Genomic DNA, 243,793 nt, shown 5'->3' with positions numbered 1-243,793 from the left:
GCTTTTGCATCTGAACTCTTCATATATATATATATATATATATATATATATATATATATATATATATTGATACAGTATATATTGATATACTGTTGGCTCTCCTATCAGTTAAATACGCAGAAACGTTGCCTTTATTTCCAAAAATAATTACTGCATGACTGTGCAAATCAAATGTGCATTACAGCTCAAAAATATATTATGAAATCGAAGGGAAAACTTTCTGCGTTATTAAAATCCAGATGATAAGCCGTTGAGATTCAGCCGAGTGTTCTTTGGGATTGAGACAGTGGTGGGTGTTCTAGGAGTCCTTTTATCCTGAGAGAAGAGATGAGAAATGACAGATTTTTGGTAAATCCGCCCGACTCTATTCCTGTGTGTGCCGCTGCTGTCTTTGTAAGGAGGCATATTCCCTCTGTGCAGAAACACTCCACTCAGGCTGGCTTCTTTAACTGTGTGGCTGTGAGATTTAGGACAACTGAAGTTACATCACCTGGTTTAATCTCAAATCTTCTCTTTTGCAAGAGCAGCTCCTTTGGCCTACAGAGAGAAAGAACGGCCAGGCCAACACATTGAATATTTAGATGGGAGCGCAGGGAGAGATGTAAGCCTCTGGCATTGTTCATTATGCTGATTTTTAAAAAACGGATTTTTGAGTCTACTCCTCACAGTCTCGTTTTCATACCTGTCATGACTCATGGCGCTGCTCTGAATAAGGTCTAAATAAGATGCATAAATAAGCACAGAGAACCATGAATCCGACTTACAGAAAAACATAGTTTTATTAAAACATGCAACAGAGGATTAATAAAATGACATGTTTCCTCGTGGGGAAATGGAGGTGACCCAGAAACATAAATTTATGACAGAAAAAGACTTGAGAAAAATGTGTGTAAAACAATTAAGTCAATTGAATTGTATAAAGTCCTTATTTAGGCGGTACATTTAAGCTATATTACAGAAACATGAGGACAAGTTTGAGGTGAGGTCTTCAAAATAGAGAAAGTCACATCAATAACATTCTTTGAGAAGAAAAAAAATGTTTATCAGTCATCAAAATTGATTGTATTTTCAGACAAGACTGCATTTAAGACATGGAAACAAAAATTCCACAAAAGCATTTGTAATCTCATGAATATTAATTTCACCTTTCTTTTTTTTTCTTTTTTTTTGGCAATGCTTACCATCAAACATGTATCTTAATTGAGATTAATTCAGTTCATAATAATTGTGCTACAGAAAAGTCACTTTAATGTGCTCTTTACTCATAAAAAATGTCAATGCTAGAATAATTGAATCTTATAATATGGGTAACATGTCTTAGCACCTTTAAGGGGAGATCATTGCATTTCCTTAAAACCAGAAACCCATTTTCAAACTAATACTGGGTTTTTTTGTCTGCCATAAAAAGGTTTTCACGCACAATTTCACACGCATCTGATAACTTACCAAACAAGTTATAAATTACAGAAATCTGTAACAATGTAACGTTCTCCACTCCACATAAAGGGTCTGAGCAGTTCAACATGATACATCTGATATGTCATTGAAACTTGTGACCGTTCATCTTCAACATTGTCATCACTCATCCATTTCTTTCTCCAGTTGAACATATATTTTGTAAAAAGGATGTTGGTAACCAGACAGTTGAAGTCTTCTATAGACTTCTATAGTAATTTTTTTCCTACTATGGAAGTCAATGGGTGCCATCAACAGTCTGGTTACCAACATTCTTCAAAATATCTTTTGAGTTCAACAGAAGAAAGAAACTCATACAGGTTTGGAACAACTTGAGGCCGAGTAAATGACAACATTTTCATATTTGGGTGAACTGTCCCTTTAAGGATGAGTTTAAAATATTCAGTGGTCTGGCACTTGTGTGGTTCAATAGCTTTAGATAGAAAGCTGGTACCAATTACAAGGCAGAATGAGCTATAATGTGGTAGTTTGGTCAACAGCACCCAATAAACAACGATCAGAGAGGAACGGCTCACATACAACCCGAAAAATGAGTAACAATGTCATTGCTACAATTTCAAAAACAGGTCTGCTGTCAAGAAGGACGGATCCGCAGACCTTTTCCACGTGCATAGCTTATTCTCACGAGGTGGGAAAGTTTGAAGTCATATGCTGTTGATAAAGGGATTTTGTGTTTACTTGATTAGTAAAAGGTGATTTCTAATACAGTTAGAACTTACTTGAATGAGCCCCTAAAGGGACAAGGTGATGAAAAAAAAAATAGATGGGAGGAAAAATCGTATTCAATGTTTTTGCATTCCCCCAGAAACTTTGCGTTTTGAGACAAACGTTTTTCACCCGAGAAACTTTCCTCTCGCAAAACGTTTGCATTTGTGGCAAAAGTATTGTGTTCCCCCAAGAAACTTTGTGTTCGCTAACAAAAGCTTTGAAATGTAGTTTCTTCTCAGTTCATTTTATTTCCATCACCAGTTTTGCATTCGCTCATAGCAAAGTTTCTTTTTTGTTATTTTATTATATTTAAAATATTTTTTTCCCCATCACCATGGTCCTTTAGGGGCTCCGTAAAAACCCACTTATCCGCTTAACTTGCATTCATTAGCGAAGCTGATAAAAAGGCTTATAACTTTGCCGCTGCAAAAAAAAAAATATATATATATATATATATATATTTTTTTTCCTAACAAATGTGTGGAAACTCAAGGATTATGTGCAGCCTTCGCAACCTTCACACCTCAGAGATTTTGTTGAAATATCATAACACAAAACACTACTGGTTAAACAACCGGTAAAAACAAGAATTTTAAATGATACAAAAAAATTAAAACTATTTCTCTACAATTACAACCGTGATATTTTTATGAGAAAAAAAAACAGTACAAAGCCTTCAATGTAAGTTAGCCTCAAACCTTCAGTCAATAAATCATGTCCATTCCATCCATATAACAGGAGTGTTTGTGACTCTGTGCAGGTAAACAACAACAAAAAAAGAAGTAAACTGGATTGAATACAGTTTATACTTGTGAGCAGAATGGGTAGCTCTCTGACGCTCTGGTCCCCTGCGTCCTTTCGCCTCTAGCAAAAAAAGCGTCTTCTTCTACAAAAGGGACAGTCAGTCTCCAAAACTACCACCACTACAGCACGAGGCACCGAGGTTTTCATCTCTCTGCCAAACACAATCCATTCACACTCCGGCACTCACTGCTAGTGAAGATTCTGTTCGAAAATACACATACGCTTGAATATTTCTTTGTCTTCTAAAATACATGACGATTATTTGGGTAAAATATTCTTAAGCAAAGCTGATTTTGGTTCCTACTTAAAATTTCCACTAATAAAAATATGCTACGGCTGGAAAAAATGAATCTCTTTTAAATTTGACAGGGGCACCCAGGTTACCTCTAACACGGAAGTACAACTATAAATATGTTTAATATACTGTACAGTTGACAGTGTGCATTAAGTGGTGTTTAAGAACATGTTGGGTGGAGGGAGGACGTGTGGAGGATAAAGCTGTAGTGTCTCAGATGCGGATCTGGTAGCCGTCACTGAGAGTGCTGAGCTCTGCTGGCTTTCGGTCCAGTGCTGCTGGCCTGCAAATAAATATGTTAATGTTAGTTTCATTTGGGAGATTATTGCTGCATAATGACAAATATGGCAAACCTTTTGGGTAACGGATTAGTTGCTTTAGAGCAGTATCAACCACATCTGTGAAAAAAGAGTTTCTGAACAGTCCAAACTCTGCAACTCTTGAACTAAGTCGACATTGAAAGTTTTTGTCCGCATTTTATGTGGACATCTGAGGACGACTGAAAGGAGGAGACACTGTCTGTTCCGAGACAGAGGAGGCGGGGGGTGAGCCTGTGGACGAGTGAACATCCTGTGCGTTAGAAATAGCCCTGAGTGGAGATAATGCACTTTGACAGGGAGGGGGACTCAGGAAAAGGGCAGGAGCAAAACGGTTGTACCAGTGCTAAATTTAATTTTCCCTGTGGAATTTCCCATTCACTCAACAGATTTGATGTGGAAAGTCTAGAGAGAATCTTACTTTCTGGGCATTTCATATCTTTATTGATTAGGAATAGTATATTATACTGATAATATAGCATATTCACTGCATCTTTTTTGTAAATGCAAGTTACATCAATGTACGTTTCTTTTTTTTTATTTTTAATCAATGTCCGAAACGGATTTTCCAGTGAAAACGACAAGACTTTTTTCTGGAGGCTTATTCCGCCCCTTTCTGATGGACTACAAGCTTTCAGATCTGCGTCCATACTGTTGAAGAGAACCAAGACTTCGCCCTGCATACATTTTTTTGTTAATAATCGGTCTCGATGGAAAATGGAAGAAATGATGTCGCTACTTCCATTTTACTGCAACATTTAAGAAATATTCAAATAATACCTCTCATTATTTACCTTCATGTTGTTGCAAAGCCATACACTGAGATTTCCTCCATAGAACACAAAAGTACACAAAAAATATCTTGCCATACAGTACAACAACAGTTTTACACAATTTTTAGGAAATTTTGGTTTGCTCCGCAACACACAACAAACTTAGCACATGGTTTCAGTAGACTTCATACAGACTTATGTGTATATATACATATATATATATATATATATATATATATATATACATACATATATATACAGTATATATATATATATATGAAGAGTTCAGATGCAAAAGCCTCTAAATGCCATTTGAAATTTTCTTCTAAAATGACCATTTTTATCAAGCTTGTATATTTAAGTTCAGTAATTTCACTTAAATGACAATTAATAGGTAATCTCCATTACCATTTAAGTGAAATTACTGAACTTAAATATACAAGCTTGATAAAAATGATCATTTTAGAAGAAAATTTCAAATGGCACTTAGAGGCTTTTGCATCTGAACTCTTCATATATATACACAGTATGTATATATATATATATATATATATATAGTCCCTAATAGTTACTTGTTACTTATCTAAATGAGTTAAAGAGAAAAGTTTAGAGAAAAACAGTTAATAAGTAAATAATAAATCTGACTAGATTTGTTTTTTGTTTTTTTTTACTTATTTTCCAAATAATATTTCAGATCACAATTTTTTTTTACAATATAAGTTGGGTCTTTGTACAAGAAAATATATATGCCTTTTAAATTTTAGGATGGGGTTAGGATTTGGAAGTCCGTGGCATCTAAAAGACTGAAACACCCCTGTCCTATGGAACAAAATACCCAGAATACAGGTTTGAACAACATGAGGTTGAGTAAATAATGACAGAATATTATTTTTTGTTTGAGCTATCCTTTTAAGAGGTGTATTTATTTGTATAAGAGGTGTTGTAATTGTATAAGATGCTTCCTTTTGAGAGCTTCAGGAACTGTCACATGCTGCAGGTTTTATCACAGCGGCAAAACTTCATAATCATCAACTGCAGAACTGAGGGTGTTCATTGTAGAGCAGAATCATTTCATAACTTCATAATTCTTTCCACTGTAAGTGAATAAAGAAACTCATCTACCAAGAGATGATTGTGCTGTGCAGTTCTTCTGTGTAATTGAGGGTGATGCTGACGTTAAATAGGTGGTGTGTTTCAGCTGCCTGGCACACTAGTGTATGTGTGGGGCTCAGTAATTAACATCTCAGAGCATGTGACAGGAAGGTGCTATTGAGCACAGCAAAAATAGCTGAGATCGGGAAGCAGGGGGACCACAGATCTGCAGTCTAACCTTTGTTATAATTTCATGGCATGTCATCTGAGAGGTGTATTGGATTAGCCAAGTAATTACAGCATTGTAATACACAACAATCAAGAGTTCTTTTTTAGACATGTCAACAGCAGCGATTAAATGCATGCGATTAAACAAAACTCATGGGCTCAAGTTAGAACACAGACGTTGCTGTGGTATTTTTAAATTGCTTAACACAAACATAGCCTTTGCTAGATGAGCATCTGTGACCATCATTATCTTTCATCATTTTAAGACTTTCACTTATTTTACTAAAGTAAAAAACGTTTTGATTCAATTAATTTCATTTATGGTGTCAATCCTAAAAAGGTATATTTATAACCAAATACAACAGAAACACCTAAATCTCCATGACTAAAAAAAATTTAGAGACTTGAATCAGAAAATATTTTTTCTAAATCAGTTCATTCACATGAACCATCTAAGTGAACCGATTCACTTGAATCAACCGAACTTTCCATTACTTCATATGATCATTTTAAATCATACCAGTCAACACTCCCGTTTTTCCCGGGTTTCTCACGTTTTTAGCCCTATCTCCCTGTCCCCTCCCAGTTTGTTATTTCTCCCGGGAAAGTCCCATAATTTGCATGACCCAAATTCCTTTATGAATAATCAGACCAATATGTTTGTATAATGTTGACCGGTTGACAAATCTTGTATTAAATGCATTATATTCACACAATCCACACACCATTTATAATTTCAACCCATTTGTCATCTCAACCTGGCAACCTATACCCCAGTTGCGTGGAAAGCTCAACCCGAAAGCAAACACACATACATTTTGTGTTAAATATGTAAGAGAAACAGTTCTATCAATCTAAAACTTGATCCCGTTATGAAATCTGCTCGGGGGAATCACGCGGAGGATTGCTATTGAAATTACCGAAATCGTGGTATGGTAAATGTGACCGCGCCGTTAGTTCCTCCCCAACACACACAAACTAAAGCACACTGGCTTTAAAGCCCCATTATGTTATTTTTGAAATTTTGCTCTCAGGGTCCCCCTACAGTTGGGAAACAGTATTGTCTTCTACTCCTGTCATAAAATCGATCATGGATATGCATAAACACGTGTGCATTTGTTGACAAGCGATACCACCAAACTCTGCAGAAGGAAGGAGTTCTCACATTTTGGGCAGACTCCAGTGTTTTAGCTCACATTTACAAGCCAGCGTCTTTATAGTACCGTTAGCCTATTGGCTACTGTTTTACATAATGGATATGCTAATTCAATTCAATGTTTGTTGGTAGATAATAACCATGTCGTCAATATTATAATATCAAGCTACCATAGATGAATCTGAAATGTTTGAAAAATCGATTTGCATATTAGCATGAGCTAATATTTTGTTTGTCTAATCGTGTATTATTTAATTGCAAGAATGTAGCCTCTACCAAACTCAGTAATCAGTATACTTTCACGTCTCGAGCTGGCGCAAGCTGCCCGCCCCGGCTCAACGGGGATGCTTGAGTGTGTCAAGCGCCCTCAAAAGAAAGCAATGCAGTCTCCATTGGATGCAGCAAGGTGCGAAGCTACACTAGACTTGTCGCTCAAAAAAAAAAAAAACGCTTGTTGGGCTCTCGCGTCGGAATTTGTGGAAGCGGGGGAAGTGACGTATGCCGTAAAGCAGTCGAATATTGTAGATCTTTTTGTGCTAAGGTTCCTACCCGCTCCCCGAAGTTACAGAGTGCAACATGACATCATGACTTTTGCGTAAACATATACGCCACTTTCGAGTCAGGTGGCGTGTTATCTCTACGCATTTTGAGCTATCCGCGTGTATCCGCATATGTCTACGCCATTAAGGTCCGCGTCATTCCGCGTGTCTGTACACGCAGTCAAATCTCCAGTCATAAATGCCATTTACCCCAGTGACAGTTAAGTTTAGGGATGGGGTTGAGGTAAGTCATATCTTTTTTTTTACCTAGGATGGTAAGGGAACAGTCATAAATGCCATTAACCCCAGTGACGGTTAGGTTTAGGGACGGGGTTGAGGTAAGTCATATATTTATATAACGTTAAGTCAACGGCGTTCATAAACACGCTGAAAGGCGATTATGCGTCTTGATAGCATGCCAAAAATGGAAATAGGAATTGGCGTGTCAAACACACGCTACTTCATGAGATCAGTCTGCAGAGTGCCCGTAAAAGCGATACAGACACTGTCAGACTATAGCAGATCTGTCATTCAACATATTATAAGTCGATGTACCATCACAAGGGTTTTGGAAAAATATTATAAAGGCTGAAAAAACTACAGAGTGCTGCTTTAACATAATCCATTGCACCAGAGGTTACATCATCAGACGCTGAGCTCTGAAACGCTAAAACACAACAGGACCTGCTGAGTATCACTGTATGCTCATATGCAAGGATTATCCATGGGTTCATTTGAGTGTGACATGTCATTGAGGCCCGCATCCACCACAGCTGTTGCATTGGACTCACATCCTATTAGAGTGAGTGCCAACCCAGTGAAATGCCTGAAGGCAGTTGCACTGACAGGGCCTTTAAAACGCCACTTTGCTTAAATAACTAGTCCTAACTCCCTGCTCTACATCTTTTTTTCCACAGCTTAGGGATCCCTTTGTGTCTATGTCTTGCTAAAACAGCCACTTCTTTTTAGAAAGGACGCTTTGCTATCCATCACTGTCACTTTTTATGACTCTGCTCCTAGTAGATACAGAGCACTGCCAATATTGCCCAGGGGCTGAACTAAGAAGGAAAGGAATCTTCTTTCCTCAACACCATAAACAAAAGCAGCCCGAGGTCTCCCTTGTAAGGTGATCAGCAGTGCTAAAAGGGTCCACTCAGCCTGATAAAAGAGTCTCTCTGCTAGTACTTGTGCCGTGCTGCTATTGAGACAATAAAGTCAACTGCCTGGACGAGAGGAACAGGGTCGTGCTTTGGTAACATGAGACCCTGCCAAGCGTGTGATGCTAGAGGAGATTAGCCAACGAATTACCGCCAGCTGTTTCGCAGTGTCGCCATCACAACTCTAATGAGAATGGACTCGGTTAAAGGCATGAACATGAAACATGAGCAGACAATGTGTCGTCTTCAGTAACCTTAGCGACTGCTACAAAAGCTTATGAAGTGTCTACAAATGTCAAGGAGTGTTCACACTGAATGCGATTTGAAGTGGAAAAGTGTCAAAATTACTTATTTTCAAAGAATAGATGGAAATTTGTTGTAAAATATACACTGGGAGGGAGCATGACGAATCATTTCCACACATGAATAAAGATCTTGAGTCTTGACCTGGAACCAGACGACATGTTTCCCAGCTTCAATGTTAAAAGCAGACGATTGGCTTTCCAGCGGAAGGGGTGGGACATGTGCATTACGGGTTACGGGTTTTCCCTATATAGACCATTTCACAAGATGTAAACAACACTGGTCCAGAAACACTTCCTGTTTCAGTTTGTAACTGTTTTTCTTTATTTCACATGTAAAGAAAAAATCTTAAAGATGTTTGTTTAACTTTTTGATTCAGTTTTAAATGTTCTGTTGGTTGTATTTTATCCCAGCTTTTATGTAGTGTTAAAAAACTGAAACAGGAAGTGCTTCTGGACCAGTTTTGTTTACATCTTGCAAAATGGTCTATAGTTGTATTGAGGATTTATTAAGTGGTATGTCTCTATATAAATTGTCTCTGTTTATACTCATTTTCTTGACAGAGACTTCTACCAAGCGCCTTTCACACAAGTGGATGTATCTTCACAACATCAAAGTGTCCATTACTTACGATTTGTCTCTTCTGTGGACATGTTGGCGTCTTTGGGGACTGCTGGCTGATCGGCGGCGCGGTGATAAAGACTTGCCTCGGCTTCGCTCTTTGATTGGAGACTGAGCGCTGGACGACTTGAGGATCTGTAATAAAACCCAGTTGTTTTAAAACGTTCATAGATTTCATATATTTTATGTTCATTTGTTTTTATATATGTGAATAAGCTAATATATTATGCAAGTGAAATTGAAAAGTCAAATTATAAATAGCAGCATGAGGTTATAGGCCTACAGATCATTTATATCTTCATAATATTAGAATTTCAAGGCAATTAGAAAGAAAAAAGGGCTTAAAATCTTCAAGGTGGTAAAAGGCAAGCTGAGAAACTAACAGATGAGGAATACTGTCTATCTATCATCAACCCGACAGGGATCCGGTGCAAGAAAACGACAAATCTACAATCAGTATATTAAACGGGTATGGCTTGAACTTTTTCACACCGCAGGGAGCAAACACTGAATCGATCTCATTGTGTTTTCTCATTAGTGAGTGCAGCACAAATAAACCTAGCGTTATGAAAGACTCCACTTATACGTTCATTAACTTGATGACGTTCATTAACTTCAATATGCTAGTAGACAACAGATGTCCCAATCTCTCAGTCGCTCGGTATGTTGTGCTTTCCCCACATGAGCAGCACAAGCGATGAGAGGTAACTTTACATTGCAATGTTCTCAATTGTTATAGTTGATTTTTAGAGTAAGATTCATAATGAGTGACTCTATCGGCTCCATGCTGATGATGCCAGATGCTGGGTTTTCAGTACATCAAGAAACTCTTTCAAGATGGATTGCCAAGTCAATTTTGATTTCATGTTGTCTATCTATGCACAAGCAATTTCTGCAAACAGACATATATTTCTGTCCTCGACTCAAAATTTTATATATATATATATATGAGAGAGAGAGAGAGAGAGAGAGAGAGAGAAAGAGAAGTATAGGAATATATATACATGCTCTAAGGTGTTCATATAGCTTAAACATTAAAGACTAATTGCAAAAACATTTAGGTTTTAAATAAGGTCACACATTTTTTTTACATCCATAAAAACATCTATTCCTTTCAAACATCCAGAGCGCAATTTCCACCCTCCGCTCACGCCATTCATGGAAACTATGTCACAGCTGACTGCGGTCAAGTCAAGGCCGCATCTGAGAAACTGGGAGCGCATGACCTACTTTTTACTGTCTACATGATAAACATGTCCCATAGTACTCATACAGATGATCTCAAGCTAGTCTGCAACTCCTCAAGAGACATCCGAGGACAAATATGAACTCTGCTGATCCAGTCACAACTCAACCAGGGTAAAACTACCAATACAGGCAAGCGTGATTTTTTTTATGTGGCTCCACCTCCCACAGGAAGTCTGACCTTATTTAGTTGACCAACTGAATTAGCTTGGTTTTTGAGATGGACATTAGCGTTGCGACCGAAATCACGTACTGTCTGATTCGGTAGGCTACTACATTTTAATTTGCAACTGTTAAAAAGGATGCTCTATATATAGTATGAATATGGGTACTTAGTATGAATGAAATTCGGACGTACTACATCCGCCATGTTGTTACTGTTACTTGACCTACCAGCGTCAGTTGCGTCCCCTCCAATGGCCTGATGGGATAGTAAAGTGTCCATCAAGTGCACACTTCTGAATCTTGGTGCAAGTAGTAGGTCATCCAGGGACTTTTCGCCCAATGTTTTTCGAATACTATCTATTTGGACATACTACTATTTTTGCGTACTGTTTTTTGTATACTATATAGTAGGGAAGAATTTAATTTTGGATGCAGTGTAGGTCTTGGTTCCAAAACCTAAGATATGTCATTATGGCAAAATTTAAGGCAGCATAAATATGAATATCAATAGCATATTCAGTATGAATAATATAATTATAGTTACGATATATTGATAAAAAAAAGAAACAAGGGTAGATGGGTAAATCTTAGCCATGTTATTAACTATTAAATAAGTAATTTTAGTAACTAAAACTACTGTTAAGCTAAAAAAAAACATAAAAAAACATTTTTAAAATAAAATAAACATTAACATTTATATAAAATATAACTAAACGCATTTTATTTTAGCTAGTTGCAACGCAACATTTCTCATTTTCTTTTAGTTTAAGCTGAAGTACTAAACTAACTAAAACTAAATAAACTGACAATTTTTTTTATTAAAACTATACATACATATTTAACTATATATATATATATGTAAAAAAGAGAAAAAACAACAACAAAATTACTAAATTGAAACTAAAATTAAAATTAAACACAGAAAAGACACAAATTTAAAATATGAACAAACAATATAATAACAATAACAACATTTTATTGTCTCACCTTCATCCTCATGTCACGGCCGTGTTTCTCCAGCTCTTTGCGCATGTCTTCATGCCCCTGCTTGCAGGCGTTGATCACCAGATAGTTCCACTCAATAGGCTGGAAAACGTGCGGATTATGGGGCACGTACAGGCCGATCTTGATCTTCTTCATGGTGTGCTGGTAGCGGCGGTATGAGTCCTCAAAGTCGAACACCAACTCGCTGAGCGTACGAAAGCTCAAAGATCTGTCCATAAGGTCAGCACGCCGACTCATACCCAGGGTGCCGTAGCGGCCGTTGCAGTAAACGCCCAGCACCACGTGATGGAAGTGGTGTCCGGAGAACTGGGTCTTAAAGCTGATGGGGAACCGCTCCACAGAGGTCAGACCGTTAGTTAGGTAGCTAACGGGAATAGGGTCAAGGATTTTATTAACAGTACAGTTTCGTTAACGTTCATTTGTGATTGGTTTACTCAAGACAGGTTGGATTCATTCAGAATAATTTAACAGCCCAGAAAAAGCAGCTGTTTGAGAATGAGGAGATAATTAAATGCAAAATTAATTTTTTACTGTTAAAATTCAGGAGGATGCCGAAGCGTTTTATGAAAAATAGCAAACACTTTCAACTTAATGTGAACTATTGATTTTTCAAATCTGATTCGTCTTTGTGTTTTGTTAAGTAAGTTTGGCTACGGTCACACTTCCTGAAAATCAATCAATTACTGTAGGTCAATAAAAAGCTACATTGTTGTGAATCAGGCAATGTATTAACAAATCTTTTCATTTAAAACTCACTTAAGATATGTAACAGCTAAAATGTGTGTATATTCTCAGAACCGATACCCTGACTGAAAGCTTAATAGCGTTTATTCTTTTAAAATAAGGTAAAGTGGTGCTTCCAAAGTCAATTTTGTAAATTCTGAGTATAACCATTTGTGCTACAGACAATTATGCGTTTTGTTGAGAAGTGTTGTTACTTTTTTCAGGTGAAATATGAGAAATAAACCTATAGATTTACAAGTAGTTAAATCTAGCCAATCAGAACACTCTAGTAAATGTGTAACAACTCGCTACCACACTGAACACCCTAGAAACTGCATAACAATGCCATAGCAACCACTCTAGCATTGTGGTGAGGTGATGGCCACTTTTGTAACAAGAACACCCTAGCACTGGCCTAGCAACCACTCAGAAATTACTAACAACCACATAACACTTTGAAGGCATTAGAAGTTGCATAGCAACACCCTGGCAACCACTCATAACGCTCTAGCATGTTGGGAAAGACTACTGCATGTAAAAACGCCAACAAGAACACCCTAGAAACCATCAAGAACCTCCTAGCAACTACATAACACCATCTGAAAGCCATTGGAAGCTACATGGGAACGGAACACACCAGCAACCACATACAATACAGATTTTTTTCAAAGCAGCTTTACAGTGATAACAGAAAAATTATTAAATGATCCAAACAGTTAATTTTGGCTGTCCAGCAGCGCTTAAAAGAAAATAGTGTCATTGTTCAGCTGAAGTCATTTCAAGTGTTGATTTCAGTTCCTTTGTAAAGATCAATTGTTAAACTAGTTCATTTCATCTATAAAGCAGTTCTGCAAAAAAAAGGTCGAGTAGTTTGCATCACTGGATTTTACTGTCAGTTGTTTAACATTTCACAAACGAAAGCCAATCATTTCAAGTCAAACAAAAACCTTCTGATTCCATGAAGTTGCAGGGATGCGATTGAAGCTGGTCAGCAGACACTCGGCTAGACTAGCCTTCCCCTCAGGCTTTTCCTTCTCTCTGCCTGATCTCTTCTGTAGTCTTATGTAAGCGATCAGTGCTCACTGCGGCATGGCAGGAGTCACCATGCTGTGAGTCTATTTGCAGGGTTCACACCAGGATTCTTCTGCAACTGGGGACAAAAAAGAGACTACTTTTTGACCTTACTGACATCAATCACATCAGTAAACTGAGTGGGGTTTGTTTTAGGGTATCCTTGAGGTAATTTAAGAACTAGAGTACCAACAAACTGGAAAGAGATTGTCATGATTCCTGTTCTCCTTTCTGATGCTAATTTTGAATTCATGTGGCCTCGACGGTGCTAAAATGAGGAAATTATGCTTTACGACCACTCTTTAAATGAATCATTATCGTCACACTTGTCAGTAAACATTGTGCAGTGTCGTTTTGCTGTTTGGTACGGCACAAGCAGCCTAAAGCACATGCCGCAGATCTGTTGAACCATGTGTGTCTAACAACACAACGCAACGTCCTGGAACTGCTTCCATTTTTGCCATCTGCCTTTCAAAGACAATAACCAGCACAATATGCGTGTAGTCTATATAACACGAGCATATTCATCTATTAATCAAAGGCTCCAGTGCTCCACAAAAAGAAAATCAGCTATCTCAGAATAAAACTACAAAAAAGGTAGTTTTCACAATTACACTCTTTGTTTTGTTTTTACTTGATTTCCATTAAGATATCTAAAAATCCTTTAAAACATGAAATAAAATAAAACAAGATATATTCAAAATGTTACATTTTAATATACTTTTAATTTACTTTTGTTCAAATGTATCTTGTTTCAAGTTTTGTTTTGTTTTTTAGATATTTTGATATGGTTCCAGTTTGATTATTAATATGTACACTCAGAAAAAAAGGTACAAAAGCGGTCACTGGGGCTGTACCTTTTCAAAAGGAACACTTTTGTACCCAAAGGCTGCATATTGGTACCTTAGTGGTACATATTAGCACCTAAACTGTACATATTAGCACCTAAAATGTACATATTAGAACCTAAAATGGACATATTAGCACCTGAAATGTACATATTAGCACCTAAAATGTACATATTAGCTCCTAAAATGTACATATTAACACCTAAAATGTACATATTAGTACCTAAAATGTACATATTAGCTCCTGAAATGTACATATTAACACTTAAAGTGTACATATTAGCACCTGAAATGTACATATTAGCACCTAAAATGTACATATTAGGACCTAAAATGGACATATTAGCTCCTGAAATGTACATATTAACACTGAAAATGTACATATTAGCACCTAAAATGGACAAAAGTTTACCTTTTGAAAAGGTAAAGCCCCAGTGATGGCTTTTGTACCTTTTTTCTGAGTGTACAGCACAAAAAAAAAGTCTAACGAATATTGTGCACTGATGAATCATATAGAAAAAGTCCAGAGACACTGAGAAAGCAGATAAATTAGATTTTGATCTCTTCAAAAGAAGGATTGTTAACTGTAGCTCTTTATTTCTTTGATATATTTTGGTCGATTGAAAATGAACTATAGGGCGGTTCGGTTGAGGTGATAAAGCAATCTGACTCAATGGACCAACAAACTAAGAGGTATCATAATTCATAATGTAAAATGTGTTATATAAAAAGCAGCACTGTCTGATTCTGTGAGTTTGTGTGGTTGAAAACCAAAGAGCGCCTCTTTTTTGTTTTGTAAATGTTTTTCTCGCTGCATTGCAAGAATTCTGTCCAGACGAATCCTTGATCCTTGTACTAATATATCTATTTCTATCTCTATATCTCTATATCTCTCTATCTCTATCTCTCTCTCTCATATATATATATATATATATATGAAGAGTTCAGATGCAAAAGCCTCTAAATGCCATTTGAAATTTTCTTCTTTAATGATGATTTTTATCAAACTTGTATATTTAAGTTCTGTAATTTCACTTAAATAACAATTAATAGGTAATTATCATTGCCATTTAAGTGAAATCACTGAACTTAAATATACAAGCTTGATAAAAATGATCATTCTAGAAGAAAATTTCAAATGGCACTTAGAGGCTTTTGCATCTGAACTCTTCCTTCCTATATATATATATATATATATATATATATATATATATATATATACATAAATGACAGCTACAGATAAAGCTACAATACGCCCGTGGATTGAACTTGTCAATCCATCTTGATGGATGATGCAGAGGTATGTAAACAGGTGAACTCGGACCAATAAGAGGACAGTTTTGCTCACGTGTGGCTTGCATAAACACATTCTGGTACGCTTTGAAATGTTGCCTTGTTAAAGTGATCCAAACCAAGAAGAAAACGTAACAAAATGTCCCTGTTTCGGAACAAAGCAAACGATCTACAGGTCTAAAAAGGCCCTTAAAGAAAATACAGGCTCATTCCATATGTTTTGTTCCACTGCAGCTCTTTTTGAGTTCGTTCTCTGTGAGTGCGAGTGTGCGTGTGTCTTTACACACACTCACAAAACCCCACACCAGTGTTACAATGAGAAGACACTAGAGGATCACATTACCCATCAGCAGGGCCATGTGATCCTCTCAGCAGCAGTGCCGTGAATTTCAACATTCTTATCTGCAAGGCACGCATTCTGAAACCTGCGGGGATTACTTCTGCTATAGGTCCCAAGAACACAGCAAGAAGAATGCACTCGTTTTGTCTTCATTTGAATATCCAGACAGACTTTTGACGACTTTACAAAACAAGACAATGAAACGGCTCTAGTCAATGTTTTCATATCATTATAAAGCAATTCATTTGTTGACTAGATGTCGCACTAATGAAGAACAGCAGTGTGTTTGCTGTCGAGGCTGAGAAGACGCCGACATTTCTAGCTAAACTACGTGACAAAAACGCACACAAGCCCGTCCCAAATGTTTAATGTTACGATTGTTAGCATCGATTTCCATTAGTTTATATCCAGCTGGTTGCTTTTATGCATTCTTTAAGCAGCGAAGTTGCCTTTTTAAAGCTAGTGAGTCACGTTAGAAAACAAACTGATATGGTCATGCAGTCGACAGAAATATAGAAACAAATCAGAAACGCAGTTCTTTTTTTATCGTCACTGTTTTTTGTAGTGCTTAGGGCTGTCACAAAAACAAATGTTATTTTTCAAGACCCCATTTCAGTGAGATTTTATGTGTGGTATTTTTAAAAAAGAATTTGCTTACAGCAACTTTAACTTTACAATAGCCTCAGTGTTCTCAAAAACTATAACACTCTTTGTCCGTTGTGATGTTCGAGTCCTTTGCGACTTTATTAGAACTGCATCAAGAACGCTGTAGATGGGGGTTTTTTTGTACACAAAGATACAAATCTCAAAGTGACGTAAACTGGAACCCTTCATCTTCCCACTCAACTCTACAAATCGGCACGGAGAGAAAGCAGCTATTTGCAACTAATGAGCCATGAAGTGCTTAACTCAAAGTGAAGTCTACACTGAGGCTCCTGTGAAACAGAATGTTTCTCTGCAACATTTCTGGCATTTGCGCGAACAATGACGACATGCACCTTGTGTTAACCTCTGGCCTGGGTCTGTTGAGATAACCGGCATTAACAGTTCCTGAAAGAACACACCCTCCCAATGACACTGAATGGCACAGCTGCATCCACTACATGGACAGGAAGCTGTGCCTGCCTTCAAGGAGAATCTACCACGACTCCTAGTTTCCTAGCAACAGCTGAAAGTTAAAGCTTCGGGCTGAGTTGAGAGGGGGGGGATCATGAAGAAAGACAGTGATGTGAAGCGCATTGCCTTTGACAAAGCGCTGCTTAGTCTTCCATGACAATTTGAGTAATTGAGATATCAAAACAATAATAAAAGTAAGGGAGAAATGGGGCTTTCCCCAGACTAATTAACAGTGTCGTTAAAAGTGCTCAATGGCAATCATTATTTTATGAGTACTAAATTATAGTTTAGGGTAGGGCTGCATTGAAATTTCAACCACTGAAAATATACATTGGCCCGCTCTTCAGCTTTCACCATTATCACTGCGTGGTGTGATGCTCTGCTCAATATTACGCTCCATTTGATTTATCTTGTATTTGAAAATTTCTGTATCATTAAAATTATTGAATTTCATTAAAAAAGCCGTTTTGGTTTTGGGCCAAGTGCATCCATTTTGGTGCAACCCTAGTTTAGGGACTAAAAGACTAAAACATTTTCAGAGGAAAGTGCGACTACAAGCCAGTAGCCACAATGCAAGTGTATTATGAGTGTTAAAGTCGGCATGAAATGAAAATCATCCCTATCCATTCTCTAAAGGCATGTTATTGATCTTATTGTGAATGATTAATCTATGCATGTTTCATTTTTCATTTTTTTCTTGACCTTGTAATTTTTTACCAGAAATAAGGTCAATTAGAGAATGCCTTTTGTCAATCACTGTTATTTTAGTATTAAAACTGTAAACTAAAAGTTATTAATATACTATATTTTATCATTATTAATATTATTTTATTATTCATAATATTAATATATTTTATATTTCTATTTAGCTTTAAATTATTTTTATTTAATTTTTTAGTAATTGTAGTAGTTAAACTGATCTATTTTCTATACATACTGTATGCGTATATTCATATAATTATACACAAAGTATTTGTTAATATTTCTATTATTATTCATATTTTATTATTTATTACTATTATTCATATTTTCATTTTTCTGTTTAGCTTTAATTTATTGGTTTCAGTAACTGTATTTCTAATTTTCATTTAAGTTTTTATTTTTTATATATAATATTTATATTTTATATTTCTTTTTTTTTTTTCAATTAATGAAAGCCATTTTTATGTTGTTTTTTTTTTTGCTAAAATAACCACACTGCTGTCAATAAATATAAAGGATACATTCCAAGAATAACTGCTTCAAGGCATTTGATGGGAAGTGATTCTCGTATCATCTCTCTGGCAGTCTCCATCAACCTGAAAAGAATATATGTAATACAGGGTCAATGATTTCTTATTTAAAATAAATCTAAAAATTGCATTCATGTCTGGATAAAAACTCTGTATTTTGTAAAATATCATGCCAGCACTTTCTAAATGAATATTAAGAGAGTAAAATAAGAAGTAATAGGAAAAGACTAAAAACAGGAAATACAAGGTAGAGAGACATGATGATAAAAATGCCTGAGCGATGGCATCACTTACCCACTCAGAGGTCTGGTTTTCTTAATCTCAAAAAACTGAGTTCCTGTGTGGTTGTATCTGTCATCCGTTAAGGAGCTGTGAACTTTTACTTTCCTGTTTTTTGTCATTGTGACTCATACATCTCAAAATGCACAGCTGCGACCTGTTGAACCCAACATCCTCATTACCTCACAGATCTCAATCTATTTGTAGGAAGAAAATCAGACACAGAGATATTAATCACAAACAATGATGAACATACCATACCATAAGTCTAAGTATCAGTGTGCCAGAAGTATGCAGGCCTAATAGTGGCTAATATCACTCTACATTAAAGAGACTGACATACCAAAAAGGCACTTTGAGTGACTCAAGCCAACTGAATAAATTACACGGTGCGAAAAAGCATAACTGGCACTCCAAAGGAACGAGTACCAATGAATTCATAATGCATCCAGACCAGAAGAAGCAGAGTTTCCCAGAATAAATGGTTTGTGCAGGGAAAAGGATACTGCAGGTTTCTCATGTAGTTCTGGACGGCATGGAGCCAATCAGGCACTGACATTGATGGCTTAAAGTTGGGAACCAATGGCACAGGGTGCTATGAAAACAGAAAGGATTAGCAAATTGCATCAGTCATAGACAAAGCAATCCCAGAATGCACTGTGACAAGCTCTTTTTCTAAAAAGAAATCAATACTTTAATTCAGTGCGGATGCATTAAATTGATCAAAAGCAACAGTATTTTTAGCGGCAGACATTTTTAAGGTTACAAAAGTTTGAATGCAAATAAATGCTGTTCATCATAGAGCCCTGAAAAAAAATATATCATGGTTTCCACAAGAACATTAAGCACCACAACTGTTTTCAACATTGATAATAAGAAGAAATATTTCTTGAATGGAAAACAAATCAACCTAACTGGTTATTTCTGTTACACAGACACTACACTTGGCAGTAAGGGAAGGAGTGTCGAATAAAGAAATGGAGGGTGTCATTTACTTTTATCCAGCTAAAGTAAACTAGTCACAAGGTGACTACCGGATTGCCCTTTCTACTCAGATTCTGATGTCTCTCAATGGCATGAAAAGTCCTTATCAGAAACAGTGTCTCATTGATCAATTGCACACTTTCAATGACACTCCTAACTGCAAAGGGGCAGCGAAGAGAATTAGCAAAGAACAAAGATCGTCCTCTCGCACACTAGCCTCCATTCATAAGGAAACTAAGCAATTAATGAAAGCTATAAAAAAGGCTGTCCTCTATCTGAAACAGGCTCTTTACTGCAACACATTGATATAGAATTAAGCATGTGTTGAAGTACAGCTGAGGTCACAAGAGGAAATGAGAAAGGGAATCATCTCCCGTTTCCTCTTTATCTCTCTCTCCCCCGCGTGAGAGAATGAGAGACTGTAGAAATGTACAGTATTGTCCGTTTGTGCCGACTTTTGAAGCTTTCGAACTAATGCTGGTCTAAATATTGAAACATACATAGCCTATATCTTCTTGTTTACGTTCATTATTATAGTTATGTTATGTGCTTTGAGACATTAGCTAACATAATGCCACCTCTCGTCTTGAGATGCTTTGCAAATGCTGCTATGTGCTTTGCGTTCATGTCTTTTGGAAGAGGCATGGCTTTGGAGACGCTCTCAAGGGAGGGTAGGATCTTATGCTTTCAAAGCTAGCTTGCTATTGCTAGCTAGTCTGAAATTGCCTACCCTACCTTTAAGGAGAGTCTGTTTCGCAATGTCACATTTTGATTGGCACCGTACCTTTTGACACATTATACAAACTTCAAAACGCAGCTCTGGGTAAGCTAAAGGTATGGTGATGAAATATTTTTTTTTTTTCACGTTAGAAGGCTAGCCAATAAATCGTACTTAGTAGACTATTTCATTGTATTGTTATTGCCTGTCACCGATTCCAGTTCAGGTTGTTCTAAAATTATGCATCTGTTACACGCGTTGCAATAAGTGTGTGTTTATCACTCTCAGAAAAAAAGGTACAAAAGCTGTCACTGGGGCTGTACCTTTTCAAAAGGTAAACTTTTGTCCATTTTTGGTGCTAATATGTACATTTTAAGTGTTAATATGTACATTTTAGGTGCTGATATGTACATTTTAGGTGCTAATACTGTATGTCCATTTTAGATCCTAATATGTACATTTTAGGTGCTAATATGTACATTTAGGTAGTAATATGTACATTTTAGGTGCTAATATGTATATTTTAGGTGCTAATAAGTACATTTTAGGTGCTAATATGAACCACTAAGGTACCAATATGCAGCCTTTGGGTAAAAAAGTTTACCTTTTGAAAAGGTACAGCCCCAGTGACAGCTTTTGTACCTTTTTTTCTGAGAGTGTAGTAATGCAGACACAATTAATTACTTTTGGTTATGGTGGTATCATGGTAACTTGTCTGTATTCATAGTGTTTAAATTCATTTTTGACTGTTTATATTAGGTGGTACAACCAGATAGTTCTATGTACTGTAGTTGTACCACCTGACATGGAAAGTGTACCAAACTACACATAGGCCTACTTGAAATTGGCAGTTTTTACCAGTATTTGAGAGAGGTCTACAAACCTTAGTTTGTACTCTGCAACAAGGATCAGTTGGGCTCTCAAATTATGCATTATAATTACTGTTATTCCCTTGTCAATTCACAATGCAAGACCCATGTTTGCAGTTGTGCCACCCTGATACAGAAATTGCTGGACAAAAGGTTTTTTTTTTTTTATCTCAACACTCAACAGCTTTAAAACTACTGATATTTACACAATTTGTTTAAAGGTTTCAAACTTAAATTGATGCCATGGTATTTACTTTTTAATTTTTTTTATTATTAAGACACCATTTTAATTAGTCTGTTCATTTGTTTGGACAGTTGCATCTGAAAAAAAAACATTTTTCAGGTTTAAGATAACAAAACATTACATTATATGAATAATTTAAAAGTATGAAAAATGTATTAAAAATAAATAGGTTAATTAGATTAAAGTGATATATGCCATGAATGTATCAATTTATTTTAAAAGGAAATAATGCACATTGACCCACTCTCAGAAATAAATGTACAAAAGCTGTCACTGGGGTGGTACCCAAATACCTTGAGTCAAAAGTAGGCCTACATAAATGGCACCAAAAGAAATGTTACTAAAACCTTGTCCTAGTGACAGCTTTTGTACCATTTTTCTGAGAGTGCATGGTAGTTTAAAAGGCATTTATTTCATGGATATCTAGGAGTAAAATTTTCAAATATGTTGCCCTAGGCAATTTCCCTTTATGTTTTAGGTAGTAATATTATTCAATGCTCGGCTATCTCTGCTTAGTAAATTTTTGTTTAATAGCTAGCTGTAGTAGTGACAGGTTTGTTCACGGTCTGACAAATGTGTGAATAGGCCACAAATGTTTTCCTAGTTGGGGATACTTTGTTTTATCGCCCCCTCTTGTTACTTTAGACGTCCCCTCTTTGGTACTCAGCTAGCACCGGATCTGGTACTGTGTCTAAAATCTGCACCAATGGATTATGATTATGGATTATGATAGCAGAATAACAATGCTGTTGTTCTGAGTAGAACGTCTCTTGAAAAACAGTCGTGCTTCCTGCAAACACACACCTTCTTTCTCAGCACTTAAATATAGAGGTGTTCAGAAAGGCGAGGTGTGACAAACCTCATAAGAACTTACACCCTCAATAAAATGATTCTGCTTGAAGACTCAAAGGGCTCAACTCAACATAGTACAAACATTTTTACACAAACCCTACAAAATTATCTTTAAAATCAATTGCTAAACTTCCTTTAGTTATGTTTAATTAATAAATCGTACCCTCTGCCAAATGACAGCTGAGTATGCAAGCAAATACTAAGTTTAATTGGACACACACACCTTACGCCAACAACAAATGTTACAACAAACAAAAGGTTTGACATTCATTTTGCTTTCCTAACTATGCAAGACCATCATTGGTTGCATTTTTATTATTCACACTACCATTCAAAATTGGGGTTAGTAATATTATGGTATTTTAAACAAGAAATTAATACTTAAAGTTTTGATCAGTGCCGGCATCAGTTTAATTTGCATTCAGTCTTTAAATTCAGTATCGATTTCCAAAAAGTGTATCTAAATGACACTCTGAATATTGATTCTGACCATTTGAATTCTCAGAGAGAGGTTTCATTTACGTCTACACTCTACTCCACAGGCTCAACTGGGTCTCTTCTACCCCGAAACGAGGTCAGCGGCAATAAATAGGGCACAATCCACACTCACAGGGCCGTTAGCTGACCTCTGCCCACCCGTGGGACTTTACAGAAACTTGAAACTCACTAATCAAGCCACCCAGAACATTTGTCCGTCTAAGAGAACAGATGTGGACTCTTCAGTTGTTACAGAAACAAAGTCATAGCAGAGTACAGATTCAATTAATTTGATAAAACAATTTTCCTTCAAAAACATCTGTGCTGTTTCTATGATGACTCAAAGATTGTTTTGTTTGGCTGTGGTCACAAGAGGTAAAAACGATATAAATACTGTTTGTTTTCTCACAAAAAAACGTTCGTTTCGTGTCTTAGGCCATCAATGTGTACATACATTTACGAGTCATTAAATCATGTTTAATTTGGACTTCTCTGTGCATGCTCTTTGAGGTGGTGACCATAGACCTCCATTATGTGACTGACAGACAAGAAATTTAAAATACTGTGTAAACAAAGACACCTACATCTTGGATGTCCTTGAGGTTAGCTAAAACATATCAAAATTTAATTTCTAAAATGAGCTATCCCTTTAATATTTTGTGCAAGCTGTAATACAAAATAACAGGAATTACTCTATAATAGCATTCCAAATCCAATACCTAATAGCACTCCAGCTATCCAGACCCAGTATTATATCAAAAAACAAAGCCGCAAGATGCAAGAGGTGCTATGAAAAATAATAGGCTCTCTGAATACTCTACTTAGCTTTCAAACATTGTTTAACTGCATCAACATTGACACTGCTGTACCAGTATGTGCTTTGTTTTCATAATAACTGCAGTGTCCTCGGATCCAAGGTTATCACTGGGAGACTCTGAATCTTTATCAATACAGTCATTTATGGGTTCAAACTAAGCTATAGGACATTCCCATGGACTGTCACTCCATTTAATGGACCTAACAGGAATGCCTGGCTCGTGTTGCAGTCGTTCAAGTGACTCCTGATCTGGCTGATCTGACGGATTTCACTCCACGCACCTGTTCAACACTTGCTGGTGGGGAATGTCCCTTAATAAATCACTTTAACATCTGGGGATCCGACTCAACGCTTTTGACCAATCAGGCGCCTATGTTCTGCACGCATCAGCACATATGAGAGTGTAGGAATGCACAATAGCGTTAACTAAAACAAAAGAGAACCTAAACACACATCTTGACTGTCCGTCTGAGCACTGAGGATTAGTCTGTGATTAAGACTCGCTTTATCCCCTCTGAGGTCCTTCATTTGCATGCCCTATGAAGCCTGATCAGCCCTGATTGGTTTATGTTTGGAGGTTAGAGCAACATTGTGATAAAGGGACATGACAGCATCTTTAATCCTAATGAAATTCATACGACGTCACATGGCATCATTCCTCATATCATGTGCATTAACGGAGGAATGTTTCTTCATAGTTGTCATTGGATCAGATTATGACCTGGGACAATGTGGCGCAGTGTTGGAAAACACATGGATGAGTAAATCCGCTCACATGTCTCATAGCCTACACTTCCTCTGCTTGAAAACTGACTCACATGCATGGCGGTTTGTAAGAGGCTAAAACACTATTCCTGTAAATGGCTTCATGTTTGGAAGTTCAATAGTTTTAGCAAAAGATTACTGTTTGCATATACTTACCAAAAGTACAGTAAAAATGTTTTCTGAAAGAATACTCCAATAGTATGCCGCATTTATTTGATCAAGAAATATTTATTATTAACATCAATGTTGAGAACAGCTGTGCGGCATTATATTTTTGTGGAAGTTTTTCAGGACTTTTTGATGAATAGAAAATTCAAAAGAACAGCATTTGCCATTTAGGCTATTTGAAATAGCAATCTTTTGTAACATTGTAAATGCCATTATCTGTCACTTTCACTTATGATCTAGGCCTATTGAATGCTTACTTGATTGATGATTTAAAAATAAAATAAAAACTCACTGACCTCAAACTTAAAATCACGTTTTAAAAAAAGTACTGAGGTAATGAATAACTAAGAAAACTTTATAGTCTATATATCAAGGTTTAAAATGGTTCTATTCTCATGTACTATGTAAGCATACTTCAGATATGTCCAAAAACATGGTAATACCAAGGTGTGAACATTGTCCAGAACATTTATTTTAACTGACATCTGTACACACACACATTATGTTGCTTGCTGTTCCTCAAAATCTAGTAACTTGCCAAAATGCCAACCAAGAAATCATGTTTGGGCATTGCATTAAATTAGTTGCCTCATATCACCTCAGCATTTTGGGGATCATATTTATTAGGTCAGGTGCATACCAAGATCACAGAGATGACCTTCCAAACAAGACAACATTTTAGGGTGTTCTTAGACAGCATTTAAGGAAATCTATATGCTATTCCAAAAATGCTTAGATAGGCAGCTTGCCAGGTTTTGAGACACAGACACTAGTCCACTACTTTCAACTTACTTTTGGGAGGTGTGTTGCATTTCGTATTCTATCCACCATCTCATGTCCATCAGGATGAACTTTAGTGACGTGCGACCACATTCTCTCCCAGGTGACATTATCTATGGGAAAGCCCGTCCTGTTGACGAAAAACGGGACCCCGCCGTCTTTCTCGTCTTCCTCACCGGATGACCGACCGGTGTTGTTTGCGGCAGTGGACGAGGAGGATTCCGCAGCGGGACCCGAAGTGTGACAGTAGGTACTGGTGCTTTTGGACCGACCGTGTCTGCTAATCTTGGCAGTTGAGCCGCCGCCGGTGGCGTTTGGTCCAGTCATTGTTCAGAAGTCTTCCGAGGGGGAGTTTCCCCTTGTTGTTCCCCAGATCAGTTATGATTATCCAGCATTCATGCACAAAGACATGTTGCGTCTCGAGCTTGCATATTAATGTGGCAAAACCACACAGTACTCATCAAGTATGACAATGCAGGTGGTTTAAAATATACTCAGATACAGAACAAATGGTCAATGATACCATTTCTGTATCAAACTATGGGTGAATGTCAATGTAGGATAGATTAAAATCATAAATAGTCATATATTCCCAGTAAGCCGCATGCTGTAGTAGTTGTTGGCGGTCAGCTCAGAGTGCCATAGAAACTACTTCATCCTTTCGCTCAAAAACACTGAGTCCTGCGGAAGGGGTCGCTGTCTGAATAATCCACGGTAGAATAAATCATCCATCTGATTGTAAAGTATTAATGAATGATTTGTTTTTCTATGTAGGCGTGTAACCGCTTTCACTCACGGTCTCAACAAATGGTCACTCACTCTAGCGTTTTTTGATACTGTTATTGTATCGCCATAAACAACAGCCAATCAAGTTCTGGCGGCTTTTTTATTGGATGAAGCAACAAAGCGAGGCGGGTTCAATTCCATATAAGGGAAATAGATCAGCGAGGGATTGGCCACAATGGCGGAAATAGGCGTGAACCTTCGTTGTGTTTCCAGCAGGGTTTTTTTGGTGAGCTTTTAAAAGCTGCATTTAAAGTGATAGTGCATGTCAAACCCATAGACTGTAAAAAAAGGTCAAACCATTTTAGCCAATTATAACATTTTCAAACATTTAAAATTTATATTAAGGGTACTAAGCCTTTAACTGTCGCTATTTTTTGCATCAAATGAAATAATTATTGCACTTTTCATTATTTATGTTAACAAACTGCCCTCAATGCATTAAAGTATAAAGCACTGTTGTCGTTTTTATTAATATTTTAAATTAGTTTTATTTTATTTTTTTTTAGATTTTCATATTTTCCATTCTCATCTTAGTTTTGGTTAAAGTGTGAGTAATTTTAGTAAAGTGTTTTTTTTTTTTTTAAAAAAAATGTTTTTTATTAGTCCTAATTTTTATTTCGGATTTTTTAGTTATTTTAGTAGGCAATATCAAGTTAAATGAAAATAAGAAATGTTTCCTTGGCAACTAGCTGAAATAAAATTATCTTTTAATTGTATAATTTATTTTATTAAAATAACAAAAAGAACTCGTTCAAAACTTCGAGTCATTTGGTTCATTCAACGAACGAATTGACTCGGAAAAAGATTAGTTAATTTTCATGATATATAATTATATAATTTTCAAGATTGTCTTTTTTTGGTAAAATTAGAAATTGTGCAGAAGATATCCCTACCATGTCATTTAAAAAGAAAAAAAATTGCATCTGCTCTCATTTCAGTGTTAAGTTCAAACGTCTACATACTAGTTCTAAACTTTGCCAAATGATTTTGTGTCTCCGTGCTGTTAATCAAGGAAAGCACATAAAGGGATAGTTCATTCACTTGTAGTATTTTTTCAACGTGGCCCATCAACTGTTTGGTTAACGACAAAATACATTATTTTGAGTTCAGCAGAAAAACATACATTCATGCAGGTTTGAAACACTTTGAGAGTGAGTAAATTGTGCCAGAATTGTCATTTTAAAGTGAACTATTCATTTAAGGTTAAAAAACCACAGTCTATGGTTAAAAAAACGCATTGATGAACGAAAAAAGTCCTGTATGATCACTAGAGGGCGCTAGAGGACTAAATTAAACATTTCTAGAGAAAAACAGCTTAGAGAAAGAGATTAAAAACACAACACAAGATTAAAATAATAAATAGATTAAAATAAATAAATGATTAATCTAACAGTACATTACTATAATGAGTAGGAAATAGAAACTAAATATGTTCAGAATAATATTGTAGACATTTATTTAAAAAAAAATCCCAAATATAAATTGGGTCTTTGTAAAATAAATTATATAGATGCCTTTTAAAATTCAGGAGGGGGTCCCTTGCTAGAGAATGATCAATTTTTTGTGGGTCTGTTGCATCAAAGACTGAAAACCGCCGTATTGTTATGTAACATATTTGCAATAACAAACAAACTGCATATTTTATTTTGAGGAATTTCATTTTTATTTTAAAACAGCAGTGATGGAAACATGAACCCCTTCCAGTCCTTTAAAGCTCAGAATGTAATGCAAATGAGTTTTTTACTTTACAGTGAATTTCCCAGCATCATTTGTGTACAATAATGTGAAACCCCAGTTTGCACAGCTGCCTTCATTATCCAACAAGAATACCAAGTAGAAACAGTAGAAATTCAAGCCAGAAATCTATAAATACGAAAAAAATCAGAGAGAAGCCATCTTTCTAATAAATATGCATCAAAAGTAAAAAAGAAAATTAGTTAAAAGCAAGTAAACTTAGAGTTACTAACCATTCAAATAATAGTGCTCCTTCCACACTTCCGAGGAATGACATATTCATAAAACCTCACTCGTGTCAATATAACACATTCCTTTTTTAAAACAAACCATCCTTAACGTGGTACGAATGCTGAAAGGTTACTTTGTGCTTTCTGGAAAAGACTAAACAAGTATTCTCCTAGTATCTGTATGTGTTACACAAGTCAAAAATGTTGCACTTACACATATTTGATTTTATGTTGCAATGGGAGCATAAGCACTGAAAATGATTTCAGTCTCATAATGATGGGCGATTTTGCTAAAGCAATTACATTCAGTATACACTACAATTAACATACAATGTCTTTTTAGTTCAAAGAACACTATTCATTATCCTGAATAAATAAGATGGAAATTCATGTTTTTTTGTGTAATTATTACATGTAGATGTTCTGCAATGCAACAGCAGACTTCAGAAACGTCCAAGCAAAACACAGTCAGACGAAGCAAACCAACATGCTGTTTCAGTCACACCAACATGATTGTGCATTTAGGCCTTACAAGCCATGTTAAAATCCTAATATTTGGTCCACAGTTCTTGAAACAATAAATAAATAAAATAATGCTTGCAATGCATGTATAATCAAGAGACAGATTGTATAATCAATCAGCCTAGATTCAGAGAAGTTAATTTACAGCATTTGTGAACATTTAGCAGTCCGTTTTCTCTGAAAATTGTGCTATAACATCATTACATCACAGCGAAATAAGGGGATTTCAAGTCATCTCAGGAGAGTCTGTAATCTCTTGTGATTTTTGATGTGCTGTTGGAAATGTTTAAGACTTAAATCGAAGTCTCGTGAGGTAAGCTAGAGGACTCCAGCTTGACGTCACTGGACGCTTTATCAGAAGGCAGCTCAGTGGGAACCTTCAGGGGAGACAAACACATGTTCAAATTAAGATCTCATTAAGACATTATGACATGTCCCTTAAGATGACAATTAATTGATGAAATGGTTATCTTGAAGTTGAAAACCAGGATATCGAAGGCCAAATACACTACCAAACAAAGGTTTGAGATCTGTAAGATTTTTAAAATGTTTTTGAAAGAAGTCACTAAGGCTGCATTTATCTGATCTAAAATACAGTCAAACTAAATAAAATAATTATTTGTAGTTAGTAATATATTTCAAAATTAAATTAATTCCTGAATTTTCAGCATCATTACTTCAGTTCTCAATGTCACATGATCCTTCACAAATCATTCTAATATGCTGATTTGCTGCTCAAGAAACATTTCTTATTATCAAATATTGTGCTCCTTAACAACTTTGTGGTAAACCGGATTCATTTTTTTACATGATTACTTGATAAATAAAAAGTTTAAAAGAACAGAATTTACTTGAAACAGAAATCTTTTGTAACATTATAAATTAATGCACCATGTACATACTATGTACTTAGTAATTACAATAACTGGGTGGTACTGACCCTACATCTAAACTACACCTAAACGTAACCTATGTAGTTACCTTAGCACTTTATTAGTTAAGTACAGGCAAGTGCATGTACTTCAAAATAAACTGCCACCAAAAAATCTTATCGAGCCCAAACTTTTGAATGGTTGTGTTGTGTACATTGAAAAACAAAGAACAAAAAAAAAGCTGTGCCTTGTGTTACATCATACTATTTTTTTCCAAAACTATACAAATACAAATAAATAAAAACATAAAAGGTATCAGGCAAACACATCAGGCATAATCCTTGAACTCTCTGTTCCTGTCAGGGTTCTGTCACTTCGGTCTGTTAATTCTTGGTTTTGGTGACAGAACTCTGACACTGCTGTAGAGTGCCGAAGTGATGACGTCACTTTGTAGGACAACTCGGAAGCTAGCGGCGCATGGGTTCCCTCGATCGAAAAGCTATGCATTTTCCCCATAGACTTTTGGAAAATCGCAAAAAATAAGATCTGTGTTTAACAAAGAGTTGTGACCCTTACACGTTTTGTCTATCAAGATAATCTTTACAATTTAATCCAAAGTATAAAGTTTTAAAAAACACAAGCAGACACAATAAAGTAAAAAAAAAAAAAACAAGCAGGTTATAACTGTGTGTTCTATGTCATAGATCAAAACGTGAAAATATTTAGAGGCTTTGTTCACCACAGACTTTATTTCAGGCGATTTAGCAAAAACCCATTCAAAAATCCCATAGGCTTTAGAGCGAGGGCTAAAATGCTAACTCGCTTCCGCGTTTTGGCCTACAGAGTGACGTCGTAACTTCGGCACTCTATTGTCTTGTCATTGTTCACTTCGGTATAGTTTAGTTTCTGTTCCCTCTTGGGGGTTCGGACATTCATGTTCCGCGTGTTTGTATTCTGTTCTCTATTTTATGCAAGCGTGCGGTTTTTAAGTTCACTCGGGCCGTTTGCACTTCTGTCTGTGTGTGGTGTTGCTTTCTGTGTAGCACGAGGTTCATGTTTACATCAGCCATGTGCTTTCTCGTTGTGTTTTCGCACAGCTTGCTTGTCTGGTTCTTTGTGCCATGTGCTTTCATGTATATTGTGTAACCCCACCCTTCTTGTTATCCGTTTATGGTTTCATTTGCCCCACCTGATCTTCCTGTGTCAGATCTTCCTGTTCCAAATTTTCCATTGCCAGAATGTTCCCTCTCGTGTGTTTCTGTGCCTTGTTGTCGGTCAAGTCAAGTTCTGCTGCCGGTCCTGTTTTCCCCCTCGGGGTAGTTTTTGTTGGTTTTTTTATTACATAAAAGACCAAAAAATTCTGCATTCTTGAGTCCTTGACTCATACCTTAACCTCAACCTTGACATAGCATAGTTTGGTCTGTTTTCTCAGGAAAACATCTTTTTAAAACCAAAAACTAAACTGATTATAAATGCACTGAGATATTTCACGCTTCACATTATTAAGATTTGAATGGATCTCTCTGTGTTCACCATATTTATTTTGCAAATGTGATGAATAGCATAAAAATGAAACTTACTGCTTGTCCTTTGTTTGTATTGCCCACATTGACGTTGTTCCTTTTGAGGTCTGATTTAATCAGAGCTGTAGGAACGACACAAAAGTTTCTTAATGCTGCTGTCTACATACAATACTGATCAATAATAGGAAAGGTCTGTAAATAAGAAAAGTAACCTGTTAGAACAATGCCAAGGAGGATCCAAGCACACAAGAAAATATTTCCGATGAGCGGGCCGTAGTCTGTGGTCAGCTGCCCTTGTATGAGAGTAAATATGATGCCGAACACCTAAAATTAAAGATTGAGTATTAGACAAGAAACACTTAAATACCAATGACTTATTTAAGAATAATCTAGACCTGTTTTTCAGCCTTCTGTCGAGTAAATGCGGAAGGACAAAGCTTATCAAATTAAATCTGGGTGTGTATTCCACCAGGTTGTTCATAATGAAAGTGGTTAGCAGTGTGTAAATGAAACATTAGGGGTGTAATGGTTCTCTGTAAACAAAATAGAACCCAGAAATTCTCCACCAAGGGTTCAGCACCCACTTATTTAACTAAAATCCGATTATGCATACACATTTATAATATGGCTTGTTGAAAATAAATAAAACAGACAAACAGAGTTAGGCTAACGTATGACTGTCGATGGACACACAGTCTGGCATCCACTGAACGTCATTTACACCGTCATCTACCGGCTGTTGATAGCGCGCGAGCACAGGTGAGACCTGAACAGCACACATCTGTTTTTAAACTAAACTCATTCAAGCCTTGCCAATTTAAACATTCATGAGCAAAAATATGTGAAAGAAAACTCGTGCACACTCTGTGAGAAGATTTGTGCTTATCCGAAGCACACACACGAAAAGCCTTGATAGTCTTGCGTTTGAACGGACAAATTCACACAAAATTGATGTCAACATACCCGTATTGTCGAGTACTTTAGCAAACATAGCAGATTATATCTTAAGACTTAAGTTAATGTTAACAGTCGAGAAAAGACTATACATTTGTTCAGTATCAGTGTACTGGATCCATGCATTATGTCTTAAAGTAACAGCAGCCTTATATTCCTGCTGTCTGCATGTGTTTTTAATGTTAAACAGCAAAAGATAAAGAAATCATCCTTGTATCTTTGCTCTATTTATTTGTGCTGTTGCTTGTAGTTTGATCATTTGTTTTTATTTAATAGTAGTCCTTTAATCGCTGATCATAGCACATACCGAACCATATCGTGATAAAAGCTGAACAGTGAGTAATTTGAATTAATGGTAAACTGAAATCTTATTACAAGAATGAAACAAGTTGAATGAGCATGCCACACATACCTGTGCAAAAGCATTCAGAAGACCAGATGACGTGCCCTCAGACTCAGGGTATGTGATTTCAACACCGAATTCAAAGCCAATGGGAAGGTAACCCGTCATAAAAAACCTTTTGAAAAGAATAGCAATAACATGAATCAAATGTACCTGAATGGTAGAGAATAATTTTAATGAGAGAAGCTACAGAGAGCATGTACAAACAACAATAGGAAACCTTAAATATTAAAAACTCATGTTTTTAATCACGATTAGTTACAGAAAAATTCAAATACAGAATTAGTTCATTTGATTTAAAGGAATAAAGGAATAGTGGTCTGTCTGGACTTTTACTAATTTCAGAAGTTATAGTGACAGGCACCATAAGTTAAACTTTAATGGCAGGCTTACCCTAGGGCCCCAGCAGTAAAGAAGATAACAATCAGATATCCAGCGTTCAGCGTGAATGTGAACACCACCATTCCAATAAAGGACAGCACGTAGACGATCAATGTTGTCAATCTAAAGGGTGAAAGGAAAAATGTTAAACGTTTGACAAGCTGCTTGTCTTTTATCTCTTTTGTGTGGGGACAAAAGTTTTACCCCACGCAGATTTCGCAATGGGTTCAAGTTGGTCGGGTAAATTCGCTGTGTTGACCAATAGAAAGGTGCGTGGCTTGCAAGTGACTTCTATGTGAGCTGTAATTCATTCGTCGCTACACTACTGACAACAGAAAAAATTGACCACAATATTTTTGTGAAAATGTGGCAGCACCTTAAATTAAAAATTAGAAAGAAAATAAATGGATTATCAGCTGCTAATAATGAAAATCTGACACAAATATGAGTGCAAGAGCTTAAAGGAGTAGTTCACTTTTTCACAAAAAAACAACAACTTTTGCCTATAATTTCCTCACCCCCATGTCATCCAAGATGTCCATGTCTTTCTTTCTTCAGTCAAAAAGAAATGAAGGTTTTTGATGAAAACCTTTCAGGATTTTTCTCCATATAATGGACTTCACATAGCACAATGGACTTACGTATCTAGCAAAACGATCACTCATTTCAAAAATAAATTAAAAAAAGTTTTATAAGCACAAATGCTCACCTTGCTCACAGAACAGAGTAAGGTGAGCATTTGTGCTTATAAAACTTTTTGTGCTTATAAAATGAATCTTCAAAATGAACGAATGTTTTTTCGAGTAATTTCGTTCGTTAAATGAACCAAATGACTCGAAAAAGATTTGTTCATTTTGATGAACGAGTTCGAACACGAAAGTCACGAACGGGCATCACAAAACAGAGCAAGGCAGAGTATTTGTGCTTATAAAACTTGATGACTGATCGTTTCGCTAGATAAGACCCTTATTCATCGTCTGGTATCGTTTAAAGCCTTTTGAAGCTGCACTGAAACTGTCTTTTGGACCTTGAACCTTTTGGTTCCCACTGAAGTCCATTATATGGAGAAAAATTCTGAAATGTTTTCATCAGAAATCGACTTAAGAAAGAAAGACATGGACATCTTGGATGACATGGGGGTGCGTAAATTATCAGCAACAGTTTTTTTTAAAGTTAACTACTCCTTTAAAATGTTTTTTGAAAAAGATTTCACTGGTTTAGCAGATATACATACTTGTAGGTTTTTGTACGATCCAACCAGATTCCACACAGTATTGAACCAAACATTCCAGCCACCACCAAAGTCAAGCCGATTCTCCCTGTGTTAAGCTCTTCACCCTAAAAAAAAGAATATGGAAAGTTTAAAGGTGATTTTAACATTTCCATCACATTTAAACATGATAGTGATACTGTCCTCCTGTGAGATTTGATCTCAGGATTTTGGTATAAAAAGCTCAAATGGCTGATTACAACAGCCCCCCAAATAATATTGATATTTCAACATATCGATACAGAAATATCTGAAACGATTCCAAATCCCATTTTACCCAAGACCGATACACAGATCACAGAATGAAGACTATCCAGTGTTATTTTACATTTGATTAGCCTACCGGTACTTTATTTAATTTTTGTAGTATTTCTTACCCGGATATTACAGTACCAACCACCTGAAAAACATTTAATTTGGGATTTTTTTTTAATGGTTATTATTTGTGCTATTGTTTTCAATTTGTTTATTTGTTCTCATTTTACTACTGACTGTTTACATGTCTTTTTTTTTGTTGTTGTAAATTTAGTTCAAAGTTTCAAATAAAACCTCCTGTGCAGTGTGCATGCTAGTGCAACAAAATCACCTAAATTAATTAATAAAAAATTATATGAGATTATAATAAAAAATATCTAAATGGTATTATTCCCAGATTACCTATGGTATTGAGTATAGTAAAAAAAATCTATATTTTTTAAGTTATCATATCAAAGTTAGAAATTTCATCATCGATACAACACTAATTTGTTTATGACTAATAATATTCTTAGATCAAGAGGTTTGTTGCAACTGGGCCCAGAATGTATTTTGGGCCTCATCTACTGCAACACTTTTGACTAAAGCCAGGTGCACACTGTATGATTTTGGCCACGATCTGAGACAACTTTTTCCGAATCCTAAGATTCCTCTGATCCCAATGCCGAGTTCAGACTGCACGATTTTCAAAGTAGTCGGGTCGCTGTTCTTTTCACACTGCATGACTTTCTTGGGTCCAAATAGACTGAGAAGAAGCCTTTTCTGAAACAATGCCATGCTTGTTTGATATGTGATCTATAACTCCTCCCCAAACTCCCGGCTGCTCTGTATCTTGTTCTCCCATTGGCTGTCGGTAAATGCTGATGTAGTTTTCAGTCAGAACACTTGTCACACAGATCGCGTCTTTGCTCATCCACACTGCGTGATTGTCACTCGTGTGAATGAGCACAGATTTGCCTTTCAAAATCGTGCAGTCTGGCAGAAGCCAATATCTGTAGTCTTTGATCGCTGACAGGTGATTAATGACCATTACGATCAAATTTTACCGCCAGTCTAAGCAGTCGAGTTCATTGTCCTGCAGTGTGGCAACCAGCAAATCAAAAACCAACGCAGAATCAGCGCAGAACCTAATGACGCAATTAGTGTGACAACAACAAACCACTTGCTCCACATGCTGTACATCTTCTTTTTTCCTTTATTTTTTCCCTTTTTTTTTGACTGTCGCGCAGTGTCACATGGTTTACAGCGCGGATCATGTTTGCAAAAATGGTTAAGGACAATTATATAAATCGTACAGTGTGCATCTGGCTCAACTGTAATTAATTTGTCAGGAACACCTCTTTTTAAAAGATCTCATGACCAGATATGGCAGTGAAACTAAACTTAAGCCTTGTGGGAAAGCCTGCAGAACAGATCAAACTTGGGAATGTACACAGAAGAGCTTGTCCATGCATGAAAAGCAGCTAATGAACTGGACAATAAATCGGTGACCAGCAGCCCATTCCCGGCAAAGAGTACAGTGGTGGGCCTGAGACGGACCCGGAAAGACCCCTAAACACATGCATATGGCATAGTCATGCTGCAGCGGTAAATACAGAGTTTATCAAATGTCACTTACCGGATAGTAAAAGATGATCATTTGATTGAGAAGTGTAGATACAGAGTAGAATGATCCGGTCATGATGCCTAAAAACAAATCAGATATTTTGAAAATTATGCTTAAAAAAAGGTGCTGAAGTGCAGAATTTTCTATATAATAAAACTGAAATGGTAGCATTAGAGGAGGTTGATTGATACTGTATAATTACAGTATTAATTCAATAAGTCATACACAAGATAAAATGGTTCATAATCATCTCATAATAAATGGTGTATGGTGCTCTATCAAAAGCTGTGGAAAAATATTAAAGGACAACTTCGTCGCAAAATGAACCTTTGGTCTAATTACACATTGCTACCTAGTCAACCGTTATCTGAGATTTGTTTTTATGATTGCCGAATGTAAATAGTGTTATCTCTAAAAACAGTTCAGCCTATAACGCTAGTATAATGCTAGTATATAGGGCATAGAGTAATGACAAATAAAAATCGCTTGTTATTACCACTAACAAGGCTCAAAATAGCCCCACACCAACACAACAGCATAACAAGGGTCCCTACATTCAAACATTGTTTCGTGTTATGTGTGGGGCTATTTTAAACCTTGTTAGTGGTACGTTAATAACAAGCGATTTTTACTTGTCATTACTATATGCCCTATTTACTAGCGTTATACTAGCGTTATAAGCTAAACTGTTTTTAGAGATAAAACTATTTACATTCGGCAATCATGAAAACAAATCTCAGATATCGGTTGACTAGGTAACAATGTGTAATTAGACCAAAGGTTCATTTTGCGCCGGAGCTCTGTCCTTTAAGATTAGATAAAACAGTGAAAGTATAGTATTTAATGAATTACATCATATTTTAAAGAAAATTTAAATATAGATTTTGAATTCTATGGAAGAAAGTCATACAGGTTTAAAACAACATATGTGTGAGTTAAGCCTTATTCACATCAAGGACAAGAACTATAAGGATAAATATGAAGAGTTCAGATGCAAAAGCCTCTAAGTGCCATTTGAAATTTTCTTCTAGAATGATCATTTTTATCAAGCTTGTATATTTAAGTTCAGTGATTTCACTTAAATGGCAATGATAATTACCTATTAATTGTTATTTAAGTGAAATTACTGAACTTAAATATACAAGTTTGATAAAAATCATCATTAAAGAAGAAAATTTCAAATGGCATTTAGAGGCTTTTGCATCTGAACTCTTCATATATAGTTCTAAAAATTAAACTATAACGATAACGGCATAGAGGAACAATATTGCTGGAATCACTATTTTTCCAGTTGATGAATGATAAAAACATTGACAGCCAATCAGAATACATCTTGCCACCTCAAGCATTTGACCACATAACCACATAACATAACATAAGAATGATGTGGGGTGGTTATTGTATAGTTAACGTTCTTGGTGTGAATGGCCTTAAATTATGACAGAATTTTCCATTTTTGTATTGAATAATTCTCACCATAGCTGATGAGGAGCAGAATGAAGGGCTTGCTCCTAAAGAGGTTTATGATTGATTGTTTGTATGAATAGTTTTCAGCTGGACCAGTGGACAGAACAGCTTGGGCTTTGCTGGGTGGGAGTCGAGGGCTATCCTTAATGACTGAGGAAACAAGTGAGAATGAGACACACATGATCATGTAATTCGATAATCGGATTACTAGTTGTAAGGGATTAACATATAAGTACTTTTTAAAATATGAATCATTGTTGCATACAACTCTCCTGCCCATGTTTATAAAACAGCCCTTTCCCATATTCTGATGACGGATGACACATCAATATGCAAAGATAATTTGTTGTTCCAAGTTAAGTAGTTAATTGTGTATTGTTAACCATAATGACAAAAGCATAGCATGGAGAAGAATGAATGAGAGAAGAATATTTTTCATGATTTGTTTAGACTATATGCATCAGTCATACTATTATTATTATTATTTATCTCCATGTTTATATCTTTATCTCCTTTACCTTGAAAAAAAGTGCTAAGAATGTGAAATGTATACGGATTCTTACCAAATATTGTTAGAAGGAAGAGCAGAGTTGAAACTCCAGCTGTTCCATAGAACATTATACTGATGTTGTGGCCCATGAGATCTTTGTCGTCTACAGTGTTGGGAACCAGTACAGGTGGGAGCAGGAAACCTATGGCCACACCAAGCTGAATGGAAAAAAAGCAGATAAACACAAAACAATAATAAAACAATACAACCTTTACACTGTAAAAAAAAATATTTGTAATATTTGTAATCACACAAATTTTTTCTTTTGTCAAATCAACTTAGATAATTTATGTAGTTCAGATAACAAAATATTTTGAGTTTCTGGTGATTAAATTAATCTCCTTCATTGTATTAACTCATTTCAATTAACTTAAAATTTTAAGGCAACCAGTTAAACCAACAATATTTTTCACAGTGTAACAACAATAAATACACAAATGTTAAATATTTATAGCCTCACTTTAAATTAGTGTTTATATCACTGTGCATTTAAATACTACCGAACAAAAATGTATGGTTACCATAGTTCCCACCAAAATAATAACAACAACATACAATAGAAGTCAATGGGAAACGAAACTGTTTGGTTACTAATATACTTCCAAATGGACCAACTTGTACTTGTTCAATGCATGAAAGCCCTTTTTAGAGCTACTTGTGATAATTTTAGTCATTCCAAAATGCACCTAAAACTGATTTTACCAGCAGATATTTTAGTGAAAACTATATGGTAAATGCTACAACATAAGGTGAACTAATTTAATAAAGCTGTCCTGAAGGCACCTATTCGTCCATTTAAATACCAAGGCAAGTGACATTCGTACTGTCATATCAATTTAGAGTAATGTAATATTTAACTAATGACAATTCTAATTGACAATTCACACCTGGTTGCCCAAAACCGCTGTGGCACAAGCCGTGGAGACTTCTTTTGGGCCGAACCAAACCGAAGCGATTCTGGAGGGGAGACCGAGGATGAACACCTGTGCCACAGAGCATATGATCTGTGCGGTCATGGTGACCCAGAATAGATTGGGCCCCACACTGGCGCACTTCACCCACGCACCTAGAGCATTCAACCCGGCCCCTAACAACGCAGTCATCCTCAGCCCCTTCTTATCTAAAAGCCACGTCGCGGGGAAGATTAAAGGCACATAAGCGACCATATAGACCACGGAGAGCCCGTCGATCATAATGCTTGATACTTCATAATACTCCATGAAGATGTTCGTAATGATGCTGTACTGGATCCACTGAAATGCGTTGACTAGCGAATAGAGGCTGAACACGCCGAGAACGGCGAAGCGCCTCCAGTAAAGTCTCGTCTCGAGCGCATCGTTATTGTGCTCGGAGGGAAGCATCGCCTCTTTTTCATCTGGTGGTGGAAGTTCCTGTTCCAGCACCTTTGGATCCAATATTATTTGGACCGATCCATTGGAAAGCTCCTTGTAGCCGCTGTCGTCGTCTGTATTTGCTTCCGTGACAATGCCGTCTGGTGTGCTGTCATGCAGAACATGCTGCTCTGGGAGAAACTCACCTGCCACCATTTCGGCTAAATTAACCCAGTCACTTAGATTTTAATTCATATCAAATCGTAGTAGATGTGTAATTCTCTGACTAAACGTTTCCTGTGGCGGTAACGTTAAGTGCGTGACACAAAGAGACAAGGATGATGTCCTAGGAAGGTCCAATTGATAATAAAACGCTGTAATTTAAGATGAATTGGGACCACGTTTCCTTTCACTACCGGCTTCAGCAGCATGTGAGAGATGGTGATGATGATGATGATGGCGTGATCTGCGCATCCACTTCGGATTTGCTTGCTCCCCTTTTACTCACTTACAGTAAACGCAGAGAGTAAGAGGATTGGCAAGGACCAATGAGACCGCAGAAGGGGCGGGGCAAATAGGCGAGCCTTTCTGCTGACTACTACTCGCGCCAGGCTTCTCTTTCCCTCTTAATTTGCAAAACAAATTTCTTATATTTTATAAATTACTTTTAACTATAGATAATTATTTTAAAGGGGGAAAAAAGCTGAAAGCGGACAGTACCTTTTTGGTCGATTGTTTGTTCTTGTGGCAAATACAATTGTATTTTTTTCTTTATTCATACAATGTTTTTATTTATTTAATAAGCACATTGTAGAAAAAATGAATATATGTAAAGCCATTTCAAATGGTAAAATACTGTGAAATCTCTATTCAAACTAGCTGGGGAACCGAGTAAAATTAAATAAAGCGCGATGATACAAGAAAAAATTATTAAAAACACGTTATGCCTACTGAATTTGACGGTACAGTTTTATTTTTTTCTTTATAATGATTCTTTCTTAAGTTCGACTTATTTAATTCTATAAGTGCTAAGTTGTCTGCGTGGAAAACAAACAATTTTGATTTATTCATTCTCATTTATACACATATTTCTTATACTATATCAGTGAGATATGAATATAACGTTAGGCAGGCTATAGATTGATGAAGATACATAGAAAATATTGTTTTTCTTGATATCAAACTTACATGTTTATTCAAACTGAATCATCCGCGACACAAAGCCAACAAAACACGACCTAAATTACAACGAATTCTGAAATTTATATTATTTTTTATTAACTAATTGGTAGAAATTACATACATGGTTACCATGGTTACAGCTTTCCAAACATTAACGACTGAAATGTTCATGTGCTGTTTCGACTTAAGTAGCCTACATATAATTAATACCATGTCAAAATCGAAGCAAGATCAACTGTACGAGTTGAATATGCGGAGAGAGACCTGGTGTTGCGTAGAGGCAACCAGCAGATCTTGGAATTTACCAGAAAGAAAACACTTCCGTTGTCACCTCAGGAGAAGCAGTGAGTTCAGCGCGATGCAGACTGCGAGTCCCGAGCAGAGGTGCTCCTGGATGGGCAGCAACAACAACAAACATCCCGAGAGAAAGCATTTCGAAGACAGCTGTAAGATGAGACTCTACTCTATTTTAAATTTGTTGGGAAACTTATCAACTATTCTTCAAATAGCATTATGGAAACAACATTTTCCATGATAAAGTAAAATATGGTCTACTTTTATTCTTCCAGATAATGCTCACCTAGTGTGAGGAACTGCAATCAACTACAGTGCAGACTGCAGAGCAAATGTTTTTCTCCAGACACTGCAATAAACATGTATAATCAACCAATCTGGCAATATTTTTTTTATTTAAACTATTTTACATATAAAAAACAATGATATTATTACATAGTCATTGGCATACAATTAAAGGAAAAGTTCACCCCCAAAAAATGAAAATTTGTCATTTGCCCATCATGCTTATATCAAAACCTGTATGAATTCATTTTGAAAGAAACAGAAAAGAAAAACTAATGAATTTACTAAATTAAATAAGATAATATTAACTCTAAGTTTTTAACCTTGGAAACAACCGAAGGGCATTTTGTGTTGTGACTTCCATTACTACACCTGGAGATATTCTCTTAACTTTTGCAATGTATTCACAGCTGATCGTTATGTTCCCGGGTTCATTTCTAACCTAGAGCAGTACAATAAAATAAAAAACACAGGCAGTGAGGTTCAAAACAGCTCAGTCATACAGAATATCTGTTTATTATAACAGATAAGGACTTACATGATCGTCAAGCCCCAAGGCTGGAGAGTCTGTCTCAAGGCAAATGTGTTCCAGTGGAATCTGTCTGATTAATTTTGCTCTCTGCATTTAAAGTATAGCATTAATATATTAAAGAAAACAAAACTAAACTCTCAGAAAAAAGGTACAAAAGCTGTCACTGAAGCGGTACCCTTTAAAAAAGGTACACCTTTGTCCCTAAAGAGTGCATATTAGTACTTCAAAGGTACAAATTAGAACCTTTTTAAAGTAAATTTTCCCAGTGACAACTTTTGGACCATTTTTTTCTGAGATTCTACAGTTAAATCATACATAGGTTTTCAGGTCAAAAAAACATTCTGTGTACGGGGATGTGCGACGTGGAACAGGGTCATCTGAGATTTCTTAATATATGTTTCATGTCTTTATTGCATACTTATCATACTTATTTATGACTTTATGGCAGACGAGCAAAGTTATTAAAGGAGAATCCTTATCAAACCTGCTCGTTTTTGCTGACGGCAGGCGGAAAGGAGAAGGAGAATCCAGCCTGAACCCCTTCCATGGCAACCGATGGCTTCCCGGCAAAATTATGCAACAATGCTTGGCCAATCCCTGAAGACATAAAAGCAGAATTATGCAAGAAATTCAGAAAGGTCACAGAGACACAATGATTTGCTAGCTGGTAGCTCTTACCTAGTTCTTTCATTGTGGCTATGGTAGCCTTGGCTGCTGAGCGGGAATGTACATTCCTTCAAGACAAGAGTTAAGAGCGTCTAAGAGACTGCAAAATGAACTGTCAGTTCAAGATATACAATAAATGTTGCTAGGGCTCCAGATTAACATTTGAGGGCAGTAGCTTTGGTGCCACTAAGTTCTACAGATGGTGGCAACTGATCTGATAGCAGGAAATTTAAACATGAAGGTAATTTATTCATAAAATGACTGTTATATTGCATTAATTTGTGCAGTAAGTAACTAATAATATTAAATGTGTATTTCTTGGAAATGCACATTTGACAGTAGAGCACTAAGCTTGAGTTGAGATACAAATAAAATTAACTTTTAAAATGAAGTCACATGTGAAAAAAAAAACACTTGTACATACAATGTACATTGTATGTACATGGGGAACAGGACAGTAAAGTTCTTTAAAATATTGTAAAATATTTTTGGTAACATTTTATTTAAAGTTTCCTTGTTACAAATATTACATGTAGTTGTAATTACTATAAACTAAATCTTAACCAAATCTAATCCTAACCATACTGTAAGTCCATGTAGTAGTAAATTAATATTACTCAGTACTTAAATGTATAACACTGCAACAAGGGCCCCTTAAAATAAAGTGTAACCATGCTGTTTTTTGTTGTTGTTTTTTATCACGTTAAAAATACAATTTTAATTGAATTACATTTAGAGCTCTGAAGTGCTGGAAAAAGTGTGAAGCAAAAAAGTGCCTGAATTTCACTCTCACGAACCCTGACCTATTCAACTATTTCTGCCACAATACCATGGTAACAGTTAGCGTTACAACATAAAATCCATAGTGAATATTGGTGATTTATGAACTGAAAAGCCTTCCATAACTCGTTTGTTCATGGAACAATGTTTTTTCTAGATTCCACATCAGTGCTGTTCGATCCGATATCTATGGCTTATATTATTATAACAGAGAATTCTGCACCGAATTTAAATTTTTCTCACTAGATCTCGCGGAAATGTTATTAATGTTCGTTCTTCATTTAATTTGCCGTTTGATGTTTTCATATACAACAGAAATAGCAGCTCTTCACAAAATTTAGTTGCACCGGCAAGAAAAAAGATTTGCAAAGATTTGCCCTTTGAGCAAAGTAATGTGGCAAATCATGCAACATTTCTGGGCAGCTTGTATGGTTTCCTGTTACTCTCTAAAATATAATGTTGCCACTCACACGGGCAAATCCAGTTCTTTAGATATTTCAAGTTGTTTTGTAAAGACTTGTATCTGTTCATCACGCTCTTGATTAGTATTTGCATACCAGGGGGTAAAGTCAAGACCAATCTGTTGAGAAAAAAAAATACTGGTAAGCATACAGTAGATCAAACAGGTAGTTGAACTAGAGACACTCAAGATTCAAAGTCTCTCTAGCTCTACTAGTCTCGTACAAATGGTTTCATTATACCTAGACCAATGGTTCTCAAACTTTTGACTCCAAGGCCCTCCATTAAATACAACAATATTTAAAGCCACCCATGACTTCAAGTTTTTATGATTTACTTGATAAGGATTAAGGATACTGTTTTTTCTTTCCTGCAAATTTCTACCTGATAAAGTATGTTAGAGCTTTTCACAACTAGAAAAATGTATTTTCAGTAAAACAAAACAATATCCATGGTGTTACAAGATTTGACTCATTTACATGATTTTTTTCCCCAGGTCTAGAAATCACACTTTTAAAACTAGGCTTGCTATGGGAATTAGGTTTCTTCATAGAAAAAAAAAAAACAGTTGTTGAGGATATTAATTAAAATAAGAAATATGTGTTTTCATATCTTGTGTATATTTACTTGTTTTGGCTTATTTGAAAGCTTGTTCTGTATTATTTTATAATAATTTTAAGTCATATAGAGGCCCCTTTGGAAGTATCAAATGTCCATTAAAAAGGTATAACAACTATGCAATTAAAGTAAGCTTAATGTTTTATTTTGGTTTGGGTCATTTCAAAATAATATTTCAATAATTTTATTTTTAAAAAAAATCCCCAATAGTGTCTGTTTGAAATAATTTTCCAAGACACTATCATACTCTACCTCTCCAATGGCAACAATATTATCTCTGTGCTTCTGGAACAAAGGAAGGAATGGCTCCAGGTCCTGTCAAAACAAAACTAATCTTTGATCTTTGCACCAAAAGATCATAATATAGCATATGAAGCAGAGTAAAACTATCTTTCTTTGTTATTTTTCTCATATTCACCTGAACCTTGACACTGTGTAAGTCTTTCCCTGACCCTTGAAGGGGATGAATGCCAAAACAAGGGAACACAAAACCAGGGTAGCTATAAGAAAAACATTCAATATTAGCAAAGCTGCATGTGTCCGGTGCTTGTCCGGTAAGGGCAACAGGAAAGTGAGAGCGTTCTCGTCCACAGCTTTTGTTGACACATGAGAAGTTGTGTTCAACTTACATTTTTGACAACTGAATAACTTTCTCAAACTCACTGGCTCCCTCTGTAACTGCCACAAGAGCTTTCACTCCAGTCTAAAATTACATTAAACAGAAGAGGTCATTGTTGCAACATTTGGATCTAGTTTATTATCAGTTATTTTCAGAAGCTTGACAAAGGCTTACCTTTTTTGCTCTCAAAAGTACATCATCAATGTCCTAGGGAAATAATATGAAAATAACTAGCTTCTGTAACTGTATCACTGTGAACTTGATTTCTGCTTGGTGTGGCAACAAAACAGATATAACTTTATCTGTATAGTTGCACAATGATACTGACGACATACATAGCCAGTTTACATAAACCACTACGTTATATGAAAAGATTTGTATTTGATTACTGTAACTTTTAGGACATAATGTAATTGCCTGTACCATGGCAGAATAATTAGATTAGTTCTAAACAACAGTCTGATAGCTAAACCGGTTTTAAGTGGTTTTTAAATTTTTTATCTCTCAGTACGGTTGTAACACAAATTTATAAAGATGTGACAGATAAGACTATAAAGGCCTTATTAGTACTTTATGATAAGTATTTCGCAATTGAATTTGATGACTCGATGAGTTTTCTTACCTGTGTAAACTCATTTGCTGAAAGGTGACAGTGGCAGTCAATTAACTCTCTAGCCATGATTTAAGTGTAGGGTCTATAAAATATTTATCTCTTCAAAAATAATCTTGTTTTTAAACTACTCGTTGTTTTGTTTTTCATTATCACTATTAAAGGCATTTTCCATCTGTCCGTGTAGCTGGTGTAGCCTATGTGCGTCTCTCGATTGTGTGAAGGGTGGAACGTTTCTTCCGCTCAATTGTTTTTCAGGGTTTGTTTCGTAGTAACACATTCTTTTTCCGTTTCCAGTGTTATTTTGAAAAATAAGCGGCAGTCATGGAGGACGACCGTGCGAGTGGGGTGGATTCGAGAGTAAATGTCAAGTCGAGAAAAATTGTTCGTGATCAACTTGAAAAGTATAAAGACTTATTTAAAAAGTTGCTCGATGGCCAATGCAATATTTCTCAGGAAGATAAGGCCAAACTGTTGCAAGAAATGGTTGTGGTAAGTCTAGTAAATGTCAGTTCCTATATCAAGTTTACTTTGTATTTGTTTTTTTACTATAGTAACACCATCTGTTTTTTTCCTGTGGTATTTTTGTGGTAAACATAAGTTACTTATGACATCGACTTTTATTATCTGTGCCTGTAGTTCTATATAGTTTTGTTATAGTATAGTAACTATAGTATACATGGTTTGTATACTATACAAGTATCTATACACTTTATACTATACACTCAAATATGAGTTTGAGTGGTACATGGTTTATTTTCCTAAAGGGATACTCCACTTTTTGTGAAATAGGCTCATTTTACAACTCCCTCTGGGTTAAACGTTTGAGTTTTACCGTTTTCTAATCCATTCAGCCGATTTTCTGATATTTAGAATAATATCAGTAACCAGACAGTTTCTGGTCTCATTGATTTCCATAGTAGGAAAAAAATATACTATGGAAGTCAATGAGACCAGAAACTGTCTGGTTACTGATTTTCTTAGTTCTAAATATAAGAAAATCGGCTGGATGGATTCGAAAACGGTAAAACCCAACTGTTTAACTCTGGGGGAGATATAAAATGAGCCTATTTCCAAAAAAAGTGGAGTATCCCTTTAAGAAAATAAACCATGTACCACTCAAACTCATATTTGAGTGTATAGTATACAGTGTATAGATACTTGTATAGTATACAAACCATGTATACTATAGTTACTATACTATAACAAAACTATAGAACATTTTTGTAACGGTAAATGTGTTTAGACTAACGTAAATTAACTTCAAATAGTTTTTCATCATCTTTGTTGTCATAGTCTTAGTTTTTTCTTCCATTCACCTTATTTGGCTCTTTTTTTATCTTTTAGAATTTTGAGTTCACAGTACAAGAAAATATAGTTATTGGTGGCTTGTCTTGGGACGAGGCGTCCGAGGAATATTGTGAAGGTAAGTTGCTGTCACAGTTTCAGAGAAATTGTTTTGCAAACCAAGGCAATGACATAATGAACCTTTTTTTTATATAGATAATGAGAGCACTGTAAATGACATTCTGGATGAGAAGATAGTAGAGACTGCCTGCAAACGCAACTCTTTCCCAAAACAAATACGCAAGCAGGTTGTGCGGTCATTAAGAGCTGAGAGGAAACTTCTGGTGAGACAAGCTGTTTTTCTTTTCATTTAAAACCCCATTACACAAATATTTGTGAATTACGAAAGATCATTAGAAGTCTGTGTACTGTGTATATGCTATACACGCATAGTTTTACAAACTTTTATGTTAGATGCGATTAATCGAGTTGACAGCACTAACAGTCTATGATTGGGTCATTATTGCAGTGATGATTATGCTTCTAGCATGCTGTATGGTTGGCAACAGTTCTTCTAATCCTAATTGATGAAGTGTGACCAAAAATGTAGGGCTGGGCAAAAAAAAACAAAAAAAATTTTTTTTTTTGATGAATCGTTTTTAAAAATGTGGTCAATTCTAAGGCCACGAATCAATTTTTATTTATGTTTGTATTATCTTTAACATAAAATAACCTGATCCTGTTTGATCAAGGCATGCAATTTTCAGTATCAAATTTTAATCTTGCATCAAAGTCTATTCATTGTATGCATTTGAAATAAAGAGTTGTACCTAAAATTATAAGTTTATTATACAGGTTTGTGGCTCTTAATTTCTTTTTTTATAAATATAGGATTTGTATGAATTCTATATTCATTCAATCAAATCGAATTGCAACATCAGATTAGATACCCAGCCCTACAAAAATTTGACATTTTATAAATGATAGGTGATGTTATTTTCATCAATGAATTTAAGGTCATTCAGAGGTGCCAATTCATGTGTGAAAATGATTATTCAAGCTCCCAGCCATTCTTTCACAGTTTAAGCCTGATGAATCTTTGGAATATGACCATGATGTTTCCTACATGGTTGTTTAAGAAATGAAAAGCTACACACTCCATTAATTAGGGTTAGAAGAACTGTTGCCAAACATATAACATGCTAGAAACGTAATTATCACTGCGGTAATGATCCAGTCATAGCATAGCATAAATCCAAATTTTTCTGCAATTTTTCTAAGTAAAACATAATCAGTTATTTAATCAGTAATACCATTAGAAAATTACTATTAATTTTAATATGTTTATATATTTTTATTATTTGCAATTTTTATTATCACCATTTGGGAACACCCATCATGCTGTAAATTAGTTCTGTTAAAATGTTAAAGTTCCACCTATGGCCACTAGATGTCCTAATATATTCAAAAATGATCTATTGTTTTTGCTTTGCTGTAACTCATGAATCACTAGGATAAAAAGTGCAATAAACTTTTTTGCACTTTTTTTTTTTTTTTTTGGAACAGCTCAGCTTGTTTTTTTAGAAGACTAAATCCCCTGGTGTTGCTGTGTGAATGTAGCTCATATGGTTATTGTTCATCTATCATTTTAGGGTTTGTATGAACAGGCAGTGAAAACACAAGAGATAAAGCCGGATCCAGCTCAAGGTCTGTGCCCCAATCATTTTTTTCTTTTTTTTTGCAAAAGTACATTGTGATAGAAACATTGCTTTATGCAATATTAATAAATACCTGTTCAACATTGTATTCACAGACACTATCATCAGAAATGTTTCCGCCGCTGCACCTACAATGTTCAAACAAGCCAGTACGGTTATGAAGGTACAAATCAATGTTATTTACCTTTATTCAGTTCTTCTGGATTGCATGTACATCTGAATTGCATGTTACTATGTGCTTGTCTATTTAAACTAAAAAATCTTTAAGTATACGAACAAACTGAAAATCTCAGTTATAGCTATAGACAAAAATACATTTGTATTAACATTCCCCAATTTCCTTCATTCTATTCAGTCTCTGAAAAGCCTAAAGCAGGCAGCTGAGGGCTTGCGTCAAGTTCTCGACATGCAGACTTCAGCGGAGACGGTGGAAGTCTACAGAGAAGTGTTCGGCAGCTCAGTAGGAGATGTCTGTCCAGACCTTCACCACAGGCTTCCATCCAGCATCAAAAGAGCTGCTTCTGATTCAGAATACAGTGCAGACTATGTTCCTGCTCCAAAAATCATCCAAAAGACTGATGCAAAAACTATTTAATATGTATGTGTTTGTGTGGAAATGGAGAAGGGCAGTATAAGAGTGCATTCACACCTGCTACTAAATAAGTGTTTTGTATGCTGATTCTTACTCATTTAATGTAAATAGTTTTTCTGGTCAGAAATACTTCATGCATGTAGCTTAGAAAAAAATAAGTTTTTCGTCACTTTCTTTTTCCATTAAATCCAATAAATTACATTTTTAGAGAACTGTTGTGATGATGTGGTTCAGGTTCATACCACAAGGTGTTCTTGGTCTACCAGTGTTGGTTTCCAAATTAACTGGCATATATATATATATATATAAAAAACGTGGACTAATTGAAAGGGTCCCTCTATTCTATTGTATCCCTCGTGAACAGAGATGAAAATCTGACACTATTTTTTTTATCTCATTTTCTCCAAAAGGGTGGAGGAAGTTTAACTGACAAAATTGTGAAGTAAACGGATTGAAATTGTCATTTCGTGGAATGACCCAAAAGCGAAAACCCGACCGAAGTTACTGTGGCGTCCTCGAGAGCACCACGTGACTTCAAAGAACATCCGCCGACGGCATTTGCAAGAAATCATTAATGTCACTGTAGCACGTTGACTGACAGTTTAAAAATGCCTAAACTTGCGTTAATTAACACGGACTCTTAATTTGCAGGTTTCATTTTCCATCAAGTTTAGTGGGCGTAAGTCTTCATTGTGCTCGTGCTCTCCTGCACCTGTCATGTCACTTTTCAATGCGACAAGTAACTTTACTCGAAATGATGCTCCAGCTTTACGGTTGTTTCGAAAGAGTGAGGTATGTAACTTTTTATGCTTGTTTCTTTTCTTTAAATTATTACAAACGCATAAACTGTTATAAATGAGTAAAGCCTACATAATTTACAAACTACTATCGAACATGTTCATTCTCATCGATGGATCAGTGCCATCCAAAATGATTGTATGATTTACTAATACGTTAATCCTGCACAGTATTGCAAAATGTTCGAGAAACAACACAGCATAACTTCTACAACATCTGGTTATGATTCAGAGCTCTGATGATGATGAGAAAAGGTTGAAAAGAAGAGAAAAGAACCGAGTTGCTGCACAGAGAAGCCGCAAAAAACAAACCCAGAGAGCTGACGAGTTGCACGAGGTTTGTAACCTGCTTATTGTATAGAATGTAGCCTAAATATGTTGATTTCAACATTTTTTTTTCTTTCCGGTAAACTGCTTGTTTAACAGGTTTTACTCCATAGACATATGTTGACAATAAGTGGGCAGACATGGGAAAATACACCAAATGCACAGTGATGCGCATGTGATTGATGTGGTTTTTGACATACTGAAATTTTGTTTAACCAGGAGTATGAGTGTCTGGAACAGGAGAACAGCCTGCTGAGGAAGGAAGTCCAGCTTTTGATTGAGGAACAGCAATGCTTAACAGATGCCCTCAAAGCCCATGAGCCTTTATGCCCTGTCGTGAACTGTATGACCCCCACAACAAGGTCCACAGGCACAGTGCCACCTGAGTTTATGTCTAGATGAAGACTCACTCACACCTGATGCTGCTCATGCTGTCTGAATTTCCATTTAAGGATAAATGAAGTATCCTAAATGCAAGTGACTTGCGGCATGCAGTTTTTATGCTTTTTATTTTAAAGTATTAACCCGTGAGTTCAGTATGCTGTGTTTTCCGTTAACATGCTGTTGAATGATTAATTCACGCTCAAACATTCTCGTTTGCATTTTGATAGGTTCAGAATACAGATTCTCTGTAGTCGTATGTTACTTTTCCCATGGGGTTATGCCTCACGTGAATAAATCCACAATATTTACTGTGATAGAGTCCATAACCACTAACTAAACCATCTGTTATACCATAGTTGATGGGCAGTGAATGAACGACATGCGAGAAGGGACTTCTGCTTTATGAGAGCGTGTCCGACCAAAATACCTAAGGTTAGTTTCAAAAGTCTGTTACAGCAGTTTTGATATTGCTGCACTATTAAAAATAACCACAACAGCTCAATTCAAATGTCAATGTTACTATTCTGTCTTGCGTATTCATGTTTTGCTGTGGTGATTGTAAGTATTAGGGGAATTATTTTATTTTAATAAAAAGGAATCACTCTGTTTATAAACTGTATGACGCAGATTGAAATCACTAGCGTAAATTGTAATAGTGATTCAATTTCTATTAAAATGAGGTCACTGAATCAGAAAATGACCACATGTGTATTTTTTTTTTCTCATTTGTGTTGAAACCATATCTGGGGGTGGTTGCGGTAAGATGGTGGTCTGATTTTTTTTCTTGTGTGTATCACTTCCTCAAACTCCCATGGACTTACCTTCCTAACCAGTGCAGGGTACACACTTCTATATTTCTCTTCCAGTTTTCTCTTCTCTTCTGAAATGTCCTTGAGTTTGGATCTGTTGACTTTCGTTTTAAAACGTTAAAGCCAAAAAGCATTGTTTGACAATGTAAAAAAAACAAACAAACTTATAAAACAGAAAGTTTTAATATGGTATATTTGTTTGTTCATGACTATGCACATGGAATTGTTTAGCATGGGTAAACTATTAATGCATAGCCTCATGATACTGTTTGCAAAGATACGTTTAAAAAAAAAATGTATACATGATGCATCACAAATGGGTCATCTGGTATGTACAGTAGAGTAGAAGCATATGAATGCAAATGGCAATGAAACTAACACCTCTATTAACTTTGGTCACAAAGGTCTGTATTCCTGGATTTGAACGTTTTACCTCTTCCCCAAAATATCAGAGAGTTTCAGTAACAATTGACACAGAGCAAGTTCCGTATAAAAATGTCAAAAAAAATAATAAAAAAAATAATAATATATTTACACAATGTATATATTAGTGTATAATATATATACAGTGTATACACTGTAATTAAATCTAACTAATTGAAAGAGGAAAGATTCATATTGGTGAGGGAAAATAATAAATATATATTTTTTTATTGTTGTTGTTTAGCCTATTTCTTTTCTTCTTCTTACTTCTCTCCCTTGAATATAGGGAGTGAGTTGCTGATTTTACTGTTTTTCTGAACTGCTAAAATACATTTCTCAGAACCATCAGCCACTTTCTCAAAACCTTAAACACAAAACCAAATCTTTAAACTACATTCAGAGAACCTCTGAATCTTCCGGAAAAATCAAACAATTGCCTCGAAACCATTTGATCTGCTTTCAGATCATACACACAGCAAATCAATATTATAAACACTTCTGATCATTCGTTATACACTAAAGCAAAAAATGGAGAGCACAGAATCCAGAATGCAGTTACAGAAAAAAAGTGAGTTGTAACAAAAAAGTATAATCTTAATTTACTGTAGTAAGGTGAATAAATAGTTTACTGTGAAAAAAGAGTGACCCAACTTCAAAAGCCAAAAAGGTTACAGTAAAAAAAAAGTCTAAAATAATGAAAGCATGTTGTAGTCACTTTGTGATTTGTGCAACTGCAGAATCAGGGTCAGTAAGAGAGATTGTATTCTGCTTCAGCATCATGTCTTCATGATTTTGTCCGCATCACAGACACCACATCATCTCTGCTGGCAAAGCGAAAAACCACGAAGCAGATCCAGCCATGACAACATTCTCCACACCTTGCCCTCATCCTCTTCCTCCTCTAACACACACACTCTTCTTTCTCTCCCTCATATTGTTATCCATTATTATCAACAATCAGTGCAACATTTTGAGTCAATTTTGCCACTCTGAACTGACTTATATTATGTACAGTTGGTTTTGGTCACATCATTAGAAATAAGTGTGAACCATTCTGAGTCATTTCATTTCGACTTATTTGTTGAGAATTTGGTTAGAAGTTTGAATAGCGGAGGGAGGGATTTAATATAAGAAAATGTGTCATTTTTTTCTTCTCTTTTTGATTCAATTAATGTACAGTTGTGTTTTGTCTGGTTAATTACTAATAAAAAAAGATTGGGACTAAAATTATTTACATTTAGATACGCTAATTATATTTAAAAAGTTAGAAAACAGTATATTTGAAAGATAGATAGATAGATAGATAGATAGATAGACAAATAGATAGATAGATATATAGATAGATAGATAGATAGATAGATAGATAGATAGATAGATAGATAGATAGATAGATAGATGGATGGATGGATGGATGGATGGATGGATGGATGGATGGATGGATGGATGGATGGATGGATGGATGGATAGATAGATAGATAGATAGATAGATAGATAGATAGATAGATAGATAGATAGATAGATAGATAGATAGATAGATAGATAGATTTTGTGGCCTATTACAATTGTTTGATTGCCATGCCCTCTAGTGGACACATTTGTTAATGAACATGCATCAAAATTTTATTTAAATTATATTTTATTTAATCTACGTCTTTGATGTAAATATACTGAAAAATAGATAAAATACTGATAAAATAGTTTGTAAATAATCTGTTTAATCAATATTTGCAACAAATGTAGCCTATGTCTTCTACTACATCGTAAACGTTCAGGCTGCGTCGGAGCTGTAAGGAAATGTCTCTTAGTCACAACACGAAAATAGAAGGAAGTAGAAAAGATTATCAGAAACTTTAACATTGCCTTTTAAAGTGGACATGTTTTTGAATCTGAAAAGAGGCGAATGCAAATTCCAATTGTGAAATGGGAAATTAGGGGTGTGTCTAAGTTCTGTGATGGTAACTTTTCCTTCCTTATATCTGTAAGTTCCTGGTATAGAGACTGTAGGTGGTTGCCCTTGGAACTCGCATCTAAAAACTCTTGGAAGCCTTACAGGAACTTAAAGAAGAATGTGGACATTGACGTTCCCGCTGAACCCACGCTTCCTTGAGCACCCCCGTAGTAAAAAGAAGGGACATTTCCATGTAACTGGGCAGGAAGTGGTCTAGACTGTTCGCTAAATGCAATCATTAATCTAGGAAAAATAACCTCAGGGTTGTGAACGGTACTTTTACCGTTTTAACCCTGAAGGAGTAAAGTGTTCCTCCTATCTTACAAGGTAAAAGCCTGTCGGTCAGGAATGCATCACATCAAAACCATTAAAATCATTACTATAGTGTTCAAAGGTTATAACACCGGTGTTTGAAATAGCATTACAACACCCTTTTTGACATCTTAAGATTCCATTGCAACAGTTTTAAGTGGTTGCATCAGAATGTGAAGTTTCCGCTGATTGCATTTATTGACCATGTTTGTTCACATTCTGACAGGGCAAAGTGCACTTGCATTACTGTGAAAGTCAGGTCATGGTGTTATGAACCGGGGTCACTTCCAGCTCACTGTAAGATGTCAAAGGAATGCAATGTATTTCGGATTTAAATAGAAATTCATATTCACAAATTAAAAAATATATTAAAAAATACATTCCGTGAGGTGATCATTTACTGTAGTTCCAAAGGTGTGTTCATACCTAAAAAAAATTTAATTGCAAATAGTGATTCATTTCAGTGCACTGATTGGGAAACAAATATGAACAAAGAGTGTATGTTTCCTGGTGATGGTAATGCAGGGTTTATTGCCTTTATGGGCGCTGTATGTTTTCAGAAAAGAGGTGGAAGTTATTCAAGAGTTTATCATCACATGGCTGACATCAATCTGCATCAGCAATGATGAAGCAATGAGCAGCAACTAAGACTTGATTGCCCCATAAATATGTTTTTCTACATTAAGGGATGTGCACAAACATGAATGGCTCGAGTTCAAACTAAACTGGAGCATACAGCAAATAAAAAGGCCAAAAGGTATGTTTTTTATTGTGGATCACGGAAAGGGTGGAGAAAGCAATTATGGCACGAAGGCTTTTAATTTAGGTTTTCAACAGATTATCTGCAGCCATATAAGATTTAATATTTAACTCACCTTTGACTCTGGCAGAGAACATCAACCTTGGGAGTCGGACCCTTATTTTATTTAGTTATTTAGTGCCATATTTGCATTAAAGGCTATTTTTGACAAAAAAGAAGACTCTTATATTTTATTTTTGGTAGAAATTCTACATCATTGCCTGGTTACATATTGTATTTGCTTTTGATTAATGAAAGTAAGGCAGTTTCAGTTTGTCTGTGTACTTTTATCCCTATTAAAAAACCAGTCATGCTAAATAACTCCCTCTCAAAGAGAAAGGTTTAAAAGGTACTTTTAGTTCCTGTACAACCACATTTTTTCTTCTTCTAGAAATTGTTTTTTAAAACGAACCAATTATTTAAAATTCAGAATAATTCCTGCACTTTTGTCCAAAAAGGGAGTTACCAAAACACAACCCTAGAGGGCTTTCAGGGGAATTTCAGAAGACTTTTTCTAAAAGCCTTACATTATCATCTCTAATCAATTAAAAATCATAATATGTGTTTTCCTTGTATTAAACCACCCACTTTAACAGAAGTAATCATTCAAATCAGCAGAAAATGCTGAATCATTGCTCACTGGTTGCATGAACTTGATCACCTCAGGGGTTTACACTCAGCACGTTTCTCAAGTTATACATGTGCGGGCTTGCCCTTCAGCAAATATCTCAACACAACTGCTTGTTGAACACCTCAAGTACACTTACATGACAAGGTGTTGCCTCTTCTGATGCAATCAGGGTGATTCAATCATAATAACATTTGACCTCAAAGCATGACTCAAATGCAAGTGGTATTTTTTTTATTAATAAAGTATCAAAAACAAACAACAGACAGTCAAAATGAAGCCATTTTATATAAATATGCAATTGAATACAGCCCATTATACCTTCTCAAACATGACTTCTGGTAGCAAGTGCACTTGAACTCTTATGTGGACAGCAATGATGTGATGGATAAAACCTGGTTTAACCACAAACAGAAAGCTTTGTTTTCATTGCACATATAATGTCAGTAGTACCACATTTTGTGGCATGCCTATTTGAACAACGACAACAAAACAAAAAAAGGAAATATCTACCTGACGCCTGCGTCACTTAACCTTTCACTACACGACAGAACACACATTTAGACTACTCAAAAACAAGAGGCAGAAATTTGTAAAAAGATTAGGGAGTTTCTTGAATTTTAAAATATTTCTAACACCTTTCTGTAATATTAGGCAATACAGTCACAGGGCCCGATCAGATGTCTTGTGGTATGTGTTTCTTCACTAACAACATGGCGTGACATTAAAAGTGCTAGACACATGACCCAGGAACACAGCCAGACAATTATTAAGAGCTTTACGTTGAATATTTCAAGCTTTACATTGAATATTTTAAGCTTCTTTTTTTCCAGCTAACAATAACATTCTAAGAACGTTTTGCTAACATTCCCATTAAGTTGAATGTTCTCTGATCCAATTAAAAAACCTGTTTTGGTTATGCAAACGTTAAACAAAACATTAAGGGAATGTTCCATTTTTGCAAACATAATGCAAACTTTACCTCCCAAAGTTCTCTGACACTTTAAAACATCTAATTTCCCTGTCTTGGTTATGCAAACGTTCCATTTAAACATTTCTACAAACATTTTGAGAATGTCACTTTTAAATGTTCTCCGATTGTTCTAAAACAAGTAGTAACTATATAAAACAACTTATTACAGAAAAAGATGAACAATGTATTAATGAGGTTTTGAGAACATAACTTTAAAGGAACATTCTATTAAGAACGTTTGCTCATGACTTTAAGAGAACCTTGTCAGAACGTTCCGAGATGGTTCACTGTCAGCTGGTCTATAGACAATAACAACACACAGCTACATTATACATCAGAAAATAAGTATGTCCTTGCTAAAAGCACAAAAAACACTTTCTTTTTTCTTTCTTTTTACAGTGGACTGATAAATGCAGACCCTCCTGCTCACAGCATTGTAACAACAATATAGTCAGATGTTTGAGGTGATAGACAGCCTTTCAGTGGTGAAGGGTAGAGGTTTCCTTGTATGTAAGTGGCGTCTCAAAGTCCACTCCTCGTCGACTTCCCTGTTATTTTATCTGTTTTAGCATGAGTTTCCTGTAATATACATAGCCCAAGTCCTGAGAGATTAGTAGCAGCTTGAAATACTTCACATGGCATGTTATGTGGACACTTAACACGACAGAGGCCACAGATACATTTGTAACCAAACTAAACAACTTCATTCATCACCCTGTATGTCTGCCAAAATTAATGAAAAAGATACACACAAATCACTAGGTCCCCCCCCCCCCCTCACTAGAATAGTACTTGCTGTCAAACCCACCGCCAGGGTTTCATTCAACCAACAAGCCGATAAATAGAAGACATCATGTCGTTCTGGCGTCAACATGACGTCAAGCTTTGGTGCATACAAAAAGCATATACATTTACGAACACATTTAAATAAGAGAAAAACGCATCAGACGTCCTTCAACACTTTAGTGCTTTAACAGTCTCTTTCTTTCAGTGTACATCAGACCGACCTTGAGTGGCATCATGGCAGGCACCCGTGTTTAGTCCTTTATAACGTGGGTGAACCTCCCAGTGTTCCTTGGCGAGGATTGCGGAGCCATTAGCTTCTTGCCTGTACAGTTTGGGGGATTCAGAGATGCCCACAGCTAGTTGGTATCGCGGTGTGTGTTGGTCCACTTATGGTTAGATTCAGACCCTGCAGGGTGGTCTCTTTGATTTGCTGGATGAAGAGCTTCCTTTCATCTTCAGGGGTCTGGCCGTTCTGAGCACGGACAATGCAGGTGGGCCTGTGCAGGTTGAGCATGTAAACTAGCTGCTGCTTTTGGTTCTTCAGCTCCTCAATCTGGGCTTTCAACTCGGCGTTGATGGACTCCAACTTCTCGGACTCCTGAATCAAAAAACAAAAGCCATTCATTGAATATAAATGAGTGTAAAATGTTTGTAAATTAAAATAAATTAATCATAAATATATATGATTAATAATGTAATCAATTATATCAGTCAATATAATATTATTTCATTATAATATTATTAATTCATTGAATATATATATATATATAATACAATTAATTAATTCATATTAATGTAATCAATTATAATATATATATATAATATTTTTTAACTGATATAATTGATTACATTAATATTAATTAATTGAATATATATTCAATTAATTAATATTAATATAATCAATTATATATTAGATATCAATTATAGATAAGATATTTTGATATACTTAAGTGTGTGTATATATATATATATATATATATATATATATATATATATATATATTATATACACACACACACGCTTAATAAATATATCTAAATATCTTCATATTAATGTAATCAATTATATAAATGTATTGTTTGTGTGTGTGTATATATAAAATAATTATATTCAATTGATTAACATTAATGTAAACAATTATATATATATATATATATATATATAGTATATAAAGAGGAAATAAAGACTACCTTTTGTAAATGATCGGTTTTCTCCTTTTTCTTGTTTCGGCATTTTGCTGCTGCAACTTTGTTTCTTTCCCTCCGTCTTTTTCTTCGTTCACTCTCCTCTGGAGTGGCCTAAAATTATAATATTCATCACATACATTAAAAACATATGCCCACATTGTGTAATGAATATGGATTTTATGAAATATCTAATGGTTCTGAATTCGATCCACAAGTGGATGAACAAAGAATTGTGCAAGCATGGCTTTTCTACGTGTGTGTTACTCAATATAACCGATGTGAAATACAAGAAATTACTTTCATTTTAAATGCGATTACTGTAAATGAGTCATTCTTACCAGTCGCTTCATTACAGGTAGTTCAGGGGGTCGTTCGCTGTTCATACATGCTCGATCAGTGGTCAAGGTGCTCATGCCGTTTGACATGCGTTTGTTCTGGATGGCGTAGCGCAGCTCCTCTTTCACTAATGGAGTGAAGTTGGTGAAGTCGTCCAGTGTGAGAGAGCCTGGCGGGGAGAGGCAGGGAACCAAAGCCGATGCGCTGATCTCCAAGGAACCCAAGCCAGGATGCTGAAGCATCATTCCGAAATCTAAAACATATGAGGCAAGACTTAAGTCATGGTCATGATAAGAGAAGATCATTTCAGAAGTTTTTTTGTAGTCAGTTAGAAACTATCTCCCCCCCACCCCCTTCTCTATAAAATATTAGACTACCAACTTAAATAATGTAAAAAAGATAGAATGTAAAAAAGTTACTGTAAAAAAAAAAAAAACATAGGCTATTGAATGATTAACTGTAATAAAAAAATGAAATCAATACATGTAATTGCACTGTAAAATAGTGTTCAGATCTATAATAGAAATAAAAAGTATGAATATATATAATTGTATTAAATATATTTATACATATTGTTTCAATATATTATTTACAATTGAAAAATATATTTAACAAGTCCATAAATATACTTAAAGTAAAACTGTTAAGTAAAATACTGTTATTATTTCAGGAGAAAGGGGTATTCCCAGAAGCTCATGTTTAGTTCATTTTTTAGAATAATTTCAAGGTTATGTTTTACCCTAAAGGGGCTTTGTGTTTGTAAATCTGTGCTCTGTCTTTTAATAATAATAATAATAATAATAGGCTATTACATAGTCACACAGACAAATTTTCAAAGTGATATTCATCAAAGCCTTAAATTGTACCACATATTCTCTTATTCTCAGTACATTTACAGTGGCAAACAGATTTGAATAGCTCAAACAAGTTAGTATTTTAACACAATATAATGACATAGAAAGTGTGACATAGCCTATAGTAATACTTTTAACATCACATCACTTTTTAAAGGGTTTCTTTTAATCACAGTTGTCAATATTTTACCGTATTTTTTACAGTCACACTGACGTAACATACATTTAGCTTAGTCGATATAGCCTATATCACACTTTTTTGTTGTTATCGCTTTATTCAAAAGTTATGCGACTACATTCAATTACCATACTCAAATGTAAAATATATTCTCTAATTACATGCATAGCAGGTCTACAATCATAAGTAGATAATCCTATAAAATCATCATCTTTAACTGTTTATTTAATAAACTCTAATCCGGTGACACTTTACCCAAAGTGTTGGTTGCTATAGTAAACAGTTATTGATAGCCTAAATATTTTTCACAGTTGCCTATAAAGATTCGCCAATAGAATATCATAATCAGTTATTATACAAATATTACAACACGAGTTACTGCAGCGCAGTTCCGCACGTTTTGCAACTATTCTTGAGAACAAGATAACTTCGACTATAAGATAAACAAATAATTAATTATATATAAATACATATAGTAAAATATAAGATAACATTTTGAATAGCCTATAAAGTATTATAAACAATCGCTTTATCCAAAAACACAATATTGAATTCAGTCGATTTAGCTACAACATAGCCTCGACATTTTCCAGAGTGTGTTCTAGAACAGGTACAACAAAAGCCATAAATAACAAGAGAAAGAATGTTGTCACTGACCTTGTTTTTGCTGAATAAAACGCGCGTGTTGTGATGCTCTCCGCCGGCAGGAGTGTTCTCGCTCTCTCAGCTGGTAACGTTACTGTTGTCGCCCGGCTCGTTGCATCACCCCTTTTAATGGCTGGAGGACGTGAACTACTACTAGAGGCGGGGCGAGTGACGTCACCCTATTTATAGTATGTCTTTGCAATGATGCAATCAGGCAACCCTCTGCGCGCACCATAACTGGGCATGCTCAGCCCCCCGCCCTGTCTGTACAATGGAGTAATCGAAATCGTAGCAGGATGACATGTTAACCTAATGAGCAAATAAAGACATACCCGTATAATGACATGGGATCTCTGGTATGCTCTAATGTAATGCTGAATAGTTATGAAAAAAAAAAAGACTTGGGAGAGGAGAAATTGACTGGCTTGATCAGAATGAGACCAGACAAGTCTTCTCTCTCTGTTAAACACACTCTTTTTTGTTTGTTAATGGAGAATTGTATGAAGATGGAGAGCTGATCCCAAGGTCAGTGTTTTGATGTGTTTTATTTAGTCCATTAATGAACATCAAATACGGCAGTAAGCATGTTTTCACCATTTAACATGTTCATGTTCAACCATTTAAATTCATAGATTGAGAAGGTGTAATTATCAGTGTAACTTTGGCACCACTTCGAATTTACAAAGAACAAACGTTTCAGTTTTAGTGAATTGACATTTTACAGTGCGTTCAACTTTTACAATATCAAGGTTGTAATTAAACCTGGCTTTATTATGTTTTATTTTGATTGTTGTGAACCTGATGTCCTGTTTTATCTGTGGGTTAATCAATGTTAAAGGGATAGTTCACCCAAACATGAATTTCCGTCTTCTGCTGAACGCAAAAGAAGATATTTAAAAAATATGGGTAACTAGCACTTGATGGATCCCATTGACTTTTATAGTATGGGGGGAATATGGGGCCCATCGACTGTTTGGTTTCCGACATGCTTCGAAATATCTTCTTTTCATTTTTGGGTGAAATATCCATTTAAGCTAGTGGAAATGTTGTTTATGTTCCACTAAAGCTCTGATGTAGTTGTTTTAGAACAGGCATGCCTATTATTTATGTAATATTAGAATAAATTTCACTGTAAAAAAAAAATGTTATCACAACTTAAATAATTTATTTAGTTGAGATAACTTATTATTTTGAGTTTCTGTTGATTAAATCAATCTCCTTCATTGTATTAACTCACTTTTCAATCAGTTCAATCAACTTAAAATTTTTCAAAAAACTTAAAATTTTAAGGCAACCAGGTTACTTACTTGTTTAACCAACAATATTTTTTTAGAAGTAAGACAAAAGTGCATAGTGAAATTAGACATTAGAGCTCATAGCTTTTGTCTGTTTATTTTGAGTTGTGGATATTAAACGGAATCATTTTGGAGTGATTTTAGGGAGTGGGCAAGTCTGTCTGCATTCCTCTCCTGGACGCGAAGCGCAGCTTTCTCGCACTGGTTGGGTCATTACCAGTATGCCAGTGTTCTAGAAATTTCCAATGATCTCCTTTTACCAGTCCTACTAAAACACTCCCTTTTTCAATTGAGCTTGAACACAAAATAATGTTACCAAGGAGCTGTGTGTAAACCTGACACAAGTCAAAACATGGCAATATTTATTTTTCTCAAGAGAAATTATGACTGCCTGGCTCAAAAACTATTTTATTCGAATTAATGAATCTAGGTAATGAGGGAGTTACATAAGCATTTAAAAATTTAAAAATCTTTTTAAATCCAAACCAAATAGCAGTTAAAAAAATAAATCTAGTTGTTTTTTTGTTTTAGAAAAAAAGTTTAAGTTGGATTTATAGCAACAATAAATGTTCTAAGATGTCCATATAATGTAATCTGCGGTTATTCTGCTAGACAGCAGTGTGAACTTCAAGAGGAACTGACTTCATACATTCACTATCACCTTGACGCCAGTTGTAATAGAAAAGGGAAGTTAGTTCTGAGAAAATGTCTTGTATAAATTGTTTGCATGATGCATTTGATTTTATGTTGCCCAATGCAATGAAATTCATTATGTGTCATTATTAAAAGTTTCTAAATAATTGTTGATGTATGTTTGATATATGTCAGATAATAATATCGTATGAAGTGTATTAATTTACACTGTAAAAAATTGATGTGCAACATTTTTCAATTGATTTTAAATTATGAAGTAATCAACTTAAATGTGTTAAACTTAAATAGTTGAATCTTGTATAACTTATATAAAAGTTGAACTTTGATGAGTTAAAACAATGTAAAGTTGTATGTTGAAATAACTTATCACTGTAAAAAATATTGTTGCTTTAACTTAAAAAAGTAAGTAACCTGGTTGCCTTAAAATTTTAAGTTGATTGAACTGGAAAAAGTGAGTTAATACAATGAAAGAGATTAATTTAATCATCAGAAACTGAAAATAATAAGTTATCTCAACTAAATAAATTATTTAAGTTGATTTGACAAAAGGAAAAAATGTTGTAATAACAAATTTTGAAAATATTTTTTTTACAGTGTAATCAAATAATATTTTAGAGTGCAAAATTGGTGCTTGTGATCAAATGTGTCCATAATTAAATATTTTTAAGTCACTATTGAGATAGATAAGATGAATTTCTACTAATACACTGTAAAAAATATTGTTGTTTAACTTAAAAAAGTAAGTAACCTGGTTGCCTTAAAATTTTAAGTTGATTGAACTCGAAAAAGTGAGTTAATACAATCAAGGAGATTAATTTAATCATCAGAAACTCAAAATAATAAGTTATCTCAACTAAATAAACGATTTAAGTTGATTTGACAAAAGAAAACTTTTTGTGATAACAAATCTTGAAAATATTTTTTTTTACAGTGTATGCCGTTTAGTGGACATGTGTGGACTCCGAAATGATCTATATCTAAAACCTTACACACAGAGCTTAATATAGAAGTATTCACCATCTTATCATCTCTTTATCATATCTGGCAGGGCAGAGTCACGTATGCTTACGTTTCATCGTGTCAAACAGGTGTTTAAAGGACTGTGGCCATTTTGTGTCTGGGACATGGATACAGCTGTTATGATGTCAATATTGACCTGTTGGCTATTAATACACCGTGAATATTCAGGAGAAGGGATTTCACTCTTCCATCTGTTGTAACTTGTTGATTGTTGTCTTTGATCTCCAAAAATGTGAAAAGTTAAGTAAAAGAAAAGACATTAAAAATTGTGTTTCAGATAAAGGCCCTCGAACAATATTCAAACAGTTTCCTTTCCTTTCTTCCTTGGGATGTGAAGAGCAACAGTCATGTGTCTTTCAGTTTTGTTTTTATGACACATCCTCAAGCTATCTACAGTATTGTTATTGCAGGTCTGAATCTAATCAGTTTTTTGATAAGAATTCTTATCAAAATTCTGTGTTAACGCAGTCACGTTTTTAAAAGAAGTAATGTTTGCATGTATTTATTTCATTTTTTAAAACATCATTATTAATAACTTTATGAACATTTTACATGTGGTCTATAAATATTATGATAATAATGTTGCATGTATCTTTCATTTAATAATGATTAAATGTAATAATGTTGCATAAATCTTTCGTTTCACTTTACACAAAGTGTTTATCTCACTTGTGCGTTTACCATATATGGTAAAAACAAAAGTGATAAATAAACACTTTGTGTAAAGTGAAATGAAAGATACATTATTTATATGATTATTAATTTCACTTTAAGATGATGATTATATACTGTGTATGTATATATATACAGGTTTGTACCAACTTGAGGGCGAATTTTCATTTTTGGTGAAGACAAGGATAGGCCTATTGTTCAGATTATTCAGTCAGATTATTTTAATATTTCATATACTTGTATTCATTATTTATTTCTAACACCAGGTCGTGTGGCCTTTATGCCACAGACACAGGTTAAGTGGTGCACAAACAAAGCAGTTTCATAAGAAGAAGCACAGAGTGCGCATTGTTTCTTTAACACTATCCTCGGGTATTCTCGCTTGGGGAGAATACGTCACCCTTCCGGGAAGTCGAGACTACAGTAATCCTGAGACTGTCCGTTCGTTGTTTTCTAGGTTTGGAGGTGAGAAGTCAAATCATCCTTTTCCCAAAAACACCACGCGTGTGAAACGAAACGTATATTGCTGGAATAGGAAAGGTCGGGATCGATATTTTGATTTGCACTTTCGGTCTGACATCGCATTCCAGTCAAACGTTAGTCATCGAGAATGCCTTATGGTTTCTCTCTCTAGATGTTATTTCTCTCTATGTAACTATGTAGGCTATACAGGTTTTATTTTATAAAGATGTATTTGGCTTCACCATTTTGATTTATAGACTGCAGTTTCAGAATGATATCATCAAAAATATCATATTGAAAGTATCCAAATTGTTTAGGTTAGCATTGAAACTAAAATGAAATAGTTTTTATTTTTTCATATAGCATTTATTTTTAATAACATGGCAAGATGTGGTGATGCACATTAAACTGGTTTAGTTGTTTGTTCCATAACAATATTTACACGTAAACAAATGTAGCCTATTGGTATTTGTGGACCAGACCCTAGATCAGTGAAACTGTGTCGTGACCCAAAATTTGATCACAGATCTGATATTATTTGTCCCTGTGTTTGTTCTGTGTCACACATTTGCTGTTGTTTATGTGTTGCTTATTAAAAATGTGTTATTTTTTAGATATTTGACATAGACACTGATTAGAATTCTTATTATATAAGAATCGTAAAAGATACATGTTCAGCATCATTACTCCAGTGTTAAGTGTCACGTGATCATTCAGAAATCACTCTAATATGCTGATTTAGTGCTCAATTATGAATTATTACTGATGCTCATTTAATTTTTTTCACGATTCTTTCATGAATATAAAGTTTAAAAGAACAACATGTATGAGAAATACAATTATGTTGTAACATTATAAATGTCCTACTGTCAATTGAATCAATTTAATGCGTCCTTCGTGAATTAAGAGTATTCATTTCTTTTCTTTTTTTAAATAAAATTACTTACCCTAAACTTTTAAATGAGAAAGTATCACGGTTTCCACTGCGTTTAACATTGATGGTAATAATAAGAAATGCTTCTTGAGCACCAAATCAGCATATTAGAATGATATTATCATTAGAATGGATAACATCAAAAGGTAAATTGTATTAAATGACTCAGCAGCAATGGGGCCAAAATATTCATAGCATCACTTGCTCAGTTTAAATGTTGACACTGCTTTCTCTAAATAATGGTTTATATAGCTTTCCTTTTACATATGTGACATAGACAGCTGTAGGACTCATAGTTATTTATAAAGTCCCAGTTAACTCAGTGCTACCTTCACACCGCTCTAACGCACCAGAGCACTGTGTACATGTTTACACCGGCTGTGTCCATGGTGACGGACTCCCGCCCAAAGGACTTTCGTCGCAGACAGGCGAAGTAGGGAAAGCCAGGATTCCCATTCCGTCACGGGCCGTGACCTCATTTCTCACTCCACCAGGCCTCCTAGGTTTTGTTATTTTTGTCTTATGTGCAAACAGCATGTAGGATGGGAGCAAATACCTAAAGGTCATTCCCCACGAAACCATAAATGCCTTACGCAATTCATAAGGAAACTAAATTGAATCACGTTCAGAACGTAGTACATGTATGCTAATGAAACACATTTAGACTTCCTCTTTTTCACGGCCACTCGTTTTCCTTTCTTCTGTTTCTGGATTTCGTTTACATGAAACTTCTTTGTATGGTATACGCTCTACAATCTACTTCCTGCAGATGTGAAAGTAATATGCCGCTCTACATATTTGGCCGTTCTGTGACCAAGGAAGTTTCTATGATTTTTGTTCTCATTCCACATCCAGTCAGCATCCGAGCAATACCTCATCTGGCAAACCTCATTTTCATCATTCGTTTCCCATTCCTCACTTCTTCAATTTGCTGTAAATTCTAAGAACTGCGTTAATTGGGACTCTTGCTTCTTACTGGCACATATAATGTAACAGCCTATAATTTCTGGTATTTTATTTCAAGCAGGGAATTGAAACAACACAGGCCTCCTATAAAAAAACACACACACTGCACTTTAAGGACCACGTCATATTTAAGAAGTCATGTGACTGCCTGTAAAGGATCTTAGAGTGATATAAAATTGATACGGCGAGCACAGAGCTGCGAGAAAGACTTCAGCCAATCAGCTTGCTAAGGTGAGGTGACATCATCTCACTGCTCTGTGGTGTGACTACAGAGCATTGCTGCAGGATTAATAGTTAATGATAATCCCTTGAGATCAGCCAATCAGAGCGAAGGAGAAGGACATGGTCAGGGCATGTCCACAACCATCAATTCAGTACAGGACTGGAGCCAAAAAACTATGTGTGATATCTACATAATAATAGTCTGTTATAAATATATACAGTGTATATATATTATATCTTAATCAAGGTTATTCATGCTTATTTTTTACAAGAGCTTTAGCAAAGGTGAGATGATATCAAGGACAAAGATTTCTGATATTCGTCTCTAAAAATGTTTAATCTAGAATTTCAAACCATAATAATATTATATTGATTATTAATCAGCACGTGTTGTTTTCAAACCTGCTTATGTCATAAACCACAATTTGGTTGAATATTAACTCATGTGATGATGAGTTCAGTGTTTTGGAGTCTGACATCAGGATGAGTCAGAGAGTAACAGGACTCTGGAAATGCAGGTAGAGGAAGATGAGTCATCATCTTAAAGACGCAGCAAAACAAAAACACCATGTCCCAGCATTTCCTGATTATTATATAAAATAGAGATGCTAACGTATGTATGAATATGCACTTTCACAATGCCTTTAACTGTTTATTTATTGATTTTTTTTTTATTTTTAATGATCAATTTCTATTCAGGTGCAGTGAGGTGACTGAATTAGAGGTACATATATTATAGAGGTATATATATAATTAAGTAAATTAAAATGATATTAATATATATATATATATATATATATATATATATATATATATATATATATAACATTTTAATTTACTTAAATATATCATTTTAATTTACTTAAATGTTATATATATATATATATATATATATATATATATATATATATATATATAGCCTATATATATAAAATGGGGGTATTTAGCATCTAAAAATTTAAACCCACAATTATAATTGTGTCATATTTCTCAACAATTTATGTTCTTTATTAACAATACGCTTACAACATACACATTGTACCATACTGTCAACATTAATTACTGCAGTTTATTTGACCATGGCTTTTTAAAAGATGAAGTGTATAATTTCTGATCGGAATTGTTGTTTTCAAACGGGTATAAAACACTCGTCCCATTCTTAATTATTACTTTATACAGTATTATTTGTCTGGCACTGTTAAAAAAAAAAAAAAAAAAAAAAAAAAAAACACTTGACCAAATGTTAAATGTTTGAGTATTTTATTCACAAGACGAGAGCAATAGCTTTTAGCCTTTTAGAGGGCGTTGTAAAAACCATAAATTAACCATAAATTGCTCAGTCCTGGAGTATTATGTAGGCTATCATAACAGATATGTTATTCAATCATTTAATGATTACAAGAAGATGTTTCCATCATATTCCTGGACTTGATGTAAACAGTTTCGGTAAAAAGGTCACGGGGCAGAACCAAAGACCCAAGTCATGTGATGAAGGGGAATTTCCTGTTTGCTGGTGCACAACAAAGAGCACGCTGAGCACCGCGAGTCATGTGACTTGAGGTTGCACATGTGCAGTGTGCAGTGGAAAACACCCACTAGTTATTCAGCACATTCAAGCGGCTTATGCAACAATGAGCCTATTTTGCTCTTTACTCTATATATAGCTCATCCCTTGTCAAACAAACTGTCAGAAGCACTAAACCAATGCAGTTTCAGTTGTCTAGCCCATAATCATTGGCGAATTGACGTCATATTTTTATAACCTTTACATCACTACCTATTAGATCTCCTTTTCTTGTACTTATCTAGGTATCGGCAGTGAATTAGCCACAAGCTGACCTACATAGCTGTCCAAATAATGCCTCAATCTGATGTAATTTACTTGTTTTCTCTAAATGCTTGTATTCGGCACTTTTGACTGGTCTCTTCACAAGACAGTTGACCTCTGACAATACAGCCCACAAACTTATACAAAGCAAAGTACAACGTCATCCTGGTAGTTAAAGCAAAAATAAGATTTCTGTCGTCATTTACTCAGCCTCATGTCATTCCAAACCTTTTTTCTGTGGAAGACAAAATAAGATTGTTATTTTTTTAATGTTGGTGACCATAGGCCAATAAACAAAAACATTTCCACAGAAGAAAGAACGTCATACAAGTTTGAAACAACTTTATTCCTTTAATTGCTTTAGGGTAGGCTAATTATTGTTAACTAAAACTAAAACCGAAAGTAAAATTAAATGATAAAAACGTTAACATTAGGAGATAACAAACTCTAACTGAAAAATATAATCAAATATTAAAAGACTTGATGTCCTTAAATAACTAAAACTAAAATAAAAACAAAAACGGCTGTGAAAAAATAATCCTGTAAAAGAACGGTAAACTAGCAGCTGTGGTTGCCAGCATCATACTGTAAAATTACGGTGTGTTACTGTTTTTGAAACTAACAGCTAAATATTGTATTGTCAGCTACAGTATTAAACTTTACTTTAACAGATATATGCTCTAACACAAAAACAGTAACAGACCGTATAGTTACGGTATGATGCTGTCATCCACAGCTGCCAGAAGTTTACCGTTTTTTACAGGATTATTTTTTACAGTGAAATATTTTAAAATGACAAAATTTCTAAAACTTTAAAAATAAATTGGAAATTATAACAATGAAATCTGATTCAAAATATTGATGAAAACTATAGAAAGGATGCATTCAATTGACCAGAATTGCCAGTAAGGCTGTCCTTTTGAACTTCAAAGTATTCTGTAAAAAATGTCCACAAAAATAAGAAAAAAGCACAACTGTTTCAACATTGATGATACGAAATGTTTATTGAGCAGCAAATCAGCATATTAAAATGATTTCTGAAGGATCGTGCTGAAAATTCAGCTTTACCATAGGAATAAATCACATTTTTAAAATATATTAAAATAGAAAGAACTTGGGTAGTAGGAAAAAAGTAGGAAAAAAATATAGCCTACTATGGAAGTCAATGAGACCAGAAAATGTCTGGTTACTGATATTTTTCTAAATATCAAAAAATCGGCTGATAAACGGTAAAACCCAAATGTTTAACTCTGGGAGTGGTAAAATGAGCCTATTTCCAAAAAAGTGGAGTATACTTTTAACGAAGGTCTAATCCTGGCTTAATCTAAACCCTGTTTTTTCATATATAGAAAATAAATGAAAAAAATCTTGATTTTGTGGCCATGAACATGCTTATACAAATATGATAATGATATGAATTGACAAATAATAAAGATTATGCAGTGTCATGATGTGAACAATTAGTTATTGTTGCTGAATGTATTCATTCATTTATTTCCATTACATGATGCAAGGAGTGGCATATACTCTCACCCAAAGCAGATTAAATGACAACGTTTTTTTGAAGTGTATAAGGAAGCTGTGTAAAAAGGGTGTTGTTTGGTGCAAGAGCATTCGTCATATGCTTCCCTCATGTTTAGGGACCTCATTGTGTCATATTACTTCATTTTTTCCTTTTTTTATTTTTGTACTTTTTCTGGTGAGAATGTTTATTGTTAGACCACATCGTGACCTAATTGTTTAGTTGCTATGAGCTCAATTGTAGACATGTGCTGCCCTCTAGAGGAACCCGGGACATTTCCTTAAAGGATTAGTTCACTTTAAAAAATAACTTTTACTGATAATTTACTCACCCCCATGTCATCCAAGAGGTCCATGTATTTCTTTATTAAGTCGAAAAGAAATGAACGTTTTTGATGAAAACTAAATGAACGAATCTTTTTTCGAATCATTTCGTTCAATCAACAAACAAAACGTATCGAAAAAAGATTTGTTCATTTTGATGAACGAGTCAACGAGACGAGTTCGAACAGGAGAGTCACGAACGCGCATCACACAACAGAGCAAGGCGAGCATTTGTGCTTATAATACTTAAAGTTTTTTTTATTTATTTTTGAAATGACCTATCATTTCGCTAAATAAGACCCTTATTCATCGTCTGGTATTGTTTAAAGCCATCTGAAGCTGCACTGAAACTCTCTTTTGAACCTTGAAACTGTTGGAATCCATTGAAGTCCATTACATGGAGAAATATCCTGTAATGTTTTCATCAAAAACCTTAATTTCTTTTCGACTGAAGAAAGAAAGACATGGCTATCTTAGATGACATGTGGGTGAGTAAATTATCAGCAAAAGTTTTTTTTGTTTAAACTAATCCTTTACCATACGAGGAAGAGAAGTACAAGAACAATTTATCTTACTGTAATATAGGAGCCTGTTGGGACAATTTAAATTTTAAAAGCTAAACAAACATGTAGTAAATATTGTGTCATTCCAATAAGTAGTTCCAGTATTATTACTCACATATTTATTAACATTCATGGGTCATTTTACAAAAAGAACTGCATACTACAACCTGTAAGAATTTGCCAAACAGAAATGTCAGCCAAACTATCAATTAGTAGAACCATTTGAATATTAGAGTCAAAATACTCCCAAAATATGCATTTGTTAACCAGTACCAGTGCAAATATCATGCATTGATACTATTGCAAAGGTGGGCATGACAGAGTTTTGGTCCAGCATCTGCAACATCAGATTCAGAGATATATTAATTAAACAAAATGTCTACAAGTTCCTCTTTTTGAAGTCCATACTGCAGATACTGCGTTCCAATATGTTTTTTTCTTCGCTAGCCATGTTGTGATAATAGTCATTAATGAGTTATATAATGAAAATGTTATGCTACAGGAATTAAAAAAATAAATAAAATGTACTACAGTTTATTATAGCCTGTAAAAACCTTGGCATGCCTGGGACAAGGTTAAGGGGGTCACAACGTACAGACAGGACAGCTAGCAGGTCATGAGCAGCAATCTGAACTCCATCACACCCTCCTCGTCTCTCAGGACAGCCTCGAGTTCCTTTCCCCGGGTCGATGTTAGTGTGTGCACGGAGAACAATTCTGTTCTGCACTGCATGAGAGTTTCTTAAAAGTAGGTTTGTAAGGTGTTCGACTTTCACAAGTTCACATTTTTTCTCAGTCTCCTGCTCACTTCTGAAGTTCCTGAGGGGTGCTGAACGTTTCGTACACGTTGGCGGCAAACTCTTTCACCTGGTCTATCAACAGGAGATCCTAAAACAAAATGAAAGAAAACAATATACATTGGTGTGTGTGAGGGGGGGTAGCTTTTATGCCACATGGAAGTCAAAATGCATATGAAGGTTCTTACCTGGACAAAGTGACTTGGTATTTCACTGCATATTGAATGTATCTGTCCGTTGATGATGGGAATGATTTTGGCTAACGGTAGGCTTACATGCGATAGTCTGGAAGACAGGCATGAAAAGAAGGACTCATTATCTCTTAATATTAATAACTTAATATTTATATACTAGCCTTGGGATATAATAATAAAAAAAAAAAAACCCTGTACATCATATATTCTGAAAATACCTTCTAAAAAAACCCTGAAAGATATCAACTTGCAATTGCGAGTTTATAACCCGCAATTCTAAGGAAAAACGTCACTATTGCAAGATGTAAGCTCGCAATTACAAGTTTGGTTGCAATTACTATTTTTTATTCCACGGCAGAACCGAGCTTCCATGGGTTTGATATTTTGTTATATAAATGCATTTTGAAATGTGGCTTAATCGTGCAAATGTAACACTTTTTGGGGTAACTGTATATACCTTTTTGAATAAAAATAAATGCATGTTTGTATACTGACCGATCAGGTGCACTGGAGGGGGTGGTGTCTCCCTGGGGGGGTCGGAAAAACTCTGCCATGTTGTCTAAGAATCGGATAAAGCCTCTGCTCAAGCAAGTACGGAGTACAGTATTGAAGTCTGGACTGAAAAAAAAAAGTTTAGATGTAATTAGTACCCAGCTAGAGAGCTCAATAATGTGCCTATGCTGAAGAGATCTGTTAAAAGTGCACTGTGTAATCCTGTGGCATCTAGTGGTGAGGTTGCGAATTGTGATTACAGAAGTTACAGTGGCCAACAGGAAAAGATGTCATCTGGGACAGCAATGAGGATTAAGATTAAGCAATGAGGTTTCTTTACAAAGATAAATTAAGAACATAGGTTTACCCAAATATTTAGTATTATTATTATTTTAGTATTAGTAAATAGTAAATACTATTATTTAGTATTATTATTATTATTTTATAGTATAATATTATTTTTACTTGTTCATCATTGTGTCAGTGTTTTATTCACTGACTTTAGCTAGCTTCTATACACGAAGAACAACATAGTGAAGAGCCATTGTAGAAACATGTCGGCGCATTTCAATGTAAGGGGACCTCGGGTGTATGTAGATAGAAATGGCTTATTCTATAGAAAGGTAATAAAAACATACATTATTTAAGGTTTTATAGACCACTGAAAACATAGTTATGTATATGATGTTACATTTCTGTCAACAGATCCTCCTAAATATTACACAATGCACCTTTAACCTATTGATTTAACCAATTTAATCTCGTCTGCTTCATTTTTTTTCTTTTAGCATAAATGCTCTTTGAATTCAGAACTGTGTTTCTTATAACTCATATACTGTATAAAAAGAACTGAATGTGTTAGTGATTTCAGTACAAAAATAAATCATGAGATTAATTGTGAATAATTAATTGAAACGTTTTAAAGTCCTAACCTTGATATTTTCAATTATTAATATAGTTTATATCGGTGTCTTGATTTCCCTCACCTTTCAAGCATATCTCTGGTTTCATTCAGCAGCTTTATTGTTGTGACATCATTTTCTGTGAGACCACAGGCCTGGGAGAAGAAAAAAAAAGGGAAATAATAATAACTATATATATATATATATATATATATATATATATGTATGTTATTCCTTATAACTGATACATATATATATATATATATATATATATATATATATATAACACATATATAACACAAAATAAATGTAATATATATGAGAAAAGGTAAAAAAAACAAAAAAAAACAAATTGAGAATAATATTTTTTTTATTATAATAGAGATCATTATTCTACCACAATTCTGAACAAAATAAACAGCTAAACAAAATAACATGTAATTTAGTAGAGGTTCTGACAAAATATCAAAATATATTGAATTAATATGAAAGAATTGTTACTTTTTTGTATAAATCGGTTTTGAATGATTGATTCAATGACTCACTCGTTTCAATACTGGATGAATCATTGTTTTTGAAAGTCTCTTAAATTAATAATTCTACGACAAATACATTGTTTAACAGTCACTTGTCACCACCTACTGGCTTAAATACGTAATTGACAACATTTATTTGAAGCATCAAGTTACTTTAATTTTTTTTTTATTGCTTCCGTTGACCAGTGTGTTCATTTGAACTGTAAACGTTTAACAGAACTGTAACAGAAATAATGTTACAGTGTGCTTGGAAACACTGTTTCAGATTTGATTGTTCCGATCTGATCGTACTTGTCAAATTTTTATTAGACAGAGCCAAATCGTTGTCTTTTAGGAATAAAATTGCGTCAGTTTGAATCGAGATTGTGATCTTTTAACGATTAATCGTGCAGCTCTAATACTAATAAATTATAAAAACAATAATGATAAACGACTAATCATTCACATATAAATGATATATTACACATATGTACCTGTGAGGCTAGTGTGTTCTCTTCATCAGGCATCATATACCAGGAAAGACTTTTGTGTTTAGAGGAAGCACAGCCCTCCTCCACTAACTGTCTGATCTGTGTTAGCTGTTCCTCCAACTCTTGTAGGGACAAACTCTGCTTCAGAGACACCCTGAGGAGACACAAACAGCATTTAGCGGAGGATAACTGACACGGCTCAAAGACACAAGTATGGGATGACTAGATTCATTCATCATCCAATCAAACACTCAGCGTACAGTCCGAGAACTTCCTGGACAGCTTTCTTCACCACAGTTATCAGTTCAATGAGCCCTGAAAAGACAGAAAAAAGGAACATCGGTATAAAGTAAACTATAGAGCATATGGCCTGTATGAATAACAGAGGATTAAACTATAATACAGATTAGACGCTCTTATACAGATCTGACATTGTCCTAACCTTCTCCAAGAAGGTGTTGGATACTTGACAGATATTGTTGTTGAACTTCAGGAGGGGCGAAAGGGGTCTAAAGTAGCAGTATAAGAGAAATGTGGTAAAAATGACACGATAACATAATAAAATGACGTTGCGTTGCCTTTAAAACACCAAGCCCTGACATACCGTTCCATTCTTTGTCACAGAGTTGTCCAGGTACAGGTAGCCACCAATTATGTTGAGCTGAACTCTGAGTAACACCACCAGCATGCAAGTGCTGTAAACCGCCACAATGCTGCGGGTAAAACCTGCAGGGCGGAGATCATTTCTGTTCATAATCCATTTTACTGCCATAATGTGATGTATTGGCAAACAGGACATTCAACAATAAATTGTAGGGTGGGAATTTATCTGATTGTGAAAAGTGGGTGTTCCAAATCAGAATTCAACCAAAACAATGCCATAATTATTTGGTCATTGCTCAACATTTTAATCGCTAATGACATCAATGGAAAAGAACATTTGTTTATTACATTTACAAAAACAATTACACTGCCATTCAAAATTATGGGGTCGGTATAAGATTTATTAATGTTTTTGTTCGAAAGAAGTCTTTATTTGTTTGATAGAAAATACAGTACAGAAATATTGTGAAATGTTCTTATGATTTAAAATAACTGTTTGATATTTTAACATATCAAAATGTAATTTATTCCTGTGGTGGCAAAGCTGAATTTTCAGCAGCCATTGTTCTAGTCTTCAGTATATTGATAAATACTGCTGATTTATGCTGCGTTCTCTCCATGCCATAATTACAAAATGAACGTGATGTTATATTTGGAGCAATTATTCGTTTTTATACGTCAACACCATCAACGGCAATATTAATCTGCAGCGGTCACGTGGTTCAAGTCGAAGCTCTCCGAAAATTTCCAGTTTACAATTTCTTTGAGGACATGAAGTCATAATTACAATAATTACAGCATGCTCAAGAAACAATGCTTATTATTATCAATGTTGAAAACAGTTGTGCTGCTGAATATGTTTGTGGAAAGCAAGATTATTATATTATATTTATTATATTATTTTTTCAGGATTCTTTGAAGAACAGAAAATTCGAACCATTTATTTAAAATCCAACTGTTTTTTGTTTTTCTTCAGAAAAAAAAGCTACATTGAATTGCCATTACTCTTCTATATATTTAAACAACAAAAACTATAAAAACTATATATAGTACATCAATAAAATTATTAATAAATTACAAAGATGATTCTTTTTCTTAGGGATAAAGTACACACATTGATAGTTTGCAATAAGTTTAAAAATGTGCATTAACAAAATAAATTGGGTCAATTTTGAGTTCATATTGAATACATCTGGAATATTATTACAGTAAAAAAAACTTCTTGAACTCACTAATAATCTTCAGATCCTCCCAGATTTCAAGTTTATTGGCTGGCCTGTGTGGAAAGACATGGCGACTTATGTCAGTTATATTCTTTTATATTATAATGTAGATGATCATCTATAATTTACATGAAGCATGACTCACTTGGTCTTCAGCAAATCAGTGAGGCTCTCTGAGTTCAGGTGATGTATGATTGCCTCTCGGAGAGTGGGGAGCATTGATAACACTACAGATAAAAGACACAATTGCATACATCAGGCAGAACAAACATCACTTTCATGAACTGATCATGTAATTGTTTTATTTTACCTGTCATGTTACACGTCCTCTGGTTGCTTTCGAAATGAAACTGTCTGCGAGCTTGAGCGATGTATTCGGCTGCCTCTCGCTCCTGCATCTGCTGAATTTTTCTTTGTGCATATTTACCAAGTAGATAGACACCTGTGCATGAAGTATGAGGATTGGATACATTACAATATAATACACAAGAAAGTGATATGCAATATGCAAGATCTATTCAGTAATATAAAATCTTTCTTTAGGCAAAAAATACCAGGGTAAAGTCCATATCGACTTTGCTATGACAGTGCCAATAGAAAATCTAGGTGACAGGTGAGCTGAGATTAATTAGTTGAATGTGGAAATAAGAACTAATGCTTGGCATTGGCAACACTGTAATAACATGCTAAACTATGTTATAGATAAGTATTTGTATTCATCTATTAAAAATAAGAAATATTTAATGCACAGACATGCTAGCTAACTATGTCTGAACTATAAGCATGCAGGTGGTCTAGTTGCCCACGTACCTCCAACAAAAACCCCAGTGAAGATGAATTTCCTCTTATGGCGTTTGATGAAATTCCATGTAGAACTCAACATTTTTTAAACCAGACTTGACACCACAAAAAACACACACGGAAAACTAGATGTAAGAGCGTGTTTGGACGTAACTTACTAGCTAGCACAATGCTACATGGCAATAACTTCTCATCATGGTAGCAGCAAGAAGGCGAACAACACATAACAGAGCGAGTCGATTGATCGATTATGCGCTCGATTCACCGTCCTGGAAGGTCCATCCATTATTACGCTCCCCCGTAAACACGTGCGCGTGCAAACAAAACACCACTTTCCCCCAGATTTAAGCTGCATTTTTGTACAGTTATTATTTTTGTTGAGGATACGGATAGATATGCAAACAGAGAGTTTTGACCCCGAGAAGAGTGAATTTCTGCAGCCTTCAGACAGTGAGATACAGACATGGATGTCAAAGGCGTTTGATATGGTAAAGACTCTCCAATGTTTACTGTTTCTCTTACCAGTATTTATTTAACATAAGTGTCATTTCCCCTTCGATACCTAGTACTGCATTTTTGTATTATTACTGAGATACGTTAGTCTTTGTCGGAAAAGTTTGTGTGTGTGTAACTGTAACATTAGCTGCGGTGGTATTATCATTGCCATAAATGTGTGTAATATGGTAATGGTGAATTGTACTTTGGGTTGTTTTGATAAAATAATATTAACATGTGACATGTTATGAATTACGTTTAAAGGCAATTGAAGCCCTTGAGAATGGTGAGGTTCCAGTTGGCTGTTTGATGGTTTATAACAATGAGATTATTGGAAAAGGAAGAAATGAGGTGAATGAAACAAAAAATGTAAGTGACTTCACAATAAAGCTTCATTTAAATAATCTTCTTTTATTATTATTATTATATTTATTATTGGTAACGGTAATGGAAATGATGTCTAAGCTAACAGTACTTAAATTGGTTGACTATAGCCCATATGCTCCAGTATGTATCTGCAAATGATAATTTATCAATAAGGGCAATCATATTTTTTGGCCTGTTAAGAAACAATGGGGTTCATACAGAGCATGATGTGAATACACCTCCTCTATGATGAACACGTATAATATCTGAATTTAAATTAATTGTGATATTTTTTTTAAGTCCAACGTTTTTTGGTGGTGTAATAGTTTACAGATTTTAAAAAATAAAAGTGTCATTAGAAGGCTTATATGATTCATGATTAAGATGTCTACTACACTCAAGGTGTAAGGAAAATATTTGAGTATGTTTCACTTTAGGGGTTGCATAATGTCAGTTTTATTTTTCTAGGAACATTATTTATTAACTATATATTTAAAATTATTTCTTATTTTTGTCATCTTAAACAAACCCATATTGACCCATATGTCAAGGCATTTTGATTAACGGTTCTTCCTAGTAAAGCAGGGAGAAACTTTGGACTAGATGAAACAACCTGACATGTGTGCCTGCTTTGCCCAAGGCTACCCGGCATGCAGAAATGGTGGCACTGGATCAAGTGCTGGACTGGTGCCGTTTCAGAGCGAAGGACCCGAAGGAAGTGTGTGAACAGACTGTTCTGTATGTGACAGTGGAGCCATGTATCATGTGTGCTGCTGCTCTGCGCCTGCTTTGTATCCTTGAAGCAAAAATGTGGTTCACTATTGTTTGAATGACATTTACACAAACACTACCATTTTAAAAGTTTGGAGTGGCTAAGATTTTTTTATGTTTTTGTAATGAAGACTCTCTTATGCTCACCAAGTCTGCATTAATTTGATCAGAAATACAGTAAAACAGTAATATTTTGATTCTTATTACAATATAAAATAAGTTTTCTATGTGGATATATTCTAAAATTTAATTTTATCATTACTCTAGTCTTCAGTCTCCACAGTTCTTCAGAAATTCCAATATGCTGCATGATTTGGTGCTCTAATGTTGAAAATTATTGTTAATGTTGAAAACATTTAGGCTGCTTATTTTTTTGTGGAAATATTTTTTCTTTTAAGTTCAAAAGCACCACATTTATTTAAAATAGAAATTGTGTGTAATGTTAGAAATGTCTTTACTGTCACTTTCAATCAAATTAATGCATCCTAGCTGCATAAAACTATTAATTTCTTCTTTTTTTGTTGTGAACTGTAGTGTTACATCTTTGTGTCAGTCACAGGTCTTCCTTTTATAAAACAATTACTATCAAAAAGTAGATTTCGAAAGTGTTATTGTGTTTACCACAGGATTTTATTGTCTAAGATCATGTCATCGCTAAAAGAATACCTTAATGTTTAGACAGACATACCTCTAGTTGTATATGGGTGCAAAAATGAGCGGTTTGGAGGCTGTGGCTCCGTCATGGACATCTCATCAGATCATTTACCACACACTGGAACAACATTTAAGGTAAATAAAAGTATTCCCTCCAATTTCTATCCAGTTCAATTTAAATTCCAGCTCATGCTCCAATTCAAAAGAAAGCCAGTTCCTTAAATTCTCAATTTTGCTCAACCGGTCTGTGTGGCTAGAATATTTTTCTTGTAGAAACTTCCACATACCCTCGATTTTAGACCAGACCACATTGCATATTTGCTGTAGCACATGCTTATTTGCTTATCACAGTGCATCGCTGGCTATAGAGCGGAAGAGGCGGTTGAAATGCTCAAGACGTTTTATAAACAAGAAAACCCAAATGGTAAGAGAAGTCTTTTTAATGCGTGCGTGTTAATCTCCATAGATGTTTTCATCGACATGTTTCTGAAACGTGATGTTTTTTCTCCCGTTTGTTAGCTCCCAAACCTAAAGTGAGGAAAGATTTGGGTAGTCCACCAGGTGGCGCTGTAGTCATTCAGGCAAAACAAGGACCACAAGATTGAGGAGAGAGAAACAATTGCTCCTTTGAGCTGAAATGGAAAATATTTGAAGTTGAACATTCAGACGATGACATGACCTTGTATCTCAATGATTTTGCCATCTTTTTGAGATCATTCATTTAATCTACTTCTATTTGAGGAACCACATTGTCTCATTAGCCAGACCACATCGCTCGTAAACCTCCAGGCCTCTTCTTCTCTAGTGGCTGGACGCTGTGAGTGTCTTCACAGCATGTGGAAGCAGACAAGGCCTGTTCTGCATTAAAGCGCAGGTTCTTCTCCAGCCCTTGCTCTATAAATGTGTCCTTATATAACCCAGAACACTGGTTCTGAACTCTCCGTGATCTCAGACTCGCAGATGCAGGGCAGACCCAGGTGGAGTTTCCACTTACTTCATTGCCAGAAACTTTAAAGGGATAGTTAAAAATTAATGTCTATCATTACTTTCTCACCCTACATTTTCTTCCATAGTGCAAAAAAGGTGAATTTCATGAAGATTTTAATTTTTTTAAGAATACCAACCTTGTTATTTTCAATATATTTAAAGTGAATGAAGATGGAGGCTGTAAAAAATATAATAAAAGTATCATAAAGCATAGATTTGTGGTGTCCTTTTGTGTTCCCTAGAAGATGGTTTGGTATGACATTAGGGGAGTAAATGATGACTTAATCATTAATTTGGGGTGAAATAATTGAAGATCTTCCTGTGATTTATAATTTTTTGTAATGCCTCTCACACACTAGCTTTAAAAAACACTAAACCTTTGTTGCGTCCTCACCAGTGTTGTTTTAGCATTATTTCTATACTGGTATATTTTTATTAATAATTTCAGTTAACCTTTTTTTTTTTATATTTTCAGCTTTCATTTTAGTTTAATTTTTTTGTCATTTTGTTATGTGCTTTTGTCATTTGTATTATTTAAGTTTTTAAAGTTTTTGTTTATTTCTAGATTTAGTGTGTCAACTTAAACTTATTTCAGTTTGTTGCCAAGGCAAAATTTCTAATGCTTGTTTTCATTTTATATTTTCGAGAGTACAAATGAATCAAAGTCCTAAAATTATACCTTTTTTGCCCAGAAAGCTTATATAATTTAATTTTTATAATATATTTCTCTATTATTCTATTTATTTACCTTTAAATTACTAGATTTTGTTATCAATAAATAATATAATTTAAGCACATTTTTTTCACATTCTTTCAACTTAAATTCAAGTGTGACAAAATTCAGGTCTTGGACCACTCAGATGAACACTCATTTAAAAAAACAAAAACAATCTTCAGGTCAAAATGACCTAAGGGAAGGACGAGGTTAATTCTATAGTTAACAAAAAAAAAAAGTTTTTAATAGTTTTAATTAATAATAACCCTGATCTGCTCACTTCCACTCGTGAAATTATTCATGTTATGTTGCGTTTCTGGCCATTAAAGTATAGTGTATCTCTCATGAGGGGTATTATAATGGTTTCTAAACCCCACATTATTAAATTGCCATGTAATGTGTTATTAGTGGCTGGAAGAGGGTTTCTGTGGGTACGTATGAAAGAGAAATCAAGCGGTTTTGGAAGTAGAAATGAGGTGTCTGAGATCTTAAGGTCTGTCGTTTTTCAGGCCCTGTCGTCTTACATGGTTACGGGCTCTGCCGGCCGTATCATAATATGAATTTGAAACATTTCAGTTACTGCTCTGTTATTGTCTTTGTAAGTAGAGAACCCATGGGTTTAATTGTTTAGTGATGAATGATCAGACATTGAACTCACAGCTGGCTTTTTAATATGAATGTCCTATCTTGATGTTGGAATGACAGAAGCTGTCATTAATAAATAAGAATAATCATTTAGATTCATTGTGTAAGTAGTATGATCTTAGTAACCGATTGAAAACAACAGAGCGCTGGTCGCACACCTGGTAAGCATTTGACAGGTGTTATGCCCTGGCTGTGTTACGCCATGAGTCAGTGCGAATAAAGAACATCGTAAAACAAGCTGGACCCATGCACCTACGTGGCCCCTGTTCACATGGAAAGAGAACAATATTTTGTCTCTAACTCTTTGTCCATAGACGATATTTCATAATGCTTCATTCATTGAGTTAATGACAAACAAGTAAGCCAAACCCAGGGTGATAAAAAGTAATGTAACGGGTTACTTTCCTTAAAAAGTGAGGGAGTAACACAATGTTGTAATGCATTACTTTTAAAAGTAACTTTGCTGGTATTTCATAATATATTTTCCAATGCTATTATTTCGAAAATGGAGGTGAAATTGTAGTTTTGTATAATACCACAGTGGATTTAGGAAAGCTCACTGAGATGAAGACACAAGGCGTTTTATTCTACAAGCAATCAAGAATTTTCTTTAAATATTATGGGGTAATTTCATTATTATATACAGAATGAAAGATTACATGAAAATTTGAGCCTTTGTTTGCTGTATGGTCAACTTGTATGGTAATTCGCAACATATTTTTTTCTTTTCTATCGACTTTTTTATGAGAGAAACAAGATATTTATTGATAAAAAGAACATAGGATGAATTGAATTGTGAAAAGTTAGTGTTACATATCTGAATAAAAAGCTGTTGGTTTACATTATCTAATTGTACTGTGGCAGGCACACCAAAATGTTGTAACACTTTATAGTTAAACTTAAATAAGTATGTATCTATTTTCACGGTATTTGGCGTAAACAGAATGAGAACATGGATCCATCATGCCTTGTTACCACTGTGCAGGCTGCTGGTGGTGGTGTAATGGTGTGGGGATGTTTTCTTGGCACACTTTAGGCCCCTTAGTGCCAATTGGGCATCGTTTAAATGCCACGGCATACCTGAGCATCGGAATTTATTATTCCTGTATAAAGTTTTTTTTCTATATACACCTCCGTTCAAAAGTTTGTTTTTGGTAAGATTTTTTAAAATGCTCAATTAGGCTGAATTTATTTGATCAAAATTAGATATTATATTATTTAAAACAATTCTATTTTTTCCTATAATTGCAAAGCTGAATTTTCTGCATCATTACTCCAGACTTTAGTTTCACATGATCCTTCAGAAATATGATTTGCTCCTCAAGAAACATTTCTTATACCATCAATGTTGAAAACAGTTGTGGCGCTTTAGATTTTTGTGGAAAAAATGACAACTTTTTTCAGGACTCTGATGAACACAATGTTCAATAGCATATTATTTGAACAATATAAATGTCTTTACGGTCATTTTTGATTAATTTAATGTCTTTACTGAATAAAGTAAAATGCTGACCCGAGACCACAAATCGTAGTGTATGCTAAAACATTTTAACATTTCATTAAATTAAAAGGATAGGTCACCTCAAAAATGGAAATTCTGTTAACATTTACTTTTTAATTTTGTATTATTTTTTCCTTACAATGACAATCCGGTTCGTTTTCATAAAAATGTAATCTTTTGTATTTCGCAGAAGTCATTCATATAGGTTTGAAGCGACATTGAAATATTTCTTTAACAAAAAATAAATTGTTCATCGTAAGTTTATGATACTTAATGTTTTAACCAATATCAAATTCAATTAGAAAGTGTTTCCAGTGGTTCACAAGACCGGGATTAAGAAAGTAAACTTAGACAATGTGATCCAAAGTGATAAAGTTGTAGTGATTTATAGATTTGTGAAGTCCAGGCCAGTTCATTTATCATTGAGCTGTCCTTCAAATGCATCCATTTGCACTGCACAAAATCAGCTGTATCACCTCATTTACATCTTTTTTTTTTTTTAAGGTTGTTAATGCACATTAGGGAACCGTTCAGTTTGGTACTTTCACGTGCAGGAGAGGCAGTGTTAATGAGGAGACTGAAGTGTCTTGACGGAGAATTTAAGCACGCACACACTTTCACTCTCTCCACATGCTGCCAAACATACAGCGCCCAGACTAAATTGTCAACAAGACTGTTGTCAGGTAGACCTATCTAAATTTTAAGTGTAATATTTATGATGGATCATAATGAAGTTCAATTGCCAGTCGTTGCATCTATTTTTTGACGATTCCTCCAAGAATAAAAATGATGCATGATAGGGTGTGAACATGAAACGGGAGAGTATTTTGACAGTTTTGTCTGAAAATTTAGATGTGATAATACAAGGTTTCTCATTATCGCTTTTCTTTTCTTCTCACATATCCGCTTTTATCCCATGGCGTTTCACTGTTCTGTTGCACCAAATTCTTTTTCTTGGCGGTTCGGGACACATTTTGGACTTTAAATTGTACTTTAAGGGGACGAGGTTCAGCAGGGCCTGGTTATTTGGACTTGTCCATCAAAGGTGATTGTTATTCCTTGTCGAGCAAACTTTTTCCTCAGGCCTGAAATGTGTGTGTTTCTCATTAACAGAATGTCCAGCTCGGCACAAAGGAATTGTTATGTTTGGGTAACATCTGTGTCTTAAAAGTCTAGGGCGAAAAGGCCAGAGAAAATATAGGACAAACATTAAATCATAAGTACAACAATTTTTTCCTCTGTAATTGAACGGTTGGCTCAACTTTTCCCACAGAATTGTGGTGCGTCTGTGTGTAAGGGGAGAAAGAAAATAGCCTGAGTGAAGACTGTAGGTTTCATTTCACCATTCTTCTGCATCCGCAGCTTCGGAAGAACATAAAAACGACAGTGAGAAAATGTGATTTTCAAACAATTTTTTTATTAATAAAAGAAGAAAATAAAACATATTAGAGAAGTAAACTAAAAAAGGCTGGTCTTATCCATGAGATATAAAGAATTTCGCCCCTTTTATGATTAAAAAATAATTTAATTTGGAATAAACACTTTACAATAAGGTTTCATTTGTTAACATGAACTAACATGAACAAAAGTTAAAAATTGGATTTTATTAACCTGTTACCTGTCGCAACTCTTGATTTTGTCAAGTTAGACATGAAAAATGTCATTCATAACCACCCATATCCCTAAAACCAGAGGGAAATGAAAAGCGAATAACACTGATGTAGGAGCACCTAACCTTGTTAAGCCCAAACCTGACATAAACTTTAAACTTGTCCCTCAAATCTGATTGGTTGATTGGAATGTTTTTCAAGGATCAAGAAATATGTTCATCCAGAAACATGTTGCACTTGGTGAAATCATGTTCTGCGTTACCTGTCATCCCCCTTTTTGAGCCTAGATCTGAAAAGGTTGTAATTTATAAATGCTAAAAGAAGACACTCAACAGATTATTCCAGAAGTTAAAGAAGCTTTAAAAAAAGCAGGGTTTTGGCGAGTCTTAAAAAGTCTTAATTTGCCCTTACACAAATGAAGGTCTTAAAACAGAGCAGGAAGTCTTAATTTCATAAAGTCATGGCATTAAATGTGGCATACATTGCAACAAATAAATAAGATATTTAAAAGTTATTTTTGTCCTGTTTTCCAATACAAATATATAGACATGTCATATAAACGTATATATATATATATATATATATAAACAAGTCTTGAAAAATGTAATAAAATTTAAGTGAGTTTATGCTTAAAACAAGAGCAAATATCTGTCAAAACGTCTATAAGCAGATTTTTTTCTGAGCCCACTGGCAGATATTTGTTCTGGTTTTAGTCATAAACTTAATTTTTTTTATCAATTTCGCAGGAAACAAGACTTCACATTTTGTCATTTTACAGCTGAAGTAAATGAATCTTGATTTAGGAATCTTTATACTGGAAGATAAATATAGATATAGATATTTGTACTGGAAAAAAAAAAACGAGAAATACTGAGGAAACATCCGAGGGTATAGTAAAAGTTATTTCCATATTGTAGTGGTTTTAAGCAAAATGATTCAAGCTTTTTTTTTTTTTTGTAGAATAAATTAAATACCGGTAGTAACAGATATTTATTGGACGTTGTATTTTCAAATTCTACAGTGTTTCTTCTTAAAAAAAATTAAATTTAGAGAACATAATTGATAAGTGTTCTCTTCAATTTATTTCTTAAATTTTCATTACTCTTACAAAGGTCTTAAATCAGCCTCAAATTTTTCATAAAATCTGCAGAAACCATGAAAATTAAAGTGCAAAAAAAGTTCAATATATAAAGCATGCCAAGTGTTCTGCTAACAGGCAACTAACATTTTGAAAAAATGTACAGTCAGCATGAAAAGGACGTTGTGTTTGTCTTTCCGTCCCTATATATGAGTAAAAGGGGAAAAATGTGGGGCGTTGTTTTAAAATTAATTTTCAAAAATAATGATGTGCACAAATAAATCATTTTTAATAAATAATGCAATATTGCATAAAAAACAAGAATTCATGGTGACTCAATACATTATATATACATATATAGTGCATTGTTCATCTAACCTATAATGTTAACAAATGAAGCCTTATTGTAAGATGTTGTCAAATAGGGAAAGGCCTTTACAACAACAGGCAAGTTTCTCTTCTGACAATGTTTGGATTTCATGTGGTAATATCTACTCAGCTTAATCTCAAAACTTCTATGGCTTCAGAAGGACCACAAACAGCCCATGTAATCAAATTATCTTGTGCTCATTGTCGTTTGCCATATGTTAGTGTATATAAAGGTGTTGCTTATTTGTTTTACAGGGCATATAATGACACAATCCCTCATGAATCATCCCTTGGTAAATAAATAATACCTGACATGAGTTCTATAATGTGGTTTTCGTAACATTGGCTTTGAACACACGGATAGAGCATGTGTATAGTACAAGTCATTTAGTGCTCACACAATGCTTGAGGTATTCTGAAATACGGTAACATTCATACCATAAATTAAATGCATGAATTATTCAATTTAATGTTCAAGCCAATACAGGTCTGTGCTTTAATTAAGGGGCAGTAATGAGGATGAGATAAAATAAATTGGTTAGAACGAGCCAGTGGTCTTCAGTCAGTTTTGGTCTTGTCTGATTCCAGAGTGCCTAGAAAAAAAAAAAAGAAGTTTTTTATATAGATATCAATGTAACCACCATTAAAATGGTACTTTTTTTTATTTTATTCTTTTACTGGTAACTTCACAACAAGGTTCAATTTGTTAGAATTGAGTAATGCATTAGGTACACTACAGTTTAAGGTCAATAATCTTTTTTTAATTAATACTTTTATTCAGCAGTGATGCATTAAATTGATCAAAAGTGACAGTAAAGACAATAAAACTGTATATTTCAAATAAATAATGTTCTTTTTAACTTTGTAATTATTAAAGTATCCTGAAAAAAGTATCATAGTTTAAGCAGCACAACTGTTTTTAACACTAATAATAAAAAAAGAAATGTTTCTTGAGCAGCAAATCAGCATATTAGCTCAGCAAATCAGCTCCGCCATCACAGGAATAAATTACAGTTTAAGAAATATTAAAATAGAATATTATTTTGAATTGTTACAATATTTCACAGTATCTGTTTAACTGTGATGATCAAATAAATACAGCCTAGGCCTTCTTACCGACCCCAAACTTTTGAACAGTAGTGTATCTTTTTTTAAATTAAATGTACCATTGTTCATTGTTAAATCCTGTTAGTAAATAATACACCAGCTAATGTTCATTTATTCGACATGACATGTTAAAAATGTAGAAGTATAATGTATGTAGAAATTAACCAAGATTAAAAAATGTTGTAGCAGTCTGACACCTAATGCATTCACTAATTATAACACAATGAACCTTATTATAAAGATTTCCCATTTAATGATCAAATTAAATTATTAATAATCATCATCAATATGTGGTTACATTTTCAGCATAATGCTGATAATTAAAAAGCAGTAACTGTAGCCGATGCCATATATTATGCATCACAAAATATTAGTATTCTCATCAATGGTTCCTATAGTATTTGTCTTCAATATTTGAGCATAATTGTTGCATACTGCAGAGACATATTCAAGATCTGTGATCTCTTGGCAAACGGTTGTGCATTTCAACAAGCTGTTCAAACCGTGAGTCAGTGTGAACAACAGCACATAGCATTAGTGACGGAAATGTTCATGGTTAGTTTATCTGGAGGGGTTGTTGGACATTATAATATCGCTGCTTTAGACATAAGAGGGAGATCTTGTACTGAGGACAAAGGGACAAAGAACAGCTTCATAGGAGAGATAAATAGAGAGAGAGAGAGTGTGTGTGTGTGTGTGTGTGATTTGCAGGTCAGTGTCAAACAGGTGGGAGGAAGAGAAGCCTTCGCCGTCTGCTGCTCTCAGACTGCTCACGGGCTCTGTTCCCATCTGCTGTGCACTACACCCACGATGCACTGCTCTCAGTCTATAGCGTTAACAGGTGGAGGAGTGTGCGTGGGCGCGTTAGGAAGCTAAGCGGGATGTATATGTACCTGAGGGGAAGTGTATAATGTTTCTAGCCGTTATCCTGGCGTAGGTTGGGGAGCAAGAATATTTGTAGCTAGACATCATAAACATTCAACTCACACATGTAGCCAGTCAATGGTGGAAAACACAAAATCAGAAGCACACAATTACTTAAAGCCAAATGGATTTTTCTATGGTGTTTTATTGTGCTTCTTTCCTTGCTCACTTTCTATGGAAAAGAGCATACACCATTCTTTTGTGTCCCTAAATAATGATGAATAAAGTCATAGGTTTGGCACTCCATTGGGGTTCTATATATGAAGCATGCTTTACTCAACTCCAAAAAACCTTTTATGCAAAAAAAGGTTCTTTATAGGCTATTATTCATTCATATATTACATTATTCTGCAACATTTTAGTTGTAATTAAATTATTGTTTATTGTAGTAACTTAATATCACATTTTAATCATGTTGATTTTTGGAGGAGAAAAACTGAAATGACACTAATCGTCTGATATTGATTAGCTACATAAAATTATATTAATATATGCATTTTCTAACCCCCATATATCTTGAATTTTGTGATCATTCACATGCTTTCATAAATGCATATTAGGGTCTTGATGTTTGTCAATAGTAAGAAATATTTAATCCGGAAAGGACAAAACAAATGATAATGAATGAACCCAGAAGGTTCCATATAGAACCAAAGGGTTCTTATTATTGAACCCTTATAAAGGGTTCTGTAGGGGTTTCAAATACGTAGCACTGATAGAACCTTTTGTTCTAATAGTGTTCTTCTATATAGAACCTTTTGTTCTAATAGTGTGGTGCAAAAGTTCATTTATTTCAGTAATTCTACTTAAAATGTAAAACTAATATATTATCCTTACATGCAAAGTGAGATATTCAAGCCTTTATTTGTTGTAATTTTGATGATTATGGCTTATAGCTTATGAAAACCCCAAATTCAAAATTAGAATATTGTGATAAGGTTTTCGTATCTGGAAGCCATAATCATCAAAATTATAACGAATAAAGGCTTGAATGTCTCACTTTGCATGTAATGAGTCTAATATATTTCACCTTTTAAGTTGAATTACTGAAATAAATGAACTTTCGAGTTTCACCCTTAAAGTGTTTTTAGCATGCATGGTACATGCAAGATATTGGCTGTTTTTTTAGACCATTGACCATATTTTACATAACCTAATCCATCCAATAGCTAAACTTAACTACCTTACTAACTATTTGATGTAGATGTCTAAACCGAAAGGTTGGTGGTTCAAACAAACCCCGGTTCCATCTGACCAAGTGTTGAGCTGTCCATGAGCAAGACACCTGACCCCAGCTGCTCCCGACGAGCTGGGTGTCGCCTTGTATGGCTGACACCGCCGTCAGTGTATGAATGAGTGATTGAATGGGTGAATGTGAGGCAAATGTAAAGCGCTTTGGTGACCATTGGGCCCATGAAAGCGCTATGTAAATGCAGTCCATTTACCAACCATTTACCATTAATAAGCAGTAATTATGAGTTTATTGAGGCAAACGTTGTAGTTAATGGTTAAAATTGGACCCTAAGCTAAAGTGCGACTAATTTTGCTATATGGCTTATATCACAGTATGTAAATATATCCATGTACTGTAGCACAGTGCTACTTTGAAGTTATAGCCACTTTAGAGTGATAAACATGGAAGGTTGTTTCCACCATGGTAAAAAGAAAAGAAAAGAGGACATTGCAAATTTTTATCATGCAATTCGCACTTTATAACTTGCAACTGCAAGTTTTTATCTCACTATTCTAAGAAAAAAGTTTGAATTGCAAGATATAAACAAAAAAATGTAGAACTGTAAGGTACAATTTTTCTTTGGCGAAAACAAGCATTCATACTTCCACTATTATCGTCTATAAGATAAAAATACATATTGGCTTATCAGTATCAGCCAGATTTTAATATTTAGTGCATTCTGTTCCTCACACAAAACCATCGTATAGTTTCGTGCGACTTGAAATATAGAGCATGAATCATAAGGACAACTTTTATGGTCTGTTTTTGTGTGTGTGTGTGTGTGCGTTTTCCACACAGGTTTGGACTGACATGAGGGAGAATAAATGATTTTTAGGTGAACTATCACTTTAACTTACCCTTTGAGGAATCCCAGATGTAGCTGTTCAGGATTTCTCCCAAGACATAGTAGACATTGATCAGAGCCGTGAGGCAGATGAAGAAGAAAATTCTGGCCATGGGCCCGATGTGCTCCAGCAAAGGATAAACCCACACCCCCGTCACGCTGTGCACCCAGCACATCCTATGAGAGCGAGACAGAGAAATCTGTTACCTTTGCACCCGTGATCTGTCTAATGTGTTTGTCCTTCTGTCTGCTAAAGCCAGCGTTTGCAAGGCTGCAGAAGCAGTCACCACACTGTCAATGTGTCTACCATTCATGTCTGTGAATGCTAGACACTGCTCTTTTTGTTACGCTGCTTCAATCCTTTTTTTGTTGCTAGAGCAATTTGAATGCAGTCGCATGGTTATAATCTACAGCCTCACAGTCTACAGTCCGTTTATGTAATGGATTGTGTCCGTTTAATTTACTCCTGCAGTGCACTCATAACCTTAGCTTTAATATTTGATGAATATTAAAGAAGGCCCATCTACCTACTTTTCAAATACCTTGTTTTCTCAGACTCTGAGTGTATAAAAGCTGTTTCTGGAAGGTAATCCTCATGTAAAGCTGCCTATGGATTTAACAACTGCAGGCAAGTCTTATTCCTGGACTAAATAAAAAGCAATGCCTAATCAGCTTAATTTAGGGAAGGGAAATAAGACAGAGGTGTGTGCTGATAATCTTGTACTAAAGGTACCATTTTGATTTTGACAGACGCCTCCTACGTGCCGTCAGACTAGTTTAGTTTGGCTCCAAGCACTTTCTTAACATTGCTAATTAATCTGTTATATGCAAGACTAAAGAAATCCTAGGCGGTTTATTTTCTAAAAGCTTCTGGGGCACTGAAACTGGGGTTGTATCTTTCCATGAATTGTGTACAAAACAGGTCTTGAAATTCAAAAAATATATTTTTAACTGTTATCATTTATTAAATGTAAAAAAAAAATGGCAATTTGAGACTAATTGTGTCTGAATGTAAAAGTGATTTATGTGATCTTTTTAAAAAAAAAATTTTGCCAAAAAATAATGATTATATTATATACTGTGCATATAATAGTTATTCATAAGTGATTCATCTTATTTATTATTTATTAAATATAGCATAACCTTATATTATATGTATTATTCATTATTATTAATATGTATTATTATTGATGGTGATATTTATTATTTTTTAAATATTTATTATTAAAACAGTATAATCTTAATATTGCATTATTATTATTATATTAATAATAATATTCAGAGCAATAACAATTTTGTATAGCAATTTTCACAATACACAGGTGATTATATAATTACAGGTACATCTGGTGTCCATCGTCATTATTTTTTTTTTAGATGGTTATATTTTAAATTATTTTAATAATTTGTTACACATTTTCATGGATCACAAGCTGTTACTGTACATGCCATAACAATAGCAATATAATATTTTCTGTAAAAAGTGCCTTATAGCTTAAAATCCTGATTTCTTGTTGACCGAATTAATCAATGCATTTTTTACATCATTTATCATTGTGTAATCAAAATATTTTATTTTACATTTCTTTTGGTAATATTTCATTTATTTTATTTATAAGAGCCCTAAATAGTCATTTTTCTAATTCTACAACATTAAAAAATGTTTTATAAGAAAATATGTTAATCTAAAAAGTTTTTCCACCAAGAGTTATTTTGTTAAAAAGTCAACATTGTTACCAATATCAAAAGGAAAACAGAATTTATCAGTTATCAAGTTGTAATCATGATTTCATTAGTGCCATGTGCTCTTAGCATTTATGCTAGCAAGTGGAGTTTTTGGAAAGAATCAGATTGTCATAGAAGTACTGGCTAAAAGTAGAAATAAAATAGAGCAAAAAAAAAAACTTTCATCGTTACATCGGTAGGCGACAAGTCACTGTTGATGTATGTCATATATAATTTGTCATTGATTCGTTCATTCAAGAGATTGTTGTTGTTGTTTTTAAACAACACCATGTGTAACAGGGTATCAGATATAGCCTAAAGCTAGTTAACCAACTGTTGTTGTAGTTCTTGATAAACATTATAAAGAGAAAAGCCATTTTACAGCGACACGTCTCCATTTTAAGTGGGGATACAGACATTTCATGCGTTTCAAAACTACCTCCTTTTGCTAGGTTCATTTCAAGTTAAATGATAGTTTACATGGGATTTGTGCCTCTAACGCTTTTACAATGTAATGAGAGACCAAAGTTTACCCTATTCACGGAAAGTGCCAGAATTCAAGCAAATTAATTACCGTGCAGAAAGACGTAAGGGAATGATTTGGAGGTCATGAAGATCAGGTGACCAGATGGAATCCATCTTTTGATTGACACTGTACTAGAACAATGCAAAGTTAATTTCCCCTGATCGTCGTACCTTCAGGGAGTCCTTTGTAAATTAACCCAGTGTGATATTAAAAATGACTGTGCTGGAAGAAGAGATTTACCATACGACATATCCCACAGCAAATGTGCACACCGCCAAGAGTCCACAGGACCTGCTGGGATATCGATGGTGTGTTGTTCTCATCTCAATTATGATGAAAGGAAGAACTGTTGTGTGCTGAAAAGGACATAAATACAGCACAGTTAGCTGTAAAGCACAGAATCTCATCAAATTTCAATGCACTGGCTCTTGCAAAGACAAATTGTCTGGGAAGTTTCACTGTAGATTGTTAGTTTTTATATGCAGTATCTGTCTTTTCTGCTGATTAGCAAATAAGACATAAGTTTGAAGCGCTTAACAAATAACCACTTGCGAACAAACTGCAGATCTATACAGAAAATAAGTCATTTCTAGGATACTCCATTGTGTAGTTCCTTTAATAACGCCAACGAATTTAAAAATGGTTAATGCGAGAGGGCCGATGATAATCATTATTGTTAAAATGTAATTTACAAGTGGAATGGGTTCACCTTTACACCCAAATGCTAATGAATCTGCACAGAATGAAACCCAAATCACAAAGTGTTGCTATAATCTGCTTAAATCATTTGATTTTTGTCAGATTTACTGATTCAAAAGTTCTGTTTTTCACTGCGTCTGTATCGCATCTTGATAAAAACCATAGCGATTAATCGCATCCAAAATAAAAGTTTGTGTTTACATGATATATGTGTGTGTGGTGTGTAGAATTATTTTGTATATATAATACTAACACATGCATGTATAGAAAAATGTGTTCTTAATATATCAAATATTTATATTTATACATAATATTAATTATGTATAAATATATATAAAGTATGCAAATATTTCTTAAATATATACATGCATGTGTGTGTGTTTATATATACAAAATACATATATTACATAAACACAAACTTTTATTTTGGATGCGATTAATCGTTTCCCATCCCTACCCAATATACATATTTTTTCCAAACAATGGGTAATTCTTTCTATATTTTATGTTGCTTCACAAAAGCCTAGATCACAAACTCTTGTTGATGAGAAACTCTTGTTGACTGAAAAAAAGCAATTTTTTTTTCAGCTCGCCGTTCCACCCATCCGATCACCTTGGGATCAAGAACGGTTACACAACTTCAAGCAAATTTCTCATGAACAAGATACAAGAAGTGAAAAGGAAGCTGGGTGTGGACTGAAGCCGAGTGTTTGACAAATAAGCTGACATGGTTTTATGCAGCTGAAAAGATGGAGGAATGCTAGGCGAGCCAGGCCTGGGCGGGAGCTTCTTTACCAACATGAGTGATGATGAGACGGGTGAGCTATCATCATTATAACCATTACTGCCATTATGCTAGCCAATGCAAACATTTCAAGTCAAGGATGGTAACATAAAGTTTTATTATTACTTTTTTTTTTTAAATGTAGAGCTGAACATCTGTTTCATTTTTACGAGAGTGCTATGTTGCATCGTGATATTGCATGAGACAATATGCAGACTGATTGCTAAAAGTTGAGATGATGACATAACATTTTACATTAGGTCACAGTATTAAAGGCTAATCATTTTAAAACAGACATTTATTGTGTCCTAAAACGGATAGTTCACTCAAAAATGAAAAGTCTGTCATAATTCACTCACACTCATGTCGTTCCAAACCAATAAGACACAAATTGAGATATTTTTCCTTTGTCTCTCCAATGAAAGTCCAGGTAACCAAAACTTAAAAGCTCCAAACATGCCATAAAGGCGTTGTAAAACGAATCCATTAGAGGTCTGATCCTAGTCTTGTGAAGAGATATGATCGCTTTATATGATGAACAGATTTAAAGCTTTTATTTACATCTAAACAGTGATTTGGTAAACAGAAACTCAATGTATGTGTTGATCATTGCTGAAATGCACTCTTAAAAATAAAGGTTCTTTATTGGCATTGAAGAAGATATTTTAAAGAATGTTGGTAATCATTAACGATTGCCATTGCCAACTGTTTGATTACCAACACTCTTTTTGTGTTCACCGGATGAAAGAAACTCATACAGGTGAGTAAATGATGCCAGAATTAATTTTTTTTGGTGAAGTATCCTATCATGGAGCTCCTTTCATTGCATGTTCACTTCCACTGTTAGTCAGCAGATGGCAACCTTCTTACATAAAGACAGTCAAAAGTCTCGCTCCTTGCAGATTTGGCCTCATTTGACCCCACGTCTGTGCTGGAAACGGCATCTAAAAGAATGACTTATGAGCCTTACCGAAATTACATGACATGTTAATATTCTGATATGGTTTTAACGTGTAACCACAGCTCTTATTGAACCTATTTTGCAACACATAATCATATTTCCACACTAAATAAAAAGCAGACCACATTTACTGGGCTTTCCCTAGATATGAATGCGCCAACCCGCTTAAAACCGGGATGCTGGTCGTTTTAAGTCCTTAGCGTGTTGACGTCTCATCAGATCGGCAGGCCTGAACTTGTCTTTGACAAGTGTCGGGAGTGAGATGTAGTCAGTGAGAAAGCAGCTTTTTGTGTGTGTGTGTGTCATCCTGTGACTGAACCCATGAGCGAGTTGCCAGTTATGAGTCACATTACTGCTAGCCGAACAGATATTGTAATGTTCTAAAGCAGCCACTGTCAATCAGAATTCATGTACTGTAAGTTGGTTGATCAGCTCTGATTCACTTTGACTTTTCAGCATGTAATGTAGTCGGTGTCTTCACCAGTGTTGCTCATGTTTACAGAGTATCATAAGGCAGTGTGATACTCAGTGTGATTAATTTTGAGTCTTAATATCTGTTCTCAGTGTCACTATTTTTTTTTATGTATACCAGGTTACTTGTTTCGACTAGTTTATCCAAGTTTAATTTGTTAGTTTGCTAAAGACAAAATGTCCCAAATAGCATATAAATGTATGTAAGTGTCAAAAAGTACTTTATGTATATCACATATCAGTGGTCAAAAACAGATTTTCAAAATGATTCCCTTGTCACTTCCTCCTAAACCTAAGAACTGTTTGACGACTATCATCGTTATTGAGGTTTGTGTGTAAAGTGTTGTGGTCTATGTGCATCCTTGTGCAACTTTTGCACCTAATGCCTTTGCTTTGCAATATGTTTTCTTTATATAACCCCCCCCCCCCCCCCCCACACACACACTTTCAATTATTTTACTTCAATTAAAGACCATCTTTGATCATATTTACCAAGTGGGCAAATAATTCTGACCAGCACTTTATATAGGGGTTGACATTAACTTTTTTGTTCACCCACTATGTCAGTATGTGTTTGTGTGTGTGTGTGTGTTTGTGTGTGTGTGTGTGTGTGTGTGTGTTTGTATCTATCTATCTATCTATCTATCTATCTATCTATCTATCTATCTATCTATCTATCTATCTATCTATCTATCTATCTATCTATCTATCTATCTATCTATCTATCTATCTATCTATCTATCTATCTATCTATCTATCTATCTATCTATCTATCTATCTATCTATCTATCTATCTAAAGACTTCAGATGCAAAAACATAAGTGCCATCTGAGATTTTCTTCTAAAATGAGCATTTTAAGCTTGTATATCAAGCTCGTATATTAGGTTCAGTAATTTCACTTTAATAACAATTAATAGGTAATTTTCATTGCCATTAAAGTGAAATAACTAAACATAAACATAAAAGCTTGACAAAAAAAGATAATTCTAGAAGAAAATTTCAGATGCCATTGTATCTGAAGTCTTCATATATTTATATTATTATCATATATATATTAGTGCTATCAAGTCGATTAATTGCGATTAATCACATCACATCGAACAGAAGAAGAAGCTTAAGCCTTGTCAGTATAACCAGGCATATAGGTTACAAACTTGTTGTGAGACCCCTGCATTCTGTTCCCCAACACATCCTGTGAGAATGAGTCTATGACTCATTTTGTGCTGTCTGCTCTCAGTAAGTCTGGTTTGACACGGTGCATTTAGTGGGTGCTAGTCTGACTGCAGGCTACAAAGACATTAAGTTAGTACATGAAACGTTTATTGTATAAAGATTACTTTGTCATTAAGATTGATCATTTTAGCATGCTAATACATTTTTCTATGTACATTCAAAGGATAATCAAGCTGTACATACATAATGTACTTTTACCTTCTTTTAGCAGTGCAGTAATATTGGATACTCTCTCTAAACTTGTGTCCTTTATTCTTTTAGTGTGTCTGCATGTGTAGTGCACGTGTACGTCTTTCTTCACCATAATGATTTTTCCATAATCGTTAATTGCCCTCAAATATTTACAAAACATGTTAGTGACAAGTTTGAAAGATTCAGAAAACCTTTTCATCGGTTTCCAGAAGCAAGTCAGGGAGTCAAAGTTGGCACTCGGATAATAGATGGTTATTCTGTTCATTACGGTGATTATAGTCTAATTGCTATAATGCCAAACCTCTGCAGAAAAACAAAGAACGTATGCTTCTAGAGGTGTGGAGATGTGTCTCGGCACGCATGTAACATTGAAGTATTCTTGAAGGAGCTCATTCACCCACACACATTCCATCTAACACATCACAGTGAGGGCTAATCATTAATGCCCCGCTATCAAAACTCCTCATGATCTGCTGGAATGGCTCTCAACCTCTCCAGGCTGATCCTCCTGAGAGACTTGTGGCTGCACTTGAGCACTTGAGCAGGCAGCAGAGATTGGTGTGGGTTTTGAATCTGCATACCAATAAGTGAATTGTAACTAGCAAAAACATTTTTACACAAATAACAACAAAGAAGGACAAAAATGTTTCGTCGGACACAGCACGAGGCCTAACTTGTTAATGATTTGCCATTGCTCTTTAGAGTTCTTTATAAAATTCACCCAAGTGGCTGATGCTTTTTCAAAACGTTTTATTCCTGTGATGGCAAAGCTGAATTTTAAGAGTCGTCAGAGTCACAGAGTCGTTTTTGTCACTGCTTAATATTTTTGTAGAAAATGAGAAATCGGACCAGAGTGGCATGTTGTTACTAGTGTTATTAATTTTAAATTTAATAATGATTGTAATTAATTATGGGTGTAATAATATATCGTGCCACAATATATCGCAATACAAAAATGCGTATCGTAGATAGTGACAATATGCGTGGATAGTCCCCCCAAAATAAAAATTACTGTTTGAGAAAAAATGTAACTTTTCAGAGTTTTAGTGTAAGTACTACATTAAACCACTAAATAATGTTGATTATAATGTATAATAATGCAATGAGGGAATATTTGTGGGTCCCGATAATGCCAAATATGCCTGATGTTACCAGTAAAAAGTGGCCGACGTTATTTTAAATACTGTATATCTAGTCAGTGAAAGAGTGCAAGCATATTCATCTGAAATAATTCTTCATTTTCAGCTTCAGAATCATGAATATTTTTATTTTGGTGTCACCGTTGTCCTTGGGTTACACCAAGGACCAAGTCCAATTCAATTAAACCCACAATGTAATATCAAATTTAGCATTTTAATTGACAGTACATTTTTGGTTAACCTTTTGCCATATGTCTTGGAGTATCGCAATAATATCATATCGTGAGTTCAGTATCGTGATATGTATCGAATCGTGACATGAGGGTATCGTTACACCCCTATAATTAATGGGGTTTTTATTCCCCCATTTTATTCCCCCATATACATTTTCCCCCATATTACCCTGTTATTAATGTTATTGACATGACCTCTGGCACAAACCACACAACTATTGCTTCACTTTATTAATTTCTTACTGCTTGACTATGTTCATCATAAAATGTCTCTCACACTTTCCTTCACAGAACGAGCGCAGCCTTGCTTCTGGGAATAGTGTTCGCCTTGACCCCAGGACCATATCTCCACATTCACTATGTCTGTTTCATTGGAAATGATCATAATCATAACGTCACATGCAATTATAAGTTGTGGTTATGGATGCACAACTGCCAGATCTCAGAACAGACCGAATTTGGCCAATGTGGGAAAAGGGAGACTAAGAGAGATTATATCTGTTAAAAAAAGCTAAAGCTCCAAGAACAGCCCTCTGCCTGCACGGTGATCGCACTTAATCCTTTGTGATCAATGATAAGCTATACTTTAATGCTCACTGACACTGATAGTTATTTCATGATATGGAGAGCTCCAGATGATTATGCTCATTGGCAGAGCCTTTGCCCAAACCTCCCAGCTCCCGGAGTCTGTTAAGCAGCACAATTCCTTGGTTTTGTTTTCTGACAGTGGTGAGACGGCGTATGCGAGGATTTCACAGCTGCGTCCTGGTTGGGAATCAACTCAACACTCTGTGGTCAAAGTGTCAAGGTTTCAGCTACTGCCACATTAGCATTTGGCTCTGTTTTGCCACTTTGTACTTGAGTCTTGAACCAAGGACATAGGTTGTCATGAGGGGTATAAAATAATAATAATCGATTATGATGACTATTATAATGTTTTACAGACGCCGCATCAGATTACTTTCACTGAGTTTGGGTTTCTGCATACCTTTTTATTCATAACATTTGACCAAATGTCTCAAATGTGACATTTGTTCCAAATGTTCTCAAATGTGATTTATTTATTTGTTATGTGTATTCTGGAATATTTGCACTATATACTAAGAAATTTGCTGTAAATTGCCAGTAATATATAGTTGTTAATTCTACAATGTAGCTTGAATTAGCGACACAATATAAACATTTTATTAGATTAACATGTATCTAAAATTACACTACCATTCCAAAGTTTGGGGTTGGTAAGATTAGGCTGCATTTATTTGATCAAAAATACATTCACTCAATAACATAGTAAAATATTGTTGCAATTTAAAAATAAAATTTCTATTTTAATATATTTTAAAATTAAATGTTTTCTTATGATGACAAAGCTGAATTTTCAGGCCACGTTTACACAAAGCTGGGTATTTAGCGAAACGAATATTTTCCCCCTCTCCGTTTTCAAAAATAACATCATTCACACACCGGCATAAATATGCTGTCAAGCGCCATCATATCTATGCCAAACCTATTGGCGGCAGTGTAGGGAGAAGGATAAAGCCATGTAATCAGAATCCTCAGAATCGACAAGAGAGAACCTAAAACGCTATTTCTCCCAGTTCACACGTCAACACATAACCGGCGTTTTCAGAAATCTCCACTTTGGCCGGAGTTTTTAGAAATGATCGTTTTCTGTGATAAAAACAGGGTTTTCGCGTAAACGAGAGGCCAATCCGCAGGGAAATATCTGCGTTTTCCCTTCGTGTAAACGGGCCCTCAGTTTTCCGAAATCATACTAATATGCTGATTTGCTGCTCAGGAAACATTTCTTATTATTATCAATGTTGAAAACAAATGCAGCTTAATATTTCTTTGTGAATGAAAGTACAGAAAATTGTACTGTCCCTAAACGTTTGAACGGTAGAGTTTATTTTTGGTGTATAATTTTGTCTACATTCGACTGCTTTGTGAATGATCTTTCCAGTTATGTATTTATATATTCAGCAGCATATTTTAAAAAATAATCATGAATCATTCAATAATCAAATGGGACTGAATCGGATTGAATGATTTATCATGATGTATAAGGAATACAATCGTAATCAAATTGAATCAGTGTCAACCATTTACATCCCTTTGTGTATAGAAATATAGAAAATATGGCATTACAAAGAGGCCTAAAAAATGCTCTTCTTGGAAAAGCAGACTTGTTCTTTTTGAAGACAAATATGATTAATGGCCTGGGGTGTCATAAGTACACACACTACAGCTTGTTTGGTATTGTGGATAGAGTTACTTGTGACAGATGAGCCAGTTGGTTTAGGGCCCATGATTCACTGCCGTCTTATCACAGACCAGCTTGCCCCGACCTGTCAAAGCATCAGAGCCCAGTGGAATCCGAACGGGAGATATGCGTGCTAAGTGTGCGGCGGGCCGCCTGATAGAAGGCTCACAGAGGGTATAGTGTGACGGAGAGAATGCTCCCAAGGTCGGGTGTTGGGTTTCCCAGCTTAACCTCCCAGGCTGGTTGTGACATACTCCCCACGGTTCCCAGTCAACATGGGCTCACATAACCTCTTAGCCCTTCTCCCCTTGGCAGCGTGAATCCCCACTAAATACCTCCCCGAGCTGCACCGCAAACAGCCACTACCACAAGCAGAGCCTGTTTAGGTCACCGCTCAGCTGGATGGGTATCAGTAGATTGGCCTGACGGTGCATTTTTTTTTTTTTTTTTTTTGCGCTTGAATGTGACCCAGACTTGTTTTATTTTAGCTTGTGTTTGTGGGCCCTTGTCTTAATTTAACATGGCAGCTCTCTTTCTCTGACCACCAGGCTGAGAAGCTCTTGGAGTCTTGTGGTTTTGGCAAGCGTGACTGGACTGTCTGCGGAAAATCCCCTCCAACAAAACAGCACAACTCACTCAGAGGACCCTGAACTATAAGCAAGACAGGCCTTGTCAAACACTCCCAGGATTGACTCCAATATCCTCCCGTTCCAGTGAAAGTGTTGCATGCACTTCAGATTGATGCCGCTCGAGTGTCAAACACCCGCTGTCTGATAGCAGAACCAATGGTGAGATACAATTACAGATTGGCAAAGGTATAGTATTTATGATGTGTAATCTATTATGTTATTATTTATTCAGTCTTAATTGCACAATTAATATCATTGATCACCAAAAATCAATATGCACAAGTGATTTATGCTTTAAAGAAATGATAATTAGACTGCAAAATATGAGTTTATTAATTATTAATCAACAATCACATTGTTATTTATTTAAAATATTAATAATACAATAATATATTAATTTATTTAAGAAAAAATATGAGTATGAGGTTCTTCTTCTTCTTTTTCCTTCCTTCTCCTTCTCCTTCTTCTTAATATTATTATCTATTAATTCATTTTCCAAACCGCTTTAACCTTTGCAGGGTCACAATGATTCTGGTGCCCATATTCATTTATTAATAATAATAATAATGATAAAAAATCTTAGTGGTATTATTTATTCAGTGTCTTACTTATTACAGTGTCTTATTATTCATAAATAATAATAATTATTAATATTTATTTATAATGCATGTTGTTATTTGTTGCAATTGAATGGTTTAGTTAAACAATCATTTAAAATGACCAATTAACATTTATTATTATTATTATTATTATTATTATTTATGCGAAGTTGTTTTGCAATGTATGTCATCTTAGCTTTGGGGATATATAATTTTAAGCTATTTCTTTCTTGTAAATGGGAGTATTAATCAAAACAATCAATACTTTATGTTACTTAAATACTGTTGTTTATTATGGCCCAGCTCAGAGGCCACAACAAATAGAGGAAACCTTGTCCATGATAACAGAACGTATAGTGAAATAGAATGACAAGCCAGAAAACTGTGAGCAAGTTTTGAGTAAGACCAAGTGCAGAAGACTCCAGCGTGAGACTACTTTTTCGATGTGAGGAATATGACGAGATTTCACAAGCTCATTATGCACTGCTGATCGCACTTCACTGGCAGCCTGCTATACCAAAACTGGTGTGAACACAGATGTTTCTATGCACAAATTAAAAGCAGGGGTTACTGTCGAATATACTCCAAGAATTCTGAGCTAGAGATGTTTTCCAGCTCCTCCAATGTCAAAACGTCTTCGCCAACTTTGTCAACAATGGGCAAGAAAGCAAACTAATGGCCGTCTTTCACTGGTTTGAGATGGGTAAATATTTTCCCAGTTGTTAAGGATGAGCTAGCGAGCCAGCTATGCACTCGTTTTAATGACGGGGTTTGGATGGAGGAACTTCACCTAGTAACTTTTCCAGGCTCAACATGGCAACTCAATCATGAGTGCAAGGGTGACATTGTACACCGCCATGCCTTGAAATATTAGCGTCCAGAAAAATGGACCGGCAATTATTGATCTTTATAAAGTAATCCGCCAGCACTTATGGAAACCAAAGGAAATAAATTAACAGAAAGCACTTCACAAGACTTTTTGCCAGTAGAGAATCAATATCATTGAAAATAGTAGTATTTGCCTCTTTGCACCAGTTGTTTAACACTTTGGGTTTGTTCTGTGAAAACCCAATCTGTCTCTTGATCTTAGCAGAAAAACACATCTGTTTCCTCTGCTCCATCCATGTGAAGCCCGTTCAGACCACATCGAATCCCATTGAATGTCAGCTGAAACCTTTCGGTTCACCCTGATGATACGCACATGCAGGTAATAATTTGAAAGAATTCACCACTGATCTAGAGGTGTCTGCTTTTACTCAGAAAGGTCAATGTGAGGCCTCCATTTTTTGCTGATTTTATATAGATATTACATTTTTTATTAGTGTAATTACTAGCACATCTCAAGCCAAAAATGTAAGTGCATGATATTTTTAGTTGGATTAGGGCTACAATGTAAATATTTAAACATCCTTATAAGGATATGGTTACATGGTAACGATCTGAAGGGAAAGCGCAAAAGTGGCGTTGCGTTATCACTTTTTATTCTGCGTTTAGACGAGCGTTATGGGTGGGAAATCCGCGTGCATATGGTGATGCAAAAGTGTGTGAAATTCGATGTAGTATGCACTCCAGGCAGCTAGGTGGCAATGTGAAGCACTGCCACACGACAACACCAAGTCAGTGCTCTTGCGTACAACCTTCACCGTCAAGCAGACTTTTGCATGGAGCGTTTTTAAGATTTCTATTTCTTTCTATTCACTTTTTTTGCATTTTTAAGCCCCAAAAACGCTGTCGCCTGTCGTATGTTTTCACCCGTGAGCGTTCGTGTGAACAGGGCCTAAAGGCGCTTTTCCACTGCATAGTACGGTACGGTTCGGTTCGGTACGGCTCACTTGTGGTGCTTTTCCACTGCATGGTACGTTACAGTACGGTTCGCTTCAGGTCGCTTTAAATGGTACCTGGTCTGTTGAGGTTCCAAGCGTACCGTACCGGTACTAAAATGTGACGTGAAACACTGCAGATCACTGATTGGTCAGACAGAATCGTCACTACCAGCGTCACTACTAGAGTCATTGGATTTGCGACACGAGACACTTTTTAGCAGTATTTTTGTTTTGCTGCCATCAGCCTCATTTTAAACACATTTTTCCGTCTAGCAGTTAAAAACAACCACATACCGAGAATCAGGAACCCCTCGATAGTCTCCATTGTTCCTGTGTTGTGGGTTTGAAAATGTGGCGCTTTTAAGATGATGTCATGGCAGTAGAGGCGCGCGCAAATAACGATCAGTCCCACACACTTTGAAGGGGTACTACTGCAGTGGAAACGCAAAGGGAACCGAACTGTGCCGCTCCGAGTCGAAGCGTACTGCGCCGAACCGTACCGTACTATGCAGTGGAAAAGCGCCATAAGTCTTGTTTTTAGTGAAATCCATCTAAATAATAGTGTAATTTTTAATGCTAAAAAAAAGAAGGAAAAAATGATAATGGGATAAGGAACAAAAATTTAACAAGTTGATTTTTCTCACTGGCAAATTTTTTATTAATTTTTTAATCATAAATCTCACTAAAGTTACATTTATCTGAAAACAAGACTACAGCTATGTTCAGGCTGCCTGCAAAAATCATATTTTTACCGGAAGTATTTGCAAGTCCACAAGACCTTAAGTGCATTGAAGTGTGCCATTTGGGAAAGTTCAAAATTCTTACTCAAGCAATAAAAAAAAAGAAACAGAAATTTGATGTTTATAGTCATTTTTGCTTATTAGTATGGCTGAATTAGATAGCAGCCAAAACATTAGATAACGTATATTTGTGTTATTCTAAATATTGATAATTAAGAATTTGCGCACATTTGTATGTTTAAAAGTTGTTCATATGTAAATAATTTACATTTTACTGCTGTCAATATTGTATGTGTATGTCTATATTAAACATAAGTAAATGTATGGTTGGTAGAACCACACTTTACATAAAAAATACACACAAAAACTCATGAGATCACATTGAACAATTTGTCAAAATAAATTATAATATGTTTTTGCCCTGTCTGCTTGATTAGAGGCAGTTGTGTTTTTGCGTTTGAACAGAACGCAGGATTCTGCTGGCAGTCTCTAGGGGAGATGATCTCTTGTTATGACAGGCTATTTTGGCTCAGTATACGCCTGGCACAGCTGCAGGGATGCTCTCTGGCAAGCGTGGATTCACTGCTGGCATGATGGGCCTTTTTATTTCCCTGTGCCAAGAAGTGTGTGTTGGTTTGGTAGCTGCTCTTTGGCCTATCACATGACAGGATGCTGATCTAGGCTTAATTTGTCCCTCAACACTCTAATGCAGAGCACTGATCCTGCTTTAATTTGCTCTCCATCACGGCTTGCTTTAATTTAATCCATAACGCTTTAGGACCTGACCATTGTAATCAGATATAATCAAATAGCATTTGCAAAAATCCAGCTTAAGAGCCCTTAAAAAAAAAGCCAGTCAAAGCCCTTCGATGTTGCATGTCTTTTTGGTTTTCAAACAAAATGTAACAGGTTTGTGAAAGCATCAGGATATTATATTAATTTGACCTCACTATGCTTACTTGCAACGCAGCCTCATTGCATAATACCTTAGCACATTATGTCCTTAGTAAGTGGCTGGAGGCTTGCCAGACAAAACAACCAGATCCCTCCTGTCAATCTAGAGCTTTAGTGAGTGAGATGGTTGCCAAGCAAAAAGATAACGCTAACACCACAGCACAATGACAGAGAAAACAAGAGCGGCAGCTCTTTAATGCGGAACAGCAAACATGGTTAAATCACAATGAGGGGAATTTACAGAGATGCTGTCATGTTAATAGAATGCGTTCTAACAAGCATTCTTGACCAAAATAGCATTTGCATTAACAGACACGCAGACGTACCATCCTTTCATTGTTGTTTCTGTTTGTTTTTGTTTTTTTAACTTTTTTTATTATATTTTTTATTGTAGGGCTGCCAAAGACGCTGATGCACTAGCTAGTATCATTTAAAACTCTGTAACAGCTTACCTTTTTCCAGCACAGTATTTTTGGTATTTAGTTGCATTTTCACATTAAAATAATGTATTAGTTATTTTTATTTGATATTAGATAGTATTGAAATAATTAAATAGTCGTTCATATTTTCTGGTTTTGTATTTAGTTGCACTGTTTTTTATTATAGTGCTACGTTTGTTTTAGGGCTGCCAAAGTTAATATGCCAGCTGAAATGTTTGTTCTAAAATGTTCAGATAAAATGGAGGTATTACTTATTGGTCCACAAAACCTCTTACAATACAATTTTAATTTAGAAGGATGTCCTATTACTTTATCCACTAAGACATGGGTGTTATACTAGACCACAACTTGTCTTTCAAAAATCATATTTCATATGTTACAAGAACAGCCTTTTTCCACCTTAGAAACATTGCTAAGCTACGTAACATCCTATCTGTTTCTGATGCAGAAATGTTAGTTCATGCATTCATGACCTCGATACTAGATTACTGTAATGCTTTAGTTGGTTGCCCTGCATCCGCAATAAACAAGCTAGCTAGTGCAAAATGCAGCTGTGAAAGTTCTTACTACAAGAAAATATGATCATATAACAACAATTTTATAATCTCTACACTGGTTACCTATTAAGTTCTGTATCAAGCCCTCTAAATGGTCTCCGTTTATATTTAATGGACCTTCTATCGTCCTACAATCCATTGCGTTCTTTAAGATCACTAAATTCGAGGTTCTGTTCATTCCTAAGATATCTAAGTCCACTAAAGGAGGGAGGGTGTTCTCACATTTAGCTCCTAAACTCTGAAATACCCTTCCTGATATTGTTCGAGGCTCAGACTCGCTGTCCCAGTTTAAAACTAGATTAAAAACGCATCTCTTTAGCCAAGCATTGACAAATGCTCACTGTTGAATCAGATCTAATGCATTAATATTATGAACATCATCTATGCTAATTATTTCCCATCTGCTTTTATCTCGGGACGCTCCTAAGGGTCTGGTGGACACAAATACAGCGACGATGACATTATGCTCTCCAGAGAAAATACAGAGCGGTGACTCTCTCTATGAATGCTTGATCAACATAAAAAAAAGATGGCCGCCAACGGGTTTCGATTCCGACAAATTCGCGCCTACCACGTCTAGTTATACGCTTAAACACTTTGAACCCAGTCAATTTCGCTCTTGACGCGCGTAAAAAAAACTAAAGTTTAAAGTGAAATTGTAAATCTCTTGAGCGCGAATGGATTCAAAGTGTTCAAGCGTATAACTAGACGCGGTAAGCGCGAATTTGACGCGCTATTCGCGTCTGGTGTGAACGCACAAGTAAGGGTTTTAAGGAGTATCAAAAAGTAATATTGAAATAATTTCTGTTATTTTTATTATATTTTAGTTAGTCTTAAAGTAATTTAGTGCACTTTTTTTGTATTTCGTTTCTATTTTAGTCCTTAACATTTTTTTTTTTACGGCCGCCAAGGTTAATATGCTAATTTTTATCATTAAAAAAATGTATGACACTGTGTTTTTTCAGCACAGTCTAGAATTATTGCTATAGAGTAACATTTTCATATTTAATGTAGAGCTTTATAATCTATTACATATTAATTAAATAATTTTTTTACATATTAATTATCATTTATTTATTTTTTTCAGTTAAGAAAAAAAAACGTTTTCCCTCAGTTTGTTAACAATAATAATACTGACCCCTCCTTTGTGTTCAAAAGTGCAAACACTGACTGCACTACGCTCTTTGCAACAAAACTGAGACACTGTGTTTCTCTGCCAGCCTGATATAAGATCAAAGCGTGCGTCCTCCGGCGATGCATGAAGGAATCCGCGGGTAAACGTTCTATGGAAGATGACGGTGGCACTCCACTGTGGAAAATGCCACAGAAATGATGATTTATTTTGCTTCACTTTACTTCATTGCATATGAGGAATGGCAGGCCATGGGACAAAGGCTTTTGCAGGGAAACCTCAATAGCCATAATGAAGAGGAGCCTTGTTTTAACATGTCATTAAAATTATTTTATTTTTGCAGCATTCTGGGGAATTGCAGTCTGAGCTTGTATGCTACCAGTACCCAAGTTGGCAATGACCACCAGGTGGCAATCTGTCAACAGCCTGACTTATTTTCACATTAATGGAGACTAATACATTCAATAATACACATATGAATCAGGGTCTGGCCATTGCAAGTGATTAACTAAATTGTAATTTCTAGTTGTCAGGCAGCCATTTTGGTTGCTATACTTGGCCAGTTTAATAATTGTGGGTAGTTTTCATCCAGTTTATGCCAGAATAATATTGAATTTAGGTGTATTTTTTCATCACTTACTCCATTGATGTGGTTTGGACAAAAACAGTAGAATTTTTTTCACAAAAGTCATACAGGTTTGGATTGACATGGAGGTGAGTAAATGATGAAAGATTTTACCAATATTCACAAAAGTAGGTCCTACCAATTCATCATTTACAGTTAGATATGTAACCCTAACCCTAACCCTAATAAGCGACAACTTGTCCAAGTGACTTGTCCTAGTATTAAAGCACTGTTTGCATTTTTTTATTTTTTTTGTATAAAAGTGCAAAGTGTAACATCCTGAAAAATGTCTAATATGCTCTGACATCTGGTTCTTATCCCTGCGGTATCCTAAAGACTGTCTGGGTAATACCATGGTTAAGCAGAAACTAGTCTGTCTGAGGTTCCTCTGACAGTGGCAAACCAAACATGTTATTAGATGTCGAGAAAACACCACTGGAGTGCATCAGTTTAGCGCAGCCATGGACTGTGGCATTGATCGATTTCAGTCACATGGATGCATTTCTCCTCTCTCTCTCAGAGGATGGATTCTTGTTACTGTAAATGGTGAAATGCTTATCCCCACAGTCTAAACAGTGGGAGCATACAGTTAGAGACAATTTTCGGAGGAGAACACTCTTCAAATTGGCCTGTGGGCACAGCTATTTTCAATTCTAAACAACATCCCACAAATCCAGAAGAAGGAATTGTGGAGAAATGCCACTGACAGGTTGAGACAATTAGAAAAAGAGAGAGGCTGTGAAGTCTGGTTCTTCCACTCAGTGTGAGTTTTTCTTTATAGGCCAAGGGAAGCTGAAATTGCAACTGGAATTCATCCGTTAGTCAGTCAGTCAATCAATCAATCAATTAACCAATCCCATTTATTTATATAGCACATTTAAAAAACAACACATGTTGGCCAAAATGCTTAACATACCAGACCTAACGTAACAGATGTAGGTGCACATAAACCACACTCCTCTGGCCTCTGACCCGCGTGTTAGTGTTTAGCGTCCTTGTTAGCGCACCTGCCTTCCACACCATTGTTTAAATCCCGCTCAGGGGTGCGTTTCCCGTACAACGATGTAACTTGCTGCTTAACTACCATAGTATGATGCACCATTGACGAAATCAACTAGCTCGTCGCAACTGTTTCCCGAATCAGTTTTGTCGGAAATTGGTCGTTCAACCATGTTGGTGAATGATGTCACGCAGGTGATGGAGAAATAACTACTTTAAATGAATCCGTTTGAGACCTAATTAATGCTAGAATTTATGTTTTGCTGCAAATTATGGATATGGCATCTGAGGACTATTTCCCATTTTTCTTAGTTAGTTTGCTTTATTTCCATATTCAATCATAGGCTCGTTCTTGTATACTAGAGCATACTAAGCATACTCTTCAAAAACGGTGCTTTAATTCTCTTAAAACTCTTAAAATTCTCTGTAAACTAAAATACATAAATCACATTTGTATTTTGTAATTCTAAAGTAAATATACAGATTTTACTGAATGTCAGCTTGCTTATTTTGCTAAAGATATGGATTTATTGATTCCAAATGTCCTGCTAACAAGAAACTATGCATCTAACGATAGCTGTCATCATTAGAGAGCTGTCATTCCATAGACAAAACTTTGTGATGCAGTTTGCGAGTGTTCGTTAGAACTGATGTTTCAGAAAACACCAACTCGCTGAACTATACTGATAATGACGGCAACTGCGACCCTATTTGGCTAACAATGCTTTTGGGAAACAAACCCCCGATAACGACGGAACTTGCGAATATAGTTGGCGAACAATGCTTTTGGGAAACGCACCCCTGATAACGACGGAACTTGCGAATATAGTTGGCGAACAATGCTTTTGGAAAACGCACCCCTGATAACGACGGAACTTGCGAATATAGTTGGCGAACAATGCTTTTGGGAAACGCACCCCTGATAACGACGGAACTTGCGAATATAGTTGGCGAACAATGCTTTTGGAAAACGCACCCCTGATAACGACGGAGCTTGCGAATATAGTTGGCGAACAATGCTTTTGGGAAACGCACTGCTGATAACGACGGAACTTGCGAATATAGTTGGCGAACAATGCTTTTGGGAAACGCACTGCTGATAACGACGGAGCTTGCGAATATAGTTGGCGAACAATGCTTTTGGGAAACGCACCCCTGATAACGACGGAGCTTGCGAATATAGTTGACGAACAATGCTTTTGGAAAACGCACCCCTGATAACGACGGAACTTGCGAATATAGTTGGCGAACAATGCTTTTGGGAAACGCACCCCTGATAACGACGGAACTTGCGAATATAGTTGGCGAACAATGCTTTTGGAAAACGCACCCCTGATAACGACGGAGCTTGCGAATATAGTTGGCGAACAATGCTTTTGGGAAACGCACTGCTGATAACGACGGAACTTGCGAATATAGTTGGCGAACAATGCTTTTGGGAAACGCACCCCTGATAACGACGGAGCTTGCGAATATAGTTGGCGAACAATGCTTTTGGGAAACGCACCCCTGATAACGACGGAGCTTGCGAATATAGTTGACGAACAATGCTTTTGGGAAACGCACTGCTGATAACGACGGAACTTGTGAATATAGTTGGCGAACAATGCTTTTGGGAAACGCACTGCTGATAACGACGGAGCTTGTGAATATAGTTGGCGAACAATGCTTTTGGGAAACGCACTGCTGATAACGACGGAACTTGCGAATATAGTTGGCGAACAATGCTTTTGGGAAACGCACCCCTGATAACGACAGAGCTAGCAAATATAGTTGGCGAAGGATGCTTTTGGGAAACGCCCCCCTAATAACGACGTAAATTGCGACCATAGTTGGCTAACGCTGCTTTTGGGAAACGCACCCCTGATGACGACGTAAATGGTGACCATAGTTGGCTAACAATGCTTTTGGGAAATGCACACAATATAACGATGAAACTTGCGAATATAGTTGGCGAACGATGCTTTTGGGAAACACAACACAGAAGAGTCGAGTTGGACTGGTTACATTTGGTGCCGTGACCGGGATGGAAGTGAGGTTTACACTACAATCTAGGATAATGAAACCAAGTATAAGACAAATACAAAATGACACAAAATTAAGTACAGTCGAATGCAGGTGAGAAAATACTTTTTCAAAAAGCCATGAGCTGCAACAGAAAACCTTGTTTTGATTTTTGACGAGACTAGGGAATAGTTAACTGAAACCTTTGTACAGATCTTAATGGCTTAGAGGATCTATGTTGCTGAAGAAGTTAACTAATATAACTGGGTGCCAACTGACCTAAAATGGGATACTTGCATAAAAATTTCTGTTCTCTGTTGCAGCAATGGTTTTGAAACTGTTAGTCAGTCATAAATATTGATGACATTCTCTTTGAACTTACTGCATGATTAATTAGCAGAGCGAAGAGCGTTCAAGGTCACGCTGTGGAAAACGAATTGCTGTGTATCGTGTTTGTTTCCCTCAAACAATTAGCAGTGTGAATAAAAGAGCGACGGAGAAGTTGGGGTTGTTTACCACAGGTAATCAGTCATAAAAGCCCCCGTGCACAATGACCTGTATCGTTTAAAAGCTACCGTGAACCTACCCGCTGAATTAAATATGAGGAAAGTTAACGCTAAGAGCTCAGACTGAGCAATACATAGGCTAGTCCAGAAAATACCTTCACGTGGGAAGTCGGCCTCTCAGGTTCTTTTGTACTTTTATTTTGAGATGTGCGGAAGTTGGTGTTTTTTCTAAGTAGGTGTAAGATGTTTATTTGTGGTACGCATTTGGAGCGAGTGGCTTTGAACGTGGGGGCTGCTCAGCGGGAGGCCACTGGCATTAACATTAGAGCAGCGCAACGCTCTTCTGACAGGCCTCTCTCTGCAGGCGGAGTAATCACAAAGCAGAGACAGGATTATTGTCACAGATACTTTGACGCAGGTAAACTGCCTCCTGATGATGCCATGAAAGTTTAGTAGTGGCCTCTTTAAGTCCTATTGAAGTGGCTCTGTTTCGACTGTTATCACCACATTATGTGTCTTGATAGGCTTGCCAAATATACAACAACGCTGTTGACAGCTTCAAAACAGGGAAAATGTCCTTTCCCTTGTCACTGGGAAAGTATTGTTTTAACTGTCCTGTCTGCACTTACAAAGGCAAAGTTTTTAGTGATGTGATTAATATTCTTACATTTCTGCATGTGACTACATATAGAGAGTCCCTGACAGTTTCAAAGGACTTTGTAGCTATGAGCTGTATGCACCCGAATAAATATAAATATGTCTAGTGTATTCAAATATAGTGACTTAAAAGGAGCAGTCACCCATCTTTATTATCGTTTGTGGTGGCCTAATTTCTAAGGAAGCCTATGCAAAGCAGCCTCTCTCTCTCTTTCAGTGCATCAAAGTGTAAATGATTCATTAATGCCCTGCTGTGGGGGTTTCACTGACAGGCACAGGTATAAATTAAAAATAGATTGATATACCCAAGTTTTTGATTCCAATATGCTAAATTGATTTGTTATATTTGTGTTTTTTGACACAATAACTGATCATTAGTAGCCTGGCTAACGCCAGACTGAGAATGAGACGTGGTCTGGAAACCACATGTTCATTTTCTCGTATTTGAGGCGTAGTTTACGAATGCCCAGAGACGTATTATTAGGTGCTACAAATGTCTATCAAATGCGCCTGTACGTAGCTCATAGCCAATTGGTTCAATGATACCAGATGATGTATGTAGAGCGACAGAAAATTAGACGAGGAAGAAGACCATTGGTCAGAGATTTCTGTATACATAAAGGCTGTATCAAAAGGTAACTTCGCATCCACTGCCAAGATGCTACTTCGGTGTGTCACATATACGTCGTCATTGTCTTGCTGCTCCCTCCCCGTTCTGTGATTGGTTCCCTATCTCAGGGCGAAAATTTGGTTCATGGTGCACTGGGGCAAGGCAGCATGGGGAAACCCAGGCTAGATCATTAGACTACAACAATACAAAACATAATAATACTAATTATCATAATATAAACATTGTAATCAATTAATAATTTAGTCAATATTATAATTTTGTTGTTATAATTTAAGATCAAATATCAATATACCGGTAATAATTAAAAAAAAAAGTATTATTATTTATGCAAAGTTGTTTTGCAGACTAAATGGTCTTCATTAAAAAAAAGTATAGGCCTAATTGCATTGTTATGATTTGAGTAAGTTACGTTGAACAATTAAGAAAATTATTATTATTATTTCTATTTATTTAAAGTTGTTTTGCAGTCTAAATGGGCTTCATTAAAATATATATATATATTGTATAATGTTATTGTTATAATTTATGTAAATTTTATTTTATTATTATAATAATTATTATTTATATTTCTGAAAAAGTTGTTTTACAGTCTTTAAATATTTTTCATATTTATTTTTTTGGGTATCTGTAAAGAATATCTGTCACATTTATAATCTGTCTATCTCTAGAACAAACGTTTAGGCCACGGCTTTTGATTGTGCTTGATTCTGCCTAAAACAGTAACAAGGCTTAATCACTGTTTCTTTGTCAGAGCAGCCAGTGAACAGAAGGCAGTTGCCATGGCAGCATGGGTAAACAAACAAATGTGGTACCATGGAATGCTTCAAAATATTTACAATGGAGTAACCCTCTTTCAGTCGCAGGCGGGATAATCTGGAACGTTTTGCATAGCACAAATTGTTCTCAGCTGGAAGGTAGTTGTCTCCCGTGGGTCAACCCTCAGCAGCCCAACTGTACTGATCTCTGGCTGGAGAAAACCACTGACTAGCAGGAAAGAGCATTCTCTTCATTGAAAACACCCTATTAGCATTATCAGCTTAACCAATGATGTAAATTTGGGGTTGAACCATTTGTTTTCCCTATCCTAACAGTGTGATCATATATTTTGATCATATCTTATGTTTGCATTTAGTTTTCCCTGCTGGCTTTGACTAGAACATACTCTCAACCCATTTTCGAGTCACAATCTAACATTAGAGAAAAATGAAGCAAAGAAATTGAAGTTTTTAGCACATAACCTAAAAAAAGCATGTACTCTCTAATGTGTATTAATGACAAATGTTGAAAGGTTTAAAAACCCTGCGGAAAATCCAATTGCATATGATTTCACAATGCCACTGCACATTATAGATAGAGGCAATTTCTGATTAGGCTCAAAGGTTACATTCATTTTGATTAATAACCGAGACATGTTTCCCTAGCAACTGCTACGTGTGTTGTCACTGGCCCCGGGCTATACCCAAGTCAACTGAATACATCCTGTGATTAGCGACGACTGAGACATCCAACCACGTTTCCAGTAATAGCCTCATTCTGAGCTTTATTTCCTATCAATCTATCAGAAGCCTCTAGGTCCCAAAACCTCTTTCGTCAAGGCCACTTCAGCAGATTAAAGAAGCATTCAATATGGAAGCATTTAGGTTATTAAATATCTCTTGTGGAGACTCAAGAGACTAATTGCAGTGCAAGTCTTTTCAGTTCTGTAGATACTTTAATGATGCATTCATAACAATATGCTTATGTTAAAGGGTCACTCCACCTCTGGAAAGATGAATGTGTATTTAAAATGGGTATGTAGAAGAAATTATTTTTGAATTTGGAGCTTTCTAGACCGAGAAAAGCCAGAAAATGTATTTTTGGCTTATGTGGATAAAAGACAACAACTCCCAGAATGCACTTGCTTCGCTGCCCTAGGAGGCCATGTTTCTACCGGTAACAGCACAGTAGCTAAACAATAGTCTAAGCTAGTGAGTCTCTGTGATGAGTCTGCCCGAAAATGTGTTTCAAGATCACCAAAAATGTCCGGATTCGGCTTTTGCGTTCTACAGTCGCCATTCATCATGTTTACTAGGGGTGGCACGGTACATGAAAAAACACCCGAACCGTTCGGTTCGCTTGTCTCTGTTCGGAGCGCGTGTGCGTCTCACGGTTCGACGCATGCGCAATGTAACCTCGTGCCCGTATGTGACGTGTTTTCTTTTCGCGCGACATAAACTTGTTCGACTTGGACCGGCGCAATCTAGCGCGAGTCGGCTCCGTATGCATTCATCACTTTCACGGTATTTGATGTCATTACCGATCGCTCTGTGCAGCGCCGGTTCAAGTTAATAAACAAGCCAGTAAAAGTGGAGTATGGAGCGCTGCAGGTCACGGCACGCGGAGAAATGGCAAGTGGGAGAGATGAGGGAGTTGGAGGACGCGCCAGCGTCGTATAAGTCTATGGTATAAGTCCGGTGTGTGGGAACATTTTGGATTTCATGTTATGATATTTTAATTTAACTACAGTGGCACTTTATGTATAGATAAGAGCTTCAGTCATACGTTTCCAAACCCTGCACTTTAATTTTAAGTGGAAAAAAGTACCCTCACATTTTGGGAATAGAAGCATTGTTGATACTGTTTTTGTGTTGAGGTTGAACTTAAATTTCACTTTATGTTTATGGCCTTTGCTATTGCTATAGCTTAATTATCTATAGGCAATGAGGTTTCATGTATATTGACATTTAAAAGACAGTGTTTTAAGAGTTGCTCTCTTTTTCTTTTAAAAGATAGAATTTTGGTAAGAGCTACAAAAGTTAGCAGTTGATACATGAAAGTTAATTTCTTTGTGTAAATAAGATTTATGTGATAAAAATGCACAAGTTCTTGTATGATAGTGATACACATTCTCCTTTTTTTTGCCAAATAAACAAAAAGCATGTCAATTTCTTCTCTCTTGCTGTATCTAAATCTCACCTAGCTTTCCTCTGAGATAGTCCCAAAATGTGCTTAAAGTCAAAGAGTCAAATTCAGTTTGTGCATGATTGCATGAATATAATATATATATTTTTAATACTGTATCCTAAAGTGTGGATAATTAAGCTATATATCACATGCTGAAGTACATTTCTGGAGTGTTAAAGATTAAAAGAAAAAATAACAAGAACCGTACAGAACCGAAAACCGTGACCCTAAAACCGTGATACAAACCGAACCGTGGGTTTTGTGAACCGTGCCACCCCTAATGTTTACTGTGGCGAGTAGGACGAGTGAGGGCCGTGTGGAGAACGACGCGAGGCCGGTGGCGTGATTGCCTATGAGCGACACCTGTAAGACGCGGTCTCGTATCTCTCACGGAGGAGCGGGAATTTTCTTAGCAATGTTTAAAACGCACATTAACCGATCACTTTTTTAGCGTTCATGTAAACACTACATTCAGATTCACCAATCAAAATGAATTCAGTTAGATTGAAACAAAAGCTATGCATGTAAACAATGAATGGCAACTGCAGAAAGCAAAAGCTAAATCCCGGACATCGACGGCCGGACATGTCCGGGAAAAAAAGGACGGTAACCCCTAAAGTTACTACTCAGCTTTCTCCACAGAACAAGAGCCTACTAGCTTAGCTTCCAAAAAAAGATGGCTGACACTATGCGTAATCCCAATCCTCCATAATGCATCCGTCTGTTTAATCAGTAACTTCGTCCATATTTTCAAAAAGTTTCTGCTGGTGAAATCAAACACGTTGGCACTGATCTGTGATAGGTCTGTTAGCGGTTTGAAAGAGTGGGATCTAGTGCTTGTAGTTTTTACAGAAATCCCCCTCTCTTACACTTCCTCCTACAATGACGTAAAATGACGATTTTTGCGTCATTGTAGGAGGAAGTGAAAAGGGTAAATAGCAGATTTCTCTCGTCTCAGGGGAAAATGAGAGAGTGTTGCACGACCATTCAATCATATAACTGGGTTTCTAACAATGGAAAGCTTAATGCAAATGGGTGGAGTGCCCCTTTAACATTCCTGCTCATTGATGCCAAGAGAGCCACATTTGCTATTTGCTTCTGAAATTACACACCAGACAATAATGCAGCCACACTTCAGTTCAGAACACTCACCTGTCATAAAAACAAGACCTGCCACTTTTTGACCCCACCTTAGAGCTTTTGTTCCAGCTGATTGAAATGAAGGTTTGCACAACAACTGCCGTTTTCACATCTGATGTCATTGTGGACCAAGAGATTATAAAAAACAAAATGTGCTTTTTCTTTTGTTCCTGTCTGGGAGTGAATTATATATGAAGAGTTCAGATGCAAAAGCCTCTAAATGCCATTTGAAATTTTCTTCTTTAATGATGATTTTTATCAAACTTGTATATTTAAGTTCAGTAATTTCACTTAAATAACAATTAATAGGTAATTGTCATTGCCATTTAAGTGAAATTACTGAATTTAAATATACAAGTTTGATAAAAATCATCATTAAAGAAGAAAATTTCAAATGGCATTTAGAGGCTTTTGCATCTGAACTCTTCATATACAGTATTGTACTTTCTAGAAAAAAACAATTGCCCACTCACCATGCCATGGTTTAGCCACTGTGGTATAAAGTTGTCCAGGAGTCTTGGGTAAACCAAATCTCTGTCGTATAGGTAAAGAGCCCAGAACATAGTCACCACAAACTGCAAATCGAAAGAAAAGAGGAAACTGATAAATAATCATCAAATCACAAAAAAACAAAAAACATATTCCGTTAGCAGATTGAGTTCATTTTATCAGCATTTTATCACAATATAATTTTAACTTTTTGTACCAATTTTTTATAGCAATCCTTAATATTAATGAGATGAGTAGACTGTATGATATGTGATTTAACGATATGTGATGTGAAGTATCATGATATATGATGTAGTTGTTTTTGCTGAAAGTTCCCCGAAATTGTTTTATTTATTACTAGATTGTGTACTACTTATTTTTGGATACTTCAGTAAACTAAATAGACTCTTCTTCTTGTTTGATTATTATAAATACTTGTATGTGTATGTGTGAATATATATATATATATATATATATATATATATATATATATAGGCTATATTTACTGTTTTAATTTTTTTATTTTATAACATATACTTATTTTCTGTCACTTTTATTTATAAAAAATAACGTTAATATATATATATATATATATATATATAAAATTTCATTTAATTTTTAATATTTATTATAAATAAAATGTGAATATACCTACACCTGTGAATGCTGTTTTATTTCTTTTCTTTTTAAACCATGCTGCAGATATAGTGTGGGATAAACAGTAAAGCAGTATCTAATTCTACAGTCAATTTGCCAACACCACACAGCTCTGCTCCTAAACATGCTAAGTGGTCATGTTTGTGATTATTCCTGAGCTCTGTGGCCAAGAATCAACACTGCTAAAGCTCTTTCATATGACTCGATAGCATTATATGATTCAGCACAGGCTTTACAATAATAATTGATTCTTGTATGTCAGGTGTCAGCCATCTCAGGCATGTATTTTCTTGAAATGAGCTCAAAACGGGAAACTGCAACTATATATTATCTTCAGAGGAACTTAATAACTTTTTAAGACCTCACTCCCCACAAAGACTTTAAATTGAGCCCATTCCTCGCCCCCAGATTCCCAGCAGGTCTTCAGGCAGACTGCCTAACTCCTGCCTCATGCCGGCACATCTCATTATGCTCAAAAGTCGAACTTGTCTAATATCCTCTTTGATTCCCCATCTACAGCACACAATCTCTGCGCAAAAACCCTGACAAGCACTAAAACCAGCCATGAGAACAGCGAACAGAGAACACACAGAGCTCATATTTTCATATCAGTAGTATACCATAATTAATCCCTGAGAGCTGACTTCTTCTTCCTTGCTTTTATCCAGCACTTACTTGGAGCTACAGATGCTTTCTGTGAAAAAGGACAGTGTTAAGATGATGAGGGCATCACATACGCAGTTAAATAACAGGCACGTTGGTGTGGAGCGTGCAGGCCTTGTGAAAGAGCGTTTGAAGTCCCAGGCTCTCCGAGAAGGAATTTCACTTCCCCTGCTGTAATCCTGAACTGCTCAAACGTATTTGCATTAATGGGTCTCATTTATGGGCGTGACAGATTTCTGTTTGGTTTGGGTGTCTCCGATTATTTTGCAGGATTCTTGTTTCCAGTAAGGGCTTGGATGATGCTCACCGTACCCAAATAAACGGGCGGCACTGTGAGGATAGGCCTTGTGAAAGGATCTGTTGTGCTTTTGAAGCGTATTTCTAGTAAACGTTGGGCTTCATTTTGAAGCCGGACAGGTGGTTTATTTGGATTTGCCCCTTCCATGCACTCTCATTGGACTCTGTGGATGAACCACATAGCACACGGCAAAACTTCTTTAGTATCCAGCCAACCTAGCTGGACTGGGAGACTTCATCCTGTGGCCTGACATACAGTATAGACTAAGGTTGTTAGGCAGATGGTGCAGAATTCTGTCAAATTGTATATCACGCCACTAATAGGTGTCAGGAAATGACCTGGCTAAAGCTAACAAAGTATGCATATCACTCAAACACAGTAGAGCCCGTTTCCCAACGTCAGCAGTAATGATGCTCATTGTGATGCCTGTAAGCTAAGCCTGCCCACTGCCTATAGCTCTAACACCGAGGGCCAGGGCAAAGTCAAGCATCTTTGTATCATGGCATTCTGGCTTCTAAGTTTTTTACAAGCTAACAAGGAAGCATCCTCTGTCTGCCATCTCGTTAAGCCCCGCTGAGAATCTGTAACCGCAAGTTCTGCAAATATCCACAGAATGATGCAACAGTCAAAGCTGCATGGTTATGTTGATTATATTTAAAATCATATATTTACATTTTGCATTTAAAAATAACATCAATTCTCTTTCCGGTACTGACAGCATAGCCTCTATTGGACTGGCAGGAAGAATGAAAGACTCGGACCCGCCCCGAACCCGAAGACTTAGAGATGAACTAATCATTTCTGTTTCCAGTACAGATTCAGAACCCATTTGTTGCGTAACACAAAATGAATGAATCACTCTCTGAGACAACTCAGCAGTCCTGAGTCATATTAAAGATTCGTTTAAAATGAATGAATCTTTCATGAACAACACATCACTACTACTTGTGATAAGCTTTGATTGCTCGTGTAACTCTCATCACTACTGTGATGATTTTCGGTTGTCAGTGTATTACAATGGTACAAAATAGATATAAATTTTTCAAAAGGTTGGTAAATCAACATTTTATCAGAAAATGAAATACGGTTTATTACTGTAAATTTGAAGCTAAGTCTGTAATACCATTAACGTTCCTACCGTATTTTTAAAGGCAAAGTTATGGCAACCACAGCATCCCGTTTTTTTGCTGTAAAAATTACGGTTTTATTTTTTTACAGCAGGAGTTTTTCACTATCTAAAAAGAAAAACGATATATATATATACAGTATATATATATATATATATATATATATATATATATATATATATATATATATATTGAGAGACATGGCGAGCGAATAGCTCTATAGAAAGTGTGTTCATCCCTGCACAGGCTATCTAACAGGTGAGGATACACACGATCTATGTATTGTCTAGGCAACATCCTTCGTGGGGATCTCAGATGGATCTAACAGCGGGGTTTGAGACGGGCCCCGCACTATCTCAACCCTTACCTGTTAGATCTAGTGCCTCAATTTTAGGTTCGGAAGCACGCTCTGTGGTTTCTTCTGCCCAAGTTGAGGCCCTAATATTGCAACTATCCAGTTCTGAGGAGCTGGATGTTGTCAGTATTGATGTGGCGGACAATGAGGATTGATGAGGAGCTGATGGAGGTGTTCACTCGTGCTGTTTCTAAGCTAAGCATTGTTATCTCCCTTCACACAGAAGGTGTAGGCTACATTGCTGCTTACCACGTCCCTTTAAGTGGAGTTTCTTTGGGGAGACACCAACTAATAACTCGCTTTCTTCATGGTACTTTGAGGCTGAGGCCAGCAGTTCACACAAGGGTGCCATCCTGGGAATATTTAGCAGAACTCCCCCCAAAAACAGTATGATGCTCTAAAATGATGAAAAAAAAAATGTACTTGCACACTTCTTTGCTGTATTTACATTAAGATAAAAGTTGTATTATTAGTGCTCCCTTGCAACGTAAGGAGATTGCTTGTGTCTTTTTCATTAAAATAAAATGAGCAGAGTCGATTTTCTTCCCACTTACGGGTTTAAGTCACTTCGACACTGTCATTTGACATCTTAAACTCTTCACTAACATTGTGCCATGCAATATTAAAGGATCTTTAGCCAGCCAGAGACATTCGTGAGCCTGATTTAAATATTTTACATGTAATTATCTGATGGTCATCACGGACACACAGACAAAACAGAAACAACACAGTGTTTCTTTCTCCACTTTGCAGGATTGGATTTTATTGCACAGCTGATTTTGTGGCAGTGTCAGATGGATGACTGGGTTTTTGCAAAGCAAATGAGATGTCAGTTTAAGACAATGCGTATTGGTATCTGTATAGTCCCCTAATGCAAAGCAGCATGTGTTGATGTGTCCAGATATAGTGGTTTGTGCTAAGAGAATACAGATGCTGTCTGACCTGACCTGCAGGTTTACAGGAATGCGATGATTCACAGTTTTGATGCTCTAAATAGAGATCTTAAGGCACGTAGTGTTTATTCTGCCTGTAATATGTATCGTGTTTGTAATTGGGCTTAATAGGATTTTTTTTAAAAGAATAGTAATACTTGTATTCAACAAGAAGCATTGGCATTTGGCTCTAGTTTTGGATGAAGTGTTGTGTTATCATTGTACAAGCAGGATGTGGCATTTGGTTGTTGTCCCACCCCTTCTCCCCTGTGATTCGACGGGTGGGTAAAAAGTGACAGTGATTAGCGCTGTGTTTTACCCAAAGTTGAACATTCTTTCACCCCAAATGGTTGAAACAAAGTGGCATTGAAAATTGCTAAGCTTCAAAAATATTAAAACATTGGTCATGCATTTGCAGCAAGCAGTATTTTACCTTTAGCACACTCTATAAATGTGCTCAACACACAACCCTCCTTTCTTAGATCCAGTGAATGATTTCTTGAAACAAGTTTTGAACAGTGGCCTCTGTTTTCCTGTGGTTTCAGACATCTTAATGTCAATGACATGTGTGGGAGGGGAAGGGCAGCTTCAGACAAAGTATTACATTCATGTTCCGTTACAGTACTGTTTTTTTTCTTTCCCACACATTAACAATTGAACTTGATGGCTCAGAGAGTTTACGGGTGGTTCACACACTTTAAACTAACCGCACCATAAGTCACCGCCAGCCAATTACTTTTTCTGATTTTTTGTATACAAAAACTGCAATGTTTGCATATACAAACGGGCTTATATAAAAGCAGAAACCTTTCCAAACTTTAGTTTAGTAAAAGCTAAAATGCTGGGCTAGATTGTTTTTGCACTGAAATAATCTGGAACACTGCATTATTTTACTTTGAAAATTGCCCATTTCGGTGTTTTTATTTCAATTTCAATCCAATTCTCAGTGTTGATTCTAAGCACTGATGTTATGTGAACATCAACATATCCTTACTGAGCCAGCACCACTGCTCATTATCTCCAAATGTAGGTCCAACAAACTCAAATAAAGTGTATTTTTATTGATATACTCGGTCAGTTAGTCAGTGTACATATGCAAAATGAGAAATCTGATTGGTGATTTATACGTACCACACCAACGGGAAAGGCCAGAACAGCCATCATCCAGTCTCGTAAGCCAATCAGCTTCCTCAACTGTCTCTCTTGCTCCATGCTGGCACTGCCTTTTGTTAAAAGGCTTGAGAGGTCCGTCAGGACACACACTCCAAAGAACACTGCCTGAATGACCTGAGATAGAGAATCATAAAATACTGGTTAGGAAAGTGTAATGTAGTGTACTTAAGAAAGGGGCAGATTTGTAAGGTGTAAAGAGAACCTAAAAAACATAGTTAAGTAAAAGTAGAGACTAAAATGACTTAATTACAGGTTACAAGTCACCAATTCCAATACGACTTGAGTAAAAGTCTTAGGCCTGTCTTTACAGACGGGACTTAGATTGAGCCAGGATTATGCCTTAGTTCAATTATTAGAACATTAATAGCATTTATAAACATGCCTTGGGAAAAAAAAACATTACTGGTGTGCATCTTAAGTTTAAGAGTACTTAAGTATTTTACTTGTACTGAATGTAGGATGCAATAGTCCTCAACATCTAAGAGACATGCCAATGAAAAATAAGAAATAGTTGATTTGTGAGGAGAGCAATCATATGTTTATTTGCTAAAATCAAAAAATCTCAAATAAACACCTCAATATTGCAATAAATCAAGGTCGACATAAGTAAAAAAGGACATAGGTAAACCAATATCCTGCAAAAAGGTCTTTCAATATAACAGATAAATTAAATATTAAGTAAAATTAAATATTCAAAGCCTACTTTCACTGGGTGTGCTGATTTCGGTCTTACCCCCGACTGCAGCAATGTTCTCATCTCATATGTGAAACACCTTCGATTCAGTTTCTACTCACTAATACTCACATTCACGTAAAGTAGCCTTGATGACAAGTTTGGATGAGTAAGGGCAAAACGCACATGATATAGTACATTCAATGCTCTGTAGATTCAATGCTCTGTCCACTTTTAGCAGAAATAAACTGCTGCAGAAAAAGTAAGGTGCCATGCAAAATGTAATTGCATTATGCCTGTTCCAGACTGTGCGATTTCTGCTATCCTATAGGATCAAATCACACTTTACGACATGGATCTAATAAACTTGGGTATGACATTTATGTAGACTATGTGATGATGTCACCCCCATTGAATCGTAGGCTACGACGCAAGTTGGGGTGGTGGTGATGGCCCAGTGGATACACATGCCTTTGGTGTGAGAGACCCAGGTTTGAATCCACTGTGAGACACCAGTGTGTCCCTGAGCAAGACACTTAACCCCTAGTTGCTCCAGAGGTGTGCGACCTCTGACATAGCAATTGTAAGTCACTTTGGATAAAAGCGTCAGCTAAATTAATAAATGTAAATGTAATTTAGTATAGAGGAATAAAATGTCATGTGCTAATGGTAAACAAAAAGAGCAAGATGAATCACACTTTGGCAATTGTGGTTATTATGTGCGTTGAAAAAAAGAGGAGGTATAGTATATGAATATGGACACTTGAGGTAAGTACTGTAGTTTTATGTTGTAGCACCATTTCGCATTGATCAATACTAGATCAATTGACTAGTCAGTAAATGTAGCTCGCAGCAGCAAACACACTGTGAGATGATCATACATTTTTGACACTGTCAGAAAATGATCGCAGGCTGTCTTTGGTTGCAAGACTGTGACAATAGTCGTCTTTGAAACTCTCTCACTGTGCGACGTAGGACCACCGTTTAGGAGCCATGACCCCAGAAATCACCACGATTGGTCATCTTTCATCTGGAAAAGCCCAATATTTACCGAACATAACTCATTACGATGTATTTTAGCAGTGGTACTTGAGAAAATTTTTCAAGTTTATCTTTACTTTTCCTTCACTATACATTCCAAAGCATAATATCGAACTTCTAACACCACTACATTTCATAAAAACGTGTCATTCCTCGTTAATTAATTTGTGAACAAACTGATTATTTTTTAAATCGGTTTGCAAATCTCAAAGAATTATTCATTTGTGATTTGACCAATCTGAGTGCATCTGTTCTTTAGTCAACAACTCACTGAAATACAAAGTCTTGCCAAGAATGTCAGTTTGTAGAAAATGAACTATTTATTTTGGTTTAAGGAAATGCAAACTGCATATTAAGAGTCCCTAACTGAAAAGAGCAGGTAAAGCTTTTTTTTTTTTTTTTAATAAATAAATAAATACAATTTTCTTTTTTTTTTAAAGCCTCTCATTGACATACAAATCAAAGCTGTCTTTTAAAAGCAACACAAGAGGGAAGTTGAAGAGAAACTTGATGAAAGCCATGCATTCATCTTTGCTAGTCTGAAAATAGAATATGAGTATTTCTAAGTGCCATCATTTTTCAAGAGCAAACAAACTCACATCACAGAAAACAGAACAATATAAAGACACAGTTGACATGCTTTAAAACGTTACAATGCATGACAGGCCGCGAGAAAACTGCCATTGAAATGAATAATACACAACCTTTCCTCCATAACCTATTTCTCGTCTTAAACTAATATGTCTTTTTTTAGTCCGTTTTCCATTAGTGAACATTCGTGATGAGTGTTAGGAGATTGCTTTGACATTAATTTACGATGGAAAGACATTATGGAATTATGAGGGTTTCTTTATTATATCTCCTCCACAGATATCCAACATGCAAAAACGTCTCCCATTAATACACTCTTTAATATTTCATTCCTCATTATCTTTCTGCTCCTAAATTTGTTTCCTGGTGTCTGAAGGCAGGAGAAACCCTGCTAAGGCTTCATATAAATGTTCGATTTGTCCAAAACCAATCTTTTATTGGAAAAGTCTTAAATCCCCATTACCAGCCCCCTAAAACGATCTATTTTTCTTACTCGACCCTAACTAATGCGTTCGATCTTTACTTTAGCTGAGCTAAAAATGGACGTCATTCCTTTTCTCACATTTTAAACACAGTTAAAAAAACAGCCTTGGTACGAGGACATGAAGCCAAAAGAAGCATAAAATCATTTATTAGCTATACAAAGCCTTCATTTCTACTTATAAACAACCACAAGGATTCCTGGACTGAGATTCAAGTCTCCATGAAATCTAGTGAATTGCTGGTTTGAGACTGTGAATAACAATAATTGGGCTATATAGGAAACCTCACTTCTTATCAAACAAAAGACTGCTACTATAGCTTGCAAAACAGTCCTAGTCCAGCATTCATGTTAAAAATAAATGTCAAAAACTATGCACTCAAATGTATCCTTTCAATTTATAATTAGTTGCAAAGGCATTTGCGACAACTGCTCTCATAAAAATATAGACTGCCTTTCATCACAGTAATGATACACTCAGAAAACCTATGCATCTGTGCTAATTAAACTCTGCTAATTAATCCATCGGTATCCATTGTCGGATCACTGAAAGCTTTCGGCCACACTTGACCAGACACTTTATGTTCAACACCAAGAGCTCAACTCTATGCCAGGCTCCTCGAGTGTCCTATAGTGACAACGGAAAGCTAAATCTAAACCCCGGAATTGAATAATTAATGAGGCCTGATGAAAACATAAATGCCTTAAATCAAAGTGGCACAGTTAGCACAATAGTTAGAGTGTTAATAAATATAACAACGCCACAGTGGAGTGTGGATCAGTGCAAGTATTTGATCCAGATGCACTTGCATTTCTTGTGCCAAGATGAGATAATCTGCATTTCTGAATGTGACGTGTGTTTATTTATCGTCTGTTCTAATATTAGTTTCACACAGTCAGGTTGATTGGTGTCAGAGGTCCTTAAATGCTGTCATAATCAATCTTTACACTATAACACAAAGCAGCACAAACAATAAATCACTTCTTTATCTCTCTATGGTTGTTTATCTCTCAATGTATTTTCAATGTATAAATCTATTTTACAGTGTGCATGGAATTTGAACAGTATGCGAGTCATTATTAAGATTTTTTTAAGTTTAAGTTGCATTTATTTGAGCAAAATAGGGTAAAATAGCAATCTAATGAAATATAGTTTATATAGTTTAATTTTAGTGCAGTCACTAGAGAGTTAGAAAAAACATCATAAGTGTTATGAAACGGCATACGTTTTAAAAAGCTCCATCTACAATAATCCGAACACATCTGTACGTGAGATTAGACAAGAATGAAAAAAAAAGAAAGACCCAGCAAACAGTGCACTCGAACAGATGTGCAAATGTGAAGTGTAGGCTATAACAAAACAACTTTTATTGCTATTAAAAATCACTGTTCGAAAAAGGGGGAGAAAATGGGCTGTTTATGTGGAAAACATGACTCACTGGCTCACAGACTGTCAAAACAGTCAAGTATGTGTGTGTGTGTTCAGATGCTGGTGCAGACTGCCATAACAAAAGACAAGGTTGCTGCTATTTATACTTCAAAACTTTATACATCCTTAAATGTGTCCTCCCAATTGCTCAGAGAACAGATCATAATTCAGCACAGCCCTCCAAAATAATATTCATTATTAATGAGGATGTGAGATATGAAAAAACATGACATCATCGTAGAGACTTAAAAAGTCATGTGATTAACGTCTAATGATCAGTAAATATGACGTAAGACAATTTGTGGTGGCGTTTGTAGGCTACTCCTTTTTGTAGGAACCTGGCATATTTCAGCATAACAGGGGCCTGTCTAAGAATGTAATGCATTATGGAGATCTCACTCATTCTGTATATATATCCAGGCACTGCATGGGAACGATGCACATGCACTTACCAAATCTATGAACGTAAGAAACTTCCAGCTACCGCCGTATGTTTGATGCGCGGGCATGTCTATGGCTTTGTAATTGCAGAGGATAGAAAAATAAGAGAGGAGTATCGCTACTCTGAGGATCTGTGATGGGATGAGCGCCATTTTCCTTCCCCCGTCGTATTTCCGTGTCATGGAAATATCCTGTTGACAGAGGGATGCTGTTATGCGGTGGGGAGGAGGAGAGGGTCGCGCGGATCCGTGCGAGACGTTGGTGGAGGCGGCGGATGTGCGCGAGAGGTTGTTGCTATAGGAACAAGCATCGCTGCATTGCATAGCAGCTCGTGCGTCGCTGTTCTTTGTGCTCGCGCATGCCCATTGTGTTTGTGTGTAGAGGGTTTGAGAGGATTTGGTGTTTTTCTTTTGTCTCTCACTTGGCGAATCATTGTCTGGATTTATTTATTGTCCTAATATAGTGTAGAATATTTAGATGAAACGTATAGCTTACTATTTATTCAAGGTGATTTTTACATCACATCGGTTACTCTTTCGCACATTTGTTTTATAAGCCTACTGTAAAAAAAAATGATGATTGATGTTTTTGAAAGAGGTCTTTTTATGCTTAAAGTCTTGCCTATTTGATGAAAAATACAGAAACAATATTGTGAAATATTAAGCTATTACAATTTAAAATAATGTTTTTCTATTTTAATATACATATACATATATATATATACAATATATATATATATATATATATATATATATATATATATATATATATATATTCTTTTTTTTTCTGTGATGCAAAGCTGAATCTTCATCAGCCATTACTCCAGTCTTCAGTTTCACATGATTATTCATAAATCATTCTTTCTCATAAACTGATTTGACACTCACAGTTATTATTAATGTTGGAAACAACTGTGCTTCTTAATTTTTTTAAAGACCTGTGATTCTTTTTTCATGATTCATCAATGAATATTTTTTTAAAAGAACAGAAGAAAGAAAAAAACAAATGCTAACCCCAAACTGTTTTTTTGTTTGTTTTTTAGAAAAGAACAGCATAGAAATCGTTTGCACAATACAAATGATTTCTGCTGTTCTTTTCTAAAAAAAGAAAATTGTATATATATATATATATATATATATATATATACACATATTATGTTATCATATTATTATATTAATATATTATATTCATATATATATATATATATATATATATATATATATATATATATATATATATATATATTTATTTATTTATTTTTATTTTTTTTGTCAAAGAATCCCAAAAAAAGTATCACAGATTATTAAAAACATATTAAGCAGCTCAATATTCCAACATTGATAATAAATCAGCATATTAGAAATGATTTCTGAAGAATTATGTCACTGAAGACTGGAGAAATGGCTGATGAAAATTCAGCTTTGCATCACAGAAATAAATAATATTTTAAAGTATATTAGAATAGAAAACCATTATTTTAAATTGTAATAAAATAATCATATTTTTCTGATGAGACGTCTTTCAAAAACATTAAACATAGTATTGTTTCACAACACTATAACCATTCAAAAATATAACCTTTTCTCACCTAGCCATTTTGAACAATATTACTGTTTAATTGCCCATTTGAGTCCATCACTGTTTGAAAGATGTCATACAGTAGCAGACACAAAAAAATTGCCCTCGTAAAACTTACATGATGATACAACAAGGCAGCCAAAGAGGTTTACAGTGGAAAATCCCTTGCCACAGACACACAAATGGTTCCCAGAACTAGCCATTAAGAGGATGGAGGAATGAGGATTAAAAAACGGCTGCCTCCACTGCAGGGGCCAGTGTGATTCCTGTGATCTGGACTATACGTTCTCATCTAAGTTCATCCCTATATTATTTAAGACAGTTTAATATTTGTTTTTTTAGATCAAGGGATAACCTGCATAAAATACACAATTTTATTCATCCCATTTCAAATAGCGTTATGAAACTGGACAATTTCATGTTTGGACACACTTACATATTATCTCAGCCAAATCCACTTATTTTCAGCATGTTATTGCTCTTTATATATATATTTTAAGCACACCAGGTCACTGAAGAAGATGTGTGTACAATCCTATTTTCTTCCTCTGAAATATTCAAAGCCTCATATTTATCTAACTCGACCTAAGCCCCATGAGCGAAATGAAAAAAATGCAAAAAAAAATAAAAGGCACGCTGACTGCTGTGCGGGCTCTTCACCTACTGTGGGGTTTGATGGGGTCTGCCAGAGTGCAGGAGAGCTCCGCAGTTTGTGGTTAGCTGTGGGAGCGTGCAAGAGTTTCCAGAGTTGGGGAAGCTTGTTCACAGTGAGTGCACTTGGTTGAGATGTGTGTGGTTCTAGATGAGTGCGCCCACCAGCAACCCAAAACTTCATCTCACTTCAAACTTCATTCCGCTGGCCCCAAGCTCTCCGACAAAGGAAGCTCAGATTTCATGTCCAAAATATGTGCAAGAGTAGATCTCATTGAAATGTGTTTATTAGCATGCCAAAAGTCTTGAAAACACAGATTATGTGGCCCATCTCACACTTGCTTGCTAAGTAAATAAGGGTAGTGTACAGTTAGTCAGCCCAGCCAATCTATTTTATTTTGTTTTAGGTTTTTCTCAAGGTTTATTTTGCGATAAAAAAAACGTAAAATATAGATTAAGTTGAAATTATATTACCTGTATTTTATCTTAAGACTTCCACTAAGAAAAATCTCCATTAATGTGCAGCCTAGCAACAAGACAAACAATATTACTGTAATTGTCTACTGAAGCCCTCATCAGTGTTACTAATGAACAATCTATTTCTCAATGCAATCGGTGAACGTAAGATAGCACTTGGATTAAACAAAAGTGTGCAGTTAACACACAAAGATCTTGCTAGTCTACATCCATTACACTCACCCCCCTAAACCTCACTCACATCCGGGTCACGGCACCAACTCGACCCAATCCGGGGTGCGTTTCCCATACAACGATGTAACTCGCTGCTTTACTACCATAGTACAATGCATCATTGGAGAAATCAACTAGCTAGTCGCGACTGTTTCCTGAAACCGATTGTCGCAAAGTATCGTTCAACCATGTTGGTTTCGCACATGGTGGAGTAATAACTACTTTTGATGAAACTGTTTGAGATCCAATTTACGCTAGATTTGTTAATATAAATTACAGACATGTCATCTGAGGACTACTTAAAATTGTTCTCAGTTATTTTGCTTTATTACCAGACTCAATATTTGGCTCGTTCTTACACAGTAGAGCACGTTCGCACATGCGCACTCTACAAACACGGTACTTTAAATCTTTTGACAAACTAAAAGACGTAAATTACATTTGTAAGTATTCTAAATAAAAGGCACCAGTTGTACTGAATGTCTACTTGCTTATTTTGCTCAAGATAAGAATTTATTACGTCCAAATGTCATGCAATATAGAAACTATGCCTCTAACCAGAGGTCGAGAGCTGTCGTTCAAACCACACAACTTTGCGATGCTGTTTGCGAATGTTCGTTGGACCGACGTTGAACTATGCTGATAACGACGGAACTTGCAACCATAGTTAGCTAACGATGCTTTCGGGAAATGCGGCATTCGAACTATGGTCTTCGGTGTGGAGGGCAGGTGTGCTAACAAGGATGCTAAAGACTGTAGCTACTAGCATCAGTTGCTAGCGTGCTTCTTGAGGCCAGGGGAGTGAGGTTTACACCACAGCTCTTACTGGCCTACGTCCGTTACACTGGCATGCACTTCGTAACCAAAAGCGAGTACAGTATGTGCTGGCTAAACGCTTGCGGCTGCATTCACATGCTCGCTTTAACTATTCTGCCTTGTGTTGTACCGACAGACGGTTTCCCCATTCTAAATCTAAAATGCTACTTCTTACAACACGGCAAATGGATGAGGACAGAATTATCGTGACTGAGGTGATCTTTTTCGAACATTCTCTAGATCATTGAATGCCACAATTGACCAAAGTTTTTCAAAGCAATGCAATACCAAACGTGCATAATGAATTATTGAAGAAATACTGCCTTTTTTGGATGCAATTGAAAGAAAGAAAAAAAAAACAAGCAGTGACTGTGGAGAGGCCTTCTGAGGTGAAGGAGTTGTGTCTTGTAAGGCTGGCCCACTCTGGTTTCTATATGTCTCTTTAGATTTTCTATTAACTTTAGAAAGTTCATAGCCTTGGTTATAGCCAATAAATGTGCAATGGCAACCATCATTCAACCACATTTGAAAAGAGAGTTTAAGGCACTGAACCGCAAGTTTTAATGCAGTTCACAGGCGGCGCGTCAAGCAATATATCCGTCTTTTGGATACACTATATGTTGGAGTTGTGTGGGGAAAGTCATGTTAATCTCTTTCCTCCTTATCAATCTCTGGTCTGGTCTGCAACAAGATCCCATGTAATTAGGTTGAGTTGCCCTTACGTACGTATACCAGGATGACATTGTAGCAAAGTGCACTGTAGCAGACTATATCAGTGTCTCATTAAAATGTTGTTTTGTTTACAACAACATAATGCTATGGACTAAATACTGGAGTGGGCACTGATGTTTGGACTTGTTTGCCAACATCAAAGTCTGCTCAATCAATCTAATGAGAGAGCGAACGCACACATCTGCTCGCTCACCCGCCTCCTATACCTTTGTCCTGGTTCTGCCAATTAGATGTCCCATCTCAGAAACCTCCCACTCTAATCCCATGGATAATGAGGAAATATTATTCATTCATTATAATTGCCTCCAGATTCAAATTTGGTTTCATAACTGTCCTATGGTTAATCAGAAAACTATTTAGAACAAGACTATGAGCTTTTTGGATGGAGGATGGCAGCTTCAGCGTCACATTGAGGGCACAAACTGCCATTCTCATCCCAAGGCGTCATATACGATACTTTTGCCAAAGCGTTGACATCCAAAGCACATGGCATCCTTTAGCGTCAAATGAGACGCTTCGGCTATGGTAGGTTTAGGTATGGGGTAGGGTTAGACCACTAGGAGGCGCCTTCTGCCCCATATATATCTGCGTCTCATTTGACGCTAAAGGGTGCCATGTGCGTTGGATGTCTACACTTTGGCAAAAGCGTCATATATGACGCCTTGGGATGAGAACGGGCTCAAATGCCACCTATAGAAATTTGTATGCACGTCATAATGAAAAAATACTTTATTTTGAATGAATGCTAAATCAAATTCCCATTTATGATTTTGAAAAAGGTGGCAGTTCTTCGATTCTGAATTTTTCACAACCCTGCAGGTCTGCATCCTGTATCATCCTCTTTCTCATGGCCCATTTGCTTGAGAATGAATGATGTATGTGGTGTGGTTTATGATGGTCCCTGGACTTCGAGATTTGAGTGTTGTTTACTGTGCCGGTGGCTTTAATCATCATCTTAACATGCAATAAATGATACGGTGTGTGTGTATAAAACGGTCACCAAAAGCAATGGGGTTTCCATAGTCACACCACACATTCCACATCATTACTGTTTATGGTCTACGGTCGCAGTCTGTCCAAATATACAGATTACACATATACACACCTGCTGATGGAGAGGTGTGAAGAGACAGATGGTCGACGAGAGGTGTGCAAACACTGTACTTTCGCTGGTTTGGTGATGAAAGTGAGTAAAAAAGACAAACATCCAAAATGACAGCCTGAGAGCTGGGCAAACAGAATTATGAGCAATAATAACATGCAGATGCTCTTGGACGTGACGACCGAATAAAAATAACTCACCAAGTATTTCCATTACCTGTTCTCAACAGGTCACTCGCCAGTTTAGAAATAAAGCAAAAATGTTTTTTAAATGCATTTCTTGGCTTTTATTTTAGGCTCCGGAAGTCATTCATGCTGACTGTTAACTGAAAGTGCGCATAAATCATTCAACTATTAAATAAAATGTTGGGTTGTCTGGGGAGAGAGATATTTATGATCTTATGAACTTATATTATTGTCTTGTTTTATATCAGATGCATGCACACTATTTTCATTTAATTAATTTGGTGTTCAGCCAAGAGTGTTGTTTTTCTTCATCAAGTAGACCTTTTGAATGATATCAGCCGTCACACTTCACTACGACTGTTGTCTTTCATTAAAAGACTTTATTAGATAACATTCCTTTTCATTGACTGTATTCAATGAATCTCACTGCATTTGACGGACAATTAAAAGTCAAAAATGAGGCAATGGCTGTCCTTCCTGATCTGTGGGAAAACATGAGGACAGGATCCATGTGTGCCAAGTCCACCATGGAAAACATTTGCACAGCCAGGCATCAATGTATTACCGCTTTCTGTCAGTTGTCAACATCAAACGCAAAGCTTCGGTCTCACGGGAGAGAGGAGTCTGCAATCACTGCTTTTATCTCATGGAAACATGTTAACCGCCTTTTTGCCGGGGCCCCTGTGTGGTTTCCAGGGTCCTGGAAAATGAGATTCTGGGATGAGGTAGCACACACTGAAAGTCATATTGACCATGAAAAAGGTCACCAATCTACAGCTACACAATTAGGGGTCAAACAGAAGGCATGTGGCATAATATCATGACATGACGCACGTTCTATTCTATTCTATTCTAGTTTTTTTACTCTCAACAAGGTTGCATTTATTTGATCAAAAAGTAACATGGTGAAATATTATAATCTGTTTTAATATTTTTTTTCATTACTGTGATGCAATGCTGAATTTTCATCAGCCTCTGTTTCAGTCTTTAGTGTCATGTGATCCTTCAGAAATCATTTTAATATGATTTGGTGCACAAGAAACATTTCTTATTATCAGTGTTGAATGATATATAAATGATTTTGTCGAAACCTGCTTTTGTTTGATTGTTTGATCAATACAAATTTCAAAAGAACAGCATTTATTTGAGATAGACATCTTTTGTAACCTTATAAATGTCTATATATGTCGGACAAATATTCTTTCAAATAAACAAAAAAAAAAATATCTAACTAATCCCAAGTTTTGAACTGCTTTATGTGACAGGCATGACTTTATGTTGTTATGTTATTAATAATATAATAAAATATAAACATTATAATAAAATAAAATGTAATCAGCCCAAATTTGATCAGATGATAATGCAATACTATTCTCAACCACCAGAGGTCTTGAGGTAGCTTCTCAAACGGGAAGAACACGACTGCCATTGAAAATGACTTTGGAAACTTTCCAAACTACTGTTTTTCAAATTTTAAAACAGATAAAATCTTAGTATGTGAAAAATGAAAATATTTTAAAGATTAATTTAATGGTCCCGATGGTGTTATTTCAACAGATAATTATTTGAGAAGTATGTTATTCATTATAAATCATCCAGATGACCTCTTTAATGGAACAAATGACGGCATTCTCTTTTATAGTCAACAGACCCAAAGAGTATTTGAAATGGAATGGACTTTTGAGACTTTAGGTGTGTCTGCTCGCCAGGCCTTTGTCAAATTTATATGGTGGTTTTACTGCTTTACTGCAAGAGATGAAAGGAGTTATTTGGCAAGGATTCACACATTAGTGCCCTGCCTTATCACTGAGACAACCTGACCTTTGTCAAGTGTAACATATTCTTATGTAATTTCCTCGCAGTGATATAAGAACAGAAAGAAAGCTCTGGGATTCCTGAGAATGACGTGTTACTGAGTATGTGGTTCGTCGCAGGGATGTGAAAGCCGCACAATAGTTGCAGATTACCGGGGGTAAAACTAGGAGTGGAAAAGGGAGAGGCAGATCTCTATGTGTAAGCTCTGCTGTCGAAGCAATATTACACCATTTATACTGGAGAAACAGATTCAGCCTTGGGCTATATTCCTATGTGTCATATATATGCGAGAATGTCTACGTGACATCTCTCAGATTATGGAAGTGAGACTATGTGTCTTTAAGAAAGCATGAGGAAGTTCACCAATGTCTGTTTTTTTTTGAAATCTTGATTACAAAGAATGCGGCTTTAGACGAGCTATTTTTATGCTAATATTTCAGATCTGCTTTATTTCAGAAAGGAATAGTTCCAGTATAAGACAAAACACACAGACTGAAAGAAGTATTTGAAAGAAGTCTCTTATGCTGCATTTATTTGATCAAAAATACTTTACATTAAATATTATTACAATTTTATTTTAAAATGTTATTTAATCTTCTGATAGCAAAACTGAATTGACAGCCGCCATGTCTCCAGTCTTCAGTATCTCATGATCCTTCATTTTAACACGCTGATGTTGTTGCTTAAATTGCTATCATCAGTGTTGAAACCAGTTGCTTAAAGGGGACCTATATGCCTTTATTTAAAGTCTCAGTTAAGCTCAGAATGTGTCTGTAAAGTTTCAACTCAAAATACCCCACAAATAATTTATCATACCATCTTGTGCCATTAAGTTGAAGCAAAAACATGCTGTATTCGTGCATCTTTAAATCCAAATGAGAAATCCTGCAATCCAGAGGGCAGAACATTTACAGCAGATACTCTTTCAAAAACTAACAACACATCTGTTTGGTTTTGATTATCATATTGCAGTCACGCTCACATATCATTGCAGTTCTTCGTCATAATGAAAGTTATTATTTGCATGCGTTTTAAAGCCATATCATCTCAAACAGAAAGCCAAACTTCTATGGCACAAGCCAAACAAGCCAACTTCTAAAGCCAAGCACGCGCACAAAAAGCTGGCAGTCAGACGGCGCAGGCTGTTGTCAAGTGAACGGCGCATGAGCAGCGCGTATTTGATTGGTGTGTATGTTAACCAATAAGTCGATTAGCGACATATGCATTTGCGTTCACGTGCTATGGAAAATAGGATATTTTACACTCGTGAAATGGTATTTACCAGTGTGTTGCGTTCAAGTCCTTTTGTTGTCGTAATGTGGTAAAAAGATGGAGATCCAGACCTGTTATTTAGCCTAGCTAAAACTATTTTAGATTGCTTAAGTCATCTGCAACAGCATGAAAATGATTTATCAAAACTCAAAAGGTAAATAATATGCTGTAGCCTATATTTTCTAGATCATAGTATATATTTTTACCATTCACGACTCTCGCGGTGCTCTCCGCCATTTTGAAAAGATCAAAGGTTATCTCATCTCGGCAACTCGTCCATCAAAATATTCTACAAGTTGCCCAGTGGAAAATACCACATGATGTGCATTTTTCACGTCGGCTTTTGGTATTTACCATAATTACCATATAGCACATGAACGCAGTTACACTGGGAGAAGGAGCAACTCTGGAGTCAAGCATTACATTGGGTGAGTCTATTTTTGATGCTATTAATCTGCTCACGCTCAACTAAAGTGAAAACACACTTTTGATGGACAAACTAAGCATGATTTAACACAAAAAGTCAGTAGCTCCTCATTGCAGTACACAAGATCCAGGGGGCAGAGTCGGATCCAGATCTGAGGGGTGGAGTTGGGTAGGTTTAGGTATAGGTGGGAGGAGTTGGATCTGGATCCGACTAGGGTAGTGTTAGGGTTAGACCACTAGGAGGCGCCTTCTGCCCCATATATATCTGCGTCTCATATTGACGCTAAAGGGTGCCATGTGCGTTGGATGTATACGCATTGTCAGTATGACGCCTTGGGATGAGAACGGGCTGGGTATTCATAAGCTCAAGTTTGCGATGTGAAATGGCCGTTCTCTTTCACGTTTTATTGCGCTTAATCTGTCAAATACTCACAAGGTTATTTCAAAAACACTCAACGTCCACTTTAAGACAGTCAGTTATATCTGTGAACGTAAACAGCAGGGAAAGAAAGTGCATGTGTATATTAGATCTGTGTATAAAGTGAACACATAATACGTTGATAATATGAGTTAAACAACAAAAGAAAAACAAAATCTCTCACTGCTCTTGACTGAATAACTAGAATAACAAGAATACATTTTTACTTGAATGTTGCTGTTAAATGCTCTAGCAAGGAGATAAACATGGCGGACTGTGTACAACCAAGAAACGTTTGGTACTTTTGTCACTCATTTTGCATAATAGGTCCCTTTTAATGTTGTTGTGGAAACCATAATACATTTTCGAATTGATAGTTCAAAAAAAGAACAGCATTTATTTGAAATATAAATCTTTTGTAAGATAAAAAAATGCTATATACTGACCCCAAAATATATCTATGGTCTTTTTTTTTTTTTAAACTTTTTTTATTTTTATTGCTGAACTAACATTGATCTACACTATTACACTGAAGCCTTAAACCTATACGTTGAAACCTGCTCTTCGTGCAAATCTGGAAAATGAATTAGACAAAGTAGCCTAATACGTCAGAATGACTTGAATATTTCAGAATGACTTACACACACACATTCACAAACAAAGATCTGTGGCACAACAGCGCATACATACAAGGCCCTCCCTTCATTCCCTTAATTGTAAACAAAAGCTACGACTTCTGTATTTGAGGATGCAGAGAAGGATAAATATATTCAGTCATAAGATATATGTATTGGAGTGGTGATCCCTTCTGGGAAACAAGAGTGCCTTGTGATTCATGACACATGCATACGCTTATAATAGCACGGAGCAGTGTTTTTATCCAGTCCAGCGATAATTAACTGAGAATGGCTCTGTGCTGCTGGGAACACCCTTGGTGTCCTAGAGCAAATGACTGAATGCACACCGAATACAGACACCTGTAGAGAGAAGCAAACACCAACCAGTGCAACAAGATGACTTGATAAATGTTGATGAAACATGCCCTTTGTGTCAAGCGCAGACATTTCCATTTACACTTTATTTCCTGTGGGAATGGGCCATTGGCTGTGATGTCTACGCTTGTCCGGCAACTCTGATTTCTGTCGGTGCGCTGTCAATTCTGCTTGAGTGACTCAGATGCCAGTGCTTCTTTGGGGATGCCCTTGCTGAGGATTACAGAGGAGATCCCTTTTGCCATTGTGATGGGAACTCCGGGTCACAGCTAATGTGATCACAAGCTTCTTAAAGGAAACATAAGCCAAGTCACTCTAACCTAGCCAGTAATCCATTTAACAAAATACAGAACAGATGCACCGCTCCTGATAAGACAATACACATGTTTAATATCACAAACAGGAGTTTCCCTTTATTTCTAGTGACTTTATAAGGAGCTAATGCTATTTTCTATATCCTACCCCTAAATTCAAGCCTCAAACAAGTCTTCCTGCATTTTGGCTTCCCACAATGTAGATGACTTTAGATTTGTATGGTCCTTATGCTTACATTTGGTCACAATATATAGGCAATAACATATAAGACAAGGTTCCCAGAACGTTAGTTTCTGGTTCCCAGAACGTTCCTAGAACTTTCCCTTAAGGTTAAGGGAACGTTCCCGGCACATCCTCCTTATGGAACATTCCTATAACGTTCTTGTTTGGTTCCCCAAAAAAATAACCTCATGGGACTGTTTGGGAACGTTCTGTGTTTGCTGGGTGACGTCACCCACAATCGCTGATAGAACCTTTAAGTAAAGTACAGACACATGAAAAATATGTCTACATTTTTATTATTATGACAATATTCTGTATGTAGGCCTAAACAGCAGACCTGATAACTGAGTCTCAACATTTAACACTTAGCCTACAGTTTTTTTCCCCTAAACATGTTTCATGGAGGCAGGTTAAACAGGTCACAGTGAAATTTGATGTTGAAATGAGGCAATTGTGCAATAATTCATGGATGATAGATACGTCTTTGTAGATAAATAAATATAAATCTATGATTTAACAGCAACTCCTCTTACATTGTGAAGGGCATTTCAAAATAAAATATTTTGCAATTCAAGTAGACCTAATGTACCCGCGCGTTCTCGCCGTGCCCTGATGCATCAAACTGCAGGAACACAAGACATCTGTCGCGGTTTGGAGTCAGAGGAGCTCGTTCTGGAGAAATTTCACCAAGGGAGTTCCCCTCTCCAATCAAGACAAGGAAGAGGCCGGGCGGGTAGTCTCGGTCAACCCCACTCCCCCCTCCCTCCCCCCTGCAGCTCCACGGGGACGCGCGCTGGGGGATCCGATGACGTCACAATCACACTAACACAAGCGCGCGCAGATTCTCTCTCCACGACTATTCTGGGAAGCGACGCTAGGAATAACCCCGTATACCCCCCCCCCCCCCCCCCCCCCAACCGAAGCGGACTAATTCACTTTCATCTCATCCTGAAGCAAAGACGCACCACATTGCACTCCAACACCTGCGTCTGCAGCATTGTAGTTGTGTCAAAATTCGAGTTTAACTGATATTTTGTGTCAGCCTGGGAAGCGACAGTGGCGTTTGACACTCTTCTGGAATGTTGTGGGCGGATTTGAAAACGTTTTACCGGTAAGTGCTAGTACACCTTGTTCTTATGTCAGGGAGTGACAATTCTTTTGAAAGCGTGATTAAGTAAAATGCCTTGCGGACGGGTCTCCTACGGTTATTGGGACATGTGGGGAATACCCAGTTTGCTTGGTTTGCAGATAGGGAATATTGCGTAATATTCTAAGGAATTTGCTCTGCTGGTGCCAAAAGCGAAATAAATCTCTAGCTTAAGAGCGACTGTCATTATTGTTGAAGGGTCTGTGCTGTTTGTGTTGTTGTAGAGCGTTGGTTTTTTTCAGCATGGGTAATGTTGTGATCTGTATTTTCATGTACACACCGCCAGTGCGCGTGTGTGTGTATGAGCAGAAGAGAAGGTGGGTGGGACTTTGGCTCGTTCCGGGAATGTTCCATGACGCGCTCGCAGTCAGTGAAGGGCCCCTTTAGGGAGACTCTCGATGTGCGATTGTTGCTGAAGTCAGGTTGCACCTGCTATAAAGGACCATTTTGTGATATGATAGAACAATTAGCCTATTATTGTTGTTGTTTTTGTTGTATAATATATATGAAGACTTCAGATGCATATATACATAATATACTCATTCAAACATACGTACGTACATGTACAAACTCACACACATGTATATGTCCGTATTCATGTGTGTTGGGCAACGATTAATCGTGATGAATCGCATCAGAAAAAATTAAAGTTTGTGTTTACATAACGTGTGTGTAGCTACTATAATTATTTTGTATAAATACACACACATGCATGTTATATATTTAAGATTTTTTTATTTCTATTTAAAATATTTATATGTAATATAAATTATATATAAATGTATAGACATGCATGTGTGTGTATTTATATACAATTAAAAATAGTTACAAAATAGTATAAAATAGTATACACATTTAACAGAGAGAATCATCAGCATCAAGCGCAGAAGTAAAGCTGGGTCAAGGGTGTAGCTAAGTATTTACAGCCCATCAGGCAAATTAGTTTATTTGACTATGCCAAACAGATGAGCCAATGCCCTTTGCTCTGGCTTGATATATATATATGTCCAGGTCTAATGCATAAACACACCCACAGTATCTCTTCCTGACACTGACATATGATACATAAACATCATTTTGTTTTCCATCACCTGGGTTCTATCCATCAAGAAGCAAGAGACAGAGTTGGAGGTTTGACAAATGTCCTTACGCATTTTTTCCACAACAGAATCAATCACATTGATTCCATGTTGAGCTTTGACACATCTAGGCTTTCTGGCAATTTGTTTGTAATTGTTTCTGTTGGAAAGTCACTTTTAAAGGTAAAGTGACCCACCTTTATGTTCTCACTTTAAACACACGCATACGTACACACATGATTCACCTAGACATGGCTTTCATTCCGTAATCCCAACATAAACAAATGGGTTCCTGGAATCAGAGAAGCATATTCGTTGGATTCAAATTCTCAAGTGCCAAATTTTAATAAGCGTTCTTTGAGACTGCGTGTTCCTCTGTGCCATTAAATGCAGAGAACCCTCAGCACAATTTTAGGAAGGTAAAGGTCACTCTTCTACACTTACTCAAATCACAGCAGTGTCAATTGTTACAGAGGGCACTGGTTTCATGTCTTTTAGAGCTCATACCATTTTGAAGGAACAATCTGCACACTTTAATTGTAATTACAATTTAGCAGACTAATTTATCTAAAGCAAACACACATTTGAACTTCCATGTTAAAATATATGAATAAATGAAAAATAAAATACATTATTTAGTAAAATACAATATTTGGGACAGAGTGTAAGCGTATTTGTCTAACATAATTCTGTATTGTCAGCTAAGCAAAATCCAATGAAAAAAAAGGCCAAAACTACACTCTAAAAATTGCTGGATTGTTTTATCCCAACTTTGGGTCAAATATGGACAAACCCAGCCATTGGGTTAAATTTTTTAAGTACATTTTTAACCCAACATTTGGGTTTATCCATATTTGACCCAAAGTTGGGTTAAAACAACCCAGCATTTTTAGAGTGTAGTATATTTCTGATAAAATACCAAATTTACCATTTTAATCACCAGTACTTTTTTGATAGTAATCATAACATTCTTACACTATTTTGGCTTAGTTTGAGATCAGTATCATGTATCGAACCAAATCGTGACATAACTGTATTGTTACACCCCTAATTTAAGGTAGGCCCACATTTAATCGCTTGAAGTGAACCCATGACCTTGGGGTTGTTTGAGCTACAAGAAAACTGGCTTGCACCAGTTGTGGTTAAATGCTGAATTGTGCAGTGAGCCAGTGTTGTTTTCTGTTTGCATGATGAGGGGAAGGATTTGTTCTCATGGTGCTGGTATGGAAGGAAACAGTTGAGGTGTGTCACCGCTTATACAGTGTGACAGAATGGATGCCTGCATCTGGGCTGTGCTTTTCCACCTGTTGCCTTAGGTTACATAACTGCATTTCTTGTTAGAAAATGCAAGGTTAAAAAGTAAGATAGCGTTCTGGGGCGGCCACGTACTTGGGGCCGATTCCTCATGTGTGGATGCACTTCTTTTTAACAGTTAGTACAGCATATGCAGCCTCACTATTGAAACACTAGATCAAGCCCTCTAACTCGCATTGCAGTGTTAAATTGAATCTGGCAAGGATGCTGGGAAGAATCTGCATATGTGCGTTGTAATCCCGAGGTCGTCTTGAGAGTGTCAAGATGAGCCGGCGTCTGTGTTGACACCCCGCCAGAGTGAGAATGCTTCACGTGACGTCCTCGCTCGCTTCAGCTGCACACAACAGGAAATACTCACGGCCTCCCCTCCTTCCTGCTCTGAAAGAGGTAGTCTCTTGCTCGCGCTCACTCTCCTGCCCTTCTTTTCTTTCGTTTTGTGCAGCACCACCAGGGCAAGGCGAGACCTATTTTAATGCCTGCAGCCATTGCCCGTGTGCCTTCGTCGTGGTTCACGCCTCCTCCGGACCGTCCGGCCAATCAGAGTGTAGCTGCTTACGCCGAAGAAACATGATCGTTTTTTTCTCTCTTTTGCTCCTTTCTCTGAGCATGTGAAGGTAGCAAGAGTGGGAGCAACCAAAGAGTGTGCGAAAGAGGAGGAGGGAGGGAGAGAGAGAGAGAGAGAGGGAGAGCGAGAAGGCTGCAGACAGCGGTAGGGAAATAGCTTCTCGCACAGAAAGTGAGCGAATGGTGATTGTACGGGCTTGCACGATTGCCACAGCAGAGAGGAAGGAGGTTTGGAGCCCCTGAGGATCTGAAGGATGTCATGTCAGGTGAGCAACTGACCTGGGCATGGGGAGATACTAGATAGGTAGATAGGAAAAAAATGAGAATAAAAGTAAAGAAAAGCTGGTTGTGTTGTGGCTCGTGGTTTTGTGCTGCTTTGCTGCTTGTTTTAACACTTATATGGAGTCTGGATGAAGTGACAGCTGGCTAGCCGGCATTGGCAGGGGATCTGACCCGTGATGGACACATTTGCACAAGTTTAGTGGCTTACGGGAACAAGTTGTTAACCCACTGTCATGCCTTTGCTGATAATGTGTAGTGTCAAAATACAAAATATCTTTGATTATTGATAACTTATGCACTAGATGAGATGGCATAATGAATATTGCTGTACCTATTTTTTGTCGGTATGTGTGTGTGTGCTTTAATAAAAAAACAGTTTCGGATGCACTAATGACATTATCTATTTCTGAACAGGGTGTGTGAGGAGGGTGTGTACCTGGATTAGATTCCCGAGACCGTCAGGAGAAGAAAACCAAACATTGGAAACACAGGGTACAGTACGTTTGAGATATGTTATGTTTAAGATACACTGTGCCAACAAACATGTCGCTTTGCATAAATTAGCTCAGGTGTTTATGCTATGTGTCGACGTCATCGGTTTCTGTGTATTTGGTAAAGCATCCCCTGAAACGCTTGTGTAAGGGTCTATGAGTTGAAACCTATCACACTTTTTTTAAACTGCAGTTTCCGAGCTTTGTTAATAGGACTGAATAATTAATGTGCAGGTAATTGAGTTGGGCTAATTATTCATTATAAGAAATGATGAATATCATCAGAACAGACTGATTTAGGAAGTATTTCTCGGCTCTCATTATTTTCGGTCACTTTTGATGAACTTGCATTCAACTTTTTCAAGGATGAGTTTAAGATAACAGAGAATGAATTAGCGGGACCAGAATCAGAAAGAGGAACTGAAAATAGTAAAAGTAAAATGCATTTTCTAATCTATTCTTGAATTTAGTCATCTTCAGTGCATGCATTGTTTTAGCGGAGGTTTTTGAGGTAGGCCTGATAGACTGTATTTGTCCTGTTGTGTGCCACTCTTTGTGTAGGCCAGACCTCTTCTGTTTTTCTTTCTTTCAGTCTCCCTCGACCATATGCTCTGTATACAAAGAGCTGTTTGTGACTGTACATAATTTGCACCATAAAAATAGATGTATAAAATGTTGATAACCATCAGGCAACACATGAGCCTGCCAGTGGATCAACAAAACTGAGGCACCAGCTACACTGAGCAAATTGTACAAGAGTGTGTATAAAGGTAAATTGAACGTGTGTTGGTTGATTCAGGGTGTGGTGAAGTCATGTCTATTATAGTGTGTGTTTGTCGGTGTGGTTAGCACCAGGCCGTAGGTGGTGTGTGAACTGTTGTGTCTATCCGAACCTGGAGTATTGTGGGTGGCGAATGTTGATCCACGCCTGAAGCAATCCAGTGATATAACCACAGTTTGCTCGAGGCTTGCTGGACTTTTCTGTTTGTGTTTAGTCTGCAAAGATTAGGTTGTGTTTGAGCAACAATTTTAAATAGTTTGATCGATCGGCTGAGAGGTTTTGTCATGCTGATGTGTATCACTGTGGGTTAAATGCCATTTGATTGTTCTTGACTCCAATTCACTAGAAGTGTTGTGATGCTTTTCGCTGATTTGAGTTGACGGCAAAGGGCCCTCTGGTTATCATTCGCTGTGCTAATTGGAAAAACATGCGGCCTCTGGAAGAGAGACAGCTGTGTGACAGTAAGGCATTCAAATGCCCTCTTCTGAGTGGCAAATGCTCTTACCCTTGTTTACCTCAGGGAGTGTGAGTGTGGTGGGCATTGAGAGGTCAAAAGGTCATTCTGCCAATCCTCTTTGAGTGAGGGGTTGGGTTATATTTGGGTCAAAGTGATAAAGGCGATGAGTGGAACTTTGGTATTGGTGCTTTTGGGTATGGAAAATAATTTTATGCTGTATAATGCAACCAGTTGAAGTGAATCATCATGCCAGATAATGTTAACTTGAACATTGGTATGCTGAGTATGACTACCCGTAGATATTGATACAGATCTCCTGAGCTCTTTGATTCTATGTCTGTCATGACAACTCTTGGAGTGATTGGCATGTTAATGGGTATGACAATGTTGTTGGTCTTGGTGGAATAGTGTGTACTGCTGCTGCTGCTTTTATTGCTGCTGTAGGTTATTGCTGCTGCTATGGCAGAGCAAGTTCAGGACTTGCTACTGCCAATACATGCAGGACACGCTGCTGTGAGCAAGGCCTGTTCACACCGGGACGAATTTCACGCGCAATAATCGCCAACGTTTTACGCCTCGTGACTAAACAAAGGGCGCCGATGTGAGTGTGCACATGACGCGTAAAACACCACGCTTAAAATTGTCATTTAAAAAAAAAAACACCTCGGGTTCGTGTCAAAAACTATCCGACCAATGAGATTGGCGCTTTTGCTCATGTGTTTGGAGCTTCTGAAGTTACAGTAAAACACAACTTGGGGGCGCTCAAACACAAAACGGTATTGCCAGGCGCACACAGAACAAAGAAGATATCCGCCAAGTAGCGCCGCCGTCTACACAGCTAGGAAGAAAAAAGATGAGGAAGATGCGAGGCAAGATGAATGTTGAGCTGCTGATCTTGTTGGTGTTAGAACATAAAGAACTATATAACTAACTATATAAAGAACTATATACTAACTATATGTAGTTGCGACAGCGACTACAAACATCTTGATAAAAGAGAACTGTAGAGAGTGGTAGAGTGGTATTGCAGAGCAAATGGGCACCATCTAATGTTAGGGAATGAATTTGCATGTTCACTCGGCTCATCGTCAAGAAAATCGCTTGGGTGTGAACACAAAAAACGCTGGCGAATAACGCGCGCTGATATTCGTCTCAGTGTGTGCAGGCCTTAAGATATGCTGCTGTACAATAGCAGATCTATACAGGTGGAGCTGGGGAAGGGGAGGGTTTCTGAAAGTACGCTGCACTGCTAAGGCAAATGCTACCCAAGTATTTGAAGGTTGAGCATGCAGCTCATTGGCTACTGATATGACAGGAACCAATCAGCTACGCCCTATAGATAACCATGTGACAAGTCAGTAACTTGTTTTTTTTTTCAACTCAAGTGATTAATTTGTTTCGGGATTCAGGCCACATTGGTCATGCTGGTTGTGAATCAGAATACTCTGGTCACACTGTATTTTTGTTTTGTGTGAAGCCCTTGGACATCTCAATAGAAAAATATTTTTATTGACAATATTTCTATGTAGTCTTTTCATTTCAAACTTACAGCACACTGTACATTTAATGATATAACTAATATTGTCTCTGGTGTTTTATGATGTAATTCTGACCCATTATTCAGCCCATTGTTGTCATCAGGACGTTGTCTTTGGCATTTTAGTGTGTTACTTAACTGACCTTTGGTGTAGTAAATAATGCATTTTGAAAATACCTCAAATGTTTTTCAAATCACATTTTTTTGTGACATTATTACCACCCATGAATAGCGGTTGAACTTTTAACCAGCACAAGCATGATGTCAATCACTAAGCTCAGTAACATACCAGTAATAGCCGCAATAAGTCAGCACTGAGTAATGCTTCTCACCTGCTCAGCTTTTCAGCTCAATTTGGCGATGGAGGATTTTTGTTATGGATTGTCGTTCATAAAATGGTCATGGTCAGGGCATTGCCTGACCTGTGTGTGTATAAGTAGATGTTTGTCCCTATAGTGCATGACACTTTTCACCCTATTAAGGGGCTGTCAGGTCATACATCCCAGGCAAAAAGGTCAAAGCTGCCAATGCAATGACCACAGTCCTCTGGAGAGAGACATGCTTCCTGTCTTACAGCTCTTTAATGTTAAGCCTCTGATTGCTGCCAACTCAGAGCGCAAGCTGTTTAAAATCTCTCTGAATAGTCGTCAAGTGTACATTCTCTCCCAAATAGCGAGAAAGCAATAAACAACTGAATGAAATTGTGCATGGAGAGTGACTCTCAGAGTGACTGACTGTTCAAATCTGTGCAAAAACATTTGCAAGCCAAGTATTTTCTGTATTTTACTTCCATGTTGGGCTGCACAATTTAGGGTGGAGACATTTTAGGGCTGCTAGAAACATATTTAAAGAAAGCGATATTTATGTTTTCTGTGATATAATCTGAAAATGAACAAATTACATGCATAAGATAAATCCAATAGAACAAAAATACAGTTCTTTATGTTTTTTCAGGTAAAGTCTAACAGTACCCAGTTACAAAATTTGAATAATCAAATGCAAATAACATTGCACACTCTGCACTGTATAAATAAAATATAATTAATCTTCGTTAAAGCTACAAAAATGACAGTCAGCAGCGGGTATATTAGGCTGCTGTCACTTTAAAAGCTAATGGACAAATCCAATACAATTTTCTTTTTCAATTGTTTTCTGTTCACATAAGCCATATGTGACTGAGTTTACGATATGCTTGCCAAGGCTGGTATTTTAACATTTTAACATGGTATTGTGCTTGGTATTGTGCAAACAGAGGTGGGTGAGAACGGAATTCTGTGTTGGTGTGCTGTTTGCGGGGCTAAGTGTGTGTGTACACAGAAAATGGCGTGAAAGCTCAAAATGAGTTCTCTTTCGCATCTTTTTGTGCTCGAATGGCTTAAAATCGCTTGAATGTTTAAACTGACAGATCCTATAACACGTGCAAATGATAAACTTTCACTCTATGATGGTTTAACTCCGAGAATCACGTGCCTAGTCCGTGATCAACTACGATTCACTTGACATTGCACATCGATGCTAAAATGATTTATTGTGCAGCCCAAACAAAACAATTTATTTGATTAAATTGGAGATTATTGCGATTTTGGTTTTACTTATGCCTCACAAGAACTCGTATTCTTGCTTTTTTAAGATAATACATTTTATCATGGACATTCACAAAACATGATGGCACAAATGCTGAGGCCAGCTAGTATGAAACCTTGAATTTCTTTTAAAAAATATGCCGGAAGACCTATGCACTATGAAATAAACTCCATAAATCAGACGTAGTGTGATGGTAGTACAGCATCATTTACCCAGATACACTGCCTGTTTACAGTTCCTTTATGCTATCTGATATTACTTAAATCCGTCCTTGATACATTTAGTCGTCCATTAGCCCTTAAGTGGAGGAGGTGGTCTATGAGCGATTGACTTAGTAAAACACACAGCATGGCAAATACACTATGCATGATGATTATACGAACATATCCCTGTCAGCAGTTGCATGTAATATGCTAATGGCGGATCTTGCTCGTCAGAAGAACACAAACCTCCTTGATATACAACACTGAGATGACTGTTTATGATATGAACAACAGCAGGGGTTCCAGGTCACGCCGACGGCTCGAGGTTGAGGAAAACGAGAGCTATTGGTCAGCCCGCCGCTTTTGTGTGAATCCCGATGAAGACAATGCACAAAAAGCCCCCTAAAGCAGAAACACGTACTTTGTTACTATGGGAACCTACCAGAACTGTGCTTTGTCCTTGATGGAATCAGATGGATAGAGAAGCTGTATTAGTGGAGCTTAGAAGAGAGTGGAACCGACAGAGAAAGAAGAATAAAAAGCAGGAAGCAGCGTGTGTGAGGATGAATGATACAGTACATCTTCCTTCGAGTGGATTTCAGCACGGTGGGGAGACGTTTGACCCTCAACCCTTGCTCTGATTGATCTGTCTGTATTGATTCAGTACATTAAGAATTTATTATGCTGCTAGACGTGTCACTAGATTACACGAGCTCTTTGCTGACTAATTAGGTTATAGTAAAAAATGACAACAGTGTATTGGCGAAACACACACATACGCATGAATGAAGATTGAAGCACATGCCGCACAGGGACCAAAACCAGTCTCATCTTTCCCAAGCAGAACAATAGTATGTGCAGGTGTTTCATCTGATCAGAAATAGAGCACCCACCCACCCACACACACATACAGTTATTCAAAGACACACGGAAACTTGTACGTACGCATCAACAATCGCACACATACAGTCTCATTCACCTAAACCGTTTACGAGTAACCACGCATGGAGCGCTCCTTTCTCTAACAGACAATGTTACATTAGATACATTGTCTGTGGGTCGGAAAATAGGTTAACGGAGTTGTTACTCAAAAATGATAATTCTGTCGTCATTTATTCACCCTCATGTCTTTCCATTTCCATGGACTGCAAAATAATGTATTGGCATTTGAGAAAGTCTGATTCATGAACGAATCCGGTTTTGTGATCTGTATAAACCAATCAATTGACAAATATTTGATTCAAACGAATCGTTTGTTAATGAATCGTTTGTTCAGTGACTTTTCTTGCATATTCTTGGGCAGATTTGAAGGTTTTTCAGTTAATAACAATTCGTCTTTACACAAATCGTATTGCTTTGCTTGTTATGTAGCGCATTTGTCGTATAGACCACTTTTATGAGTGTTCTAATTTTGGACCCCATTCACTTTTACTGTAATGATAAAATATTTATAAGTCATGAAAATGCCTTTTGTGTTCCAGCGAAGAACGAAAATACAGGATGACATGCGTGTGCGTGAATGATGAATTGAATTTTGAATGAATTTTCTATCCCTAGGACTATCCCTTTAAATAACTGTATATTTTGGGCCCTGTTTTACTGCCAGGCTGTACAGTAGACATTGAGCACCGCACAGCCCCTCAGTTGTTCTATTCTTCCTCATGCCACTTCCAGATAACAGAGCATTTGAATTTGAATAGCCCAGGATTGGACAACAAGCGTGCGCGCTGCTGTTTCCTGTAGCCGGGCAGAGACAAGGCGAGCGGCGTGTGTCCGTAGGCAAAGCACATGGAAAGCAGCGAGAGAGTGAGCAGGAACTGTCCTGCCTAGCTCTCCCACACATCGCGCCGCACACTATATTCGGCTTGCTGGCAGAGAGCTGAAATACGCCCTCCTTTCGTTTCCTTCTCTTTGTCAATGCAAATCGCACACCGTCCAAAAGCTGCACAGCTGCAACGGAGCACGCTTCCTGTTTGACAAGGTGCGTGCGTGAGCTTCTGCAGAGGTGGAGGGATGCGCGCTGGAGACGAAGCCGGGCCTGTGGTTTTCATGCCCACTCGGTCGCCACATGCAAGTGCGTGTGCGGGCGCTCAGCTGTCTCGATAAGGTCAGATGGCGATGCTGTTTCTGCCGTGGTATTGCATCACAGTAAGAGACCCATTACATTTGCGGCAGTTTCTCGAGTTGAACCCCGGGTTCTAGTGATGCATATCTCCCTATCTCGCAGACTCCCCTGTGCACTGCTATCTCTCCACGGATGTGTGTGGAGTAAATTTAGGCGGACAAAGAAGCACTTTTATGACACTTCTATTTTTATCATGCTTTATCTATTAACCCAGCATCTGCAGATGACCAGCATGCGTCGCTAATTTGCATTAAAATCCGTCATTGGATTGCTAACATCGTTACATTACTAATACCCAGTATGCAGATTAATAGATGGATGGTAGCACCAGATGGCAATAAAATCAGAGATTGTAAAATAATTGTTTTTTTTCTTCACATATTCAGATTTTTTTATTTTATTTGAATATTTCCATTGAGGTTCACTTATAATGTTAATAAAGTTTGTGGTGGGCATCTTAACATATCTGGATTTTTTTTCAACCCTCATTTTGACGCTCTGTCTGGAATAAACCCTTTTAAGGCTATCAGTATCTAGTCACTGTTATGATTGGCTAACATAATTGAATTGAAAAATTATCAATGCCCACTCGCTATTGTATGGAAGCTTGTTTACGCCTTAGAATGAAAAATATAAAAGGTAATTGCGACTTTTTATCTCACAACTTATTTTTTTTTTTCAAACTCGGACTTATTTTTCTCACAATTGCGAGTTTACTTCTTGCAATTCTGACTTTATTTCTCAGAATTGCGAGATGGAAAGTCAGAATTGCGAGATGGAAAGTCGCAATTGCGAGATATAAAGTCAGAATTGCGAGATATAAAGTCGCAATTGCGTGTTATAAAGTCAGAATTGCGAGATATGAAGTAAGAATTGCGAGATATAAAGTAAGAATTGCTTGATATAAAGTCTCAATTGCGTATTATAAAGTCAGAAATGCATGATTTAAAGTCAGAATTGTGAGATTTAAACTATTCTGAGGGGAAATTTTTTTTTTCCGCCTTAGAATTGGACTGATAAATCGCAATTATGTGTTATAAAGTCGAATTGCGAGATGTAAACTCGCAATTGTGAGAAAAAGTCAGAATTGTGAGATAAAAAGTCGCACTTCTGTCTTTTTTTTCTCAGAATTGCAACTTTATCACACAATTCTGACTTTATATCTCGCAATTATGACTTTATATGTCGCAATTCTGACTTTATATCTCGCAATTCTGACTTTATATCTCGCAATTACTTTTTTTATATCTCGCAATTCTGACTTTATATCTTGCAATTCTGACTTTATATCTCGCAATTCTGACTTCATTTCACGCAATTCTGACTTTATAACACGCAATTGTGAGATAAAAAGTCGCAATTATTTTATTCAGTGGCGGAAACAAGCTTCCATACTGTTGCACATGAGAAAATGTTTTGAAAACATTATCCATATACTATAACGAGGATGTTGTAGTAAATATGCAAGATATTGTAATGGTAAAAATACCTCTTATATGTCAAAAGGTCAAGGACAATTGTCTTTCTCACCTTTATGTACTTTAAGATCCCAGGCTTCTTTAGTTTTACCCTTTTTTTTCAATTTTTGTAGTTGTTGTTGATCACATATTCATGGATGTAGGAATGAGTTTATGTATTGTCATATTACTGGCTAATACATGAATCCACTGTTATTAGTATTGCTCATTATAATGACTTTTTGGCAGTGGTTTGTCAGAAAGCATGGAGAAAATAGGAAACCCTGATTGGGGGTTATTCAAGGAGAGCTCTGTTTTCACTCTCTTTTTTTCCTGTGGTGCTTGTTGAGCAGGTGGTGAGCTGAGCTCGGTAGGATTGGTTGGCAGAGGCTGTTTGTTGAGTTGGTGAGGTGGCAGCTGCGTTGAGCACCGAGCAAAAAGTAGCGCTTTCCTCCCTCCCCGCCTCACTTTCAGCACACCCACGTGCCACCCGCATGCCGAAAAGAGCTGCTCTCGCCCCACTCTCGCTGCGACGGGATGAGGGTGTAGCGAGGGGGTGGTGGTGTTGCAATCAGTGCAACGGAGTAATGAAGAAAGATTTCAGTATAGATCAATGTTGTTCATTTAAAAAAAATGTTTACATAAAAACTGCACATTTTAATTACACAATTTAATTCAAACCTATTGTTTTTTTTTAAAAAAATATTAAAAATACTATTAACTGCACCAATGTTTCATTTGTTAAAATATATATATTTTAATATTTGTTTATTTTTTGTAAACTATGCTTTAGTTTAAAAAAAAACAAATGAAACAAAAATATATTTTTTTTTTCATTTTTTTTTCAGTTTGAAGCAATATTTTAATATTATTTATAAACCATTATAGTATTTGTTAATCATTTGAATTTAACTTTTATTTGTATATTTCCATTTCCATTTTTAAGTTTTTTTTTTTGTAATTTTGTTATGTGCTTTTGTTGTTTTTATTAGTTTATTTATTTTTTACAATTCTATAACTTCTAGCCTTTATTTCTTTTATTTAGATTTAAGTTTCAGTTTTAGTAGTTTTTTTTTTTATTTCAGTTAGTTGCCAAAGCTACATTTCTCAGTTTTTTTATTTATTTCATCTTTATTTCATGAAGTAAAATAATTTTTGATAGTTTTAGTTTTGGTTAAAAATAACAACAACACTTTTAACACTTTTAGTGTAAAATAAATGATTATAATATAATAAAAATATGGACTAGATTTAGTCTTTAAATCATTTATTTTGACTAGATAAAAGATAAAAAAAAAACTAGATAAAAAACTAAAAAGGACCAATGCTATGGACAGGGATTTAATCCTGTATTCAGATGTAATTGTTTGCTTTTTGACTGTTTTTAGTATCTGCACATTATCTAGTCATTGTTTTGCTCATTTTGTCAGTCTTCATATATAAGATTTACTTCCTATTGCTATCATATATTCTTGATATCTGCTCACTGGTGCAACAGCAATATCATCTATCTCCTCCTTTTGAAGATGGCCTACTTATAAGTAGACGTGGAGTATTTCCCCCATTGTGTGGTATAAGGCAGACAATCCCATAATGTATGTCATCTGTCATCAAACACTCTTGCATATGGAGGATTTGGCTGGCGATGAGGGGGTAGGCCACCCCCCTGCCCGCACGATAAGTGCCCTGCTGGGAATGGAGCACCTCCGACACTGGCCTGTTGGCTCAACTTCCCAGGTCAATAATCCAACATTCTGTCATTAGCAGTCCCACGCTGCTCCTCAGCAGCTGTCCTTCACACTTGATAGCAGTACACTGAAGTGCTTATTAAACAGAGCAAAAGCTGGACAGTGTGCTTCTATTGACTTAAATGAGTGGCGGATGACACTCAGCCTCTCTGCAATCAGGAATGGTGCTCGCGATTAATTAACAGTTGTCTCTTCAGCGGAAGATGCAGTCAAGAGGGCACCTAAGATGTTTGTCAGGAGAATAACAACAGCACACATGGGAATCAAGAAGCTGTTACTTAATTCTGCGTCAAACAAAATTCCTAGGTTTGTGTGAGTTAAACAACAGCATCAAAATGAAAATGATTTAACATGTGGGAGAATTTTATTCAGTTGGTTACTTTGAAGGATGACTACAGGCTTGAGTTGTAACTTGCCCATACTGTTGTGCATAAACTATAACCTTTTTTTTTTTTTATTTATTTATTTATTTTTTCCTTCATTCATTGTTATTATTTTGATTGTTGCATTTATTTATGTATATATTTTGTTATATATGAGAAAACCAATAAAAACTTAATTTCTGGAAAATGAAAATGATTTCATTTTCTATAAAGCTGCTTTTAAACAATATGTTTTGTTAAAAGCGCTATACAAATAAATGTGAATTGAATTGAATATATTGCATATATGCCACCTCGAAAGAAAAGTCATTTTAAGCAATAATGTTCTTTTTGAATCATCTCAACATTTGGCAATGGAAATGTGTTTCTTTTTTCCAGTTATTTATTGTTTAAAAGTACTAAAATAATTGTTAATGGTATTAAGGAGACAGAATCGTTAAGAGGAATCGGAATGTAATCACTAAATCACCTTTTTTTATTGTAATTGTACAGTATTAGAAATGAGACACCCTATTTTTTCAAAAGCCATTGAAAGAAAAACACACACACATTGGTTGGCCACAATTGGACATCTTTACGTTTCATCCATCAATGGATTTAATTGCGTTAATGAAGTTTTACGAGGTGAGAGACATTTCTGGATGTACAGTACACATGTGGTTCTGATCTTTAGGCATTTGTGATGGAGGACAGCTATGAATCTAGCTCTGTGTTAATTAATAATCCCTATCTTGCAGGATTGCCAACATTTTATATACTCAGGAGTGTTAATTTTCTTTCCTAATGAGACATTTTGTCATGACATGGCCTTATAATATGTTGTTCTTCCTGGCTAAATAAGAAAACTCTGGACTCTCTGGACTACCCAATAGACTGCTTGGAATGTTTTTATTAAAACTGCCATCTTCACGTAGTCTGGTGATGAATAGCCTGCTAAATCTTTCCCTTGCTCCAATTTACTGCTGGGATTAATAGAAGCCAAAGTTTAATTACGGTATGCGAGCGGAGACACATATTAAAGCTCTTTGTTCTCCCTGTACATGAAAGGTGATTACAGGTAGTACAGATCTATGTATCACTGCCTTGGAAATACACCTCAGTAAGATACCTTTACTAATACTCAAAATGCCGGTTATTTTGGCTACGTCAGTTGATTTGGTTGTGATTAGGTTATGTGTTAACATTTCTCTGATATTATTGATACATAGAGGGCTACTTTTAGTCTTGCTGTTATTTCTTAGCCATTGGATTGGCATACAGCCTTGTTTTATACCTGTTGAGGTTGGATTTTGGTTCTGGCTAAGGACAATCTTACTATATCTCACACCGTTATGGCAGGGAGTTGCAGACGTTATGAATCAAAGCTAGCAAGTGCTAACAGAACCCATGACTTATTACTCACCTGACGCCTCTGTCACAGAATTTCTTTTCCCACCAAAACAGTCCCTTCAGACAAGTTGGAAAGAGATGTTGGAAACAACAACAGCATCATGGGACTGAGTTTTTCTGATGTGCCTCACAAATTTACTTGATATTTGTCTCTAGCTACTAGACAAAAACGTTATCACATTTCATATATTTGTATCAGGGCTGTTACAATCATAGACACCATAGACACATGGCCAAATTGTCCCCTTCAAATCCATCATGCATCGCTCTGTTTGACGAAAAGATTCAAAAGTTACATTTTTAGGCTGGTCTGCCTCAGTGGTCTAACACTCGTCAATATCAAAATGACTGAGATGGTCAATCAGTTTAAAGAAGGCGGGTTTTACTGTTTATAGAAGCCGGTGCTTCAGTTTTAACTGTGCAAGAATGCGAGGTAAGATGTAAGTAGCTAAATATTTAATATTTACTGTTTTATAGAAATGTTAAATGAAATACAGTGATGGAACACTACTCTGCATTTTTGTAAAATTTCTCTGTTTTGAAATGAAAATATATAATTTATGTGTTTCATTAATTCATAACAAAATGTGAAGAGACAAAAAGCATTAACAGGGCTGTTTTTGGCACATTAAGCATGCGATTAAAACCGTTCTTGTCTGTCAAACCGTTCTTGTCTGTCAGTCATATAATGGAGGTTCATGGGGTCCACCTCAAAGAGTATGCACAGAGAAGTCCAAATTAAACATGACTGTGATTACAAGAGGTAAAAACGATATAAATACTGTCCGTTTTCTCAGACAAAGCGCTCGTTTCGTGTCTTAGGCCATCAACGTGTACTTACATTTACGAGTCATTAAATCATGTTTAATTTGGACTTCTCTTTGAGGTGGACCCAGGGTGCACCCCATAAACCTCCATTATATGACTGACAGACAAGAACGGTTTGACCTAAAAATATCACAATTGAAAATACTGTGGAAACAAAGACACCTACATCTTGGATGCCCTTGAGGTAAGCTAAAGTATATCAAAATTAATTTCAAAGTGAACTATCCCTTTTAAAGGGATAGCTCACCCTAAAATGAGAATTCTGAACACAAATAAAGATCATCATTTATGTTCCGGAGATGAACGAAAGTCTTATGGGTTTGGAACGAAATGAGGGTTAGTTACTAATGACAGATTTTTCATTTTTGGGTGAACTAACCCTTTAAACTAAATCCATTTTTAAATCCTTAAAATAAAAAGGCCCAAATCCCTCCAATGTTTAAGACATGTTTACGACCTTGCTCTGAATTTAACAAAACTGAAGTAGCAAAACTTTTGGTGTGCTGCCCAGCATGTTTCTGAGGCATTTAGATGCATGCGGGCTACTGATGTACATGCCTTTGAGTCTTTGCATTTGATTTGTGTTAAGCTCCTCTTCATCACAGGAGGACGGAGGAAGGGACGGAAGGGCCGCCACTCCTCCTCCTTTGAGCCCGGTTCCCTTGATCAGCACATTCAGAGGCTTTACAGCCGCATGCTCCGCCAAACACGCAACCGCTCGACGTACAGTATGTGTGGCGCACGCCGCTTCAAAGACCCGAGCTGTCTGCCTAGGAGCATTGATCCCAGTCTCTCTGAAAAAAAAAGAAATAAAAACACTGACAATATTAGCAAAAGAGATGAGCCCTCAACTTGACGTGTGTCGAAACATGCCCTGCTTTGAGAGCCCACTGAGCATATAAGGGAGTCTTGAATAAGACGAGGTAGGGGGGTAACTACGCTTCATGTCATGCTTTTTTAAACGCTTTTGGCTGTGAATGACTGTTTCTTCATGCGGTGGAAGAAACGCTGGCTTTTTTTTTTGCTTGAGCGACATGTTCAACCAGCTTGCCTGGTGACAGGAAGCATTGCAAACAGAGATATTATTACGCTGACAGCCAAAACAACAACAAAAAAACATTATTAGATGTGTTACCAGATGTGTGAAGTTTGTGATGAGATAAAATAGACCTGCGCTATCATTATTTGAGTGTTTTTTTTTTCGGGCCATTTTAAACCACCGTTTTTTTAGGTGCTGCAAAATTTTGAGGGTCAGTAGGACCCATTCCTCTTTTTTTAATGACTAAATTAATACTTTTATTCAGCAATGATGCATTCAATTGATCAAAGTTGTGAGTAAAGGCTTTTTCTCTTCATCAAAAAAAAATGTATCAGTTCCCACAAGAAACATAAAACAGCAAAACTGTTTTCAACATTGATAATAATAATACATTTCTTGAGCACCAAATCAGCATGTTTGAAGGAGGAGCACATGACACTATAGACGCTGAAAATTCAGTTTTGTCATCAAAATTATACATTTAACATATATTCAAACAGAAATCATTTATTTTAAATTGCAGTAATGTCTGTTTAAATAAATGCAGTCTTGGTTAGCATAAGAGACAAAAGAGTCAAAAACATTCAAATAATCTAAACCACAAACCATTTGTGTATATGATGAATCTTTACTTATGAAATAATTTATGATTATTATTTATTTTTTCTCTCTCTCGTACTATTTTCATTGTGCAATATGCATCAGATGGTCATTAAACTGTTCATGGGCAGGCGGTGGTCATGCCTCTGAGTTTGGGACTATAGCCCAGATTTCAAATGCTATTTTATTTTAATTGTATGGTTTAAATGAGACAATAATAGTCACTCAAAACACAAAACCTGATGATAAAAATCAGCATTTGATGACTTTCCAAACCTCAATTTTTTTTTATGTTTTTTTTTTTTTTTTTTTTTTTTTGTGGTCATGAGATGGATGGCAGATTACACAGTCGTTTAGCTGGATGACTTTGTGATCTTTGTTTCCTCTTCTATCAGGGATAGCCACCTGCTCAGTGTGATGTCAGTGATGTCTGCTTTTCCTTGCTCAACATGTGGTGTGATGTAGGGAGTTTGAGTGAGAGGAGGTGTTGCTGGTGCACACGCGCACCCTCACACATGCACGCACCGTACTGGGAAGGCTTAGGAAGTGTGAGCTGCCACAGTGTCAGGTCTCTGGTGCTCCCAGCAACCCACTCTGAATACACTCAGCTTCCTGCCTGAGCTGACAATCTGCTCTCTTCTGACTGCTTGTGCGAGCATGTGTGCGCATTTGTGCGTGCAAGTGCAAACACTGTGAAATTCTGTTCCTTTGAAATGTCAGGTGTGCAGACCTAATGCAAAACTGTGTTAGTCACAAGGCATCTAACTGTTCCCCTAGCCTTCGGAGGAAAAACATTAGAAAGTGACTTTACTTTCTCTGGAAATTGTAACCTGCTAGTACGACGTCCATTTAAATGGAACCGAAATATCTCAACCCTTGCTCACTTTCTCCCTCCAGTCACCCTCTGGCCAAAACAAATTGTGTGGCAAAGCAGGAACATTTTAAGTGAGACTTGAGGCGCTGTTCCTGGAGGACTGGATCTTGGCAGGGCTGTACCGGTAGCGTGGCAGGAGGGGGGTTTCGCTTTATCTCAATTCTGTCTGTTTCCTCATCCCATCTGTGAGTTTGGCAGCCTTGTTAAACTGACATTGCTAGTCTTCTATCTCACCTTCTAATTTTTGCCCTGCAGCCCATCCAAGAATCGCAAGTGCATCCGTTCTCCCGTGCTGCTGGTTTCCATGGCGTTGAGGAAACGTGGTCTGTGGTGGCTTGCCATGTTTTGTGTGTACTGTGCACCAGTGGTCCTCCTTCCTGAAGTACTGTACAGGTTTTTTTTTTTTTGGTTTTTTTTAAACGGACTGTTCTCATGCTAAGAATTTTCTGGTCATGATTTAAAGGGATAAGTCAACACAAAATACAAATTATGTTATTGATTACTCAACCTCATTTCGTTACACACTGTAAAAATAAATATGCTTTATCTAATCAAAAAAATGGTGGCAACAGATTACAAGCATTATTATGAATTAAATTTAACAAATTAGAATTGAGTAATAATTAATCAAATTAATTCCTTAAAAGTTAACCATTTAAAATGTGTAAAACTTACAACAACAACCAAAAAAACATAAATTTAAGTCACCATTATGGTGATCAGTGTGTTTTAGGTTAGTTTTACGGTTTTCTCCTTCAGTGATTCTTGTTAACATCATGTGTCTTCAATGTTGGCAATATATAATAAATATAATAACTTAATTAATCTTTGACGTCTGTCTGTTATTGAGATATTTTTGTTACATTTTTTTTGGTGTAAACTTTACTCATTTTAAATGGTTAACTTTTAAGGAATAATTCGATTAATTATTACTCAATTCTAATTTGTTAAATTTAATTAATGATATTGCTTGTGATCTGTTACCACAATTTTATTGATTTAGATAAAGCATATTCATTTTTACAGAGCAAACCTGCGTGTTAAAAAATGAAGATACATTTCTTGGCTTTTGTTTTAAAAAATCATACAGGTTTGGAAGAGTGTGTATGGCAAGGGATTTAGTAATAGAAACCTGCGGAATTATGAATAATGTATTATATATTTTGCTTTATTTAAATTAGATATCTAATATTCACATTAAATTATTAAATTATAAAAATATATACAACTTTAATAACTTTTTTAATATAGTTATATTTGAGTACATAATAGAAACCTCACACCATTATGGAATAATTTTACAGCAAAGTGTATTTTATTTTTTCAACACTTTAATTCTGTCAGAGATTGTTTTTGCTTCCTTTTCACAAATATATGCAGGGGCCGTCTGAGGGTTTCATAGCCAACATTTAACACTGTCACAGGCTGGCAGTTAGCAGCACGGTGGTGAGTAATGTTTTGGAGATCCAGGGAGGGATGCAGGAAAAGTTTTGGACACAGACAGCTTTGCTGTGTTTACCACAACTGTATGTGGCTCCCAATGAGACCGGGGCTTGGCACACGAAGCTGAACTTTGTTAATTTAATTAGCATTAATGGGTATGACAGCGTTCTGGCCAAGCCGTTTTGGGATTGTAGGGACCCAGTTCATTCCCATTTGAGAGGGGAAATCCCAATTAGCCAACTATAGAGCTTTGAATTTTGATGTGTAAAATATTTTGGTCTTTCTTTACGGATATTCAGTCTTGGATTGGAGTAGATGGAAGAGAATCGTTCTCTGGATTTTACAAATATCGTGCTGAGGGAAGCACTTTATTGGCTTAGACTATCTGCTTTGTGTAAATACACAGCACTGGAAGCCCTGGCAGTGGCGAGGTGAATTGATTTCCTCTGGTGGGACAGACCCTGGATTTGTGTGCAGAGGAGGGACACAGCTGCACTTTTCTCTCTTTCTCTCTCTCTCTGTCACTCCTCTGCTGCATCAAGGCCACTTTCAACCCCAGTCCTTCCCCCTTATACTGTTTACTACTCCCTCTTTCTCTCTCCCTCACACTCTCTGCCACTCCTAGACTTTATCATGTTTTTTTTTTTCCTTCTGACACTCAGTTTTTTTCCCTTTTATCTCTGAATATATTGTCGCGTCTGGCTGTGAGTGTGCTTTAAGCACATGCTGCAACCTTGATAGATGTTCTCTTCCTCTTTCTCTCTATCTCTCTCTCTCCCTCCCTACTTGTCCTCCTCTATTTCTGCATCCTGGCTGTTGTAGGTCTGTATTTCTCTCCCCCAGCGAGCTCAGGATCTTTCCCCCTGTGTGATGTCAGATGCGGATCTGGGTGAGCGAATGGGCATCCGTTCATGTATCTCTCGTTCTGCGGATGGGCTCTGGGAGAAACCTAAATTTAGCAGCTCCTCGCTCTCTCTGTTGTGTTTGCTGTGCATGGCTTAATTAGCACACAGCATGGCACAGTACGTTTTGGATGCATTATATAATACGTTATATAATTGAATGCATATTTCATGTTGAATGTTGAAGAGGGAGGCTCTTTTCAGTCCCATGCTATAGTTGAGTGCTAGAGTCAAGAAGAAAGTACAAGCTTATGTTCCTTTTGGAGATATGAGGGGAAACTGCTGAAATCCGATGCCAGTTCTGTCAAATGTGTGCTGCTAATCAAAAGGTTGCAAAAGGTAATAATTATCAAATTATATTGGCTTTGGATTTAGTTCAGTGACAATATATTCAAATAGATTAATTGATAAATTAAGTATCAGGAGTTCCTTCAAAAACTGTACTGAAATCTCTTTGGATTTTTTATGGTTTTGTAATTGACTGATAAACTACTAATGTAAAAAAAATAATGATTTTCAGTCAACATAAACCTTTTTTCAGCAAACGTGTTTTTGAAGTTATTGTGTAGTTGGCATCTTGTCTTTGTTGTGTGTGATTAGCCTGTCAGAATCTCTCTATGAGCGATCAATTCAAGATGTTTTCTAGTACAACGTTCTTTGTAAACGAACAGGTCTTGTTGATTGTTGGAGTAATTGCTGAAAGCCTCAATGAGTCATTTCTTTTCCCAAAAGCAGAGAAGTTTACAATAGATGTTAACAAGCTCATGGCATTGCACCAGCTTACAAATATCTGACTGGAAACGGGCTGCAACATAATAACCCCTCAGGAGAGGAACATTTGTGTAGTTTACAACTGGAACGTTAAGTGTCGTGACCTGGCCGTGATATGGTAATGTAACGCGAGTAACACAGATACACCCAACTGAGTCATTCCTTCACAAAGTCTTACAAGGCAGATTTGATGGTTGCGTTTGTTTCCCACTGCAGGAAACAATGTCACAGCATGTTGAGGCTTTCCTGCTAACTGATTGCGATGCAATGGCCGTGGATGATGGGGGCATCTGACATCATTGACAGAAATTCATTTATTCGTCCTCTCCAGCAAACTATTCATGTTCACTAACCTCTCTGCTTAGCCTTGGAATAAATCGTCCCTCTGGAGAAAATTGACTTTATTAACCAGCTGTCCGGTCCTGCCTGCTTAGTTTTTTTTACCACTATTTTTAAACTACACTGGTATGTTTGTGATATTTTTTAAGAGAAGACTATGTCTACATTAATCCAGATACATTTAAAAATGGCGTTTTCATTTCAAAATGCTCTCCGCTCAAAGGTTTCACATTCACGTTGACACGTCGGAAAACCAAAAATTCACCTACATGTGTAATACCTCATAAAGTCTCACTGAGAGGATACAGACTGAACACATTTCACCATTCTCTAATACGTCCAGGTCACACTCGGTCACTATTATATGTTTGGTCTAAAATGCTCAGATTTGAAATGAAAACGTATTAATGTGGACAAGGTCTAAAAGAACAAATAGTCCTCACAATAGAGAAGTCGCAATAGTGACATGTTTCTGTTACCGCTGATTTACATTTAGAGAATGAGTGGCTCATGCACTTACTCTTAGAATGTTCCAGAGTCTTTCTGGGACATACCACCGGACAGCCTAGCATATATTTTGAGAGTCCAACAATATGTCCAATGTGCCCTACTGTTCATCCAGGATCAAGGGCCAAGTTTAGATCTGCCACACAGCAGGGTTGTGCACCATTCAGTATTGAGAATGCCTTTTAAATTCGATTTAAATTCATGGATTTGAATTGATGTTGACTTACGGTAACCAACACAATGCACAATGGCAATTTGAATTTGAGTAGAATAAGTAAAGTAAAATAAATGAAAATGAAAATTTAAATTGAATAAGAAAAGGATAGATAGATAGATACAGTAGATAGATAGAAAGATAGATGGATGGATGGATGGATGGATAAATTCAGTCATGAAAACATGTAGAGCAAACCAGAAAACAGAGGAACCGCTATAAAATCTAGAGTTTTCACCCAGACATGAAAATTCACGTTGTTCCAAACCAGACTTCAACTTCGGAAGTTCTTTTTGATCAAATCTGAGAGCTTTCTGTCCCTCCATAGACTGCTTACACAACTACCACTTCATAAAGAGATTGGTAAAACCAATACATATGAATTGAGAGATTTAGTCTAAAATGTTCTGAAGAGACACGGCCGCTTTATATGATGAACAGATTGAATGTAGGCTTTCATTCACATACACACTCATCAACTCACACATCAGTTGTAGTAAACGGAAGCTCAAGAATGTTGACAGAATTGGATAATCCAGTGCCTTTAGCTTTTGTGCTTGAAATTTATTTTTAATGTTGTAGAAACGTGTTGTCTGAGCAATTGAGTGTATTTCATCTTCTAATGTTCTATTCACTGTAATTGTTCAGGTGGAAAAAATATAATTTCTCAAATTACCCTCATCTGAGGTCCTTTTTCCATTCCCTGCGGACTGCATCCGGTCCTAGGCGTTGAATAAGTGGTGGGCGGCATATACAAAGCCCGAATCTGTTTGCTGTGTGTGCACTTTAATAGAACTCTTGTTCTTGCATGGCAGGCGGCAGCGGGTGAATCACCTGCGCCGCAATGTGTTATGGTTCGGGCAAGCGGAGGGGAATTGGACGCAACAGGGGGTCTTCTGTTTGGGAAGCCCCCGGTGTTCATTCCCAACACCAGCCAGCTGATCCGACTCTTGGGCTAAAATTGGCCGTGCTTGTCTGGGCGATTTTTGTAAACTGACACTGCGGACAAGGGGTCTCTTTTGGGGTGGCCTTGCCCCCTCCGTGCCTCGCCTGTGAACGCAACAGGTGCAGCGGGGCAACTTGAGCTTTGTGGAATGACAGACTGCTGAGAGAGCAGCACTGGGGAGTATGCTCAGAGGGGTATTCGCTCCAGAAGGTTTCTTTCCCCCGTTTTTTTCCTTCGGGCAAAATTGGAGACAGCTGCCGGGGAGTGGCGCAGATAGGAAAACACGCTCCTGGGTTGCATAACAGGAGAAAGCAGGTCCCCGATGGTGCACGGAGTGTGAGCCACTGCCTTGCACTCCAGTGAGCAATTGTGCAGCCCTCGCTTGAGAGCCTGTTTGTTTTGGAATGGCTGCTGAGTGACTGTTTTCATCAGACTACACACGCACGCCCCTGAACTCCCACCGGGTCTCCTAGATCGGAGAATTACTCCTGCCGCGAGTCACGCCGGGGTTAAGAGGTCAAATGATGGTATACTGACACGAATTTGTGCGCAGTTTAACAAGGCCAGAAGCGAGATGTCAGGAATCTGTGACTGCGACCTTGCAGTGTGTTGAATGAAAAGCTAATTTAATCTTGCTTTTAATGAGCCCTTGAGCTTGGAATGTGGGGGTTTAAGGACACTTAGCCTAAAAAGGTTGCACGATGCAAATCACAAAGTGGTTTTCCCTCATGTCATAAGCTGTTTTTTTGAATGCACAATTGTGATGGAGTAAATGGTCTGGATGGTTAGATAGTTTTCTCCTCGTGGTAAATTTGTTGTATTTACAGTTGAATTACCACTTTCCTGTATGGAGGAACGTTTTGTAGGCATTGATAGCTGTGATGTTTTGTGTTTATCAGATACTGTAGTAGTGCTTTTGGTGCTCTGTGCCTCGGTTCCAGCCTATCTTCAGGTTAATCACTTACTGAATCTGTACTGTTAAACATGTTAACATGCTCTAATTGTGTGATTCATTTGTGCGTAAGCTCTTGTTTTTGAGCAGTTGGCTGTGCCCTGTTCTCTTGCGCTTGAGGGATCTGATGGAAAGTACTGTGCAGCGTTACAAATGAGACCCAGCACAGGTTGCCTCCCAATTGTCTCTGCTCTATCCACTATTGCAGGATTTTTCCTCTTTTTAGCATATTTTCACAACCCTAGTACTTCCGGAAAATATGAATGAATGACTTTTAAAGTATCGCAGGCTCAGGAGAAGTGATTTTAGGATGTACCCTGCTGGTTTGGCTGCTAGTTATATACAATTGTACGCTCCCTTGACAAACACCACTCTGGAGGATTGATGGTTCCTAAAGGCACAAACGTCTGTTGTCAGCAATGCATGGAAACAAAACATCCCTCATTTCCATTCTAAACAGATGCTTTTTCATTACAGCTCCACAAATAGATTATGATGCAAACACATTGTTACAGAGAAATGTTCAATTATTCAGTATTAAATGAAACCACTTTGATACAGATATGAGAAGTTGTCTTGTACACCTACTTGGGAGAACAATACTTTCAGCAAAACGTAATATTAATAATTGATTCGGGAAAGGAGTACCGGGAGAATTCATGTTCCAAATGGACATTGGGTCTGCCTAGCAAAAACAATAACTAATGTAATTTTTTAAACATTTTGTGTCTTGAGCTATAGGGGTGTAACAATATATCATGCCACACTATATATCACAATACAAAAATGCAACAATATGTATCGTGGATAGTCACAATATGTATCGTGGATAGTCCCATCAAAATAAAAATAACTGTGTGAGGAAAAAATTCAGGTTTTCATTAAACTATATTGGTTATGATGTATAATAATGCAATGTGTAAATATTTGTGGGTCCTGATAATGCCAAATGTCTCATGTTACCAGTAAAAAGTGGCAATAAGCCATTATTTTAAATATATCTAGTCAGTGAAAGAGTGCAAACATATTCGTCTAAAATAATCCTTGGGTTACAAGCACCAAGTCCAATACATTTATTCATTTAAATGTAATATAAAATTTAGCATTTTAATCAACAGTACATTTTTTTGTTAACCTTTTACCATATGTCTTGGAGTATCGCAATAATATCGTATCGTGATACTGTATGTATCGAATCGTGACATGAGGGTATCGTTACACCCCTATCTTGAGCTGAAATGTAAAATTATGAAATAATGCATGAAATCCTCTGAGAGAAGATGGCGATTGATTTGGCTCAATCCTCAACAATCCTCCGCTTATGACATAGTTTTGAACAGATCCATCTAATCTTAGCATTGTTACATGCTAAATATACAAGAAAAAGAGGTGGGCATGTCTTGCATCTTGTTTCGCAAGATGTCTAACTTCACTGAGTTCTGCTGATGAAGTGATAATCCTATGAATAATACCATGACTAATCAGTTGCAATATATCAATGTCAAAAAGTTCAAGGGTTTGGTGCGGTACTGTAACAGTAATCTCACCACAGTGGCAGTTGGATGGTGAGGTCACTTTTCAAGGAGGTAGTTTGTACAGTAGATTTGTCATTAACGTCAAAGAGGGAAAACTTCCACGGTAAGGGGAAAAATAAAGGCCAATCCCAGCTAGGGGTTTGTGAGGTAAGCAGAGTGTACTGTGGTGATGGGAGGATCCTTCAGTTCCCTTGAGTCCCTCCCCACATCGCAGCCTGCTGATTAGAGGAGTGCTCACAGCTTGGCAAAGGCCCAGAGCCTCACCTCAGCCATTAAACTTGTTCATTCAGCACTAATGCCAGCTGAGATCTTGTTCCTGTCCTCTTGTCCCTTAGTCACAGACATGTCAGGCTGCTTACTTACTGAGGGTGATGCAAAGAAACAGCCAGACGTCCATCCTGCCCTAGATCCTTGTCCTAAACCGTTATCTCTTCTCTGACCATTACCGTGAACATGACAGGCCAGTACCTGTCTGCACGAATGGCATTGCGGCCTTTTTATTTGCTCTCACACTCAGCACATTGTCTCATCAGCAATGACTCGGGCTGAGAGACACCTACATGTAGGGAGAATGTGAACTGACGCTGTTTTCACAAGGGCAATCACATTGTGAGCAGTTAAATATTAATGAAACTTCACCTGCCTAGTTTAGCAAGAAATGCACTATTATGTGTTGCTGTATGTGGTAGGAGTTTGTGTATATTTGTATGCATGTGGGCATAGGTGGATAAATAATTAATTTGTGCAACAAAACAGTGGAACATATGAAGCCTGCTCTATATTTCTCCACAGTAAGCAGATGGCATTCATTACTCTGATCGTTGAGTAAAACAGGAAAAGATTGATTTAGATTCATATGGATTGACAGCAATATCCTTTTCCAGACTACAGCATAAGTTTGCAATGTGGATTTTTCTTTGTTTGCCCTCAACTTTGCAGTTTAAATCAACCTTAAATGACAATTGAAATTCATATTTCATGAAAGAAATTTGTTTATTTTGATTATAAAAAGTACACTACCGTTCAAAAGTTTGGCTTTAGTAAGATTTTTTACTTAAAATAAATAAATAAATGCTTTTATTCAGCAAAGGTGCATCAAATTGTAAAGTAAAGACTTTCTATTTATCAAAGAATCCTGAAAAAATATAATGTATCGCAAAAATAGCTGTTTTTAACATTTATAAGAAGAAATGTCTCTTGAGCACCAATTCAGCATAGAAAATCTGCTTTGCCATCACAAGAATAAATTACATCTTGAAATATATTAAAATAGTTCTTTTAAATGGTAATATTTCACAATATTACTGTATTTTGATCAAATAAAATACAGCCTTGCTGAGCATTATAATTCTTCTTTTAATAACATTGTAAAAATCTTACCAGCTCCAAAATTTTGAATGGGATTGTACATTTTAATAAATGTATTAATATTTCTGAAATATCCTGTGTCCTTGAAACTATCACAATGGTAGATTTGTGAGAATCAGACCTTGAAATACAGTGACAACCTATACAAAGTGCTTATCACTAGTATTTTATTCAAAATTCAAATTAAAAGATAAATGCTGTGCAAGCCTCCATTGTACTGGAAATTCCATAATAAACTGTTTTTAAATGCATAGCCATAAAAGTATTTTGACAAATTTCTGCCTCTCGTTTGCTACTCGAGTTAAAGAATGACCTATCCAAAATAGTGCAAATCAGACTCTATCAAAAACAATCCAACACATTTTAATGCGATGCCCTATTGGAGATCTATCGGTATCTAAACCAACAAAGTGGCTTACAGAGAGACTTGTTCAGACAGTGAGTGAGAACCTCCAGGGAACTGGTTTGGGTCCTTTTAGTTTTTTTATTTTCTAACAGTGGGTGATGTCATGGGGGATACTGGCTCCCAGTTGGCCAGATTCTTGGTTAGTCACTGAGTCGCTCTCCAGAGGTCAGACCTGGGCAAATATATTTAGCGGTGTAAATTGAATTCTGTGGTAAGGGCAAAAGTCTGCTGAATAGCTGTGTAGGTTTAGCTCGCAGATGTGATTAACTGATTCATCTTTGGGATAACCGGTATGGTCGTTATCATGGTGACTCCTGACAGCTTGATGCCATCCCGTAGGTTGATTAAATGCTCCCTGGAACAGCGCCGCAGCTGTGGGCCGATGTGGCCATAACTCTTGAGCCGACAGCTCATTCAGGTGACCCTCAGAAGGGCTGTATTGCTGTCACTCAAGACACAGAGTGGTGGAGGTAAATATATTAGCATAAGTTTGAATTAATCTTCCCTGTGGTGAAGGGGGTGGCCGGAAGTCTCCGCTCAGCAGCCTGGTTCCCCCATAAAAAACCACTCTCTTCGGGATTGTCGCAGTGCAACACCTGTCCAATGTCACCGTTTGTTCTATTCTATTACGATGAAATAACCCTTACTAAATGCACACACGCTCGCACAGGCTTGCAATTACATGCCGTGATCTAAACGCTAATCAGATCAGTGCCTAGGCCTGGCCGAGAGTGATCAGTGAAAGCACATCTATAAAGGGATTTTGTAAGAATTAGCCTGGTGAGCTATTTATAGCCCTGCGGGAGGGGTGAGCGGTGATACCGTGTTGTCTGTGGACAATCCCAGGGTCAAAGGCACTGAGACCAGACTGCAATTAATTCGCTGTCCGATAAGACCAGAGCGACGTTGCGCACAAATGCAAGCAAACGTTCAAAAGGTCGTCTGTGATTTTTTTTTTCTTTCTTTTTTTTTTTTCATGAAGAACTTTCTTTGCCCCATCTATTTGTGTTCATGTCAAGCTTTTTTAGAGATTTAAAAGGCACCTAAACAGCCCAGAAGAGCAGGCACTGCGAAAGTACCTCTTAGCGCAGCCGGTTGTATAATCCCTCTAGGGGCCCCAATGCTATTTTTGTTCCTGGATATGCGTCATGACTGGGTATTTTCTCTGGTGACTAGCTTACATCAGTAGGTCTCCTAGTATACGCTCTATCAGCGAGAGCCTTCTGATTGATGGGAGTTTCGGCTGGGGCTGGCTGGTGTTTTATCCTGACCTCCTAGAATGGACAAGGAGAATTTGAAATCGGCGGAATGTTGTGGATAACCAAGGACCTTGAGAAGCCAGGTTGGTTCACAAATCCATTTCTTTACCTTCTCGTGTTCTCTCTACTAATGCATCTAGCGTCGATCAGAGAGGTGATATCCCCACCTGGGCTTGTAAACTGACGGGGCTGATGCGACCCACGATGACGGGTATGGGAGCGGAGGAGCGTGTGTTAGCTGTTTATCTGTGGGTTGCAGCAAGCTGTCAGTGACAGCGTCTCTGCTTGCTCGATTTCCCCGTACAGCTTGCATGCTGCCGTAACATTAACACAGAGACATAACCTTGGGTTTTTGTTTGGAGTCTTTTTCCTGTGCATGTTTCTTCCTTTTAACGTTCTCTCGTGCGTTTTTGTTGTTATGCCATGGATTGTACGTATAGCTAGCTGTTATACTTCCATTGATACTGATGCATCCTTAGTGTCTGTGTGCAGAAGAATGTCAGTTCCCGTCTTGGTCGAGGGATACCCCTCTCATACCCCCACCGAATTCCCCCTGGGTTCACATGCCTCATGTAATCCATCAATTGCACCAGGAATTATTTTTAAAAAATGCTTGTTTGCGTCTCATCTGTAGCCCCCCCTCATACAGCTGACTTATCAGCATGGCATAATTCATTATGTGAGGGAAGGCTCCGGCAATAACGCAGGGGAACACCACGCAGACACCAGGCGAATGTCACAGGCACATCTATCCCAGTCTTAGTTAAACGTCACACATTTAAAGACGCAGCGATTTCTTTCGCATAATATGCATACAGCATTCAGGAATGCTGAACGTTTTCAACAGTGACCTTCAAATGCAGGTCAGGAGAGCATATCCTCCTCGTTTTCTTCCATTCTCCTCCTCTTGTTGTATATCTCCTTGCATAGAGAAAGAATTGATAGCAGTGGAATGATCCTCCCTGCCAAGTGTGCTAAAGCATTTTCCATTCAAAAATACTCTTCGCTCTGGATTCGTCTGCCGTACTGTTGCTCAGAGAGGTGTCTCTGTGACAGGGTTCGGGAAATGCCCCTTTCAAGGAGTTCCGTCAAGGAATATCAAGTATTTTTTGTGTACAGATGTGTTTGGAGTGTCCACTTTTCCCTTGGTTTCTTAACATCTAAAGTGTGTCAGTGGAGGGAAGCCTTTTTGACCTGCCGGCATGAAAGCAATTAATGAGCGGTGCGAAAGCTCTGCCCGCTTGTGAGCATGAGAGTAATGCAATGTTAGCCTGCCACCGCTGCACTCACGGGATTACAGCAGACCCTTGTGCGAAACAACCCGATACAGACCCCGCTTCATCAATTGCTCTGTCTTGGCAGTGGGACAGGAAGTAATTGTGTCCAGGTTTGGGCACTGCATTCTTTACCGCTTGTTTTCTGCTTGTCATTATTTGATTAGCCCAAAGTCTTGTTTTTCTGGATTTGTGTGTGTGTGTGTGAGTGTCACACATACTGTAATAGATCTATGAACCGAGAAAAGCCCTTGTAATGGCTCTACTAGTTATAGTTTACTTATCAATTTTAAAGGAATTATTGAAACTAAAGGAATAGTTCACCAAAAAAAAGACCACATTTACTCACTCACATGTCATTCTAAACCTGTAGGACTTTCTTGATCTTGTGGAGACATTTTTTTAATGTGCTCTTTTCCATATAATTGAATTAAATTGGATTGAAGATTTCAAGCTTTATCAAGAATGCAAAAGAATCATAAAAGGATCATAAAAGTCCATATAATTCAGTGGACAAGCCTATTGAAAGACTGGATACATTTGTTTTAGAAACGGACCATAATTTCAGCTGATAATCTTCAGGTTTTGTGAATCAGAACAGTTTGCCGTGTTGGTTTAGTATTATCTATATACTTTTATAGTTTATTTATATATTTTATTTTTAGTTTTCATTCTAATTTTATTCTTTGCACTTTGACATTTTGTCTAATATTTCTGTTTAATAGCTGTAATTAAGTCATTTTTATTTCAGTTTTACTATAGTTTTAGTAATTGCAGTACTTCAACTTAAACTTATTTTAGTTCAGTTAGTTGCTAAAGGCAACATTTCTATGTGTACGTTTTTTTTGCCTAATATTTATATTTTATATTCAATTTTCAGTAGTTTTAGTTTTAGTTAATGATAACAACACTGATCGTTCACGAATCGTACATCAGTACATCTCTCAAGAAAAGGCAAAGGTGAGCTAGGGCAGATAATGACTTAATCTGTTCATTACACAAATGCTTCAGCTTCATATGGCTTCAGAAAACTCAGAAATATGGTGCATGAGTCATATAGACCACTTTATCATAATGATAAATGGTACTTAGTGTTTTTTTTTTTCTGAAGCTTGAAAGCTCCGGTCTCTGTTCATTGTAACTGCAAAGAAAAGTGCGACCAGTATATTATTAAAAAAAATTGTATCCTTTGAATTTCAAAGTCATTCAGATTTGCAATGACAAGAGGGTGAGTGTGATGAGTGAAAGTGAACTAGTTCTTTAAAACCATAAAAATGCTTGATAAAATATTTGACCATCCATCAAGAATATTTCAGCCTTCGAAGAGCACAATGAGATGGCATTTGATTCAGCAGCTGACCTTGTCTTCCTTTGTGTGTCCTAAACAGTGTTCCTGCATGTTCTGTCTTTGTACACTTCCTCTTTTCACAGTTTACTTGAACGAAACTATTTCTCCGCCACTAATTTTCACACATTAGTATGCATTTTCCTCACAATCATGACACATTTTCATTCCCTTTCCAGGCAGAAGTGGATGTTTTGCATCTTCGCATGCTGATTAGAACCAGCCGTTCACGGTTAAGGACCTGATTTCTTAAGAAAATAGTGTTTTAATGATGAATTCCTGCATTCAGTGGCTAAGCTGAAAGCAGCTTCATTTGGAGACTAGAAGTCTGAAATGAAGAGAACCATAGAGTACAGATGGCAGGAGGAGGCCACCTGTACACCTGAGGCGAATGATTCGCTATGACCTTGTGCCATGTTGCTCCTCCCTCTGATGAAGAGGAGTGAAATAGACAATCAGTACATCCACACTCACTCACTCCCACATTATTTCCTTTTTCCACAAGAATTTCTGTGCTGACACAGAGGTCCCTTTTTGTCATGTGTTAACAGATACCGATGAAATAGCTTCGTATTTTGTTGTGCCTTGACAACGGATTTGGCATCTGCAGTCTTGAATGATTGTGCAATGACCATCAGTGTGGGTTAAAAGTCAAGACTGCAACCTGAGCAGCATTAGAGAGATGCACAGGAGAGAGGCAGTGTGCCCATGGTGACACGACTGGCATTTTACCCCTATTAACTTCTCCGACCTTTGTGTGTGTAAATGTGGCTATTCTATCAATTAATTATGCTGACGTGTAGATGGTTTGCATATTTTGTGGCTGCTTCCTGTTCACTATTCATTCATTTCTTATATATTATATTATATTATATTATATTATATTATATTATATTATATTATATTATATTATATTATATTATATTATATTATATTATATTATATTATATTATATTATATTATATTATATCTGAAAGGCAGATTATTCATTTTATTTAATTATTAATATTACCAAAATTTTAAATTTACCGCTTCTTTTATTTGGTAAATCATTTACTTGATTATTTATGTTTTAGTGCATTCATTTTATTTTCAATATTTAGCATTATATTATATTATATTATATTATATTATATTATATTATATTATATTATATTATATTATATTATATATTTTATTTTATTATTATGACTTAGTCTTAGTTTAGTCTAATAAAGTCTTTTTTTAATACCAAAGCTTAAATGTACTACTTCTGTAATTTGGTTGATCATTTTCTTGATTATTTCTGTTGTATTAATATTTTTGAAATTTATCTTCCATATATATTCTATTAGTTAAAAATAGTTAGAACATACCATATCAAATTAAAAACTGTATTATATATTTAGTACAATTTGTACAGTAGCTGTATTCATATATAATATTATCATATTTTATAAGTACACAATTTTATTTAATTATATTTTTATATAGAAGCTAAAAGACAGATGGCCTATATAAATCAACTTTTTTTTTTAAAGGTACAGTATGTAAGATTTTTGTAATAAAATATCCAATAATCACTTGCACAGTGTGATATATTTCCTGCAGTTGTGTACTTACAATATCCCAAAATTTCTTTTAATTTCAGAAAAAAAAACCCATTTTAAATAATGTCTCGTCCCTGATTTTGTTAGAGGACATATTGTAGCTTTGACCAAAACTGTCCGTAATCAAAGCTAGAAGAAAGAAACATATCTGAAATGTCCAGCTGCCGTCATTAGAAACCACAGATGAGCAACTAGAGGGCGAATGCAGCAGGGTCCGATCGAAACAGCATGGCCAGGTTTTCATAATGAATGCTTAGGCTTTCATTCAAACCTACTCTAGCTGTGGCTTGTGACGCAAATGTCACTGATCCGAGTGCCAGAAGAGTGTGGAGGTGTGTGTATGGAGGTTGGACAGACCCTGACTACGTCCCTTCTCTGTGTCTGTGGCCTAGGCTCCGACTGAGCTAAGCTCTCCATACCTTCTGTTCGGTCCTGGCCAATGCCAGATCTGTAGCAAACAGTGAGACCTGGATACTCAACCTGAGCCAAATGGGCAAGCACACATTGACTCACACTTCAATGAGAGAGAGAAGGTGGAAAAGATGCGATCCAATGTTGACATTTAAAATCGGACAAAAAATGATTCGTTTTTAACATTATTTGTGATCTCCGGACTTGACGGCAAGATGGTTGTATAGTTCTTTATGTCTGTGTATGGCTTGAAATGCATAATGTGAGCACAAGTGAAGCAGTTGAGAGTGGGCAGGAAGTTCAGTCATGCTGACCCCTTGGCTTATAGCATGTTAATGTAGATTTCAGTATTTGACTGTGTGTTGTGTATTGTCGGCAGCATTTTTTTTGCGTCTGTGTATGTTTGTATGCATCATACTGTATGTGTGTGTGCAGGCATTGCTATGGCCAGGCCCAGTGTGTGGGCTGAACTCAGGAAGTGGGCAGGCAGGCATGTGGCCCTTCGCCACTTGGGCCCCAGGGCTCCTATCACAGATGGCCCACTGACATTAGCCCAGGCCTGGGGTCAGCTAAGACATCATATGGAGAGAAAGAGAGCGCGAGACTCATGACATTCTCAGCCCGAAAGATGAAAAGACAACAGCGTAAGACTCTCGCACGAAGACACTTTACCTTTGCTCAGGTGAGGCGGCTTCCAGGGCTGACAAATTTGAGCGGAGATATAGAGTTGAGAGAGGTGCTTGAGAACAGCCAGGAAAATGGTGGGTTTATTCCATGGAATCACAGGTGAGACCTCCTGTCTCCACTGGCCCGAATCAACCACATTCCTGGCAGCTTTCACGCCGGAAAATCAGTTATCTACAATAGAGATTCACATAAAAGCAATTTACAGTCCAGATCTTTCCCAGGTACAGGTTTGATAGAATATATTCAACGACTTTTATTGCACAGGCATAAATTTATCAGACAACCTTGCCTGAACCCACCTGTACGGCATGGTTTAATGGTAAAAGTTTGAGGTTGAACGTCAGACGATTTTTTGAAATTAAAGTCTTTTTTTTATCTTTTCTTATTTCAAACAGCCTTGTCAGACAGATCATAGTTTTTATTCCCCCTTTTTTTTCTCTCATCCAGACTCCCTTTGCTCTCTGAGAGTCTGTGGCCTCCATTATTAATGTTGAAAAAAACATTTACTGGTGGACCTATAAAAAAAGGCTGGTGGACCTATAAAACATATCATCCAGCATATGAGTCACTTCAGGCTGGACGCAAGATTTTATAGGCAATCGTTTCAACAAATCCTTTTTTTGGAGGGCAAGCATACGTTGTATTTTAGTAGCTGGTATTTCAACCAGTGTTGTTTTATTATCATTACTATAATATCTTAGTGTTTACTTATATGTTAAAGGTACTCTTTCTATTTTTTTTGTTGTTGTTGTTGTTGTTTAAAATTTAAATTATGAATGAATGAGTACATCATGAATTCATCTTCCAAACTGTGTTTTTGTCTTATCCTGAATCACTACGTTACTCTTATATTCAGACTATATTCAAAAATGAGCCCAGTACCCACAGGACTGTCATAGACATAAAAGGAGAGAAGTAGCTCTCTAGTGTACCTTTAAAGTAAATGTGAATGTTCCTTTAAAAAAAAGTAAAAGTAAATGTACCTTTAAATTTTTTTTCAAAAACTCAATCAAAAATTAATAAACACTAAATAGACATATTTCATATATATATATATATATATATATATATATATATATATATATATATATATATATTAATAAACACTAAATAGACATATTTAATATATATATATATATATGAAGAGTTCAGATGCAAAAGCCTCTAAGTGCCATTTGAAATTTTCTTCTAAAATGATCATTTTTATCAAGCTTGTATATTTAAGTTCAGTAATTTCACTTAAACGGCAATGAAGATTACCTATGAATTGTCATTTAAGTGAAATTACTGAACTTAAATATACAAGCTTGATAAAAATGGTCATTTTAGAAGAAAATTTCAAATGGCATTTAGAGGCTTTTGCATCTGAACTCTTCATATATATATAATATGTCTATTTAGTGTTTATTAATTTTTGGTTGAGTTTTTGAACATTTTTTAGTACTTAGGCTACACAAATATTAGAAATGTTACCTTTGCAAAAAACTGAAAAATGATAATAAAACATTTAGTTAATGTTTGTCACGTCAACCATCATAAATGTAAATATACAACTACACTGTTCTTCTTGACTAGATTAACCAGCTAGACCAGCATGAACCAGCCTGGATAAACATGAAAATTATTGGTATACACTTTTCTTTTCAGCAAGGAGCTGACAGGAGACTCGGCATAGGCGAGATTGGAACTTTCAAGACTTGATCGCACCACATCTAAATATGTGTGTTTGCATGAAAACCACTTCACCAGATTTTTAGAGCTGCACAGATTTTAAATATTAAAAATGGTAAAAGAATGATGTAAGAGGAGGATGTTGGTAATGCATCATCTGTCTTTATCTGTCAGACTTAGATATGCAAAATCCCTGTGCCCTAGGGAGACAGTGTGTTACACATCCTATGGGAATCAAGCAGAGTTTTCAGACCCAGAATAATGGAGAAAGAGAGAGGTTTTCTAATGGAACCCACCTGAATTCTCAACCACTAAAGAGAAGAGAGCAGCTGATATTTATTCAGCCCACTGACGCTCTGACGGGCTGACACCGAGGCAAGGTGAGGGCCTCACTTATATTTTTAGTCTGTGAATGGAAGGAGCCATGAATTGAGTCAGAGGGTAGAATAGACAGAAAAGAAATGGAAGGAAGCAGGAAAAAAATCCGCAGGCAGATGGAGAGGCAGCAGCCGTGGGTTGCTGTGACTGAGATTGTGCTGCTCTATTTAAAAACCACAGGAGTTTGTTAATGCTGCCGTGGGGTACATGTTATGTGTGTGGAGAGACAGGAGTGTGTAAGTAAGTGGGAGGACACAGGGTAGGAAATAGAAAAACTGCCGCAAGCATTGCAGCCCTCATTACAGTGCGACACAGATCTGGCCACATACTGCTGTGGGCATGAGACTTATCTATAAACGTTATAGAATGACCGTTTACAGTTTAACATCCGTCTTTTGACCCCTGTTCTTGGTGAGGACTGATTGATTGTGATTGATTTCATCAACACTTCAATTTGTTTTCATAGCAGAATTTACAGCCATTGCGTCACATGATCCTTCAGAAATCATTCTAATATGCTGATTTTTTTCTTATTATTATTATAAATGTTAAAAACTGTTCAATATTTTGGTGGAAATCGTGGTGGAGATTTCAAAAGAAGAGCCTATTATTTAAAATAATGTCTTTACTGTCACTTTTGATCAGTGTAAATACAATTATTCATTTCATTTAAAAAAAACTTACTAACCTCAAACTTTTGAATGGAGGTTTTGTTGAAGTAAACAGTAATATACTCAAAAAATTTACTTATTTAAACTCACTTAAATTATCTCAGAAAAAAATAACTTTGCTGAAACATAGGAGAGGAGACTTTCACTTGTCCATCTGCGTACATTCACACCAAACAAAAGCTGAGCAGGAAGCCATTCACCAATGGAAAAAAAAAAAAATAGATCTTTATTTGGTTGGTGTCTGCATGAAAAATGAGCATTCTTTGAGAAAATAAGTGTCAGTTTTTGGCTTTACTATTGGACTGTATTAATATAGCAGTTTGGTGGAGCCAGTCATTGGTTGCATCAGTCAGGATGTGGCCTTAAAAGAATGAAACCTCAGATGCCATTAACACCATTGTTGGGTGAGTGTGATATACACTGCCCTTCAAAGGCTTGAGGTCAGTAGGATATATATATATATATATATATATATATATATATATATATATATATATATATATATATATATATATATATATATATATTTATTTTATTTTTTTTTAAAGAAATTAATACTTTCAGGAAAGATGCATTAAATAGATGGAGAGTGACAATTAAGACATTTATGTTACAAAAGTTTTCAAATAAATACTTTTTTTTTAGAACTTTCTATTCGTCAAAGAATCCTGAAAAAACCCCACAAATATTACAGTAAGTAGCATAACTATTTTTAACATTTATAATAATAATAATACATTTTTCTTGGGCACTAATGCAGCATGTTGGAAATGATTTCTGTAGAAAATTCTGCGTTGACATCACTGGAATAAATTACATTTTAAATTATATTAAAATATAAAACAAAAGGTTTAAATAAATTTGTTTCTTTTATCACAGTTATCACAACAAAAATTATCATGGCTTCCAAAAATATTCTCAAAAATTAATTATCAAAAAAAATATAGCCTTGGTGAGCATAAAGAGGCTGCTTTTTAAAATGATTTTCTGTTTGAAAATCTTACCATCCCCAAACTTTGAATGGTAGTGTGTATATCTTTAAATGGTCTAGACTTGATTCGGTCTGCATGTTCACAAATAAAAATGGCCTATAGCATTCCATGTCCATTATAGGTTTTCCAGTGTATATGCAGAAACTCTGCCTGTGTTAAACAACACCAGCGGATGCCTGTGGGGATATCCCATCAGCAGGTAGACATAAACACACCGAGAGATCCTCAAACACTCAGACTCCAGCATATGCAGGGCGCACATGTCTGGCCGATGGAGAGGGAGGAATGTGTAAAACCTTGTAACGCACCTCTGATTTTCCACTCCTGCTGCGTACACATCCCATTATCAGTTTTATAAGGACGCTGGAAATTCCTCCGTTGAGGTGGTACAGATGCGCTGGGCGGCACGACCGCTACATTCCTGACTGGGGGGCCTCTTTCCAGGACAACTTAGGGTGGCCCCTTCATGGCTCGTTTAATAGTGGTATAAAAATCTGGTATGCTCCTTTTCCCCACTTCTCCAGTCATCAGCATGCAACGCAACACCACATATTTTTGTGTAGATAGTTGCATACATGCATGTTTTTGTGCGTGCAATATACTGTGACCTCATGAGCTTGGCAGGTCAGGCAGTCATTCGCTCAGCGTTTGTTGATCCAAAAGTAATTAAATACCAGTTAAGTGTTTTTAGCGACGGAAAATTGAAAAGGAAATGTTGATAGATTTCAAATGTGTCATGGAATAGGACTGGTTGTATAATATGCAGGGTGGACAAAGGAGTTCTAAGCCAGACTTCAGTTTGAATGTTATTTCATTCTTGTTAGTGCTTGAAATGGGTGGATTTATTGTTGTCAGAACATATTTTGACAAAAATGAGACCAGAAAATCACGTCCTGTAGATGCAGTACAGACAGCACAATGCACGATGTTATGTAGGAATACCCGCTCTTACCTTCTAGAAGCTTGTATCAGCTCAGCTGTGCTAGATATATTAATAAAGTTTACATACAGGCCGAGTGCATATTGAATCATGGTTATTCAGCAAATAAATGATCATGCCTGGAATTCTATTTTACACAGTAACAATGGTATCTGGGATTTATTTTTCTTTGCAATCCACATTAAACACTTGTGTTGTGTTGGAATGTGTGACGTCTACAACTACGTGTGAGATTCTTGAACAGATTTGACGTAGTCGCATTTCACTACAACTCCACAATAGAGGGTTCATGAATGGCTAATCGGGTTTAAAATGGGATCAGCCTTGTTTTGCTTGAAGTGTTACAATCCATTTTTGGTGTTATTTGGGTGTTCTGTTCTAAATTTACCCTGAGAACTACTTTTAGATTATAGCAAAAAGTTAATCAGGTGCAGCCGTGACGTGGCAGGTTTAGTCCATTTTCGTAAAACATCATAGATTACGTCGTATTTGGGTGTCCTTTCTATATTAATCTAAACCTGCATCTCAATAATCAGGTTCAGCACTGACGTAGAAGTTTTAGCTGTTTACAGTTTTCGTAAATGTGACCGATTACATTATTTTTATGTTCCATTCTATATTTACCGCAGAACTATTTTTAGACGGCTTAAGCAGTTTTTGATTCCTGGATCGCAAAAATTACCGACTAATTGCTGACAACAGTTTAGTGAAACTGTGAACCCAAAAGAGATGCTTTTTTTTTAGAAACCAGTGGCATTACGTTCCGTGATACATATCCCATGGAATCCTGTTTATTGGCTGATATAATATTAGATGTTTATTTAATTTATTAGTATAAATTGTACAACTATTTTTACATTTAGATTACGTACCATCATCTACCTCTCACTTAATGTTTTTAAAAAAAAAAAAAAAACTCTAATAATTTAATCATTAAATACTGTATCACTATAGACCATTTCACAAGATGTAAACAACACTGGTCCAGAAGCACTTCCTGTTTCAGTTTGTAAGTGTTTTCTTTATTTCACATGTAAAGAAAACATCTTAAAGATGTTTGTTTAACTTTTTGATTCAGTTTTAAATGTTCTTTTAGTTGTATTTTATCCCAGCTTTTATGTAGTGCTCAAAAACTGAAACAGGAAGTGTTTCTGGACCAGTGTTGTTTACATCTTGTGAAATGGTCTATAATCTTTAGCAAATCTCAAAATTAATATACTCTTTGTATTGTACTGTAAATTTTTTTTACAATTTTTTGACTAAATAGAATAGAATCTTATTTACATGAACTTCAAAAGTTCGATTTAAGACTCATTATTTGTCGAACTGACTGTATCTCGGCTTCATCCAGCATGTATACATCGTAATTGGATGAAATTTGGTCTCAACGTTGATAAAGACTAACTCGATTATAACTGCACATGTAAATGTATTTTGTGGAGCAGGAAGACCTCAGGTGTGAGACAGCGTATCGGTTTTTGTTTCATAAAAAACAACAACCACCGTGATTTGCATATGCGGTTTGTTTATGTGTTTATTTACTTCTATTACCCCTGGTCAGATGTGTCTCCAGGGATAAATGTAAATACACGTGTGCAAACAAGCTCTCCTAGGCTGCGTACACACCCTTAAGAGACGTACACAAGCAGCATACGTACACGCTTAAACATTCAAGAGGCCTCATGTGTGTGTTCCTGCTCTAGGCCAGATGATGAGGACTTGTTTGCGATGGAGGCCAGCAGTGACCTCAGACGCTTAACAGAGAAGCTAGTGTACCCCTCCACCCCTCTGACACACACACAGACTCGCACAGCACAGTTTGTATACCCCTCCGCCCCAGCGAAACAGCACAGCATCTGTTATGTAAGTCACATACACGCATTGCCAGAGTTCATAGCGAGGTTCTCAACAGAGTTAGGCAGTGGACCTCAGTGACACCTCGTCCCCTCCATCTGGGAGGATCTCTGCATTGTCAGACACAAAAGAGGACATCCTGGGTTTTACGTAACAGACTCACGTCTCAGGATTTTGGAGGCTCATTCCTCTTTTCGTCTTTTTTTGCACTGAATTGTATTTGCTCCACACTTACCTCAGATCTCTGAGGACGAAAGTGCTTCATTGTCTGGATCTGATCCTTTAAGACAAGGCTTTCCCTTGAGAGCCAACTTATGACATCAACTGAGCTTTCCTCTCATCCACAGTTACACTTTCCTGCACGCAGAGAACTGAAAAAAGGGTCTGTCAGGTGTAAATGTTCAGGTTGTTTGAGAGTGTCAGACGTGTTTTTAAAGGGATACTCCACTTTTTTTTGGAAATAGGCTCAACTCCCCCAGAGTTAAACAGTTGAGTTACCATTTTCGAATGCATCCAGCTGATTTTTTGAGAATTAGAAGAATATCAGTAACCAGATAGTTTCTGGTCTCATTGACTTCCATAGTAGGAAAAAACATACTATGGAAGTCAATGAGAACAGAAACTGTCTGGTTACTGATATTCTTCTAAATAGCAGAAAATCGTCTGATTGCATTAGAAAACGGTAAAACTCAACTGTTTAACTCTGGGGGAGTTGTAAAATGAGCCTATTTAATACCAAAATCAGAGGGGGAATTACCTGTTGAAATAGCAATGGCCAGTCAGACTGGAGCACTTGATTTGAGTCTGGACATGGATGTTGTTTTCACTTTGACAGAGGTGCTGATAGACAATACTTTGCTTTTAGAATGACTCACACACTCAATGTTGTTTTGAAGGTTATTAAAACATTTTTTTTTTAAAGTAAATTAAACTTTAAACAGGCGTGTTGTGATATTTAGGGGATGAAAATTGTTGGAAAAGGAATTACATTTTACCCGAGTTGTGAATTAGAGTTTGTAGTCTGAATTATTCATATCTATCTATCTATCTATCTATCTATCTATCTATCTATCTATCTATCTATCTATCTATCTATCTATCTATCTATCTATCTATCTATCTATCTATCTATCTATCTATCTATCTATCTATCTATCTATCTATCTATCTATCTATCTATCTATCTATCTGTGACTCAGCTGAATGCGGCCATGGTACAGACATGATACGGAAAAAGCTGAGTGGGAAACATGGGCACATGGAAAGGCTCAGCTGCAAGTCATTGGAACTGGAAAAACAATTATCTTAATTTCGTATTGAGGGGATTCGTCCCAGTGCTAGGAGAGGCTGAGAAATTGTGAATGAGCGGTTCCATCCCCACTCTGCTGTCTTTGTAATGTAGTTGTGTCTTTTAGAAATGGAAATTCATGATCAGATTACACTACGGACCTGTCTCTGGAAATGAACATGCCCAGGGAGAGGACTCGTCACGTTATGACAGATGTGGAAAACGGAAGAGCACTGCTTGATTTTCCACTTTCCAAAAAGCTTGGAAAAATTATTTTTGAAGAGTCTCACAACAAGGGAAAGAAACAAAAAAAAAAACAAAAAAAACAATAATGCCATCAAAAAGCGATTTACGCTTGTTTGCACAAATATGTGTGTTAGCGTGCTAGTGCTTAGTTTTTCCATGGGTAATATTTGGTATGGGGAAATCTGGCCTGTTTCTTTTTCCTTCAGTGATACCCAGAGTTTCCATGCCTGGAACTGTTAATAAGTGTTTGTTCTCAGCCCAAGTGTGTGTGGCAGACCCCAATTCCATGGCTGGAAAACCTAGTCAGAGCAAACTTAAAAAACAACAATTCGTTATCATTATTTACACTTCCTTTGTCTCCTCACTCAAAGAGAGCTAGAGATTTGCATGTGGGCGGATGTGTACGTGTGTGTGAGCGAGTCAGTCAGTCGCCTGCACTGTTGTGGTGTTGTAGCTACAGTCTTGTGGGAGTTGAGTTCACACCTTTGCATGACCACTTCCTCCAACGTCACTGACATAGTTCCGGCCTCAACAGTAGTAGTCACTGTCTGGATCTGAGCGTTGGAACCTGGGATGCTACCCAGGATTTTAAATTCAATGACTTTATGTGATTGTAATTTTAGTGCTAAAATCTTCTCCGTTACCACAGTATCATCTTGAACATCAATGCATAACTGGACAGAAAGTATTATTAAATGCGTCAAAATCACAGGCTCTTGTTCATTCTACTTATATAATATCTCCTGTTTCTCTCTGATTTTAGCAGCTCCTCAGAGGTCCAAAACCACTTGAGAAATGTCGGAAAAATCCGTCCCCACTGAGCACACACTTGAGGCCCTTTCAGGGATAGAGACAGGCAGATTTAGATAAGAAGACAGAATTGATATACTGTTGTCTGACTCTTCTTATATCTCACGATCTGAATTTTTTTCGTGTTTAAATTTTTGTCTCAAAAATTTTAGTTTTGAGGTGAAAACAGGCTTCCATAGATACCCATTTTTGAGAAATTGAAAACATTGTCGCAGCCGCTCTGTCAAAAGATGTTGAATAATAATTCTTTTAGCCACCTCTTGCATGCTGAAAAGGACTGGATGGAATGGTTGCACTTTATAGCTGTACAATTCAAATAATTTTCCGGCGACAGTCTGTATAAATTTATTCCATTTACAGGAATAAACAGAAGAAAAAAAAAAACATGTGAAAAGAGCGAAAATTCATCTTGCATTGGCCAGTCTATGTGTTAAAGGCACAAAGCCAGGGGTAAAGAGCAGCCGTGTACAGGAAATGGAGATGCTGTTATTTGACTGAAGATGCCATAATTATGATGCCACAGTGGCTTCCTCTCCTTCCTTGCACAGCTGTGACAGTTCCACCCTCAGCACTTCAGCCAGACACCAAAGACGCTTTGTCTCTCTGTCAGATTCCTGGAAGTAAAGGCTTTAATCGCATTACACAGATAGGCCCAATTTGTGAAAAAGGCTTTACTCTGATAAAGATCTTAGCATCAAGGATTGTTTGCGGTTGGTGTCGTTAGAGCAAGACTCTGACGGTGTTTCTTTGGTGGGAAATGGCAATATGGCAATTCCTGGGAAAGTTGGCACCTGGACGACGTGACGAGGTGTGACTCTGGCTCTGTTATTGTGTGTGTGGGACACAAGCTACTTTACAAGCTCTTCCCACAAGCACAGCATAAAGACAGGGTCCTGTTTTTGGAAACACAGCCATGTCCTTAGGACTCAAGTTGCTTAAAAAGCTCTCCCTCCCTCTCTGTTTCCGCTGGATTATGTGGCCTTGACTGTAGTGGGCCACTTCAGTCCTGCACTTCAATATTAATGCACCAGGAGGCTTGCGGAGGGGGCTGTTATTATCTCCCGTGCATGTCTGTCTCCAGCAGAGTGACAGTTAAAGGGACAGGCGCCACAGAGCAAACAGGCTCGCTTTCTCTATGATGTGGGCCAGCCAGCAGAGCCCAGAGAAACACTGTGGAGTGACTGATTGATTTTCTTGGCCCCCAGGATTGTCCCCCGTGGCCTGTATTCACTCTTAATTATAGGAGTGGTTGGAGGGCAGGGCACTCTCTTTCCAGTTATAATATTATTCTATCGGGTCTTAGGGGAGAGCCGCAAAATGTCAAACTTTCTCAGCTCCGTTAATGGCTTTGTGATGCACTCTGATCATGGGTAAAATCCTCCTGTGTAGTTGGAAATGGAGCACGGTCGAGGTTGAATCAGCATATTGCGCTGTCTGCTTCACTTTTGCTGTGTGCGAGTGACTCGTTTGTGTTAACCACCGTAGGCCCTTCTCAGGAAACTCTTTGTCTTGACGAAGGGCTTTCAGTAGCGGCACAGTCTCCTTGACGCTGGTGTTGGTTTAAAAACAGCTCAGTGCAGACACAGCAGAGTGGATATCAAAGGCCAGAGAATGGTATGACCACGGCACTGTTATCCCTGTAGTGGTGAATCAGCACTTCACCCCGTCGAAACAGCGTTGCTCTGTGTTTGTGGTATAGCAATGCTAGATCCACTTTTCAGAAAAACAACAGGAAGTTTAATATACTCTTTGAGTTCCCTTAAGTGCTGTTAAGTAGGCCCACAACTCTTTCTTACTTTTAACAGCTGTGATACTCCTTTTCCTGGAAGTGTCTCTTGCTAAAAGTGTGATCATGAGTGATGAGTGCCAGAAGGACTCTTGCATTAGTTCCTGGACTAGGAACTGGTGTCACCATTGACCTATTTGTGTCACTGAAGTTTGTTCATTGTAAATGTCATTGGGGTTATGGAAAAGTCTTATGAGCAACTCCCCGAAACTCCTTGACTTCCTGTTAGACTGTCTGTCTGTCTGTCCATCCATCCATCCATCCATCCATCCATCCATCTGTTTTTAATCATTTTAATTCTACTTTCTTACATTCAAAGTTGACTTGCAATCCTGCTTGCTACTTAATTCAAAGTAAATTTAAATTTACAAATTGAATTTGAATTTAAAATCCATCCATTGTGCATAAACCTTTTTTTGCATATACTGAGAACACTGATTTCACTTTTTTTTAGATATATTCTGGATATAGTTAGGTTAAAATAGAAGTTCAGAACCTGTTCTGGCAGTGACAGATTCTTTCTAGAAATACAGAAAGTTGTGCTTTGGAGATACAAAACTCATTTCTCATGGAAACTTGTCTATAAAGCTGTATTAAAATGTTTCTGGACAGCCTCGTTGACTGTGAGTTCATCCTGATGTATAGTAGGAAATATTATATACTCATTCTTCACGGAGTTGTGTATTGCAGGTTTCATGAAATTTCATCATAAATCAAGACAGAGAGGTTTGAAAGTCGGAGTTAGGTTTGCGGGTATGGAAGGAGTGGCGCCGTGTTATGAGACTGCTGCACAGGAAGTGCTGTTTACCCCCCTAGGAGAAAGCAATGGGTTATTGGTTAGAGGATACTGGTGAAAGCAGCTTGTTTCCCACTACAGGTCTATCAAAGACCATTACAGGAAGACCCTCTTCCTTCTGCAATACCTAATATCCAAAAAGAAAAAAATGCCCTGCATAACCTCAGATAAGTTAGCAAGGGATTGTACAGTATTTATTCTCCCATTACTTTCTAGCCAGTCATATTGAATGATGTATTTTCAGTGAAAACCAAAACCATGAAAGTTTCATTTTGACTGGTGCCAATGCTGATTGGGTGTTAATGGGCATTGCTGCCTCAAGTCTCCTGACACCTCAACCATGAGTTGGTATGTTTATATATGGTGGGCTTCTAAAAAAAAGATGCGTATGACTCTCGCAGGGTAATAGCACTGTGCGGTTGTGCTGCCCGAGCCCATCAATTACATAGCCGTAAAGCTCTCATTTCAGCCCCATAAGCTGCCATTGCTGTGTCAAAGTCCCCACCAAACTGCTAAAGTAAATTGGTGAAAAGGCATGTTAGAGAGAAAATGAGTGGAAACTGGACAGACGGGGCCTGGATGTACATGTATTTTACAGACTGACTCAGACACCAGCTCAGCGCCAGCTTTTTGACTTGTATAACAGCGTGGAGATTGGAACAGATAGAGCGAGCTTGACTCACGGTGTTATCATGGAGAATCTGCTCTTGTTTTTCTTTAGGAGAGAAAGGAGAGAGAAGAACAGAAGGACAAGTGGGCGGACTTGCCTTACATGGCAAAAGGCAGTTGAACCCAGTGACCTTGGTGTGGTCCTCAAGGAGAGGTTCTTCTTTGGCCCTCGGCCAGCGTGGATGCCGGGATGGGGTGTTCTACTAGCGGGTTCCTCTTGCTGTTCTCTCGTGTGCTAGTTACGGTTCAGTGTTACTATCACATCCAATGTAATGTGCTCAGCTTGTGTGATATGTCACACTTTCCCCGTTTCAATCTCAGGGGAGGATTCTCTTGGCAGCGGATGGACTCGAGCTGACGCTGGCACGGCTCCTCCGACACGGCCCCCCTCTTATCCAAAAAGAGTGTGCTGCTTGTGAAAGGGGTGACGGGGATGGTAACCGGTCCACTCATCCCCCAATGACGTAAATGTCACCTTCCCCTTTCAGTCTGGCCCTTAGAGTCAGATGAACTGCAAAGGGAAGGGTTGGAGAAGATGACACTGATTAGCTCACTCTGGGGGCGACTGTTGTGGCATGTGCAGGATGGCCGTGGCACTCTGTGATTTAATGCCCATTAAACACCATGTGGCACCAATTTGTTGCGGCCCAAATCCTGTCTCCCAATGCGCTGATTACAGAGCGAAAGTCTACACCTGCTTGATTGAGGAGATGCTCATTGTGTATTCTTGGTCGTGTGGCTCCACTGACTCTTTAGATAAACGAGCAATGAAGAGACAGCACTCCCTCTGTAACTTTGCCTAATCAACTTTGTCGCGTTCAGGGCTTTATAGCTCGTCTAAATTACAACAATCCATGACACTTAAATATTTTTGTTTCAGCAGTTTTGTTTGACTAGGAAAACTCTCGAGGTATTTGCCTCACGATGTTTCAAATTAGTCGTGAGCAATGAATCAATTTCTCGCCTTTTAAGACTGGACAACTTGTAAATCATTGAATACCTAACATAATTTTCCACAGGGGCATGTGTGTCTTTTATTATCTTGAAATTCTTGGAAGGCCTTTAAATTGTTCTTGACGTTGGAGCTGTCTGTGATAGAATGTTTGCTGTACACACAACCAGAAGTGAACCCTTCCTTAGTATGCTGTAAAGATCAGACATATTAGTTAAAAAGCACAGAGAGCCATTCTTGCCACTTTTCTTTCAGATCTTGATTTTAGCCCATCATTGGGGCTAATTCGAGTACAAGTCAGCCTGTGTCGTCAGGAAATCCACTTAGCCCGATTTCCCGGCTCTTGTGAGGGGTAACATGACACTGGACCCCGGCTGTCAGGGGAACACTCACCGCCCAACAATAAAACAAGTGACTCTGATGTCATGACCACAACTATGCGCCGAATTCCTCACTGATGTACTCATCTATCAGAGGTGCTCTTTCCATTAGAACGCCCTGTCATGAAGAGACATGGGAATCAAAGGGTGGAAGGAACCAGAGGGGAGGGGGGGTTTCGGTGGGGGATTGTGTGCAGCTGGGGCTGGAGGAGAACAACAGAGCCTACTGATTTGTTTGTTTGCGCTGGGAGACATGTGAGGGTTTAACAGGATCCTTTCCTTTTTTTCTGCCTTCTTTTTTAAGACTAAGCTAAAGGAGGGAGCTGTCACCTTTGTTGCCTGTATCATTTGTCATATGTGCTTTCCAGTTTCCTTCCATAAATTTTTAAGTCGGCCCATTAAATATAAGGTAATTGCATTGTCTCTATATGGTGCCTGGAGCTACAAGTCCTATTAAAGAGAGACAAAGGCAGTGAGTGTTAAGAGTATTTAATAAAAAGTATGGAATTAATTATGGAGGAGGAGGAGGAGAACTTGCGATGCTGTGAGGGTCACGGGTGACATTTTAATGTTAGCGCCATTTGCTCATGGAACTGTTAATGCTGTGCATATCGATGATTTGACTGCTGTCGGGGCGATCTATTCTTGGTAGCAACCGTTCCTCCTCACCCTATTATTTGTCCCCAGCTGGGCTTCATTAAACCGACTTCCTCAAGTAAAAAGAGTCTCGGTTTTAGAAAGGATGGCGTCATGGTTTGTCAGACATCCTAGAGAATGCAATATGATACACAGGCAGAGGGAAAGAGATTTATAAAAGAGAATGAATACAAGAGGAAATGAAAGAGAGTGGTGAGTGCAGTGGAGGTGTCAGGCTGAGGCAGGTGCACCTGACAGAGTGCTCATTGGTTCCCATGGTTGCAGGGCTGGTACGATGAGTGGCGAGTCAGAATGATGACAGCTCCACTAGCCCCAGGGCCCCTTCTCCTCCGTGATACATTTAGCTTCTTAATGCCAACTCAAATGATCTTGCTAACTTTCCTGTATTACTCTGCATTAATTTTTTAGCATCCTGAATAATGTTGTGGAAGTAAGGCAACAGGAAGGCTCGTCGCCCTGACAAATTTTATTTAAAGGATGTGGTCGCTGACCACGTGCAACATTAGAGCCGGGTCAATGTAAATAAAGCTAAATGCACTAAGCTACACTCAGCTGCTTGGTTTTTTGAGCAGGATATGCTCGATAAACTGCCTGTATCTGAAAATTCTGTGACTCATGTACTGCAGACCTCTTGAAAGAAGTACATAAATAAAAGACAAGTCTGGCATTGTGCCTGTACAGCTTACGCATGCAACACACATTAAAAATAAAACTCGAATATTTAAATGAAGAACTGTTTAAATGTTTTGATATTGCATAAGATGCAACTGAACAAGTAGGACTTCCTCCTGGTTTACCAGGAGTTTGTGTTCTCTCACTCAAGTAAATGAAATGGATTAGGGTTGAAAAAGCTTCATAATAATATATATTTCCTGTGTCAGTTCTGTAATTCAATTCACTTTAAGACAAAGAGGCAGAAAATGGTATGAGGATGTTGTGAAGGGGGTTGGAAACTCATTTATGGCATGACATTATATGGCGCTTTTCCTCTGAAATCGTTTTGCAGAAATTACTCAGACCATTGAAATAGAAAATATGCATTCACTTGTCACTCTTTACATTTTAATTCACACGCTGTGGAGTAGCACAGAGCATAGTGTATGAGAGCTTTGACAAAATGTGCCACATGTCCTCAAGTACTTTCAAATGATAATTTCCAGGGGAAAAAGTGGAGGCATATAATTACAGGCAGTTATTTATACCCTGTACATCTCCAATTCATCGCCTGTTCATTTAGCTAACAGCCCTATGTTGGATCTCTATTTTGGATGCTTTTTTTTTTTTTAAAGAAATCATAATTGCCCCATCACAGCACATCTCCGTGACAAGAATAATTTCTTCTTGCGAGTTCACCCACAACAGGTCATCGTGGGTAAGCTCCTTGGTAAAGTGTTTTGAGCAAGTGATTAAAAGCCTCATAAGCCTACAGAGATCGTAGAAACCATTGGCATCAGTGGTGTTTAAGATCTATGGACAACAATGCTTTTGGGAAGAGCAGCCCAGACGTTCAAGCTACTTGCTCAAAACCCTTCACCAAGGAGCTCCTTCACTTAATGTGCATATGTAGAGACAAATCTCTGCGTTTTTAAAGAATTTTGAAGGAATTGTCATTTCTAAAATTTGGATAATTTATAGAGTTTAGATATTAGAGTTTAATGAGTGGTAAACAATGGGAGTTATAAAAGAATAAAAACATAATTTAGCACAGTTCGGTAAATACATCAGTTCCTGCTCTTATTAATACACTTTGGGGCCTGCTGTGGGTTTACGGGCAAAAATTCTAGAAAGTCCTTGAAAGCTATTTCATTAACCAACATATACTTAATTAAGCATACTCTTTAAGGTTGATTATTTGTACCTTTTCAGAAACATATTTTTCTATAAAGATATACTAAACCTCCCTTATACTGCCATCAAAAGAAGTCTGAGGTCTTGATTTGGTGTGCAGTGCGACATGTGAGTCCTAGAGAAAAGGGTTTTTTTCTGTTTTTGCGGGTGAGAGGAAGTGTTGCCTGTGTTTACCCTGGGTGAGCTCCACTGCAGATTGTGATGCAACCTCACGGAAATGTCTTGTTTTTCTGGGTTAGCTGAGCTTGTCTTAGTGCAGCAGAGCAGCATAATGGTGTTTGTAATATCTCCAGCCCTGGGGCACATTTTAGATTGTGGGGCTGAAGAGCACAGCTTGGCTGCATTCACTCCAAGACAGGGAGCATAAAAACACGGTGAAGCATGCTTCTCTAGATGGGCTTTTGGAGAGCAGGCCTTAAAAGCACTACAAAGGCCAAGCTAATTGTTTAACTAAAAACTAAAACTATAAGGCCTTTGTCGGGGAGGCTTTTTCTGTTATCTTTTTTTTTCTTGTCATTGAAAAAAGGATGTGCAATGCATTCTAATTTCACTGTTGTTTATAGTATTTATGCTATATATATATATATATATATATATATATATATATATATATATAAATTACAGAAAATGTATTTCTCAGCCATAGACTGCTGGCCAAGATTCAGTCTTGTCCAGGCACGATGGAGTCCAGTGGTTGTCGTTTGGGTTCTTTGCTATATTATTATCTTTAAGGCCCTTTTTGCTATTTGAATGTCTGTGTAGTTAAAAAGGCAACAATTTTTTTCTATTTATGTCATGGATTTTTTTATTCTGTCAGATTGCCAATCAATATAATTATACCTAGTGTTTGACTATGGTTTGTAAAACTGTTGTTGGACTTTTGCCATTTCATAAATCTTCAAAAAGTGTTCAGAGTAATGTGCAAGATACACTGCACAACCATTCGGATGTCAAAGGAAATGCTAAACATTTTGAATTTGTATCGCCATGTGTCATAATACTTTGCATATATTATCCCACAGATAGGCTCTTTGTTCCAATATGGTTTGTGCATAAACACATCAGAGGATTCATATTAATAGAGCAGGATTGCTCCAAGGGGAGTGGAAATATTGTTCTAGCAGATGCTCAGTTCCAGAATATTTATTCAATATGAAGAGCCTTCAGCTACTCTGATAGTGTCTATATGGTCCCATATCACACATTATCATTAAACTTGTTTCGTTTTATTGTCTCTACAGTGGTCTGCATAATCTCAGCACCCTGGCCAGGGGATCTTACTTGCCACCCCACTGCCCAGCCTTCACCTGCCTAACCCAACTACCATAGAGGAAGCAGCGTGAGGCCTTTACCCTGAGAAACAAGCAGATCCCAAAATTACAGAGAACCTTTGGGTGAGTTTACAATGTCACGCCACACAAGAGCAAAGACTGCAGGATGCAGAATATCTGGGAGTCCATGAAGGTCCCAGGTGTTTAATATGGAAAAAGTTGAAAAGCGAGGTTAGGGAGACACATGTTCTGCGGGCTGTACATCTGGCGGGACCGTGTGCTGAGGTTGCATGCCTCACAGATGCAGTAGGAAGATAAAAGTGCATCGCTGATGATATCTGATTTACTGTGGCTAGTAAAACTCTTGATTAGCATCTAAGTGCAATCATATAGATGCATCAATATTTAAGAGTGCCTTTATTAAGTTTAAAGATCAAAGTTTATTTTGGTATCAATTCCAGTTTTTAGTCTAAATGTATCCATTTTTGATGGATAGTATAGGCTAGAATACACTACATGACTTTTAAACCCACTTGCGTATTTGGTAAATGGTTACAGAGAAAAACTAAACATTATACACTTAGCGACTGAGGATTTCCATACTACAAGACTTTCAAACCATTTTAAGCACACCAAACTCAGAATCATAGACCTCATTGCTAGTGTTGTAAAATCGCTCAAAATAAAAACTTTGATATCCTCTGACTGAATAGAACCAGTCTAAAGCGAAAAGAAATCATACATAACGTCCTTTTCTGTTAAGTCTGTCAACTCTGGCCAAAACCTACAGATTGGCTCTATCTAGTTTAGGCAACTATCATCAACGAGTCCAGACTGTAAAATTCTGGGTATAAGTTGTGCAGTGTATTCCAGCTATGTTCAGTCCCCTATAACAGAACAAAGATCTGACCATTGAATCTTTTCCACAGTTCTATCATGTTTTTGTGGACACAAGAGATGCCGGTGCTTCAAAGCCTGAGCCGCAAACAGTGACGATTTATTTTCAGTGGTGCTCAGAGTAGGGACAGCCAGACGTCCCAATCATGCATGCTCGCCCACCAGTTATTAAGCTTTTAACCTCGGACAGTGAATAGAGTCATTTATTTGTTTTACTCCAAGAGGCCAGGGCACACTTGTGGCAGATGTTTCAACTCTTCCACTTGAGATCACAACCTCCAGATGCTCTCTCTCTCTTGTTTTGCACCTTCTCTTTATAGAATTTTGGCAGTGGATATACTTATGAGGTATACTGTTCCACTTGCTTTGGCCTAGTCCTGTGCAGCACCTTCTTTTTTGATGTACTTGTGTCCAGTAAGCTGTGGGGAGACCTTCATGTGGCTGAAGGGTCGAGGTGTGTTAGTTTACCCGATCCAAGCTGTGTCCAAGCCCCTTTAAAGGTAGAGCCAAGCTAAGACCTCCTTTGGAGGCAGTCAAAACCTTTAGGTTTTGTGATTTTAAATGTCACTAACTGGCCACAGCTTTTACATTTATGCATGCTTCAGTCTACTTTCTAATGTAGGTAAGAGGAAGTGAAAAAACAAGGACACATTTCAATGTAGCACAATGTTGTAAGTGGGGAACCAGTAAGAAAGAGAATTAATCAGTGCCTACACAGCTGTTTCCTGACATTTCTGCAAAATGTTGTGGAAAATTTAATGAAGGCTAGCTTGTAATGGTTTCAAGCTTACCCGGTGGAAAATATGACAGTCTTTCCATAGACAATTAAGACCAACATGAAGCCCTGTTTTTCACTTTTTTTAGTCCGTCTTTCCTTCCATCGGGCAGTTTTCTGTGTTGAAGCCAAGGCTAAATGGAAACATGTACATTAAAACAGATACAGCTGTGGAGTCTGAAAAACCCCTAGGATTGTTGGCGCTTTGCTAAGCAATCTAAGCAATGGCACCTACAGGAAGATTTAGTTTCAAATCACCCCCCACCGCCCCTCGACAGTCTGCAAGGCGGCCATGTTTTTAAACACCACCTCCAGGAATGTGTCATAAATCCATCTAATGACCAATACATGGTGCTGATGATCTTTTCTCCATTTACTTCCATGACGTTTTCCTGCATTGCACCAGTCCACAAATATGCAGCTCTTGTTTTGGGACCTGGTTATTCATAGAGAATGTTTTCATCTGTGCCGTTTTCAATTATCGAGCTATTCTGTAATTATGTTGCTTTGCATTAGACTGCTGCTGTGCCTTAGAGTCCTCGATTAGACCTCTATGCCAGACCAGGGTGCATTTTTTTTTTTTTTTCCTTCCAGGTCCCCACTTTCTCCACTGGCCAGTCTGGTCACTAATATGATTGGTAACAGTATCTCGTGCTGGGGGATAGTGGTTGGGCTTTCAGAGTGGCACTTAAATTAGACATGACCTCATGTTGAAAGGGATTTATTCTTTCCTTAATAGCTGTTGTGTTTTCTATCAGCAGGCACTGCCTTCTGACCCGACACCCACAGCAGCACTTTGATTGTGGTATTGTCCCAATGTAGACCTCTTTGGTGACAGAGAAAGAATATAGAAAGAACCGCTGCTTCATCAAATAGATATCAGTAGCTTTTTTCAATATCAGGATGTAAATGGTGGAAATAATCACTGGGCACTTTCTTAACTGCTGTTACATGTTCATCAAGATAAATCGCAACATTTCCTAAACTGAGACAGTGCTAATGTCTTATTTAATGACTGATGTCAAGGCCCAGTCAAATTTTAGCGCATAGCAATTTGTTGAGAGAGCAGCCGTCTGGACAGATGATGTTATTTAAATAATCACCATTGATATGATTATAATGACAAGCTAATGGATAATGTGTCCTTTCCGCTGTCGTATCTCAAAACTAATCAGAGCCAGCGAGCGTTTTCTCCCTCTTCTTTATGCCGTGATATTGTCCTTATGAAAGAATTGCCCATCATTTCCATGAATGTGAGACTGTTGATGCTTGATTTTTCCGGTACATTCACTCTCTCACTCTCGCTGAGTCGCTGGCATCACAGCTGCTAGATAATTACACATTCGACCAAATGTCTTGAAGGGTTGTATGCACCTCGTTTCCGGCTGCGCACGGATCACAGCAGCTCTGCCATCCCTCTCGGCCCACACAGGCAAAGAATTGGATGGGCTGGGTTGTGTAACTGAAGCCCCTTTCATAACGCAATTCATCAACACCATAACTCTGCATGGTATTCATGCCTTCTCCACCCACACAGGAACAGTCACCCACTCTCCTCACCCCGTCTAGAGATGGCTGTAGATCCTTCCCACGCATGCTTTCTCTCTCCAGTGCACACATAAATGTTCAGGCTCTCCTGTAAATAGTTTTAAAAATACTTCCTCTGTGCTTTAATGGCTTTTTCCTCTGCTCCATATACTGTGGCTTTCAAAGACTTGTTTATCTGTCTGAATTTAATATTGTTATTGTGTTCATTTGGGACGTCGCAATATACCGGAATTGGCATTAACCGTAGTATTTAAAACAAATAGTACACATATTATTATATGATAAACAATCCAGCACCAGTATCAACATCCCAACGTACATTAGGTGGCGGTATTGCAACTGAACGCTGGTTGCCATCTGTCGTAATACACAAGCAGACACAGCGCGTAGCTGCTACTACTACTGTGTAAAGGCACAGACTGATCTCATGAAATGGCGTGTGTATGACGCCAAATCGTATTTCAATTTTTGGCGTGCTATCAACACGCATAATCGCTTTTCAGCGTGTTTATCAACGCCGTTGACTTAACGTTACATTACTGTATATATAAATATATGACCTACCCCAACCCCGTCCCTAAACCTACCCGTCACTGGGCTTAATACCATTTATGAGTCTTCCCCTACCATCCTAGGAAAACAAATATCGCTCCCCAGATATAACATTTTTCTTCGTTTCGCTCGGACATTTAACAGCGTGTACATACACGCGGAATCACTCAGACATTTAACGGCGTAGACATACACGCGGATAGCTCAAAATGCATATAGATAACACGCCACTTGACTTGAAAGTGGCGTGTATGTTTACGCAAAAGTCATGATGTCATGTTGAAAGGCAGGTAGTCAGATATGACAGGAATTGTGACGCTATACAGGCAATAAATCTCTGGTATTTGAGCTCTGGTCTGAACTGCAAGTACGGCTGTATTTTTTCAGAAGGCTTTGAAGGCATTGTAGCTATTGTTGCGTAGCGAGTTATGGAAGTCCTGTGCCCTTGGAATGTGATTGTGATATTGCCGATGTGTAGAACTCCCCTATGCTGACCATCTGGACATGATTTTAACAGGCCTGTGTCTCTGCACTGGCCTCTCACCCGGCTGCATGTGGAGTTGGATGAGTCGCCTGCCCAAGATTCAACTTTGGAGTCTTAATGAGGAGTCAGTATGACACTCCAGGGGGCTGACTCACACACATTTTGGGTGATACATCCTCTGGTCCTGCTAACACAGACCAAAATCACACCGTAAAAGTTGCTGGATTAGCAAAAAGTGAATCTTGCGGGGAGCTGAGATAAACTGCAAAGACGAAAGTTCTGTGCGAGTGAAGGAAAAGGTAATGTGAGGATAGCATTAGTGGGCCATAATTCAGGATTGTCAAAGAAATTTCCTTTATTTGAGCAAACGGACGGTGGATTTATTCAGTTATAGGAAGTTAAATAAAAGAACAGCTATTGAGATCCTTCCAGCATGCAGTCGAGGTTGCTTGAATAATTGCTTTGAATAGACATGTGCCAGTTCCTTTAAAACCTTTATTGTGGTGTCCATACTTCAATCTATTTTCAGACTCATTTTCAACTGCTCTGTGCCAGATGATAAAGCTCGGTTGGAGTAGTAAAAGTTGCCTCCATCACTAATGAGTTGGGATAGCTGGAACAAGAGCCATGGAAAATCAACTCAGCAACCTCTCCTCCTCTGCAAGAGTAGTGGTATTCGTGCACACTTGAAATTCCCTCATGGCAGTAAAGTTCCTCTTGAGACAACCAAGCAAGGTGTAAGCAAAATTTAGATGCATGACAACAAGACAAATACAAATAAGGTGCAAAATAAAGTTTAAGGGAGTGACCACCATTTCTTTAGCAGTAGGAATTTGTCACTATAACCTCTATAACCACTGAATTGAAACAATTAGCAACTTGTTGAATTATTCAGTGTCTGTCCTACAAGGAACAACAATTGTCCCACTTTGGACTCGAAATGAGATCTGGCTTGTGTACCTCCCAGCATCGTGGCTGTGATGTCATGGGGGAGTAGACAAAAGGTGGAACCCAATCTCTGGAACATACCGCTCAGTGTCCAGGTGCACCTCAGTGAACTACATGATCTAGTAACACTGTCTGCCTCCAAAGAGTCCATTAGCTTAAGTATGTAAACTACAGTCACATACATATTTCCTAATTCTTTGAGTCATTTGAACTACTGAATTTTCAGATCTTTGTACTTCTTTTGTATCTTTATACCAACATATGATATCACACCATAAGGGCTTTGGACTGCAAAACCTCCCTTTAAAAGTGGGGAGCAGTAAATGGACAAGCTTGACTGAATTACTCTAGTTGTTTACTGCTATAACCCTGTAACTTTGGCTGGAGCTAAACAGCCAGGCAGCTGATAATCACAATGCCTATTATAGAGTATGACTCAGAATATTTTAAGAACATACTTTGGCAAAATACCCTTTTTTTTTTTCTTTTTTTTTAGGTCTGCTCCTATTTTATTATTTATTTAGTTATTAATTTATATATTTATTTGTTTCCTGATGGTGTCCTGTGGTGAACTTCTGGGAGATTAGGCAATTCCACTGCATAATGGCTTTAAATTCGATGGCACTAAAAAGACAGGGAGTCTCCCTTCAGCTGAAAAGGATATCCAAATGGCTTAGAATGTGACATAATGCTGCTCCAAATCCTTTTAGGACTGCTGCACCATGCAGCACTCCTTGACAAACAGACTTTGAGAAGACTGATGTTAATCCTCTCACTGGAATCTGACAGCAGAACTGTAAAATGCATAATCCTTGCATTAGATTAGGTGGTGTATTTTTTATTTATGAGCAAGTGTCCTCATAAAAGTTTTGATGTTCTTTATTATACTGGTATTGTGTATCCAGTGTGGAGGCCTTGCTGTGGCCTGAGGCTACAAACCTCCTACACTTTGTATGTTTCAATGGGGCAGGAAGATGAGTGGCATGGCAGACGGCAGTGTACTGATCTCAGCCATGCAAGGATCACAATAATCTTTGGGTTTAAACAAGTTTCATAATCATCTAACAACATGGGGTGGTTGAAAAATATGTTTTGAGCAATGTGTGTGAAACAGGACATACAGTACTGTAGATTCATAGGGTCAACAGTAGCAGATAACTTCATGCCATGTCATGTTAGATTTTTGTAACCTCTTTTGGTTTATATAATATGACTTAGTCATGCTATTCCAAATTCGGATTTCCTGTGAATAGAGGCAGTGCTCTTATCCTCTTCACAGTGTGTCCCACACGTGTGCTCTCAAATTAAAAGCACATCCTTTTGCCTCTTAAAAATATGATTAAAGGGGTAGTTGATTGCGATTTCACTTTTTTCATTTTAAATAGTGTGTAATGTTGCTGTTGGTGAATGAACAGTGTCTGCAAAGTTGCTGTGCTGAAAGTTAAGCAGAGATATCGTCTTTTAAAAAAGTTTAATGCTTACAAAAACGACTCCAATGGGACTCCAGCATGTATAATTTCAGACATAGTCTAATGCTTTAGTTTTATCAAGGACGTTATCAAATCCCAGTGCTGGCTTTAATAGCCACTTAGTTATGTTATTTCGTGTGTCTATGACAAATGCGTACAAACATTTTGGACCTGAATTTGTAATTATGTACTAATTTTGTAAATGTATTTTCCATGTCTACTTTATGACGTAATTTTGCGATTTGATTGAGGACGTAAACCAATGTCAACGCTGTTTGTTTTTAGTAGCCAGTTAGTTTGATGCCTATTTTGTGTGTATAAAGTTTAAAAATATATATATATATGTAATCGCAACAGCAAACTTCAGCTGAATAGATGAACGGTTGTTCATTATATGGATAAAACAATAACTTAAAAAACAGTATTACTCTGTCATTTATTCAGTTATATTAAATGTTTAATCAGGAGAAAACCATATCTCAAAAGCTAACAAGCAGCAGTAGCATTTTCAAGTAACAGCGTATCAAAATTATTATATAATAATAGAATAGAATAGAACATAATAATAATAATAATTACCATTCAGAAACGTTTTGTAAGAGCCATGTTTGGGGAGGTTCTGCTTGACTCTCTTCATCGCCGCTTTCTGGGTCTGATTCTGGCTCAAACTGATGCGGCAGTATGACACCATTATTTACATTTGACCTGAGCACATGCAACTTTGGCCCGTAAAGGTAATGGCTGTGAAGTTTCTGTACAATGTGCACTATGCAGTTTAGCCAATTACAACACCCCAGCCCAACTAACCAATCTTAGCCTATTGCCTGTTTCTGAGGGAGTGGTTTCATGGAATCAGAAAGTCAACCGGTCGTTCAAATGACAGGGGAGAAAGCGGTTTATAATAAAGGTGAAATTTATGAAAAATAAGGCTTTAAAAAAATAAATAATAATAAATAACACATATCTGTGCAGCACAGTACTACTTAAATCATGTATTGACACTATAGAGCTACGAAACAAGCATGAATGATAAAGTGCATGATGATAAAAATAAGTTAAGTGCAATAAGCAGCAAAATAGAACACATTATTGAATGCAGTACAGTTGACTTTACAGTTGACACACCCATAGATCAAGCAAAAGATAAAAGCACCTGTTGAAAAATCATGAAAACTTTTTTGGGTCGGTTTTGATTAAGTGAACGGAAACATTTGGGAGAAGACCGGATTTCAATATATTGGATCCTTTTATAGGTCTTGGAGTGACATCAGCTAGTATCTGTAGCAGTATCTGTAGTTCCATCCTGTGTCAATGTTCTGAAAGCCTCACTAATATACATAATCGGGCAGAAATTTTGTTGTGCATGTTGTTGTAGAAAACAATGCCTGACAAAGCTGCTATACATTTAAAATCACTGCTTTTAACAACAACTGAGGAGTTCAACAACTCATGGTTTGTCTTGGTTTGTGAACACATATTTTCCTGTGTCAGGCATAGAAGAAATATGAAAACAAAATTAACCAAAAGTTAATGTTTCAAGTGCTATAAATACCAGTGGTTTTTCTGGCCTGCTATTTTTAGTGCTCACATCGCCTTCCAGACACCAGCGTCACACAGTTTCCTCACTTATACTCAGGCAGCGCTGTCTGTTGCAATCAGAATGAGGCTAAAGATGTGTATGAGATTAAAATACACATCATACAGCGGCTTCCCTTTAAAAACACATCCATGTTCTATTTATTGCTTTTATTGCTGTAAAGTTGTACAAAAAGTTGTCTAAAGTTGTACTGTATATTGGTGTTGTATTTCGGTCTGTAATGCTCCCACCTTTGTCCTTAAGTGTTCACAGTGTTCATGTTTTTAAAAGCTTAGAGAACTCTTAAGGAACAAAATGCTTAGAGTTTGCCCTTTAAACACCCACCCACACTACTTCGAATGTCATTTGCATTCCTTGGGCTATTTTTAAATGTTTGTGTCACTTTAGGAAATGAGTGGGCAATGTTGTTAATGATGACTCACGAGCAGAGGGAGGTGGCAGCTCCTCTGCATCAGTTCATTGAAAACTCTCGACACACTTGCTAGGCAAGAAGTGCACATCTGTGCAGCTGCCTAGATATCAAAATAAATAAAACAAAAAGCAAGATGTAATTGTAGTATGATGAGGAAGAGTCACATGATCAACCACCATACTGTTTTGTTTAGACATAGAGTAATATGACTTTTTTAGATATAAACTTTCAAAATCTTAAGGTAGTAGTGTTAAATGTAGTACTTACTTTAATACATTTAGAATCTTTGTCTAAAAAGCAATATTTAAACTTTGGTTTTATTTTCTCTCTCTTATAGATACTGAAACATTGGAGGTCTTTAAACAGAAGAGGAACACGTTTGGATGTAACAAGTGAACGGACTGCTGAAATGAGTGATGGAAAGAACCTGGCCTGATTGTCACAGAGGGACATAATTTATATTTTAAAGTGGAGCGACACTTGAACTATGGAAGTGGAAGGACCTTTTATTTAGGAGTCACTTAAGTAACTCATCTGGCATGACAGCGTACATGAATGAAATATAGCAAACAGCCATCTTAAGAAACCCCATTGAAGTAATAATAAAAATGGAGCCACATGAACCTGCCATTGGCCAAAAATGCACCAAGGAGCAACGGGACAAGAACCTCTTACAAAGAAAATGGGTCTCTGAGCCTTCTGCTGTAACAAAAAGAAGTACCTTTGCAGATCCAGATGTTAAAAGACACTCGCATCGTGAGCAAAGTCTTACTAGTGGGACAAGCCTTGCAAGCTCAACTCAAAAGTTTAGCTCTGGAAAGCTGATGTCATCTGCAGTGACACACTCATCACAAGAAAGTCAATTTCAACAGGTTTTTCCTCGGCCTTACTCCTACCAATTGCCACATTCATACCCGCAAGAGCCTTTCCTTGGAGGTGCAAAGCCACAACCTGGGTTAGAGGCCTGGCCTTTCTCTGGTCAACTGCAACCAGATGATATGTTTCCTATTCACTCCCGCTCTCATGGAGTATTTCCCCGTCAGAAGTCTCCAGCTGGTTTTGGCCAGTTTCCCCAATCTGGACCCGAGCAGCCAGATGAAAGTCATAAGAAGGAACAAAAACCCAAGAAGCCAGGAAAGTACATATGTCACTACTGTGGCAGGGCATGTGCTAAACCCAGTGTGCTCAAAAAACACATCCGGTCCCACACAGGGGAGCGTCCTTATCCCTGTGTTCCATGTGGTTTCTCATTCAAAACCAAGAGCAATTTGTATAAACATAGAAAGTCTCATGCTCATGCTATCAAAGCAGGACTTGTTCCGTTCTCTGAGCTAGCAACTCGAACAGACACTGATCAGGCATCTTCAGTTGGGGAAGCAGAAGCACACTCTGATGGTGAACAAAGCACAGACACTGATGAAGAAACTGCAGAAGGGGCAATGTTCCCTGAAAAACGTAGCCCCCAGATATCATTCGAGTCTGACAAGAGCCAAATGGAAAGGGGACCAGCATATGCAGACCCTGCAGAGGAACTGTCCGTGGCATCTATGAAAGTGCCTATCTTAATTGTTCCAAAACAAGGGGTTCCATCACCTGCCACAGAGTGTCCCCAGTTTACAGACATTAAAGGTTCAGTTATTGGTGGACAGATGGGCAGAGGAGATGAGTCTCATACAGTGAAACAGAAACTTGCCTTAAGACTCACTGAGAAAAAGGACCAGGATTCAGAGCAGTCACAAAATCTCTTAAGCCCCCACAGCAAAGGTAGCACTGATTCTGGCTATTTTTCCCGCTCAGAGAGCGCTGAACAGCAGATCAGTCCACCCAACACCAATGTAAAGACATATGAAGAGATAATGTTTGGAAGAACTTGGTACCACAGAACCAACTCCAGATCTAGACAATCAGTCACAGTTGGGATGGTAGCTATTGCTAGTCAAGACACTAATATCAACAAGTCTAGTGCCATGCAGGAGTTGGCCATGGGAAAGATATCAGAGGGTCATGTATTTTATCAAAGTGACTTTGCAGAATTAGTTGCTGGATGTGACCCAAAGCATTATCATGTTGGCTCTTGCCAAACTAACACAGGTCTTCTTGAAGCACCCTCCGATTCAGGGCCACTTATTAGAAGCAACTCAATGCCAACACCTTCTCCTACCAACCTCAATGTCCCACCAAGTCTAAGAGGGAGTCACTCATTTGATGAGATGATGACCCAAGATGACGTCTTTTACACAGCAGCTGTGGGGTTAAAGAGGTTAAGGAGACAGGGTGCATTTGAACACTCTGCCCAAGAAGGGCATGGAGAGTCTGAGAACTATGGGAAGATCACAGGTCTGATCTCAAGTTTGAAAATGGGAGAGAGGGGGTCTTTGATGCCAGAATTTAAAGGCTCTGGCTCAGAAATGGCATGCCCAGAAGTACGTACAGCATACCCTTCATATGGTACAACCACAAGAAAACGGCGCATGAAAAAGAGTGTTGGTGAAGAAGAAGATTGCCTTGGACAAGATGATGGCAGTCAGACTGGCTCTACTGAAATGACAGGGGACTATGACCTAAGACAAGGAAGTCAAGATTCTGCCAAGACTGCTCCTGCTAGTAAGGGATCCATGTTTAGAGCACACAGTCCATCAGACAGTTTTGAAAGAGGCTCGTGTATAACTCCAGAGGATGTGGTACTTGTTCAAGACTCAGACACAAAGACTGCTGGAAATGTAATATCTGTCATTCAACATACTAATTCGCTGAGCAGGCCAAACTCATTTGAGAAGACTGAATCCATTGATCATCCATTTTATCAGCCAGAAAAGCATGCAGGACATCTTTCTGAGCAATCAGACACAGACATCATTGATGATGTGCAGAGCCCTGAATCTCATCATAGATCAGAAAGCATGGAACATCAGCAGCAGGGTGACAATGAGCATGGATCTTTCTCTAACCCATTGTATCATATGCCCCACAAACTTGTACGACAACCCAACATTCAAGTGCCTGAAATAAGAGTTACAGAAGAGCCTGACAAACCAGAAAAAGAACCTGAAGTACCAGTGAAAGAACCAGAGAAACATGTTGAGGAATTTCAGTGGCCACAAAGGAGTGAAACATTGTCCCAGCTTCCTGCAGAGAAGCTACCCCCAAAGAAGAAACGTCTGCGTCTCGCAGATATGGAGCACTCTTCTGGGGAGTCAAGCTTTGAGTCCACTTGTACTAGCCTTTCAAGAAGCCCTAGTCAAGATAGTAACTTATCTCATAGCTCAAGTTTTTCAATGTCTTTTGACAGAGAAGAAAGCATCAAATCTGTGTCCCCAACTAAACAAGATGACTTTGCTAAGCAGTCTGAGTACTTAACTGTTCCTGGCAGTGGCCATTCTCTGTCTATACCAGGCCATCATCAAAGAGAGATGCGACGCTCCTCATCAGAGCAGGCACCCTGTGCTTTGCCCACTGAAGTACCAGAAATACGTAGTAAGTCATTTGATTATGGAAGTCTTTCAACCGGTTCAAGACAAGGAGAAGTCTATGCAAGTGCTTCAGCTATGAAGGAGCGTAGACGAGGTTACTTGGTTAGACAGGCATCTCTCAGTGTTTATCCTGAAGTAGTGGTTCAAGAGCCAATCTCAGAGTTGAATATCAAACAAGAGCATTCTGACCACGTTTCTCAAGCTGCTCCAATTGGTACATCCTATTGTGTAACTAGTGACATGGCAAGACCCAGAAGAGCTACACAGTCAGTTCTAGGATCGCATCACTTGCTGCAACAAAGCATCAGTGAGGACAGCCAATCTGAGGATCTTTTCCAGAACGCTCCTCGTTTGCCTGCGCAGCTTTCATCAGATAGTGAGCATTCAGTGCATGAGCACATGACCCAGGATGTAATTCAACACTCTTCACTTCAGAGCAACCTGGCAACCTCACCCTTTTTGCCATTTCAGCCAATGCTCTGGCATTCTGAATCAAAACAAAGGAATAAGCAGCACCTGGCGTTCCAGACACATCAGTTACAGAAACTGCATATCAAACAGCCAAATCTACAGCCCATTATACAGAAACCATACCAACCTCCTCATCAAATTCAAGTGCAAACAGACTCAAAAACCGATGGGGCAAGTCACAACTATCCATATCCCTCAAGAGCCTCCCCACAGCAGCTTGGGGTCTTGTCATCTAAAGTGCTGACAACAAGCTTCTTACAACAAGTTCAGCCTATCTTTGCTACTCAAAGTGCAGGTTCACAATCATCACTCCCTGGAATGCTGGTCCCAGTCAGGATCCAGACAAATGTGCCATCGTATAGTAGTGTTATGTATACAAGTGTTTCACAAATTCTTGTCACTCATGCTCAGAGCACAAATTCTATCAGAGTTCTATGCACAGACAATATGTCGACAGCTTCACTTCCAGGCACTGCATCAAAGCACCAAGTTGGCATCAATTTATCCAAAATATTAGGACATTCAGAAGGGTCCTTAAATTTCCCAATATGGAAAGTTCCTGAATATTTACCAGGGAGCCTTAATACTGGAATTCCTTTGTCTCTGACGTCAGGAACTATCTCTACTACAGATGCTTCTTCTAGTATCGGGGGGAGCAAGAGAATGTTGTCGCCAGCTAGCAGTCTTGAGCTTTTTATTGAAACCAAACAACAGAAACGGGTTAAGGAAGAGAAGATGTATGGACAGATAGTGAAAGAGCTTAGTGCAGTTGAGCTGAGCAATTCTTGTGCACCGAAAGATAAGTCCCCCAATCCTGAATTTTCAAAGAGAGATGACTCCATAGATGAACAAGAGAGGATGTCCTCTTCCCCTCCCACTGATTTCTTGTCATCGAAATTCCTTGGGTACCCCTCTACACCTCATTTACCTGACGTGCCTCCAAAAGACAACTTCATTCCACCCTTGCAAATTATTACAAATGTGGCTAGCAGAGCAGATTCCCCAGAAGAGCTTGATGTAGATGAGTCTACCCCAGAGGCAAGCTCAAGCCCACAATCAGTAATTTCCTCGAGTGATTCTCCAGAAGAATCCAAGCAGAACATGGGTAACAAGTTTCCAGTAAACATGCTGGTGCAGCTAGCTGCCAATCAGGGTGGTGGAGCTGTTGGTAGCACTCTCCTACTCACTGACCTGGCAGATGTCCATCAGTTTTTTCAATTCCCAAGTCTTCGCACACCAACTAGTGTCAGCTGGTGCTTCTTAAATTATACCAAGCCAAATTATGCACACACAACTCCCCTAACCTCTGTGTATGGTTCTTGGTGTGTCAGCTCTTACAACCCCAACCCACTCAACCTCAGCACCAAGGCCACCCTGGCACTTCTTCGGTCCAAACAGAGGAATAACACAGAGATGTATACAATGGCTGCTATGCATCAACCTGGCACTGGAAAACTTGTTTCATCTCTCCGGTGGAAACAGAAGTTTGAGCAGGTAGTCCTGACTTTCCTAAAATATACGTTCCTAAATTTAATTGAATAAGTATATATTTACACATAACCATATACATTTAATTATATTTTGTTACTGTTTGTGAGTAAATACCTATTCTAGAGCATTTAAACAGATATAGACAGATAATACAGTGATATATTGTGAAAAAATGTTGTTTACGACTTTAAAACTGTAAAATTTGGAAATGCTATATATTTTGCAAAAAGATGGGATAGTTCACTATGACTCAGTTTGGTTTGGGTCAGCCCAAAGTACAGTAAACCAACTATATATAGTTAAAGAAACAATACAAATTTCAGCAAATTTTCTCTATTCTTCAGTTATCACAAAAATTTTAGGGAAAGCAGACTTTTGTATTTATTAATATAATTTGTTATTGTCAAAAAAATAAAGTTGCCAGTTGCTCATTTTTAAATTTCTCAGATAATAAGATACGTAACAAGAAAATGCTTATGGTTTTAGGGATCATTATTCAAACTGTTTTCTGTTTACAATTCCAGTTAACGCCTGAGCTTATACAGTTTGATGTTGGAAAGTTTGGGAAGAAAATGAAGGGAATTAGCTCAAGAGACAGGGGAAAAGAGGACCATGGAGAAAAAGAAGCTTCTTCAAAGCAGGCTGAACCCACTCGCATCAAAATCTTTGAAGGAGGGTATGTGAAGATGTATGGTTATTTTTGAACATCTATCTGAGTGTTCTTTATAGAAGATGAGACTCCCCCTTTTATAAAATCCAATTAAATTTTAATACTGCTGGGAAATAAATATTAGAAGCTGAGGAATCAAAACATCAATCTCAAATCAACATACACATTAATTTAATGGTGCCTAAATCGGTTAAAACTAAAACAGCTGAAAAGTGTATGACTACAACATGACTAGTTTTATTTAAAGGGGTCATGAACTGGCTTTTTACATTTTATTATATTGTTGTCTGAGGTCAACTTATGACATTCGCTTGGTTTTTGCATTCAAAAACATCAAAATGAATAAGTAATAGGTTATTTTGTACCCAAGTTGTGAGCCTACCTGAAAAACGGACAGTTTTAATAAATAAATAAATGAAATGAACATGGTATCTATTAGATAGCATTATTTGATTCTTAGTAATATTATTGTTTTGTGTTTTTGTATCATAATATAGATTACACACGTATTCTGGACATGCATGTGCCTTTGATGTACATTTAAAATGAAACTCATATTTTTAAAATATTTGGTGCTCTATATAATATTATCCTGCGCTGGAGCAAAAACTTAAATCGATACAGCTATGAAAATAAAAGAATTATGCCTTCCAAATATTACATATATTGCATTACATTCATTTCTCATCAGCAACATTCTCCAATATATTTGATACCTTCCAATAATGTTAATATTAACCCTTGCCTTGTTTTTATTTCAGGTACAAATCCAATGAAGACTATGTTTATGTGCGTGGCCGAGGCCGGGGAAAGTACATCTGTGAGGAGTGCGGGATACGCTGCAAAAAGCCAAGCATGCTGAAGAAACATATTCGCACACACACAGATGTCAGGCCATATGTCTGCAAGTTTTGCAACTTTGCTTTTAAAACAAAAGGTGGGTTTTCTTATCCTTATTCATTTCCAATAACAACACATACAAATACAAATACACATAGTGTCTTATAGTTTGAATAAAACCATGGTTCATATAAATTGTAAGAAATGTAACATAAGATATTTGTACTTTTTTATTAGAATAAATTGAGGGTTAGACATAATTTTGGGTATGCCAATGCAAGTTGGCAGACCCAAAATTACTTGGTATGCCAATGCAAGTATTTCAAACACTTTAAAATCTGTTTTCAGGAAACCTTACGAAACATATGAAGTCAAAAGCTCACATGAAAAAGTGCTTAGAGCTTGGTGTGTCAGTGACATCTGTGGATGAGGCGGAGACAGAAGAACCAGGTATGATTTTATTGAGAGGAGGACCCATTATTTCAATATATTTCCTTATTTCGAGCACAAGAGGCAAGGAACCCAGTAACCTTTTTAGGTTTAGGCATTTTTGTTCAAAAGAATAAATGAAACACTATTTGATACACAACAATGTTGACCTGTTGAAGTCATTTGAGAATCTGTGCTACTGTTCATGTTTTCCCAGACACCACTGAAGAGGCCCAAAGAGCATCAGGGAAGATGGGCATGTCAGAGATAATGACAGAGCACCAATTCTCTGACGCTGATGACTCCGAGGGTGCTGAAGAGGATGGTGATGAAGTTGATGAAGATGAGGATGAGGATGACGAGTATGATGGGGATTCAACACCGAAAACACGGTCTCGAAGCACCAGCCCACAGCCATGTGCCATCCCCTCACACTCCATTACTGTCGCTGCATCACAAGAATCCACCCCAGAGGCACTGGCCTCCGTCTCCAAACAGCCTCTTTTCACTTATTTCACTAGTCTGCCCAGTATTCAGATCACCCAACTCATGGCACCCAGTGAGAAAGCTGGAGAGGCCCAGATGGCTGAATACCAGAAGCTCCTTCAAGGGGCTCTGGGCGAAGATCACAAAAACAGACTGGATGTGCCTAGCTCTATGGATGAAGACCTGGAACACAGCTCATCCTCCTTCGACTTCTCCTACTCCCACCTGTCTTCACCAGGCTGTGATTCCTCCCCTCTCCGAGAAAGCTCACCTTCCTCTAGGCGGTATCTGTCCCCTCGAAGGGACCTCTCCCCACGTGGCCGTTTGTCACCAAGGCGAGAAGCATCTCCCCTTAGGCATATCTCCCCCAGGCGGGATGTTTATAGAAGGGATCTGTCACCAAGGAGGGACCTTTCTCCTAGAGGACATCTCTCTCCCATCTCCCAGACAGGACGGCCGACATCCCCAGGAAGGGATCTCTCGGGTAGACTTTCTCCCAGAAGCCGCAGGGGCATGATCAGGCCTGTGTCCCCCAGGAGGGCTCTCCATTACCAAAGTGGCCAATGGGCGCCCAGCCCCAGTCCACATGCAGAGATGATATCATTAAGCCAAAAGACCAAGGGCCATGCAGAATTAGAGATGGTAAGTTATTGTACATGCCTCATAAACAGTTAAAAAATTATAGCTCCAGTTATTATTTAAAATTAATATAGCAGTAAACAGTGCACTAGCTAGGCAAAAATATCCAGTCCAACTCAAAATTACTTTGGCAAGTTTTCACTTTAGGGATAAAAAGTCATTGCTGTTCAAAATGAGTAATAATAATAATATTAATATGCCAAAGGAAAGGCAATATGAATTCAGTATATTTTGGGTTCTGAATGAAATGAGTGTGGACAATTGCAGTGATAGCCAGTTATGTCTCAAACAGGGCCCAACAAACAAATTGCCATCATACAACAGAATGGAGCATTTCTATTTATACTGTGTACTACAGTAGTTAATTAAGAACCCTCTGGAGAAAATGGGAAGCTGCAGTGTTCATACAGTGTATGCAGTGTAGTAATTCATTTCAATGCTACCTGTCTTGTTACCATGAAGCTAGGGGGATAATAAGACAAATGAGCAAGGTCTATTATCTAAGCTACGCTTGGCCCTATTGTTTTTCTTTGTGGTCTTGTTAAATTTTCCAAACTTTCCAAGAGGTCCAGTTTAAATAACCGTGAAACAGGCCCCAGATAAGCAGAATAAGTATTTCAAGAATTCTTTGCTACTCTTATCATCTGATGTGAATTTAGCTTCACAAGGATTTATTTGAACACTGCTTTTTTTTCTGGAATTTGACAATATGCAATGTAAATGAACCATGTCTTCCAACTATTTAGGACCAGCGAAAGACATCTTATCTTCAAGGGGATGCTCGCAACACAGATGCCTCCAGCATCCACCAGGGATTATTTAGCCACCTTCCCCTGCACTCCCAGCAACAGATCCGCACTCCGTTCTCCATGATACCCATTGGCGGCATCCAGATGGTCCATTCTGTGCCTGCTTCCGTCACAGGACATCCCCACCCTACACGCCTTCCCCTGCAGAAGAGCACCTCGGAGGAGTCCAGCACCAGTGAGGTGTCCTACCACCTTTCTGAGGGCAGAGGGCCCTCCAGCAAAGGCCCAGAAGACTCACCTCAACCCCATGAAAAATCCATGTCCCCCAAGGCTCCATCACCTTCCTCACAAAAGTCACGAGAGGACAGCACTGACATGTCTGACAAAGAAAGCAAGCAAGAAGAGTGCATCCAAACATGCACTAAGGCAATTGCATCGCTGTGCATCGCCTCTGAGGAAACCTCCGAAAAATCGTCAGCTCCCGTTGATCCTTACCATCAGCATACATTATCTCACTCACCCGCAGTTCAGCAAGACTGTACGCAGAGAGTGCAGCACTATTGCGGCTCAGAGATCAGTCACCTCCTACACTCCAGAGCAGAGAGCAGTGTGTCTGCCACATCAAAGACTCCCACAGCAAGCCATCCCACTCTCTACAACACAGAGACAGCAGAGCGAGTGTCTGGCCAACAGGGCCGTGAAAAGAGGCCAGCGGCCATAAAGAAAGGCAAAGATTTAAAGGACGCTATCAACAACAGGTGAACAAGAGTGGTAAATTATGCTTACACAAATTTTATATTTACAAATGTACATCCATGCGCGCACACACAAAGTCAGTCTTGAAAAAACAAGTGAACTGATTCCGTGGTTTTAATGTACATGTATAGCATGCCTTTTATATCATGGTTTGCTATCTCAACTATAATTACTTTCTTATTTAAAGTTTCAAAGAATACATACATATATATATATACTGCATATATATATACTGTATATATATATATATATATACACTATATATATATATATATATATATATATATTAACTTGTATATGAGCCTGACCAAAATTGCTTATAGACTTTGTCTGGTACTTTTAAAAAATGTACAGATGTGTGTGCCTTTTCTTTACTTTTTGCTTATATTCTTATAAGCATTAAACAGGAAGACGTGTAAATATATATATCGATTTTTGTGTACCCCGCTTTGTAATAAATGCAATTTACCGTCTTTTTGGACACTTTAGGTCTGAATGATGTGAAGTATCAATACATGTAAGGTTGCACTAAAACATATTTTTATATGTGTGAAATTAAATGGCTTTTGTGTACAGCAGCGATTCTATAATACTATTTATTGTATCTTGTTTCATAAATTGTACATTTTTCTTAATGTTGTGGATGCCTTTTCTATGTAAAGCATGGGTTTTGCTATTGCATAATTAGAGCAAAAATTATGTACATGTAATATGGCTTTATATATTAGAAGTATGTGTGCATATACTTCTCAGTAAACTGGCTTTATTTAGAATTCTATATAATATAAGTAAATGTTTATATACCTATATACAGAAAAAAAAAAACAATATATCTGCACATATGTTTTAGATTGACACCCGCATACAGTATGGTAGTTGGTTCTAAGTGCTTGTACCCTTCTCTTTCCTATTGGCTGGTAGGCTACACTAGTTGTGATTTCATCGTTCACATTTTAAATGTAGAACTGTTAAGCATTAAGCAAGTGAATCAACTTTCGCACTTCTGCATTTCCTCCACCACTTACTGAGGTAGATGTGAAAGGTATTTTGATCTTCTGTGAATTATGTTGCTTGAAGTACTTGACTTGTTGATGATTAGTATGGGAACATTCCAACAGATGTAAATATTGGATGCCTACGGTTACGCTCATAGCCATGCATATTCATACATTGAAGGAGTTCGTCATGGGCCATGTCATCAGTCCTCAAACACTTTTATAACTATACATACAAAAACTCCAATACCGAGAACTCCTAAAATGCACCTTATGTTTCTTAAACCTTCCTAAAGAATCCCAAATTATATCACCTTTAGTACTGGGATTGGAATTGGTTTTTATTTTTTATTTTATTTTTTATACAGGTTTTGAGTTGAAACAACCTAACTGAACTGGAGTATGGAGCCAGTGCACTCTTGTGTGTATATCTGTATTTTGTATTGTGTGTATATGATCTCTATGTAATTGACTCCTTTGACATTTTTGTCAGTAGTCCCTGCTATCCACTTAACTGTATTAACATGTCTTTTAAACCTAAGGTATCAAAAGCACAAATCATTGTATTGAAACAAACAAAAAAGAATAAAAGACAAACATAATTTAAAAAAAAAAGGGTATCTTTGTGATTTTCAGTGGAAAAACTATGTACTATATCAGTTTTGACGAATCACAGCACAGGTGAAAAAATTACAGATTGCTGTTTTCAAATAAATACAACTATTGCAACTATTGCATGTCCGTGATGTCTTAATGCTTTTCAAAAATGTAAAACTTCTGTAAAAAGAGAGGTGAAGAAAGCAGAAGACCAAACAAAGACTTTGAAAGGGATCAGATACATGATCAGATGGATGTCAGTACACAAAGACGTGTCTCGCATTGCTAATTTTAGCAGTCCGACTGTAGATAAAAACTGAATTGCCAAACCGTTAATACATGTTGACACAAGTAGGTTGATATGACATCTTTTGTGAATTTAGTAATATGATTAACCTATCAATCTTTGCTTTTTTATTTCTTTTTCTGATAGTCTTATCAGTCTTTCAAATTATTTTTAATCTCAACAGCAAGACAAGTAGTTTTAAACTTCTAATAATCATTGATGTTATCATTTGTGTTCTCTGAAAAGTTTATTATTTTGTAAGACAAAGTTTTAAAGTAAGATTGACCTTGACAGGGTGGCTACAGGTATAAACAATTTTAAATTTAAGACTTTTTAATACCACTTCTAAATTAAATTTAAGACCAAACTTACGATGGAAATATAAATTAAAACTGAAAATACACAGTAATGACAATAGCCAAGTGTCAATTGCGTACGTGCAGTCGCCTGTGGTGGAGTACAGTGGAGTGAAAAGAAATGTAGAAGTCATTTTTATAAATATCTTAAAAATAATAAAGTATATTAATAAAGACTTAGATTTAATTTACTAATAAAGGCATAGAACCAGTTTATTTGTAGTGTACTGATAATAGTTTCATATAATTAGTTTGTTAATTAAACTACTAATTATAAATAATTGATTTCCGTATAAAATAATACTACAAACACTTAAAAATAATCAGATTAGTGCCCTGTTTTGAGGACAAGAAATGAAAACCAATGCGGTATGATGAATGTCCAAAAGATGGAACTCTGTAATGGCCACCTACTGTTCATGACATGTTGATATGCCTTTAAGATGACTTCTTCTATGGCGTTCGTTATTGAATGCTTAATGTATTGTTATGTAAAATGGAGGCTCTAGACCCTTCCAGAGCTGAGATATTGAGATATTTATAATGGCATGAATGCTACGTTGGATCTCAATATCTCAGCTCAGGAAGGGCCTAGAGACTCCTTTTTTGCACTCAGGTCTAAGTCTAATGGCCCTCTATCAGAATCCAGAGTTTTGAGAAGATTGGAGAAACGTATTTTTTCACACCGAAAAAAAAAAACGACAGGGGTACCACTGTCGTTTTTTTTTGGGTCGAAATTTTGAGTTTCTCTGATGTTCTTGAAACTCTGGATTCCAATAGAGGGCCAAGAAACTTAGACCTGAGTGCAAAAATGGAGGCTCTAGACCCTTCCAGAGCTGAGATATTGAGATTTTTATAGTGGCATAAATGCTACGTGGGATCTCAATATCTCAGCTCTGGAAGGGTCTAGAGACTCCATTTTTGCACTCAGGTCTAAGTCTCATGGCCCTCTATCAGATTCCAGAGTTTTGAGAAGATTGGAGAAAATAATTTTTTCGCACCGAGAAAAAAAAAAGACGGGTACCACTGTCGTTTTTTTTTTTTGGGTCGAAATTTTGAGTTTCTCTGATGTTCTTGAAACTCTGGATTCCAATAGAGGGCCAAGAAACTTAGACCTGAGTGCAAAAATGGAGGCTCTAGACCCTTCCAGAGCTGATATTGAGATATTTATAATGGCATGAATGCTACGTGGGATCTCAATATCTCAGCCCTGGAAGGGCCTAGAGACTCCGTTTTTGCACTCAGGTCTAAGTCTCATGGCCCTCTATCAGAATCCAGAGGTTTCAGAAGATTGGAGAAACTTAATTTTTCGCACCGAAAAAAAAAACGACAGGGGTACCACTGTCGTTTTTTGGGGGGAGGTCGAAATTTTGAGTTTCTCTGATCTTCTTGAAACTCTGGATTCCAATAGAGGGCCAAGAAACTTAGACCTGAGTGCAAAATTGAGGCTCTAGACCCTTCCAGAGTTGAGATATTAAGATTGTTATAGTGGCATAAATGCTACGTGGGATCTCAATATCTCAGCTATGGAAGGGTCTAGAGCCTCCATTTTTAAACTCAGGTCAAAGTCTTACAGCCCTCTATCATAATCCAGAGTTTTGAGAAGATTGGAGAAACTAAATTTTTCGCCCGAAAATGAAAAAAAAAAACGAAAGGGGTAACACTGTCGTTTTTTTTTCGGGTCGAAATTTTGAATTTCGATATCTCAGCTCTGGAAGGGTCTAGAGCCTCCATTTTTGCACTCAGGTCAAACTTTCGTGGCCCTCTATCAGAATCCAGAGTTTTGAGAAGATTGGAGAAACTTAATTTTCCGCCGGAAAACGAAAAAAATGAAAGGGGTAACACTGTCGTTTTTTTTCCGGGTAGAAATTTTGAATTTTGATATCTCAGCTCTGGAAGGGTCTAGAGCCTCCATTTTTGCACTCAGGTCAAAGTTTCGTGGCCCTCTATCAGAATCCAGAGTTTTGAGAAGATTGGAGAAACTTAATTTTTCGCCCGAAAATGAAAAAAAAAACGAAAGGGGTAACACTGTCGTTTTTTTTTCGGGTCGAAATTTTGAATTTCGATATCTCAGCTCTGGAACGGTCTAGAGCCTCAATTTTTGCACTCAGGTCAAAGTCTTACAGCCCTCTATCATAATCCAGAGTTTTGAGAAGATTGGAGAAACTCAATTTTTCGCCCGAAAATGAAAAAAAAACGAAAGGGGTAACACTGTCGTTTTTTTTTCGGGTCGAAATTTTGAATTTAGATATCTCAGCTCTGGAAGGGTCTAGAGCCTCCATTTTTGCACTCAGGTCTAAGTCTCATGGCCCTCTGTCATAATCCAGAGTTTTGAGAAGATTGGAGAAACTCAATTTTTCGCCCGAAAATGAAAAAAACACGAAAGGGGTAACACTGTCGTTTTTTTTTCGGGTCGAAATTTTGAATTTCGATATCTCAGCTCTGGAAGGGTCTAGAGCCTCCATTTTTGCACTCAGGTCTAAGTCTTACAGCCCTCTATCATAATCCAGAGTTTTGAGAAGATTGGAGAAACTCAATTTTTCGCCCGAAAATGAAAAAAAAACGAAAGGGGTAACACTGTCGTTTTTTTTTCGGGTCGAAATTTTGAATTTAGATATCTCAGCTCTGGAAGGGTCTAGAGCCTCCATTTTTGCACTCAGGTCTAAGTCTCATGGCCCTCTGTCATAATCCAGAGTTTTGAGAAGATTGGAGAAACTCAATTTTTCGCCCGAAAATGAAAAAAAACGAAAGGGGTAACACTGTCGTTTTTTTTTCGGGTCGAAATTTTGAATTTCGATATCTCAGCTCTGGAAGGGTCTAGAGCCTCAATTTTTGAACTCAGGTCAAAGTCTTACAGCCCTCTATCATAATTCAGAGTTTTGAGAAGATTGGAGAAACTCAATTTTTCGCCCGAAAATGAAAAAAAACGAAAGGGGTAACACTGTCATTTTTTTTTCGGGTCGAAATTTTGAATTTCGATTTCTCAGCTCTGGAAGGGTCTAGAGCCTCCATTTTTGCACTCAGGTCAAAGTTTCGTGGCCCTCTATCAGAATCCAGAGTTTTGAGAAGATTGGAGAAACTTAATTTTTCGCCCGAAAACGAAAAAAAACGTAAGGGGTAACACTGTCGTTTTTTTTCGGGTTGAAATTTTGAATTTAGATATCTCAGCTCTGGAAGGGTCTAGAGCCTCCATTTTTGCACTCAGGTCAAAGTCTCACAGCCCTCTATCATAATCCAGAGTTTTGAGAAGATTGGAGAAACTTAGTTTTTCACCCGAAAACGAAAAAAAACGTAAGGGGTAACACTGTCGGTTTTTTTTTCGGGTCGAAATTTTGAATTTCGATATCTCAGCTCTGGAAGGGTCTAGAGCCTCCATTTTTGCACTCAGGTCTAAGTCTCATGGCCCTCTATCATAATCCAGAGTTTTGAGAAGATTGGAGAAACTCAATTTTTCGCCCGAAAATGAAAAAAAACGAAAGGGGTAACACTGTCGTTTTTTTTTGGGGTCGAAATTTTGAATTTCGATATCTCAGCTCTGGAAGAGTCTAGAGCCTCCATTTTTGCACTCAGGTCAAAGTCTTACAGAACTCTATCATAATCCAGAGTTTTGAGAAGATTGGAGAAACTCAATTTTTTGCCCGAAAATGAAAAAACACGAAAGGGGTAACACTGTCGTTTTTTTTTTCGGGTCGAAAATTTGAATTTCGATATCTCAGCTCTGGAAGGGTCTAGAGCCTCCATTTTTGCACTCAGGTCAAAGTCTCATGGCCCTGTATCAGAATCCAGAGTTTTGAGAAGATTGGAGAAACTTAATTTTTCGCCCGAAAACGAAAAAAACTAAAGGGGTAACACTGTCATTTTTTTTTTCGGGTCAAAATTTTGAATTTTGATATCTCAGCTCTGGAAGGGTCTAGAGCCTCCATTTTTGCACTCAGGTCAAAGTCTCATGGCCCTCTATCAGAATCCAGAGTTTTGAGAAGATTGGAGAAACTTAATTTTTCGCCCGAAAACGAAAAAAAACGAAAGGGGTAACACTGTCGTTTTTTTTTCGGGTCGAAATTTTGAATTTCGATATCTCAGCTCTGGAAGGGTCTAGAGCCTCAATTTTTGCACTCAGGTCAAAGTCTTACAGCCCTCTATCAGAATCCAGAGTTTTGAGAAGATTGGAGAAACTCAATTTTTCGCCCGAAAATGAAAAAAAAAAGAAAGGGGTAACACTGTCGTTTTTTTTTCGGGTCGAAATTTTGAATTTCGATATCTCAGCTCTGGAAGGGTCTAGAGCCTCAATTTTTGCACTCAGGTCAAAGTCTTACAGCCCTCTATCATAATCCAGAGTTTTGAGAAGATTGGAGAAACTCAATTTTTCGCCCGAAAACGAAAAAAACTAAAGGGGTAACACTGTCGTTTTTTTTTCAGGTCAAAATTTTGAATTTTGATATCTCAGCTCTGGAAGGGCCTAGAGCCTCCATTTTTACACTCAGGTCAAAGTCTCATGGCCCTCTATCAGAATCCAGAGTTTTGAGAAGATTGGAGAAACTTAATTTTTCGCCCGAAAATGAAAAAAAAAACGAAAGGGGTAACACTGTCGTTTTTTTTTTTCGGGTCGAAATTTTGAATTTCGATATCTCAGCTCTGGAAGGGTCTAGAGCCTCAATTTTTGCACTCAGGTCAAAGTCTTACAGCCCTCTATCATAATCCAGAGTTTTGAGAAGATTGGAGAAACTCAATTTTTCGCCCGAAAATGAAAAAAAAAAACGAAAGGGATAACACTGTCATTTTTTTTTCGGGTAAAAATTTTGAATTTAGATATCTCAGCTCTGGAAGGGTCTAGAGCCTCCATTTTTGCACTCAGGTCAAATTCTTACAGCCCTCTATCATAATCCAGAGTTTTGAGAAGATTGGAGAAACTCAATTTTTTTGCCCGAAAATGAAAAAACACGAAAGGGGTAACACTGTCGTTTTTTTTTTCGGGTCGAAATTTTGAATTTCGATATCTCAGCTCTGGAAGGGTCTAGAGCCTCCATTTTTGCACTCAGGTCAAAGTTTCGTGGCCCTCTATCAGAATCCAGAGTTTTGAGAAGATTTGAGAAACTTAATTTTTCGCCCGAAAACGAAAAAAAACGAAAGGGGTAACACTGTCGTTTTTTTTTCGGGTCGAAATTTTGAATTTCGATATCTCAGCTCTGGAAGGGTCTAGAGCCTCCATTTTTGCACTCAGGTCAAAGTCTTACAGCCCTCTATCATAATCCAGAGTTTTGAGAAGAATGGAGAAACTTAATTTTTCGCCCGAAAATGAAAAAAAAAACGAAAGGGGTAACACTGTCGTTTTTTTTCGGGTCGAAATTTTGAATTTCGATATCTCAGCTCTGGAAGGGTCTAGAGCCTCCATTTTTGCACTCAGGTCTAAGTCTCATGGCCCTCTATCATAATCCAGAGTTTTGAGAAGATTGGAGAAACTCAATTTTTCGCCCAAAAATGAAAAAAAACGAAAGGGGTAACACTGTCGTTTTTTTTTTCGGGTCGAAATTTTGAATTTAGATATCTCAGCTCTGGAAGGGTCTAGAGCCTCCATTTTTGCACTCAGGTCAAAGTCTTACAGCCCTCTATCATAATCCAGAGTTTTGAGAAGATTGGAGAAACTCAATTTTTTGCCCGAAAATGAAAAAACACGAAAGGGGTAACACTGTCGTTTTTTTTTTCGGGTCGAAATTTTGAATTTCGATATCTCAGCTTTGGAAGGGTCTAGAGCCTCCATTTTTGCACTCAGGTCAAAGTTTCGTGGCCCTCTATCAGAATCCAGAGTTTTGAGAAGATTGGAGAAACTTAATTTTTCGCCCGAAAACGAAAAAACACGAAAGGGGTAACACTGTCGTTTTTTTTTTCGGGTCGAAATTTTGAATTTCGATATCTCAGCTCTGGAAGGGTCTAGAGCCTCCATTTTTGCACTCAGGTCAAAGTTTCGTGGCCCTCTATCAGAATCCAGAGTTTTGAGAAGATTGGAGAAACTCAATTTTTCGCCCGAAAATGAAAAAAAAACGAAAGGGGTAACACTGTCATTTTTTTTTCAGGTCGAAATTTTGAATTTCGATATTTTAGCTCTGAAAGGGTCTAGAGCCTCCATTTTTGCACTCAGGTCAAAGTTTCGTGGCCCTCTATCAGAATCCAGAGTTTTGAGAAGATTGGAGAAACTTAATTTTTCGCCCGAAAACGAAAAAAAACGTAAGGGGTAACACTGTCGTTTTTTTTTCGGGTCGAAATTTTGAATTTCGATATCTCAGCTCTGGAAGGGTCTAGAGCCTTCATTTTTGCACTCAGGTCAAAGTTTCGTGGCCCTCTATCATAATCCAGAGTTTTGAGAAGATTGGAGAAACTCAATTTTTTGCCCGAAAATGAAAAAACACGAAAGGGGTAACACTGTCGTTTTTTTTTTCGAGTCGAAATTTTGAATTTCGATATCTCAGCTCTGGAAGGGTCTAGAGCCTCCATTTTTGCACTCAGGTCAAAGTTTCGTGGCCCTCTATCAGAATCCAGAGTTTTGAGAAGAATGGAGAAACTTAATTTTTCACCCGAAAATGAAAAAAAAAACGAAAGGGGTAACACTGTCGTTTTTTTTTTCGGGTCGAAATTTTGAATTTCGATATCTCAGCTCTGGAAGGGTCTAGAGCCTCCATTTTTGCACTCAGGTCAAATTCGTACAGCCCTCTATCATAATCCAGAGTTTTGAGAAGATTGGAGAAACTCAATTTTTCGCCCGAAAATGAAAAAAACACGAAAGGGGTAACACTGTCGTTTTTTTTTTCGGGTCGAAATTTTGAATTTCGATATCTTAGCTCTGGAAGGGTCTAGAGCCTCCATTTTTGCACTCAGGTCTAAGTCTCACAGCCCTCTTTCATAATCCAGAGTTTTGAGAAGATTGGAGAAACTTAGTTTTTCACCCGAAAACGAAAAAAAAACGTAAGGGGTAACACTGTCGTTTTTTTTTCGGGTCGAAATTTTGAATTTCGATATCTCAGCTCTGGAAGGGTCTAGAGCCTCCATTTTTGCACTCAGGTCAAAGTTTCGTGGCCCTCTATCAGAATCCAGAGTTTTGAGAAGATTGGAGAAACTTAATTTTTCGCCCGAAAATGAAAAAAAAACGAAAGGGGTAACACTGTCGTTTTTTTTTCGGGTCGAAATTTTGAATTTCGATATCTCAGCTCTGGAAGGGTCTAGAGCCTCCATTTTTGCACTCAGGTCTAAGTCTCATGGCCCTCTATCATAATCCAGAGTTTTGAGAAGATTGGAGAAACTCAATTTTTCGCCCGAAAATGAAAAAAATCAAAAGGAGTAACACTGTCGCTTTTTTTTCGGGTCGAAATTTTGAATTTCAATATCTCAGCTCTGGAAGGGTCTAGAGCCTCCATTTTTGCACTCAGGTCAAATTCTTACAGCCCTCTATCATAATCCAGAGTTTTGAGAAGATTGGAGAAACTCAATTTTTTGCCCGAAAATGAAAAAACACGAAAGGGGTAACACTGTCGTTTTTTTTTTCGGGTCGAAATTTTGAATTTCGATATCTCAGCTCTGGAAGGGTCTAGAGCCTCCATTTTTGCACTCAGGTCAAAGTTTCGTGGCCCTCTATCAGAATCCAGAGTTTTGAGAAGATTGGAGAAACTTAATTTTTCGCCCGAAAACGAAAAAAAACGTAAGGGGTAACACTGTCGTTTTTTTTTCGGGTCGAAATTTTGAATTTCGATATCTCAGCTCTGGAAGGGTCTAGAGCCTTCATTTTTGCACTCAGGTCAAAGTTTCGTGGCCCTCTATCATAATCCAGAGTTTTGAGAAGATTGGAGAAACTCAATTTTTTGCCCGAAAATGAAAAAACACGAAAGGGGTAACACTGTCGTTTTTTTTTTCGAGTCGAAATTTTGAATTTCGATATCTCAGCTCTGGAAGGGTCTAGAGCCTCCATTTTTGCACTCAGGTCAAAGTCTCATGGCCCTTTATCAGAATCCAGAGTTTTGAGAAGATTGGAGAAACTCAATTTTTCGCCCGAAAATGAAAAAAAACGAAAGGGGTAACACTGTCGTTTTTTTTTCGGGTCGAAATTTTGAATTTCGATATCTCAGCTCTGGAAGGGTCTAGAGCCTCCATTTTTGCACTCCGGTCAAAGTCTCACAGCCCTCTATCATAATCCAGAGTTTTGAGAAGATTGGAGAAACTTAGTTTTTCACCCGAAAATGAAAAAAAACGTAAGGGGTACACTGTCGTTTTTTTTTCGGGTCGAAATTTTGAATTTCGATATCTCAGCTCTGGAAGGGTCTAGAGCCTCAATTTTTGCACTCAGGTCAAAGTTTCGTGGCCCTCTATCAGAATCCAGAGTTTTGAGAAGATTGGAGAAACTTAATTTTTCGCCCGAAAATGAAAAAAAAACGAAAGGGGTAACACTGTCGTTTTTTTTTCGGGTCGAAATTTTTAATTTCGATATCTCAGCTCTGGAAGGGTCTAGAGCCTCCATTTTTGCACTCAGGTCTAAGTCTCATGGCCCTCTATCATAATCCAGAGTTTTGAGAAGATTGGAGAAACTAAATTTTTCGCCCGAAAATGAAAAAAATCAAAAGGGGTAACACTGTCGTTTTTTTTTCGGGTCGAAATTTTGAATTTCGATATCTCAGCTCTGGAAGGGTCTAGAGCCTCCATTTTTGCACTCAGGTCAAATTCTTACAGCCCTCTATCATAATCCAGAGTTTTGAGAAGATTGGAGAAACTCAATTTTTTGCCCGAAAATGAAAAAACACGAAAGGGGTAACACTGTCGTTTTTTTTTTCGGGTCGAAATTTTGAATTTCGATATCTCAGCTCTGGAAGGGTCTAGAGCCTCCATTTTTGCACTCAGGTCAAAGTTTCGTGGCCCTCTATCAGAATCCAGAGTTTTGAGAAGATTGGAGAAACTTAATTTTTCGCCCGAAAACGAAAAAAAAACGTAAGGGGTAACACTGTCGTTTTTTTTTCGGGTCGAAATTTTGAATTTCGATATCTCAGCTCTGGAAGGGTCTAGAGCCTCCATTTTTGCACTCAGGTCAAAGTTTCGTGGCCCTCTATCAGAATCCAGAGTTTTGAGAAGAATGGAGAAACTTAATTTTTCGCCCGAAAATGAAAAAAAACGAAAGGGGTAACACTGTCGTTTTTTTTTCGGGTCGAAATTTTGAATTTCGATATCTCAGCTCTGGAAGGGTCTAGAGCCTCCATTTTTGCACTCAGGTCTAAGTCTCATGGCCCTCTATCATAATCCAGAGTTTTGAGAAGATTGGAGAAACTCAATTTTTCGCCCGAAAATGAAAAAAAAACGAAAGGGGTAACACTGTCGTTTTTTTTTCCGGGTCGAAATTTTGAATTTCGATATCTCAGCTCTGGAAGGGTCTAGAGCCTCCATTTTTGCACTCAGGTCAAAGTTTCGTGGCCCTCTATCAGAATCCAGAGTTTTGAGAAGAATGGAGAAACTTAATTTTTCGCCCGAAAATGAAAAAAACGAAAGGGGTAACACTGTCGTTTTTTTTCGGGTCGAAATTTTGAATTTCGATATCTCAGCTCTGGAAGGGTCTAGAGCCTCCATTTTTGCACTCAGGTCAAAGTTTCGTGGCCCTCTATCATAATCCAGAGTTTTGAGAAGATTGGAGAAACTCAATTTTTTGCCCGAAAATGAAAAAACACGAAAGGGGTAACACTGTCGTTTTTTTTTTTCGGGTCGAAATTTTGAATTTCGATATCTCAGCTCTGGAAGGGTCTAGAGCCTCCATTTTTGCACTCAGGTCAAAGTCTCATGGCCCTTTATCAGAATCCAGAGTTTTGAGAAGATTGGAGAAACTCAATTTTTCGCCCGAAAATGAAAAAAAAAAACGAAAGGGGTAACACTGTCGTTTTTTTTTCGGGTCGAAATTTTGAATTTCGATATCTCAGCTCTGGAAGGGTCTAGAGCCTCAATTTTTGCACTCAGGTCAAAGTCTTACAGCCCTCTATCATAATCCAGAGTTTTGAGAAGATTGGAGAAACTCAATTTTTTGCCCGAAAATGAAAAAACACGAAAGGGGTAACACTGTCGTTTTTTTTTTCGAGTCGAAATTTTGAATTTCGATATCTCAGCTCTGGAAGGGTCTAGAGCCTCCATTTTTGCACTCAGGTCAAAGTTTCGTGGCCCTCTATCAGAATCCAGAGTTTTGAGAAGAATGGAGAAACTTAATTTTTCACCCGAAAATGAAAAAAAAAACGAAAGGGGTAACACTGTCGTTTTTTTTTTCGGGTCGAAATTTTGAATTTCGATATCTCAGCTCTGGAAGGGTCTAGAGCCTCCATTTTTGCACTCAGGTCAAATTCGTACAGCCCTCTATCATAATCCAGAGTTTTGAGAAGATTGGAGAAACTCAATTTTTCGCCCGAAAATGAAAAAAACACGAAAGGGGTAACACTGTCGTTTTTTTTTTCGGGTCGAAATTTTGAATTTCGATATCTTAGCTCTGGAAGGGTCTAGAGCCTCCATTTTTGCACTCAGGTCTAAGTCTCACAGCCCTCTTTCATAATCCAGAGTTTTGAGAAGATTGGAGAAACTTAGTTTTTCACCCGAAAACGAAAAAAAAACGTAAGGGGTAACACTGTCGTTTTTTTTTCGGGTCGAAATTTTGAATTTCGATATCTCAGCTCTGGAAGGGTCTAGAGCCTCCATTTTTGCACTCAGGTCAAAGTTTCGTGGCCCTCTATCAGAATCCAGAGTTTTGAGAAGATTGGAGAAACTTAATTTTTCGCCCGAAAATGAAAAAAAAACGAAAGGGGTAACACTGTCGTTTTTTTTTCGGGTCGAAATTTTGAATTTCGATATCTCAGCTCTGGAAGGGTCTAGAGCCTCCATTTTTGCACTCAGGTCTAAGTCTCATGGCCCTCTATCATAATCCAGAGTTTTGAGAAGATTGGAGAAACTCAATTTTTCGCCCGAAAATGAAAAAAATCAAAAGGAGTAACACTGTCGCTTTTTTTTCGGGTCGAAATTTTGAATTTCAATATCTCAGCTCTGGAAGGGTCTAGAGCCTCCATTTTTGCACTCAGGTCAAATTCTTACAGCCCTCTATCATAATCCAGAGTTTTGAGAAGATTGGAGAAACTCAATTTTTTGCCCGAAAATGAAAAAACACGAAAGGGGTAACACTGTCGTTTTTTTTTTCGGGTCGAAATTTTGAATTTCGATATCTCAGCTCTGGAAGGGTCTAGAGCCTCCATTTTTGCACTCAGGTCAAAGTTTCGTGGCCCTCTATCAGAATCCAGAGTTTTGAGAAGATTGGAGAAACTTAATTTTTCGCCCGAAAACGAAAAAAAACGTAAGGGGTAACACTGTCGTTTTTTTTTCGGGTCGAAATTTTGAATTTCGATATCTCAGCTCTGGAAGGGTCTAGAGCCTTCATTTTTGCACTCAGGTCAAAGTTTCGTGGCCCTCTATCATAATCCAGAGTTTTGAGAAGATTGGAGAAACTCAATTTTTTGCCCGAAAATGAAAAAACACGAAAGGGGTAACACTGTCGTTTTTTTTTTCGAGTCGAAATTTTGAATTTCGATATCTCAGCTCTGGAAGGGTCTAGAGCCTCCATTTTTGCACTCAGGTCAAAGTCTCATGGCCCTTTATCAGAATCCAGAGTTTTGAGAAGATTGGAGAAACTCAATTTTTCGCCCGAAAATGAAAAAAAACGAAAGGGGTAACACTGTCGTTTTTTTTTCGGGTCGAAATTTTGAATTTCGATATCTCAGCTCTGGAAGGGTCTAGAGCCTCCATTTTTGCACTCCGGTCAAAGTCTCACAGCCCTCTATCATAATCCAGAGTTTTGAGAAGATTGGAGAAACTTAGTTTTTCACCCGAAAATGAAAAAAAACGTAAGGGGTACACTGTCGTTTTTTTTTCGGGTCGAAATTTTGAATTTCGATATCTCAGCTCTGGAAGGGTCTAGAGCCTCAATTTTTGCACTCAGGTCAAAGTTTCGTGGCCCTCTATCAGAATCCAGAGTTTTGAGAAGATTGGAGAAACTTAATTTTTCGCCCGAAAATGAAAAAAAAACGAAAGGGGTAACACTGTCGTTTTTTTTTCGGGTCGAAATTTTTAATTTCGATATCTCAGCTCTGGAAGGGTCTAGAGCCTCCATTTTTGCACTCAGGTCTAAGTCTCATGGCCCTCTATCATAATCCAGAGTTTTGAGAAGATTGGAGAAACTAAATTTTTCGCCCGAAAATGAAAAAAATCAAAAGGGGTAACACTGTCGTTTTTTTTTCGGGTCGAAATTTTGAATTTCGATATCTCAGCTCTGGAAGGGTCTAGAGCCTCCATTTTTGCACTCAGGTCAAATTCTTACAGCCCTCTATCATAATCCAGAGTTTTGAGAAGATTGGAGAAACTCAATTTTTTGCCCGAAAATGAAAAAACACGAAAGGGGTAACACTGTCGTTTTTTTTTTCGGGTCGAAATTTTGAATTTCGATATCTCAGCTCTGGAAGGGTCTAGAGCCTCCATTTTTGCACTCAGGTCAAAGTTTCGTGGCCCTCTATCAGAATCCAGAGTTTTGAGAAGATTGGAGAAACTTAATTTTTCGCCCGAAAACGAAAAAAAACGTAAGGGGTAACACTGTCGTTTTTTTTTCGGGTCGAAATTTTGAATTTCGATATCTCAGCTCTGGAAGGGTCTAGAGCCTCCATTTTTGCACTCAGGTCAAAGTTTCGTGGCCCTCTATCAGAATCCAGAGTTTTGAGAAGAATGGAGAAACTTAATTTTTCGCCCGAAAATGAAAAAAAACGAAAGGGGTAACACTGTCGTTTTTTTTTCGGGTCGAAATTTTGAATTTCGATATCTCAGCTCTGGAAGGGTCTAGAGCCTCCATTTTTGCACTCAGGTCTAAGTCTCATGGCCCTCTATCATAATCCAGAGTTTTGAGAAGATTGGAGAAACTCAATTTTTCGCCCGAAAATGAAAAAAAAACGAAAGGGGTAACACTGTCGTTTTTTTTTCCGGGTCGAAATTTTGAATTTCGATATCTCAGCTCTGGAAGGGTCTAGAGCCTCCATTTTTGCACTCAGGTCAAAGTTTCGTGGCCCTCTATCAGAATCCAGAGTTTTGAGAAGAATGGAGAAACTTAATTTTTCGCCCGAAAATGAAAAAAACGAAAGGGGTAACACTGTCGTTTTTTTTCGGGTCGAAATTTTGAATTTCGATATCTCAGCTCTGGAAGGGTCTAGAGCCTCCATTTTTGCACTCAGGTCAAAGTTTCGTGGCCCTCTATCATAATCCAGAGTTTTGAGAAGATTGGAGAAACTCAATTTTTTGCCCGAAAATGAAAAAACACGAAAGGGGTAACACTGTCGTTTTTTTTTTCGGGTCGAAATTTTGAATTTCGATATCTCAGCTCTGGAAGGGTCTAGAGCCTCCATTTTTGCACTCAGGTCAAAGTCTCATGGCCCTTTATCAGAATCCAGAGTTTTGAGAAGATTGGAGAAACTCAATTTTTCGCCCGAAAATGAAAAAAAAAAACGAAAGGGGTAACACTGTCGTTTTTTTTTCGGGTCGAAATTTTGAATTTCGATATCTCAGCTCTGGAAGGGTCTAGAGCCTCAATTTTTGCACTCAGGTCAAAGTCTTACAGCCCTCTATCATAATCCAGAGTTTTGAGAAGATTGGAGAAACTCAATTTTTTGCCCGAAAATGAAAAAACACGAAAGGGGTAACACTGTCGTTTTTTTTTTCGGGTCGAAATTTTGAATTTCAATATCTCAGCTCTGGAAGGGTCTAGAGCCTCCATTTTTGCACTCAGGTCTAAGTCTCATGGCCCTCTATCACAATCCAGAGTTTTGAGAAGATTGGAGAAACTCAATTTTTCGCCCGAAAATGAAAAAAATCAAAAGGAGTAACACTGTCGCTTTTTTTTCGGGTCGAAATTTTGAATTTCGATATCTCAGCTCTGGAAGGGTCTAGAGCCTCCATTTTTGCACTTAGGTCAAATTCTTACAGCCCTCTATCATAATCCAGAGTTTTGAGAAGATTGGAGAAACTCAATTTTTTGCCCGAAAATGAAAAAACACGAAAGGGGTAACACTGTCGTTTTTTTTTTCGTTTCGAAATTTTGAATTTCGATATCTCAGCTCTGGAAGGGTCTAGAGCCTCCATTTTTGCACTCAGGTCAAAGTTTCGTGGCCCTCTATCAGAATCCAGAGTTTTGAGAAGATTGGAGAAACTTAATTTTTCGCCCGAAAACGAAAAAAAACGTAAGGGGTAACACTGTCGTTTTTTTTTTCGGGTCGAAATTTTGAATTTCGATATCTCAGCTCTGGAAGGGTCTAGAGCCTTCATTTTTGCACTCAGGTCAAAGTTTCGTGGCCCTCTATCATAATCCAGAGTTTTGAGAAGATTGGAGAAACTCAATTTTTTGCCCGAAAATGAAAAAACACGAAAGGGGTAACACTGTCGTTTTTTTTTTTCGGGTCGAAATTTTGAATTTCGATATCTCAGCTCTGGAAGGGTCTAGAGCCTCCATTTTTGCACTCAGGTCAAAGTCTCATGGCCCTTTATCAGAATCCAGAGTTTTGAGAAGATTGGAGAAACTCAATTTTTCGCCCGAAAATGAAAAAAAAAACGAAAGGGGTAACACTGTCGTTTTTTTTTTCGGGTCGAAATTTTGAATTTCGATATCTCAGCTCTGGAAGGGTCTAGAGCCTCCATTTTTGCACTCAGGTCAAAGTCTTACAGCCCTCTGTCATAATCCAGAGTTTTGAGAAGATTGGAGAAACTCAATTTTTCACCCGAAAATGAAAAAAAAAACGAAAGGGGTAACACTGTCGTTTTTTTTTTCGGGTCGAAATTTTGAATTTCGATATCTCAGCTCTGGAAGGGTCTAGAGCCTCCATTTTTGCACTCAGGTCAAAGTTTCGTGGCCCTCTATCAGAATCCAGAGTTTTGAGAAGATTGGAGAAACTTAATTTTTCGCCCAAAAATGAAAAAAAAAACGAAAGGGGTAACACTGTCGTTTTTTTTTCGGGTCGAAACTTTTAATTTCGATATCTCAGCTCTGGAAGGGTCTAGAGCCTCCATTTTTGCACTCAGGTCTAAGTCTCATGGCCCTCTATCATAATCCAGAGTTTTGAGAAGATTGGAGAAACTCAATTTTTCGCCCGAAAATGAAAAAAATCAAAAGGGGTAACACTGTCGTTTTTTTTTTCGGGTCGAAATTTTGAATTTCGATATCTCAGCTCTGGAAGGGTCTAGAGCCTCCATTTTTGCACTCAGGTCAAATTCTTACAGCCCTCTATCATAATCCAGAGTTTTGAGAAGATTGGAGAAACTCAATTTTTTGCCCGAAAATGAAAAAACACGAAAGGGGTAACACTGTCGGTTTTTTTTTCGGGTCGAAATTTTGAATTTCGATATCTCAGCTCTGGAAGGGTCTAGAGCCTCCATTTTTGCACTCAGGTCAAAGTTTTGTGGCCCTCTATCAGAATCCAGAGTTTTGAGAAGATTGGAGAAACTTAATTTTTCGCCCGAAAACGAAAAAAAACGTAAGGGGTAACACTGTCGTTTTTTTTTTCGGGTCGAAATTTTGAATTTCGATATCTCAGCTCTGGAAGGGTCTAGAGCCTTCATTTTTGCACTCAGGTCAAAGTTTCGTGGCCCTCTATCATAATCCAGAGTTTTGAGAAGATTGGAGAAACTCAATTTTTTGCCCGAAAATGAAAAAACACGAAAGGGGTAACACTGTCGTTTTTTTTTTCGGGTCGAAATTTTGAATTTCGATATCTCAGCTCTGGAAGGGTCTAGAGCCTCCATTTTTGCACTCAGGTCAAAGTCTCATGGCCCTTTATCAGAATCCAGAGTTTTGAGAAGATTGGAGAAACTCAATTTTTCGCCCGAAAATGAAAAAAAACGAAAGGGGTAACACTGTCGTTTTTTTTTCGGGTCGAAATTTTGAATTTCGATATCTCAGCTCTGGAAGGGTCTAGAGCCTCCATTTTTGCACTCAGGTCAAAGTCTTACAGCCCTCTGTCATAATCCAGAGTTATGAGAAGATTGGAGAAACTCAATTTTTCGCCCGAAAATGAAAAAAAACGAAAGGGGTAACACTGTCGTTTTTTTTCGGGTCGAAATTTTTAATTTCGATATCTCAGCTCTGGAAGGGTATAGAGCCTCCATTTTTGCACTCAGGTCAAAGTCTCACAGCCCTCTATCATAATCCAGAGTTTTGAGAAGATTAGAGAAACTTAGTTTTTCACCCGAAAACGAAAAAAAACGTAAGGGGTAACACTGTCGTTTTTTTTTCGGGTCGAAATTTTGAATTTCGATATCTCAGCTCTGGAAGGGTCTAGAGCCTCCATTTTTGCACTCAGGTCAAAGTTTCGTGGCCCTCTATCAGAATCCAGAGTTTTGAGAAGATTGGAGAAACTTAATTTTTCGCCCAAAAATGAAAAAAAAAACGAAAGGGGTAACACTGTCGTTTTTTTTTCGGGTCGAAATTTTGAATTTCGATATCTCAGCTCTGGAAGGGTCTAGAGCCTCCATTTTTGCACTCAGGTCAAAGTTTCGTGGCCCTCTATCAGAATCCAGAGTTTTGAGAAGAATGGAGAAACTTAATTTTTCGCCCGAAAATGAAAAAAACGAAAGGGGTAACACTGTCGTTTTTTTTCGGGTCGAAATTTTTAATTTCGATATCTCAGCTCTGGAAGGGTCTAGAGCCTCCATTTTTGCACTCAGGTCTAAGTCTCATGGCCCTCTATCATAATCCAGAGTTTTGAGAAGATTGGAGAAACTCAATTTTTCGCCCGAAAATGAAAAAAAACGAAAGGGGTAACACTGTCGTTTTTTTTTCGGGTCGAAATTTTGAATTTCGATATCTCAGCTCTGGAAGGGTCTAGAGCCTCAATTTTTGCACTCAGGTCAAAGTCTTACAGCCCTCTATCATAATCCAGAGTTTTGAGAAGATTGGAGAAACTCAATTTTTTGCCCGAAAATGAAAAAACACGAAAGGGGTAACACTGTCGTTTTTTTTTTCGGGTCGAAATTTTGAATTTCGATATCTCAGCTCTGGAAGGGTCTAGAGCCTCCATTTTTGCACTCAGGTCAAAGTTTCGTGGCCCTCTATCAGAATCCAGAGTTTTGAGAAGATTGGAGAAACTTAATTTTTCGCCCGAAAACGAAAAAAAACGTAAGGGGTAACACTGTCGTTTTTTTTTTCGGGTCGAAATTTTGAATTTCGATATCTCAGCTCTGGAAGGGTCTAGAGCCTCAATTTTTGCACTCAGGTCAAAGTCTTACAGTCCTCTATCATAATCCAGGGTTTTGAGAAGATTGGAGAAAATAAATTTTTCGCCCGAAAATGAAAAAAAACGAAAGGGGTAACACTGTCATTTTTTTTTCGGGTCGAAATTTTGAATTTCGATATTTTAGCTCTGAAAGGGTCTAGAGCCTCCATTTTTGCACTCAGGTCAAAGTTTCGTGGCCCTCTATCAGAATCCAGAGTTTTGAGAAGATTGGAGAAACTTAATTTTTCGCCCGAAAACGAAAAAAAAACGTAAGGGGTAACACTGTCGTTTTTTTTTCGGGTTGAAATTTTGAATTTAGATATCTCAGCTCTGGAAGGGTCTAGAGCCTCCATTTTTGCACTCAGGTCAAAGTCTCACAGCCCTCTATCATAATCCAGAGTTTTGAGAAGATTGGAGAAACTTAGTTTTTCACCCGAAAACGAAAAAAAACGTAAGGGGTAACACTGTCGTTTTTTTTTCGGGTCGAAATTTTGAATTTCGATATCTCAGCTCTGGAAGGGTCTAGAGCCTCAATTTTTGCACTCAGGTCAAAGTTTCGTGGCCCTCTATCAGAATCCAGAGTTTTGAGAAGATTGGAGAAACTTAATTTTTCGCCCGAAAACGAAAAAAAACGTAAGGGGTAACACTGTCGTTTTTTTTTTCGGGTCGAAATTTTGAATTTCGATATCTCAGCTCTGGAAGGGTCTAGAGCCTCAATTTTTGCACTCAGGTCAAAGTCTTACAGTCCTCTATCATAATCCAGGGTTTTGAGAAGATTGGAGAAAATAAATTTTTCGCCCGAAAATGAAAAAAAACGAAAGGGGTAACACTGTCATTTTTTTTTCGGGTCGAAATTTTGAATTTCGATATTTTAGCTCTGAAAGGGTCTAGAGCCTCCATTTTTGCACTCAGGTCAAAGTTTCGTGGCCCTCTATCAGAATCCAGAGTTTTGAGAAGATTGGAGAAACTTAATTTTTCGCCCGAAAACGAAAAAAAAACGTAAGGGGTAACACTGTCGTTTTTTTTTCGGGTTGAAATTTTGAATTTAGATATCTCAGCTCTGGAAGGGTCTAGAGCCTCCATTTTTGCACTCAGGTCAAAGTCTCACAGCCCTCTATCATAATCCAGAGTTTTGAGAAGATTGGAGAAACTTAGTTTTTCACCCGAAAACGAAAAAAAACGTAAGGGGTAACACTGTCGTTTTTTTTTCGGGTCGAAATTTTGAATTTCGATATCTCAGCTCTGGAAGGGTCTAGAGCCTCCATTTTTGCACTCAGGTCTAAGTCTCATGGCCCTCTATCAGAATCCAGAGTTTTGAGAAGATTGGAGAAACTTAATTTTTCGCCCGAAAATGAAAAAAAAAACACGAAAGGGGTAACACTGTCGTTTTTTTTTCGGGTCGAAATTTTGAATTTCGATATCTCAGCTCTGGAAGGGTCTAGAGCCTCCATTTTTGCACTCAGGTCAAATTCGTACAGCCCTCTATCATAATCCAGAGTTTTGAGAAGATTGGAGAAACTCAATTTTTTGCCCGAAAATGAAAAAACACGAAAGGGGTAACACTGTCGTTTTTTTTTTTTCGGGTCGAAATTTTGAATTTCGATATCTCAGCTCTGGAAGGGTCTAGAGCCTCCATTTTTGCACTCAGGTCTAAGTCTCATGGCCCTCTATCATAATCCAGAGTTTTGAGAAGATTGGAGAAACTCAATTTTTCGCCCGAAAATGAAAAAAAAAACGAAAGGGGTAACACTGTCGTTTTTTTTTCGGGTCGAAATTTTGAATTTCGATATCTCAGCTCTGGAAGGGTCTAGAGCCTCCATTTTTGCACTCAGGTCAAAGTTTCGTGGCCCTCTATCAGAATCCAGAGTTTTGAGAAGATTGGAAAAAACTTAATTTTTCGCCCGAAAATGAAAAAAACGAAAGGGGTGTCGTTTTTTTTTTCGGGTCGAATTTTTGAGTTTCGATATCTCAGCTCTGGAAGGGTCTAGAGCCTCCATTTTTGCACTCAGGTCTAAGTCTCATTGCCCTCTTTCACAATCCAGAGTTTCAAGAAGATTGGAGAAACTTATTTTTTCGCACAAAAAAAACCCGCAAGGGGTACCACTGTCATTTTTTTTTCGATCCCACAAATCCCACTATTTTTATAATGGCATAAATGCTACGTGGGATCTCAATATCTCAGGTCTGAGAGGGTTAAGTTGGACTGTGATGCTATTTTCTTCTAGAAAAAAACTTTGTTGTATTATTTCCCTATTATCTCTGTGAAGCTGATTTGAAACAATCTGTATTGAAAAAAGTGCTGTATAAATAAATATATAATTATATATATATTGAATTGCACCCTGTAGCTCAAATCAAATATTGTGTCATAAAGAAGATGTTGAGAATAACCAGAACCCTTTAACCTCAGGCTGAAGAAGATCCAGGAGAAGAAGAAGCAGCTCCGCGAGAGGACGGAGAAGGAGATCGCGAAGCGTTTGGCGGAGCTGGTGCCGATCTCAGAGCCCTCCAACATGCTGTCCGTCGAGGCCGACGAGGACATGCTGTTCGAATGAGTCAGATTTATTCTTCATCTGAGCTTTACATGTCTTGTGATAAGAGGAAGCTCTTGTTTTGTGTATATGTTGGTGCTGTGTCACTTTTTGTTTGTTATAGAATATCAACAATGAGCAGAAACTGTTTATCTAGCGTAATGGCGTTTATGTTCGAACAGAAACCTGTAAAATACAGTTTAAAGTGTATGATTGAATTCAAGTGATCATTCCATGGAGTTGTGCACACTCGTTCTGGTTCTAGTCTTATTGCATGCGTGTGTGAAACCAGTGCGATCTACTTTATGAGCTACTAGCTAGTGTGAATACTAGTGATGTTGACGCAATCCCTGCCCAGTCTCATCCGTGCAAGTGTGTATTTAAAGCTCCTGTGAATTCAATTTCAATAAATATTGTAAATGGTCATTTGCTTTTGATTATTTTGCATGATGTTCACTGTTGAGGTTCATAGCCCTTCATGCCTCTGTAATATTTCACATTATTAGGCCACTTTTATTAGGATAGACCCACTTTTGTCTTCAGAACCGCCTTAAATCTTCATGTCAGAGATTCAACAAGAGGCTGGAAACATTCCTCAGAGATTTTGCTCCATATTGTCATGATTACATCACAGTTTCTGCAGATTTGTGGGACGTTCACATCTCAAAGCTGCTTTACTGGACTGAGATCTGGAGACTGGAGGCGTTTGAGTTTAGAGAACGTACCCTTAAAGTTGCAAATGCATGTTGACCAAAAAAAAAAGTGTTTTTCAGGTGAAAATTCAAGAAGTACTTTCAAATGCATCTACGTTTAAAAAATAGTGTCTAGAATTTCTATGCCTTTTATTAAAGTTATGGAAATTTTACAGGTCAAATACTAAACACACAAAATATGTTATTAAACAACATTGCAGAAATCAAGAAAACGTATGGAATAGTCCCTGTTGCAGCATCTCGGTCATGTTCGAAATGAAGATCTATCTATTCATAGTGTATGCCGTGACCCATGATGACCTGAGTATGGTTTATTAAGAGAATGATATAGCAATCTAATCTCACAAATTAGATTAATTAGACTTTTAATTCCAATTTTGGATAATGTTCGAAAAAATATTGAACAAGCAGATGCTGCATCACACAAACAGATTGCATATGGTACATAATATGCACTCTGCTAAAATTATAGTAGGCCATTTTGAATACACACATTTGCTCCAAATAACCATCCTCATTTGAACATGTCTAGCCTTGAACTCTGCAAATGCGTCATATTTCCAGTGTTTCAGCTGACCCAGGCGGACGGGACCCACTGCAGCTCCAGGTCCAGTTTATCAATGATTCGCAGAAGCTCAGAGACGCTTTTCTCCAGCTCAGTGTTCATGATGACGGCATCAAACATGTGACCGTACGTGTGCTCCATCTCTCGGGCTCTCTTCACCGTCTCTCTCGCTTCCTCGGGCTGCGGGACCACACATCACAGGGAATACAATTAAACACTTCATAAGTATTGGTTTGTCAAAATCTATGAAAGAGAGTTTCCATTTCCATTACACACACACAAACACTCTAGCAGTCAAAGGTTTGGACACACTAATGAGGTTAAAAAATGAGCTAACAATGATAAATACATTTGTTACAGTATTAATAATTGTTATCATAAGTTAAAACAAATAAAATGGTTGCACTCAGGTTTAAGTCTCATTGCCCTCTATCAGAATCCAGAGTTTTGAGAAGATTGGAGAAAATAAATTTTTCGCCCAAAAAACAAAAAACGAAAGGGGTACCACTGTCGTTTTTTTTTTCGGGTCGAAATTTTGAGTTTCGATATCTCAGCTCTGGAAGGGTCTAGAGCCTCCATTTTTGCACTCAGGTCTAAGTCTCATAGCCCTCTATAAGAATCTAGAGTTTTGAGAAGATTGGAGAAACGTAATTTTTCGCCCAAAAAATAAAAAATAAAACGAAAGGGATACCACTGTCGTTTTTTTTTTCGGGTCGAAATTTTGAGTTTCGATATCTCAGCTCTGGAAGGGTCTAGAGCCTCAATTTTTCCACTCAGGTCAAAGTCTTACAGCCCTCTATCATAATACAGGGTTTTGAGAAGATTGGAGAAACTCAATTTTTCGCCCGAAAATGAAAAAAAAACGAAAGGGGTAACACTGTAATTTTTTTTTCGGGTCGAAATTTTGAATTTCGATATCTCAGCTCTGGAAGGGTCTAGAGCCTCCATTTTTGCACTCAGGTCAAAGTTTCGTGGCCCTCTATCAGAATCCAGAGTTTTGAGAAGATTGGAGAAACTTAATTTTTCGCCCGAAAATGAAAAAAAAACGAAAGGGGTAACACTGTCGTTTTTTTTTCGGGTCGAAATTTTTAATTTCGATATCTCAGCTCTGGAAGGGTCTAGAGCCTCCATTTTTGCACTCAGGTCAAAGTTTCGTGGCCCTCTATCAGAATCCAGAGTTTTGAGAAGATTGGAGAAACTTAATTTTTCGCCCGAAAACGAAAAAAAACGTAAGGGGTAACACTGTCGTTTTTTTTTCGGGTTGAAATTTTGAATTTAGATATCTCAGCTCTGGAAGGGTCTAGAGCCTCCATTTTTGCACTCAGGTCAAAGTTTCGTGGCCCTCTATCAGAATCCAGAGTTTTGAGAAGATTGGAGAAACTTAGTTTTTCACCCAAAAACGAAAAAAAACGTAAGGGGTAACACTGTGGTTTTTTTTTCGGGTCGAAATTTTGAATTTCGATATCTCAGCTCTGGAAGGGTCTAGAGCCTCCATTTTTGCACTCAGGTCAAAGTTTCGTGGCCCTCTATCAGAATCCAGAGTTTTGAGAAGATTGGAGAAACTTAATTTTTCGCCCGAAAATGAAAAAAAAACGAAAGGGGTAACACTGTCGTTTTTTTTTCGGGTCGAAATTTTGAATTTCGATATCTCAGCTCTGGCAGGGTCTAGAGCGTCCATTTTTGCACTCAGGTCAAAGTTTCGTGGCCCTCTATCAGAATCCAGAGTTTTGAGAAGATTGGAGAAACTTAATTTTTCGCCCGAAAACGAAAAAAAACGTAAGGGGTAACACTGTCATTTTTTTTTCGGGTCGAAATTTTGAATTTAGATATCTCAGCTCTGGAAGGGTCTAGAGCCTCCATTTTTGCACTCAGGTCTAAGTCTCATGGCCCTCTATCATAATCCAGAGTTTTGAGAAGATTGGAGAAACTTAATTTTTCGCCCGAAAACGAAAAAAAACGTAAGGGGTAACACTGTCGTTTTTTTTTCGGGTTGAAATTTTGAATTTAGATATCTCAGCTCTGGAAGGGTCTAGAGCCTCCATTTTTGCACTCAGGTCAAAGTCTCACAGCCCTCTATCATAATCCAGAGTTTTGAGAAGATTGGAGAAACTCAATTTTTTGCCCGAAAATGAAAAAACACGAAAGGGGTAACACTGTCGTTTTTTTTTCGGGTCGAAATTTTGAATTTCGATATCTCAGCTCTGGAAGGGTCTAGAGCCTCCATTTTTGCACTCAGGTCAAAGTTTCGTGGCCCTCTATCAGAATCCAGAGTTTTGAGAAGATTGGAGAAACTTAATTTTTCGCCCGAAAATGAAAAAAAACGAAAGGGGTAACACTGTCGTTTTTTTTTCGGGTCGAAATTTTGAATTTCGATATCTCAGCTCTGGAAGGGTCTAGAGCCTCCATTTTTGCACTCAGGTCTAAGTCTCATGGCCCTCTATCATAATCCAGAGTTTTGGGAAGATTGGAGAAACTCAATTTTTCGCCCGAAAATGAAATAAAAACGAAAGGGGTAACACTGTCGTTTTTTTTTCGGGTCGAAATTTTGAATTTCGATATCTCAGCTCTGGAAGGGTCTAGAGCCTCCATTTTTGCACTCAGGTCAAAGTCTTACAGCCCTCTATCATAATCCAGAGTTTTGAGAAGATTGGAGAAACTCAATTTTTTGCCCGAAAATGAAAAAACACGAAAGGGGTAACACTGTCGTTTTTTTTTCGGGTCGAAATTTTGAATTTCGATATCTCAGCTCTGGAAGGGTCTAGAGCCTCCATTTTTGCACTCAGGTCAAAGTCTCATAGCCCTCTATCAGAATCCAGAGTTTTGAGAAGATTGGAGAAACTTAATTTTTCGCCCGAAAACGAAAAAAACTAAAGGGGTAACACTGTCGTTTTTTTTTCGGGTCAAAATTTAGAATTTTGATATCTCAGCTCTGGAAGGGTCTAGAGCAGTGTTTCCCAAACTTTTTTTCTGGCGACCCACATTTTAAAGTCGATAAATCCTTGTGACCCAAAAAACATTAGGCCCATATAGTTCATATATCACGAAGAGAATTTATGCATTAACAAAATATGTATGACCATTTTTTAAGGTCATTTTTTAAGCTTCCAGTTAACTATTTAAAAGAGATACAGATATTTGACAAAGCACTTTTTTTGTTTAACCTGTTGTTGACAATATGCAGAGGTGAAATGAGAAAGGAAAAGTTGACAGGGCATCTCATTGTTTTCATATTCTCATAGTTACAGTGTACATAATTTACTATAATAATTATTATAGGCTTAAATTAAAATATTCTGACACTGAGACTTTGTAACCATGCATGGCTCACTACCACTGCATAAAAATGCCTAAACAGGCACAAAAAAAAAAAACTACACACACGATTAAATACATATTCCTCTACCCCCCTAATAAATCTAAGGCAATATAAATGACTATAACATAGCATTCAATATAAATATTCCACATTTATGCCCAAACCATGGTAAATTATTCAGCCCGATCTCATGAAAGTTCGTGTTGAAATTATTACATTCAGGCTATTACATGGTAAATGTTTGTAAGGGGGGTGATTAGGGCATTTAGTCTTCTAACTTTATTCATGTTTCTTCTATTTTTCTCATCAGTAGTGTTGGGAATGTTAAGACTGTTTCATCCGATTTAAAACTAGTTAAAATCATTGAGTGATGTGTGGTTTGTAAGAGAGAGGAGTACGTGTCCGACGCTTCTTAAAGGATGTCGCGCAACGTTGTTTAATAATAGTGTCCGGGACCGGGAGTAAACGCAACTCCTTTAAGCTTTGCGTTCTGTTATCCACTGGGCCGTGCTGCCTAGTTCAAAGTAAACTATTGAAACGACTGAAACCAGCGCTATTTTGTTCTCTATTTGTTGTTACTTACCGAGAAACCGCTTCAGGTGAACAAATCCGAATCGTTTCAGACCGTTATGCACGCGCGTTTGGCCAATGGCCAATTCATGGAAAGGAAATAATCAAACCAACGAATGATTATTATCGCTGGTTCAGTCGACAGAAATACGGGACACACATAAAAACTGCTGAAATATTCGGACTGTAAACTTTTCTCTCAGGTCAGTCGGAGTGCTCATGGTACACACACAGTGCGTGCGTATAGTCATCCAGCTGCACGCGCCACTGCGTCCACGCGCATATCTAACCAAATTTAGCCGCGCGGCACCACCAGAAAATAGGAGGAGAGGGAGGTTGGGGTGCCCTCGGCCGTATGGAGATGATTGGCGGGCCGCACTTGGCCCGCGGGCCGCCAATTGAATAGCCCATATCTAGAGAGTAGCCTACAACACACTGAAAAATAGTGCTCGACTTGGCGACCCAGACAAAATCTCCCGCGACCCACGTGTGGGTCGGGACCCCGACTTTGGGAATGACTGGTCTAGAGCCTCCATTTTTGCACTAAGGTCAAAGTCTCATGGCCCTCTATCAGAATCCAGAGTTTTGAGAAGATTGGAGAAACTTAATTTTTCGCCCGAAAATGAAAAAAAATTGAAAGGGGTAACACTGTCGTTTTTTTTTCAGGTCGAAATTTTGAATTTCGATATCTCAGCTCTGGAAGGGTCTAGAGCCTCAATTTTTGCACTCAGGTCAAAGTCTTACAGCCCTCTATCATAATCCAGAGTTTTGAGAAGATTGGAGAAACTCAATTTTTCGCCCGAAAATGAAAAAAAACGAAAGGGGTAACACTGTCGTTTTTTTTTCGGGTCGAAATTTTGAATTTCGATATCTCAGCTCTGGAAGGGTCTAGAGCCTCCATTTTTGCACTCAGGTCTAAGTCTCATGGCCCTCTATCACAATCCAGAGTTTTGAGAAGATTGGAGAAACTCAATTTTTCGCCCGAAAATGAAAAAAATCAAAAGGAGTAACACTGTCGCTTTTTTTTCGGGTCGAAATTTTGAATTTCGATATCTCAGCTCTGGAAGGGTCTAGAGCCTCCATTTTTGCACTTAGGTCAAATTCTTACAGCCCTCTATCATAATCCAGAGTTTTGAGAAGATTGGAGAAACTCAATTTTTTGCCCGAAAATGAAAAAACACGAAAGGGGTAACACTGTCGTTTTTTTTTTCGTTTCGAAATTTTGAATTTCGATATCTCAGCTCTGGAAGGGTCTAGAGCCTCCATTTTTGCACTCAGGTCAAAGTTTCGTGGCCCTCTATCAGAATCCAGAGTTTTGAGAAGATTGGAGAAACTTAATTTTTCGCCCGAAAACGAAAAAAAACGTAAGGGGTAACACTGTCGTTTTTTTTTTCGGGTCGAAATTTTGAATTTCGATATCTCAGCTCTGGAAGGGTCTAGAGCCTTCATTTTTGCACTCAGGTCAAAGTTTCGTGGCCCTCTATCATAATCCAGAGTTTTGAGAAGATTGGAGAAACTCAATTTTTTGCCCGAAAATGAAAAAACACGAAAGGGGTAACACTGTCGTTTTTTTTTTCGGGTCGAAATTTTGAATTTCGATATCTCAGCTCTGGAAGGGTCTAGAGCCTCCATTTTTGCACTCAGGTCAAAGTCTCATGGCCCTTTATCAGAATCCAGAGTTTTGAGAAGATTGGAGAAACTCAATTTTTCGCCCGAAAATGAAAAAAAAAACGAAAGGGGTAACACTGTCGTTTTTTTTTTCGGGTCGAAATTTTGAATTTCGATATCTCAGCTCTGGAAGGGTCTAGAGCCTCCATTTTTGCACTCAGGTCAAAGTCTTACAGCCCTCTGTCATAATCCAGAGTTTTGAGAAGATTGGAGAAACTCAATTTTTCACCCGAAAACGAAAAAAAACGTAAGGGGTAACACTGTCGTTTTTTTTTCGGGTCGAAATTTTGAATTTCGATATCTCAGCTCTGGAAGGGTCTAGAGCCTCCATTTTTGCACTCAGGTCAAAGTTTCGTGGCCCTCTATCAGAATCCAGAGTTTTGAGAAGATTGGAGAAACTTAATTTTTCGCCCAAAAATGAAAAAAAAAACGAAAGGGGTAACACTGTCGTTTTTTTTTCGGGTCGAAACTTTTAATTTCGATATCTCAGCTCTGGAAGGGTCTAGAGCCTCCATTTTTGCACTCAGGTCTAAGTCTCATGGCCCTCTATCATAATCCAGAGTTTTGAGAAGATTGGAGAAACTCAATTTTTCGCCCGAAAATGAAAAAAATCAAAAGGGGTAACACTGTCGTTTTTTTTTTCGGGTCGAAATTTTGAATTTCGATATCTCAGCTCTGGAAGGGTCTAGAGCCTCCATTTTTGCACTCAGGTCAAAGTTTCGTGGCCCTCTATCAGAATCCAGAGTTTTGAGAAGATTGGAGAAACTTAATTTTTCGCCCGAAAACGAAAAAAAACGTAAGGGGTAACACTGTCGTTTTTTTTTCGGGTCGAAATTTTGAATTTAGATATCTCAGCTCTGGAAGGGTCTAGAGCCTCCATTTTTGCACTCAGGTCAAAGTCTCACAGCCCTCTATCATAATCCAGAGTTTTGAGAAGATTGGAGAAACTTAGTTTTTCACCCGAAAACAAAAAAAAACGTAAGGGGTAACACTGTCGTTTTTTTTTCGGGTCGAAATTTTGAATTTCGATATCTCAGCTCTGGAAGGGTCTAGAGCCTCCATTTTTGCACTCAGGTCTAAGTCTCATGACACTCTATCATAATCCAGAGTTTTGAGAAGATTGGAGAAACTCAATTTTTCGCCCGAAAACGAAAAAAAACGTAAGGGGTAACACTGTCATTTTTTTTTCGGGTCGAAATTTTGAATTTAGATATCTCAGCTCTGGAAGGGTCTAGAGCCTCCATTTTTGCACTCAGGTCAAATTCTTACAGCCCTCTATCATAATCCAGAGTTTTGAGAAGATTGGAGAAACTCAATTTTTTGCCCGAAAATTAAAAAACACGAAAGGGGTAACACTGTCGTTTTTTTTTTCGGGTCGAAATTTTGAATTTCGATAACTCAGCTCTGGAAGGGTCTAGAGCCTCCATTTTTTGCACTCAGGTCAAAGTTTCGTGGCCCTCTATCAGAATCCAGAGTTTTGAGAAGATTGGAGAAACTTAATTTTTCGCCCGAAAATGAAAAAAAACGAAAGGGGTAACACTGTCGTTTTTTTTTTCGGGTCGAAATTTTGAATTTCGATATCTCAGCTCTGGAAGGGTCTAGAGCCTCCATTTTTGCACTCAGGTCTAAGTCTCATGGCCTTCTATCATAATCCAGAGTTTTGAGAAGATTGGAGAAACTCAATTTTTTGCCCGAAAATGAAAAAACACGAAAGGGGTAACACTGTCGTTTTTTTTTTCGGGTCGAAATTTTGAATTTCGATATCTCAGCTCTGGAAGGGTCTAGAGCCTCCATTTTTTGCACTCAGGTCAAAGTTTCGTGGCCCTCTATCAGAATCCAGAGTTTTGAGAAGATTGGAGAAACTTAATTTTTCGCCCGAAAATGAAAAAAAACGAAAGGGGTAACACTGTCGGTTTTTTTTCGGGTCGAAATTTTGAATTTCGATATCTCAGCTCTGGAAGGGTCTAGAGCCTCCATTTTTGCACTCAGGTCTAAGTCTCATGGCCTTCTATCATAATCCAGAGTTTTGAGAAGATTGGAGAAACTCAATTTTTCGCCCGAAAATGAAAAAAAAACGAAAGGGGTAACACTGTCGTTTTTTTTTCGGGTCGAAATTTTGAATTTCGATATCTCAGCTCTGGAAGGGTCTAGAGCCTCCATTTTTGCACTCAGGTCAAAGTCTTACAGCCCTCTATCATAATCCAGAGTTTTGAGAAGATTGGAGAAACTCAATTTTTTGCCCGAAAATGAAAAAACACGAAAGGGGTAACACTGTCGTTTTTTTTCCGGGTCGAAATTTTGAATTTCGATATCTCAGCTCTGGAAGGGTCTATATATAGCCTCCATCTTTGCACTCAGGTCAAAGTCTCATGGCCCTCTATCAGAATCCAGAGTTTTGAGAAGATTGGAGAAACTTAATTTTTCTCCCGAAAACGAAAAAAACGAAAGGGGTAACACTGTCGTTTTTTTTTTCGGGTCGAAATTTTGAATTTTGATATCTCAGCTCTGGAAAGGTCTAGAGCCTCCATTTTTGCTCTCAGGTCAAAGTCTCATGGCCCTCTATCAGAATCCAGAGTTTTGAGAAGATTGCAGAAACTTAATTTTTCGCCCGAAACCGAAAAAAACGAAAGGGGTAACACTGTCGTTTTTTTTTTCGGGTCGAAATTTTGAATTTTGATATCTCAGCTCTGGAAGGGTCTAGAGCCTCCATTTTTGCACTCAGGTCAAAGTCTCATGGCCCTCTATCAGAATCCAGAGTTTTGAGAAGATTGGAGAAACTTAATTTTTCGCCCGAAAATGAAAAAAAAAAACGAAAGGGGTAACACTGTCGTTTTTTTTTCGGGTCGAAATTTTGAATTTCGATATCTCAGCTCTGGCAGGGTCTAGAGCCTCCATTTTTGCACTCAGGTCAAAGTTTCGTGGCCCTCTATCAGAATCCAGAGTTTTGAGAAGATTGGAGAAACTTAATTTTTCGCCCGAAAACGAAAAAAAACGTAAGGGGTAACACTGTCATTTTTTTTTCGGGTCGAAATTTTGAATTTAGATATCTCAGCTCTGGAAGGGTCTAGAGCCTCCATTTTTGCACTCAGGTCAAATTCTTACAGCCCTCTATCATAATCCAGAGTTTTGAGAAGATTGGAGAAACTCAATTTTTTGCCCGAAAATTAAAAAACACGAAAGGGGTAACACTGTCGTTTTTTTTTTCGGGTCGAAATTTTGAATTTCGATATCTCAGCTCTGGAAGGGTCTAGAGCCTCCATTTTTTGCACTCAGGTCAAAGTTTCGTGGCCCTCTATCAGAATCCAGAGTTTTGAGAAGATTGGAGAAACTTAATTTTTCGCCCGAAAATGAAAAAAAACGAAAGGGGTAACACTGTCGGTTTTTTTTCGGGTCGAAATTTTGAATTTCGATATCTCAGCTCTGGAAGGGTCTAGAGCCTCCATTTTTGCACTCAGGTCTAAGTCTCATGGCCTTCTATCATAATCCAGAGTTTTGAGAAGATTGGAGAAACTCAATTTTTCGCCCGAAAATGAAAAAACACGAAAGGGGTAACACTGTCGTTTTTTTTTTCGGGTCGAAATTTTGAATTTCGATATCTCAGCTCTGGAAGGGTCTAGAGCCTCCATTTTTGCACGCAGGTCAAAGTTTCGTGGCCCTCTATAAGAATCCAGAGTTTTGAGAAGATTGGAGAAACTTAGTTTTTCGCCCGAAAATGAAAAAAAAAACGAAAGGGGTAACACTGTCGTTTTTTTTCCGGGTCGAAATTTTGAATTTCGATATCTCAGCTCTGGAAGGGTCTATATATAGCCTCCATCTTTGCACTCAGGTCAAAGTCTCATGGCCCTCTATCAGAATCCAGAGTTTTGAGAAGATTGGAGAAACTTAATTTTTCTCCCGAAAATGAAAAAAACGAAAGGGGTAACACTGTCGTTTTTTTTTTCGGGTCGAAATTTTGAATTTTGATATCTCAGCTCTGGAAAGGTCTAGAGCCTCCATTTTTGCTCTCAGGTCAAAGTCTCATGGCCCTCTATCAGAATCCAGAGTTTTGAGAAGATTGCAGAAACTTAATTTTTCGCCCGAAACCGAAAAAAACGAAAGGGGTAACACTGTCGTTTTTTTTTTTCGGGTCGAAATTTTGAATTTCGATATCTCAGCTCTGGAAGGGTCTAGAGCCTCCATTTTTGCACTCAGGTCAAAGTCTTACAGCCCTCTATCATAATCCAGAGTTTTGAGAAGATTGGAGAAACTCAATTTTTTGCCCGAAAATGAAAAAACACGAAAGGGGTAACACTGTCGGGTTTTTTTTCGGGTCGAAATTTTGAATTTCGATATCTCAGCTCTGGAAGGGTCTAGAGCCTCCATTTTTGCACTCAGGTCAAAGTCTCATGGCCCTCTATCAGAATCCAGAGTTTTGAGAAGATTGGAGAAACTTAATTTTTCGCCCGAAAACGAAAAAAACTAAAGGGGTAACACTGTCGTTTTTTTTTTTCGGGTCAAAATTTAGAATTTTGATATCTCAGCTCTGGAAGGGTCTAGAGCCTCCATTTTGCACTCAGGTCAAAGTCTCATGGCCCTCTATCAGAATCCAGAGTTTTGAGAAGATTGGAGAAACTTAATTTTTCGCCCGAAAATGAAAAAAAAAACGAAAGGGGTAACACTGTCGTTTTTTTTTCAGGTCGAAATTTTGAATTTTGATATCTCAGCTCTGGAAGGGTCTAGAGCCTCAATTTTTGCACTCAGGTCAAAGTCTTACAGCCCTCTATCATAATCCAGAGTTTTGAGAAGATTGGAGAAACTCAATTTTTCGCCCGAAAATGAAAAAAAACAAAAGGGGTAAAACTGTCGTTTTTTTTTCGGGTCGAAATTTTG

At 37.3% G+C, this 243,793-nt stretch overlaps 11 protein-coding genes across 15 annotated transcripts; 5 read left to right on the top strand and 6 right to left on the bottom strand.

Annotated features, from left to right (window-relative positions):
- Window positions 1-754: 754 nt before the first annotated feature.
- On the bottom strand, window positions 755-26,295 carry vash2 (vasohibin 2). The gene is made up of 7 exons (XM_039692678.2): window positions 25,473-26,295; window positions 19,293-19,381; window positions 18,802-18,858; window positions 18,499-18,573; window positions 11,867-12,248; window positions 9,480-9,604; window positions 755-3,566 (listed from the first exon to the last, which is right to left on the bottom strand). The coding sequence occupies exons 1-7, from the start codon at window positions 25,785-25,787 to the stop codon at window positions 3,497-3,499; spliced, it is 1,113 nt and encodes a 370-aa protein (XP_039548612.2). The 5' UTR covers window positions 25,788-26,295; the 3' UTR covers window positions 755-3,496.
- A 1,590-nt stretch (window positions 26,296-27,885) lies between these two features.
- On the bottom strand, window positions 27,886-39,817 carry flvcr1 (FLVCR choline and heme transporter 1). Its single transcript, XM_039692334.2, has 10 exons — window positions 38,901-39,817; window positions 38,027-38,171; window positions 37,473-37,613; window positions 36,009-36,076; window positions 34,100-34,203; window positions 32,878-32,988; window positions 32,494-32,599; window positions 31,340-31,451; window positions 31,185-31,249; window positions 27,886-29,109 (listed from the first exon to the last, which is right to left on the bottom strand). The coding sequence occupies exons 1-10, from the start codon at window positions 39,558-39,560 to the stop codon at window positions 29,026-29,028; spliced, it is 1,596 nt and encodes a 531-aa protein (XP_039548268.2). The 5' UTR covers window positions 39,561-39,817; the 3' UTR covers window positions 27,886-29,025.
- An 830-nt stretch (window positions 39,818-40,647) lies between these two features.
- On the top strand, window positions 40,648-41,134 carry spata45 (spermatogenesis associated 45). The gene is made up of 2 exons (XM_089118797.1): window positions 40,648-40,972; window positions 41,096-41,134. Exons 1-2 carry the CDS (start codon window positions 40,648-40,650, stop codon window positions 41,113-41,115), a joined length of 345 nt encoding a protein of 114 aa, XP_088974923.1. The 3' UTR covers window positions 41,116-41,134.
- A 232-nt stretch (window positions 41,135-41,366) lies between these two features.
- On the bottom strand, window positions 41,367-45,636 carry tatdn3 (TatD DNase domain containing 3). Of its 2 annotated transcripts, none has more exons than XM_039692336.2 (10): window positions 45,402-45,636; window positions 44,954-44,986; window positions 44,790-44,863; window positions 44,579-44,660; window positions 44,413-44,475; window positions 43,641-43,663; window positions 42,316-42,371; window positions 42,122-42,234; window positions 41,644-41,724; window positions 41,367-41,547 (listed from the first exon to the last, which is right to left on the bottom strand). In XM_039692336.2, exons 1-10 carry the CDS (start codon window positions 45,456-45,458, stop codon window positions 41,416-41,418), a joined length of 714 nt encoding a protein of 237 aa, XP_039548270.1. In that variant the 5' UTR covers window positions 45,459-45,636; the 3' UTR covers window positions 41,367-41,415. The 2 variants fall into 2 exon arrangements, with proteins under 2 accessions (XP_039548270.1, XP_039548269.1); XM_039692335.2 differs by having other exon boundaries at window positions 43,554-43,663; window positions 45,402-45,635.
- Window positions 45,637-45,667: 31 nt separating this feature from the next.
- On the top strand, window positions 45,668-49,187 carry nsl1 (NSL1 component of MIS12 kinetochore complex). The gene is made up of 6 exons (XM_039692338.2): window positions 45,668-45,881; window positions 46,737-46,815; window positions 46,893-47,020; window positions 48,329-48,383; window positions 48,490-48,557; window positions 48,750-49,187. The coding sequence occupies exons 1-6, from the start codon at window positions 45,714-45,716 to the stop codon at window positions 48,987-48,989; spliced, it is 738 nt and encodes a 245-aa protein (XP_039548272.1). The 5' UTR covers window positions 45,668-45,713; the 3' UTR covers window positions 48,990-49,187.
- Window positions 49,188-49,333: 146 nt separating this feature from the next.
- On the top strand, window positions 49,334-51,194 carry batf3 (basic leucine zipper ATF-like transcription factor 3). Its single transcript, XM_039692339.2, has 3 exons — window positions 49,334-49,778; window positions 50,016-50,120; window positions 50,330-51,194. Exons 1-3 carry the CDS (start codon window positions 49,704-49,706, stop codon window positions 50,510-50,512), a joined length of 363 nt encoding a protein of 120 aa, XP_039548273.1. The 5' UTR covers window positions 49,334-49,703; the 3' UTR covers window positions 50,513-51,194.
- Window positions 51,195-55,625: 4,431 nt separating this feature from the next.
- On the bottom strand, window positions 55,626-60,531 carry atf3 (activating transcription factor 3). The gene is made up of 4 exons (XM_039693071.2): window positions 60,385-60,531; window positions 58,698-58,948; window positions 58,363-58,470; window positions 55,626-57,770 (listed from the first exon to the last, which is right to left on the bottom strand). Exons 2-4 carry the CDS (start codon window positions 58,938-58,940, stop codon window positions 57,513-57,515), a joined length of 609 nt encoding a protein of 202 aa, XP_039549005.2. The 5' UTR covers window positions 58,941-58,948; window positions 60,385-60,531; the 3' UTR covers window positions 55,626-57,512.
- Window positions 60,532-70,937: 10,406 nt separating this feature from the next.
- Window positions 70,938-76,998, bottom strand: pex3 (peroxisomal biogenesis factor 3). Its single transcript, XM_039692383.2, has 12 exons — window positions 76,860-76,998; window positions 76,360-76,491; window positions 76,195-76,276; window positions 76,059-76,102; window positions 74,828-74,949; window positions 74,666-74,732; window positions 74,484-74,538; window positions 74,227-74,377; window positions 73,302-73,372; window positions 72,319-72,441; window positions 71,818-71,914; window positions 70,938-71,720 (listed from the first exon to the last, which is right to left on the bottom strand). The coding sequence occupies exons 1-12, from the start codon at window positions 76,930-76,932 to the stop codon at window positions 71,637-71,639; spliced, it is 1,101 nt and encodes a 366-aa protein (XP_039548317.2). The 5' UTR covers window positions 76,933-76,998; the 3' UTR covers window positions 70,938-71,636.
- A 205-nt stretch (window positions 76,999-77,203) lies between these two features.
- Window positions 77,204-101,350, top strand: adat2 (adenosine deaminase tRNA specific 2). 2 transcript variants are annotated; one of them, XM_039692386.2, is made up of 7 exons: window positions 77,204-77,338; window positions 77,610-77,714; window positions 78,352-78,502; window positions 79,165-79,271; window positions 79,488-79,560; window positions 79,656-79,717; window positions 100,926-101,350. In XM_039692386.2, the coding sequence occupies exons 1-7, from the start codon at window positions 77,246-77,248 to the stop codon at window positions 101,025-101,027; spliced, it is 693 nt and encodes a 230-aa protein (XP_039548320.2). In that variant the 5' UTR covers window positions 77,204-77,245; the 3' UTR covers window positions 101,028-101,350. The 2 variants fall into 2 exon arrangements, with proteins under 2 accessions (XP_039548320.2, XP_088974922.1); XM_089118796.1 differs by lacking the exons at window positions 79,488-79,560; window positions 79,656-79,717; window positions 100,926-101,350 and adding an exon at window positions 93,689-94,528.
- On the bottom strand, window positions 84,382-127,468 carry aig1 (androgen induced 1). The gene is made up of 6 exons (XM_039692384.2): window positions 127,118-127,468; window positions 122,409-122,564; window positions 117,230-117,331; window positions 92,642-92,757; window positions 90,164-90,327; window positions 84,382-86,634 (listed from the first exon to the last, which is right to left on the bottom strand). Exons 1-6 carry the CDS (start codon window positions 127,427-127,429, stop codon window positions 86,600-86,602), a joined length of 885 nt encoding a protein of 294 aa, XP_039548318.2. The 5' UTR covers window positions 127,430-127,468; the 3' UTR covers window positions 84,382-86,599.
- Window positions 127,469-139,289: 11,821 nt separating this feature from the next.
- hivep2a (HIVEP zinc finger 2a) lies at window positions 139,290-211,652 on the top strand. Of its 3 annotated transcripts, none has more exons than XM_089118794.1 (9): window positions 139,290-139,431; window positions 143,121-143,198; window positions 191,330-191,482; window positions 200,379-205,476; window positions 205,998-206,149; window positions 206,905-207,080; window positions 207,332-207,433; window positions 207,630-208,540; window positions 209,284-211,652. In XM_089118794.1, exons 4-9 carry the CDS (start codon window positions 200,650-200,652, stop codon window positions 210,046-210,048), a joined length of 6,933 nt encoding a protein of 2,310 aa, XP_088974920.1. In that variant the 5' UTR covers window positions 139,290-139,431; window positions 143,121-143,198; window positions 191,330-191,482; window positions 200,379-200,649; the 3' UTR covers window positions 210,049-211,652. The 3 variants fall into 3 exon arrangements, with proteins under 3 accessions (XP_088974920.1, XP_039548541.2, XP_088974919.1); XM_039692607.2 differs by lacking the exon at window positions 139,290-139,431 and adding an exon at window positions 142,356-142,690; XM_089118793.1 differs by lacking the exons at window positions 139,290-139,431; window positions 143,121-143,198 and adding an exon at window positions 168,762-168,927.
- The last annotated feature ends 32,141 nt before the right edge of the window (window positions 211,653-243,793 follow it).

The sequence above is a fragment of the Pimephales promelas genome, chromosome 13 (genome assembly GCF_988280905.1).
Source record: "Pimephales promelas chromosome 13, fPimPro1.hap1.1, whole genome shotgun sequence".
In the NCBI taxonomy this organism is placed as follows: domain Eukaryota; kingdom Metazoa; phylum Chordata; class Actinopteri; order Cypriniformes; family Leuciscidae; genus Pimephales; species Pimephales promelas.
Note: the sequence above shows the minus strand (reverse complement) of the source record. Positions and strands in the feature narration are given on the sequence as shown.

What these genes read in the sequence shown, in the direction of transcription:
- vash2 (XM_039692678.2), bottom strand. Translation starts at nt 25,787, where the DNA reads ATGACTGGACCAAACGCCACCGGCGGCGGCTCAACTGCCAAGATTAGC. An exon ending in ATGCAACACACCTCCCAAAA is followed by an intron (nt 19,382 to 25,472) that starts GTAAGTTGAAAG and finishes CTGTTTTCATAG; the next exon opens with CACCCTGTGCCATTGGTTCC. An exon ending in AACTACATGAGAAACCTGCA is followed by an intron (nt 18,859 to 19,292) that starts GTATCCTTTTCC and finishes AACGGATGACAG; the next exon opens with ATACAACCACACAGGAACTC.
- flvcr1 (XM_039692334.2), bottom strand. Translation starts at nt 39,560, where the DNA reads ATGGTGGCAGGTGAGTTTCTCCCAGAGCAGCATGTTCTGCATGACAGC. An exon ending in TTTACTGCTGGGGCCCTAGG is followed by an intron (nt 32,600 to 32,877) that starts GTAAGCCTGCCA and finishes TCTTTTCAAAAG; the next exon opens with GTTTTTTATGACGGGTTACC. An exon ending in ATACAAACAAAGGACAAGCA is followed by an intron (nt 29,110 to 31,184) that starts GTAAGTTTCATT and finishes TCTCCCCTGAAG; the next exon opens with GTTCCCACTGAGCTGCCTTC.
- spata45 (XM_089118797.1), top strand. Translation starts at nt 40,648, where the DNA reads ATGGTTACCATGGTTACAGCTTTCCAAACATTAACGACTGAAATGTTC. An exon ending in AAAGCATTTCGAAGACAGCT is followed by an intron (nt 40,973 to 41,095) that starts GTAAGATGAGAC and finishes TTATTCTTCCAG; the next exon opens with ATAATGCTCACCTAGTGTGA.
- tatdn3 (XM_039692335.2), bottom strand. Translation starts at nt 45,458, where the DNA reads ATGGCTAGAGAGTTAATTGACTGCCACTGTCACCTTTCAGCAAATGAG. An exon ending in TACTTTTGAGAGCAAAAAAG is followed by an intron (nt 44,864 to 44,953) that starts GTAAGCCTTTGT and finishes ATGTAATTTTAG; the next exon opens with ACTGGAGTGAAAGCTCTTGT. An exon ending in GTTATTCAGTTGTCAAAAAT is followed by an intron (nt 44,661 to 44,789) that starts GTAAGTTGAACA and finishes TTTTTCTTATAG; the next exon opens with CTACCCTGGTTTTGTGTTCC.
- nsl1 (XM_039692338.2), top strand. Translation starts at nt 45,714, where the DNA reads ATGGAGGACGACCGTGCGAGTGGGGTGGATTCGAGAGTAAATGTCAAG. An exon ending in GTCCGAGGAATATTGTGAAG is followed by an intron (nt 46,816 to 46,892) that starts GTAAGTTGCTGT and finishes TTTTTTATATAG; the next exon opens with ATAATGAGAGCACTGTAAAT. An exon ending in AAAGCCGGATCCAGCTCAAG is followed by an intron (nt 48,384 to 48,489) that starts GTCTGTGCCCCA and finishes TTGTATTCACAG; the next exon opens with ACACTATCATCAGAAATGTT.
- batf3 (XM_039692339.2), top strand. Translation starts at nt 49,704, where the DNA reads ATGTCACTTTTCAATGCGACAAGTAACTTTACTCGAAATGATGCTCCA. An exon ending in GGTTGTTTCGAAAGAGTGAG is followed by an intron (nt 49,779 to 50,015) that starts GTATGTAACTTT and finishes GTTATGATTCAG; the next exon opens with AGCTCTGATGATGATGAGAA. An exon ending in GAGCTGACGAGTTGCACGAG is followed by an intron (nt 50,121 to 50,329) that starts GTTTGTAACCTG and finishes TTGTTTAACCAG; the next exon opens with GAGTATGAGTGTCTGGAACA.
- atf3 (XM_039693071.2), bottom strand. Translation starts at nt 58,940, where the DNA reads ATGATGCTTCAGCATCCTGGCTTGGGTTCCTTGGAGATCAGCGCATCG. An exon ending in TACCTGTAATGAAGCGACTG is followed by an intron (nt 58,471 to 58,697) that starts GTAAGAATGACT and finishes TTATAATTTTAG; the next exon opens with GCCACTCCAGAGGAGAGTGA. An exon ending in AAACCGATCATTTACAAAAG is followed by an intron (nt 57,771 to 58,362) that starts GTAGTCTTTATT and finishes TTTTTGATTCAG; the next exon opens with GAGTCCGAGAAGTTGGAGTC.
- pex3 (XM_039692383.2), bottom strand. Translation starts at nt 76,932, where the DNA reads ATGTTGAGTTCTACATGGAATTTCATCAAACGCCATAAGAGGAAATTC. An exon ending in CTGTGACAAAGAATGGAACG is followed by an intron (nt 74,733 to 74,827) that starts GTATGTCAGGGC and finishes CTGCTACTTTAG; the next exon opens with ACCCCTTTCGCCCCTCCTGA. An exon ending in CCAACACCTTCTTGGAGAAG is followed by an intron (nt 74,539 to 74,665) that starts GTTAGGACAATG and finishes CTGTCTTTTCAG; the next exon opens with GGCTCATTGAACTGATAACT.
- adat2 (XM_039692386.2), top strand. Translation starts at nt 77,246, where the DNA reads ATGCAAACAGAGAGTTTTGACCCCGAGAAGAGTGAATTTCTGCAGCCT. An exon ending in TGCTGCTCTGCGCCTGCTTT is followed by an intron (nt 78,503 to 79,164) that starts GTATCCTTGAAG and finishes ATGTTTAGACAG; the next exon opens with ACATACCTCTAGTTGTATAT. An exon ending in TAAACAAGAAAACCCAAATG is followed by an intron (nt 79,561 to 79,655) that starts GTAAGAGAAGTC and finishes CCCGTTTGTTAG; the next exon opens with CTCCCAAACCTAAAGTGAGG.
- aig1 (XM_039692384.2), bottom strand. Translation starts at nt 127,429, where the DNA reads ATGCAATGCAGCGATGCTTGTTCCTATAGCAACAACCTCTCGCGCACA. An exon ending in AGTGGCTAAACCATGGCATG is followed by an intron (nt 92,758 to 117,229) that starts GTGAGTGGGCAA and finishes TGTCCTTTTCAG; the next exon opens with CACACAACAGTTCTTCCTTT. An exon ending in GCTGTGGGATATGTCGTATG is followed by an intron (nt 90,328 to 92,641) that starts GTAAATCTCTTC and finishes TCGCTCTCATAG; the next exon opens with GATGTGCTGGGTGCACAGCG.
- hivep2a (XM_089118794.1), top strand. Translation starts at nt 200,650, where the DNA reads ATGGAGCCACATGAACCTGCCATTGGCCAAAAATGCACCAAGGAGCAA. An exon ending in GGAAACAGAAGTTTGAGCAG is followed by an intron (nt 205,477 to 205,997) that starts GTAGTCCTGACT and finishes TTACAATTCCAG; the next exon opens with TTAACGCCTGAGCTTATACA. An exon ending in ATCAAAATCTTTGAAGGAGG is followed by an intron (nt 206,150 to 206,904) that starts GTATGTGAAGAT and finishes TTTTTATTTCAG; the next exon opens with GTACAAATCCAATGAAGACT.